This window comes from Macaca mulatta, chromosome 4 (assembly GCF_049350105.2).
Source record: "Macaca mulatta isolate MMU2019108-1 chromosome 4, T2T-MMU8v2.0, whole genome shotgun sequence".
NCBI lineage: Eukaryota > Metazoa > Chordata > Mammalia > Primates > Cercopithecidae > Macaca > Macaca mulatta.
In genome coordinates, this window is record NC_133409.1 from 126,704,051 (window position 1) to 126,992,408 (window position 288,358).

General features: G+C 35.2%; 2 protein-coding genes across 4 annotated transcripts; one reads left to right on the forward strand and one right to left on the reverse strand.

The window, feature by feature from the left end:
• The first annotated feature begins 15,433 nt into the window (after positions 1–15,433).
• Positions 15,434–162,049, forward strand: HMGCLL1 (3-hydroxy-3-methylglutaryl-CoA lyase like 1). Of its 2 annotated transcripts, XM_001105003.5 has the most exons (10): positions 15,434–15,590; positions 17,353–17,442; positions 49,464–49,544; positions 49,770–49,877; positions 79,987–80,082; positions 82,405–82,553; positions 96,672–96,735; positions 100,326–100,514; positions 156,874–156,999; positions 160,663–162,049. In XM_001105003.5, exons 1-10 carry the CDS (start codon positions 15,483–15,485, stop codon positions 160,762–160,764), a joined length of 1,113 nt encoding a protein of 370 aa, XP_001105003.3. In that variant the 5' UTR covers positions 15,434–15,482; the 3' UTR covers positions 160,765–162,049. The 2 variants fall into 2 exon arrangements, with proteins under 2 accessions (XP_001105003.3, XP_002803820.2); XM_002803774.3 differs by lacking the exon at positions 17,353–17,442.
• A 30,413-nt stretch (positions 162,050–192,462) lies between these two features.
• On the reverse strand, positions 192,463–275,700 carry GFRAL (GDNF family receptor alpha like). 2 transcript variants are annotated; one of them, XM_078001281.1, is made up of 12 exons: positions 275,196–275,700; positions 274,672–274,928; positions 258,022–258,067; positions 255,811–255,940; positions 253,818–253,952; positions 251,832–251,984; positions 240,477–240,530; positions 239,045–239,375; positions 231,348–231,598; positions 196,556–196,651; positions 196,383–196,455; positions 192,463–194,042 (listed from the first exon to the last, which is right to left on the reverse strand). In XM_078001281.1, the coding sequence occupies exons 5-12, from the start codon at positions 253,840–253,842 to the stop codon at positions 193,979–193,981; spliced, it is 1,047 nt and encodes a 348-aa protein (XP_077857407.1). In that variant the 5' UTR covers positions 253,843–253,952; positions 255,811–255,940; positions 258,022–258,067; positions 274,672–274,928; positions 275,196–275,700; the 3' UTR covers positions 192,463–193,978. The 2 variants fall into 2 exon arrangements, with proteins under 2 accessions (XP_077857407.1, XP_028703304.1); XM_028847471.2 differs by having other exon boundaries at positions 251,832–251,990.
• Between the last annotated feature and the right edge of the window lie 12,658 nt (positions 275,701–288,358).

Here is a 288,358-nt window from a genome sequence, read left to right on the forward strand (position 1 = left end):
AAAGGCAAGGTATTTATATTTTTGATAATCTCTGTAATAGTAATTGGAGTTAGTACTTATTTTTCTTTAATTGTGGTAGAGTTCATCTGGACACTTGAAAATGTTCTTGCAATTTGGGAATCAGAAAATTCTTTCAGTAGTAGTACATTTAGCCATTTGGGCTGAAAGACTGTTGAAAATAACCAATATGGAAGGATAATCTTCTTCCAACTTGTCTTCTTTATCTGAATTTATCTTCATAAAAAATGTTGTTTATCACTTTGGTACTTGTTGCAGATATAGCTGGAAAATGCTGGCTTATATCTAAGTTTCCATTATTTTCAACATTGAATTAACAAATGCATACTACTCAATGAGCTTCAAGAGCTCTCTTTCTTTCTTTTTTTTTTTAATATTAAAGTTCTGGGATACATGTGGAGAACGCGCAGGTTTGTTACATAGGTATACACGTGCCATGGTGGTTTGCTGCACCCATCAACCCGTCATTTACATTAGGTATTTCTCTTAATGCTATCCCTTCCCCAGCCCCCTAACCGGCCACAGGCCCTGGTGTGTGATGTTCCCCTCTCTGTGTCCATGTGTTCTCATTGTTCAACTCCCACTTATGAGTGAGAACATGCGGTGTTTGGTTTTCTGTTCCTGTGTTAGTTTGCTGAGAATGATGATTTCCAGCTTCATCCATGTCCCTGCAAAGAACATGAACTCATCCTTTTTTATGGCTGCATTTTAATAAATGTTATTGTTCAGATAATTTATCATAAAATTCACTCTTGCATTTTGGGTACAAATATGCACACATTAAATAATAGCAATCATTACATGAATTGGAAAGATTTTGTTTGATAATGTTACAGCCACAACAGTGTTTCTCTTACTCATGAAAGCAAATTCATTACTAACTGTAATCAGTGATTGAACCACTGAAGGTTTGCAAGCTTGAAAACTAACAATAAATTAACTTGATATCTCATGCAAAAAATAATTAACTTCCCGTTTGCCTCAAGAGAGAACTGTACTTGTGAGGTATGACTACAAAGCCAGAACTGATCTCCTATAAGGTTGTGAAAAGCTTGCTATTTGGAGACTGGTGGACTTTCAGAAGTGGGCATGGTTTCAATGCTTTCAGCTATGTTAGCCTGGCAATAGGAGTAAGGTTGCTATTGACTGGTTAAGTTTCAGAAACATGGTCATTGTAGTGCAACGCGGTCTGCGTGTTGTCTAGAATTGCAATTGAGCTCATTTGTGGAGTATTGGTTTCAACTGTTGGCATTTAGGTGCTTTAAGCACAATTTACTGTGGCAGAAACATAGCTCTAGTATTTTTTATAATTTTTTTCAACAAAAGCTAAATAAAAGATATTTAGGGGATCTTGTCAAAGTAAGAACAGGACACAGGATAAAAATCATTAAATACAGGACATGTTCTGTATATACAAGACATTTGGCAACCCTAGTGGCAATAGATAACTGATAGATTCTTTTATAGCACAAGTTTATTCTATTACTATTATTATTATTATTATTAGACCCTGTATTTGAACACATCCACTGATGAGGACCTTATATGACTTGAGCTATGATTAGTTGATCATGATCTTATTGTGGAAAACCTACTCTTCATTACAGTGAGCCTTGATTTTCACCCACTGATACACATTTTAACCTTTTAGTCACACAGACCAGTCTAATCCTTCTACAATAATTTCTCCAAATATTTATTTTTATATATCACGTTCATTTATGAGTTTGTCTTATTAAAGTGAAATATACAGATCTCAAAACTATTTCTTTGTCTTACCAAGCTAATAAGTCTGTCAAAAAAATGAATTCAGTTTAAAGTGATTTATTTTTGTAAAGTTGTGCTGGCCATAATAATATGCCTCTAGCACTCTTACGATTAAAAGAGAATTCTCATAGAGGCATTCCATTTAGAATCTTTATAAAAGTATATATGAATCTAAGCATTTTTCACAATGCTTAAATTAAAATATCAAGTTTATTACATGATGTTTGTAATGGAAGCCAAAAATCACAATATTTTCACTTCCATATGTTAAGTTCTAAGGAAGATCTTACATTATTTATGCTGCAACATGCTGCAACTCAGCCTTGAAATAAAATTCAAATGAAATGTGGAAAAGCGAATGATACACATATTTGGTTGCTGATCACAACAATCATTGGGTTTTGGGCATTATATTTTACTTTTTATATATAACCTGTGTTTTTAATACATTTTTTATTTACATGGTAGTATTTAAACATTTTTATGTTGGTAAGTTAACAACTGGTTTTAGTTACAGGCCATATATATTTTTGCATTCTTCATTGATTTCCAGTGTCTACGTATTAAATAAAATGTCACAGCAGTTTTAAACGTAAAATGCTAACTTGGCAAATAATTGTTTAATGAAAAATTGAACTTCCAGGGATACAAACTTCATGAACTAATTGCTGATAACAGATTTGAGACAAAAAGTTTGTTTTAAGTATATATATAATTTATACTTAATGCATGAAGAAAGGTAGTTGAGATTTTAAACTGCTAATCTATGATATTTTGAAATTTTATTATGTTTTTATTATCTTACAATTTCCATATCTTAGAAGTTTAGGCATAGTTCAACTGAGTCCTCTCCTCATGGTCTTACAAAGCTGCAATTAAAATTCAAGATATTATGAAACCTCATAATTAAATCGTTTACATCATGTAATATTCATTATTAAGCTTGTTGTATTACAGATAAATATTAAAGCCATCTGTCTGCAAGCTTTGTTGTCTACAATTGCAATTTGTTAAAGTTTCAAAACCTGAAGCCTTTGGTGCTAATTGAATACATGTACTAAAGATTTTCAATTCCGACGGGGCGCCGGTGGCTCACGCCTGTAATCCCAGCACTTGGGAGGCCGAGACGGGTGGATCACGAGGTCAGGAGATCGAGACCATCCTGGCTAACACGGTGAAACCCCATCTCTACTAAAAATACAAAAAATTAGCCGGGCGCGGTGGCGGGCGCCTGTAGTCCCAGCTACTCGGGAGGCTGAGGCAGGAGAATGGTGTGAACCCGGGAGGCAGAGCTTGCAGTGAGCCGAGATAGCGCCACTGCACTCCAGCCTGGGCAACAGAGCAAGATTCCATCTCAAAAAAAAAAGATTTTCAATTCCTTTTTATGTATGTATGTATGTATGTATGTATGTATTTATTTTTGAGACAGGATTTCACTGTCACCCAGACTGGAGTGCAGTGGTGTGATATTGGCTCTCTGTAACCTCCACCTCATGGGCTCAAGCGATTTTCCTGCCTCAGCCTCCCGAGTAGCTGTTACTACAGGTGCGCACCACCACGTCTGCCTAATTTTTGAATTTTTTGGTAGAGATGGGGTTTCACCATGTTGGCCAGGCTGCTCTCAAACTCCTGGCCTCAAGTGATCCACCCACCTTGGCCTCCCAAAGTGCTGGGATTACAGTCGTGAGTCACTGAGTCTGACTTTTCAATCCCTTTTTTAACAAAACACCATCACAATGTAGATAAATCTTTTAAAAACGTTTGATACCATGTTGATGACCGACAATGATTTACAAAGTAGTTCATTCACAAAGGCTCCAAAATTTCTAAAATCAGATCAAAGATGACCATTGAAGAGTAAATGTTATGTTATCATGCTGCAGTGTTTAACATCAGTTTGGGTTGAAAAATTGTGGGTCAATGATATATTTCCTAGTATACAAAATTTTACATCTTTATCGTCAATTGTGATTAACAGAGTATTTCCCCCAGTTTGGCCATATTCATGAATTATTTGTGTTTCCCAACCAATTCCCAGTACATTTTTTCTTCATAGGTTCTTCAGTAAGAACACTGCTTTTACTATACTGCTGTGCTCCATCACAAATTTTATTCGTGTTACTACACAAAGAATTTTATCTTCCGTATTGAACTTTTAACTGAATTTACAGTAGCAAGCACAATAAGGTCAGATTTTTTACCTTAGTAGAATAAAATTTCTATAGCTTCACCTTGATTTCATAAATCAGGTGAAGATCAATGTTAAGACTTAATTGTCATTAGCTAAACTGCTTTTGAAACTTCTGAAGGCAATGTAATAAATAGATATCACCTTTTACAGAGTTCTTCTTGGAGTGGACATATTAACAGTCCTCTCCTCACTATTTACATGTGAGAACAAAAACTTTTGAAATATGATTTGTCAGTATTTAGTTAGAATAGTCATTTATCTAAATGAAAATTCAGGCTTTATAGATAGATAGATAGATAGATAGATAGATAGATAGATAGATAGATAGATAAAAAGATAGATTTCATCTCTCCACTTTTGTTCAGATGTTGTCTCTGTACATAGTCTTCATAAAATGGTTGTGCTTCAGTAGTAGATTTGTGTCTTGTGATTTTCACGTGGTCAGTACGACCTTCATGGTAGACAGTAAATACTTGCAAATTCATTTTCAATTTTCTTGAGAAATGGAAATTCAGAACTTATTTTTTAAATATACATTTCTATTTTTCCAAGAAATTGCCACTGAAATATTGTACTGAAAAATGAAAAGCATTAATAGAAATTAAAAGCCAAAAAACAGTTGTAGATTTATACTGCACAACACTTTTTTTTGAAGAAACACAATATCCAGAGTGTTTACTACTCTGTATACTTGGTAACAGTACTACTTAGCCTCCATCTCCTCATGTAATTCATGTATATCTGAGCTATAATTTTAAGTATTTCCCTCTGACCAAGAGGGTTAGTGTCCTGACACCTTCAAGCATCTCATCACACTAGGCACAGGTCATGGGACAACTTGTTGTTAAACCAAGGGACCATTAGGGCAACAGGATAGACTTCTTCTCCCACCACCACCACCCAATACCAGAGGGAGTTAGCTGTCTCTAGTTGCTTATCTCAAAGCACAACTTATCAGCTGGCACCCTGCATGCTCTACTTGAAAGGGGAATAGTAGATATGTTGATCTGGAAATGATCAAGTAAAGAAAGAGGCTTGTTGTTGGTTTACCTGTGCATTTAACCATGTGTTAAAGTGAGAACTCAGATTCTCAGAACAAATGTTTCACATACTCAAGAAGAGATTGTGGCAGAGCCTGGAAGTACAATGTGAAGGTTGACTTAACTCACCTTGGCTCATTTTAATGCAATTATTAAGCAAAATTCTTGGTGAAAAATTATAAATTCAGGAAATTCTGAACAGTAGAGGACACCAAGACAGTGTTAACTAGACCTGAACCAGGAAAACTGGCACGTGGTCTCAATGACCTAGATAACATGATGACATGGGGAAACCCAGACATTTGAACTAGTGAGAAGAAGAAAAATAAATCAACTGTTTAAGTAATAATTCAGAATCATTAGATTCAAAATTTTTTATGACTATGAATTCATTTCTTTATAAGATAAAAGTCTTAATCCCTGCTGCAAAGAATTTCATAGGTGGTACAATTTTGAGACCAAATATATTTTTTCTCCTGTGTCAGTATAAGACACATATTTTATTTGATCCATCTAATAAGATGATAAGTGATATATTTGGTGATAATTTCTCTTCTTTAGGAGGGCAGTATATATTAGTAATAACCAGCGCAGCTTTGGTGCCAAACCGTTTAGGTTTATAAGCCAGCTAAATCACTTACTAGCTATGTGACTTTAGTCAAGTAATTTGCCTCTCCGTGGTTCTCATTTTTCACTTGAAAAATTGGGATATTAAAAATACCAGCCTAAGTGATTATGATGAGGAATAAATGAGCTAATATATGAGAAATTGTTAGGACAGTGCCTGGCACATGGAAATGTAAGTTAACTATAGGTTGTTGTTATTATTATTTCAATCAACTAAGAAACTTGAAAGATAATATATACCATGTTTTTCAAGTTACATGAATTAGTTGTGTTTGATTAGATATAAAACCTTGGTTATTACACTATATTCCTTTAAAAATGTTATTATGGTAAGCCCAAAACTAATTAAAACAAGGTTTAAAACAAGCTAAATCACATTTCCTGAAGGCAAAGTACTTACAAAGATGAAAGCCTTATAAATTATGCTGTGGGATAGTTTTTTGTTATCTCACAGCATAATTTATATAAGTAATAGTTGAAATATCACTTCTCCCACATGCAGTTCAGATGGAGAGGTAGAAAAATAAATTTAATTTTGCTGGCTGTTATTTGTAAAACGTTAAAAGGAAATGATGTTTGAATGCTGAGAAATATAGGATAAATCCTAAAAAACTAATTTTAATTGTTTTATTCTGAACTACTGACACTAAAAAATAAACATCTTCTAATATTTAGATGATGGTTATGAAGTAATAAAGCATGTAAGCAGCTTTATGATATTCATGGGTTTCATACTCATGAATATGGTTCTGTCAGGATGTGATCCCAGGAATCTGACTCCTTGACCTGGTCTTTAAATATCTGCCTGGGGAATCTGAGCTTTGATGGGCTCTCAACAGCTCAATGAACAGGATGAAGGGAATAAGGAAACTTACTTATCTGGGAGGTTTTGAATTTGTAGGAAATCTCCTTTCCAAGGTTTAAATGTTTGAAATCATGGGAAAAAATTTAACCTTATATGATACATGTTTTTTATAGATTTCACTTTAGCTTACTGTAATTTCAACAAGACAGCTATAGCCCAACAATTTAAAAAGTGGGCTCTGATGTCAGACTTCTTGGGTTTGAATTCTGACTCTCCTACTTAGTAGCCATGTGTTGGTAGTACCTTAGTTGACTTCTCTGTGTTCAAATGGTCTCATCTGTAAAGCAGGAATCATAGGACCCTTCTCATGAATTACATAGTGTCCACTTAAATATTTAGAATGGCACTTGACACATGCTCAGCAGATGTTAGTACTTGTCCTCATCACTGTCATTTAAACCAGTGGTTCTCAATTAGGAATGATTTTGCCTTCCAGGGGATATCTGGCAACGTCCAAAGATATTTTTGCTTGTTACATCTCAGAGGCTATTGGCATCTAGTGAGTAAAAGCCAGGAATTCTGCTAAAATCCCTACCATGCACAGGACACCATCCACAGCAAATAATTATCAAGTCCAAAATGTCAATAGTGCTGAGGTTGAAAAAAACCAATTTAAGCTATTCTATTGTTGAAGATGAAGCATAAAGACCAACAAACATTTTCTGCACATAACCTTGATTAATTCTAACTTAGTAAATCCGTATCTTATAAGCTTTTGTTAAGCAAAGTATGAATTACCAAGAATCAGATATCTTCATGAACTTATAATTATGCAGTAGGGAAGTTTCTGAGAGAATAGTATAAAAATTAGGGTAATAAATGGTAGTAAATAAATTAAAGGACAAAAAGGTAAAATAAAATACATTAGAGGAATATCTTTCTAATGGGAGCAGAAATTAAGTGGGAAGATGGGAATCTGAGGAATATTGCTTTAGGCCTATTGTTCCACCTCTCCCTGACCTCCTTCCCTCCCAGGTCTTTAGTATTGGCTTATACATTTTGGGGTAATGTCAAGCTTTAAGTGAATGAGCAAAAAGTTTTCCAAATGTAATTTGAAAGTTATAAAAATTAGTATTTTATTAAAAAATAACTATAGATTACTGCCTTGAAAAGTAATGATTCCATATTGGTGTATTTCTATGTATAAATTTAGTGGAGATTTGAGATTAGTGAAATAGAGGGCATTGAATAATACCAGTTAATAAAGCACTCCTATAACTTTCTGCCCTTACAGTACTCAACTAAAATGTTCTTGGAGTGATTGCATTCTAGTAAGAAAAGGATTCCATTATTCAATCATTTTAATGAATTCTTTAGAGAATTATACTTACATGGGAACTCTGGGAAACTTTTGGCAAGAAAATTATGTTTTCCCTAATGGAAAAAAAAAAAAAAAACCTTCCTTAAGTGGTAGAGTAAAACTTCATTAGTTTGGGAAAACAAAACAAAACCACATGATATGTGGGAAAATGTATTAATGAGTATGCCAGGCCACCAAGGGGAAAAAAAATGAAAGGAAAAAAAAGTGAACAGGAACTCAAAAATCTTAATTCTTATCCAATACATAGATGTTTTTATAAATACATAGCAATAAAAAATCATGGCTTGCATGATTTATGAAAGGAGAAGTCCCACCCCCACCAGGCATGATTATCAGGATGAAGCACCCCTCTGCAAGTTTGCTTCGAAGACCTAGAACTAAAGCTTAAACCCTAGAAGACAGAATACACATCACTGCTGAAGATATTAAGAGTTTTTTAACTTTATGATGTTCTCCTGGATAGTACTTACGATATTATCAGGCCTGAAAACATTTTTGGGCTTCATATTTGGGACAAGATTGGGTCCTTCACATAGTGTGTGAATCTCTAGAATGAAGAATCAGAAGACTGAATTCAAGTGCTAGCTCTAAAGAAGCTCTCTTGGAAAAAAATTAACATCTCTGAGCAAGGGTTTCTTTCACTAAAAGTTATTAGAAGCAGGAAATACCTTGTATATAAAAAGTGTATTTTTATTATTTATTCTTGAAAATCATGAGATGAAAACGAAAGAGCAAAGGCTTTGACAGACAGAATTTTGAATCCACTTTTTACACTTCCTTGTTACTTCGGAACAGTTTGTTCAAGTTCTCTGAGTCTCAGTTTATTCATATGTTAAATGGGGATGACAATTCATACACATGGTTAAAATATCCACTGAAGTGCTTCACAGGTTTAGGCACTTAATGAATACTACCTTTCCTTTTCTGCCCTTAGAGAACAGGCATGACATACTTTAAGACATCTAAAGCTGAATTTCAAAATAAATGCTTTAAAATTACTGTCTTTAGTACATATGCTAAAATTTATGTGCTTATGTTTATCTGTGGAGAAATAAAAAATGTTCATTTTACCTGTAATATCCATAGTGAAATAAGCATAAGATAAAAATCTCATTAAATCAGACAATTTTGTCAAGATTTTTAAATAAAAACTGATTTCCACGTTTTGTTAGTTTTTGGTAATAATGAGACTGTTTACAGTTGCTCTTACTTACCCCTCCCCTGCACCATCTCTTCATCATGATAGGCTCTGTCTACCCAATCCTCTCAAATGTGGTCTCTTTCTCTGAAGTGTTCTCTTATTATCATAGCTAAACAAGGAACCTACTGCCTTTACTTCTATGGTTCTAAACTTATCACTTGGCACTTATCAACATACTGGCCTATTTTAGTTAGTTAAGCAACATTATATTTCACTATTAAATTAGAAGTTTCTTATGTTGACTACCTTGTTTAAGCATTACCCTCCACACAGTATTATACGGCCCTGTATTTATTAAGCATTAATTATTCAATTCACATTTGATGAATACGCAAATTATACTATAAGTAATGTTTTGTGTATAGATCCTACAGCTTTAGAATCTAATTTCTTATACTCCTCTAATTAAAATAGATATGCTTTGCATTCTTTTATTTTAGTTATTTTGCTTAAAATGTTGGCACTGGAATGTGAGGCATTTAAAGCCAAGAAGACATATCTTAATCTTAAATATATATTCATACTTATTTTTCCATTAGCTATTGAGCATTAAATTTTAAAAATACCTGCAGTGGACTAAACAAATGTCCTAAATTTGGTTTTTACAGATTCCCACTAGCTGGAACAATGTTACATATGTCTTCTTAACAATAGATGAATTTGATTCAATGAAAGGCAAAAGAAAGCTGAGTTATTGAGCAGTTATTATGTGCAAAGGAAAATACTAAATCTTTCTGATTATAATTGATATTGAATTGTGTTCTCAATCAATAGTACTTGATACAGTTTCAAAGAATGATATAATCTCTGGATAAGAGATAATACAGTTTGCCTACTAAGATTGTATTTATTATAACCCACCAACATGTTTCAACTAATTGATAAAATACTTTCCAAGTGAAGTTTGAGCTTGTAGTTAATGGAAAAAAAGATACTTTTACATCTGTTGGCAAAAAGTATGTGGACTGCAACCATCAAACAAAGTAAAACTAGTTAATGAACAGTCCATGTCCATGTCTTTTGTTTTGCAATATAGTTGGCAAAGCTAATGCTTTTGGATTCTTCTGAATTAGTGAGAGAATAAATAGACTCCTACATCTGGAGAAATGTGGTTTATGACTTTGTTCTGATTTCAGTATTTGCTGCCAGGTACTCATCACCTGGGGTGGGGTGTTATTTTGGTAAAATAGAACTCATTACTTATTCTCAAAAGAATGCTGTATTTCAGAACAATGCTATTGTTAATGGAACTTTGATTTTAGTAAGCAAATGCCAAGAATGTTTTTAAACACTCTGTTATCCTTCTCATCAATTTAGATCAGCCAGACATAACATATGTGAGAAGTTATCTAACATTTTCAGCAATAAAACTGATATGATGAAAGCTTTTTTCCCCTTAGGTATCACCTAGTATTGGTAACCAGGTTGTTCTCATTGTTTCTTTTTTATTGTTTAAGGCTGTAGCACATCACTTTTGTAATGCTTGCCAAAGTTCTATGGAATCATTGTTTGAGATTCACCATATGTGTCTTTTATCCCTGCCCAGTAGGTATCTTGGCTACATGTCAGTTTGGCATTTGTTATTATAAGAACTTCGACTGGTTCACTTGCTTCTGATTCTATCCACGCTGTCAGCATAGAGACTTTCAAATAGCCATCTCTGGGACCAAAGAAACTCACAAGATAGCAACCTGTTTTAACTAGATCCTTCTCACTCAAGTACTTCCCACTTGAGACAATTGATATAGTCAGTCTTAGTCAGTCTGCCTACTTTGGTGTTGACTGATCTCTGAAACAAAAATCCCTCTTCACTCTGTTTTTGAGACCTTTTGTCTAGGATATAGAGAATGAACAGCCCTGTAATTTATTATATGGTAGTAATTTATTGCGGTCATTTGATACAGAGAAGAGATAGGGAGAAGAATGGAAGTAAGTGTAGAGCATGTGGCTTCTGTTTAGTTTTCTTTCTTGTGGATTAGTCAAGGCATCGGAACCATATCATGAGATCCTCAGGCTCTGAGTTAAATCCAGTGTTCTTCGTTCTGTTCAGCATCTCTTGTTCCCTATCTTTATTTGTAGAAGTGATAGGAACTTCAGAATACATTGAAAATTATGGAACAAATATAATACTCAGAGAAAATTTCAAGTAAGAATTCTGTTAAATATGGAGCTTATCAGGGAGATTCTTTCCCCTCCCCTCAAACACTGATATCAAGAACATTCTCAGAAGCTAAATATTGCCAAGAGGCTCACAAGAAGGCACAGGCCTTGTAGTCAGGATCTGATGTTTTAAGCACCACATGGAAACGTATATTTAAGCGAATGGCCGTGTAAGTATGGTAGCTAACTGGGCCATGAACATGAACCATTGGCCTCAAAAGGCCATTCCATATAAGAGAGATGAAAAAAAGGTCACCTGGTTCTGTGGGTGAGAAAGTAAATCTCCGTAAGAAGACTGAAAGCAAGTGCTATCATGCATGATTTTAAGTTCTATATTTATTATATCTTTATGAGACTCCAAGCTAAGATGTTAACAAAAAACAAATCTTAGCACCACCAAATTAAATCCATTAGATATCCCAGTCAAGCAAAAGTAAAATCATCCTTTAGGAATATTTCATTAACCCATGAAAAATTCCTATAGAAAAATAAATGGCTTCATCAAAGATAAGTTTACATAAGCAAATTACCAACCATGCAAATTTTGCTTTGTATATGTATTTGCTTTGCACATACAAAGCAAAACTTTATAAATATAAAGAGAAATTGACAGAAACAGAACTATAGTGCAGGATTTCCACTGTCATGCTGTTTTGGCAAATTAATTAATTATAAATGTGAACATCTGTGTGATCATATTCTAGCTACCTACTTCCCTCTCAAAAAATAAATAACATGCTATACTTTACAAAGTTATTATAAGAAATACTTTTGATTGTGTGTGTGTGTGTGTATATATATATGCATACATATATACGGATATTGTACAGCCAATGGCATCATGGTTTCAAATAATTTAAATAAAATAAAACGGGAAAACCAAAAAAGTATATACAAGAAATATTAGTTCTTTTCTCTCTGAAATAAAATGTATTAAAATGTTTCTAGAATTAGAACACTAGGTGTCTTCACTGATATCTTTACGCATCTTCTGAATTTCTCAAAATTGCTATAATAAACATAATTAGAGTGATACGACATGAAATAATCCTAAAACTTGGGGAAATATACATAATTTGATATTGCTGAAGTTATGGATAAGTTTAGAAAATGGGTAGGAGTTGAGACTGCAAAGACTGCTAAAAGTCTCATCATAAAATATTAATTGAACCATTTTTAAGACACATGACTTCTCCCCACCCCCAGAGGTTATGGGACACCTCTAAGAATTTTAAGTTCAGAATGTTTATCAGATACATATTTTCAAAATCTCTCAGGCTATAGAGTATGAATTGTTGGGTGGAAAATAACCCAGGAAACCAGACTACTGTATTAATAATAGCTAACATTTGTTGGCTGCCTACTATGTGCCAGAGACCACATGTTGAACATTTTATATATTCTGTCATTTAATTTTGGCAACAATTAAGAACTGTTATTGTCACCCTCTTACACATACGGATACAGATGCTAATGAAGTTGTCCAGGGTCACTCAGTCCCTATTAGAACCTGGCTTGCGTCATAGATAATCTAGAAACAGCTCTCAGGCCCTTCCCCACTGCATTATGGTGTTGCTTGTCAAACAGATAGGAAGTGGAGCAGAGAGAAGTTCTTAGCAAAAGAAAAAGAGCAAGGGATGGGTCCAAGATGTTTAACTCAAATCACTTGTTGATAGATTGCTAGGATTAAGGAGAGAAGGAAGTCGAGAATAATTCAGGAGAGACAGGTTGACTTGAATGTTTTTGCACATAGCAAAATCATCAATAAAGTCACTAGAGAAAATAGAAAATTAATTTACTTTAATTTGTGGTGAATGTTCATATCTTCTTCTGTTTGAATGAGTAAAATGCAATGAAGTAAAAATGGCTTAGTCATGTGATGCAGCAAGCGTAGTATAGAGTGCAGATTCAGGATATGGCACTTACTCACTTCATAGTTTTTAACAAGTGGTTTTTTTTTTTTTTTTTTTTTTAATTTTTCTAATGGAGCCCAAGCTTCTTAACCTGTTATATGGCGAGAGAGAACCATAGAACCTTCCACAAACTTCTTTTTATTCTCATTTTATCTAGAGCTTTGTAGACTTGCAAGTAACAGGGGTACATATTGAAAATGTTTATTTGAGTAATCAAAACAGAAAGATGTAGATTAATACAAGAACATACACTTTTCAAATTTATAAATTTTAAGTATTCATAAATTAACATCAAACTTTACTTACCACTAAAAGCACATCTATTTTAACTCCTGTTTATTCATTAGATTCAACATTCTTAAGATATTTGGTCTTTATGATTTTGGCATTTGTACAAATTTTGTTTAAAAATTTGAGGTCATAACATTTTCCATATGATATGAATTAAAATTTTAAAAAACTTTCATATTTATAAGATTTTTTCTCTAAAAAAAACATATTACTATGGTCAACTAATTGGTATATGAAATTTTCTTCAGACCTTTTTAATTTAGAAAATGATTAAGCAGTAAAGTTTTTTTTTTCCTAAATGTTCTTGTTCTTAGTAGCAGAAGATCATATCATATCTGACTTACCTTAGAGGTCTTATTCTCCAAAAGTTTAGACTTCATTTTAATTTTAATTGCCAATCCTTTTTGAGGTTTGGAATGATTGTTGACTCCATTATGAAGGTTGCCTTGCTAAATTATTGTTGTTCAAGTTGGATCTTTTAAAATTATTTTAAATATCATGTTCCCTGTTGCAGAGTTACAATACATAGAGAAAAATGATAGGAAGCATAGCTGTAACCAGTATGGTCCATTTCACTCGCAGTGGAAAAATAACTAACAGCTGAGCTCTGCTAGTACAGCTAATAAATTTAGCTCTATGGATGTACACCTATATGATAGTCATGCTTAGGTAAGCAACAACCGGAGTTTTGGTGCTTTACAGAGTTTTAAGCGCATCCAGGGATTGCATAACTTCACTTCAGCGGTTCAGAGAATGTTCTCCAGGTTAAACATCCTTGGTTAACTGTGAGAAGACTATGACCTCCTCATCCTCTTTGCCCTTTCTAGTGCAGTTTTACCGAAGGATCTACACGATTTCCTTTCCACTCTTTGTCTTTTTCCTCCCTGAACCCATTTATTTTTATTACCTGTGGAAGTCTCACTGCCCGCCCCCAAACCCCCACCCATGCAACACACAAGTGGTAAGGATGGTTTGACTTTGAATGGTAAATTTCTTCTGTGTGTTTATCCTAAGGTGTGCATCAGTTGGCTCCGGGTTTACATTTGCTCCAACAGCCAGCAGGGCCGATGGGTATTCCTGGCCATGGACATCCTGGCTGGGTCTCCGGAAGACCCTAGGTACCCCACACGAGACTATTCTTAATGACTATGTCATTTTAGCTGCAAACCACTGAACCCACTGTGAAGAGTATTAGGGTGTGACAATACACGTAAGTGTGCATGTGAAAGTAGGGTGGGGAAGGTAGGCCGGTGGTCTGCTCGAAGGCTATTTTTCAAACCCTCTCTTCCACTAAAAATGTCTCCAATTCTAATATCCTAAGAACTTGTTTAGAATTTTCCGTTTGGATAAATCTAGTCCTTAGAGCTTTAATAATTTTTGTGCCATGAGACTTAAACACGCAGTTCCATTTCAGCGCTTAACTGCAGCACCAACTTACTGACAGCTTACTCTCATTTAGGAACGTACCTCTGAGAGTACCTCTGACATCTAACCTAATTTAAGACTATCTTTTCCTTTTTATTAAACTGTTGGATATGTTTTAACCTTGCCTGTTGCCTCAAAAACATTTTTAAATAGAGCTTATTGTTATAAAGCATAAACTCCGTGAGCTCAACGGTGGGCAAATCTACACTTGAGCACCCAAGGCTGCAGCTGAGAATGAACGAACTCATCAACACAAACACTCATGCCCCTTCCTTTTATTTTAGACCCCTTTTCTGATCTGAGACAGGTGAGAAGTAGGTGGGCATGTGAAGATACAGTCAGCCCTGGGCGCTCAGTGTAGTGCAGAAAATGAGCCAACCCTGAACATCCTCTGGCTCAGCTCCTTTCTCTCCTGTTCAGGAGTCCGGTATTTCTGTCGATTCCCGCAGGTGCCCCGCGCACCCGCTGCCCCGGGCGCGGCCACCTGCCACGCCCTGCTACCCGCCCTCTCGGCGCCGCCGCAGTGCGCGGAACAGCGCTGGTCCTCACAGCCCGTGCACAGGAGGTGCGCGCTCCCGAGCTGGCGTAGTTTCCCAGCGCGGTGCCAGCCCCTCATCCTCCTCCAGTCTCACTCCCCTCCCGACTGCCGCCCCAGGCTCCGCCATGGGGAATGTGCCATCCGCGGTGAAGCACTGCCTCAGCTACCAACAGCTTCTCCGGGAGCATCTCTGGATCGGGGATTCAGTGGCAGGGGCGCTCGACCCCGCGCAGGTACCACCTCGCGGCCCAGGGTGTCCCTACCCTCATGCGCACTGACAGCCAGCCTCTCTCCCTGCATCCTCTTGGTGCTCTCCTCCCTTTATGTCACCTCCTCACCCCAGGACCCTTTCCGCAGCAGTTCTGCCGTGTTAGGCCGCACCCCTTAAACGGTTTCCCATTATCTCTCTTCGGTGAATATATCGACCCGCCTCTACAGATCAGACCCAGCAAAATCCCTGCCTGTGACCATTTGCTGGTCGCCTAAAGGAAAGAATTCCTTCTCTGTGTTTTCCTGGAAAGGGATGCATTACGTAATACAATTTGTATTCACAGGTATTCCTTCAAGGGTACTGCCCTTATTCTCAGTACTCCTTGTACTGTGTAACAAAGAGGACAAATTTGTCACAATGTGAGGCAGAAAAGGAATGAAACCGGTAGAAGGTTAAGAAGACACAGTAGGTTGAAATAGTCCATCAAGAGCATTAATTATCCCGAATGTATCTGTGCTTCAACAAACTTGAAAGAAAGCGTAAATAACAGCACTTTCAGACTAAAGTTTATTCCCACGTTGTTCCTGAAAGGCCATGTTAAGACAATAGGCAACTTAATATTATTCATATACTTATGATTTAATGCACTCTCAACCAGTGTCAGATAAATAAAGAAAAGGTGTATAAAGAAATTAACTTTTTCCTTAAAAAAGCTGAAAATCTAAAGTTCCACAAAATATTAAATAACTGATAATCGTTATGAAAATGTTGAAACATGGAATAAAGGAGGGGCAGTGTGGGGACTTCTTGTTGAATTACAGGTGCTGGATGCAAGATTATTTCTGATTTGACTAGTGAACAAAATAAATTCTGTTATTGTAATATTTTAGTCAGTAAGCATAATTGTACCATGTGGATTTAAACCAACTATTCTAATGTAAGATACTCATTTTCTATTATGTATTCTCAGTTTGGTGTATCATATGTGAAATTGCAATCTTATCTCTACAAATTGGAATTCAGTCTTTAGAAGATATTTTATTTCTCGTTACTTAAAAGATGGCCATGGTCATCTAACTCAAAACCTGTTGATGACAGTGGTAGAGGTGAAAGTTATCCTTTGTCTTCCCCCATATTAACATGTCTATTTAATTTTCCTACGTTCTATTTTGACCTTCCTGATGTAATTTTATCTTCATGTTCTTGACTTTTTAAATTCGGTCTGTTATTTAATCAGGAACCATTAACTTATATTTCCTAAGTCTGAGACTTTATATGACTTTTCTTTTTGAGTGAATATTTTATTTTTCTCTCCCTCTTTATTTTCTGATGTACACGTTTTGTGGGTTTTATGGACAATGATAGAAGATTGGCTGCAGGTAAGGATGTCTCTTTTGCCCTATTAAGATGTGGAAGCAGATTAAATGAAAATGACTAGGATTCCCGAGAAATAAAATATTGGAACATTCATCAGCTTAATGACTTTTTTGGCCCTTTCTGAAGAAATATTAGCCTTCTCTATATATTACCTTTTTAGTTACCAACTGCTTTGCCTAGAAAACTCGTATTTGTCTCTCAAGTACAGATTTAAAAAAATATATATTTTTGGTTCAGCTGTTTGCTCCCTCCAGAGTTATGCTTCTTTTTGTGTTAGCAGGAATTTTTAAAAATAATTCTGTTTTAGTTCCAATACTGTTGAATTGTAATTTTTTCTATCTCATCCTATTTGAACTCACAGCAGCACTGACATCTGACACTTGACTTTTTGAAATTTATCTTCCTAGATTTCTGTTCTAATAAACCTTCACTGCTTTCAGCCCTATGTCTCTGGATTCTCAGTCTCCTTGGCAGGCTCGGTGGCTTCTATCCACTGGGTAAATATCCAGATGCCCCCTCACTATTTACACTCTTCCTAGTGTGAGTGTGAGCGACAATCTACACTCACAGATTTGGTTGCTGTTTGGGTACCATTTGTTTTCTAGACTTACATTCCTGTGTTTCTCTTGAATTCCAGTCCAGATGTTCAGCTGCTCATTTGACATCATCGCTTGAGTATCTCAAAAGCAACTCAAACTCAACATTTTCAAAATTTTATTAATGTTCTACTCCTTCCAACACTGGACTTTCTCCAGTATTTCCTATTGCAGGGAATGCCATTATAATTCATTCAGTTCTATGAGCCATACACCAGAAACTATCTTCTTTCATTTCCCTCACACCCAAATTATCACTGAGTCCTGCAATTTTACTCACTGAATTTCTTTCAAATATATTTTCCTAACTTCACTGCACCAATCAATTTTAAAATGGCATTATCTCTCATATGTATGACTGAACTGTTGCAGTAGTCTTCTTACTTTCCAGGAATCCCTCTTCAATCCATTGTCTATATAGCTAGTTGGAAAATGTTCCCTATTTCAAGTAAAATAATACTATTTCCATGTTTCAAAACCATCTATGAATTTCCATTGCTTTTAAGAATGGACACCAAAACTTTTAATGGGTTTTCTAAACCTCAAATGATCTTTTCATTGCATCTCTCAGTAACATCATCTTAAGTTATTCTTTTTTATTCTTGCCACTTTAGCCACAGTGGCCTTGAGTTCTCTAATAAATTGTGTTCTCTCTGGAACCACAGTGTTTGCTTACTTTCCTCTCTGCTAGGAATATTATTTTCAACAAATTAACTTCTAATTAATCTTCTGCCCTCAACTTGCATGTTACCTTCTCGTGAAATCTCTCCCAGACTCTCAATGCCAGCAGCTTTTGTTAGACTTCTATTGCATAGTAACCTATTTGTTATAGATAATATACATTATATATTTATTTTCATGATTACTTGATATTTAATTACTTTGTAGATATTAAGCACAGTAAAAGTAAGGAAGCAATTCACCACAGGATTCTCAACACTTATCAGAATGTCTGGCTAATTTTTGATGGCCAGTGATGCTTGTCGAATGAACAAATGAATTCGTGTTTTCCCTTATAGGCCATAAGCATCACCAACCTATGAAGACCATGAACTTCTTCTTAGCATTTGTTCAAGGTCCATCAAAATGATTGGCACACTGTAGCATCATGATATATATTTGCTAAGTGAATAGAAAATCAGTGAGAATGAGGACATGGTATAAATAGGGTTTGGTCTTAGCACCAATTGGTGAATATTATTACTGTTTTTCTCTTACCTTTTTGTTAGTAGTTTAATGGAGAGATGAGGTAAAAATGGTTTCTGGAGGCTGTCAAGACAGCGGAGAGCTTAACTAATTCTCTATTGTTGAATCTGGCAGAGAGAATCATGAATAAACCTAACTCCTGTGATACGAAATAATTTGCAATTAGAACAGACAGAAAATTCTGTATTTTGAAATAATTCTGTGTATGCAATAGAAGATTGAAAACCTTGATATTTTCCTGCTACCAGCTTATTCCATGGTTTTTTGTGTGCAACAGCATGGCCAGACCTTCATTTTTCAGCTTACATTTTAGAGATAGTATATACCTGATGAATTATTAGAATTAAATTAAATATTATGTGTATGCATATATAAACATATACACATTGGAAGTTTAACAATACTATCAAATGTAAAGAGAGTAAATACGAATGAAAGGCTTATTCTATCACAGGTCCACTAATTAAATTATTTGGGTCTCTGTTTTTGCTAATGAAAATGGTTTTGCAGAAAATTCCCTTAATAGACCAAGAGGTTAAAATTGCTCATTCCATAATTCAAGCTATCTCTTAGGACATGTTTTATTTTCTGTAGTTGTCTCTGTTAAAAAGAGTATAACGAAACTGGCTTAATTGGTATGTTTTAAAGTTTTGATTAAATTTAAGGTTCCTAGTGAAGCGATCCCCCTTTGATTTTCAAGTGTTCCTTAAGCAATAACTAAATCTCTTCACATATTAATGCCCTTTTGCAAAAGTAAAATTTCCAAGGACCTAAATTCTAATATAAACAATGTTTCAAACCTACTATATTTCTAAAATAAAATGGTAGATTATGTGAGATTAAATTTATAGTTATTTTACATTCAATTCTGATCCTTTATGTTACATTTGCTGTCAGCAAAAATTATGATTCAATGTAGTTATTTGGTGCTAAAGGGTCTCTGGAATTTAAATGTATATTATATTTCTGCTTAAATGCAATCAGATGATAATGTAACTCTATACTTTTAGCTTGCAACTATGTAGTTGTTAGTACATTTACTAAATATCTTAGGATGATTGAGGAGGAATTTTCAGACAGGGACCAAACTGCCATCATACTGTTTTCTATTTGTCTCATGTATTCTTTGTCTCCTTACCATTTTTTATTCTTTTCCAGCTTCTTTTGAAATCATGTTGCATTTTAATTTCTCATTTTTCTCCTGAATTGATGTGTTAGTGATATACATTTTTTTTTACTATACTCTTAATTGCTGTCTATAATATATCAACATACAACATGGCTTATTAAAATAATATATTAGTACTACTACAACTTACTAAAAATACAAATATGACTCTTTAACTTCATTTTCTGTCTTAGGCCTTTTATGTTTTTGTTTTCATGTATTATCTATATGTTATATTTACAATACATATGTATACAGTCAATATCCATTTATATTTATGCACATATTTTCTCTTTTCTCCTTTCTTCATCTCCATTTTTTCCTCAGATTACTTCCCTTCAACCAGAAGTGTTTGTTTCAATATTTTCTTTAGTAAAAAAAGTACTAATATTTATTTTTTTTCAGTTTTTCTTTGTTTGAAATTACATACACACGTACACTAATGTATATATATATACACATACATAATGTTTATAAATATAAATGAATATTTACTATAAATGTAAGTTTTATCTAAAAAATTAAAAGACATGATAGCAGTGCAAAATGCAGATTTCTCAACAGATACAGTGGAAGCCAGATACAATAAAATCAGCTATTTGTCTTATTTTTGGTCCTTTGATGATAATTTATCTTTCATTCTTTTCTCTTTGTGTTTGGTTTCTAATAGTTTGACTATGGCATGTCTACGCATACTTTCTTTTGTATTCATCTGGGTAATGATGTGCAACATTTCTTGGATCTATCAGTTGATGTTTGTTGGGTTTCACATTTTGGAAGCTTTTCAACCATTTTTGCTTCAAATGTTGTTTCTGTTTCTTGTTTCCTTTTAAATCCTCTCCAGTTAGGCCTACAATTTGAAGAATATTAGAACTTTCTCTGAGCCTTATTTATTTCTTAAATTCATTTTTTCATTCTTTCTTTTTTCTCCATATTCAATCTGAATATTTTCTTCTCATTTATATTCCATTTCACTAATTTCTTCTTCAGCTTCATTTAATTTGCTGTTAATCTTATTTATTGAGTTAATTTCAGTTATTATATTTTGAGTTAAAGCATTTCTATGATTTCTAAAAGATAGGCTTTAGTTCTCTGCCACAATTCTCTATTGTATTATAAATTCTTGAATATTTATTAGAATTATTTTAGATCCCATGTCTGACAACTCCAGTACCCAGATCTCCAATTAGTCTGTTTTATGTATTTTCCTTCCTGGTATACCTACAAAATTTAAATAATATGTTAGACACCTGGTATGAAAATAATTATAGACATAATTTGAGACTCTGAATAATACTGTCCCCAGGTGGGACTTCTCTTTGGCGTTGTCAAACAATAAGCGTAGAGATAACTTATTTTAAGCTAATCAAGTGCTTACCTGATGGGAGGTTTAGCCTACTTTACTTGTGAGGGCTTGACTTTTTTCTCTTCCTCCTTACTTTTTGTATTCTGCAGTCATTCAGGGGTCCTAACTAAAACCTAAAATGTTTACCAGGGTTGCTTCTCCTTGCTGAGACCTGAATTCAAACTATTTCCACTCTAGCCTTGCAAGGCTCCTGGAGAATCTAATGCTCTCAGCTTCTCAGTGGCTCAAACAGAATTGGCAAATGCTTCCAAAAGAAAAGTTATGCTGACTGTTGGGCTCACCATTTTATTTTTTTCTCCTGCATAGTATATTGGTTGCTGAAATACTCATTAACCAAATTTCTGAGACTATTAAATGATTGTTTTTCATTAATATTTTATCCAACTAATATAGTTGTTGTCAGTGAGAGGCTTGTTGTGAACAAGCTAGTCAGCCATTATTGAAAGATTATATAATAAGGAAATTAAATTTAAAAATACCAATTGTGCAATTTAGTTTAATTTGTAAAAATATATTCATTTACCATACCACTTGAACTTGTTATATTCCAAGTAGCATACATGCTATTTAGATTACCAATTTGAATTCCAGAGAAAGAATAAAAAGATTATCTGCCTCATGAAAAATATTGTATGGAAAAAATGACTATTCCAAATGGTTTTTAGTATGATGAACAAGTTATAAAGGTAATGAATACATATTTTAAATAATGTTAAAAGTAATATTATGCCCAATTTTAGTATCTGCTCTTTGAAGAACAATGTACTACTTACTCCCTCTTTATGTGTAATGTACTTTAATAAAATTTTGATAGTTTAATAAAATAGTTTAATAAAATTTGTTAAAGTAGTTCCTTTATAATATTTTATCTCTGTTGACATACATGTATATTAAATCTTTTCATTTTATTAGCATAAAGTTGGTAAAAGTATTTTCTTGTTATTATTTACCTTTCTTTTGAATCTTTTGCATTGTCTCTTTCTGATTTGGGTACATTCTCTTTCTCTTTCTCTCTCTATAAGTCTTCCTACAGTTTATCACTTTACTCAGAAGCATCTTGTAGGCTTGTTTATCCTCTTGACTGTTTGTATATGTTTGTATCTGTTTATGCATATGGATGATGTGCTAGCAACTGATTTCTTTTTTTTTAAAATTATTCTCTATTTTTTTAGACTAATATTTTAATTTTCTTTAAACATTTAGCTCACTTGATTTTAGTCTTTTTAAAAAATAAGTGCTTTAAGACTATACATATCCATTTCTCTATTGTTTTGCTTTAAATGTATGTCTTATAAGCTGCTTATATGATTACTCTCTAGCTTTAATTAGATGAATTTAATTTTAATCATGTTTGATCTGACTATTATGTTTATCCTACTTTCTGCCATATCTATCAGGCTCACTCACTATTTTACATTTCCTATTTTTAAGGTTGTTTATGCCTTTTCAGCTTTCTTATTTTACAGTTAAATCAATACTATTTTTTAGAGCAAAATATATATTTTAAAGAATGAATTCACTTATCTTGAGAAAAAGATTGTTTCATTATTACACCATGATTCTTCAAATAACATGTACCAGGCGTATTACCATGATTCTTTTTGTTGATGTAAAGCTTCTAATAGTTGAGGTGAAGGCAGGGAGTTCCAAAGACTTGTAATTTTTACTTGAGGTTAAAGACTGAATCATGAGCACAATAAAGTTAGAAAGTTAAAAGGATAGGTATTTGATATGGTTTGGCTGTGTCCCCTACCCAAATCTCATCTTGAGTTGTAGCTCCCATAATTCCCACATGTTGTGGGAGGGACTTGGTGGGAGATAATTGAATCATGGGGGTGTTCCTCCCATACTGTTCTCGTGGTAGTGAATAAGTCTCATGAGATCTGATGCTTTATAATGGGTTTCCCCTTTCACTTGGCTTTCATTTTCTCTTGCCTGCCACCATGTAAGATGTCCCTTTCACCTTCCACCATGATTGTGAGGCCTCCCTAGCCACATGGAACTGTGAATCCATTAAACCTCTTTTTATTTCTAATTTAGCTAGTGTCAGATATGTCTTTATCAGCAGCATGAAAATGGACTAATGCAGTATTTGTAGTCACAGACTTAATAGGTGAGCTGCCACAAGCAATAATATGCCCCTTTTATGACCATATAGATTATGGTCAGAATGGAGTAAAAGTCTGATGAATTTCACTGAAAACCAAATATTGGATGGAAGGTCCACCAGGACATTGAATACACTGCAGAATGGTGTCAGGATTTGGGATGAAGGGAATGATGGTGAAAGAAGTTCTAATGGCCTTGATATATGAAGGATACCAATCATCAAGCAGGGATAAAGACTATATGGCCAAATCACATGGATTCCAAAAGCACGGCCTTTTAAATTAGTAAAAAGAAGTGGGAGTCTTCAAGAAGTAACAGAAATTAAAGATGCCTTCTTTAATTCTAGTCACTAAGCAAAGAACAGGAGACTAAGCAGTCTCTCCTTGAAAGGGTTACAGGAGAGGTGCCTTATCCTCGAGGGTAATTGAGACCTCATTTAAGACTAGGAGATAATAGGACTGTTCAGTAAAGAGACTGCGAATGTGGTAGAACTTTTTAAGTATGAAGCTGAGTTTACAGCTGGAAAAATAAAGAAGACTTGAATCTTACTATAACAGGAAAGTCAGAGACTGTGCAGGGTTCTACAGAAGGAGTAGACGATTCTTGGGAATAATATATTGGGAAATGAGTAAAGAAAGCTGGACTGTAAAATAAGTAAATCTTGGTAGTCTTGAGGTAGCTGTGAGTCTTTTTGGGTATCTCATCCTCGGCCAAGTCCTGGGTTTACTGCATTTTAAGAGAGTCCTTATCTCTGAAACACAAAGAATCTAGCTTTTAAAGCCACCTTTAATTTGACTTGACTTACATGCACTTTTGAAGGAAAGCTTAAGGCTGTTCACATTTTGATTCCTGAAGGGAAATGGCTGGCTAGTGCATGCTGAGAACAAGGCCAGAATCCCAGGGCAGTGTGTCTTGGTCTCTGTGTGTTCCTTGGTGTTTCATAAGAGATATATCCAGTTTATACCCTCCTTATTCTTTATTTTTAATCAAGTCATATATGTTATTTAGTATGAGTCGCTTATTATAAGGATTTTTGTAGCTATACAGCTACCACTACTGAATGCTCAATATGAACCTGGCACTACCTGTTTACATCCAATAACTCATTTAATCCTTACAATAATCCTTTTTACAGATTTAGTAACTGTGGTTCAGAAAGGTTAAAAAAAAATGTGCCTATGATCAACAGCTAATAAACTGCAGAGCTAGGATTTAACCTCAGGCAGTTCTAATTCTAAAGCCTGCAATTTTTACCGTGATACCAGTGCTTCCTAAACTTTTCTTGTGATAACAGTCACCTAAAGTGTTTATTAAATATAGAGGAAATTTTGATTCAGTAGCTCTGAGTTGGAGCCCAATTATCTTTACTTCTACTTAACCCAATTTTAGTAAACACTGTGTTGGATGGTGCTGCTATTCCTCTACCCCTATATCTGCTGTCAAGGGTCATGTTTCCTCTAATCTGTCTTTCCAGAGCTCCTGGCTCCTACCCATGAAAAAAGACTGCTATGAGTTTTGACTTCCCTTCTATCCTTTTTGAGGTTGAGACTAGAGTTCTGCCTGGAATAGAATTGCATTGGATACAAAAGGAAAAACAACTTGGTTTCCAATAAATTTCCTGTTCCCTTCAATCTTCAATACGTTCTGTCCTTGGATTTCTGTTGGCTCCTGTATTCCTTGCTTTCTCAGATTCCAGCTGGCTTTCACATCCTTCCCTCCCCCTACTCTATGTTCTTGTTTTTTTCATTAGCTGTGAGCTCCTCCAAGTCTTCTGGCTTTCTTTATGCTTATTCACTCTGTGCTATAACTTTCCCTGACCCTTTCTTCTTTCCGTGTCTATCCCCTTCCAAGTTTAGCTTTGTGTGTTTGTGTGTGTGTGTGTGTGTTTCATTTTACTTTCCCTAATCAAGGGGCTAGACTGTGTAAACCCATAACTTCATGGGTCACTCTCATACGACCCATGTTTTTTTAAAAGATACAAAGCAAAATTGTATATTGGAGGCTATCATTTTTATAGAAATTCATATTTGAAAGGGATTGTCCAGCCTGCTTAAAGCCCTAATAATGCAAACAAAGTTTAGAATCCCGGTTTCCTACCACTGTTCTGACTGCGTATTGTTAGTCTACGTAGGAGTTGCAAATTAGCAGCCTAGGTGAGCCCAGTATAAGCCCTGAAATATTTTGTTTGTTTGAAACTGCAGTTAAAATATAAGTAAACTTGAATGCCTTTAAACAGAATTTGTACTATTTATTAATATACTTACCTTCCTCAGGCATCAAGATTATCTTCCTGTGCTTACAGATGTTTGATTTTATTATCGTTCGTGAACAATTACATAGGGATATTTATTTATTTATTTATTTATTTTTTTTTTTTTTTTTTGAGACGGAGTCTGGCTCTGTCACCCAGGCTGGAGTGCAGTGGCCGGATCTCAGCTCACTGCAAGCTCCGCCTCCCGGGTTCAAGCCATTCTCCTGCCTCAGCCTCCCGAGTAGCTGGGACTACAGGCGCCCGCCACCTCGCCTGGCTAGTTTTTTGTATTTTTTAGTAGAGACGGGGTTTCACCATGTTAACCAGGATGGTCTCGATCTCATACATAGGGATATTTAAATGAGACCATTTCTGAACTTTGGATTATTTTTCAACAGGGTGGAGACTAATCATTCATTATCATTCAGCAAGCAGGAAATTATCTTTAAATTGCCAGAAGGTTGCCAGCTTCCCTTTTGGACAATCTTCCTTTGCCTAAGTGATCACAATTTAGTCCTAAATGAAAACTCAGGTGTCCTTAATTTCACCTCTCAGCTGTAGCCATATTTACAAGCCAATTTTTACATTTTTTCTTATAGAAAATAATACCAATTAGTGAATCTTGTTCCCAAAACATTCATTCCAAAATCAGACCATAAAAATAATTTTATGTGAAGATGATTTTTAGAATTATTTAGATTCATGGAGGTTTATATTTTTAAAATGTTTCTTCCACCATGTAGTTTATATGACTGCCAATAATAAGAATAGAAAAACTCTGAAAAATAAATAAATAAACAAACAAACAAACAAAAGCTATGGTTTCTAAACGATAATGAAGGGACCAGAGCTGTGAGTTCCAAAACATTTTAGTATAGGGAACTGAGGTTTACTTCCCTGGTTGAGAGAGAAGAGCTGGGTTCTGGCACTTCAATGCTAGCAGGACTGTAAGTATCACTGTGGAAGAGGAGGGGCAAAGTGTTATGAGAAAGAGGACCCCTGGAGTTTCTATCTCAAGGGCATGGCGCAGGCCACATTTTCATTCTTCATTGCTGTGTTCCTTTGAAAGCTAATTTTTCCATTCTGCTGTTTATTTACATCACGTTTATTTTTTTCCTTGCTATTGTTTCTTGCAATTCATTTAAAAACACAAGCCTATAAACTTGTTTTAATTCAGCTTAATTCAATTAGTGATAACAATAGTAATCTTTGTGGTGAAGGTGGATGTGAGGGTCAGGTGGGATTCAGATAGATAGAAGGCATTTCTATTCAGAGCAAGATGGTTGATGATTTTGGTGGAATTAACAGAGCAAAATCATGGGAGTTATTCATTTAGTTGTGTGTGTGTGTGAGTTTATGTGTATAGAATACGTATAAATCTGTAACTATTATCTGTATTCATCCATCTATCTAATCTATCACTTTACAAAAAATAATTTTAAGACCCCACAATCTTTTTCTTTTTTTTTTTTTGAGACGGAGTCTCGCTCTGTCGCCCAGGCTGGAGTGCAGTGGCCGGATCTCAGCTCACTACAAGCTCCGCCTCCCGGGTTTACGCCATTCTCCTGCCTCAGCCTCCCGAGTAGCTGGGACTACAGGCGCCTGCCACCTCACCCGGCTAGTTTTTGTATTTTTTAGTAGAGACGGGGTTTCACCGTGTAGGCCAGGATGGTCTGGATCTCCTGACCTCGTGATCTGCCCGTCTCGGCCTCCCAAAGTGCTGGGATTACAGGCTTGAGCCACCGCGCCCGGCCTACCCTACAATCTTATAAATTGTTTTATATGTTTTCTTTCAAATTTGATGAGCTTGGAGGTTCACTCATTTTTTAAAAGTATTGAGACTGTATTTCTTTTGTATCCTTCACCTCTCCCAGGGTCCAACCTCAGTACTTTCATAGTACTTAGGATACCCGTCCTTGTTTTCTTCATAGTCCCTTTACAATATAGTTGAATAGAATGAAATATCTCTTTATTAAACGTATAATATTTGCACTGCTATGTTGAGGTCTGTTTAAGGGGTGTGGCTATATTTTATTTAGTTTTCTGTTATCCCAAGGACATAAACACTTAGGTCTTCATTAAATGTTTATGGAAGTAAATATAGCCAACATTTCTGGTATTAAACTTCAGGTGATTTTAGCCAAATTAACTGCCTTTCTGATTGGCAAAATATGCATTTAATTACATCAAATATATCTTTGAGTAGTAAAATTAGTAGCTTTAGTTCTTATTTATGATTTTTCATATTAGACTATAATGCCTACTTTTAAATACTGGTGGCATTTTTAGAAAATTTAAAAGCCTATTTGTTTCTTTTCTTGGCTACTGTTGTAAAGATCGGAGAAATTAGATTCCAACTTTTCATTTCTTTTCTGTATCTGTGTTTCTATTAATTCACACAGTGCACAATATGCATGTTCACATGACTGGTTTACAGGAGAAGGAGTAGAAACATTGAAGGGTATAATGATCCCCTCAGGGTTAAGCAGCTTCTCTGTTGCAATGTCTAAGCTATGGTCTCCGGTTTAGGATTCAGTGTTCGGGCTCCTTTTTCCACCAATAGTAAGCGCCTCAAATGTCACCTTATGCTTGTAACTTTCCAAGTCACGCTTCCTTGATTTTGTGAAGTAGAGAAATGCAGATGGCAGAAAACTTCAACTACATAAAAACGCCTTTAACACAAGTTTTATTCTATGAAATCAGCATTTCATAAAGTCTTTTTGGTGAACTTTATTAAGAAGCAAGAGGGTCTAGGAAGCTTGGCAAACAATGAAGCAGGAAGCCCCAAAGAGAACATGTCTGTCAGACATTTTTCCTTCTGAGTTTTCCTTCCAAATGTTTTTGGATCTTGAAGGAAGTGGAGTGGCTCTCTGCCACCACTTTCATACATCTGTAACCCACTGGGTGTACAGAGTCTGGCATTCACTTTTTAAATTCTTTACTCAATCTCGTATTTATTTCACTGTGAAATAGAAGCTGAGCATAGGTAAATGTTGAAGTCAAAATATGAATCTTATTTTTGTTAGACACAATTTCTACTTTTGAGAATTTTGATGTAAGGGCTGATAACTCCTTAATTTTTAAAATGATAGGAGACAGTTCAAACCTTGCATTTTACAGAAAACTGTGGGCCTGGTCAAATGTTAAAGCTGAGAGTAATTTGGAACTCTGCTTGCCTAAGTTTTAGGACTGTGTCTAAAAGACATTTTCAAGACCTGTGGAGAAACAGATGTAGTTATTCAAGGTTTCACTCATGAATGTCTGCTATCACTTAGCCCCCATTCCCTTATGACAATATTTTAATATTTAATTTAATATAATTCTGCTAAATGTATGTTCTAGAAAATACTGAAAGGAAAACTTGAACTAAGAAAGATGGAACATAAAGCTTGCATACTCATCTCTAGAGAGCTGGATCCCTTAAATCTACTTGCTCTTTGAAGAAAGTGTAAAGATGTTGACCTTTTGTTGGGAAAGATATAGTGATAATATATTAAATAAAATGTCAATCATTTGTCTTAATTAAAAAGTGTTATATAAGGGCAGTAGTATTATTTTAACATACTTGCTCTCAATTTGCAACTTACATCATATGGGACAAATGAAATAATATATGATATACAAAATACTATATTAACCATTAATAGGGTATTATTAATAGGAATCTGGAAAATTATCTGATTAGAATAATACTAACTCCTCTTTATCAAATAGCAAAATAATTTCAGTCTATAAAATTTCCTTACAAAATTCATAAGTCATTTTAAATTTCTAGTAAGAAAATAAACCACAGTGGTTGATTTCAACTTCCCCTCAAAGGAATAGTTAACAAATAGGTTATAAGTGAACTAAGCCTCTAATGTAGTTTAGATATTTCCTTCTTTTAGATGAGGAACCCAAATTTCCTGAGATTGTAGGACGAAAAGGATCAAAGTTTGAAAGATGATTTTTGTAAGATAATGTAGTTTAGATATATTCCAAGTTGTTACTAATAGGAGAATAGTTGACTCAAAGTCATCAAAAAGATCAAATTTATGTAAAATGTATTACTGCATTTATACCAAATATTGTGTAATGTAAACTTCATATACATAATGAAAATTCCTGGATAACTTCTGTTGGGAAAATATATTTACTAGTTATCAACTAAGCATTTGAATATTTTCCAAGTGTTTATAAATTTTAGTTGTTATAATTTTCATAAGAGCAAACATTTATTGCTTATAGACTTGTTCTTGCTCTTATATAACACCATGTGTGTGCATATACACATATCCACTGAAATTGACACCATCCATATCCAAATATGTTTGTGAGTATATGAATGTGTCTTTATGTATGTAGGTTTATGTATATGAATATATATATTTATATATGGACATATTTACTATTGTTGGGTAAATGGTAGTATAGCAAAGCATTTTTTTTCTTGGAGTTAGAGCTCTCAAGGGGAAGTAATGAGTTGGTCAAAGATAAATTAGGAACTGCAGCAATTAAGGACATTTGTGTATGAGATTGGTATAATGGGAACTGAGAGGAACCACTGAAAATTGGGTAAGTATGAGAAAGCACTGATAGGGTAGATTCTCCACTATCAGCTATAAAATTGATTTAAACAATTCTTCTGTCAGTATAATGCAGCTAATATAAAAATTTAGATTCCAATTTTTATGTTACTATCTATTCTAAATCCATAGTTTGGGGAGCACTTTCTATTTTCTTCTTTCATTTTCTTTCATTTCATTTCATACCACTCCCATTTTTGAGTGAAAATGATTATCTTTCTTCACTCAGACCATTCCAGGTAGATCTTCTTAGCATCCAGTAAACTAAATGATGGAAAAAATTATAAACTATAACACAAATATTCTCAAATAAGTCTATAAAGGGCCTTATGATCTATATAGCAAACAGCTGGGAATTAGCAGCTTCGGTTTCTTTTCTCAGTTTTACTTGTAGGGCCCTTATTTCCTTCTTTTAGATAAGGAATCTGAATTTCCTGAGATTGTAGGACAAAAAGGATCAAAATTTTAAAGATGATTTTTTTGTACGATAATGTAGTTTAGATATATTCCAAGTTGTTATTAATTTGAGAATATTCTGGGAATAAATAATTTTGATAAACATTACATACTATTTGTTTATAATATATAGTATGCAGGGGTATTTTAGTGAATTGACTAAATAATGCTGCTGAAATGAACTATTAATATACAGAATAAAATTAAACATAATTGAACAACCTGATGAATTGTGTTAGAGATTAGTTTTCCAAATAGAGGCTTAGTTCACTTATAACCTGTTTGTTAACTCTTCCTTTGAGGGGAAATTGACATCAACCACTGTGGTTTATTTTGTACTAGAAATTGAAAAGCAGAACATTGATTTATTGTCTAAGATGGCTGATAAAGTTTGCATCCAAGTTTAGCAGAAGTGTGCAAATTTTTTTTCTTTGTTTTGGTGTTTCAGTCTGCAGATGTTAGCTGTTTTTGTGAGGAAATAATGGTGTTAGCTATGAGTTTTCTTGGAAAGAAAGAGCTTAAAAGCTTTGGTGTGCTGGAATCACAGTCTGCACAGCCAAATGAACATGGATGGAATGTTAGGTGAAGCCCTTGGGGAGTCATTCAACAGCAGCATCTGGAAGGAAACAATAAGTGACTGGAAGGTTTACTTTTCAGGCAAATGATTAAGAGGCGATTAAATGAAGGTGTTAGGATGTGAGGGAGGGAAGGAAGCACTGAAGGTGTATACATAAAATGAAACAGAGGGATTATGGAAAAGACTTAACAGAATGAACTATAGATCACAGCTGAACTTAAAAAAAAAGGAATTGGAATTTGGACAGAAGAGCTTATAGGTATCACATGAAACAGAACATGAGATTCACATAATACGGAATATACTGGGATGTATTTTTCTGGAATAGTAAAGGACAGTGATGATGTTGAGTTATTCAGAGCCACTGTGCATCATTTCCTAGAGTTGGAAAGACATCCTGCCATTACACCTTTATAGTTTTACTCTAGTTATATTGGCCCGACTTTAAAGTCCTGAGAAAGCACTGGCCTTTGGAAATGGAAATCCAAGGCTTTGATCAAGTGAGTGGTTTTGCTGTAGAAGTTTGATAACTTACTTATACTGCAGCAGTGTTGATTTAAGTTACTTTGAACAAAAATTTTGTTTTACTCTTCTTGTGAACAATCATGTCTTCCGACTCATTTATCTTGCCGGATGACACTTTCCACTCTCAATTGTGAATGAACGAATGAATTAGTGAATACAGGAATGAATGAATGAATATATAAACAAAGCTCTATGTTTAGATGATATAAGAAGTAGTTTATTTTTTTCCTTAAAGGTTCATGTTTATTTTAAAAACAAAATGAAGTTTAACTCTGAATCTATGCTTTTCTTCTTGATGCCAGACTTTTGAGCATCTGGAAAAGTGAGAAATTACACAGAAAGGTAAGACAGCATTATGGAAGCCAGTGTTCTTCTCCAGCCCCAGTCCTCCTCCATAATCATCCCTGAGAGCTCCTTTAACTTAAATGTATGGAGATATTGCAAACACAAGATTCAATCTCTGCACATCAAAGAATCAGATTTAATTAGCCAGTATGTCTAAACTCTGTAACACACAACCCCATATCCTCTGTGGCTTATAACAATTGCAGGTGAATTTTTGCTCAAGTCCAGTGTGAATGATCTGGTCATTCCAGGACCCAGGCTCCTTCTTATGCCCCTGCTCTCTTCTAGGTCATTTCCATTTTGCTGGGAAAAGAGACCATGGGAGGAGACATCCACTTCCTACCACCTCACTCAGAAAGTAACATGACTTTGCTTCACTCCATTGTCCAGAAATCACTTGAATAGTCACACCCAGATGTGGGGGTGGTAGCAGAGTTTTACCTATTTATGTTCATAGTAGTCTCTGCCAGATAGACTTAACCTTCTGGTCAAATCTCTAGGAAGGTTCCTCTTTTTCTTGATTATAAGGAAATGTTAAGCTAATTGGGCAGATTTAGAGACAAACAAATTTGGGCAAATTAAATAAAGGATTATATTTGTAGTATTTGTTCTGCACTAAAACTTAGGGGGGAAAAACTTTTTTGTGGACTTTTTGGGGGGAACAAAAAAATCTCCTTTAATTTTATTTAAATTACTCTCTGGCTTCTCCTCCTGTCCAGCTTTGCTGCTTTTCTGTCTCTTTAGACTGGCTTTCCCTTAGGGTGATTGTTTCATTAAGTGCCTCTGAGAAGTCAAAATGTGTCTGCTAAAATATGTCTTAGGGTTGGATCCATTGCTAAATGAAAGGTATGGAAATGCCTACCTTTCCATAATGGCTACCTTGGGGTGAAAATCGCATTTAGATAACCAAAATCATAGTCCTGACAGATTATGAACAAGGTTAGATGAATTGTATTGAGATTTGGAAGCAGTAGCAGTTTGGATACTTCTGGTCATGGTGGAACCATTAAGGGATAGAAAGAAAATTGTTTTAAAGAGCCAAGGAGCAGCTCTGGGGGAAGCAGGTTGAAAACGAAGTTCCTTTTTCACATGTTTGCCCAGAGCTTACCCTCTGGAAAAAAAAAGTGGAAAAGGCTCGGTCTCCAGGATGGCCCATGTATGGGATTAAGGGATTCTTGGAGCAGTGGCTCTGCTTATTTGTGATTGTTATTGGCCATCATATTCACATAGAAGGACTATGAGATCTAGAAACAGAGCCAGATACAGTGATCTTGTTCTGTCACTGTGAAAGCTATGGATTCTGAGAGAGCTGGAATGGAAGTGTAAAATCGTTAAGCCTGCATTCTTTCAGAGTAAATGCATATAGCAAATTTAAGTGGAACAATCAAGTAATATATAGTCCAAACAATGACATAATGAGAGAATATAGGGATAGGATTAATTACCCTCCAAAACCAGTTACAAACCAGGACCACCTCAAACAGAGATGTATAACCACCTTACTTTTAAAAAGTGTTAGTGCATTCATTTAACAATAACCCGTAAGTATTTAATGGCCCTCACTTTAAGAAGCTTTTGTCCTCAACCTATAGTTTAAATTCAATCCTGTGTTAAATAAAATTTGACAGAAAAATTAACTTTAGTAGGGCAACCTACTAAGTTGCACATTTAAGTTATAAATTTGCATGTTAGTTTTCTATCCTTCTGGTTACACATTTCCAGTATGTTTTAGCCTTGCTTGTCCTACCTATAAGATGTGCTTTAATCATTTTGTGGACCTTTCCTAATTCCCTTTCTCCATTTAAATGGAGCCTGCAGCATGACGGGGTTCTGTAGCTAGTTTTCAACCAAGCCTGCGTAAGGCACCAATATTTTAGACAGACCTAAACCTAAACTTTTATCTAAGTATCCTGTTTCTCACTTGTTCAGCTTGAGGACAGAAGGTTGTGGAACAAATTAGGCACAGCCTGCAAGTACATGAAGTACTTTTAAGTACAGTATGAGTACCAGCTGTACTCTAGACAGGCAACATAATTTATTGCTAACCCCCTTCCCCCTTGTATACGGAGAACGTTTAAGCAGGGCTAGATTTAGGTTTACATAGAATGAGCAAATACACACATGACGTGATTTAAGAAGGATTAGAAATTCAGTGGCCCCAGACCACCCCTCACCAGCCTGCTCACATTCCCAACATTAGAGACACCTCTGGGGTTCAAAATATGGTGTCTCTAAAATGAAATAGGCCACCTGGAAAGGAAAGTATAATAAAGCCAGTAGTAACCTCATCAGCTGGGTACAGAGCCCTAAAGAAACAAAATACAAGTTTTAATTAGAATCGGCGCTGGGAAAGGTCAGTGTGTTAGAAAGCAAAGCCAAGTGAGGGGTCAGTGAGTGGGAAGCAATCTAGATATGGCTGAGAGCAGAGCTGGGGTTGCTGATGACAAGCACCGCCTAGGAGCACAGACGCACTGCCAGGCAACCTGAAGTGCGGTTATTTTGCGGTGCACCAGCCTGATGTTAGATGTTACAGGCAGGAAGGCAGAATAAGTTAGTGTCTGGATTAAAGGCTCATCCCCTTAAGTAGGATCATATTAAAGACAACCATATACTTTAAAGCTTAGTGGCTGAAAAAAAATACGAATAAATCTTTGTATAAGACTATGTAGTATAAATTAGTATATGTAGATGAATTCTCAGTTTGGGGATTCTTGGGAATAAAATGGAGACAGCAAAATATTGGTATCATTAGGGTGATTGAATCTATCTTTATAAAGTGTGAGAAAGCTTCTAGGAAAATATTTAATAGTATTCTGGGAGAAGGGAGGAAAGTGTTTAACTGAGAAGCAGGTTTTGAATACATTTAACAATTTATTTTACTTTTTATTACATAAATTTGGGACTATTTCCCTCTCATAAGTATTCTGACTTTCTATGCATTTTACATCAAACTTCCAGGGCAAATCAAGATGCAAGGTACGCATCTGCCCTGCTCAGCCTGGGAGTCAGGAGACTTATTTTGTCAGAGTGAAAAGTTAATGTACTCTTAGGGTCTCCCCTTGGCCTTGTACCCAACAATCGGCTGTCACCTCTCATCTAGATTATTTCTGTGAACTCCTAATTTTTACTCTCCCTGTGTTTGCCCTGGCATCTTTCAGTCTATTCTCTATAAAATCCCCGGAGTGAGCACAGTCAAATGTACGTCAGATCATATTATCCCACTGCTCCCGAGCCCACCCTCTAGTGGCTTTCCATCTGCCTGGGAACAAAAATCTTTACCCAGGCCCTCCTTACACTTCAAATACCAATTTGCTATTTCCTTACTCCTTGCTCACTCTTCCCCATCTAACACTGTTCTTCTGGTTCTTGCTAGAACAGTTAACACCCTGGGCACATTTCCCTCAATCAACTCACAGAACATTGTGCTGGCTGACCCCTTGACTAGAAGGCTGTTCCCCAGGATGTCTGTATAGCTTTGTACCCATCCCCATCGCTTACTTCATTTTATTCTTTGCTCAAAACACAATTCTTGTGTAAAATGTCAACCTATTTCTTATTCCCTTAGTTCCTCTCCTCCTTACTTGATTTCTTTGTTTTTATAACACTTAGAGTATATATTTTAATTATTATTATTATTATTTTGCTATTTTCTGTAAGTTTGTGAAGACAGGGACTTTTGTCTGTCCTGTTCACTGCTGTCTGCCAGGCCTCATCAAATTAATTTGATGAAATTTTTAATAGCTTATCAATAGTCACAGAACTCCATTGGGCCTTTGGTAATTGATGCTGCTAACAAATATCCCAACTTTTCTCCTTCCAGTTTAGGGAACCCCCCAAAGATCCTGCATACTGGCCTTCAGGGTCAAAAATCTTTATTATGGTCAGTAATACCAATGGAAATGTTCAACTCTACCTCATCCTGCCCAAAAGAACCCCCACAACAGAAACATATGTATTCCTTTAGACCATGGGACCTACTGATTAAAAGAGCAGTGATCCAGGCGTTCAACCTTCCTTTTGTCGACATTTCCTCACCAGACGCAGCTCCCATTCCAAGTGTTTGTGAAGGCTTCCCTTGAATAACTAATATGCAAATAATGATTCTACCTGTCTTCCCCAGAATATCAGAGCACACTATGTATAGTGAATTCTTGTTAGTTTTCAAAGCCATAATATGAATATGAACATCCTTCATTAAGTGGCTGACAAAAAGTTCATCACTTCTTTGAACTCTGATTGGATGAATTATACCCATTTATTTATTCTATAAGTGTTTACTGAGTGTGTGCTATACACCAGGCTCAGTTCTAAAGATTGGGACACAGCAGTGAACCTCACAAAATTAAGAGCCCTCAAAGGCTCTTAGTTGAAGAGAAGAGACAGGAAATAAACAAATAGATGCATATATAACATGGTAATGAAGAATGCTAGAAGCATAATAAAGAGTAAGGGGAGTAGAGAGTGAAGTTTCCTTTTTGTTGTGGGTTTGTTGTTGTTGTTGACTTATTGATATTATTTTATGGATTATTTTTAAGGAGCAGACCCCCTGTAGGCAGTGAGGAAGTGAGCCACAGATATATGTAGGGGAAGAACAGTCCAACAGGGGCAAATGCAAATGCTCAGGTGTTCAAGAAATGGCAAATAATTCAGTATGGCTTCAACAGAGGCAAAGGATGAGTGGGAGAAGGCATCAGAAAGGTGGTAAGACGTAAGTTCACGGGAGCCTCCAGGGCCATGGCAAAGACTTTGGATGTTTCTCTGAGGGAAATGGAAAGTTATAGAGGATATTGAACAGAGAAGTGATGTGATTTGGTTGATGTTTTCAAAGTGCTAGGAAGGCTGCTTTCTGCCTTGCAGAGGAGGTGGCAAGAGTGGAAGTAGAGAGATTGCTTATAATGTTCTTGCAGTTATCCAAGTAAGAAATAATTATTTTAAAGATAGAACATGATCTGCTGATAGATCTGATATAGGATATGAGAAGAAGAGAGGATCAAAGATGAGTTCATGTGTATTTCCAAAGAACAGGAAGTCTGTAGGAGGACAGAATGTAGAGGAATGGATTAAGGATCCGTTTTAGAACAAACCCCTTAAACCTGGGCAAGAAGGACCCCTACCCTGGCCGTGGTGCCTAACAGGGTCCTGTGTATTGGCATAGCTTCCTCAAAATGCCTAAGTCCCCCTCTACTGCTTGGATTGTTCTCAGTGTATTTCATTGCCCTTGTAATTTGAATGTCCCAAATATTATGGTTTTTGAAAATTCTGATACACTTTGAGATCAAGTGTTTTCATTGCATTAACTATAGTGGCAATTAGAATCACTAGTATGCCCCAAGAATGATGAATAAATGAATAACTGGGTTGCTTAAAGGAATCGTGAAGTCTCTTTTGCTTGAGGGTGCAGGTCAACTCAAACCTTATCCTGTGATGTCAGTGTCTAACTATTCATCTGCCAGCTCCATATTCTGCAAGAGGATATGCATTAAAATTTTTAGATCTTTTTTTTTTTTTTTTTTTTTTTTTTTTGAGACGGAGTCTCGCTCTGTCGCCCAGGCTGGAGAGCAGTAGCGCGATCTCGGCTCACTACAAGCTCCGCCTCCCGGGTTCACGCCATTCTCCCGCCTCAGCCTCCCGAGAAGCTGGGACTACAGGCGCCCGCCACTACGCGCGGCTAGTTTTTTGTATTTTTTAGTAGAGACGGGGTTTCACCATGTTGGCCAGGATGGTCTCAATCTCATGACCTCGTGATCCACCCGCCTCAGCCTCCCAAAGTGCTGGGATTACAGGCTTGAGCCACCACGCCCGGCCTAAATTTTTAGATCTTTTTATAACCCAAAACTATGTTTTGAAGTTAAAAAGAAACTCCCTGGGGTGAAAGAAGAAATTAAAGCCTAGCTTGTGAAGAAGATATGACTTTTTTGATACTCTTGCCTCTAAGCATATGATGCCAATCAGAATTATTAATGTATTTAATTTGCTTTTTACATTAGCATTTTTTCCATATAAACATTTCTAGCAAGTAACTATCTGTGCCCCCCGTATTCACTTATGGCATTATTGAACCAGGTTTTGAATATGAGCTCTCATTTATCCTATGTTGAAGTGAGTGCCCCTCTGTTGCCCCTCAAAGGTTCAAACTGAGGTTGACATTGCCAAGTGGAACAGGATGGGTGGAGTTGATGTTGTCAGCACTGGAAGTGGATAAAATTGTTGGCAGGTTCCAAAATGGGATAATGTCTCCAAAGTGTTTTGAGCTCCTTGCTGAAAGAACTTGAATAATTTCCAGGTATTATTTTGATTGTGGCAAGAACTGTGTAAGGTAATCTGCTCTACTATCAACAATGATTCCTTTCATTGCAAATTTTAAACAAGCAGTTATATTTTACAATGATAAATGGAACAATTTAAGCTACCCTTTTTGCAAAATGCCAGAAAAAAAAGTCCCATGTCTTCAAGTTAGCCTTGCAAAAAGGGAAGCGACAAACATTGATGAAGTATTAACTCTTCATTGAACACGGTGCTAAATGCTTTGTATACACATTCTCATTTAATCCTTAAAACAGACTTGTGGGCTAAGTGCTATTATGATTCCCACTTTTAACAGAGGAGAGTGAGGAAGACTAAATTATTTTCTTGTGTTTTTTCATCAGTGCATGGTAGAGTCAGGTTGTTTGTCTCTAGAGTTTTTCATCGCCACCCTGGATGCCCTGCTATACCATCATGTTTTGTTTTCTTTTTCTTTTGAGATGGAGTCTCCCTCTGTCACCCAGGCTGGAGTGTGGTGGCCTGATTTAGACTCACCACAACTTCCGCCTCCTGGGTTCAAGCGATTCTCCTGCCTCAGCCTCCCGAGTAGCTGGGATTATAGGCATGCACCACCACACTCGGCTAATTACATATATATATGTGCGTGTGTGTGTGTGTATATATGTATATATGTGTATATGCACACACACACATATGTGTATATATACACACACATATATATACATACACACATATATATGTGTATATATAAAGAGAGAGACAGAGAGACACAGAAAGAAAGAGACAGAAAGAGAGATGGAGTTTCGCTCTTGTTGTCCAGGCTGGAGTGCAATGGCGCGATCTCGGCTCACTGAAACCTCCTCCTCCCAGATTCAATTGATTCTCCTGCCTAAGCCTCCTGAGTAGCTGGGATTACAGAGATGCACCACCACGACCGGCTAATTTTTTGTATTTTAAGTAGAAATGGGGTTTCACCGTGTTAACCAGGCTGATCTCGAACTCTTGACCTCAGGTGATCTGCCCGCCTTGGCCTCCAAATTGTTGGGATTACAGGTGTGAGCCACCACACCCAGCCCGTAACATCATTTTTCAAACCTATCTAAGATTTGCTTCAGTAGAGCTATTGGAAACAAAGCTGCTAAATAAACTAACGCTTTATTTTAGGAATATTTTAACTAAGGTATCTCCTTCAAAATTAATCTCTGTATCCAAATAGGCTTTCTTTGACCAAGTTCTAGCACAGGGTCTTACACATGTTAAATGTCCAGTCAGTAGTAAGTGGATGAATAAATGAACAAAAATAATTTTCTGCACCTATTATTTGTATAATGGTCATCACATATATACATATAGCACTGTGTATGACTTTGCCACAACTCTTTTTAGCTATGGTAACCTCCCTTTTTTATAGATGAATAAATGAAGTACAGAGTGGTAATAGAATTTTTCATTATACCAGGGATGGAAAATTGATTTTTTTCTTGCAGAATAGAGTCAATCATTGGTGGTAGATACGTGAATTTAGGTAGTAGTTTCTACCTGGATAGCAGATACTGGAGTAGTTAGTTCTACTGAGAAGGCCTAGAAGATGCACCTGTACTCATTGTGAAAAACTGCCATATTGAATTACTCTTGTCTGCTCTGAGTCTGAAATGGAGGACTGGTAGCATTCATGTTTAGGATTTTAAATCTCTACACTACATGTATATGCCCTACAGAGATAGATCACTATAGGTTTGTCTATTTGGCACTTTAGATTCTGTAATGAGTATTCAGCAATCATTTTTCTTCTGTGTGTGTGTGTGTGTTTTTGGATCCCTGCATTTTTTAAAAGGCCCCTTAAATTACTTTTATGATTTATTAATTCATTTTAATTGAGTTTCCTTTCATATAGTTAGAACTTTGATTAACTAGTCTTGATAGAGTGGATCAATGTGATGTTCTGCAGAATGTCCAGCTATTTCAGGTCCCTTTGAAATATGACAGACAATAGGTGAGTGAATAGAGCAATGAGAGAATTCTATAAAATCCATTGTTTTCTCTCCCAAGCAAATTGGAATTTTAATGCTGTTTTTTCTTTCAGGTATAGAAAAGAAAGCATTCATCCACTGGAGGCTGCATATAATTTAAATAAGGCAGTGTTAATTTGCTTTTGCAAAAATACCGCAACTGTCACAGAAGCTATAATTGGGGTTTACTTTATGGTAGCTTAGTGTCATCCCCTAAAATCATAACATCTTTCTGGTTTGGGTAGAGGCTGTACTGGTGATTAGAGGGGGTTCATGATGAGGCCATCACCCCTATATCTTTTACTTTCTTAGGATGCTTGAGGATGGTAATAATCTCTGCTGTTTCTCCTAATATGCTTTCTTCTTCTCCTCCCCCTACTTCCCCTTCCTTTTCTTTTTCTTTTTTTACTATTTCATCTGAAGGAGAGGAGGGAGAGATTTCAGAAGCTCCTACTTGCCCTTCATTGTTACAGTAGTTTCTACATTACAAGTCAAGGAACCAATAAGCAGTAAGGGCTGTTCCTAATACTAAATATGTTGTTTCCAATTATATACTCAGGGACTGAGAAATAACCACAGGGAATAAGGACCCAGGACTCCACTTATTATGTGGCCCTTGTATTTCTCATTTTAACAAGGGGGATATAATGATACTTTGGGTCTCCAAGTATCATTGTCAAATTGAACCTTGTATCCAAGAATCTGAAATTTTTGGTATTCTTCTTTACCCAGTGTAAATTTACTCAAATGAATGGCTATAGATCTCTTTGGGGAAAGATTATATGAATTACTTTATATAGTTCTCTTAGTATTACAAGGTCCTCATCATAAACATCTGGCTGCTTCTTCAGTCATGTTGTGTTTTTTTTTTTTTTTTTTCATCTGAAAATTGGCTAAGATATATAGACTAGGCAAGGGATCCTGACTTTTACATTGAAGTAGCTAACCAAACCAAAACTAATTGATGAACTATATCCTTCATTAATTTGTATTGTATAGGTCAGGATGGCTTAACCTTAACACTATGGATTTTGGATGTCTTCTTTGTTGTGGAGTCCTGTCTTGTGCATTGTAAGATTTTTACCCTACTAGATGCCAGCAGTGCCCAGCAATTTTGACCACCAACAATTTCTCCAGACATTGCCAGATGTCCCTTGGGGTGCAAAATTGTCCTGAATGAGAACTAGCAAATATTTTAACAATTAGACTGCTGCTGGTTACCAGGGAGTAGCAATATCCCACCTACTTTGAAGAATATGAACTAACTGAAAATTAACCAGCAACTGATGTAGCTCCCAAATCCCATTTTAGAGACCACTTCCTCAGCTCACTCCTGGCACTAATTTTCTTAGGTCTGGTTCCCTGGGAACAGTCTCCTGGACAAGGATTTGTTTGCAGAATGTTATTGCCTTTGGATTCAATAACTGTGGGGAAGTAAAGGATATAAAACTAGGTGGAAGAAGAAGTTGAACTATGATGTAGTCACAACAGAGGCTTCAGTCAGTTACACAGGGATCCCAGGAGCTGGTATGGCCCTTCCAGTTAGGATGGGCACATGACCTTGAATAAAGTGGCACTGTAGCTGAGGGCAGTTACAGAAAAGGGGCTCAGTGAAATGCCATCAGCTGCCAAAACTTTAGTTTCTGAAAATTCCTCTGTCCTAGGCATACCTGAGCAGCATGTCACAACATCCACTATAGTCTATTAATCATATAAATAAAAATGTCCAAAGGTATAGATTTCACCTAACTTCACTAGGATATGGTAACATTTCTCTCAACCCCTTCTGCCACCTTTATCACTCAATAATTTGGCTCCAACAAATATAAAACACTGTTTACATATCAAGAAGTATAAGGGAATAAAGATTGTTGGTTTCTGAGAATTTTTGTTGTGTGTCCGTAATCATGCAAATGCTCATTTTTGTTTTTGCCAATCAGAAAGGAAACATTACATAAAGCTGTATTTTGATGAAAGCTTCATTAATATCTGAAAAATTTTATTTGAAGTTTGAATGGATTTGGGTTGATGACTGTGTGGATGACTGCTTAATAGAGTGCATTACAAAGTCAAAAACTTATAACACGTCACTGATGTGATTTCCCAACTTGTCATTATTATATAACCAACATGGCGTAACCAAAAATTATGTAAAGAAATTTAATTGCTTTTTGTAAATAATAATAACAGCCCCAATTTAAATAACTATTTAGAATGATGAATTATGTCTTCATAGCCAAATATGAAACCAACTGTCCTCAGCTAACACTGCTGTACCATCTTAGGAGTTTGAACTTGAAAACTCTGACAATTTATGCATTTTAATAGTTTCCTTCAACTTTGTGGCTATCAGGACATGCTGCTGGTATAACCGGCTTAATATGAATAGTTTTTTTTTCTATTATAAACTACTATTTTCAGAAATGTATCATCCCAGAAAATATTACCATGAGGAAACTTGGCATATCACAATTTTAGCCCAGAAAATTAAGCTTTACCAAATACACACAGACATACAGACACACATACACACACACACACCCCCCCCACACACACACACACCTGTATTTGCAAAAGGCAAAAACAATTTTAGTAGTTTTCAAAATAAATATTGGGACTGACTACAAGATGGGAGAATGTGAGATCAAACAAATTTTGTTGGTAAGACACTAAGGAGAGGAAATTTTCTATATAAAATATTTGAAGTCAAATATTTCCTTTTGATTTTCAAAGTAACACGTTTATTACTATCTAAACCTTCAATGTAGCAATAATGATTGTAATTGTAATGAAATATCTATAGGTCATGTTGGCTATTTTTCAGTTTATTTTATTTCAATGTTAAGCTGCCATGAATACAATAATAAATAATTTTATTTATTAAAACTAAATAATGTAAATAACAGCCACCATTTAAAGAAGCATTATTATGTTCACAGCATCTCATGCTCTGTCAATTCATAGAAGTTTTTCTGTTTTGAATTATTTTAATGCTTTATTAAATTCCTGCATTAAAATTCCTATTCTTGATTTCTTTGATTTTTTCTTTTTACATGTACTTTGTCTCATTTTTGTTTTTTCTATTATTTTATTACTATCCATGTTTTATAAACTTAATATTCTCCAGTTTCTCTATTATTTAATATTCTCTAATCCACTTAATATCATCTATTTTAATCTACGTATATTTTCTATTTTCATCTTTCATAGTTTGTTTAATAATATAGTTGTTTTATATTAAAACAATAATTAATTGATGAATATTAAACACCTGCATGCATTTATTGCTCAAGCTACTTTTTAAAAAATGGAATTTATTTAACTAGTAAGTGAACAGATATGGTAAATATGCGAAAAGCCTCATTTTAAAAATTTGAATAAACAATTTTAGATGATCTTGTCCATCTTTCTACTACATTTCAGTCTGTCATATGTGGCAAATGCCCCTTGTATAATTTTCTTTTGCTTTTTTGTAACTACTCTTGATTGATTCAAGTGTTCATGAAATGTATATATTTCCAGAAGAAATTTGTATTTAGTTGTGCTGTATGTCTACACTGATACTCTGCACTGATTTTCCATTGAGTGCCAAGAGTTAATATTAGTATACATATACAGAGAGGGCTTTTGTCATTTCTAGAGCTTGTTTTTAATCTCTTCTAAAGCTTTTTACTGAAGACTGTTGAAAACCAAGTACAGCACAACTCTCCACTTCTCTTCTGGCTGTCCAAATACTGCTAAACAGTAAGCAGATACCTTCCTTTACTTTTTGATTTAGTAAATTAAAACATGTTGTTGATTGAGTCTTAGATGACATAATAGTACATTACAAACTTATTTTCATATGGTAACAAATAAATTCTTATTAAACTGCCAAAATTGCCTGTGAATCAACAATGGCACATAGGTATTCTGAAAGAACGGTTTCACTGTCAGCTTTGTTGAGTCAGCCTTCCATTCTAGAGAGATAACCAGGAAGAGAAATGTCTTTTGATTGCTCTGGAGGACCCAGGTTTCTATGGATATCTGCTATATAACTGATAATAGTTTGTGTTTCTCATTATATTTGATTAAGAAGCAACAAATAGCAGAATGTGGAGAGTTTAACATTACTACAAAATGCACCATGTGCATATTTCAAATGAGACAACAAAAATAGATTCTCTTGGAAAAGCCGATCTCTAATGCCCCCTTAGAAAGCCTAATTTAATTTTGAAAGAAAGTCACACAATTTCCAGATTCAGCCCTCTCATCTGTGTAATGGGGACATTTGATTGGAACATCATAGCAGTTCTTGGGAATACTGGCTATGAAACAGAATATTTCAATATTCATAAAGACCTTATTTACACAAAATAATACTCCTCAAGAAATGAAATGCATGAAACATAAGCAAATCTGTCCAGAAATTTCTACTATAGATGATGTTATTTTCCTAGGGAAAAAAGCAGTCCTTTCAGGGTGACTAATAAGCAATCATATCTATCACCATTAGAAGGGTTGATTGTATATATAGAAGTCATCCATTATTACTGCTGAGAAATGTGTATGTTACACACACAAGCCTACACACACTGTCATACACCCACACACACTCTAAAGATTTCAGAGAAATCTCCATCAAAATATGCCTTCCATTTAATTTTATGTAAGATTGAAAAATGTGAGTGAAGCACATTACTTATGTTCTGTATAAAAGAATGATTCATTATTATTTTCTTCAACCATAACTCAATAGTTGGTGAAGTATTTAATCTTAACCTAAAGAAAACTAGAATAAGAGCCAGGGAGCTTAGCTGGGTAAACTTAGGAAGTCATTTAATCTCTCTTTCAGGTCTGCCTACCTCACAGAGTTGCTTCACAGATGAAACATTGATAGAAAAGTTCTTTGGAAAAGTAAAGTAACATAAATTCAAGATAGTGTTTCTTTTGTTGTTACTCCATGAAAGTGAACCATTAGAAATCTGATGCCAAACGTAGGCATACACTCAGCCATAAAACATAGCTTTTTGAAACATTCACTCTGGATAAAACATCTTTTGTTTTTTCGCTAGTATCATATACTATACTGCACATTAAACAGGATACACTAAGCTCTGTAACGTAGGATGTTAAATGCTATAAAAATAAATTTTAGACTATTGGCCTGTTTAAGGAGTACATTTCTAACTTCTCCAGACTACATTAAAACACAACACAATTCCTTGTAACTTACAAGTGATTGGTTAATTTTCATATATTCAGTGTGTAAGAAAAGTGTCCCTTCCCATCCCTGCCTCACTGTTGCTTCCAGATCTCTATAGCACTAAACTGTAAGCTAGTCATGGGCAGGAGTTTTTGTTGAATGATTCACCTCCTATACCCAATAACTATAATAATGTTACTTAGCATGTGTTAGCTAAAAGAAAGGTCAATTTTACTTGCCTAAATTTTAGGTGTGAGTTTATTCATTCATTTAGTCATTCATTTAATAAACATAAACCAAGTGCCTATTATGTATCCATTTTGATAACTCTGAGGGTTTTAAAAAAGGAGAAACAGGCAAGCAAATAAGTTCTCATAGATATGCTTTAAAATAGCCTTCTACAAAATGTTATGAAAATATAGAAATAAAATAACTTAATTCCATCTGGGGAAGCCAGAAGTCTCTTGAGTAGATGACAAATTGAATCTCGGATAATCAATAAGAATTTTGTTGAAGAAAATAATTGGGTATTAATGGAGGTAATAATATTATTGAGAAACAATTTTTATGGAACCCTGGCATATCTGCATGTTTTATTAGCAAGGCACTGATTGCCTTTCTTTGAGAATATGTTTTCAAGAATGTTTGTCTAGCAAACAGCCATAGAAAGAGAAATAGTATCTCCCTCTAAGGTAAAGGGCATGTATGTCTACAGCCCATTATGAAATTCTGAGGTTCCCCAAGTGCAGCTCCTGCAGTGTGACCCACTGCATGTGCTGGTGTTACCTGGTCCTCCTCTAGTTTCTCGTTTTTAAATGGGTTGTCTTTCATACGTGTTGACTATGTGTGATTTGAGAGCCCTCTCTTAGTGATCTTTAGTCTCTTCCTAAGCATTACTATCTCTGTATTGACTTTTTTTTTTCTAATGAGCTTAGATATGCACAAACAATGCCTAGTAGGCAAATCCAACTAAATGTTATACAAGCATGTAGAATTCAATAATTCAAAAATAAGCTAATTATCTCCCCACCAGAACATACCTCTCCCCAGATATTCCCCCCTACATGCTGGTCCTTACCTTCTTCTTATATATAATTGGACTGTTTATTACTGGTTCTACTTTGGCATATCCCAGCCCCAGCCCAATGCATGACATATGGACTGTGCTCAATAATTACTTGTTGATCACATTGGATGATTTCTTCTGTCACTTCTGTCACTGGCTTAATTCAGATAGTCTCAAAAGATTAAATAGTAACATTAGATTCAAAAACAATATCAAGTGAACACATATTCTGCTTTGATTGAAATGGCCATAATTGCTAATGATCTGTAATTTAATTTATTCAGATTACTTGTTAATAATGCCAGCTACACACATTGATGCAAAGAAAGGTCTTCAGTTCTTCAACTGTATTTAGGAGGCATATGGTTAGTACCTTAAAAAACATTAAGTACCTTTTTTTTTCTTTTTTTGGCAAATATTGTCATTGAGGAAAAGAGAACTCTTCTTCCATGTATGTGCCAAGCTAACTGTTGTTGAAATGCAGTTTCAAGAAACAATCAGTGCTAATAAGACCATATGGCTTAAGATTGCCTAGTTTTGTTTTTGTTTCATTCCTGCCAACTGAAGACTAGAAATAAGAAGAAGGAGGAGTGAGCTTTTCTTAGTCACCTTCCCATGTCATACCTTTTATTTATTGTTCAGTTGAAATTATAGACACTTTGTAAATTAGGCATGATTTCATTTTGTCATCCAAATGGAGTCTAAAGCTGAGGAACCCCAGGCCTTCCTCTCATCCCTCCACTCTCTCAAGTTAACTTCATGCATCACAACCTGCACAGAAAATGCAGAAAAGAAAATTCTTTTTCTTCTAGATTGCTTTTTTTGCTTATTGAATTGACTAATTTCATGGAAATTGTGGAGAGTGGTCTGTAAACATTGTAAAGGGGACCATTTAGATTCTCTTGCTGAGAGCTCAGAATGCTGATAAAACCTGTAACAGCTCTGGGCCCTAAAAATGGCCTTTTAATATTTTTTGTTCCAGAGACTTGAATTTGGTTCTGCATTCAAAACAGCCACCTTGCCCATATATGCTGTAATTTTTACAAGGACAGAGTGTGACAATATAAACTGGTTGGCTTGGATTCATCATTCCTGATAAAAGACAAAAACAAGCAAACAAAAACCTCTGAAGTACAGATTCTGTGGTTCCTGGCTGATTCTGTCAACTATCCACTTAAAGAACTTGATGATGGGTTACCCAAACTTAACTTGGCTCAGAGGTACCAAGAGATTATGTTGGTACAGTCTGAAAAGATGGAGTATGCTTCTGACTTTAACTGCAATATACAATTTCAAAGGCTCTTTCATTTTCCCCCTGTTTTAAATAACAGCCTTCTAAATGGGCATATTTAGAAGGCAAATATATCTTCTAAACTAGATCCATAGTACCTAGTGTAGGGGCAGAGGTTTCAGAAACCAGACCATTTACCATCTCAGATTTTAGCAAAAGGTAGAACAAGGGGTTGCTACATTTGGCTGGAGCTAGGCTGCTCCCAGCGGGTTATTGTGGTATAGGTTCCACTAGGGGTGGGTCTGTCTTTCAGGGAGCAACACTTAGGTGGTAACTGTGCTGTGTGACCTAGAGAAAAAGTAAGCAGCACATTGTCTTTTCTAGCCTCAGTTTTCTGGGCCCAATTCCCAAAATCAAATTCATGTTCAAGTTCAAAGTATAGAGGGTGGCATCCTATATACCTCTTCATGGAAGTAGAAGTAGTCTTTTAACTTAAAGAGGTATTTATTTATTTATTTATTTAGACAGGGTCTTATTGTGTCACTCAGGCTGGAATGCAGTGGCACAATCACTGCTCACTGCAGCCTTGATCTCTTGGACTCAAGTAATCTTCCCACCTCAGACTCTCAAGTAGAGTAGCTGGGACTACAGGATACACCACCACCATGCCTGGCTAATTTTTGTATTTTTTTTTTTTTTTTAAAGAGAGATGAGATTTGACTATATTGCCCAGGCTGGTCTCAAACTCCTGGGCTCAAGCAATCCATATGCCTTGGCCTTCCAAAATGCTGGGATTACAGGCGTGAGCCACTACACCCAGTTTAAGATGTAATTAAGAGAAATTAAGATGTAAATATCTATCTATCTATCTATCTATCTATCTATCTATCTATCTATCTAAATCTATCTTTCTGTGTGTGTGTGTGTGTGTGTGTGTATATATATATATATTTTTTTTTTTTTTTGAGACGGAGTTTCGCACTGTTGCCTGGGCTAGAGTGCAATGGCGCAACCTCAGTTCACTGCAACCTCTGCCTCCTGGGTTCAAGTGACTCTTCTGCCTCAGTCTCCCAAATAGCTGGGATTATAGGTGCCTGCCACCTTCCCCAGTTAATTTATTGTATTTTTAGTAGAGACAGGGTTACACTATGTTGGCTAGGCTGGTCTCAAACTCCTGACCTCATGATCTGCCCACCTCAGTCTCCCAATGTGCTGGGATTACAGGCGTGAGCCACCGTGCCTGGCCAAGATGTAATTTTTAAATGAACTCTAACAGTAGTTAGTTTATCGTCATACACAGACTCACCCAACAGATTTGCTCTTTAGGTCTGAGTAAATCAATTATTCTTCAATTATATTTTATAAATTAATCTTTTGAATTTTAATCATAACTAGACTAAATATCATTTGGTTATAAGGAAAAAATACTTCATGTTGCCAGTAATATAAATAGTGCATTTTCATATCATTTTATTGATTTTTCACTATTTTAATTCTCTAGGGTAAGAGTATAACAAAGTGCAGTTGTTTAACTTTTCAAATAAGCAAGTGTAGCAATCTAAAAGTTATGTTTTCTTGTTCTTACGTTTTGCATTTCAGGAAACATCCCAGTTATCTGGACTCCCTGAGTTTGTTAAAATAGTAGAAGTTGGGCCTAGGGATGGATTGCAGAATGAAAAGGTAGTTTTATATCATTTACTTCAAATGCTGTCTAAATATTAATAGATTTAAGATTGTAAAGATTTACATGGATTTCACATGTTACACGATTATATATCTTTTCTCAATTCCTACTTGAATGTATAAATTACAAATAATACTCATTTTGACTTAGGAAGTAATTTTCTATTTGTGCTTCGGTAGACCCTATATAATTTACTTATAAAATATTTTTTGTTTTCATAGGTTATAGTTCCTACAGATATAAAAATTGAATTTATCAATCGACTTTCCCAAACTGGCTTGTCTGTAATAGAAGTGACTAGCTTTGTGTCTTCCAGATGGGTACCACAGGTATGTAAACCCACAATTTCTTAATTAGATCCTAATTCAACCTCACCAAAAATTATTTGGTAAATACTGTGATATTAACTTGATATCATTACTAATTTTTCATATTCTTACAAAATATTAGCTTGTGGACTGTTTTATGATTAAATAAAAACCCTTTGATGAAGTCCTAAAAGTTACTTAGAACTTTATACTAAGCCTGTGTGAGTATGGTTCAATATAATGAATAGAGGACAAGGCTGTTAAATAGCATTTTAGGGGGTCTGCCCTCTCTTTATCATTTTATGACTGACTTTCTAAATAATCTGAACATCTCCAAATGCATTAGTCATTTTGTCTGTTAGAGGCAAATGATGATAAGTAGCCTGATAGCTTCCTTCTAGAATCCCATATTAAAGAGTGAGAAATGGAGACACGTACTCCTTTTACTTTGCTTTTTTTGACACTTGTATTTGCTAGAGGGATACATCATCAAATACATCATTGAAGATAAAGCAGAAAGTCATCTGGAATTTTGCCTTGAAAGATGACAAGATGAGAGAGCTTTTTCTAGGGTTTTCAGGCATATGGCAGCAGTCATCACTTCTGAGACTTGACTCTGATCTTTGAAAATCAGCACCAGTAAAACACTCTCTCTTCCTATTCCAGTGTCTGTTCTCAGTCCTTGGATCCCTTAATTTCTCCACAGCACTTGGTTTCACTGACTACTCCTGATATCATTTCCTTGGTTTCCATTATTCTCTATTCTAATGAATCAGTTATTTCCCCAATTGCTCTTTCTCTGTCATCTCTGACATCTTTCATGACCTCTTAGTTGAAGGTTCCCCTAAGATTCTGTTTTCAGTGCTTTTCTCTGCCTATCTTCTTTTCTTTGGCTCTCTTTCCAACACCAACAGTCACAAAATCAAATTTGTTGTCCATCCTGCTTTATGCCAGGAGTGCAACTCTTTCCTTCAAAATCCTGGATTTTAAGAGCTGACTTTGTATCCTGTTACTGTCGTATTCAGTTAGGGATACTGTAACAGAATAGCATAGACTGTGTGACTTAAACAGCAGGAGAATTATTTCTCACAGTTATGGAGGCTGGGAAGTCCAACATTTAGGTGCTGGCAGATCCGGTGTCTGGTAAACACCTACTTCCTTATTTGCAGATGGCCATCTTCTCATTCTATCTTCATATGGTGGAGAGCAGAGACAGGGAGCACACCCATGTCTCTCCTTATCATGTTACTAATGCCATTTATGAGGGCTCCACTCCCATCACCTAGTTATCTCCCAAAGACCCTTCCTTTTAATACCATCACATTACAGGTTAGGATTTCAACATAGGAATTTTGAGGAGGTGCAAACATTCAGTCCATAACAGTTACTGATGTATGAAATGTCTTCTTCTTCAATATGGCCTATACTTGTGTCTTCTTTTCAGTCCCATTGATATGTTGGTGATCCAGACCCTCATTAATAATCATTGCAGTAGTCGCTTAAATGGTATTTATAAGCACTGTTTCTCCATTCGTTATACTTTCCTTGTAAAATAATCTTCCAGAATTATCAGCTTTCACAGTCCCTTCCTTCCTCCCTTCCTTCCTTCTTTCCTTCCTTCCTTCCTTCCTTCCTTCCTTTCTTCCTCCCTCCCTTCCTTTCCTCCTTCCTTTCCTCCTCCTCCGCCTCCTCCTTCTCCTTCTTTCTTTCTTTTCTTTTCTTCCTTCTTTCTTTCTTTCTTTCTTTCACTTCTGGGTTGCAAGTGCAGGTTTGTTACTCAGGTAAACAAACATCTGTCATGGGATTTTGTTGTACAGATTATTTCATCACTTAGGTCTTAAGCCTAGTATCCTTTAGTTATTTTTCCTTATCCTCTCCTCCTCCCACCTTCAACTCTTCGATAGGCTCCAGTGTGTGTTGTTCCCCTCTATGTGTCCATGTGTCCTCATCATTTACCTCCCACTTGTATGTGAGAACATGCAGTATTTGGTTTTCAGTTCCTGTGTTAGTTAATGTGCTAGATAATATGTTCGATAACGGCCTCCAGCTTCATCCATATCCCTGCAAAGGACATGACCTCATTCTTTTTATGGCTGCACAGTATCCCACAGTATATATGTACTACGTTATCTTTATACAGTCTCCCATTTACGGGCATTTGGGCTGATTACACATCTTTACTATTGTGAATAGTGCTGCAATTAACATTTACATGCATGTGTCTTTATGATAGAATTATTTATATTCCTTTGGGTATATACCCAGTGATGGGATTGGTAGGTCAAATGACATTTCTGTCTTTAGGCCAAAAAGTCACATTCTAAGTTCTTTAATGAACTTAGAATTGACAAAGCCTGGAAATTTGATTGGGTATTCAAGACTGTCTATTCCTGGCCCATTGTTTTTTCCTTCTTAGCGTTAACTGTATTACTTTGTGGAAGCTACTGCTAAACTAAACTGTTTCTTGTCCTCTATTTACATGTCCTGCCTCTGTCCATATAGCACTTCACCTATACTTGCTTATGTATATCTGTATTTCTGCATTTCTCTGCAGTTGGAACTCAATTAGATAAAAAGGCTTAAAACATTAAAGGCTTTTTAATTGTATTACATTTGAAGTAACAGAAGCCACAATAGGATTAAGAGTAGTAGCAATATGTCACCTTTCACAGAGAGTTACTTTTATTTATCCTCAAAAGAAACTAATTTTCTCTATCCCATTGTCACTGTTTACTCTGTGTGTGTGTGTGTGTGTGTGTGTGTGTATGTGTGTATTTTGTTTTGATTAGCCACTACCTATACCATAAATATTATAAAAGTAGTGATCATGTATCTTTTATCTTCTGCTTATCACTGTATACCTATTTCTTAGTACGTGGTGAGTAAGTGCTCAATAAATAACTGTAAAATAAAAATAAATCAATCAGTCTGAGAGAAGAATACCATATTACTTTCAATTCTCTGGTATGGGCAACTGATTCTGACTTTGTTCATGTATTTGGTCCTGTATAATGAAGGTCACAAAATTATTTTTTAGGAAAACACTACTAGTTTGACTAGGCTAGTTATATTTCCTTGAAATTGTCAATTTGTAAAATGCTAGCTATTATTTCACTAGCCACCATTAATTTTAAGGGAGTTCTAGACATTTTTATTATATTTATATCTTCATAAAGTTACTTCTGTCTTTAATACAGTCTTTGCTAATTTCACATATTTGATGATTGCTGGAGAGAAACTGAATAGGCTTGTATAACTTTAGAATTAGTGTTAGGAAAGAGAATAGATTTTGCTAATATTATTTGATGAATATTGACCAACCAAAGTTATATTTCAGGTACTAAATGTTGCTAGCCCTCTTCAAAATTCTTTTTTGTTTCCCCAGTGGTGTTATAAAGCTGCCTACAAAATAGTCTTTCCTATAGTAATGTTCATGGCCACATTCTAGTATTATGCAAGAGTGGAAATTGATGATAGATTTTTTAAAACTGACTTAGGACATACCCAGTGAAATTTAGAAGGATAAGGTGGAAATCCTTTTCAGAAGGCTATACTTCTTGCATAGCTAGTTAAGAGAAAAGATGGACAGAAGAAAAAAAAAGGCAGTCCCTTTGTGAGAAGTAATTGGAAAATGCCTTCTGACCTCACATTAAGTAGATACATGTGATGGAACTATAAAATGATATGATTTATTCTAGGTTTGTTCCCGAGTTGAATTTAGGGCTTAACCTACTGAAATTTAATGAACTCTTCCTAGGCTCAAAGTATTATTGAATAAGCGACTGAATTCCCCCACATAGCTTTTGAGTACAGCTGTGGTGACAGGAAGTTCTTCTAAAACTGTGTCCCTGTTCACATTCTGCCTTGAACTTGAGTAAGTGACTTAACCTCTCTAAACCTTGGAAATCCCAGCAGCGATGCCTGCAATACCGGAATGTTGGAGATTTTAAGGCACGTAAATGGTCCCTGAGTGTGAATGCCCACAGTCCAGAGCACCTGACTCCTGACCAGTGCTCACTACTGTTATTTAAGGGAATGCCTAACTAGCAGACAAACTGACGGACAGTTCTTGGGGTTCATACAAGTTCATGCAAGGGGTTCATACAAGTTCATACAAGGGGTTCATACGAGCCTTTTCTGATGACTAGCCTTTATTCTGAAGATTGAAGTATGTGTATACTTACAATATTGAGTTGAGCCCAAGTTGAATAATTGAAGATATTTTGCCTTTCAAATACTAAAGACTATGTTATATATTCTACTTTAATACTCATCTAGTTATATACATTCCAATTTTTAAGTGGTTTAAATCAATCACATACTTGTAAAAGATCAATGTGCCTGAATCCAAGACAGAGATGAAATTTATCTTCCAAAGTTGTATCAGTCACTTACTATATAACACATTAAATGTTTGTCAAAGGCAAATATTGAGGATATTCTATTTTTGCAATTTGATTTAGATTTCAGGAAGCTTGTCTGAGCAGATCATTTTAAAATTTCTCTTTTGAATTTTTATATTACTCTCTTATTTTAGAAAAAAAATTTTGAGGTCAGACTTGTCTAACTTAACATCTGAGATTTTTGACAATAATTTTAGTACACCGGCTTACATATATATTGGTTGAAATAATTTCTACTTTTAAGGACAATGTGTGTGGATCTAAATTGGTATTCTATTAATTCTCTGCATCTTATATTTTTTTCCTCAAATGTAGGTCATGGGAATAGTCCTCTACTTTATGTTTAGATTGCTGCTTGATCACTTATTTCTTTTTTTAGGATTTTAAAGCCTTTTTACAGTTTCCCTCCTACTGTTTTGTTTGGCAAAGCCTTTCTAACTCAAACAGCTAAAATAAGAGTTCCACAGTAGCAGGGTGCCATATAAAACAGGATCCCACACCTATAACCTGAATGGCTAGAGATGATAAAATACCTGTCATTAAAAAATACATGTTCTTTACAACTTATCTGGAAAAAGCTTTCCTTAGAGTGACATGAAATATAAGAACATTTGAAATGAGTCCAGATAGCCCTTCACTCACATGGAATGAACAATAGCAGCAGAAAGAAAACATGTTTATAAAAATAGATGAAGTTTATTGCAACTTTGGAATGTGGCTGTTAGTAGTAAGCTATTTAAACTGTAAATACAATAATCTTTTAAAAAAGTGAACTAGAGTTTCACATTCATCTTCAATTTAGCCATTTGATTGTAAATGTTTTATTCACAAGTGACTTAAATGGGTATCACTTATTTAAAAATAAAAATACATTAAGTATACATAACATTGTACATTTATGTATGCCATAGGCAAAGGCTTAGTTTTAAAATATTTGCTCCCTCATTAGCTATTTTTTAACTGTTGGAATAGATGGGTCACAAGTCTCAATACCAGGGAATAAAAACAGTTTTTCTTTATGAAAGTGGAAGGAAATGTATGTAAAAGACTAATAATTATTTTCAAGTCACTCTAAAACTCACAAATATGGCCTAAGCACAATATTAGCAAGACAGAACGAGTGAACTTACCCCTGCTCTCCTTTCGGTGTGTGATACAAGTAGTTCTTTATTAGCACTGAAGACACATTTACTGGATTGAAGTTTAAAATTCAGATTTACGTTGATGAGATGCAGGAGGCTATACTTTCTGCTACCGAGTCCTGTCCTGATGTCTCCTCCTAGCTCTTTTCTTTTTGAGGAAGGTGGGTGTGGAGAAGAGTCAAAGAAGGAAGTAATTTTGAGGAGGTGTATGTGAGGGTGCACGAAGGGGCTGAAAGAGAGAGAGTGAGAAAGAAAGGAGGCAGAGAGCCCCAAAATTGCTTGCTTATAAGGCACAGTTCATTCGGAAAAACTTTACATTTGGGGAAGTTTCCAGAGTAAGACTCATCCATTATTGCCCAGATGAGTTGGCCTCTGTCACCTTCCCAAAGAGGTTCCTGGTGAAATTTACCAGGACCACAATTCTTATATCCTGGTGCTATAGGCGTCCTTTACCCAGATAGGTGGAGGAGAGGAGAATGTAGATTGAAAGAGAGAGGGAGACTTAAACCAAATTCTCTCCAAATGAGCCTGACTTAAAATACTCAATTCTGTGCATAGAACACTATTTTCTCCTGCACACTAAGATGCTGGCATGCAGGTCAAAACCATATTATGACCCAGCTCTCACTTAATTGATGATCTACTCAGCAACTGTGGGTCTTCCACATGTTTTTATGACAGAAGTAGATCTATTTAATTACACAGTTATCCTTAGGAATCCACCGATTAAAATCACTGAAAATGTTTATTGGTGAAGTCTTCATATTCTTGTCTTTTCTCCTGAATTCATAGAGCAGGTATGCACACTAGTGTTGCTCCCTTGTAAGAGTTGTCATGGTTCATTTTCTGTTTCTAAATATATAAGGCTCGTTTTGTTTTTCAACTTATATAAACACATTGAATTTCCTATATAACAAATAATTGCTGTTTGTCCAATGTTTGGTCTCAGAGAAGGAATGAAGATACTTAGTTCTTTAGTAAATGATCTCAAATGGTCATTGAAGGTTACATGTAGGTAAAATTGTGCTCTGAGAGCTAGATCCACATAGATAAAATATGTTAGCACTTCAAGAAAATAGAAAACAAGCATACACTATTTGCCACCTCATTTTTTCCCGTACTTAAATGGCATGAACCATAGACTCTGCATTGCTTCAATCGGTCTAACGTGTTTTCACTGACTATGCAGCTTGTGGGAAATATTTCATTGTTTGTGCAAATGTATATATTCAAATATGTGTAATTGCCACATATCCTTGAATGCTAGTAAATTTGTGTTGGTTCTTCTGATTGCCTGCACACCAAATAATCTTAAAATTTAACGGCTTAAAACAATAACAACATTTGTTTTGCTTATGGTATTTGTGTATGAAGAATTCAGTAATGACTCAATCAAGTATCTCTAGCTAGAGGTTTCTTAGGTACTAAGTGACATAGACAGTGGTCAGAGCTGGAACAGCAAGGGCAGGGGGCTGGGACAGCTGTAGGCTTGCTGTCCACCTCTCTCTTCCTGTGTTCTCAAAGCCTCTCCTTGTAGTCTTCTGCAGGGGCTAGTTTGGACTTTATCACAGCATAGCAGCTTTAACCTAACATAAATGGCTCAGAGCTCCAAAGATGAGTGTCTTAAGGGGTAGGCAAATGTGGTATGGCTTTTATAACCAAGCCTTGTAAATTTTATAGCATTACTTTTTCATAATCTATTACTTGAAGTAGTTACAAAGCCTACAGAGTTTCAAAAGGAGGGGACAGACCTCACCTTTATATTGGGTCACAGCACTCTGGAAGAGCAAGTGGGAGTGGAAATATCACTGAGGCCTTATTCTAATCTGCCACTTTTATGTTTTTAAAACTGGCCTAATAATTAACTTAATTATATGTTTTTCTTACTAATAGTTAAATAATAAGTACAGTTGATAGCTAAACAAAAAACTCCCAAATTAAAAAAAATACCTATTTTAGTACTGTCATGGCTACCAATACATACCTCACTCCTATCCACTCCCTTTATAAAATTAATTTGTTTTGCTGTAAATGAGATTATGAGGTGTTGAAAACAGTGAGCATACACAACCACACAAATCACTGTCTTAATGTAGAATGAAATTATGTCCATGCCTTTCTGAAGCTGTGTTTTTTTATGTCCAGACCTGTTCATCAAAGTCCTAACTCTGTACTGACACCTTTTCAGAGTCTGTTTTAACTTCTATGACATGTCTGGCATACACACATCCTTCAGTTCTGTATGTTAAATTATTTATGAATAGCTATTTACTTTTGAAATAATACACACCAGGAGGATCTCTTTTCAGAGTAAAATATCAATGTACTTTAGAAATGAAAAGTAACAATTAGATTTTTGTTGCTCTTTAGTTTGCACAAATACCCTGAATTATTTTAACTTGTTGTGTTAAATGTTTCTCTAAATTTGCAAACTTTTGTCTTATTGAATGAAAAAATATAATAATAGCACATATTTTGGATACTAAAATAATAATGAATATTTTGAATACTATACTAGACACTCTTTATAATGTAGCAGTATATTTGATTTATGTTCTATACAAGTGTTACTTATGTAGTAGTGGTATTATTTACTCTATCTTTACAAATAGTGATGATATAAATTCCTGAATTCCTGTGGTCACGAGGTGGGGCTGCTAATCAATTTCTGTGTATTTAAGTAGGGATTAACTCAAAATGCAATACTTTAAAGCTGTTCCACTGTATAATTATGTCATTGCTACTGTTACCACATAGGGGAAACAATTGCCCAAAACATATTTGTAAATGTTTAAAACACCCTTTGTCTCACTCAGAAGAGAATATGGAAATGTAAACATTTTTTTCCTTGAGATGGTGGAAGGTTTTTTTTTGTTTTTTTTTGTTTTGTTTTGTTTTTTTTGTTTTTTTTTTGAGATGGAGTCTTGCTCTATTGCCCAGGCTAGAGTACAGTAGTGCGATCTCAGCTCACTGCAACCTCCAACTCCCGGGTTTAAGTTATTCTTCTGCCTCAGCCTCTCAAGTAGCTGGGATTACAGGCACCCGCCACTGTGACTGGCTAATTTCTGTATTTTTGTTAGAGATGAGGTTTCAGCATCTTGGCCAGGCTAGTCTCGAACTTCTGACCTCATAATCTACCCACCTTGGCCTCCCAAAGTGCTGGGATTATAGGCATGAGTCACCATGCCCTGCCACTATTATTTTTTCTCTTTGAACTTTTTTAAAGGTTAATCTGCAATAAAATAGGTGAAAATATTTGTTGTTAACTTTGTTTGGTATTACCCAGCATTCAACAACTTCGATTCTAGCTGGGATGTAGTTCCACAGCTATATCTTAAGAAAAAGCAAAGCTTATAATGAAAGCAATCATGTCAGCAATTTTATTGTTTAATATTGTTATATTTTCAAGCAGAACATATAATTCAAGTTTTTTTGGTCTTTTTACCCCCACTAGTCTAAAAAATATTATACTGCAAGATTATTCTCAGCATGTACTGCTTTTCAATAGGATGATAATTTCTTCAATTACACTTTGACTAACAAGTTGGGTTTTCTTTGTTCTTAGATTTATAAAAATAACCAAAACATAATATTAAAATAAAATACTCTACTTCAGAGGTCCCCAGCCTTTTTAGAACAAAGGACTGGTTTTGTGGAAGGCAATTTTTCCACAAATGGGAAGTGGGGGTTAGTTTCCGGAGGATTCAAGTACATTACATTTACTATATCTTGTTTCTATTATTATTACATTATAATATATAATGAAATAATTATACGACTCACTATAATGTAGAATCAGTAGGCGCCCTGAGCTTGTTTTCCTGCAACTAGACAGTCCGATATGGGGCTGATGAAAGACAGTGACAGATCATCAGGTATTAGATTCTCATGAGTGAACAACCTAGATCCCTTGCATGCAGTTCACAATAGGGTTTGCACTGCTATGAAAATCTAATGCAGCTGCTGATCTGACCGGAGGTGGAGCTCAGGAGGTAATGGGAGTGATGGGGAATGGCTATAAATACAGATGAAACTTCACTTTCTCTCTTGCTGCTCACCTTCTGCTGTGTGGCCCCATTCCTAACCAGCCACAGACGAGTACCGGTCTGTGGACTGGGGGTTGGGTACCACTGCTTCACCTCATCTTTTATTCAGCTGTATTGAGTTCATCATGTTTGTCAATTTATAAATAAGTTTTTCCATGAGAAAGAGAAAAAAAACCTTTCAAAACTGTTTTGGTCACATTAAAATTTCACTTTTGTATCTGACTAAAAGTATCTTAAAATTTGGTCTTGTAGAACTATATGCATGCATTGACATTTGAAAGGTCTGTATGTAATTGTTTAAAACCCAAGCAGAGGTCCAGTTGGCTCAGGAAAACTTGATTCTGACTCTTTAGTGGTTTTTTTGTTTGTTTGTTTTGCATTACTCTGATTAGCCTGTTGATAAACAGTTTTGATATTATTTTAGTGCAAACTCATTTCATTGATATGACTCCTAAGCCACTTAACTGCAATCCACTTTGGGAAATGCAGAGTATGCCCTAGGGACTAGACTAGAGGGAATGAAAGTATTTAGTAATACTTATTTCCATCATGCCATAGTACAACTTGCTCACTTGGAGATTCACATCCATTACTCAAAAGCTGGTTTAAACTTTAAAGCATTAAGATGTTAAGCATGGTCCGGATAGCCCAGTTTGAATATGTTCTAGGAGTACTTATTTTGAAGAATACATTATCCATGTATCCTTGAGCACTTAAAATGAAACATATCATAGCAGTTATTTTTAAATGATTAAGATAATGAGTTTTAAAGACATATGTTTTGGCTGGTGTTCATAAAGAGTTGTCATTTGAATAAGTTTTAAAAATAAAAATAAAGTGACTTTTCTAATTTTTGGATACACACATATTGATCTAATATTATCTGATGATTAAATTGCTGGAAAGTTCTCTAGAACTAAGTTCTATGTAGTAAACATAGAGACTTAGAAAGATAAACATGAATGCCAAAAGTAATATTGTATCCCGAATATCACATTAGACAATGGATTTTACATGTAAAAACCTACACATTAGCAAAACGTATATATGCAAATGTTTCACTTGTTTTACATTTGATAAAAGAAAAAGAATATACGTTTTTTATTTAGTGTATGCTTGTAAATCAAAACCATATTTCATAAAATATTTGATTTTATTTTGCTTTTAAAAATTTTATCCAAACTTATCTTGAACATTTGACCTATCAAATCAACACTGATCGGAATTATAATTTTTAGAATAGTAGAATATTTTGTAACATCTATGGATATTGGGTATTTTCTTTGTTAATATATAAGATATATTTTGAAGAATGCTATTTATTTTATAAATGTCTTGGACAAATTTAAATTTGTCATTGCAAAAGCTTATAGGTTATAATTAAGAACTTTGAAATATCAACTTGTTGAAGCAAATTCATGCTAATAACCTTATAGCACTAATACTACTTACTTCAGACCTTCTTATACTGCTATAATGTGTAATCTATTTATAAATTTAACACTATTATTAGTCAAGGTGGATGCATCTTATCTTATACTGAATTCTGCTTATAATACGTAGTAAGAAATACATTTCTGAGCAGCCCAAATATAGTCATCCGTGCCCCCCGCCGACCCCCCGCCAGATCCTCCAGATTTCAGGTTTCCTGAGGTTTTTATCACTTTTTCTGTCTGTTTAACCCATGCTTTCTGGTGGAGCAATACAAAATCTGAGACCTGACTCTTACTCATTTGTGATATGATTTGGCAAAGCATTTTCATCTCTCTATGCCTTGGATTGTTTCCATTTATTCACTCACCCATTTATTGCTTTTATTATGTCTCTATTCAAAACTGCATTGAGTTCTTTGTGTTGGACCCAAATGTTGAATAATAAGTAGTTGCTATCAATAACCATAATATATATCTAATAAGGTAAGTGTAAAGTTAAAATAGATAATTGGAACAAAATTAATAAAAAAAATTCAAACTCATATAAATGGTGTTTTAAAATCAAGTGAATATTTGTAAATGAGTTATAAAATAGAACTTAGTAACCAGGGTATGTTAAACAGTTTGTCATCAAGTACTCTGGCCAGTGTTTTTAAAGTTCTGTCTTATATCAAAACAGAGATCTCTGGATCCATATGATGGCCAAACCACAAATTTGCAGTGATGGCATTGCTTGTTGTGGTAATAAGACCCTTTTCTCCGCGGCCAGTGTCTTATTACTTATTGCCAGTGTCTTATTACCAGTGAGTTAGTCTCCTTCCAACAATCCAGGCCTACCCTCCACTCTGGGCAAGTTGGGTTACAGAAAGAAGTGTAAGTATAGAAGGGAAACTTCGTTTACAGTCTGTATACAGTAACTACAATTAGATATAGTATTTCAAAAATCACTTCTGCTTTCATGCATGGGAAATAACAACTTTGACAGTGTTATTATCAAACATAAAGACATGATATATGAGAGGCAGCACAGTTGAGTGGAAAGAAAATTATACTGGGAGCTTTGAGACTTCTTGCCCTACTTCAGAATGATGTTGGGAACATGATTGTTTTGACATGGGAAGACCAGGAGGGTGGTCACAAAAGGCATTGACCTGAACAAAGAATAACTAATCCATATTTATTATGTTTATCTTAGGAAACTAGGAAATGCTATTGAATAAAATGACTTTTGTTTCTTTATCCGGAATATTGGTCCCCCAGTTTATAACTCACAGATCCATTTGGGTAGCTTGGGTCTATTTTATTAATTTAAGAAATGAATACTTGTAGACATTAGTGGATCATGACTCAAATGTCTTGCCTGCATTTACAGTAGAAGAGGTTGGCCATATGCTTCTTATTTTGGTCACTCTTGATACATGCAGGCATTTCATCCAATAGAGGGCAGTACAGAGGTCCTTAGTACACAAAGGTAATGCTGAATAAAGAAGTACAGGAAATTATACACAAGACCAAATTAGTTTCAAGGCTTCTGGACTTAAGAAGTTTTGTGAATATGGTGTCAGTCTATTTTAGCTTTGGCAGCCAAGACAGGGTATTGGGTAGAAAAAAAAAAAAACTGGATGTTCAATTTTCCAGAGATTTCCTGTGTTTATTATTGTAAGACTGTGATTTATTAAAACTGTCTTACTTCTTCAAGCAGACCAAGATTTCCTCTGTGCTACTGAGGCTAAGATATATGGGGTTTGTACAAGGAGTCTGTGAATGAGACTCGGTTACTGTACCCAGGCTACAGTGCTATTCATAGCTGGCTAGAGCGTTTTCACCCAGGGTTGTCAGGAAGAGCTCTAGTCTCATTTTTTCTCATTACTGAATTTACGAATGTATTGCCTTTAAGAGGAGTTACTGCTCAAATTGAGTTTTGAGTTATAGGGTCTGAAACCACATTATTTACATTTTTATAGTAATCGATGGCATGTGTTGAAGAAATTGCATGCTCTATGTTTCTTTCCTGTTGTATGCCTGCATGCAGAAAGTAATACCATCAGTTATGTCTAATCCAGCTACTGGAGATTGTAGACAAATAGCTTCTGATATTATCCACTCATTTTGAAGAGAAATGAATATTGTCCTGGGTGATAGAGCTGGCGGTAGGGCAAAGAAAGCAAAGAATCCTTCAGAAATATTTTTTAAAAATTATTTAGCAATCTATATTAGAGAAAAGGAAAAATGGGGGCTTATAAGTCCCTGAGTTTAAGTCTGTTTCCTAGCAAAATTTAGGATAGTTGATTAAACAGAGCATTTATGAACATGAGATGTACTCGGAAATCTTATGGATGTACCAATAATAAGACATACCAAACTGACCTCACTTGTTTGCTGATAGTATTTCTGGAGTATTTCAAAAATATCCTTGACTATCTTGTTGATATTGCTCTGAGCAAGATATGAAATTTTACCAAAACTGGTATTTTCCAAATGTTAGTATTTATCAGTGAAACTTTTTTTTTGTCATGGGTAAAAGTTTGTGTAGAACTTCAATATATGATATAGACAAGAAAGTTACCATAAAAGATTTGTTGAGGTCCCTTCCAGACTGTAGGAGAGGTCTTATCAATGTGATCATCCGTTATAAGTTTTTATGAAAGGTTCAATAGTTATTTTTGCGTTCTTTTTCTTAAGGAGGCTCCCTCCTAAATTGCAGTCACTTTAGGTTCAAGGCCACAAAATTGGGATTCATCTCTGAATAAAAATATAATTAGTCTTCCTTTATTGAAGTAGGGTCAGAAGGCCTAGAATGTGCTAATTTGGCCCCCTTCAAGCCAACCTTTTTGATCCCCAAACTTGTTGATTTCTAACATCTCCTGAGAAGTTTTGGTAATTATAGATTCCTGGATCTGGCAGGAGAACAGATTCAGAATCTGTACCAATATGACCAAGAAATCTGTATTTTTAAAAAGTACCTCAAATAATGCTGTTGACAGATTCAATTTGAGAGATATTGGGCTAGATGATAAAATATGCTGCAAAACTGTTCAGCCTGAAGGTAAGTTCTCTCTAGGAGCTCTGCCTTTGATATTCTGATACACGCAATCTTTAGCAGTGACTAAGATGAAGATATAGAAGATAGAAGATATGGAAGATATAGAAGATAGAAGATATGAAAGATATGTTTATCAAGGAGGTGTAGAGAAAATGCTTTGCAGTCAGATAGACTTGGGTCCCTGCCCGGCTTTTGCACTCACTAACTGGGTGATCTTTGTTTCTAATATCATGATGTAGTTCTGTTGATGTTAGACTTCAATAAGGTTGGGAATCAACAAGGTTGGCTTGAGGGAGGCCAAACCAGTGAACTCTAGGCCCTCTGCTCCTCCTTCAATAAGGAAAGCCTAGTTTTATTTTTATTCAGAGGTGAATCCGCATTTTATGGGCCTGAAGTGATTGCAATTTGGAAAGGAGTCTCTTATTAGGTTGTTAAAAATGTATAAAAGGATACCACATAAAGAATTAAATACCTATAGGTTTAACATGTAACTCAGCATAAAGTAAATGTGATTTTACCATTATTACCATCATTATTAACAATAAAATTTTAGAAGAATTAGTGGGAAAAAATCACAATTCAAAGTGGATTGAATTAAACGTGAATTCGAATTAGAATAAAGGGCTAACACAAAGGGAGAGAAATGTCAGTTCAATTCAACAATCATTTATTAAATCTTATTTCATGCAAAGTATTTAAAGAGCTAATGATTTAATAATGGAAAGTGATGCATGAATCAAAATTTATACAGAATATGATAAGAGCAATGATAGATATATACAAAGCAAGTTAGGAAATATAGAGACATCTAAGTCAAGTTGGTTATTGAGAATGTCATGTAAGAGAAATTTTTGAGTTGAATATTGGAAAAATGAAATCAATTAACTGAATAAAAAAGGGAAAATGATTTTTAGGTGGAAGGAATAATGCAAAGGATCAGAGACATGAAATAGCAGGCATAATGCTGCAAATATTTTGCTATCATCCAAGGCAAGCTGGGAGCACTTCAATAAGAGTGAGGTGAGCTGTTAAGAAAAAATAGGGGTCTGGAGTCCTCAAGACCTTCAAGGCCTTAGCTGAAAATTATTCTGGAATCTCAGTAGTGAGGAGACAATAACAGAGTTCCAGCTGGCGTAAGGATAACCTTAATATAAGGCTTTCCTTGGTTGTATATTGGTCATGGATGTCAGATCCAAGGCGACATCCATTTCTTAGAGCCCAATAAGTTGGGATAAGTGTGACCTGACCACAGTACTCTGGACCATAATAATGCTCATTGTAAAACACAGCAAAAAATCTGTTTTGTAGGGTCTCTGTGGGTTACACAGGAATCTACTCCAAAACTTCTACTCCTTAACCCAGGGAAGAGTTGCAGACTTTTCTAAACTGTGCATATAAAGCACTGGAGGAAATTACTGAATGTGCAGATTTCCAGTTTACAGTCTCAGAGATTTTTGGTTCACTGGGGCCAGTATGGAATATAGAAATAAGCATTTAAAAAGTCGTTCCAGATCATTCTGACTAGGCAGTCCTCAGGCCAGTGTTTGGAAGCACAGCCCTAAGCACACTGGACCCTTCAGTAAATGCCGTATACTGAGTCAGTTCCACTAGGTGGAAATGGGTTTTCTAAGAGATTTCCAGCTTTGAGTCTCAGTAACTCTGGCTTAGCTAACAAGATAAAGGACCTTAATTATTTCAGTTAGGTGTAATTAAAATAAAATTTGGAGCCCCATGCTATCCTTTCATATATGAAGGCATGCTCAAAATGTCAAAATAATTAAGTCATTGCAATCTTCACTCATGCTTCATTTGGAATATTTGGAGGGAACGAATTTCATATCCTACCATAGGACTTTAAAAATCCCCCTTTTCAAATATTTTATACCCCAGCTCTGTTTTAGAGCCTAAACATTTAGAGGATCTCTAAATGATCCTTTTTTTCATTATGCCTCTAAGGCCCTCTAGAATCCTTTAGTTTTCTGATTCCATATACCAGTGGGTGTCGCATGGACCAGCAGAGACCAAGTCTGTGGACTGAAGTAAGGGAAAGACTTATGCTAACAGTGGCAGAGCTGTCTTTGAATGATGATGAGGTCATGGAAGTTGCTGGGGTTAGGAGGAGCCTTTAAATACTGTTCCTCAATTCTTATTCTGATCATTTTTTGTACTTCTATAACAGATAATAATTACTATTACTATTACTATTAATAGTAGTGTAATTAATATGAATTGCACTACTCAAAAACCCATCCTATTATAGTTTATTCCTCTTTTCCTCTTTTTGGTTATTTTACTGCCTCTGAAAGTGCTGTAAAGTTTAGCCTTGTTGCATCTGTCTAGGTCCCTCATCACAAACACCAGAACCAGGAAATATGAAATTGTCCAAGGTACAATCATTAGATATGTCTCAGGTTCTTTTGTCTTCAAGGATCGTGTTTCTGGCAAAATGCAAAGTTTGAGCTAGTCTCTGGGGTCATTCAGTTTTGAGAGTAATTTACTACTGTCTATGCCCCATTACTCCAAATGAGGCAACTGCTTGTGCTCTTGCTCATTGATATGTCTGGATGGTTCAGGGCCACCTGTCTCTGGGTGAGATCTGGAAATCACTAGGAGACATGGCCAGCCACTCGTAGGGAACTGTAGATGCTGACTACATCAATTTGGAAGACCCTCTTTAAAAAAAACAAAGACTATAAATGCCAAATACAACATTATATAGGAAAATAAATATTAATTTTAAATGAGAAAAAAGAACTTATGAAATAAGAAAATTTTTAAAGTTAACACATATTACACATATCTCAAAACTAAGAAAAATAAAATTTATTTTAAAAATTTAAGTGAGCATCTGCGGTTATTTCATAATACTCTTTTTCTCTTATTTTTTGACTATACATTCTTGGTTCACCTCTTTCTAAGGTCGACACTGTGATGTTTTCTATGGAGAATATAGACAGATAATTGAGTCTTTTCTCTAGCACTGTCAATAAAATTTTTATTTATAGATTAGAAAAATGTCTTTCAGTTTAATATTTCATTATTGGTAATGTTGTCTTTTTTTTTTTTTTTTTTTTTTTTTTTTTTTTTTTTTTTGAGACGGAGTCTCGCTCTGTCGCCCAGACTGGAGTGCAGTGGCCGGATCTCAGCTCAATGCAAGCTCCGCCTCCCGGGTTTACGCTATTCTCCTGCCTCAGCCTCCCGAGTAGCTGGGACTACAGGCGCCAGCCACCTCGCCCGGCTAGTTTTTTGTATTTTTTAGTAGAGACGGGGTTTCACCGTGTTAGCCAGTATGGTCTCGATCTCCTGACCTCGTGATCCGCCCGTCTCAGCCTCCCGGTAATGTTGTCTTAAGATGTATCGAATACTTTGTTATATGTAACTATACGCAGATATAGTCTTTATTTTAGAAGAATTACTCCAGTTTTGTACACTTCACATGGAGGATTTTTCATATATTCTATTTTTGTAAATTTTATGCAATTAAAAATAGAAACATATGCACAGTATAATTGTTATATAGAATATATTTTTGATAGGTGAAAATTTCCATTTGATTTCACATTGATGAAAACAGATTTAGTTCCTTACAACAGTATGTATGTAATGTTTGGAAGAATTTTGCACAAACTAGCCTCTAACTGTATACATTTCGAATTTTGTTTCTCTTAAGTATTTACATACTTCTGGTGCCAGTTAGTGTAGGACATTAACATGGTGAATATGCACTCTTGCTCAACTATACAGTGAGTTTTAATATGAGGTAAAATTGTGTACTATATCTTATATGATATACTGGATTTTATATATTTTCAGTGTATGAGAATATTTACACCATCATTCTGAAAGAGTGCAGCAATTGTGAGCTCTTCCAACTGACAGAATCTGGCCTGGATTTATACATAAAAAATATAATATAGGAACCTAAGGAATTAAATGGTATTCCAATCGCCATGTGTTACTTGAAGACCATTGCAGGAGAACGGCTCTATATATCCCAGCAATACTCTGTATAATTCCCCTTTTTTCTTCTCATCTCACACCATTTCACTGCTATAGAGCAGTCAAAGCATCTTGCCAGTAAAGCCTACCTTTCAACTCCCAGGCTGTCCTTCCCCAACACCATGACTATTTAGATTATTTAGATTTTCTGGCTATACCTTCCTTGTTTTCCTAGGACTTCTCAACTAGCTTCTTACCTAGTATACTATTACAAAGTATAAAATCTGTCTTGTTAGAGAGCAAGGTAGGGAAACAATTTGAGCCCTTTAGCAGATAGGTGGAGTGGAGACAGAGACAATGGCTGAGGCTCACTCACTGATGATGCTTGACTCAGTCATATCAACTTGACCAGGCCAGGGAAAAGGGTACAAAATGTAGAGTCCTATATTTAGGTTACAAGATCTAGTTGTAAGAGAGATGGTCAAGTTATATAATTTTGTAGATATCATTACTGTAAAGATAGAGTATCTTTGCATTTTTTTCTCACATGAATTTCAGATCCTCCTCTGAACTCTTCTGTCACTTAACAACAGGGCTAACTTAAACTTTTAATATTTCCCACCCCATCACACAGTTAAATTTTCTCACTTTCAGCAGAGCTACAAAAGCACATTGAATAATTTCTATGGTAATACAGAACCACCCAAAACATTCTCCTCTTCTGTAGTTTGCAAACTTGTAGTGGACTAATCTCTCATTACATTAAAATAGTAAACGTAGAAGCAACATGTATCATAAATGGGTATGAGAGAATTACATATAAAAAGTGTATTACAAATGCAGCTCTGGCATTTAGAGACCTGTACATGGAGTAGCTTTGTAATTGCATTTGTTCAGGGCTGGCGCAGTGGGGAGTTAATCGCTGATTAAAATATAAATGAATAGGAGTCAATTCTTGTCAAAAATTGAATAGGAACTCTCAGTTCCTTATGTATTTCATCTAAAGTAAATATTTATTTCACTTTATTGAACATCCCATATTGCATGTTATCAGTTGGAACTGAGTAAAATTTACTCAGTGAAAGTTCTATTTTCTCTGTCATTTTGAAGAGAAGTAAAGGGTGATAGGTATTTTTATCTTTAATTTTGTGGGACTTGAAAATGAAAGAATTGTATATTTGGAAAAATGTTAAAAATTAATTCCTATAAAACATTTCACCGTATAAATTTTTGGACTATTTTAATAAATAGTATGCTTTAAGTTTAGGGTTATTAAATGTTTTTCTTTTGCAATACACTAAAAAGTAATAATTTACCATACAAATATATGAGTATATATAAATAATTTTGCTCTATAAGTAGTTTTCAATAGTTTCAAATGCTATGAATAATTTTACTCTTATAAAACAGGCCCCTGAGTTATTTACATTTGGCCTAGATAAGGTGCGGCTTAAATGTTTGTCATAATCATACCTTGGTTTGTTAAGAAATATGCTTCTTATCTGTGCTGCATAGAATTTCAGATCACATGATAGTTGATTATTTTGTATTTTGGTATATATTTATATATAATATGTACACATGCATGCACATATAAACACATATATCTTCTCTCACTAGCCTATATATTCTATCCATGTAAGGACTGCATCTGCTTCATTTTTCTATGCCATGATGTTAGATATGTAGTAACTGTATAAATATTAAAATGGAGCAGTATTCAAATATTGAGATGAATTTTAAAAATCAATTATGAGGTCTCATATGTTAAAAATTGGTGAACTTTTGTATACCCCCAATTGTAAGTTAGAGGCATACCTTAGAGAGATTGTGGGTTCAGTTCCAGACCACTACAAAAAAACAAATATTGCAACATAGCTAGTCATACAAATTTTTAAGCTTCTCAATGAATATAAAAGTTATGCTTGTAAAATGTGGTAGTCTATTAGGTGTACAATAGCATTACATCTAAATAAATAATGTACACACCTTAATTAAAAATACTTTATTATTAAAAAGTTGCTAACAATCATCTGAGCCTTCAGCAAGTCATAATCTTTTTGCTGGTGGAGAATCTTGCTTTTCTGTTGGTGACTGCTGACTGATCGGGGTGGTAGTGGCAGTTTCTTAAAATAATACAAGTTTGCTGTATCAATCGATTCTTTCTTTCATGAAAAATTTATCTCTAGCACGTGATGCTGTTTGATAGTATTTTACTCTGTATAGAACTTCTTTCAAAATTAGTCAGTCCCCTTAAATCCTGCTATTTCTTTCACAACTAAGTTTATGTAATATTTAAACCCTTTATGTTCACAGCATCTTCACCAGGAGGAGATTTTATCTCAAGAAACCATTTTCTTTGCTTATCCCTTAGAAGCAGCTCCTCATTTGTTCAGGTTTGATCATGAGATTGCAGCTGTTCAGTTACATTTTTAGGTTGTACTTCTAATTCTAGTTCTCTTGCTATTTCCACCACATCTGCAATTATATCCTCTACTGAAGTCTTGACCCCCTCAAAGTCATCCATGAAGATTGGAATAAACTTCCAAACTCCTGTTAATGTTTCTGTTTTAACCTCCTCTCATGAATCATAAATGTTCTTAATGGCATGTACAATGGTGAATTTTAACAGAAGGTTTTCTATCTACTTTGCCCACATCCATTAGAGGAATCACTGTGTATGGTAGCTCTAGTCTTACAAAATGTATTTCTTAAATAAGAAGTCATGAAAGTAAATCTCCTTGATCCATGGGCAGCAAAATGGATGTTGTGTAGGACATGAAAGCAACATAAATCTTGTACCTCTCTATCAGAGCTCTTGGGTGACTAGGTGCATTGCCAATGAGCAGTAATATTTTGAAAGAATCCTTTTTCCTGACCAGTAGTTCTCAACAGTGGACTTAAAATGTTCAGTAAATCATACTATACACAAATGTGCTGTCCTCTAGATTTTGTCTTTCTATTTCTAGAGCATAGACAGAGTAGATTCAGCATCATTCTTAAGATTCTTAGAAGTTTTGGAATGGTCAGTGAGCATTGGCTTCAGCTTAAAGACATCACCTGCATTAATCCTTGACAAGAGAGTTAGCCTATCCTGATAAGCTTTGAAGCTAGCCGTTGACTTCTGTCCAGCTATGACAGAACAACATCTTCTAATAGAACATCTTCTAATAGAAGAAGATGCCATGTTTTGTCTGCATCGAAAATCTGTTGTTTGATGTAGCTACCTTAATTAATAATCTTATCTAGACCTTCTGAATAACTTGCTGCAGCTACTTCAACAGCAATTGCTGCTTCACTTTGCCCTTTTATATTACAGAGATTGCCTCTTTCTTTAAACTTCTGTGCTAGCTTCAAACTTTTTTTTCTGCAGCTTCCTCACCAGTCTCAGCCTTTATAATATTGAAGAGCGTCAGGCCTCTCCCTGGATTAGGCTTTGGCTTAGGGGAATGTTGTGACTGGTTTGATCTTCTGCACTCAAACTTTCTCCATTTCAGCAATAAGGCTGTTTCACGTATTATCTGTGTGTAAACCGGAATAGCACTTTTAATTCTCTTCTGACTTTTTCTTTGCATTTAAAACTTTTCTCACTGTTTGGCATAAGAGGCCTGGTTTTTCACCTATCTGGGCTTTCAACATTCCTTTCTCACTCCACTTAATCATTTTAGCTTTTGATTTAAAGTGAGAGATATGTGAGTCTTCCTTTCACTTGAACATTACAGGCCATTTTAAGGTTAATAGGCTTAATTTCAATATTGTTGTGTCTCAGGGAATGAGGAGTCCTCAGGAGAGGGAGAGAGGTGGGGAATGCCCAGTTGATAGATCAGTTGAACACACACAGCCTTTACTTATTAAATTTGTCATCTTATATGGGTGTGGTTCACGGTGCCACAAAATAATGACAATAGTAACATCAAAGATCAGTGATCACAGATCACCATAACAGATATAATAATGATCAACCAGTTTTAAATATTGTGAGACTTACCAAAATGTGACACAGAGATACCAAGTGAGCACATTCTGTTGGAAAAATGATGCCAATAGAACTTGATCATCTCCGAGCTCCCACAAGCCTTCAGTTTGTAAAAAACACAGTACCTGTGAAATACAATAAAGCAAAGCTGAATAAAGCTAGGTCTGCTGTAGCCTATTTACAAAAAACAGTTGAAATTTCCAACATGATTCTCTTTCAGAAGTTTTTGAGAAACTATTTCGTTGTTTATCACTGCATTCTCATATGCATTATCTTGAAATTCCACTAATCTCAGGGAATTTGAGTGAGCTGAGGACACTAACAACACTTAAACTGTATTTCAGCCATTGCCATTGTCTGGAGAACATATTGAAAGCCTAAATATTTAGAACACATTATAGTATTCAGGTAATTACAACATGGTAGGATGTCTAAATGTGTATAGCATGAACTATCCTAGTTTAATTACATCATGATAGAGTTAGTAGCAAATAAAATCTCTAAGCTTGTTAGGCTATAATTCTCATGATACTTTGCATATCTTGAAAACTCTTGCAAAGTGTTACATAAACATTGTGATGATTTGGATCTATATCAAAATGTGCATGCTTAAAACAATTCTTAACCATGGTAGGCCTATTTTTTTTTGGGGGGGGGTAGAGATATATAGATATTGCCATTTCCAGACGGTGTGCTGATGATGGCAAAACTTGTTACTAACCAAATTATGAGGATTTTTATCACCTTAAATTTGAAAAATCACTGCAAAATCTGAAAAACATTTGTTAAATAAAACCAGATGTAGAAGGGTTTTTTTGAAATGTCAAAACAGTAATGTAAATGAATTGTTAGTTTCATTGTTTATAGTTAAACTTTAGACATTAAAACAACATTAAGATTGAAATATAACATAAACTCCCCAAGAGAAAAAAAAATTAAAGCAAGGACTTTGTACCTTTAATTGGAACCTGCCCTTTTTTATTCATTGTAATAAAATGATATTCTATCAGGATTTCCTAAAACTCTTTACTTACTTGCCTTTACTGACTAAATTAAGACAGAATACTTTCTTGAATGGCCCCAATATATTGTGAGAAATTTTTTAAATGTAAAAGTAGTGCTTTTTGGATTCTACTTTCTGTATTTATCATAATTTTACTAAGATACCTTCAGTGATTATCAAAATTTAGTTTTCATGATCTGGGAATTTCATTATCATCTCTGTTCATTTTCCATTTTTTCTTTTTTTCTTTTATTTATTTATTATACTTTAAGTTCTGGGGTACATGTGCAGAATGTGCAGGTTTGTTACATAGGTATACATGTGCCATGGTGGTTTGCTGCACCCATCAACCAGTCATCCACATTAGGTATTTCTCTTAATGCTATCCTTCCCCCCAACCTCCACCCTCCGACAGGCCCCAGTGTGTGATGTTCCCTTCCCTGTGTCCATGTGTTCTCATTGTTTAGCTCCCACTTATGAGTTAGAACATGCAGTATTTGGTTTTCTTGATCTATTGATTGAAACATCTATTAAAAAAATATTGTTTGCTTCATTATATAAGCTTCCTCACACTGTCTCAAGATTTTTGTTAAATTATGTGCTGGATGAATTAAATATAGACCAATATTACCTATATTTATTGTAGATTAAAATTTGTTTATTTGCCCATTATCGTACTTTATGATATACTTCCAATCTCCGTCCAAATCTGTATTTGGTTAGGAACATGCTCTTTATTAACTTTTGTTATCATGAAAATACATATGTCTCTAATAAATATTTATACATACTATGTTTACTTAGGCTTAAGCATTGATAATTTGATTAACATTATTCTTTAGTTGTTTTACATTTTATTACAATTTCCTAAAACTTTGCTTTTCTTTCTGCTTATTATTAGGAATAAGTTTGCTTATTTTCTTTTTGTAATGTGTGTGTGCATGCACGTTTGTGTATGCATGTTAGAAAAACAGAAACAGAGAGCTCACACTCTAAACAGCATCAAGCACAAAAGCTAAATTCATGGATATGCAATCAAGAACTCTGTTTAAATATGTACAAACTATTGACAAAGGAAGGCTATAAAATGGTGAGAATTACAATTTTGAGTAAAGTGCTCCTCTGTGTTATTAGCCAGTGTGTCCTCTTCATTTTTCTTTAGTTCTATTCCCAGTACCATTTTTTTCTACCACAGAACTTGTCACAAGCTGGATTCTCACAATTACCTGAGAGTTGGCCTCTCTTCTATCTAGACTATCCTGTGCACCTCCCCCAAATTAATTGTTCTATAATACTACAATTTTTTTTATACTTTAAGTTCTATGGTACATGTGCACAATGTGCAGGTTTATTACATATGTATACATGTGCCATGTTGGTGTGCTGTACCCATCAACTCGTCATTTACATTAAGTATATCTCCTAATGCTATCCCTCCCCACTCCCCCTCCCCACGACAGGCCCCAGTGTGTGATGTTCTCCTTCCTGTGTCCAAGTGTTCTCATTGTTCAGTTCCCACCTATGAGAGAGAACATGCAGTGTTTGGTTTTTGTCCTTGAGATAGTTTGCTGAGAATGATGGTTTCCATCTTCATCCATGTCCCTACAAAGGACATGAACTCATCCTTTTTTATGGTGGCAGAGTATTCCATAGTGTATATGTGCCACATTTTCTTAATCCAGTCTATCATTGATGGACATTTGGGTTGGTTCCAAGTCTTTGCTATTGTGAATAGTGCCACAATAAACATGCGTGTGCATGTGTCTTTATAGCAGCATGATTTATAATACTTTGGATATATACCCAGTAAAGGGATAGCTGGGTCAAATGGTATTTGTAGTTCTAGATCCTTGAGGAATTGCCACATTGTCTTCCACAATGGCTGAACTAGTTTACAGTCCCAGCAACAGTGTAAAAGTGTTCCTCTTTCTCCACATCCTCTCCAGCTTTTTTCTGTTGTTTCCTGACTTTTTAATGATCGCCATTCTAACTGGTGTGAGATGGTATCTCATTGTGGTTTTGATTTGCATTTCTCTGATGGCCAGTGATGATGAGCATTTCTTCATGTGTCTGTTGGCTGCATAAATGTCTTCTTTTGAGAAGTGTCTGTTCATATCTTTCACCCACTTTTTGATGGAGTCATTTTTTTTTTCCTTGTAAATTTGTTTGAGGTCTTTGTAGATTCTGGATATTAGCCCTTTGTCAGATGAGTAGATTGCAAATATTTTCTCTCATTCTGTAGGTTGTCTGTTCACTCCGATGGTAGTTTCTTTTGCTGTGCAGAAGCTCTTTAGTTTAATTAGATCTCATTTGTCAATTTTGGCTTTTGTTGCCATTGCTTTTGGTGTTTTAGACATGAAGTCCTTGTCCATGCCTATGTCCTGAATGGTATTACCTAGGTTTTCTTCTAGGGTTTTCATGGTTTTAGGTCTGACATTTAAGTCTTTAATCCATCTTGAATTAATTTTTGTGTAAGGTGTAAGGAAGGGATCCAGCTTCAGCTTTCTACATATGGCTAGTCAGTTTTCCTAGCACCATTTATTAAATAGGGAATCCTTTCCCCATTTCTTGTTTTTGTCAGGTTTGTAAAAGATCAGATGGTTGTAAATGTGTTGTATTCTTTCTGAGGGCTCTGTTCTGTTCCTTTGGTCTGTATCTCTGTTTTGGTACCAGTACCATGCTGTTTTGGTTACTGTAGCCTTGTAGTATAATTTGAAGTCAGGTAGTGTGATGCCTCCAGCTTTTGTTCTTTTGGCTTAGGACTGTCTTGGCAATGCAGGCTCTTTTTTGGTTCCATATGAACTTTAAAGTAATTTTTTCCAATTCTGTGAAGAAACTCATTGGTGGCTTGATGGGGATGGAATTGAATCTATAAATCACCTTGGGCAGTATGGCCATTTTCATGATATTGATTCTTCCTATCCATGAGTATGGAATATTCTTCCATTTGTTTGTGTCCTCTTTTATTTTGTTGAGCAGTGGTTTGTAGTTCTCCTTTAAGAGGTCCTTTACATCCCTTGTAAGTTGGATTCCTAGGTATTTTATTCCCTTTGAAGCAATTGTGAATGGGAGTTCACTCATGATTTGGCTCTCTGTTTGTCTGTTATTGGTGTACAAGAATGCTTGTGATTTTTGCACATTGATTTTGTATCCTGAGACTTTACTGAAGTTGCTTATCAGCTTAAGGAGAGTTTGCACTGATATGATGGAGTTTTCTAAATATACAATCATCTCATCTGCAAACAGGGACAATTTGACTTTCTTTTTTCCTAATTGAATACCCTTTATTTCTTTCTCCTGCCTGGTTTCCCTGGCCAGAACTTCCAACACTATGTTGAATAGGAGTGGTGAGAGAGGGCATCCCTGTCTTGTGCCAGTTTTCAAAGGGAATGTTTTCAGTTTTTGCCCATTCGGTGTGATATTGGCTGTGGGTTTGTCATAAATAGCTCTTATTATTTTGAGATCCGTTCCATCAATACCTAATTTACTGAGTTTTTAGCATGAAGGGCTGTTGAATTTAGTCAAAGGCCTTTTCTACATCTATTGAGATAATCATGTGGTTTTCGTCTTTGGTTCTGTTTATATGCTGGATTACACTTATTGATTTGCATGTGTTGAACCAGCCTTGCCTCCCAGGGATGAAGCCCACTTGATCATGGTGGATAAGCTTTTTGATGTGCTGCTGGATTCAGTTTGCCAGTATTTTTTTGCATTGATGTTCATCAGGGATATTGGTCTAACATTCTCTTTTTTTGTTGTGTCTCTGCCAGGCTTTGGTATCAGGATGATGTTGGCCTCATAAAATGAGTTAGGGAGGATTCCCTCTTTTTCTATTGATTGGAATAGTTTCAGAAGGAATGGTACCAGCTCCTCCTTGTACCTCTAATAGAATTCTGCTGTGAATCCATGTAGTCCTGGACTTTTTTTGGTTGGTAGGCTATTAATTATTGCCTCAGTTTCAGAGCCTGTTATTGGTCTATTCAGGGATTCAACTTCTTCCTGGTTTAATCTTGGGAGGGTGTATGTGTCCAGAAATTTATCCATTTCTTCTAGATTTTCTAGTTTATTTGTGTAGAGGTGTTTATAGTATTCTCTGATGGTAGTTTATATTTCGGTGGGATAGGTGGTGATATCCCCTTTATTATTTTTTACTGCTTCTTTTTTTTCATTTGTTTCTTCTCTCTTTTCTTCTTTATTAGTCTTACTAGCAGTCTATCAATTTTTTTTTGATCTTTTCAAAAAACCAGCTCCTGGATTCTTTGATTTTTTGATGGCTTTTTTGTGTCTCTATCTCCTTCAGTTCTGCTCTGATCTTGTTATTTCTTGCCTTCTGCTAGTTTTGAATGTGTTTGCTCTTGCTTCTCTAGTTCTTTTAATTGTGATGTTGGGTGTCAATTTTAAATCTTTCCTGCTTTCTCTTGTGGGCATTTAGTGCTATAAATTTCCCCCTATACATTGCTTTAAATGTGTCCCAGAGATTCTGGTATGTTGTGTCTCTGTTCTCATTGGTTTCAAAGAACATCTTTATTTCTGCCTTCATTTTGTTATGTACCCTTTAGTCCAGTCTTCTCCTTTCTCAACACCCATTCTCCGTGACTTTCTATTGCCTTCAAGATAAATCAGAATGTTTGTACTAAATGTGAACCTACCTCAAGGACACATCAAAGTGTGTGGTTTCCTCTTCATTTGTAAGCTCATCCCCAATTGTTCACTAATAATCTTCTCTAGCCAAATAATATGTTACCACTTATGCAACTGTCCATCTTTCTTTTTCAACCCTATTGATTTTTCAGTTTTCCAGCTTTTACAGCTGTAAAATGAATTACCTGAGAACTTAGTGGTGTAAGTAAACGTTTGTTATGCTTACTAATTCTGTGTGCCAGGATTTTAAGAGGACATGGGGGACAGGTTGTCTCTGGTCTTCAGTGTCTAGGGCCTCAGCTGGATGACTCAAATGCTGGAGGCAAAAGTCGTCTGGAGGCTACTTCAATCACAAATTTAGGGGTTACACTGACTATTGGCTGGGGGCCTCAGTTCCTCTTCACATGGGTTCTGCATGAGAGTCTCCTTATGTGGCCTCTTTGCGTAGGCTAATTTGGGCTTTCTTACAGGATGTTGGCTGATTTCCCCACAGTGGCTTTCCCCAAAAGAGAAAGCCATATGGAAACTGTATCCTTTTTTATAACCTGGCTTCAGAAGTCATATAGTATGATTTCCACTACACTTTAAGAGTTGGAGGAATCACAGCCTACCCAGCTTCAAGGAAAAGAGTGAATAACGTCTACCTCTTTGTGAAAAGTAGTGAGATCCCAGAAGAACATATAGGACCAGAAATATTGACGTGACCATTTTTTGTTGGAACAATGCCACAGTCAAGGACTGTAGTTTGTATCGCATGTGCTCTTTCAAACTCTCCCAGACTATAATAGACCATACCAACCTTTATTCATTCTGAACTCTAAAATCTGTGATCTCATTTACAACCAGTATATTTCTTTGAATTGTTAACCTTCCATGTGTATCTGTTTTGTCTCCCCAACTATACTACTAACTACTTCAGCACAATAACCTCATTTTCCCACAGGAAAGTAAGGTCTGTATTTTTATTTTCCACAGGACCTAGCACAGAGCTTTGGACATAGTAGGGGCTCAATAAACAGCTAGATTAAAGTCAGAGAGATTTAGAATGAAATGAGAGATATCACTTTTATGCATTATAAGTGAATGTGGTAGATAGTGTTTGGAAAAGATGGGAATGGGTGAGGCAGGGGATAGTGGATACAATATTATAGAAATAAGCGAGAAAGGATCACCTGGTAAACACAAATAAATGTGTTTATGAATGAAACATGAAAGCTTAAATGTAATAAGGCATGATGCCAGTCAAAGGAAGGTACTTTTTTGTATCTTATTTAATTTCAAATTTATATGTATTTTAAAACTCATTTAAGTAATCTGAATTATACTAATTGAAAGCATTAAATTTAACTCTGCTGGCATTTGAGAGTTGACCAGATGAATGTATCAATAAGGGTAAATATCATAACATGTATTGTTATATTTAAAATTATAATATTTGTCAAATGTGTTTAGCTATATTTTAAAAGCATTTTTTGTTTGGATTTATTTGCTTTTAATTTTTTTAATTTAAAAATAATGCATTCTGATAATAGCAAGCCAAGTTATATAAAGAAAACCCAAAAGGCTTTTTCTGCATTTCTATATTGAGGATTCCAATTTTGGTTTGGTATGTTTTCACAGCTTTTTCCATGTTCATTTTGTATACTTTCCACTGCTTATATGTTATTCTTCATATTTATTGTTCATGCCATAATTTATTATTTTTAAATATGCAAGGTTCATGGTTATGTCAATGGTAATTTCTCTGTGTGATGATTATGGGATCTGATTAATAGTTGTTGTTTTAAGAAGCTAATTCTTAGACTTTGTGGCAAACTGGTAAATTTGATATTTTAATTCAAAGTTGAGCTTTTTAGAGATACAGAAAACAAAGTGTTGACAGGGTAGGTTAAATTTTTCAGGTGAAAACTCTATCTACTGTATTAATTTGTTCACATATGAGAACATGTGGTAATACTATGATAGTGCTACATAAAGCTTTATAACTATTACTAACTAAAACACCAATGCTCACCAAATAACTTTCTGGGATCTCAGCCTTGTTAAACTGTTCTAAAGAATATGTGTAATTTACATTTTACTAACCATTGTAAAATTTCATACACTGAAAATTATTTGGACATAAAATTTTCATATGGATGGTAAATGAATAGCATATTGTCTTTCCAACTCTCCCCAATCTCAGAAATATTTCAGCCTTGGACCATGAAATGAAAGGAAGGGAATAAAGATTGGTCAAGTGAAAATAGTAAAGTTCTGAATTCCTATCTATAATAACTCATTTTGCCAGATCCCATTCTGTAAAACAGTTAAACTCATCTCTACTTATTATACATCTATGAGACTGAGAACTAATTTTCTTTACATTCACTGGCATAATTTTTTTTATTTCAGATATTAATTTAAAGACTCTGCCTATGTAAATATAACCTACCTGAAACTAAAATGATTCTTGGTAACATACTCAAAGTCACACATTTACATGTAACTATTATGTATTTAAGATGGCTGATCACACTGAAGTAATGAAAGGCATTCATCAATATCCAGGAGTTCGCTATCCTGTCCTTACTCCTAATCTTCAGGGTTTTCACCGTGCTGTAAGTGAGCTACTTATATTTCTAAAATTGATATGCCTCTTATTGTTTTAAAGATATTTATAAAGTTAAAGTTGTATCATGTGTAACTCACCTGTAATATAAATACTATGCTAATGTACTAACATGAAGACATAGAGCTCCATGTCCTCACAGCATTGCTGGGGACTAAAGTGGTCTATATAGCTGGCTCTTCCAGCTTCACTGTTCAAAAGTCAAAACACAAAAGTAAAATTCTGCATTTTTGTGAAATTTTTTAGAAGTGTATTTTGTGCTTCTTCTTAAGTAATATAGAACACTATTTAAGCATTTTTCAATGTAATTTGTATAGTTATTATTACTGTTGAATTTGGTAATTATTTTTGTCAACCTTTGTTGATCAGCTTTTTGTGTCTTATTTTCTCTCTCTGGGTGAAAACTAATTGTCATGTTATCTGGCTGTAGTTACTTTCCCTGTTTATCTTCTGGTTTCTTTTGATCCTCTGTGATTTAAAAATTTATATAATTTAAATAAAGCTTTAATAATTATATATATGAGATGATGCTCTTCATTTTTAAGGTGTTATCCTTATATGGGCTTATTGCATAGGTTTTACAGCAGCTATTTCTGATATTAATGAATATTAATGAAAAATATTCATTATGTGAAACTGTATTATGTAAAGTTGAGGTTGTGGGGTATTAATCATATACTGTATTTTGTTAGAACCATTTATTTTTCCCTTGGGTTTGATTTGATAAAATTTTTATTGCATTGTTTAAAAAGTCATTTACAAAATTGTAAATATTGGTGTCATCTACTAATCCTAACAAAGTAAGAACGTATCTTACTTTGAAGAAGGTACTGAAAGGACACTCTCATGTTAACTCAGAGGGGCAAGCACTGGAGTGGAACTAATCTTGACTTGGGAGTCAAGCAATTCTGTGCTCAAAATGTGACTCCAGAACTTTTACTCCCTGTGTGATATCATGCCAAGTATTTACCTTTTTGTGCTACAGCTGTTTCATCTATAAAATGTGCATAACAACACTTAGTTTACACAGCTGTTTGTAGATGACAAAAAGCACATCCATAGTACTAAAAACAAAACAGACAAATAGTAGATGTTCACTAACAGGGTTTTTATTTTAGAAATTGGAAATTTATTTTGGATACAGGCATAGAAGCCAATATTTTTTAAATGTTTGAGGAAAGATGAAAAGATAGCTTTTAGGTTTTTCTCTCCCCATGTATTTATTTTATTTTATTTTATTTTATTTTATTTTATTTTATAGATGGAGTTTGGCTCTGTCACCAGGTTGGAGTGCAGTGGCGTGATCTCGGCTCACTGCATCCTCCACCTCCCAGGTTCAAGCGATTCTCCTGCCTCAGCCTCCCAAGTAGTTGGGACTACAGATGTATGCCACCATACCCAGCTAATTTTTATATATTTAGTAGAGATGGTGTTTCACCATGTTGGCCAGGATGGTTTTGATCTCTTGGCCTTGTGATCTGCCTGCCTTGGCCTCCCAAAGTGCTGGGATTACAGGCATCAGTCACCGTGCCCAGCCTCCCACCATGTATTAACAGGGGATTAGCAAGAGGGGAGAACGTAGGCAAAGTGCTAGAAATACATTAACGGAAGATCTTAAACATCTAGCTAAACGACTAAGAGGCTTGACATTTGAAAAACAAGTCACTGGAGAGCCTGGAGGAAGGAATAAAATGGACAAAAAGTACAAAAAGGAAATTGATAAGATTAATATTCTGGATTTAAAGACTGGCAAAAGGATCAAAGCATTAGGTACAAAAGAGTATGGCTGTAGAAATCAGGATACAAAAAAATAAAAGCTAGATTAGGAGATCAAAGAAAAACTGGGAGCAAAATCTAAATGATGAGTTGGAAAAATATTTTTCTGTTGGATTGTAGGAAGAGAAGGAAAACAAAGTATTTAATATCTTCCATTTTAATAATTGGTTTGAAAATATTTTTTCATGGAGGATAAGGGTTTTATTGGGGTGCTAGTATTTTCCATAATTGGGGTTACAGTATTTCTGAAGATAATACATAATTTATAAAAGGCATAATTAAATAGAACATTCTCATTGTGGTTTTGTGGCTCATAGACTTAGGAATATTTCAGTTTGTGGATTATTCTGTTACTATAAAACGTTCTTACATTTTGAAAGAGTATATGTGTCAAGATGAGAAGAATCCAATTTTAAATTCTAAGGCAAATATTAAAGAATACATGTATGCCTTCATAAAGTAGTTAATCTTTCTTCTACCACTACCATTCACATTTTTGAAATTATTAGCTTTGGCTTTAAATTATGTTTTTCAGGTTGCTGCTGGAGCTACTGAGATATCAGTTTTTGGAGCTGCATCTGAATCCTTTAGCAAGAAGAATATTAACTGTTCCATTGAAGAAAGTATGGGAAAGTTTGAGGAGGTTGTTAAGTCTGCAAGACACATGAATATTCCAGCACGAGGGTACTTATGAAATCCCACAAATTCTGTTTTGTTAATGTTTATTGTTAAAGCTTACTCATAAATTACCTAGAGATTCTTATATCATTTATAAAAATATACATAGAATATCGTATTTCTACTTTAATCAGGGCAATCACTATATAGTTACATCTCATTAACATCATTGATGATTATTAGTGAGTATCTAGCTTGTGGAATGTGTAATGCAATTGAAATCAGAGGAACTAGCATGCAAATCTGGCATTATTAACTATTTTATTAACACTCTGTCACCCAAATGCAGCCCTCTCATCTCAGCCTACATGTGCTGGTAAGTTGGTATAAACTCACAACATCTTTTGGAAAAGAATTATATAATGTGGTTTTCAAATTTTTTTAAAAAACATGACTTTTTCTTCAAAGAGTATTTTATGTAGAACTTCAATAGAATACAGCAGACATAAAATTGAGCTGCTCTAGGAAATCATTTTACCCATTCTTTCTCCCCCTCAGTGGCTGACTTCTCTACTTCCTCTGGGTGATCCCAAAGCACCTCCAATAGCATCTTGCAGAACACCGTTTGAAAATACTTGATAAATTGCTTATAGAAGATAAATATAAACTTTCAGTTCTCTACTATTTTCTACTATATATGATTTCTGTAAATTTAGGGGTATCAGAGATATCAATCCTTTTCTCCTCGCCTTGCCTTTTTCTTGTAGAAACTTATCGGCTGTTCATTCTAAGAGCTGTTGATTACAGGACATGGAAAAGAAAAACTGACCCAAATCTAACTTCCACAAACCTAATTTTCTCTCTCAGGAGTTCAGAAATGGAATATCAAACATAGTTACTTGTATTGAAAAATTATGTGATTTTTGTCACTGAGTTCGCTATTTTGGGGTTCCTAGGATGGAGCCACATGCAAATCAGTGACAGGACAGAGTAGTAGAAAGAGGAAATGGAAAAAGGAGGCTCCTAGCGTGATGAGAGATATAGAGGGAGGAAGGAGAGAGGGAAAAATCTGCCTTGGTGCTTGACTACTTCCAGGACCAATAGTTGCCTCAAGTATTATAACCAGGCCTATGTGCTGTGAAACCTGTAATGCATTTTTGTGTGTGTTTGTTACTTAAGGAAGAATGTTTCTAAGACATTAGCTATTTTTTTCTATTAATTTCATACATATGGAGATATGATGAACACACATCTTAACAAGTTAACATGTATAGAGATTGGTAATAGAAGGTTGAAAGCTGGGGATGGATTTGGGTGCAGGCTGTACTTCCCTTAGTTGAGGTGAGCAAAGTTCATAGTAGCAGGCAAGATTCATCAGTTAATGAGAAAGACAAGTGAGTCAATTTTGGCTGAGAGTATTATTGAAATGATTGGAATTTCAACCAAGGTGTTTTGGGGAAGCAATTAAAGTTAGACTATAACTAGTAAAATATTTTGTTGGTTTGTTTTCTATTTATAATTTATTTTTCCTGTCCTCCATAGTAAGTCTACATGACTTTCTAAAATTTGAAATTACTTTTGTAATTAAGATAAATACATATCATGTAAGGACTATATGAGAAAAATATAAAATCCAAGATAATGTATTTCCAAAGACATAAAATAAAGGATATCTATTTTTCAGGCAAAAGTTACATAACCACAATCAAAAAGGAGAGATATGCTATCGGTTTCTCAATTCAAATATAAATAAGTTGTCTCAATTTTTTTAAAATAAAGAGAAATATGAAGACCCTATTCTAGTTCACTGTGTGTTTAAAGTGTGGAGTACAAACTTTAAAATAAAGCAATTCTCACTGGACAGTTAAAAAGCATGTGACTATAAGAAGTAAAGTGCTTATGTGGCTTGCTCTTCAAAAATAGGAACAGTTTTTTTAGTGTTGAAAGATGGATGCAAATATAAGTTGTAGGAAGTAACTTTTTGTCATCTTAGCTTTCTCTTGTAAAATGGAATAGTTAATATAATTGGGCTAATAAAAATCTCAAACCCTCTTAATACTCATTGTTTGACAAATAATATTGCCTCATCAGAAAAATGACAACTTCTAATCGTGCTGTGGCTTAAAAAGCTTTCCAGGCTTTGATGAACAAGAAGTGACCCATGGTCAAACCAAATGAGTAGGGTACAGTGGGGACTTTAGTGTAGAATTATACTATAGATACATGTATGTTTTCCAATGGGGATTTTGTTCCTTTGGAGTACAATTCCTGAATTTTCTGAACACTATCATTTTCAGAAATATGCCTTTCCATATTTGAGTTCAGTAGCTATTTGTGTAGTTGAAAATATCTTCTTCCTCCCCACAATTTATACAAAGTTGAAATAAGATTTTATTTTTACTGGCAATCTCGATTTTAGGTATTCACCATTGTAAGTCATAAGCCATTAGTACCTATTTAAGGAAAGGAGCCATGCTCAACTATTTGAAACTGCAGTAGATGCTTCAGCATGTCTTGCGTGGCAACAGCTGCATCAACATATACTTGATAATCATCCAGAAAATTTACGTCGTCAGTTGTCAGCTTTAAAGGCCATAAAGCAGTACACATTTTATAAAAGCTCACTAAAACTATTTCAGTATTTTTATAAAAGCTCAAAAAACTATTTAGTATTTTTATAAAATACTAAACTTTCATATAGTCCAAATAGTAGCTTTTATTACAGTTATGAAGGCCATTGTTAAATTCCACCACACACGCACTGAAACACACACACACAACACATGCATATGTACACATTTTTAACACATGCTGAGAACTGTACATAACATCTGGGGCACATTGTGAAAAGATACTATGCCAAATCAGTGACATAAAATGCAGAGTCAGCTAACTACTGGCACATATACATTATATGTGAATGCAAAATGGAATATCTGCAGTATGGATTTTATTACTTAAGGTGCAGTCCATGTGACTTTATTTTAAATCTAGATAATTTTTCTAATAACTGTCTAAATTTTAAAAGGTTAAGAAGGCAAAGAAAAATAAAAGCCTATGACAAATGTGATTATTTTCCTTTTATCAATGGTATTTATTGAAATAAATATCTATTGGCTTGCTAGGATCCTTTTAAAATTGAAATTCTTCAAGATAGGAAGTAGTGCGTTAATATATAAGATGTTCGGAATTTATTATTTTTTGTCTAAAGTGATTATCAGCTTCTGTTTATTGAAATGACATTAATCACATGCTCACTCTTTGTGAGAGTGTTAATTTGAAAAGAAAATTCTCAGTAAGTTGCCATTATTAATTTCATAGTTAAAATGATTATAAATAGAAAGTATAAAATTACAAGGTCAGCAGGTTTGTATATTAAAGCATAAACCATGAAAGTTTCTTTACATAATCACATCTTATACTTCTCATATAAAGTGGCCTGGAATCATCTGATTTGTGATTAACCTTCTGAAAGTTTATACTGAAAGTTCAAAGAAGAGTTTATTTAACAATTTTCGTAGGAGCCACACAAAATTATTAATTCATCGTTTTAACGATTATAAAATTTTAAAGTGAATTGTAACGGGCTGAATTTTTTTTCAACTAATATAGACAAGCATTGATTACTTTTAGATACAGAAAAACAAAGACAATTGTCAGGTGTGATAATGTCATATTTTAGTCATAATTTATTAATAAAATGAGCTTGGTATTTAGGAGGAGGTAAGGAGTCAGATTTTCCTAGAACTGTAATTAATCTAGGGTTTTCATTTTATCCATCTCTTCAGCTACTATTTTTCTTACTATTGACTTTCTTCTTATCCAAAACCAGTGAAAATTTAATTTGGTCTTAAATGCTTCCAAAAGGGATTGCATTACATATAATCATGAAGAATTTCTTTGATGAAAGATCCTCAATGTAAGGAACTTCTTATTTTTTTATTTCTTATTCCTTCCTATTATTTTTTTTTAACTGGTTCAGCTCTATATGATTCTCGTCCTTTAAAATGGCAATCTTCCCAAGTGCCATGAAGTCAGGGCACAGTATTCTCCTTTAAAACACTATTTTTTCCCTTTGAGAGATAATTTATAACTAAACACATTTATTCAAAAACTTGCAACCTACTTGCTGAGTTAGCCAAATCATCTAGGTCACATTGCATTGAGTTTGTGTTTCCTGTTCTCCTTGTCTAATGTAGAATCTCAGTATGGACTCAGACCCTGACCCTGAAGATAGCAGTGTTACTGAGTGAGATAATGAGTCTCCTTACTTAGGGCTCCATTTTTAAGTACACTGTGACTAGTAGCCAGTATTTCTTATGACAGAGCATCAAATCCCTTCCATTGGATGATCTGCCTCCATGGTACACTTGCATTTATAGCATCATATTCTTGTAAGTGGGCAGCAAGAAGCTGCCCGCAGAAGTTCCTTTCCAAATTCTATTGTTCAATTGAGGCCTAGGTCTGGAAGAATGATTCAATCATTATGTACCACCAAAATATGGTACATAAAACTCTAAAAATAAGACATATGTTAAAGCTATTTTCTTTCATACATATGGTTTGTTTAAGGTTTTATACTTTTAAGCTTTATATATTATTTTGGCACTGCTGTGTGCCAGAATAGCACATACCCAGCAGCAGTTAATATTTGTAAGCTGGGTTTGTGCAGTTGTGTCTAAATAGCTTTCATTTAGACATTTTGAGGTAAGAATGTGTTTAATCATTTCTCATGAAATTAGCATTAATGCTTTTTTGTCATTAAATATTCTCTTACTAGAGTATACCTTGCCATACCTGGGCAAGAAGTAGAATTGTAATTTATGCAAATAATTTCAAGAAAGTTAATGGTGTCCCTAAGGTGTGAAATTAATTCAGCACAGATAGTGGTTGAATGGTATATGTTCATAGTCCATACAGTCACTTACAATAATTTAAAATTATTGTTTACATGCTTTTTCTTTCATTATATATGATGTCAATGTGAAACAAGCATGTAACAAAGTGAATTTAATAAATATGAAAAGAGAGTTGTGCAACATATGAAATAGAAAAATGAACATTTAGAAGGTTTTATCATGAGATTAACTTTGCTATGAATTCCTTAAAAGCATTTCCAAATTTACTTTTATTTAGAAACACTATTCATATGAAATGAGAACACAAAGCATACCTGGAAGAAGTACTCTGAATAAAGTTCGGAAATACTAAGCATTCGATAAATTTGTATTTAATCTTATTCAATTTTTTCAATATAATTCAGTAGAAAACATACTTAATCTTAGGCCTTCCTCAATTAATTCAAAATTGAATCAAAAACTTATTTTAAAAATGTAGGTAGGGATTGAAATGGGTCAAGCTCAGAGCTCTACCTTGGAAATATCTAATCAGAGTCTCCCAAAGCATTACTCAACAAGTTGAGTAGGGTTACATTAAAATTAAAACAGTAGTGGAGGTAAAGGTAAGGGGAGAATTCATGGTTCAAAAATTTGCAGACACCTGGATTAAACATGGTTATCCTTGTTAACCAGGCCCTCCAAATATAGAACTTCTTTAAACTAGGGCTGGAAGATGGCTGTGTTGGACTGAGTTTCTCAAACTTACTGATCTTTGGAATGCCTTTTCCACCCATCATTTTATGTGGTCAGTCCTCTGAAATTCTCACTTCTACACTCATCAATCAACTGTACAGACAACCTAGAAGCTAAATATTTTGAGTGGATAGGTCAAAAAAAAAGTGGCAATTAAAGTTTTAGCACTAGATCAAAGAGGCAAAATTAGTTTCATTTCTAGTAGCTGAATTTAACATTGATGCTTTTTTATTGTTTTTAAAAGCAGACATGCTATTGAAGTTTATAAAATAAAATATGTGGGAGCTATGAAACGAAATGTCTTTCATATTTAACATAAGAGAACAAACTGCACAGTGATGTAGGTTTCAGGTCTCAGAGATTTAAGTGGATCATTAAAAATTTGAGAGCTTGGCTAGTTAGAGACAGAGTCAAAAGCCGGGAAATACAGAATGCTGAGAAAAGTCTCTGGAACTACATTGGTTTAATTTGGTGAATAAAATAACATTTTGTACATAATCAGGCTATTTAAAAGAGAGACTATTTTACAAATCTCTTCTGAAGAACAAACAATATAAGTCATCATAAAATGGTACCTGAAATATTACCCGAAGTGTCTGGCCCAGATCATTGGGAACATACTCAGATTTTGAGTTGGGTTTAGATTGAGGGCTTGGGGAGCAGGGAGTCTGCCATGCAGGTCCCATTTAGTACAGTAGTCCCCCTTGTCTGCAGGAGATGTATTCCAAGACCCCCAGTGGAGGCTTGAAAATGTGGATAGTATTATACCAAACCCTATATATACTGTTTTTATCCTTTACATACATATGTATAATAAAGTTTAATCTGCAGATGTAGCCTCTCCAGTAATTTTTGTATGTTTGAGTCCAAACCTATTCCAGAATCTGTGTAAATACCCTTTGCCTGCAGTAATGGCTTGGGGTCACCAGTTTCAGGAGATCCCTTGCTGAAGTCTTACAGGTTCAATGCTTTCTGGTACAACACATGGTCCTCAGTCAGAACATGTTTTCTGTTCATGTTTTCCACACACAAATTTAATGTCTTTCCCATCTTAACTAAGAGCTTATCACATACCGTGGCTGTGATTTTTGTAGTTTGAGGTACGACAGCAAAACCAGAATGAAATTATTTTTTCCTACTTCACAATTCTATTGATAGGAGTTTAATATTCTTACCATCGATGTTAGCAACCTCAGCATACAATATTTTTTTAAGTTGAAAACTTTCCCCATTTTACTTAAAGGATGCACTTTGCAGATTCTTTTTGGTATATCCAAGTTGCCAACTTCACTACTTTTAGGCTTTGGTCCCATCATTAAGTAAAATAAGGGTTACTTAAACACAAGTACTGAGATACAGTTGATCTCATAACTGAGAGAACCATTAAGTGACTAATGGTCTGGGAGCATCTACAGCATGGATATGCTGGTCAAAGGGAAGAGTCACATCTCAAACAACATGATATGAGATCACATCATGTTATTCAGAGTGCCCCACAATTTTAAACTTATGAAGTGGTTATTCTGGAATTTTCCATTTCCTATTTTCAGACCATGGTTGACTGCACGTAACTGAGACTGCAGAAATTAAAAGCTTAGATAAGGGAAGGCTACTCTACCAGTATGGGACTCTTAACACCTTTCCACGTGGCTCTGGGTGGGACTGAGGCCATTTAATTAAAAATTACTCCAAGGATTCATCGTTTTAAGAGGCAAAAACACAAAGGATCAAATGAGGTAGTTTATCAATTAGAGTGGAAAGACAAATAGAGCAAAAAGGTATAGAAAGTTTTAAAAGGTATGGCAGAAAATAAGATCAAGGTAAAGATAATTTAAAAGTTAGTCTGAACCAGTCTCTCTGTCTGGCTTCCCAGGTCTGAGCTTGTAGTGTAGGAATCTGAGCTTGACACAGGAAGCTTTCTCATTGCAAACAGCTCATTTGATGTAGTAGAAAGACCCAGCCTTCAAGTTGGACAGACAGTTTGGTTTTAAAGCCTAGTTCAGCAGTTTACTCTATCTGTATTCTGCAACCTATTTAATTTACTTGAGGTTCAGGTTTTCCATTGGTAAAATGGATTTATTGTGGAGATTACAAAATTGTAAGCAAATGTCTAGCCCCACATATGTTTAAATATTTTATACAGCAACTTTTCCAAGGATGAACTGCTGAAGGAGGTTATGCCATTTTCTTTCCAAGAAAACCCTAAAATTCTAATTTGAATTCTAATTTGAATACAAATTTACTTCTTAGTTTCATCAGGAACTAAGCAGATAAATTAATTAACCTCACAGGCATATACAGTTTTAGGAACAAAACTATATGTAAAGTAAGGTATTACATGAAAATTTTGTTTAAACTTTGCATGTATTTATAGAGAGATCACAGTTTATACAGAAGATATTTTTAATACATGGTATTCTAACAGTAGGCTTAGGAGAAATAAAATCGGCCAAGTATTCTAAAGCAAAAATTGAATCTTAGCAGAATTACTCCTTGATGCCATGAAACAGTCTTTAATTTTTATATTATCCACAGTGATAAATGTATTACAGGCTCTCAAAATGTATTGTTCATTCACTTAATAATAATGGCATATTGTTTTGTGTTGCTTATAGAATGGTGTATTCCACATGAATGTAGCAAAGTAGCTCCTATGTTTATATATCTTAATTCCCTTTATTTGAGATTACATGTAATTTCATCACTCCTGGCATTGTTCTTTTCTGAGGATAAGCAATAGTTGACTCCACTCCAAATGTTTGTGACATTTATACATGGCTTTTATTTATACTTATTGTTTCAATTTTTGCCAGGATGATTGGAGGAACATGGGATAATTGTGAGAAGGTAGGCTGGGATAAGGCCTAACTGTAGATTCTTTTTCGTGATTTAGTTCTTCTAGGTAAGGTTATTAAAGACTGAAACACTTCAAGTCTTGTTTTATATTATGTTTTTACAGACTGTTAAAAAATGACCTCAACAAGCACAAATACAAATAAAACAATTCATATTCATTTCCACAGGATTTATTGTAATGCTGTGTTTTTTGTTAATTTTAGCAAGATTAATTTCAATATGATTGATGATTACTATGCCATCTGAATAATGTTTAAAAAATGGATTTCAAGTTCTGATCTCTCAGATATGTGCTATTATTTCTGGCTACAGGATTTAGAACATAAATAACCCTTACCTATTTTTTTACTTTAAAAATTAGGAATGTCTTAGACAAATATTCAGAAGGTGAAAATGACATTTTTAACTAACATATTTGTGTATTAATTCATACAAGAAATAGCAATTAAATATAGTAGGCACTCAATATCCACGGGTTCTACATGTAGGGATAACTATGAATCCAAAATATTTTTTTTAATTTAAAATAAAAATAAAAATACAGTATAGCAACTACTTACATAGTATTTACATTGTATTGGTATTACAAGTAATCTAGAGATGATTTAAAGTATATAGGGAGAATCCCCCACAAACACTGAGGGGCAGCTATATTTGTTTTAAACAATGTACTGTCTTGTGATACCATGTGGGCTATGAAAATGAAAATTCAGCATAACTTCAAAGAGTTTTTAGCAGACTGGGAAAATATAATATGTTCAAAAATAATTATTGTACTGCCGAAACCAATAAGTACATTAAGAGAGATAAATATACATACTATTTAATTTTAAAGTAATTCTAATCTCTGGGGTGATTTAGAGAAATTTCATAAAGAAGTTACCAGTACAATGAAGTCATTAAAAATATATGAATATATGGAAACATAATCAAAATAATGGCTTTTTCAGTCCGGGCAGGGAACCTACAAAGAGCAAAGACACAGTGAAGAGAAATCTCAGGAAAGGTTTGGGTAATAGAAAGAAGTTTACTTTTTATTGAAATAAAGTTTTTGTGGATGTATAGTAAGAGAAAGGTAGAAGGTTAGATTGGAGTTTCACAGATTGCTAAATTTGAACACCAGTTTATTCAGTAAAAAATAGCAAGCCATTAAAGATTTTCAAAGAAAAATATGTAATCGGAGCCATGCTCTAAGAATATAATTTTGACATTAGAAATTGAAGCAAAATGGAGAGACATGGGACTAGAAACAAGGAGAGCACTTAGGAGAGGGTTCTTGGGAATGGTTCTGTACACTCAAGCTGCTGCTGGCAGAGGCTAAATGCCGCAGAGGCTAGAGGGGAGGAATCAGCTAACCTTTGGTCATGGAATAAGTTCACAAAGGTGACCATCAAGTGACTTAGCAGGACTGACCCTGAGAATAACTATGTAATTTTTTTTAATGGCAAATGCAGGGGAAACAGGTTTATGTGAGAGAAATAAGGACGATGACCACTTCAGACATATTTAACTAAATATGCTATGTGAATGCATCAAGCTTGTAATATACATGAGGAACTCTGGGGTTGATCCTGGGGTTATGGGCATAATGGTGAGCGAGAGGGACTATGGAGGACTTAGCTAATCCATAGACCCCCTTTTCCATTCTCATTACACACACAGAAAATTTATAACTTTTAAAACATATCACCTAGCTCAGAAAAAAAAAGTCTCAGGTTTCATCAATGAAAATGTGGTAATCATGTAGGCTGATACCACAGAAGCATATGGGGGTATCTATCCCAGAAAGAGTACCTAGTAGTGTGGTAATGGGATTTTAATATCTACATGAGAAAAATTCGATGTTCTGCTAAGGTATGAATTTGGAACTATATCTTGGAGTCTGGCAGCACCTCCTTGCCAATGCACAGTCATTGAGATTCATGCCAGCTATTTTTATGGGTTGTGGATTTGTGACACATGAGTATTGTGGAAACCCAAATTGAGAAATTAAGGTAGAAATTTGTTCAAGAATTGATAAATTCCAAGCGTAAGGGCAGAAAGCAGATTCTTTTGATAGGATCATTTAAATAATTCAAGATGCTCATAGAATTCCTACAGAAACTAAAATTACCATGAAAAGGCATTCACAATAAAAACTATAAAGCACATGAGAAAACAAGCTAACTTAAGACAAGGAAAACAAACACAGGAGACAACAGAAAAAAAAAAAAACTATAGCAGAACAGAAGGTAACAGAACAACCTGAAAATGATTATAAATTAACCAAGTGAAATGTTCATATAGGCAAAGGAAGACCATAAGAACAGATCTTTACAGAAAACAAAATTAGTATTTGACAAAACGAAACATTATCTATAAGTGGAAATATATTCATTAAAATACAAAAGCGAATGGATTAATTGAACAGCAGATTACATGTAACCAAAGGGAACAGCAGATTAAGTGCAGCTTAGCCTGCAATTAGGATTTGAGAAAATTGTAAGAATGAAGCCCAGAAAAATAAATTAATAGAAATTGTAAAAGTGAGGTTAGTAGACAATGCCTAATAGAATTTCCATATGGAGTAAACAGAGAAAATAGATATGAGAAATACGTTTGAAAAGGTAGTACCTTGAGAATTTTCTAGAAATTAGGAAAAGCACTAATGTTAATATTGAAGAAGTATAGCAAATCCTGAGATAGCTAATAGTAAAATGCAGATAAGATAGAAACAGATAATCCCAAAAACAGTAGAGAAAAAAATAGATTACCATAAAAGAATTAGCTTGACAGTAAAATTCCTATCAGCAATAACTGAGACCGGAGACAATAAAATAATATATTCAATGTGCCAAGATAACTGTCAACATAGAATTTTATACCTAGTCAAACTATTGTTCAAGAATGAAGATGAAATAAAACCATTTGCTGACGAAACAGTCTGCAACATCTACCATTCAGACTCTTGCTGAAAGAACTACTAAAGTATTCAGTTAAGTCAAAAACATTGAACCAGAAGTAAGGGATGAGATGAAAAAAATAAATGGAGCAATAGGAGTTTGCAGCTTCAGAAAAGTAGAAATTATTTGGAATGGGTCTGGGTAAAACTTAACCACCAGGCAATCAAAGCTGAACAAAAATATTACGGCATATTAGTGAGGAAATTCCTGAGATTAGTTAGATGCTGTCAGATCCATGTAATATACCTTTTTACACAAAGGAATCAGTATGGCAATCCAGGTGATGCAGTATTGCTAATAGTTGAGTGATTTTTGATGTTGGCAGTATAATAGAACTTTAAAAATTATATAAAAGAATATATTGGTGGTTGGATTTCATTCCCTAGGTTTCTGGTTTAAATGTTTTGGAACATATCCTAAGCATCAGTGTTTGTCTTTTTTAAAGCACCAAGGTGATTCTGTGCAGGCAAGGTTGAGAACCACTGTAATAGATTGTTAGAGAAGAGTAGAAGTCCAGAAGCTGGCCTTGGCCACTTGTCAAAGAAGAGAATTCAGTTCATATTCATGACAGTAGAGGCCTTTTCTCACTCAGGAAAAGTAGCTTGACTTCTTTAGAAAGGGTTGGCAAACTTTTTCTGTAAAGTTCCAGATAATAACATTTTAGGTGTTGTGGGTCAGATGATTTCTGTTGCAACTGCTCAACTCTGCTGTAGTGTAAAAGCAGCCATAGATAAGTATGCAAACAGATGGGCGTGGCTGTATTCTAATACAATGTTATTTGTAAAAGAGTGATAGGCTGAATTTGGTCTCTGGGCCTTAGTGTACCAACCTCTGCTTTAGAATGTTAAAGTATACAGTTAAGGGAACATAATTGAGAACCATTACTTTAGCTTTGGAGAAAGTAGTCCCATGTGTGACTAGATCAAAGCAGCGTTCCCTCACAAGATAGGGAAGAGCATATGAACATGAAATGCAACAGAGTGTGAAGATCGCAGAGACAGAGGCATGGAAATGTCCTGGAGGGAAAGTGTGAATAAATAAAAATGCCCACATAGAAAGTTAAGGTTCTGTCAATAAAGTGGTAGCTGTGGCCAAATAATAATTTGGAAATGCAGGAGAGGTTTGTTTTGTTTTGCATTTGTTTTATTTTGTTTTTCACATTTAGAAGGAGAACATGTAAATAAATAGCTAGGATTTTCCATTTACTCACATCTAGATGCTTTGGATTCAAAAATCAATGTATTTATATATTAGCATGTTATTGTAATCATTACATTTGTATTAAAACTTTTTCTCCTTTTCCATCCTTAGCCACCTTCTCCAGTGTTATGTTCATTTAAGAACATTTTATTTTCACACATCTTGATTAAATTTACAGATTATCTAAAGCATAAACTTAGATTATAGTGATTGAAATAGCAGAGGGATGAGCTTCCTGTTCAGCATAACTTTCAAATTTTACTTGAATTTATCCCCTTTTATCCTTTCCTATCCCTCATAACTGCTTGAATGGCTTATAAAACTACTTAATACTAAAACATATTTTAATTGTCATTTTAACACTTCCATAATTTCTGTAACCTAATTTGGTTACATCTTAGAATCAATGGCTATGTACTGAATCATTGAATATGTATTTTATTTTTCTACTCCAAAGACTGTTAGGAATTTCATAGTGCATCTTCCAATCAATAGCATATTAGAATTAAGGAAATAGGATATTATCTTGTGTTTTTGCCTCTACCTTTTCTCCGGCATCTGCTTCCACTGCCCCCACAGAGTTATATTTCTGGGAAAGAAATCTGGTCTTGCCACTACCTTACCTAATAATTTTCAGTGCCTCAAAACAATTTTGAGTGATCTCAAAGTCCAGACAACTTGGAATGGCATTCAAAGGCTTTGCTTTCTAAACCCTTTCATATTGTAGCCCCTGTATTCGATCTCCAGCCTCATTTCCCACCATCCTTCTATCTTTTATGTAGCTTGCTTCATTCATTCCTAAATATCATACTCATTATGCATTATTTCAATACAAGAATTGTAAACATCTCTGAAGTAAGTTTAATAAAATGATATTGATGTTGAGCTGGAAATAGCTAAAGCAGGCTTTTCCTAAAGCTTAATTATTTAAGATTGAAATGGATCTTTGTCTTTGCAGGAAAAGCTTGACTTTTTATATTAGAATGAGTTACCAAAGAAGCTTATGGAATATCTTTATTCTGAGCCTTCTAAACACATTAGACACTCTTCTGTTTGGAATGATTTAGGTAAACCCATGAGAGAGGGAGAAAAAATGAACTCTGAGGCTATGCCCAGTTCCAGGACCTTTGGATGATTAATGACTGTATCTAAATGAGGCCAAAATATCCAGATGGGGGTAAGAAGAAAAATTCAGTTAGTCTTCTACGTGGTCTCCCTGTATGTTTCCAAAGACCTGGATATTTAACAGTTGGGTGTATGTAATTATTTAAATAAAACCATATATTTCACTAGTATTTTCTGCTTTGAATGTTAATATGTTGCCATGGTACGAATAACTTTACCAGATAATCACTTACTAATTATTCCCATCTGTCATCGAATACATGTATCAAATTGTAATTATTATAGAAAGATAAAAATGTGAGTTGATTGAAAATGCTTCAAACTTTATTTGGTTTGGTCTAAGGATAAAATAATAATAAAGCAATAGTGCAAAATAAATTTTCCTGATGCAGTTTTGACTATTTCTTTTTATAAAATGGAAATGGCTTATTTACCATATGCATATTTATAAGGCTCTATTTTTAATCTAGGTATGTGTCTTGTGCTCTGGGCTGTCCATATGAAGGAATTATTACACCGCAAAAAGTGACAGAAGTAAGCTACATCTCCAGCTTTTTTGGTTTATGGTAACATGATATATATTATTTTTAAAAGTGGAGTTTCTTACTGTTTACTGAATCTGCATAGCATGAAGTCATAGATTAAGAGATGAGCCCTGAAGACATATTTCATCACTTAACTAATAGTTTCATTTTAACACTGAAGTCCTGTACATTGGCTATAACTTTTCAACATTAAGGGACAGTTGAGTCCTACAATTTGGGTGCTCAAAGATGGAAGGGACGAAAGTATCTATTTTGTTTTTTTGTGGTTATAACCTAGTGAGTGGCCTTTGCAATCTCCATCAGAATGTCAGGGCAGTTTGTGGAGAAACCCTTAAACTTTGCCTTGGTTGCTTAGGTAGCATCCCTATTTTTCTCTTGCATACTTTGGCCCGTTATATCAGAGTATACACCACTTTTGTGTTTTTATCCTTTTGTGATCCTGTAGGTCTTACTGCTGTGATTAAGTTGCTATTATTCCAGAAAAATTTTAAAACAATAGATTATAGTCATTAAGGCCCTGATTACTGAAGTTTATTTTCTTCCTGTCCTTTATTATTTATTTATACCAATGAGTACAAAATGCACTGTCTTTGAGATTATATTAGATTGTCTCAGACATTTATTTGTATATAAAGTACATTAATGTAGACTTGTTTTTAAGGTTAATTTTGACAAGTATAGTAATTTGTCAAAAATTTGGCACCAAAGCAGTGAAGATGGCCTTATAAGAAAATCCAAATTTAGGCAGGATAAACTTTCAGTTTAGCTAACTAAAGCCATTCCTCTTTTGTGCTTTCATTTGAACTTTTGGAATCTACTACAGATTTTTCAAATGAAAGCTATCCTTTTATCATTATTTACACAAGATCCTTGCACACAGAGGCACGTATCCTATAAAATAACACCATTCATATTTTGTAGATTTTCACTTGCATGGGACCCTTCCAAGGCTCTGACATTAATTTGCATTCACAATTTTGTGTGTGTGTGTGTTTGTGTGTGTGTGTGTGTGTGTGTGTATATATATATATATATATATATATATATATTTTAAAGAATACCTCCAAAGGGTATGACTTCAGGCTGGCCCCACAAAACCTTGATCCACCTTTGCTTACCAGCAGACTTGCTTTCTTCCTTTTGCTATGCACCACATAGGAGTGAACCACACACACCTTGGGTGAGGATCTCCGTTTCTGTACCCGAATGCCTAAGGTGCTACTGCAGAGTCATAATTCAGGGCCAGCAACCTTAAAGGGGCCTTTTGTGTGATTCTAATACATTTTGTGCTTAACTCACTCTCTTCTCTCTGAAATTACTACTTCAAACTGTGATTACTCTGTTCACAGTTTGGTCCTTCCCCTCATTGTCTCCCTCCTCAGTTTTTGCTTTCTCATTACACTGTCCTTTGCATTTATCTTTTTCCCTACCTGGAATGTTCTTTGCATTTTATATGTCAGCTGCCTGGAAGCCATTAACATTTGCATTTGATATTCTTCCTAGTACATTGTTCTCAGATCCTTCCTTCTCACCCTCTTCAAGGAGTTAGTAAGCACTTTATAATAAAGCTTACTTTATTTCAAGTTGTCACATAGGTTAGAATCGTTTCTTTGTTTGAAAATTCTTATTTTTGTGAGTATTTATTTATTCCTCAGTAGGGTTGACTAAGATCTATCCTCACTTGACTTAAGGATCTGTATTAATATGAGCCATGTCAGTATTAATTTCCCCATTATATCCTGGGACTAGCACAGTGCTTGCCATAAAATAGGCATTGAAGAAATACATATGAAATGAATGAATGAATCAGTATCATGTGCCAGATTGTGTATCAAATGACTTTTATACATTCTCATTTCACTTTTACAACCAAACACGTCATTATTAAAATTGTTTTTATCTTTTTTTTTTTTTAAGAACAAGTAACCAAGGCTTAGAAAATATGCTAAAAGAAGGTGTTTTGTTGTCTTATTCTACAGATTAGGGATTGAGGCTTAAGTACGCTAACCTTACGCCCAGTGTCATATGAGTAGGATGAGTGGGAGCTGAGATTTAAATTCAGGTTTCTCTGATTCCCAAACCCATGTCTTTGTCAAAATACCATGCTGCCTTTATGCATTCATCTTGCTCTTTGAAAGTAACATTATTCAGCTTGAAGAGATCTTGCAATTTGCCTCAAAGTATATATATTTATGAGCCAGAAAAATTAGGCCAGAAATATTAAATGACTCTATCAGTTGCAAAGCTACTTAAAGAGCTGAACTTAATATAGTTGATCCTTGAACAATTTGGAGGTTAGGGACCCCACACTCCACACGCACAGTCAAAAATCTAGATATAACTTTTGCTCCCCAAAATTTAACTACTAATAGATTACTGTTGAGTGGGAGCCTTATAGTAATGTGTATATTATATTAATGTATATAATATAATGTATATAATGTAACCCACCAATTAACACATATTTTGATTTTCACTATCTTGAAACGGTGGGCAAATGTAGCTGGAGACCTCAATCTATGGTGCATACTCAGCAATTCAGCTTTCTCTTATGTCATGACTTTTTTCTGCTTCTTGGGAGCACTTCCAGCATCACTAGTTGCACTTCTTGTGAGTTTCATGGTGTTAAGGTTTATGATATTGCACTAAACATAATGAAAAACACATAAGAACTGCAAGAGATCACATTGTACTATGATATGCAATTTACTGGAGAGATGAACTGTTCATACAGAGATGATTAGCATCACCAGGATTTTGAGCTCACTGGAATAGCACTAGGAGGTGGCTACAAAATTATTACAGTAATACAGTATGTACCACAATTAATTTTATGCTGTTACGATTTAGTATTGAATTACATGTACATTTCTCTTAAATGAGAATGACAGTATCTATAGTCTGTGTGTATGAGTTTTGATAAATTTCAACTTTTAAAAATACATTTGTATTATTTTATAGTAAATGAGAAAAATCGATTAGTATTAATATATATTTTATATATTCATGACATACCTTTTTCTTTTTTTGACATTTCTATACTATGGGATTTGTCTGCAAGTTTTTTCAAATCGTTGAAAATCTCCGAAAAAAATTTAATATGGTTATTTAAAAAAAAAATTCATTTACAAGTGGATCCAGAGTTCAAACTTGTGGAGTTTAAGGGTCAGCTATATAGATATCTTTTGACCCCTAAATTAATAGCTTGAGAAATACTACTTCCAAAGTAAATCTGTAATGCTTTGGTTTGATTATAGTGTTGAGAAACATACGCCTGCCATAATTGCCATTGTAGCTTGTAATTTCATAGTGGAACAAATAGCTGGATAAAAAGATAAGGTAGATATGACTCTAAGGCAAACTTGAATACAAGAAAAAGACAATTTCAGCAATATCAAAGTATTATATAATGTTTAGAATAAGCAAAAAAAAAGGACCAGAAAATACATTATATATTTTTCATGGACATTACTGGTCTTAGTTGTAATTTTTTACCTTTAGATGATGTTATTTGTGGCACAGGAGGGTTTGAGTCTCTTCATTTCCATTATTTTACTAGCACTTCACCTTTATCAACAGGTGTCTAAGAGATTGTACAGCATGGGTTGTTATGAGATCTCTCTAGGAGACACAATTGGAGTGGGAACTCCAGGAAGTATGAAAAGAATGTTGGAAAGTGTGATGAAAGAAATCCCACTGGGTGCTCTTGCTGTTCACTGTCATGACACCTACGGACAAGCCTTAGCAAATATCCTTACGGCCCTTCAGGTATTTTGTATTCTTTGTGTGTTATGTGTGTGCATAGGGTGTTCATCTTCATCTGTAATATAAACATACCGAGAGTTGTATTGTTACAATTTTTATAAAATATTATGAATATAATTTTAACCAGTGTCTTCACATGACAGGTACTTGGGAAATATTTGTAAATCTCACATTTTTTTAGGGCAATGAAGATCTCTTATTAATTTGATTTGATAAAATCTGTAATCTGTTCTTTTGAAAAGTATTAATCTTAGCAGAGTTATGTCTGCTTCTCTTCGCATATTCTGTCAACCGTAACATTTAATAGACTGAAATACGATGGCAGTTTAAGCAGTGCAAAACATAAAAATAGTAGACTATCATAATCATGAAACTAATGCTTTGGTGATTTCATGCTCTCTGATGGGAAAATATGGTGCTGAAATATAGTATATTTTGCTTAAAATGTTTTCCTGATGTTGGCAAGCTTACTTTAGACAGAACTTATGTCTTTTAATCAAGTATATTTCATTATATGATAAAGTGAAAAGATCTGGAAAGTGGGAAGACTACGAATTGCTTATTACATTCTGTGTTATTTTAAATGTATTCGTTTGAAAGAATAGATAGAAGTGGCATTAAAATAGTATTATTTTAAAATTAATGTCAGGTTCTTAAATGCCGCTAAAAATGATTTGTTTGATATTCTCAGAACCCAAGATTTTGACAACTAAAGATAAGACTATATAAAAGTTTTCTGGTTGGAGGCTGAATACCAATATGTAAAGCTTAATATCACAATCCTAAAGTATACAGTTGGTTGGCAGAAGTTAAAAAACAATGGGGATATCAAGTTCCACAAGGGCTTATTTTGACTTTGTAACATATGTGTACAAATCCTTATTTATCGTCTGGAAGCAAGAAAGGAACGTTCTATTGAATCAGAGAAAAGAGAAAATATTATTTCATGGTCTTTGGGGCATAGGAATTTTTACAATTTTCCTTCCCTACGTATTCTAGTTTCTGAAACAATAGAAAACTAGACAGCACTTCAGGATCCTGTGTTCAGCTGCAACTGGAAGTTATTGTTTCTGAAGGGCTCTCTCTCTCTCCCTCTCATTTCTCTGTATGAATATATCTTCTATGTTTTAATACTTTGAGTAATCACTTATTTGTGTAGCGTACTTATTATAGAATGAATGACAGTTTAGCTCTTCAGGATAAAGGGCTATAGAACAAGATATGGGACCTCAGACTTCTGCTTCTGAACTATATCTGCCTCTTGAAAATGTCCAAGTAAGAAAACATTGCTGCTACCCCAATGCAGTTTGAATGGTTAAGGAAGGCCTATCTGAAGAAGCAATTGTTGAAATCATATCTAAAGAATGAGAAGGAACGAATCCTAAAATGGTGTGTATGTGTTGTGTGTGTGTGTGTACGTGTGTGAAAAGAATGTTTTAAGCTGATGAAATATCATTTGAGCAAAAGTCCATGGGGAAGGAGAGGATTATGTCCTAGTAACTAAAAGAAGACTAATGTATTCAGATAAATTAAGGTTTATGAAATTTGCCATATTAGTTGAACTGCATTGTCTCTATTTTCTGAGAGATTTGGACTGAAATTCTGGTCCGTTTTTCCATCTTATAACAGCCATACAGAGGACAAGAAACAATCTTGGGCCCAAGCAGATGAGGAACATGAATGAGAACATATGTAAGGGCAGAACTCCCCAAAAGACCACACCCCTAGTCAAAGGGTGAATCAGCAAAAGATCCACCGCATAAAGGGAGAGAGCAAGCATATTCAAGTCTCATGGCCTCGGCTATGAGTAGAGGAGAAATAGGACGTATCTCTTTATACTACACAATGTTTTGTAGACCTTCATGTGAGTTTAGGGTTCAAGTTCACATACCTGCAGAACTGGAAAGACCTAAGCAGATGAGTTATTTTCAAATGCCTATGGGTTAGTAGCACTGCAGGTGCCAGAAGAATATTCTTATAAAATATATATTAATATATATTATATATGTATATATTATATGCATATATGTATTATATATTTATATATGAATATATATTTTTAAGGAACAGATCTTCAGCTTACACTAAACTATTTGAGATCTGTGTGTCTTGTGCACACGTGCATGTGTGTGTGCGGGGGAGAGATTGATACTGTACCCCTCTGTGGCTCCTGTGATAAAAGAATGTCTAAGTGTCAGGATCTGAGGATCTGTGTTTTCTGTTTTCCTAGCACGTGCAGAAGCTCTATTGTGTCCATGGGACGCTGGGGCAGAAGGGGAGAAGGGGCCTTGGAAAGCATTAGTATACTCTGTGTTACATTGCCCCAGAGCTTAATTTATAGCCACAGTGTAAATACATGGATAAGAGAGTAAAAGTGGCTTGCATAATAAGCAACATTGATATAAGGCCAGAGAAGCTACTATAAATGAGTGATTGAGAAAATGGTCAAAAAGCAGAGATGTAGAGCTTTCTGTCTATTCCGCCATGAGCGGGCATAGAGTTCGATACCGCATTGACATCATAAGAAAGATATATACACAACTGCTTTCTTGAAACTGTATGTAACTGAGACAGTGTTCAAATGTTTTGAAACGTTTATGTTTATGAAAGACAGCCACATGTGGTACTGGAATGTCACTGCAAACACACATGTGGACTGGTCCTGAGTGACGCTGAGTGAGGTATTCGCCAGTGCTCTCTTCTCACCCCTCTTCCAACAACAATAAAAACACAATGAGCAGGTTTAACTTTAGAGGAGAAGAAGAAAATATATTGAAGGAAACTGTCAGTGTTTGAATAGAAGGAGAATCAGGGAAAATCTAACTTCATTATGAACGGGGCTAACCTTGGCTTTAGGAAGCAGAGGCCATACTTCATTTTTTAAAAATGGAATCTTTGAAGTGGCTTCTAGTAAGATTGGTGGTGGATATGGACTAGATATCATTTGCTTTAATTTAGGGGTGGAGAAGCAGTTTACAGCACTTCAGACTGGAAGTTAATATTAAGGCAAGCAGACATGTAATAAGTGGAAACTTGGCCACAATGATAGGAAACAAATGAAAGTTATAAATGGAACGTCCCCCTCAGTCTGGAAAGCACACACTAATAGTGTAGTAGAGGGATCTGAGGGATCTTTCTTGGGTTCCTGGGTTTTATTGTTTTTTTAAATTACTTAAATATATGATTTATGGGACCAGAGATGGTTGTATGGAATTCAAGAACAATTATCATATTATTTAATATAGAGAAATTATTCTGAGCATGTCGATTCCAGTGTGGGATATTTATAATCCCTCAAAACCAAAAGAGCAAGAAAATGAGGTGCCAAAACGTACAGCAATTTTAGTCACGGAAGAAATGGATGTGGCCCAATATACTTTCTTAATTTTTAATGTAAAAATTTAGCTTCACCCTTCTGCCAAGTACCTAAGTAAAGTTAAAGGCCAGTTAACAAACTGTTTAATCTAATTAATTTCTCAGCCTCTATTTTTCTCCACTGAAATGAGGAAACAAATGAGATCCAATACTGAAATAACAGCTACACATTGATTGGTAGCACAAAGACAAAGAACAGGCAATATTTGGATTTCTTCTGAAGAAGTACTATGTGCCCTTTTTTCTCTTAAACTTAATAAATTTTAATATGCCTTTTCTCATAATGTTTTTCATATGCTTACTATTCTTTTAGAAAAACCAAATTGTTTACCTAATTTTTACATCAAAAGCTTTCAGTTTTTAGATTGACTCTTAACAAACCATGTTTAAAAGCCACCAAATAGCAAGTCTTTCTTCAGAGAATGTTTTTTAGTTTCTCAAGAAGAAATTTTAAAAATTCCCATTACTAGCCAGATAAACCTCTTTGTTTCTCAGTCCTATATTTGTAAGAATGGATATATGATGTCTACTTCCCTGAGTTGTGCAAAACTGAGATGAGATACAGAATTTCTAGAATGATGCCTTGATAACAGTACACATGGTTGGACTGTTGGATTTTCAAGTGTGTATAACCAAGGTTCCTAAGCCACAGAAGTCTGAATGAACAAAGATGAACAAAGTGCCTTTATATGTATTTTTACAAGTGGTTGGATTGTTTATATCAGTGGTAAAAAATGGGTAAACCTTCTAATACTTTTATTAGTTTTAGTTCATCTCCAACATCTTTTTATTAATATAAGCATCTCTCTGATTTTGGCAATAGGTGATCAATTAGTTTTTGTCTTTAGGGATAATATCATCTTTATCTATTTCTAGATATCCACAAGTATAATGGATAGTTGGAAAAAGCTGTTTCTGAGCTACAGGAAATTTTAAACTGACATTCAGTTAATCAACATTTAAAAATAACACATATAAAAGTTCTGATTCTACTCTAATAAGCTAAAAATGAAAGTGGTTAATCTTCGTGCAACAGACTATACTTAGATCATAAACTTGAAGCTCACCAAGAAAGTAAACACATCTAAACCCACCCTGCCACTCGCACAGCACTTCATCCATGTTGACCAAATGGACAAGTAGTAGAAAAATTGATTGTCAAGTGTTTCCTGAGTCAGATAAGTAAAAAAGAATGAACACTGGGTTCATCAGTAGAAGGGTTTTTGTTTGTTGATTTTCTTTTTAATCACAGTTTAACAATTTTTTGTTTGTTGTTGTTGTTGTTTGTAAATCATTGTTTCCACACTTAACATCAGCACAATTAATTTACATTGGTAAATTAATTGGGTAAGGGTAAAGGGTAAAGGATAAAAGGGTAAGCATAGGGAATAACATACATTGTGATCTCCATTCCCACAAGTCACAGCTCACTGGACCAAAGAAACTCTTTAACACATGTCTGACAGTTAGAACATCTTTTTGGGGATCCAGAGGCTGAAAAGGTCATAGGCAGAGTCCTGGAGTTCAGATATACACAGAGAAGTAAAGTCGAGGCTCATGAAACTGAGAGATTACAAGATGGAGAATATGCCTGGTAGCTTTTCACTTTCCATGGGGCCAAGTGTTGTGGTTTTCTGCTTCATATTCTTAAAATTCTCCAGTGTCCTCCTAACGGGTACTTCTATTTTTTCACTGACTTTTCCACTATCTACAGAATACAATATTGGGATAATTGCATTTCCTCATATGCAAAAGAATTCCGTTACACTAGAAGATAAATCAAAGTATATGCTCATACCCTTTTCATGAAAATTTCTTAGATTCAAAACAAATATAGTTAATCAAAATACTTGCTTTTGTTGGCAATTTTCATTAATTAGTGTGATTATAGTAATTCCAAAAATTAAAGATATGGATGTTTCTTTGCTTTTATCACTAATTGCACCTAGTATGACATTAATCCTAGGTTTCAGCTGTTATTTTCTTCAGACATAATAATGCAAGTTTAAAATCAGTACAGCTCATTCTGGTTAATTTTTACCTTTTAAAAAATAGACATTCTTAATTTTAAAATGATTTTTTTCTTGTGTTATCACCTTCAAGAAAAGAAAGCCTTATCTATTAATACTATTATTAGTTTCTTCTCAGTCTAATCTTTCTTCTTTTGGGGGCTTAAATTTGGCTTTTATAGTATAGTAAGGATTGAGTCCAGAAAATGATATGATTCTTCCCTTGGCATAAGAGATGGAAATTTCAAAACTCACTATCTTTTTGATCACCTCTTACCCATTCTGTAAATGTCTCATCTTATTAATTTTGTTTTCAATATGTTGTTTTTAACCAAATACTTGTCACATATTTCTTAACACATATGGCCTTAATTTGGAAGTTTTGTTGTTATGCCATGATGTTTGCATAAAACACATTAAGCTTCTTAAATTTCTTTTCATGTTTCTTTATTTTCAAATTTTTCTCACTTGAAAGTTCATATTTACAAGGAAATTTTATGCACATACATTCATGCCCCTGAATATAATGTAACACAGACTTTTCCTTTGGAACATTGGTTTGAATTGGCCAGTGTTGTGTTGAACATAAACTATTATCACATGACTGTTTTTTTAGCTTAATGTAATATAACCAGTTAATGGTTATATGCCCAGCCCTTAGACACACCACCCCCAACACACACAATTAGAAGCACTTATAACTCCAACAGCTCAAATTCAGGAATCTCTTAGCTTTATTAGTTGAACAACTTTCTCATATATTGCCAAAATGTTTCTAACTCTGGGTTTAGACTAAATAGAAGTAATATATATTGTTATTTCACAGTGGCTCATTCTTATAAAATTACTTCTCAGTTTAGAATACCAGACTTATTTAATAGTATCAGTGAACGTTAGGTTAAATAATGAAAGCCAATGGAATGTAGGATGTGGAGAATTTAATAATTTTAAGTCAAACAGTTGGAACCCTCTTCTAGAAGCGACAAAGTTTTTTTTCCATTTACTTATAAATCTCTCTTCAATAGATAGCATAATATACAATATAAATTATTTCCATCAATTATGACCATTTAAAATTATTTTATGAATTATTTAAAAATACTAATTTAACCAAAAAACTGTTTATTGGTTATCTTCTGTGTGACAGGCTCTCTGCTGTGAGGCAAACTGGTTAACTTTAAAAAAGCATGATGAAGCACCATCCTTTTCCTCAATAATTTTTTAATCTATCAAATAAAATGTGAAAATCATGTCAAATTGCATAGTCAAGAAGTCAAGTTGCATTTATCCACATTCTAAATTTGTTGTACTGACTTACCTTTAAAAAAATGTGTAAATATGATTAACTATAAGAATCATGCATGGCTACATACTTCTACTAAAGACTTTTCAGGTTAAGTAATACTGTTTTATAAAAATTGTGTCTTTTTCTAATGGAACTTTTAACAGATTTCCCAAGAAATGTAAAAATCATAGTACCCTCTGTCCTCCTAGCCCAAAATTATGTTATACATTTTATTTTCATCCACTGTATTGAAAAATTTTCTATTCTGCTTAACAGTTTGTTTACCTTATATACGAGTGTATGTTTGTTTGTGTGTGTGTATATATGCATATATCTAATTCAAAGAGTAAAGTGGTCTAGTATTAGGAAGAATACATACAAGAGTAAGCTCAGGTTACTGACCTTGGAGAGTTTCCAGTAGGAGCAGAGACAAACTTAAAGTGTCATAATAACCCAGGGGAGATGCGTGGAAGCAAACCTGGGATGAAGTATTTCTTGTTTTTGTCTTTTGTATTATTTTTTTAAATTTTTATACTGAAGACAGTAGACAGCTACTGGAAGTTTTTAATCAGGGATCATTTGATTAATGCTTTGTGTTAGAGAACTTAATCTAAATTTTATTTAGAAGATGGACTGTTATGATTCTGGGTACTGTAAAGATCAATGATAGATTGGATTAAGAAAATGTGGCACATATACACCATGGAATACTCTGCAGCCATAAAAAAAAGCATGAGTTCGTGTCTTTTGCAGGGACATGGATAAAGCTGGAAACCATCATTCTCAGCAAAGTATCACAAGATCAGAAAACCAAACACCGCATGTACTCATTCATAAGTCGGAGGTGAACAATGAGAACACATGGACACAGGGAGGGGAACATCACACACCGGGGCCTGTCAAGGGGTAGGGGGTTAGGGGAGGGATAACATTAGGAGAAATACCTAACGTAGGTGATGGGTTGATAGGTGCAGCAAACCACCATGGCACGTGTATACCCATGTAACAAAACTGCACATTCTGCACATGTACTCCAGAACTTAAAGTATATATAAAAACAAACAAACAAAAAATCAACAAAACTGACAAACTTTTTCTAGATTGACCAGGGCAATTAAGCAATAAAAATAAATAAAAGGCACACAAATTATAAGAAAAGGTCTGAAGACCAGACACCCAGAGACGAAAGAGAACACTATTGCAATAGTGTTGCTCCTGGTGAAAAATGGTGAGGGGTGCTATGGTCTGAATCTTTGTGTTTCCAAAATGTTTATGCTGAAACCTAAATCAACCAGTGTGATGGTATTAAGAGGTGAGGCCTCTGGGAGATGATTAGGACTCCCCTCATGAATAGAATTAGTTCCCTCATAAAAGAGGCCCAAGGGAATTTATTTGCCACTTCTGCCATGTGAAGACATGGTAGGAGGAAAGAAGGTGCCAGGCACCATCTACAAAGCTAAAAACAGCCCTCACCAGATACCGAGTCTGCCAGCACTTTCATCTTGGACTTCCCAGCTTCTAGAACTGTGAAAAATAAATCTCTGTTATTTACAAACCACCCCGCTTATGGTACTTTGTTATAGCAGCCCAAACTGACATGGGGGGAGATAAGGTGGAGGAATCATATGAGAGAGGTTATTCCCATGCAGAAGCAGTGAGAGTAAGAATTGTTTGTGAGTGCATGGAAGATGAGGGTGATAAAAGATAAAGGTTTGGGAGAAGGACAGTGAGTGATGACTCTAAGGATGCAAGTTTGGAAAATAGGTGGATGTCATTAAAATATTGACCTTTCCAAGGCGTTGCCAGTTTTATGAAAACAGATGCAAAGACCTGTTTGCTAATGATAATAATCCATATTTTATGAGTTCACCTTCCACAGGGCCACAAACATGCTGCAGAGCTGCCCTCCAAAATATTGTGGGAATAATTTTTAGACGTATCTCAGCCTCTTGGGCAAGCAGACTTCTGGAAGGCCTGCCTGCCAAATAAAATAGTGTGTACTATGAAACCTACATTTTACATCTACTACTTTATTGTTGACCAAAGCAGTTGTAGTGGAGTTTATTGGCTTGTTTTCCAATAATTATTGGAAAATACTTTTTAAATATTTAGAAAATACGGAAAATCACAAAAAATAGTTACTTGTAATTCTACCACAGAGGAAACGTGCTAAATTAGTAAAATTAGTATTAATATATAAGTATTACATATATATTCATAGACTATATGTCTATACACACACATACATATTGTGCATGTGTGTGCATACAGGTTATAGGAATCATGAGGTGCATGTTTATTTTGCTTAATATACTATGATTAGCATTCTTGTTACTGAAACCTTTCCAGACATGATTTTTAAAACCAACATAGCCTACCCTTACATGGGTGTATGTTAAATGTGTATGTTAATTTAACTGATCCTACTTTTGATTGGGAGCAGTTATTTTAATATAATTTTAATGAACATTCTTATTTCTAATATTTTAGTCATCTTACTTAGAATGTATTTTCAGGGAATATGTAGGATCATTAGAGGTTTTTTGACATATTATGTAAGTCAAGGGTTTTTAGAAAGGCTATTTCCAGCCTATACACTCACTAGGTTTATATAATATTGCCAAATTCAGCAAACCTCACTTAGAGATGATATTATAATGTAAAATGTATGCCAACTCGATTTGCATCTGATATGCCACTTTAATTTCTATTTGCATTTGTTTTGTGGGGCCGAACAGTTCTTTCATATGTTTAATGATTATTTGTATTTTTAAATTAATTGTTTTTCTTTGTCTACTCTGTATTGAAATGTTTTTTCTCACAAATTTTAAGAGCTATTTATATATTATTTCTTAAATATTAAGGTATCTGTCTAACATATGTATGTATATATGGTAGGATTATTTTTCAAAACTTGCTTTTGTGTTTTAATGCATATGTGTTTTACATTTATATTTATTAATTTATTAAGAAACACATCTTGAATGCATACTACTATCAGATACTGTTCTAGGCACATAGCCGTGATGAAAAGCATTGTCATGTCTTCAAGTAGCTCACATTCTGGCAGGGGAGTATGAATAATTAAAAAACACCCCCCACCCAATACACACATACACCTAATATAGAAGTACAGTTTAGAGCATATTAATTGGTGATAAAAGCTATGCCAAAAATAAAGAGAAAGTGCAGTAAGACACAGAGGATGGGAAATTTGGAGGGGTGGTGAAAGGGGACAGGTTTCAGTATTAACTAAATGGTCGAGAAGGCAATTTTAAGAAGAGATGTAAGCAAAGAACTGGAGAAGATGAGGGTATTACTCCACTTCACAACTGGGAACAGAACATTTCAGTCTGAGGGAATAGTTAGTCAAGATTCTAACGTGTGTTCAACAAACACCATGTGGCCAGTATGGCTGGAGATAAGTGAGTAAGGAAGAGAGTAAGAGAGGATCCTTGTAGGCTGTTGTAAATCCTTTGGCTTTTTCTTTGAGTGAAATGGAAAAAAAAAAAAAAAAAAAATTCAGGGTTTTGAGCAGTCCTAGCTTGCATTTCAAAAGGGATCATTGTGACTGCTCTGTTGAGACTAGACTGTAAGGAGGGAGTAAAATAAGAATTAGGAGACAAGTTAGAAAGAATGCAATTCCAATAGTCCAGGAAACGAATAATGATGGTTTGCTTAAATGTGGTAACTATAGAGGTGGTGAGCATATTCTAAGTATATTTTTAAATTTGAATGGATTTCATGATGAATTAGATGTAGAGTTTCTAAAAGGGAAAGAAAATGATCGCAAATACATTCAAGTGTTCACCTGAGCAACTGGAAGGATGAAATTGCCATCAACCAAAATGGAAAAGGCTATGAGTGGACAATATTTGCGGGCGAAGATTAGAATTTCAGTTTGGGGCATGTTATATTTGCGGAATCTGCTACACATCTAAATTCTAAATGGAGCTTTTGAGTAGACAGTTGCATATAAAAGAATTGGGAGGGGATATGAAGTCTTCACTGAGGATATAATAAGCAGCATTTAGATCATATTTAAATCCAGTAAACTGTACAAGATGATAAATGGGGCACCGAGACATTACATCCTTAAGAGATCAGAGTAGTTTGAGGAGACTGAGAAATACTGATTTATGAAGTAAGAGAAAACTGACAGACTTGAGCCCTGGAGTCTAAAAAAAAGGGTTTCAAGAAGAAAGAGTTGTTAGATGCTATAAATGGGTCACGTATGATGAGGACCAAGGATTGTCCACATTATCATCCCTTTAATGGCTTCTGCTTTTGGAGTTACGCTTAGAAAGACCTTTCATACTCCAAGAAGACATACATGACTACCTATCTTTTCTTTGGCTTCATTTCTTACAATAAAATATTTAACCCAACTGGACTTTATTTTTATTCAAGGTGCAAGATAAGAATCTATTTTCTATATAAACACATTTTTTATCCATTTATTACCTAACCCATTGTTTCCCCACTAATACAGAATGTTCATCCATGACACATACTGTGTTTAAATTGGGTCTCTCTCTGGAATTTCTATTCTGCGATAATAATAGCTGATATTAATAATTTTTAAAATGTCTTACCTGAGTTATTCTATTTTGTCCTCATGACAATCCCATGAAATAATTTTTGTAACTTTTTTATTTAAAAAAATGACAAAACTGTAGCTTAGCAAGGTTAGGGAAGTTGTCCAATGTTTCCTACTTGAAAGACAGTAGAACCAGGATTTCAACCCAACTCATCTTGTCTCTTTCCATCTCTTTAGTCTATTTATTTCGTGCAAATGCCACACTTTTAATGAATGTGTCTCTGTATTACCTTTTAAATCTGACATAACATGATGCCTTCGTCCTTTAATAAAATCCTTCTTGGTTGGGCATGGTGGCTCATGCCTGTAATCCCAGCACTTTGGGAGGCCAAGGTGGGCGGATCATGAGGTCAAGAGATCAGGACCATCCTGGCCAACATGGTGAAACCCCGTCTCTACTAAAAATACAAAAATTAGCCAGGCATGGTGGTGGGCACCTATAGTCCCAGCTACTCGAGAGGCTGAGGCAGGAGAATCACTTGAACCTAGGAGGCAGAGGTTGCAGTGATCATGCCACTGCACTCCAGCCTGATGACTGAGTGAGACTCCATCTGAAAAAATAAAATAAAATCCGTCTTGATCATTTATATATATATATTTCATCTAATTGAATTTAAACTAAATTTGTTCAAAACCACATCCCCCAAATATCCATTATATTAAATACATAATTTACAAAGAATTGATTTAATGATAATATTCAGTCATCCCATCTAAGAAACTGGTGTATTTTTTCAATTTATTCAGGTTATTATTTGTATAAAAACGAAATATTTGGTTATTTTCCTATAGGAGGCCCATGATTCCATAGATTTCTTCTGATTGGGATCATTGTAATATGTGTTTCGTTTATCTTCCTGATTTGAACTGTATCTTCCTTGAGTTCTATCAGTCACTCTTCCCTTCATTCAAATTTTTTGTAACATTCTTATATTTGTATATAAAAGTTTAAATTTATTTGTATTTAGCATATGAATACCTTGAGAAATTTCTTAGGGGGAATCTTTCCTTGTGGGATATGGAAAATATTTTCATGACATCAATTTCCTGAGGTAAAAAAAGTTGAGGTTTGAAGAGGGTGCTTTGAGAATTAGATTCCTTTTACTTTGATCTCACAGTAACTACAGATAACTAAATAAAGCTCACATTTCTCAGTAAAATGTTTTCAGTTCAGTAAACATTCTTAAAGGAAACATTTGCTTCAGTAACCAAAACCCATGGCTTTCAGTTGAAGGTCCAAATTAAAAGAATACTGTTTCTATTCTGAAAGGAAAGAAAATGTTATTTATTTTTCTAAATAGACATTTTGGAACACTTTCCTTTGAAAATATACAAGGCTTTATAGATAACAGACCTTAGAGTTATAAGTGTTAATACCCACTTCAACTGTAAGGGGGCCAACAGTGTAATTTTAAAAGAATACCCACAGCTGAATCCACTAAAAATATGAAATATTAAAAAGAAGGAAGACTATTTTTATTTGCTAAGATGTAACTTCAATAAAGAGATGAAGGCAACTTCTTAAATTTTACCCTGATTCATTATTGCCCCATTTGTATTCTTTTTTAAAAAGACACAGAACTCCCTAAGGATTAAGGATATACCTAAAACCATGTTAATTCAAAATAATTGTGATTTACAAATATTAATGTTTGCCAAACTGGTAATAGTGTTTGTTTGCTTACTTAAAATCATGGTGTCTTATTGTAGAATCAGAGTATTAGAAGTGTATTTCTGTCTCAAATTCCAGGTGAGTGAGTTCATATAGGTGGGAAGATGTGACTACTTCATGAAGAAGTGGAAATAAAAGCACTATTTTTTTGAGGAAATTCGTATGTTCACTGGGTAAAAAATAGAAGAAATAGTAAGAGAGGGGCGGATGAAGGAGGAGCCTCTCTTGAGCATTTAACTTGAAATGTTCAATTGAAAAAGAACACTAGTAAATAAATATCTTATGGCAAATATTAATACTGCTTTACCCTTTGGTCTTGGTGCACAAAGATAGGTAGGTAGGTAGGTAAGTAGGTAGGTAGATAGATATATAGATATAGATAAGATTATTTTCCAAAATTGTCAAAATTCATATTGAAATTGTTTTATTGTGAATTTTAATTTTAAATTGTCTACAAAGCGAGTTTATGTTATTGCATGGCAAAAAAAAAAAAAAACAACAAAACAAAAAAAACAGATTGGAACTAAGTTGCAAGTAGCCCCTTGAAATAGGGCATGCCTTCACTAGCTTACACAGACTGAGCCTACTCTAAGAGTGTAGATCTCAATTGTCTCTTGTATCCCACTTACTTATTTTTCATTTTGGGGGGGTACATAGTAGTTATATATATTTATGGGATACATGAGATATTTTGATTCAGGCATACAATACATAATTATATAAGGATAAATGGGGTATCTATCACCTCAAGCATTTATCGTTTCTTTGTGTTGCAAACATTCCAGTTCTACTCTTTTAGTTATTTTTAAATGTACAATAAATTTTTCAAGACAGGGTCTCACTTTGTTACCCAGGCTGGATAGCTCACTGTAGCCTCAACCTTCCTGGCTCAAGCCATCCTCCCACCTCAGCCTTCCAAGGAGCTGAGATTACAGGCATGACCACCATACCTAGATAATTTTTATATTTTTGTAGAGACAGGGTTTCACAAGTTATCCAGGCTGATCTTGAATTTCTGGACTCAAGCAATCCACCCACCTTAGCCCTCCAAAATGTTGAGATTCTAGGCGTGAGCCACTGTGCCCAGCCTGCAATGAATTATTGTTGACTATAGTCATTTGTTGTGCTATCAAATACGAGATTTTATTCATTCTCTCTATATTTGTATACCCATTAACCATTCCCACTCCTTTTTATATATATATATATTTTTTTTTTTAAAAATTTATTTATTATTATTATACTTTAAGTTGTAGGGTACATGTGCATAACGTGCAGGTTTGTTACATATGTATACTTGTGCCATGTTGGTGTGCTGCACCCATCAACTCGTCATTTACATCAGGTATAGCTCCCAATGCAATCCCTCCCCCCTCCCCCCTCCCCATGATAGGCCCCGGTGTGTGATGTTCCCCTTCCCGAGTCCAAGTGATCTCATTGTTCAGTTCCCACCTATGAGTGAGAACATGCGGTGTTTGGTTTTCTGTTCTTGTGATAGTTTGCTAAGAATGATGGTTTCCAGCTGCATCCATGTCCCTACAAAGGACACAAACTCATCCTTTTTGATGGCTGCATAGTATTCCATGGTGTATATGTGCCACATTTTCTTAATCCAATCTGTCACTGATGGACATTTGGGTTGATTCCAAGTCTTTGCTATTGTGAATAGTGCTGCAATAAACATACGTGTGCATGTGTCTTTATAGCAGCATAATTTATAATCCTTTGGGTATATACCCAGTAATGGGATGGCTGGGTCATATGGTACATCAAGTTCTAGATCCTTGAGGAATCGCCATACTGTTTTCCATAATGGTTGAACTAGTTTACAATCCCACCAACAGTGTAAAAGCGTTCCTATTTCTCCACATCCTCTCCAGCACCTGTTGTTTCCTGACTTTTTAATGATCGCCATTCTAACTGGTGTGAGATGGTATCTCATTGTGGTTTTGATTTGCATTTCTCTGATGGCCAGTGAAAATGGCCATACTGCCCAAGGTAATGTATAGATTCAATGCCATCCCCATCAAGCTACCAATGAGTTTCTTCACAGAATTGGAAAAAACTGCTTTAAAGTTCATATGGAACCAAAAAAGAGCCCGCATCTCCAAGACAATCCTAAGTCAAAAGAACAAAGCTGGAGGCATCACGCTACCTGACTTCAAACTATACTACAAGGCTACAGTAACCAAAACAGCATGGTACTGGTACCAAAACAGAGATATAGACCAATGGAACAGAACAGAGTCCTCAGAAATAATACCACACATCTACAGCCATCTGATCTTTGACAAACCTGACAAAAACAAGAAATGGGGAAAAGATTCCCTATTTAATAAATGGTGCTGGGAAAATTGGCTAGCCATAAGTAGAAAGCTGAAACTGGATCCTTTCCTTACTCCTTATACGAAAATTAATTCAAGATGGATTAGAGACTTAAATGTTAGACCTAATACCATAAAAATCCTAGAGGAAAACCTAGGTAGTACCATTCAGGACATAGGCATGGGCAAAGACTTCATGTCTAAAACACCAAAAGCAACAGCAGCAAAAGCCAAAATTGACAAATGGGATCTAATTAAACTAAAGAGCTTCTGCACAGCAAAAGAAACTACCATCAGAGTGAACAGGCAACCTACAGAATGGGAGAAAATTTTTGCAATCTACTCATCTGACAAAGGGCTAATATCCAGAACCTACAAAGAACTCAAACAAATTTACAAGAAAAAAACAAACAACCCCATCAAAAAGTGGGCAAAGGATATGAACAGACATTTCTCAAAAGAAGACATTCATACAGCCAACAGACACATGAAAAAATGCTCCCACTCCTTTTAACATTACCCTTGCTAGCCTTTGGTAATCATTGTTCTACTATCTCTATGAGCTCAATTGTTTTAATTTTTAGCTCCCACAAGTAAGTGAAACTAAGTGAAGTTTGTCTTTCTGTGCCTGGCTTATTTCACTTAACATAATGACCTCCAGTTCCACCCATGTTGTTGCAAATAACAGGATCTCATTCTTGTTATGGCTGAATAGTACTCCTTGTGTCTATATACCACATTATCTTTATCCATTTGTCTATTGATGGACACAGGTTGCTTCCAAATCTTGGCTATTGTGAGTAGTGTTGCAGTAAACATGGAAGTACAGATATCTGTTAGATATACTAATTTCCTTTATTTTGAATATAAACATGGCAGTGGGATTGCTGGATCATATGGTAGCTCTATTTTTACTTTGAGGAACCTCCAAACCACTCTCTGTAGTGGTTGTACTAATACACATTCTAACCAACAGTGTATGAGAGTTCTCTTTTCTCCACGTCCTCAGCAGCATTTGTTATTACCTTGAATTAAAGCTATTTTAACTGGTATGAGATAATATCTCATTATAGGTTTAATTTCCATTTGTCTGATGATCAGTAATGTTGAAAACCTTTTCATATGCTTGTTTGCCGTTTATATGTCTTCTTTTGAGAAGACCTTTTCAGATCATTTTTCCATTTTTATTGGATTATTAGATTTTTCCTATAGAGTTATTTGAGCTCCTATATATTTGGGTTATTAATCCCTGTCAAATGGATAGTTTTCAAATATTTTCTCCCATTCTGTGGGTTGTCTCTTTGTTGTTTTCTTTGCTATGCAGAAGCTTTTTAAGCAGATGAAATCCCTTAAAATTACATTATTTTAAGTTGATGTAATTTGTCCACTTTTGCTCTGTAGCAAATAACTTTCTTGAGTATTACTCAAGAAAGACAAATCTAAGACCTCAAACTGTGAAACTACTAAAAGAAAGCATTGGGGAAACTCTCTCACTTCTTTAACCTCTACAAGCATTTGAACCTGTTTTAAATTTTTGAAGAAAAAAAAATGTTGGTAATGGGGTTGGGAAATGGTACATTCATAGAAAGAATTCTGAGTTTCCTAGTAACCCAAGATCCAATTAGAAAGACTGCCTTCTTTAGTAAGCAGAGAAATTCTGGATTCGATTAGTGGGTATTGGACTTCATAACAAATCCTGTTGAACTGTGGTAAGCTAAAGTGAATAAAAGCAATCAGCATGCACACACATTTGCAATTAACTTTCTGCTTATCCTTTAAACCTTCAGGCTTTCACATACTGAAGTCAAGTTTTCTTTTTTCATTCTAAAAAGGAAATCATTAAATGTCTCTGAGTGTCTACATTGTTCTGACCTACTGTGCTAATATAAAAGATGAAAAATGGATATAAAGGAAAATATAAAGAGAAAGAATAAGATTAAGTGATGATCACTTGTGATTACATAAATGAAAAAGGTAGGATAAAGGGGCACGTGATTAGTAATTGATTTGTCTGTGAAAGTGATTCAGCAAATTTATTAAACTGTCCAGATTTTATTAGGATTCCATATTTTAAATAAACCACATACCATAGTTTTGGATATATCCTACCGCATAGTATAAGGCAAACAAAATAGGCAGCACCAAAATACAAGCATAAAATAAGGAAAAATGTGTAGTTTATATGTGTCTAAAGTGTTGCGGTTAAGAAAACAGGACTGGCAAAACTGCTCTCAGCAGATACTAGATTTAGACTGCCCAACAGTTAAAGTTCCCATGACAGGTGTGGAAAGGCTGCCACAGGACTTCCCTGTTGCATAGTAAATAGTCATTGTATGAAGCCCCAGCCTGGTGAGGATGGTCCCTATCTCCATAAACTCAGTCTTTTCAGCTGTAAAATGCAAGTGTCAACTAGGTGATGAGAGATTTCTTTCCGCTTAGACTTTGTTTAAGATTAAAACTACTTAAAGCTGTGCATAGTTCAATTCACTGGCAGATGGTAGGCAAAAAAAAAGAGAGAGAGAGGGAACAATTCAGAGGCACAACGATGCTGAGAGCCATAGTATTCCTTTTTTTTTTTTTTTTTTTTTTTTTTTTGAGAGGGAGTCTCACTCTGCCGCCCAGGCTAGAGTGCAGTGGCACGATCTCAGCTCACTGCAACCTCCACCTCCCAGGTTCAAGCCATTCTCCTCAGCCTCCTGAGTAGCTGGGACTACAGGCACATGCCACCATGCCTGGCTAATTTTTTGTATGTTTAGTAGAGATGGGTTTTACCATGTTGTTCAGGCTGTCTCAAACCCCTGACCTCAAGTAATCCACCCACCTCAGCCTCCCAAAGTACTGGGATTACAGGCATGAGCCACCGCACCCAGCCTTCCATTTTTGAATTTAGCTAGAAACATAATAGTAAAGAGTACATTTCTAGAGAAAGATTTCTTCCTTAATATCTTTAACGTATCTATTTACCATGAAAAAAAATTATGTGAAATTCTCATCCAATCAGTACAGTCCTATGTGAGAACAGCCTAAATAAAAATTAGTTTGGTAATTAGCTCAACAGGGTGTCCACTGCAAGTACAAACTTTGACTCCACATAAGACAAGGAGACTGACCTGAAGTCCTCACTAAAGATTTGAGTGTTTTGCTATATTATAGAGAACATAAATATATATATGAAAAATGTTTAGGTACCTACATGACTACTCATCCATATCCATATTTGTTTTCAGGTTTCTGCTAAATATTTTCATCTTTAAGAATTAGTTTTTGGATTATATGCAATATTTTGGTAATACATTTTTAATTATTTTAAAACATATATTTCTTCCTTTGTAATCTATGATTCCAAAGAAGTCACTGCTCAGTAAATTTGTAAAATTTCTACCATGTCAAAATTGTAGGATTATTCATATATACTATTTTATTTGTCCTTTCACTTCTCTTTTCCAGTTTAAAATGTCTGTAGAAAGTAAGCTACATTTCTTACCAAACTCTGTTCGAAAGTCTTTATTAATTTTTGGTAGAACTTTGAATTTTTCATGAGCCACTTCACAGTATCTTAATTTTGATGTCTTATGGAGAGGTGAGAAGGTAGAGGGAATGAAAAAGGGCAAAATATTGCAGATGTAGCAGAGATCAAAATGTAACAGATTATTGTGAAAAGGTTATGCCAACATATTTGAAACTTAGATGTAAAATTTGTAAAATTATATAAACTATGAGAAATAAAAAAAAGAAACATAACCTCACTGAATCAGTAGCTCACATATTTTTCCACAATAAAAACATCAAGCCTAGATGCTCTATAGGTGAGTTACATTGAATGTAAAATAAGCAAGTAATTTCTGTATTATACAAACATTTTCAGAGAATGTTAAAATACAGAATCCACTCTGTTTGATTTTTACAAGCAATATATTCCTGGTTCCAAAATCATATAAGAACAGTATGTGAAAGGAAAATTATGGCTATTGCCACTCATGAACGTTGATGACAATTTCTAAACAAAATAGTAAACCAAATTTACTAATGTATAAAAATATAACATCACAAAAAAGTTTGTTTTGTTCCAAGTATTCAAGTTTGGTTTAACATTAGAAAATTTATTAGAAATCACTACTTTAAAACACTAAAATAGTAAAGATATGATAATCTCAATGGTCATATAATATATATAAACTGTAACTCATATATTTACTTATCTATTCCCCCATTAAAAAACATTTAAGCATCCAGTACTTTTTACTATCCAATTTTTGTGGGGTTTTTTGCCCATAATTTTTAAAAACAAAGCTTACACATAAGGACAGCAAATTCATAACTTGCTTTAAGAGCAGCTGTTGTTGTAGAGGCCCCAGTGTGATGTTAGATGCAGTCATTCTGAGTTCTACTGTTCTACCCCCTCCTAATTCATTTCCTGAGTCCAGTATAACCTTGATCACAAATCCTACAAGATTATTACAAGAAAGGAAACTCATAGCCAAATCTATTTCACTGTATCCTAATAAAATATTTCAAAAGGAATCTACTGACATATTAAAAGACTAATCTATTTCAACCAAGTTGGATTTATCCCAGAAATTCTAGTTCAACATATAAAACCAATCAGTAGAATTACCATATTAATAAAGAGAAAAATCTTGTGATTATCTCAAATGATGTAGAAAATTATTTGACATACTTAGCAAAGTAGGAGTTTCTAGCCAATGCAATAAGGAAAGGAAATGAACAAAATGTGCAAGTTGGAAAGGATGAAATATAATTATCATTATTTCAAATGTCATAATTGTGTATTCAAACTTCCAACATAAGTTATAGGTATACTATTAAAATCAATACATAAATTCAGGAAGATTGTAGAATATAAGCACAATATATAAAAATTACCAGTACTGTTATATATACTGTAACAAATATACATTATGAAATGAAATGACACATTTCCAATTGCAATATTATTAAAATATAGTAAGGCATAGATTTAACAGACTTGTTATATTATTATATAGAAAGTAACATAACACTATGAAGAGAAGTTTTATAAATATAAGTAAATGGAGAGATAAGTTTCAGGCTTGGAAGACTCAATATTGAACAAATATCAATTTTCACCAAATTGATCCATAGATTCAATGCAAGCTCAGTAGGTCTGTGTGTGTGCATGGAATTGACAAGTGGATTCTAAAATTGACGTGAGAATGCAAATGGCCTAAAATAGCCAAGGCAATCCAAAAGGGGAATTTCAAATATGAACAAGTTATCAGATAACAAATCTTAATATAAAGCAAAAATAATTAAGACAGTGTGATACCAGTACAAGAATGGACATATAGACCACAAAGACAGAAAAGAGAGCTGGGAAAGAAATTCAAACATCAAACATATACAGTCACCCGATTTGTGATAAAAGCATCACTATAATTCAGTGATAAGTGCATGATCTTTTCAATAAATTGTACTAGTTCAATTGGATATTCATATAGAAACAAAATCTTAATCTTTATACACAAAGATTATAAGTCTAAATAAAGAAGTAAATAACATGAGAGTAATATTTTGCATAAACAGAGACTTATTACATGGCACATGAGAAAGGCTAACAGTGGAAAATAATTGATAAACAGGCTATATTACAATAAGGATTTTCTGCTTATAAAAAGATACATTGAATTTCTATGTTAGCTCTAAATGTCAAGAGTTTGGAAATCACGCTTATTTTTATAGCATGGACAAGCTTGACAAATGGAACTGAAATAACTTTTCTTGGATCCATCAGAAAACTGAGGTTGAAGAGCAAACTTCTGCCCTGAAATCTAGAGAGAGAGACAAATCCAGAGCTGCACATTTGAGAACTCCCTAACTGGTAATTTTGACAAATTGCTGGAGTCTGAATGTGGATAAGCATAAAAGTGAGAAACCCTTGAAGCCAGAGTGTTAAGGGGGTCACTAATTTTGTGAGTCTTACCTTCTATCAGGTTCTAAAAGTGAGAATTTGAGAAAGACCTTTCTGTGACTCTGGCAAGGAGGGAAAAGAATAATCACTTGACATATTATCAGAATATTCTTCATTACAAAGGCCTATTCTCAAAAGAAATTACTAGAACCTTATCCAAGCTGGGGAAATGGTATTCATCATTCTCCAGCCCACACTAGACTTCCTGTAGTATCAAAGGGATAAACAAAAGTTGATACCACTGGAGAAACACTTGGGAAGGTCAACATTTAAAACACACGGGCCCACTACAAGTCTGAAATTTAATCAGAAGATTAAGGAATGTTTCTCTTCTTTCACACCTTACCACCACACCAAAAGGGCTCCAGTCTAATAACAGTGGATTACAGCAGAAAGAACTACATGAAGCTGACCCCATCTGAAGAGGAATACTTAGGAAAGCCTGCCTTATATAGAAAAGGCAAAGACAGGGAAACTAGAGAAATTTGAAGCCTCTGGCAGTTACAGCTGCAGCAAACATTAAACACAACCAAACTTCTAGCCAGATAAACATACAATCTCACGCTTATAGCCTGTTTACCTAAGTTACTATTACCGGATACAATGTGTAGGTTTTCAACAACAACAACAAAATCAGAGGCAGACGAAAAGCCAAGAAAAAATACAGCCTAAAGAGACAAAGCAACCCTCAGAATCAGACTCAGATATGACACAGATATTGGAATGATGAGACAGGGAATTCAAATTAACTATGACTAATATGTGAAAGGATTTATTGGCAGAAGTAGACAACATGCAAAAAAGAGATGGGAATGTAAACATGTAGATGGAGGCTCTAAAAAAGAATAAAAAAGAAATACTAGAAAAAAAATCTCTAATACAAATGAAGAATGCTGTTGATAGACTCATTGGTAGACTAGATGTGGCTAAGGAGAGAATCAGTGAGCTGAAAAATATGTCAGTACACACTTCATAAAACTGAAATGCAAAGAGGAAAAATTAATGAAAATATTCAGAACAGATTATCCAAGAACTATTACACGATTTTAAAAGGCCCTGTAGAGATCCATTATGTATATGTAATTAAAATAACAGAAGGAGAAGAAACAGAGAACACAGTAGCATAAATATTTGAAGCAATAATGGTTGATGGCTTTCCAAAATTAATGACAGCCATGAACCCATAGATCCAAGAAGCTCAGAGAATGTCAAACAGGATAAATACTAAAAATCAACACCTAGGCATATCATTCAAACTGCACCAAAACAAAGATAAAGAGAGAATTTTGAAAGAAGCCAGAGAAAAATAAACACCATACCTATAGAGAAATGAGGTTAGATTGCATTTCAACTGTCCTTCAGAAACCACAAAAGCAACTAGAAAGTAGAATGAAGTAATCAAAGTACTGAAAGTAAAAACCCACCAACCTAGGATTCTATATTCAATAAAATTACTCTTCAAAAGTGAAGTAGAAACAAAGACTTTCTCAGAAAAACAAGAACTGAGGGATTTCATCATCAATATATCTGCCCTACTAGAAACTTAAAAAGACAGTCTTCACAGAGAAGGATACTTATGTATGTATATATCAGAAAATTAGATCTACACAAAGAAAAATACGAATCAGAGACGCAATATATGCAAATAAAATATAATCTTATTTTATTTATTCTTAATTTACCTATTAACTGTTCAAAGTAATAATAACAACAAGATACAGGGTAATTGTAGCATATGGGTAAGTGAAATGAAGGATAATAATGTTATAAAAGATGGGAGGAATTAATTTTGGATACTTTATTACAAGGTACTGGTGGTACACATGAAATGGCATAGTATTATTTGAAGATGGACTTTAGTTAACAAGGTTATTGGAAACTGTAGATAAATCACTAAAAATTTTAAGAAGTATAAATGATATGCTAGGAGATAAAGTACAAAATAATCATATAAAATTATCAATTAAAACCAGAGAAGGTTGAAAAAGGTGGAGAAAAAAGAATGTAATGAATATAATACATCTATAAATATGGTGGATATTAATCCACCTATAATCCAACTACAATCATTTCAAATGTGAATGGTCTAAATTTGAAGGCAGAGGTTACCAGAGTGGATTTCAAAAGCAAGACCCAACTATTTGTTATCTACAAAAAAATCCATTATAAATGTTTAATATACTCAGGTATGTTAAAAGTAAAGGGATAGAAAAAGTATACATGACATACACCAATCAAATGAAAGCTGGGGTAGCAATATTAATTTTAGAAAAAAGTGGACTTCACAACCAAAAAAAAAACTTGGAGACATTGCATAGAAAAGGTGTATTAATAGCAAGTAAGTTATGAAAAGTCATTACACTTCACTAGTCATCAGAGAAATGTAAATTAAAACTACAGTGAGATACCACTACACAGCCACCAGACTGGTTGTAATTATAAAGTCTGAGGATACAAACTACTGGCAAAAATGCGGAACAAATGCCGCTCTCACACATTGCTGTTGGGAGTTTAAATTGGTGCCACCACTCTGTAAAACATGCATACTTTAGAACCCAGCAATTCCATTCCTAGGTATATAACCAATAGAAATGTATGCATGCATATATTCACCAAAAGATAAGTTCAAGAATGTTCATGCTAGTACTCTTTATAGTAACTCCAAATTGGAAGCAACACAAATACACAGTAGTAAAAAAATTTGTACATAGATTGTGATATATGTATTTATCATTTATGAGAATGAAAAACTGCTACATACAACATGGTTGAATTTCAAAACAACATGTTGAATGAGAAAAGTCAGACATGATAAAGCATATTGTTTGATTACATTTTTATAACGTTCATGAACATGCAAAACTAATCCATGGTTATAGATGTTTACATGGGAGTAGGATAATAAGGGAGAAGGTGTGAGAGGGACTTCTCGTGCTGCTAATGTTCTATTTTCTGACTTGGTGGTGTTTTTACTTTGTGAAGATTTATTGATCTGTATACTTACGATTTGTACTCTTCTCTATATGTATGTTATAAACGTAATAGCTTATTTTTTAAAAAAAGAAAAAATAGAAAAATTGTTAAAGAATTATATCAGGATTACTCAGAAAATTGAACACAAATGTCACCTAAAATATGTTCAACATTAGTCTGAAAAATGGAAATTTAAATGTGATTTCATGTTATACCTGGTATATTGGCAAAAATAGAAAAGCCAGACAGTATCTAGTGTTGGTAAAGATGTAGACTTACAGAAACTCTCACATACTATTGGTGATTTGAGCATGTGTGTACTCTATGACCCAGCAATTTCTTCCTTGGTATATTCCTGGTAAATCTCTTGTATGCAGCGGAAGACATAGAAAAATAGTTTGTAGCAGAATTGTTTATAATGATAAAAACTGAAACTATTTTTCACCTCAAAGGAATTGGATCAAACTGTGCCATATTCACACAACTAAAAATCATGGAGTCAAGACAAGGAATATTGACAGCTATGTTCAGTCACACAGGTTGAACTGAAAAACCCAATAATGGGTGGGTAAAGCAAGTTATTGAAGAATAAAGTAATATTCTAGTGATGCAAAGTCCAATAACAGACAAATTTACCAATCATATTGTAACATACAGAGTAAAACAGGAGAATGGTATGCAGAATTTTCTGGGACAGAGGGGTCATTCAATGAAGGAAGGTTTACATGGAGATTCTAAAATATTGTAATGCTTTGATATGGTTTGGCTCTGTGTCTCCACCCAAAGTTCATCTCTAATTGTAATCGGCATGTGTTGAGGGAGGGACCTGGTAGGAGGTGATTTGATCATGGAGGCAATTTTCTTGATACTGTTCTCATGCTAGTGAGTGAGTTCTCATGAGAACTGATGGTTTTAAAAGTGTTTGGCAGTTCCCCCTTTACGCTCTCTCTGTCCTGCCACCACATAAGGCTTCCCTTTCTTCCCCTTCACCTTCCACCATGATTGTGAGTTTCCTGAGACCTCTCCAGCCACACAGTACTGTGAGTTAATTAAACCTCTTTCCTTTATGAATTACCCTGTCTCAGGTATTTTCTAGCAGTGTGAAAACAGAACACATACTCTTACTTCTTAAACTGCGTGGTAACTAAATTATGTTCATTTTATCGTATTGTGTTTTTAAACTGTGTCTACCTTAAATATAATTGTTATATTAATGGTAGCAGAAATTTAAAAGTTAAAGAAAAACTGAAATATGTCAATATAACTATTTTAGGACTTTTTGCCAAGATTTCCTGAACCAAAGCTATGAATTACATTATTTAAAAAACATTGTGCTAACTCCTAAAGTTATTTTAGAAAGTGTCCATCTGATATCTTTCAGACCATGGTCATTTGAGAACACAGTGAAGAGACCAACAGAGTAAATCACCAAGACCTGTTTACACAACAAAAAATGTGGCTGGTAAAATATTCTCTGCTGATGTTTCTGAAACCAGAGACCGGAAACTTACAGTGGAAATGAAACCCTGTACTATTCTAGTGCCAACACAAACAACAATTATAGTGCGATGTGAGAAAAGTTGTAAGAAATATTTCTTGGTTTCAGTGGTTCAACCAAGTCAGCATATTTCTGTAATTGTGGCAGATTGGACCCAAAACTTTAGAGTCTTCAGCAAGGAATGACTCTTAGACATTAAAGTGATCCCTGATAAAACAACCCCAGGGTCATGAGAAGGCTACTCCGCCAATTTCATTACACTGTGGGACACACTGACATCTGGCTCAGCTGCGGAAGCTGGAAAACTTCTTTAAAATTCTCTTGACAGTAAAAATGGACATGTGGAAAACATTCTAATCGGTTAATCTTTGGTGCTCCTGAAAAAGGGACACTTGGCTTTGTACTTGATGATGATAAATATGAAACCTCCAGATCTAGTTGTAAATAACTTAATGGCATTTGAATATGGAATAGAATTTTCATTTCCCAAATGTGCCAAAAGATGAATATGCACCTGCATCAACCCCATGCATAAGAAGCCCCCTGGATTCTTTATTTACACTTGAGTTTTATAATTTGTCCACCTTTACATTGGTTCCATTTGGCCAGTGAAAATCAGTGAGCAGCAGCAAGTCATTTATTCTCTTTCCTCATCCTCTCTTCCTTTCCTCTCGACTTTGCTAACTTCCATGCTTGCTCAAGCATTTCTTCTCTCCTTCTCTTCTTTTCTCCCTCCTTTCCATTGTGTCACATATAATCAAGGAAATCAAGATAACTAAATTCATATATATACACACATACATATATATACACACATATGTATACTTATGTATGTGTGTGTGTATGTATATGAAGTTAGTTATCTTGATATATACAAGTATATATGTACACATACTTATATATACATAAGTATACATATGTGTATATATATAAGTATAGATACATATATATGTGCTATCAATAAGTGACCTTTAGGATTACTGCATAAATATATTAGGATGTGTGAATATGTAGATGGGAAGCAAAAAAATTGTACTTACCATATTATGGGCTTTTCTTAAATGTCAGGTTTCAAGATTAACAAATTATGGAAGTTGTCTCTATCTTGTATGATTTTCTTTTTGTTGTTTAAACAATCCTTCTTTTCTTTTTTTTCCAGTTGTTATTGATTCCACTTAATTCCTCTTTTCAGCATTAATATTTGTTCTAATTTCAAAATACTACCTCAAAAGTTCTGGGTTTAAACTCAGAAAACTAATTAGGGAAGAAAGGAAATGCTGCACAATTAAATAGAGGCCTACATAGTTCCCTGCTAAATACGTGCTATTCAGCCAATTTTCTTTCCCCTATCTCCAAACATGTTTTGTAGTCTCTAGTCAAATATGCACATAGATAAATAAGTGCATAGCTAAACGAATTAAAGGAAATAAAGTTCTGCTATTGCTTCTGGTAAATCAACTCATGATTTTTTTTTTTTCTTCCTGATTCTATCTGGTGTATGTTAGGTGTTAAAAAGGAGAATGTAGCATAGTTACAAGCGCTACCTCTAAAATCTAAATGTCTATGGTTAAATTTTGATTTTGTCTTCTTAAATTACTTAATTTTTCTATGCTCCATATTCCCTCATCTTTAAATTTTGAATTTGGACCGGGCGCGGTGACTCACGCCTGTAATCCCAGCACTTTGAAAGGCCGAGGAGGGCGGATCACGAGGTCAGGAGATCGAGACCATCCTGGCTAACACGATGAAACCTCGTCTCTACCAAAAATGCAAAAAAATTGCCGGGCGTGGTGGCGGGTGCCTGTAGTCCCAGCTACTCAGCTACTGAGGCAGGAAAATGGCGTGAACCCAGGAGGCGGGGCTTGCAGTGAGCCAAGATCGCACCACTGCACTCCCTCAAAAAAAAAAAAAAAAAAAAAAATTGAATTTGAAGTTTATACTTGTGAGCTGTTGTGATGATTAAATGAATGTGGGCACATATTAGGCACTAGGAATGTTAGCTTTTCTTGCCCTTCTCTATTGGCTCCATTCCCCAGCTAACAGTCAATCTAATCTCCATATCAAAATCAGAACAGTCATTCCATCATTCTACCTTCCCACTAGAAGGCTGGTTTCTCTCAATCCTGAGTCTAAAAGATAGGTATTTTAATTGGAAGTTGACACATCTCATTATGACAGCATTTTTGTATTCCTCACAGGAATTCACCCAACATCTGTTGAGCACCTTCTCATAAGGCATTGTTCTCTGCTAGATGCTAGATTTGACTGCTTGTTCTATAATTTTATGGTGGGATGTGTTTGTATTTGGGAGATGCTATCAGGTCATTCATTTTTTAAAAATTCAAAAAGCATTAAACCTAAATTTATTGTTACTTTATAATGTACATCGTTAGACAGAACTCAAGTTCTGCATACAGCCTTTAGTGGCTCCATTGCGACCTTAATATCAAGTCTGCAAAAGAGATCCCAATCCTTGTTAGGTTGCCCTCAATCTGCTACTGCAGCCTTGTCTCTTGTCATGCTCCTTTTCATTCCCAAATGCCCTGGACTGGGGGCCTTCACACAAGCATTCTGTATGGTGCACTTCACTTTCTTTACCTCTGGACAATGCCTATTTAAGTCATAATTTAGAAAGACTTCCTGAAGAGGTGCTTCTAAGCTGTGCTCCTGTACCACATGGCACCTCACCTGATAGTGTGCTGTTCACATAGTATCTCCACTGCTTATTTACATATCAATGCACCACCCATTAGTAAGGAGAAGGACTATGCATCACAGTTGATTGTAGGCTCTACTACCGGGCCTAGCATATAGTATATGCTTTATGTTCAACACCTATCTTCAGGGAATAATTCAATACTATCAAGATATAGTTTCAATAGAAACACTCCATTTTCTATATCCTGATGAGTAATTTGTTTTAACTCACTTAATTTCCCTTTGGAATTGTAGATGATTACTTGATGCCATCATAGCTAGGGATAGAAAATGAACAGCATACTTGCACTTAATGAGGGTACACTCTGGGGGTCTTTGCAAAGTGATTTAAAATTCAGAAGCTCTCTGTTTCTAGGTGTGCCAATTTTCCTTAACTGAACTCTGGCTCTTATCTGTATATAATTTAGTTCTAGTTGGGATTGGATATAAGGTGGAGCAGCAATATAATAATATCCACTCGGGTGGCATGGCAACTCATTTCCACATGCTTGTACATAAGAAGCCTAAAATGAATTTGGTTGAAACATTTGCCAAAAAACATGAAAATATTCACATAGAAATAATATCTTTTGTATTACATGGAGGCAATGTAGTTGATCTACACGTGTGGGAATATATAGAATAAATGTGTTTACATGTGTCCAGGAGCTTCTTAAAGTGAGACCTTTATTAGTTGATGCCATAATTTCACTTCAGAAATGTGGCTTATTGGAAGAAGCAATGCCTTGAGGTGAGGAAGAATTACCTAATTTATAGACAAGGATTCCAGGCTGAAAAGACATTATGGTTAGGCCACGGAGGTTAGAAACAGTGTAGGGGAATTTACAAGAAATAATTATGTTGTTGAAGTATCAAGTTCAAGACAATGGTAACTTAAACAATGCTAAAATTATGTCATGTAAGACAATGATATACGATGAGGCTGAAAAACACATTCTGATGCCAAAACTTCAAAGGCCTCGCTAATAAGGGTAAAACTCTTGAACTTTATCCAGCAGGTGATGGAGGACCACAAGAGTTTTAAGCAGGGAAATGCTATTTGCACTTCAGATTTGTGTTTTAGAATTCTTTCTAGTAAATCCATAGAAAGTAGATTTAAGGAACATAGGACAAAACAGATCAGATCATGGACTCTTTCAGTGAATCAAGAAAGAGATATTGAAGGTCTTGAGTGTAAGGTGTGCACAGTAGAGAGGAGTAAAGGGCATACTGGAAATTCATTTAAGAGGTAGTAGGAACTCAAGATTGACTTAACATGGAAGACCAGAGAGAGGAAAGAAACAGCTGAGTTGCATACTTTTTGCATGAGTGACTAGGTGACCAGTGATCAAATGTTGTCATGTAGAGACATTTGTTAAATGCATAACTGTCCTCCAGAGCAGACATTTGGGCCTAAGTTATGCCAGGGGCAGGAGAAATAGAAGAGGCAAAGCATAAGGGTCATTGCAGATTTTCAAAGCAGATTCTCAAATTAGCTCAAAGAAATGGAACTTGGTCATCAGTTTCCTGTGGAACTTGACGAAGCTCTTGTTCTTGATGCTGCCTCTCTCATTCCCTTCAGTTACTACTGCTCTCAGGTTCATCTCTCTTCAAGCTTCCTACAAAACCATGTTTTCCCCTGCATAGCTAGTGATATTGCCTCTTGATTAGTCAAAATAATTAAGTCCATCAGGCATAATCTTGCTTAAATTCGTGCCCCACTTCCCATAGAGGCTTGCAGGGTTCTGGATCTCAGTACTATCAGGCCTCAGAAATCAAGATCTCTACAAATGGACTATGTTGTCTAGAATCTTACAGTCTGCCATACTTTCAGCAAACTTTTATTTTTACCTTGATATGTCTTTGGAAAATTGTTAACTTCTATTAGTAATATCCTTATACAATAAAGATTAAGGGCAGTGGTTCTGGATTCAGACAATCCTTAAAGCACAGATGAATATACATGGAAATATAAAAAAGAAAAAAAATTCTAAAGGAAAACAAGAGATAGTTTCAGTGTCACTGATTGTAAACTGTTACAAAATGGAATCTCCTAAGAATGAATACATTGCCAAGTAAGGTTTATACCAGAAATAAATGAAAGATTAGTTCAGTCTCTGGGAATTGACATAATCAGACCATTACCAGATTAGAGGAGAAAAACATTTCTTAAGGAACACAGAAAAAAATTGATTAAACTAAACACTGTCTTATAACAAAATTTTATAATCTAAGAGTAAATGGGAACCAACTGAAGTTCATAAAGGGTATCCGTCAAAAACTTACCATGAATATCATATTTAATGATTAACTCTTAGAAATAGTATCAATTAAAGAAGTCAAGCAAGGTACCCATCACTGTTTCAGCATTACAGAGGAGATTTAAGCCAATGTACTAAAATAAGAAAAAAAATGACACAAAATAATTAGGAATACAAAAATTATTTATATCTGCAAATGATTTATTAACTATAATAACATATATTCTCTTTGATTTTCATATAGGTAATCATATCATTTGCAATAAAGATAACTTTTTTGGGTGTGTGAAGTAATGGCTCTATATATAATATAATGGACATATGTATTAATGTGTATATTTATCGTAATAAGAACATTTGACAAATTTTCAGTTAAAAATATTCAAAATAACAGTGTTTCTACAGAGAAATAATAACCAATCAAACATAAGACAAGAATATAATATTCAAGTTAGGAGCAAAAGCAATAAAGTAATAGAAGAAACCAGGTGTATGTTTAAACCAAATACATACTAAAACCTTTGGTGTAAAACCTGTATATCACAATTCCAAAATGTTATTGAACGCAATACAAATAAATCAGAATAAATGACTAGATATATAATGTTCACAGATGAACGAATTTGGTATCTTAAAGACGGCAATTGCCCTGATTTTGATTTATAAACTTCCAAATGAAATCCCTAGCAGTCTTGTTCATGAAAGTTCATGACCAAATTTAACCTTCAAAAAAGGAGTAAAGAGCACACAGTAAACAAGACACATTTTAGAACAAGAGAAGAGAACTTGCCTTATCAGGTTGAAAGACTTAATTATGATAAAGCACCCTCCAGGACTGATTCTATCCTGAAACCAAGGTAGGCTCACAGTGCCTGGGATGAGATGAGGAGCAACACGCAATTCCAAAAGGCTGGAAAGAAGGAAAGGGTAGGGGAAGGCCTGGACTCTGAGAGTCAAAACTCTTAAACTGGTAGGAATTTGAGTTTACCTGTAGGAAATTTTGGGAGCCTCTGTAGATATCTACAAGGAGACGTTGTTTAATTATTAATCTTGAGTAGATTGTTAATCTGAATTAAATTCAGAACTGTGAGGTTAATTATTGTCATGCAATTTGCTTGTGTGTTGGAGAACTTGGTAGTAGGTTATATTGATTAAAAATATCCTGTAGGTGGTTATCCATGCATGTACACAGAAGCCTAGCAGTAGAAATGGCCTTTCAAACTAAAAAAAATAATTAAACCACTAAAAGTCACATTAGTTAGTGTTATGGTTGCAGGATAGAATTTTTACATCTTTCACCTTTTCCTTTTCAATTTGATTTCTATTTGCAACTAGGAGTCTAACATTTTTACCTAAAATAATCTTGTGAGATTTTTTAAGACGGTAAATTATCTTTATAAAAATCTAATGACATAGACAGTTTTAATTATGCTTTCAGTTGATATTGTACATTAGTAAATTAAGAGAATTAAATTTTCTTGGAATTTAATGTTAATATTATTCACAGCTATTAACCTTCAACATGCATATCTTTTACAATGTTATTCTAGGCAATTCTACGGAGCTCCTTTACCAATTTAATATTTAAAATTCAAAGAGTATGAACAAGTGAGGAATGAAACAAGCTATTATCAAAATAAGATATTTTAGTCTAAAGCATTAGGTGGTTTCTGGATTTCCACCTGTTTTATATTCTCATTTATTTCCTCCTTTTTTACAATTCTGTACATACAAAATATTGCCTGGAGTTGTGACTTAAAACATTCAAAAGAGCTTGAAAATATTTTATTCTGAAAGTATATCCCAACTGTTCTCTCAGGAAAGCAGGAATATGTGGAGCAGAAAAACGGACAGCTCAATCAGAAACAGAACAAAAAACAAAGCTCACTTTCTTTCCGTGATTATTCCATCTGGAAAGATGCCTAGGGGTTACTAGATTTAGGAAAAGAAGAAAGTAGACATTTTGTTTTAAATACGTGAAGGTCTGCAGTTGCCCCAATGTTTTAAGCCAAAAATGTTATATTTCTATTATTGTATTTTGAAGCAGTGGTATTAGAATTTATTTTACTTCAGGGGGCTGTTAGAAAATTTGTATATTTTAGAATAACTTTTCTGGAATTTTCTCCTTAGTAGAGAGTTCTAAAGTAAGGAACCTGAGGTATAAGAGTAAATAACTTAAATCATGAAATATAACATCTTTTTAATTTATTTTAAAATAACTATGCAATTTTCACATTGTAAGGGCCACTTTTTCATATATCATTTATCTCTCTTCTCAGCTAAAGACTGTTTGCGGCTGGGCACAGTGGCTCACGCCTGTAATCCCAGCACTTTGGGAGGCTGAGGTGGGTGGTTTGCCTGAGGTCAGGAGTTCGAGACCAGCCTGGCCTACATAGTGAAACCCCGTCTCTACTAAAAATAGAAAAAAATTAGCCAGGCATGGTGGCACGTGCCTGTAGTCCCAGCTACTCGGAAGGCTGAGGCAGGAGAATCGTTTGAACCTGGAAGGTGGAGGTTGCAGTGAGCTGAGATTGCGCTGCTACATTCCAGCCTGGGCAACAGAGCAAGACTCCATCTCAGGAAAAAAAAAAGAAAGAAAAGAAAAAAGAAAAGATTGGACTCAACACCAAAAGCCCAGCATATTGTTCCAGTTCTGGGGAGATTCCTTGTACCTTTCATGCACAACTTTCCTTTACATAAATGGTGTTTTTAATTGTGATGGAGTCAGGGCTGTGTCTACATGGTCTGCAGTTAACTACTCCCGAGAAGTCTATAGCAGAAATGAATAGCAGCAATACAATACCTAGAAAACTGATATATGTGAGTTATACCTACAACATAAGAAGTTTGTATAAGTAGTTTAATATTAAGTGATGTTCAAAATAATTATTAGACCTTTCTATGGCAGCTTACCTAAGTGCAGGTAAAGATGGCTGGCATTTTCATTAAATGCTCTAAGGATACATTTAAATAATATATAAGATTCTATTGGCACAATATATATGGATTATATTTTGAAACTTTAGTCTCTAGAAAAATTAAGTCTCTAGAAAATTTAAATTTAAATTTCTGGACAAATTAAAATCATGCAATTGTTATTCCCAAAATAGGGTGTGAAGGCAGATATGTGAGGAAGAGAGGAGAATTTGAGAGGTCATGGGGGCAGGGGAGACAGCTAAGATGTGGTATAATTGAGAAAGGGAGCAAACCCAAGGACAGAAAACCAGCATACATGGTGAGCATAGGAAGGGAGGAAGTTATTTCATATGTAGTTGCAACAGATAAAGATGAGAGTTTTAAGAAAGGGAAGGTCCCAAGAAAGCAGATGGTAGCATTTGAGACGATGAGTAATTCATGTTTTAGAAAGGTAAGCATAGAGAAGCAAAGCAGTCTTTCTTACCACATTTCCACATTTATGAGGTATTGTCATACAGTCTTCCTTATTTATTCTAATTTTTGACAGAATTTGGCATTAGAATTACCCAAAGGCCCCATAATCACATGAATATATGGCATATATGATGATCTGGAAAGATTGTTTGGTGTTGATTTGCTGTATTTGGTAGGAATGTCATTCATATGGACCACAATGAATCATACAAGCCTACTGCCATATTAGTTAACAACCAACCTGAATTATATTCTTTTTTTCCTGCTACTTGTCTTCTTCTAAAATTAGAGATATTATTGTTTTCATTAGCAAGGTGCTATTGAGTAGTTCTTCACAGGTATATATTTTGGAACATCCAGAGTAATCACGTTTTTATTGACTATCTTCAGTACTTTTTAGTTTATTTCAGTCTAAATAGTCAAATCAAGTGTACCTACATTTAAAATACAAACTATTACTTTGCATATATCTTGATCTAATTTCATGGTGCTTTAAGTTCTGATAAAATCATGGTTACCTTCTCTTGTTTACAGGATGATTTTAATTTTAAATGAAATACCAAAACAAACCAGTTTTTAACAGGTACATTTACTAGTCAAAGCAACATGAAAAAATAAGTCAGTTATATTCTTGTTCTTACCATATTCCAAGTATTCTGCCTAAACCTTACTGTATTTCAAATTTAGCAGCATCTTCATATATTTGATCGCGGTCTCCCCCATCCAGGCATTGAAACTCTAGCCAGACTTTCATGGTAACAATAGTATTTGGTGGACATAGTATTATTTTACTTGGAGAATTACAATGTGATTTGCCTTTCTTGTTTCATTTCTTTAAACTTTAAAAGTGCTGTATATGTGTTTCTCCCAGTTGTAGATTTCAGAAAGCTAAGCATTGGGTTCCACATATTTTTTCTTTTGACTCTTCAAAAAAAAGCATTAACAATAAAAAATAATCTTTACTTCCTTAGATGACGGTCTAGATTACTAAAAAAAATAAATAGTAGATCATTATTCTTTAGAATGTTCACATTGCTTGTCAACGAAGCACTCCAAAATAGATGCTATTTAATACAAGTTAGATTTTTTTTCCTACATTCAGGGCAGAGAGTTAAATTATTTTTGTTCCAAATCCTGTAGCAGCACCCTAAGGGCAAGAGTCTTAATAAAACACATTAAGTTGCTTTTCATGAAAAGATATTGTGTCTTATATTTTATATGTCTCCTAGATATTTCCTACTTTACGTGGTCAAATAAATATTTCATTGTTGCTAGTGTTATAACAATAAATAAGCAATGTTGACATTAAAAGTTACTGTCATACTAAATTTCAAAAATTGCTGGGTAAAAAAATACTGACACAAAAAATGTTGTATATCTGGACTATAGAGCTCAAGTAACAAGAGAATAATACTGTCCCCCTTACCTTTAGATATGGATTACAATTAAGTGAATTCAATAGATTTATTTTAGAAAAGTGTTTTGCCATGGATCAGATAAACATATACAATTTTAAGCATGTGTCTATGTATGTATTTTTTTTCCTAGTAATAGGATATCATGTTTTCTTCAGGTTCTCAGAGGAATCTATGACTTACAAAATATTTAGAATTGTGATTTACAAGAAGAGCTTTTTTGGTCTTGAAAAACATGAAGATTTATTACATAAGCAGCATGTACTTTTTGTTATAATGTTTATAAAGATGTGGTTGATAAAAACAGATTAAAATATGATTAAAATTGAACTTTAGTGCTTTCTATGAGTTTCAATTGCCGGGCATTTGTCTCCAGTAATGTGAAATAAATTGGTCGTATACGTAAATTATTTAGTTTAGAGCTAAACATCAACTTGAAAATAAATGACATTTTTGGTTTTATATGTATTAAAATAAATTAGCCTTTGCGAATATAGCTATACTTTATTGTACTTCATTTTGTGTATAGTTTTCTACATTTGTAATCCTTAGTGAGAGACTGCCTGGAAGAGTCCTACCTCTCTAAAATTTCTAAAACACAGCTATATATTACAGAGGCACGCATGCATTTGTTAGATGGTTCAAAACCCTTGATATATATTCCTCCTGGACACATGGGATCATGTGAGTAATTGATAAAAGATTAGTTACCAGCCTCAAATACTGAGCAATAACAGACGTACTTTTATTAAGAAATGCCATAGTACTTACAGATGTTCTATAGACATTAGCTGAAATGAAGTTTCTCTAAAGTGAGAATTCAAAGTTAAACAGTTGCTCTACAATGTAACAAAAATACAAACATATACACACACACATATACAGAGTTATATAGCCAGATATATATATGTGTGTGTATATATATATTTATCTACCTATATATTTATCTGGATATCTGCATATTCAACAATATAACATTTGAGTGAAATTTGAAAAGTGTGTGTATGTATAGGCATCATAAGGTTATATAAAACTCATTCTAGTGAGCATCTGATTTATACATCTCAATTTACTGCATCTTACTCTTATTTGTATCCCTCTCAGTGGATTGTACATAGAAACCACTTAATAAATATGTTTTAATAATTATTAAATAGGATTTTGGGAGACTTGTACCAAATTGTGCTACATAGCAGGAGGGATCCAGCATTATGTCAGAGTTAACATCAAACATCAGTAAACAGGAAACTGCTACTAACAAGTTCAGTCACTGATGTTGTTTATATTTTTTAAGGTCTGCTCCCCATGCCTCAGTCTCTGCTTGCAGAATCTCCCTACTTTTCAAGGCCAAGTTCAAATATCATTTCCTCTATAAAACCTGTCTCAATTTAAACAGTCTAAAATAATTTTCTTCCCCATTAAACTCTTAATATTTTCCTAGTTGGCCTGAATCAACACCTCTCATAATCTCCCTTTTAATTATTCATGTATACGTTGTATCTTTTCTACTAGATTCTAAGTTGTTTTGAGTCAAGGGCTACATCTTAAATATGATAATGTGGTAAGCCTTTTGTGAGTGAATAATTAATACAGGTTGACTGCGTGATTTACTCTTTAGCTGACATAAATAAAAATGCTGTTCTAAAAGCTATCATTCTGTACTAATTTTGACAGGAGAGGAGGCTGCTCTGTGAAATTTGAACTCATTCAACTAATAGATATTTACAAAATTCATATTGCATTCTCTAGTAAGAAGCTAAAATCTTCTGTTATAAAATACAGGATATTTTTGTTTAAACATACTTTATAGGACAAGAAAGTATACATGTGACCCAAATTACCAAAATTAATTTGTTAATGGCTTCGTATCAGCTTTGGCCCATAGCATACTCCCTAGTACATGTGGTTGACTCATCCAAAACACTATAGTCTATCAAACAACAAAGCCTTTTGTGATATGGAAGAAAGTGCAATGCACAAATATATAATATTTTCTATTGTATTCTTATCATTAAAAAATGCTAGTGGGGATTCCAAAGTGATTCAGAAATGATACTGACTTGATTAGTAAATGCTTATTCATAAGACACGGCCCTGCTATGTGTCTGATATTACTTTGTAACACCGTCTTCATGACTCCCTCTACTCCAAGCACAGTGGTCTCCTTAATTCTCTCTAAACACACCAGTACTCCTCCTTGTCAAAGCATTTGTTCTGACCATCTTCATTTTTGCCTAACATACTATTATTTCAGACCAGTTCATAGATAACCTCCCACTTCGTTCAGGTCTCAGCTCAAATACTCCTTTATCAGAATAAAACTTTTGGGAGAGTGATTTTTATTAACCCACCTTGAGTCACACATGCATCTTACCCTGTCACTTGCTTTCCTGTGTCATTATTATCTTGTTTAGCCTTCATAAGTGTTTTTCTTCCCCACTAAAAGCTGGCTCCATGAAAGCATAGATTTTGTATGCTTTATTTTCTACTACTGTATACGTGGCACCTAGAACAATATAGGAACTCAATAAGTATCTGTTCAATGATATGATGAATACTTGCCACTAGCAAGCATTACATGTCATTTTAAATTTCCTAAAAACAAAGACTTAAGGATTAAGGAAAAACATGAGAGTTTAACACTAATAAATCCTTTTCTGGTGTTACACTTTCAATAGAATATATTGAATAGTTTCTAGAAAAGGTATCTAGTGAATATTTATTGTTTAGTATGTTCAAAATACACCCCACTTCTAGGAAAACATGTCTTCATCACTCCAAACATGTGGTTCTAGTGAGGGCCTAGAAATTGCAGCATCCTTCTCCCTTCCTCCCATAATGTCTAGCTTACAAAGTACACTCATGGCCCCAGTGAGGGAAATTTTCATATTCTAGTGCACTGGCTTCAATTTCTGGTCCACAGATGGATGTGTGATTCAAGGTGGGTTAATAAAAATCAGTCTCCCAAAAGTTTTCTAGTTAGAGCTTATGAAAAAGAGTTCCTTTCTCTTATATAAAACTCTGTGACTTTTGGTATAGCTGACTTGAAAGAATAAAGCTAACACACAGAGAAGAAAAAAAATGATGAGAGAGACAGAGAGAAGGAAGGAAGAAAGAAGGGAAGAAAGAGACAGGAAGAAGGATCATGTTGGAGTCTCTGGTTCAGTGTTTCCCAAGATTAACCAACCAAACTTCATCTATAATTCACTTAAGGGAACCAATGAATTTCTCTCCAGCCCTTTTCTTGGCTTTAATAACTCAACCTACTTATCTGGGCTAATATATAATGTAGTACAATAAATGGACAGTGTCTCCAGTAGGGGTTTTTAGAAGAAATGTGGGGGGATGGAAAGTCATCTTTCACAAGACTTTTATGTATGTATGTATGTATGTATGTATTTATTTATTGTCACGACTTCGAATAACCTGAAAATGGGATTCAAGGAAGCTATCTCTGCAGGAGTCTGGCTAACAAGATCCAGAACTTTCTGCTGAAATTGGCATAAGGATAGAACTAAAACACTTAGAAGAGGATGGACAGTGAATCTCATAAAGTGCCTTTGTTTAGTATCACTTTGCTCAATCTGCCTTTGATAAGAGTTTGGTAGAAAATAATTCAAGATTCAACTCCTTGGAAAGGCTGATTAGATTTTTCAGGGATCAGTCAGAAAGCAGAAGACACAAAAATAATTGAATGCAGGAAACACAGGTGAGAGGAAAAGTATAAAATTGAACATCTGACAAAAAAAGCATCCCAGAGGTTAGCAGGACCCAGAATAGGGTAAGGCAAACCAGGTAACTAGAACACAACCTTTAGGAGGCACTCTTTCTCATGTGCCGATGATCTTCAACTTGCTGACCAACTGAGTTCCTGAGTGGCTTCCTACAATTTGCACCCTGTTTGCCTCACTGTTAAGGAGGCACTCCTGGAGATTAGCAATAGCAGCAAACCACCATTGCAATGAGTCCTATAGGTTGGATGGACAAAGAAAGAAGCAGTGTTACTGGAGCCCAGCATCCAGAGTCACTGTGAGAGAGCTGGAACCATGACGGGCCTGTCCATGGTCAACAGAAGGCATTGGAGGCCACAAAGAAAATATGGGCTCTACTTGAGATACCATCTAAAGCTGTTAGTGGGAAATATTGTGACTTCTTCCTAACACCAGAGCTTACTGTTGGCTGAACTCTGCAGGAATCCAGCTGATATGAGAAATGGGGAAATGCATCCTGAAGGAATCAGTCTTCTGTGATGAAGAGCAAAGAAGTGATGGACAAGAAAGGACTCTTCTTGTTCCTTGGATATTAATCTGTCCATGATTAATATTTTGTGTATTTTCCTGCATACCCCATGTGTTTTTTATCTAGCCTGTGAGTGAAATAGCACTTGAATTTGACTCATATCTAAAGGTTGTTCCCTCTTATCTATTTTCATTTTTAAGTAAGGATGACATTGAATTTCAGGTATTTTGAATCGTTGCAGTTAAAACAGAAACGTAAAATATGTTTCAGGTTATACAGGAGCTTTTGTAAGCCTAGTGGGATTTGGCTGCTTTGCTACAACACCAAATATGTGTGGGTTTGGCACTCCTCAATGAGAATCTTCAGCAAATGTTTTAAGTTATGTCTTATATGACTTTTTTTTTCTTGACTGTTAGCACTAGCCATCATGGTTGTATGCCATTTGGAAGCTTATATGCATGTGACCTTCCCATTAAGTCACTATGTTTTTGCTTAGCATTTGTATGTCATATCTTCAGATGCCAAGGAAATGAACCTATCACAATAATGCTGTTGCCCCAAAACTATAATAGCAAAAGCCCTTAATATTCTAATTTTATTTGGGTATGTTTATAATTTGATGACACAATTAGATAAAATTGAGCAAACCAACTTCAATATGTATTCATAGAAACCTGTAGGACTGGAGAAAATCCTAGAGCCATCAAAGCTGATGGCTTCACTAACAGAAGAAGGGATTCCTTCTGCAACCTTTAGATTGTCTTTTAATACTTCAGTGGCAAGGAGATCATTATTCTGAAAGCTAACCCATTTGTGTTTGGGCAGCATTAAATGGCTAGAGAGTTATCCCCCATAATCAACCAAAATCTACATTTGTCTATTTGGCTCTGGAATCATACAGAATATGTTGGCTTTCTTGACCACATAATGATCTTGAACTATGCAACTACAACTCTCATCTATCTCTGAGCCTTTTCCAAGACAAATATCCACAGTTGCCTCAACCATGGATTAGATTATGTTTTCTAGATATGCGGGTTTTCTCCAAATCTGCTCCTCTTCTACATATTTAACTGTAATTATACTTTATGTTTATTTTCCTACCTTCTTTGAATAACTGGCTTCAACTGAACCATTTCGGGTGCCTTCAACTGGACTATTTCTAGTGGCAGAAAAAAATTATTTTATGTATTCACAGTCTTCCCTCTTCCTCCAAGTTGTACCCAATGCTTAAAAAATTAACACCATCGTTAACACAAATATCTTGTTAGATATTTTGATCAATGGTGGGTCTCAAGCTAGCAAGGTCCTTGGTAAGTCATTTAGAAATCAAGTTGAATTTGAGCTATTTGAAATTAACAATAAGAATGTGAATGGTAATACTCGTATAAGGAAGTAATATCATAAAATATTCTATACGTTTTTATTTTTTATTTTTTAGAGATGGAGGTCTCACTCTGAAGCCCAGGCTGGAGTGCAGCGGTGTGATCATAGCTCACTGCAGCCTCAAACTCCTAGGTTCAAGTGATCTTCTCTCCTCAGTCTCCCTAGTAGCTGGGAACACAGGCATGAGCCACTGTGCCTGGCCTGTAATATATTTTGTACTTTATATCATACATAATAATATTTTATATCTATGTAAAAACGCAGCAGTGTCCAGTTTAATGAATTCTGAAGTTTAAATACCAACAAAATAGATGTCTCCTAATAAATGATGGAATACATGTGTAAATCTGCTTAGCCACTTCTCCTTTAAAACAGGTTTCAAGTTCCCCCTATTCTCTTTCCCCTTCCTCCTATGAGTGAGCTAAGTTTGAAGAGAGCTTAAGTATCATCCTGGCATTAATGGGGAGTTACCTGGTCTGCAGACATCCTTAGTCCTCCCTTGTTTTCCCTGAGATGTGACTATCTGGCCCATTCAGCTCTGTCCTTGTGATGGTACCCAAACCATGATCCACCCAACTCTAGCCCATACTCTGTACCACATCCTGGTTGTGATTTTAGTTCCCTCGTACCTACCAGTGATCTTTCAGCTCTTCTAGGGAAAATGGGAAATTGTTGTATGCTTTCTATGCCAGGAAGTTACCTGAGAGCCACAGGCTAGGTATCTCACTCAGCCTTTGCTGCCCTGTTACCTCAGTCAGCTGGATGCTGAGCTTCTGAGTCTTCTATGCCCTCCAGTATACACCTTTGAAAGCAAGTCAGTCTCCTTTGTTATGGGGTTCCACAAAACCCATATGAAATTCCTATCACTCATTATTCCTGCCCCCACCCCTGGTACTCAGCAAATGGGAAGCCTTGTGCTCTTTCTAGAGACCCAGGAATCACTGTGTCATCTTTGTAAGTTATTTTACTGACCAATGGAGTCCAATTATTTGAGTTACAAGAATGTTTAACTATACATGTAAACATTACCGAAGACATGAAATCACTCCAACTGCAAATGGGGAAGTGGAAAAAAAGTTATTTAATGAAAGATAAACATGAATTTAAATTGGTTTTGAATAATTAGGAATGCTTCAGGAAACATCATGCGGTGAATAGTCAGTTTTCTATGTCTATAATGATTTTCAAAAAAGCAACTTTCACCTTTCACTAAAAATGATTCTATAACCCACTCCAGTTAATGGATCACCCTCTACTAAGTTGTTGTTAAGCTAGAAATCTCAGTGCTTTCTTAATGGTATTTCTTTCTTCAATCATTCCTCATTCATTTAGACAGTATTTTACCTTATAAACGTATCTCAAATTATTAACAACAATCTTTTTTTCTTCTGCTTCATTTTAAATAGTCATCACTAACGATTTGATGTATTGCACTAATTTTCTAACAAATGTTTCTACTTACATATTTCTCAGCCTCTATCCATCTCAATTATTGCTCCCTTGCTAGGAAAATTAGAAAAAAACAAAGTGCTGATGATAGCATGATTATTCATAAACCTTAGACAGACCTTCATTTCTTAGGGAATAAAGCTCATATCCTATAGCAAGGCACAGGGCCTCCCATGATCAGGAACTATGTTCCATCCATATCCCCAAAGTCCCTACAATAAACATCTCATTAAAATCTTGTTAGTACATACTTGGCACGTTCATTGTATGTATGATTTTCCACATTGCTTCTTCTCTGTAGAATACCTCTTCCCACACCATCTCCCCACCCTTGTCAATATCCTTCAAAGCCCAATTCAGAGGCAAACTATTTCACAACATTTTCACTATCCCTCCTCTCCTCCACTCCCCTTCCTTGCTCCACTACAAAATAGATAAACTATCTCACTGGTGTTTCTGAACAGTTTTGTTTATAATTCTCATAATAGCTACCACATTCTACTTTATATTAACGTTATTTGTATTAATGAATATCTTCTCTGCCAGGTCATTAACTTAATGATGCTAGTTACCAGTATTTGTTTCCCAGCAACAGTAGCCAACTCAGGCTAACTTAAACAGAAAAGGAAAATTTATTATGAAGACACAGAGGTGTCTCATGGAAACTTCTTGGAGAAATTATGCACACAAGTTGCGAACAGAGATTTAGAAGTCTTTTTTACCTGATTCTGAATCTCACCTTTACCTTTTACCAAACATATAACATTATGTATGATATTAAAATTCTGTGTCTCAGTTTCCTCAATTATAAAATAAGCATAATAATAGTCCCCACTTCCAAAAACAAAGCTGGTGAGGGAATGAAGGTGGACCTTAGGAAGGACTGAAAATCTGTCTGAAATTCAGGCCATGTTTCTTTGATTCACCTATTCTTCACTTCTCATTTTACTAGAGATTGAATTTCTCTGCTCTTCATTATTCATGGAAAAAGTTACTGGTCCACAGTTCATTTGCTGTACATCTCACCTCTTATAAAGATGGATTCTGTCTTTGTCTGTTCCAAGTCTGGGTGAGAAGACTGTGATAGACCAAATTTAGGTCCAATCAGCTGCAGCCAAGATTAATAAAAGTCACTGAGCAGTTCCAGAAACGCTTCTTTATGAGAGGCACTTCCCAAGAGAAGAAGGTTTAAGGAGAAAACAAGATAGGTAGTGATCCACTCAAATGTTCCTTTATTTTTGTGTCCTCAAACATGTAGTGCTGTAGTCTTCAATTTTTACCACATATGCACCTATATGCACCCTAATTTTGATATTGCATACAGTATTGTGCCATACTCATTATTTGTTCAATTATGCCTTCAAGAATATTTGAATAATAACTTATTATGTTCTGGGTATTATGCCATATGCTGAAGGTATAATGGAATGAGATAAAGTGAAATTCCAGACATCATGAAGCTAATATACACTGCCTGTTGCTTTGACTATTTTTAAAAATCTGGTCTGTACATTCTCACAAGCCATCCCTAGCTTATTAATATTTATAACATTGCTCATTCTTTGTCAGAACCACTGTTTTCAATTCTTTTGTCTTTTAATATACTTTTAAAAAACTTATTAACATTTAGTTGTATTTTCACAACATTAGGCAGGTCTCCCACTAACATCTACCTTGGGACTGGAAGTGATTTACCTCCTACCTTCTGGTGAAATTCCAGGAACAGAAAGGCCTAAGTTCTATATCCATCACTATAACTGCTTATAACTGACCACCTACATGACTTTTTATTTATTTATTTTTTTGGAGATGGCGTCTCACTCTGTTGCCCAGGCAGGAGTGCAATGGCACGATCTTGGCTCACTGCAACCTCTGCCTCCTGAGTTCAAGCAATTCTCCTTCCTCAGCCTCCCGAGTAGCTGGGATTACAGGCATACACCACTATGCCCGGCTGATTTTTGTATTTTTAGTAGAGACAGGGTTTTGCCATGTTGACCAGGCTGTTCTTGAACTCTTGACCTCAGGTGATCCACCCGCCTTGGTCTCCCAAAGTGCTGGGATTACAGGTGTGAGCCACCATGCCTGGCCCTATGTGACTTTTGATAACGTCCAAAAGCACTTTGTTAAGAACTATGGGGCTTAATTCATTTTAAATCAATCAGTCATTAAACATATAAGGGATTTTGGCTAAATTATCTAGTTGTAAAAGTCTGTGATTTGCAGATTAGTATGAAAAATACATGGGAACCTCCAACCTGAATAGATATTGTCAGTACAATATTGTTTATGATCTCACTCCTTCTCTTCCTACTCCTCTTCCCCATAACCATTAGTTCCATCCCCGTCTCTTCGTGCACACGCTGAAAACTATTGTGAGAGCAGGGCAGAGCTGAGTCTAAAAGAAGTGTTAGCTAGAAATGAGATGAACTCTTTGTAGAACTCTCAGCCAATGAACTCAATTACTGTTTTTGAGATTGGTTATTTTCCACAAAAGCTTTAGGGCCCTTGTTCCTTTAACATATCTCTGTTAAGGAATATATATTGTCTCTCCTTACACCCTAACTCAAAGGACAGTTTTTTATTCTATTAATTTCCTGGCTCACCTCCTTGTTTCTGCCCTGGTCCCAAAACTCATCCTAAACTGTAAGATTTTTTCTTTGTTAATTTTCTCCTCTGTTTGTGGCATCATTCCTTACTTCCATTTAATTAGTTCTGTCTTTTATGGTTTTCTACTTACATGTCTCACATAACTTCGATGTCTCTCTATTCACATACCCCCCTCAAATTCTTCCTCAACTCTCTTCTTCCTTTTATCACATGTCCTCTGTCTGCCTCTACATCCTTGTCATATACTTTTAAAATCCAGCATTTTGCTATGTGCCAACCTATATGATAAGCACATTCCATGAAAGATCTCATAGAATCCTCAACAAGCCTGCTAATTGGTACTATTATACTCATTTTACAGTTGAGGGACAGAGAAGTTGAACAATATTCTCAAAATCACACAGTTAAAATGGCACAACAGGTTCAAATGGAAGTCTGTCTTCTGAAACTGACTTCTTAAGCAGTAGGCTGTATGCTCTTCATTTGTTGTAAAATCTACTGCCAGCTCTACCCGCTCCTCTCACTCTGCTGAAATGATCAACTTCAAAATTTGTCAATGGCATGAATCCAGTGGATTTTCTCAGCTGTCATTTTCCTTAACCATCTGTTGCACTCATCACTGTGGTATGTATTTAGAGAAACTTTTTCTACCCTGGCTTGTGACAGTGAACTTCCTCCTGAACTCCTTGTCTCTTTCATTAACTCATCTTCTTTCTCCCACATCCAAAAAGTGAGTGCTCACCAAAAACCAGGATTTGAATCTCTGCCATTTTTATTCTAGCCAGGTTCCTTCAGGGAACTCAGAAATGGAATAAGTCAAGATTAGATCATTTTTTCCTTATTTTTGATTGCTCTAAGAGATAACTGACTACCTAAAGTAAAAAAATGGTAGCAATATATTATGACTTTATCCATGTAAAAGTAACAGATAGGGAAACAAGAGCACAAAGGCTACATGGAAGGAATTGAGAATATACTGTTAGAAGCTCCTTCCCTATGTGTGACTGGTTATTTGAAGATAGATTATGGTTAATGAAAGATGTGTATTGCAAATGAGAGGACAACTACTAAACAATTTAGTGAAATCTAAATATTAAGTCAACAGAAGAGATCAACTAAAATCATAAAACATTCAATTAACAGAAGGCAGATAAGAGGAAAAAAATTAAAAATGTGGAACAAATAGAAAGCAGCTAGCAAAGTGGCAGATTTTAATCTAACCTTTTATCAATTGGCATATCTGTTCCAATTGGCCATGCTGATATAAAAACACACCTCAAAATGAATAATGACTCCAACACATAGATGTCTGTTTCTCACTGATTTAATAGCCCATTACACATGTTCCTGGTAAATGGGTGTGTGGTCTCCTCCAAGTGGTCATTCAGGAACTCAGGCGGCTTCCTGAGTTCCACCTTGTGGCTCACCATGCCCTAAGGCCTCAATGTCATCTGCGTTTGGCTATTAAAGAAGAAGAATCCTTGTAGTCTCTAAGAAGACTTGTTTTAGAAATGGCCTGTATCACTTTGCTTGCATGCCATTGGCTAGACTGTAGTCACATATCCATACCTAAGTACAGGGCAGCTTGGTAATGTCAGCTAGCTGAGGGTCTTGGAAGAAGAAACAGATTTTTGGTAATGAACTAGCTCTATCTGCCACAGATAAACAGTTCAGCCACAAGGTTAGAAATTTTCAAAATTTTTTTATCCACAAAAACCATCTTGGAGTTTGAAACAACAAATATACTTTACAAGAAAAATTCAGTTTTGGGGGTAGCACCTTTTTAGGTTCTACCTTTTTGCATTTTTAACTAGGACATCAGGTGATTCCAATAGTCGGATGATACCATTCTAAGAAATACTGCACAAGGCAGGAAGGAGCCACTGTGACTGAAGCTGGATATATTAACATCTGAGATGTTTCCAGGAAGATCTGTTGTCTCTCGCCACTCAAGTGTGTTCTGGGGACAAGTAGTATTGGCATAATTCAGGATTGTAAGTGACGCAGAATCCCAAGTACCACCTCAGACCTATTAAATGAAACCATATATTCATTACAGTTTGAGGAGCACTGGTCTAATTATTTTATGCCAAGATGTTAGAGAACATGGATGGCTACAGAAGCAAAGTGATAGGAACATTATCCAATCAACAACAGGCAAAAGCAGATGATTCTGAGATGAATCATCTATAGAATTTGAATGGAATTGAAGTCATGTGAGCCTGAGATAGACCAGCATACTTTTGGGGGTATGATAGTGGCAGAAGAAGGAAATGACTATGAAAAAATGTAGATAGACCTTTATTAATAAAGTTCATTTGTCCTAAATATATGTGTGGTATATATTTATTGTAAAGGATTGGAAAAAAAATCTAGAAACACAAATAAATGGAACTATAGTTAGTATCATGTTCTTTTATATTCCATTTTCTCCTATTCATTTTTTTCATATATTTGTGTATATATAAGGTTGTACTGTTTATATATTTATATTTTATATTTTTTGTATATATAATATTGTATTATACAGAAATATTTTACTATTTCATAATAGTCAATCTTATGTAATTTATTAACTCTGTCTCTATTTTTGGACATTTAACCTATGAACTTATTTTCACTGTTAATATTGAGTAATATTACAAAAAAATTCATCCTCGAACATAAATCTATCTGAGTATTTCTGGCTGTCTTCTTGGGCTAGCTTCCTAGAAATACAATCGCTAGGACAACAAATATTTACTTTCTGAAGTTGTTTGCTAATGTTGCTAACTTGTGTGGAAACTTTTCAGAAAGTCTCATAAGAAAAGGAAGCTTTTTGATTTGTCAATGTTCTTTTCCTAATTCACACCCTGCCCCCTGGAGTTGTTATATGGATTCAATGAATCAATGCATCTAAAGTGTTTAGTAATATGTGTGGCATATAGTCAGTATTTTGTTAACTATTAATATCGTGCAGTAGCACATAGTTGTTAAACCTGGATTTGCATTCTTACCCTGCCTCATACTAACCATATGAAGCAGGACATATCACTTACCCTTCATGAACCTCAGTTTACTCATCAGTAAAATGGGAATGCATTACTGACCACTTCAGGTTGACTTTGTGGAGCTTTATCATATGTGAAGCACATGGTACAATCCCTGTGAAAAAGTAAGCAATTCAGCAAATGTTTGCTAATAGTATTTATTATTTTTAGTCTTAAAGAAGTTGAAAATTTTCTTGCTTTTTTTTCTTACTCCCTTCAGTGTAGACACTCCCATTTCTGTCTCAATTTGAATGTATCCAATGAAGGTAGAAATATAATCTATCTCCTTTTGAAGGCAAGGAGGAGGGAAGCATTTAGGAAAGCCAGTTTTAAAGATGAGAAGTCTAATTATTTTGATTAATAATCACATTAGCTTAGTCATTCCTCAACATAGCTCTCTCTCTTTACATCTATATATAATCTCATTATTTACTTACCAATTTTTATATATACTCCTGTTTACTAAAACATTGACATTATTCGTGTATGCTAACTGTTCATTATCTATGGCTTACATATTACATATATTATGTTCCCAATACACATCAATGGCAAGTAGGGTTCTCTCTCAGGTTGTACAATAGCTCATATAGTATCTATTTAGTGTCTTGGTTGAGAAGCACCTCAAGGCAAGATCTGGGCTTATTGGAAAGGGTGCTCTGATAGATTAGTATTATTTGGCCTGGCCACTGGAGTACGAGTAATACTTCATGTATGGGTAATTTCAATCCTTTGGTAAGTGAATATTAGCTATGAGAAACAAGTTGAGAATAAAAATATTGGAAAATAAGCATATTTTGATATTTTATTCTACATGAATATTCACGTTAAAATGAATAATTTTCACTTTCAGAAAATGTATTATTTTAAATTAAATTTACCATTACTATAGATTATTAAAGAAAATACTGATCTTAGGGGATAAAAAATGTAGATGACTTCAAAAAAAAAATCCAGCTCTAATTGTTTTTTGGGACTTTGGTAACCTCAATAACTAAAATTTTAGGTTTCATAAAATATTTTGAAAACATGAATATATAGATTAGAAATTTTGCAAATGATTTTTTTACTCCCTTTATTGTTATATTTATTCATTTTATTTGGGTTATAAGATCTTATAGCAACAAGAAAAAGTAGTGATGGTACTTTTAGTTAGCACATCAGCAACATCTGAGCATTAGAACGTCACACAGAATCGATACTCCCCAGAGCTCACCTAAGATTAGAGTACAGACATGATATGTTTATGATATATCTACAGGCGATTTGCTCTCCTCCAGAAAAAGTTGCCACTAGCATTTTATTCATTTCCCTCTGGCCTTAGGTCCAAGCACATATGCAGAGAGCTCAAGTAGACAGAGCACATATAACTGAATTCACAAGGTTTATGGTATCCTGGGCCACGGGGTTAATAGCTTTAATTGTGAACTTTGAGAAAAGGAGAAGCCAAGGACATCTCAGTCCTTAGAGTTATAATTATATAAATTTATTTATATATATGTTATATAAAATATATGTATATATTATGTATGTTACATGTTATATATATTTAAATATGTTATATATATACATGTTATATATGAATATAAATAAATATGTATATAATTTAGAAAGCATTGGTTCCCTGAGCACTAGAAACAGTTGCTTCTCATTAGATAATCATAAGCTACTTCTCGGTAACAGCCGAAATATATAGTCACTTTAATTTATAATGCTAAATTCCGTGAGCTACAGGACTTTTATTTATCCCAAGACCCTGGCACAAAGAGTGTGCTTAATAAACACTTTAAGTCAAAGGAAAACTACAAATATGCTGAATATATTGAACCACATTTTCATGTGTTCTACACCATTAGTTAAGAGTGTCCTTATTTTAAATGCAGAAAACCTGTTTGCATGATAAATATAAAACTATTTACTTATTTACAATTTTGAGGGACTGCAACACAGTGGGGTTGTAAATGTTTGACTTTAACTTGGTGGATTTTGGTGCTATATTGCCACCTTGTGGTTACTCATCTAAAAATGGACTTTTCTTCAAAAACAAAAATCAAAAATAGACAAAACAAATAACTGTTTTTGCTTTTGTGATATATGGTGCAAACATAAGTTTGTGCTGTGTTCTTACACACACACACACACACACACACACACACACGCCACAAACCTGAGTCTGAAAGTAGTGATCGTGCTTGAAAAGTAGAGAAGTGGAACATCTTTCAAAGAGTAATCCTTTAATACCAAAAGTCTCTCATATAGGAAAATTAGCTAAATGGCCTATTATTTTCAAACACACAATGATATGATTTTAATGGTTGAGTAAAAATGTCTGCCCACTCTTTGTAACAAAGAATAATAAAAAGAAATGTTTTTCTTCCTAGTTTTTCCAGAGCTTGTTTACATATTAAAATTATTTCTGATGAAATAAGGAAGTAGATATGAAGAAAACATACACAGTGAAATCAAATTTTCTTAGAAGACTATGACTAGAAATTTCCAAAGCATCTTGTTTAGAAATACGAGCATATAATTTGGTATAAGGATAACAGTATCATTGAGAAAAGTTTTATTTCTGAGAAGAAAATTACATACTTAATAAAATAGAGAATTTATGGGAAATTGCATTAATATATTTTTAAAGTACTGTGATTTTTAAAAAAGAGAGACTTTAAAGGGAACTGATGCCTTAATATTCTCCTTTACAGATCATATATCCTTGAATAAACTCTTTAAAATTGCTTAAACTTTAAATCCACATACTGCTTTTAGAATTGAGTCAATTAATTTGTGACTAGAGCTTACTGAAAGAGAATCTGTGTCTAGAGCTAATCTGATACTAGAAAAGTCAGAAAGACCATTTTACAAGTCTTCTTCTTTTACTCAGATTCTGTCTGCTTGCACCAGAGTATGTTTGCAGATTAGTCTTGTAGTCTTAGATCCTAGAAAGATCCATTATTGCAAAATACGAATACATTCAGAGTCTTGGATTTATTTACATTCATTTTCACTTATTTACTGTCATTTTACTACAGGCTAAAATTTCCAAAAAACTTTTATTTTTTTACTTTTTCTGCTTAGGTAGGTAATTAACATTCATTTTGGAGGCATTGGAAAACAGAGATAGAATTAAAGTCAAATAAATTATCTATAATCACAGCACCCATGATCGCTACCGTTAGCACTTTATATATCTCCCAAATCCTTTTTGTTTTTAGAAAATTGTATCATGACTCTATGTACTGTTATAACATCTTCTAACCTCTTTTTCCCTTAATTGTACAGTTTAATAGCATCATTTTGTTTTATAGCTACACCATAAAGTTATTCTTCATTGTGAGACATTTGGATGGTTCTCAAATTTTCATTCTTAAAAAAACATACTGTGATGAGTCTTTATATAGATATGTGTGTGTTGTATATCCTATAGAAAACAAATATACAATATACGTCACCCACATGCATTTATTTTTGTTATTTTCTTAGGATTTGTTAAATATTTCTAGAAAGGACTCTTTGATAAGGAACTGCTGGGACAAAGAATATTGACAAGTGAAGATTTATTACTAAATAATTGCTCACCCAAAGAATTCCAATTAACTGTATATTCCTACTAGTTTGTTTACCTTCAGTTCCAGCAACACTCCCTTTGACACTGATATTTACTGAACTATAATGTATACATGGAAATGTGTACAAATTATAAGCTCAATGAATTTTCACAAACTGATACTATCAATGTAATGGACTCAGTTCAAGAAATTTATTACCAGCACCCTGGAAGCTCTCCTTGTGTCCATTTTTATTCACACTTCAAAGGATAATTATTAACTTCTCACTGATTTGATTAGTGTGGCCTATTTTAGGAATTTATCTAAATGAAATCATACTGTATGTCTTCTTTTGAGCCTGACTTTTTTCAAGCAACCTTGTGTTTGTGAAATTAGTCCATGTTGTTGAAGTTGTAGAGTGTTCTATATATTTGAGCTCTATGCTATATTGTTTCAAAGCCAGCATTCTTTAATTGTTGTCAGTCTGAAAGTGTAAAATACGGTGTTACAGTTTTCACTCACAATCTTTGATTTAATGTGAGGTTGAACTTTTTTTTTTTTTGGCTTCACTGGTTATTTATATTTGCTCTAGTGTGGCATTGGTCATTTATTGTTCTTCTGTGGTAATACTGGTTTCTCTATTGTAAATAAATCTTTCACTTTTGCCCAAGCAATAGGTTACATTGGCCTTTAGTTACAAAATAGAAGAATGTTGTTTCCTCACTCTTTCCCAAAAGGCCAATTAAGACTAAAAACTGTTCTTTTGACAAGGTAACAAGTTTCCCTTCTGGGACTCCTGTAGTTGCGGGGTCTTGATCCTCAGTAGTGAGAAAAGGAACATGATATGTGGATTCCAGATCCCAAAAGTGAATTATCCACATTTCGGGCTGAAGCCGTTTCTCACCTATCATGCTGATTCCTCTGACTTTTGCTACTTTATACTTTTTTGGGTATTTTTTCAAAACCTGCTTTTCTTGAAATGCTGACCAGTCCTGGTTAACTGTTTGCTGCCCCAGGGTACAAAGCTTCTCTAAAGTTAAAGCAGATCCATACCCCGGACTGATAAAGGGTGAGATAGATAAGAAACTCTAGGGGTTTGAAAATCACTGGCTAAGAGGAGGACAGAGATTCTGATTTAATTAATTTATGGAGAAGTTTGGACATTATTCGTTTGAAAAGGGCTCCAGGTGATTACAGTGGGTTGACAGGATTGAGAATAATGGAAAATTCTGGCTCCTAAGCTGATACATTCAGGTGCACTGAATAGATCAGTTTTAACCTATAAGTAAAGAAATGCCCCTGCCTGTTTATATCATGGCAGACTCCCAGAGATGGGACAACATCTTAATATTTGCCTTTTCCAAGCAAATATTATTTGTGGACAATGCCACAAATTTCACTTCTAAAGTATAATTCCCCATTCTTACTGCTTTGATTCATAGTAAATGAAAATTGTCCTAAAGGTACGAGTATTTTACTGCTGAATATGACAGCTTGTCAGATCATTATGTGAGAAACGTCGTGGTAATGGAAAGAAAGCAATGGAGAACTTCCCATGTTGGAGAGTGTAAGAAGAAGAAATGGAGGTAGAGAAAACAGTCTATCCTTTGTAAACTTTCCTTAGGTCCCAAAGAATTCTAGGACTTTTTAAGGACTGTAGTTCTTCCTTTGTGAGGCTTTGTAAGTATCCTTTTCAGTCTTGCAAAGGAAACTCTAGGAAAGTGGTTGAAAACCCACAGTCCCTTTGGCATGCTTAAAGAACACAGGAGCCAACAGAGCCCAATGGCCAAATGTTGAACAGTTTGAGCAACAAAAGACATAAATTGGTATTACGTTATAACCCAAAGTGCAAAATAATTACCTATAATTAGCTATGAGTCCTCCCTAATATAAATACATGTTAGAATAAGTAAATATGAGAATGGACAAATTTTCCATACAGAAGAATTCAAATTTTTGTGTAGATACTCCCCACTCGTTAAGCATGAGCTATGCATAATGACATTTTCCCAAAACATACAATATGGAAAGACTGGGGGGAGACTATAGTGCAGATACCTGGCAGACACCACCTCAGCCAGACAATAAAAGTTAATATCAGCCATCATAATTCATATTCATATTGTGTATCCTTGATATAATGCTTTGAGGATGGCACTTTACCTCTGTGGTTCAAAACTCTATAACTCCAGTCTTAACAGGAGAAAAACTTAACCCATACTGAAGGACATTGTAAAAAATACATGACTAGCACTTTGGGAGGCTGAGGAGGGCAGATCACATAAGGTCGGGAGTTTGAGGCCAGCCTGGCCCACATAGTGAAACCCTGCCTCTATTAAAAATGCAAAAATTAGCAGGGTGTGGTGGCACACACCTATAATCCCAGCTACTCCAGAGGCTTAGGCAAGAGAATTGCTTGAACCCATGAGGCAGAGGTTGCAGTGGGCCAAGATAGCACCACTGCACTCCAGCCTGGCTAACAGAGCAAGACTCCATCTCAAACAAAACAAAACAAAACAAAACAAAACAAAACAAAACAAAACAAAACAAAACTTGACTTATACTACTCAAAATAGTTTGGAGAAACTGTCACAGCCCATAGGACGCTAAGGATACCTTACTACTAATGTGGTATACTGGTGAGCTCCCGGAACAGATGCTTAAAAATGTCTTTATAAATGTCATTTTAAAAGTCTAAAGAAATCTGAATATTGCATGGATTTTAATAAAAACATGTCAATATATGTTCTTTAGTTATGACAAATATGCCATAATAATATACGTTCTGACAAGCCAAACTTTAGTCAGGTTTCTAAAACTTCTAAGCCCACCTCTGCACTTCCTTGGAAAATCCAGTTTTAGCAATTCCTACTACATCAGCTTAGCAAGAACCCCTATACTCAATATCCAAACACTCAATCTGATTAGGTCTCTCTTCCTCCACCAACCCGAAGGTCATGTCTGATTACTCTGACCTGTCTTCAGCAAAAATCCTGGTAGGTCAGTTTAGCCAGAATTGCTTTCACTCCTGATGTTTTCTCCTAGTAATTTTTAATCCACTGACCCCCACCCCACCCCCGCACTATAAATTCTCACTAGCCCATGCTGTATTTGATTTGAGCACAGTCTCTCTCTCCTGCATTGCATGTGGTCCCTGTACCTATTGCAGTGTTCCTAAATAAAGTCATCCTTGCTGTGCTTTAATAAGTATCACTGAATAATGTTTTCTGTAACAGATGTTAACCATAGAGAAAACTGAGTGTGCAATATACAGGAATTCTGTTTTATCTTCACAAATTTTGTGAAAATCAAAAACTATTTTAAAATTAAAAGTTTATCAAAAAAAAAGTAAAGAAGGGAAGGAAGGCAGGAAGGAAGAGAGAAAGATTCCCACATGAGCAGCAGCCATCAGAATCTTGTCAAAATTTCAAATTCTCAAGTCACAGCCCAGACCTTCTGAATCAAAAACTCGGGGGATGTAGCAGCAACCTGTGATTGAGAACCATGATCTAGTTGGTTGACCAAGAGCTCTGCTTCCAGGTGCTACGCATTTTAGATGTGGTCGTGTTACTTTTTCTTTAATGCCCAAGAGTGAAGAATCAGATTAGGCTTTACTGTAACTTCTGATTACTGAATTGTTACCTTTCACAAAGGAATGACATGTCTGCCTCTGTTCTTCTCATATTGAGATTTGAACTCCGGGGCCCTTCTCAGACCCTGTTGTGCTCATGTCTTCCATAACTTCTCCAGCACACAGAGAACTCTTCCACCTCTGATATCCCCAAGCACATAATCATGTACCAACTCTCATGTTTCCAGAGGCTATATAAATCAAGGCAGAGTGTAGATTCCCTGGAGACAGAAAACTTCACCTATCAGATGGTGACCTTGGGTAAATTGTTTATTCCCTCTGTACCTGAGTTTTCTTTCTGTGAACTGGGGATGGATGATACAAGAGTATCAACTTCATGGGTTTTGGGGAGAACTGTGAATTAATACACATAATTTGTTAATAACAGCATCCAGCACTTAGTGAGGAACCAAAAAATGTAAGCTGGTGTTACTGCTGGTGGCAAGTGTTTTGTCTCCTAAATATTTCTTCCTTCTCCCAAAGCAGTGGAGTTTTGTGTGCAAAACAATGAATGTCTCAATAAATACTGGATGAGTTGAACGGGTAAAGTGAGCCCACAAAATCCTACTTCAAACCCAGTGACTTCTCCCTCCCCCGCCAGTCATCTAAGGCATTTTGATGTTGAATTAGAATGTTGAAAATATTTCATGTTGCTTATAAAATGCTTTTAGAATAAAGCTAGAGAACTGGATAATATGTGAAAGTCTGGAGTAAATTAACCTTACTCTAAGCTTCACCACATACAGTTGAGCTGCTACCAACGAACAACACCATTTTACTTTTGATCAAAGATTATTCTAGTTTCAGAGAGCCTTAGCAGAGTTTCTGTTAGCCTCAAAGACAAAATTAGCTATAAAAGAAATAAGCACCCCGGGGACTGTTCTAGAAGACAGTGGGTAAGTGAATATGTTTGAATAACCAGTTCAGATTTTGCTTATTTGCTCTTTACCACAGGTTAAATCGAAATGCAACAATTTACATGCCATAAACACACAAGCTTTAGGTGGTTTGCTTTGTTTTCCAGATGGGAATCAATGTGGTGGACTCTGCAGTATCCGGATTAGGCGGCTGCCCTTATGCAAAAGGTGCTTCTGGGAATGTAGCCACTGAGGATTTGATATATATGCTTAATGGCCTGGGGCTCAATACAGTAAGTTACTTTAACATATTTTAATATTCATGCATTCCTTGCAGCTCCAAATTGCAACGCTTCTCAGATGTGGGAAGCAATTTTGAGGTCAAAGTTTTACTACACTTTTGCTATTTGCTAAAATGCACAGTGGGAAAATGCAATAAAAATTCTTTTGGGGTCTTTATAAAGTAACTCATTGCTATAGCTCAATCACCAATAATGCTACCAAGTCACATTTTTATAGTGCTTCATGACCTCTAAAGTACTTTTTCATGTATTATCTGATTTGATTTTATACACTTTGTGAGTTGGAGCCTGTGTCTTTGCTGTTACGATTGTTGAGTTTTGCAGTTTTGTTTTTTGCATGAATGTTTTTCTTGGAGAAAACTGAGATCTTGATTGTCTCACAGTGACAACTACAGCTTCTGGAAGAACTCCCAGGGCACTTTTTAAATGATCAGTGAAAGAGGGGAGCTTCGTAATACTTAGCATGTGAGACACTGGATAGCAAGAATAGTCTCTTTGCAAGTCGTACCTGAAAAGTCACGTGCTATGTAACCACATCCAACAAATTCAGCACCTTGTTTTGCCCTGTGATTGTTAACACAACCTGTTAGTCTATAGAACAGATTTATTTAGGAAAAAAATAAAAATCACAGATGATTAGTCATTTAGAATTTCTTTCTGCGATGTAAAATAATCACCTGTATTGTAAAACAAATTTTTTTACTCTCTGCTGCTCCTATTCCTCCTTTTTCCTCACTCTACTTACATTGATGCTCCTGCTGCATTGAACTTGCTTCTGGTCTACACTTCTATACCATTTTATTCCTCACTTCTACCCCTTGCTCAGGTTTTCACTACCACATGAAATGGCCTTATGCCTTGTATTCCATTTGGCCTGGAAAGTAAGACACCACCATCCTAAAAATAAGCCGTCTAGCATCTCCCTGTCTATCCCCCAAGTCAAACTGTTAGATCCCATTCCTTAGTATTTTCATGTTTTCCTCTTCATTCCCTCTGAACTTACCACAAGGTTATATAATTATCTTGTTTATGTGTCTAGCTTCCAATGCAACCACAGAGCAATTATGACAGCTTATTCATACTTTATACTTGGTGCCTGTGGCATAAAGATGCTCCATAAATATTTATTGAAAGACTGATTTCACTTGGCACTAAACACCAACAGCTGTTACCCATAAACACCAAAAGCTATTGCCTATTTTCTCTGGTTAGAAATAAATGTTATTTCATTTATATATCTTAATCATTTATATCAGAAGCTAATGACATAAAATGAGCATAAATAGCTCCTTTCTTAGAAATTTAGATGACTGAATTGAACTCCATAGCTGATAGCTGATGCTTCATATATGCTAGTTATGTTCCATAACTCCAGAGTCCAAATGCAAATAAGTCAAGTCTATTCCTAAAAGTTTTACCATCCAAGAATTGCCACATTGAGTAGCTTCCACAATTCAACTAGTCACCCAAGCTAACAAACCAAGATTCTCTATAGAATTTAATCTCACTATGGATTCCATGTCCAATCAGTTACCACAGCTGCTAATTTGACTTTAAAATATTTTGGTTGTTTGTCCCTTCCTTACTACCTCTGCTATGACTACATTGATGCAGGTCTGCACATCTCTTTCCTGGGTGTTCATCCTCTATACTGGTTGCTGGCTCTAGACTTGCCTTTAAATCCATCCTCCATGCTACCATCAAAGGATTACACCTAACATATAAGTATGAATAGGCTCTACTTCTGCTTGAGCACTGATCAGTGGATTCTAATTTCCTGAAAGCAAGCCTGTGCTCTATCACATAATCTGGCCTATTATTACCTTTTCCAGGGTTAATGGTATATTTTACCTTTATCCATATGCACCATGGATATTTAAGATATCTTGAACTGCTCGTCTGTCTGCCTACATACAGTGACCCATACATCCTCCATCCTCTTCTATATATTTTGTATAAACCTCGAATCAGGCTTCACCCTTCTTGGCACTTTTCCCTGACACATTCCTTTCTGCTTTTTTTTTCCCTTGGTTGGTTGGTGGCCTCACACCTCTGCCTCCATAATAACCTGGGCATATCTCTATTTGTGGCTTTAACTATGGTACAGAATTTTCTGTTGTGAGTCTACATTGCTTGCTTGACCTTAAAGGCAGAAACCACATTCTATGTGAGGTTCTTGAAACTCCAGAATCTATCATAGTACATGAGACATATTAAGCACCTGATAAATGATTTAAGAATACATGCAGTGTTGTTTTCATAATGATATCTACTGATTAAATAAAATGGTAGAGAAAAGTCAAAACAAAATTCTTCTTTGGTGTGATATCAGCAAATTCTACTGTATGTTACAAATGGAATTACTGAAAAGAGAAGAAAGACATTAATGGCTAAAATCTTTCTATCAACACTTGCTGGATATAATTTATAAGTGAAAGGCATCCAAAGTTAATTGTTTACAGAATTTAAGTATCATTGGATTAAGGATGTTAAATAGATACCCACGTAAAGCCATTACCACAAGAAAACCAAATTTCTCAAACCAAAGCAAATGTTAGTATCCTGAAAACAACTTTGTAATAAAAAAAAAAATGAAATTTACAAGTATCATTTTATAAAATATTTTTAATTCTTAAAGAGATAAGTAATTGGCTCTATTGAAATGTCTCCAATTTCTAAAATGATATTGTTATGAAGAGCCCCTATGAGGTTTTATACTTGTCTATTTTATGAAAGTCACAGGTTTTCATAGATATTAAAAAGTACTTTATAATAGCAAGGAAAACTGAGTATTTTCAACTTTAATCCCACATTGTTTCTAGTCCATATTGAGGGAGAACATAGAAGCTTATGAAATGCCATGTAAGGACAAGTTTGTGCTTAATCCACCTAATGCTTTGCCTCCTCCTGTAACAACAAAAGTGCTGGGTGGAGACATTGATAGTGACGCTTTCATTACACCAAAGCCAAAGGCATGGCCTGAATTTGGCCTTTATACCCAACTGCATATCTGTCATCCATGGATTTACCTAAGCCTTTGTTGATCCTATTTGTACTTTCAGACAGTACAACCTCTCAGGCGAATAAGTTCCAGATGTGTACTAAATACTACTTCATTTTATTTCACTTGCAACTACCTCCTTCAATATCATACTAGTGTTTCTGAACTTGGTTTAAAAAATATATATGTATATATATGCATTCACCTTTTCCGTAATCCTTATGGCTTTTTCAAGTTTGTTTCTTCATAAAGAGGATAGTCTTTTTTCTAAGTCAGTTCTTATCTATAAACTGCTCCAAAACATTATCATTTTGATTGTCCTTCACTGATGCTTTGTAGACTGTTTTTGTAGTTCCATTATTGCCCTTCCTAGACTCTAGATACCAGCCTGAATTACGACTTTTTCAAGTGTGTCTACCTATATTATTATACAAGGGTCAGATTCAAGATATGCTGAAATAAAGCAGAAAAATCTAAAATGTTAACATTATTCATGAAAACAAATGTTGCCCCCAAATTGATAATGACCACCACCACTTTGTTTAGTAATTTTAAATGGTTAAGTAACTACTAATAAAATTTAAAAGGCTATGTTTTATCTTTTTTCTCTCTAATCCCTCTGCCTTCCTGATATTCCTTCTCTCCCTCACCAGGGTGTGAATCTATACAAAGTGATGGAAGCTGGTGACTTTATTTGCAAAGCTGTGAATAAAACCACAAACTCTAAAGTAGCACAAGCCTCCTTCAATGCTTGACTTGAATGGATTTACGATCTACGGTTGAGAAGATCAATTTCAGCTACAGTACTCATCTGAAAATCATTAGTGTCAACTTGCTCTGATATGTGAAGTAATAGACAAGAGTGGGAAAAAAGAGATCCTTTTCAAAAAGATTATAACTGGATAGATTAAGTCAACAAAAAGCAGTATCAGTCATCAGGTAAATTGCAAGCTGAGGAAAAATAATAAAACTTGTCCTATTTTGAACTTGGAAAAAAGTCTCTTTTGCTCTTGTAGAAATAACTTTTTAATTTAGATGGGAAAATTGAGTTCATATTTCCCCAAGTATCAAATACTGTGTTAATACTTAATCAGGCAGGCTTAACACAGTGTACATACCGTCAGTAGTTTATGAGCTCCTGCATAGTATGCAGAGTGTGTGGCCTCAATATTATGCATTATGCCTCTGGATCTCAACTATTCATTTGCCAAGTCAGTTAAGTTATGGACCAAAAGCCAAATCTCCATCTGACCCTACATAATTTTAGCAATAGAACTTTTATATTTCGAGTATGGCTAACATCTGTTAACTATTTCAGTGACTTTATCTGGTTCCAAGAGGCTGTGGCCAATGGCAAGATGCCATATCCTGGAAACATATTACAACCTCCCATGTTTGTTACATGCATCCAGTTTACCATACTTTACCTATCATCAGTTATAGTAAAAACCAGCATGGAGTTACTCAGCTATTGAGAAATTGTAGGCTATTATTTTGGTCCTGATGTCTAAATTGCAATGATAAGAATAGGTTGATACATATATCATCATCTACCCTTATAATTTTCAGATCACTTTCAATTTGCCCAAGGAAATATCGTTGTGATCCTAAGAATATTAAGATAATTTTTGGTTAATGAAATACCTATTTTCCTTTGATTCATGGTGCTTTGATTACATCACATGATTTTTTGGTGTATTTTTAGTGGTTATTTTAAAAGTTGAAGTGACTGAAATGTTGTTTATTGTCCTAGAATTGATTGCCAGAAATTGAAAGATGTAATATATCAAAGACAGAGATGAGGAGCAGGAGGACTATTCAAGATAAACATTTCTGTAACCTATGCAAATTTTATGGGGGTAGTATTATTACACATGGATCTGAAATGTCAGTTCTAGTATTTATATAGACTTCTCTAATAATACCAGGTGATATTATCTTTGAGTAAGTTTGAATATGAATTGAAACATAAAAATGAGTGTTGTGAACTTTCTAGGAAATATTCATTAAAACCATTGAAATAAAAATAAGTTCAAGAAAGTAAGAGAAGTACTGATTATAACTATGTTGCATGGTTCTGGAGCAGGAATACTAAGAGCAATTTTCTGTTTTGGGGTTAATGTTTGGGGGTTGGGGGAAATGCAGGGAGCAGACAAAAATCAAAGCTGGTTATGAATCTTTTTCAGTTACATCTCCCTGTGCATCTCTCTTCATGAAGCACATGACCCTGCACACTGGCAGTAATGGGACACCTCCAATTAGCATGTACAGCTGGATATGTACCCCATATTCTGAGGAGACTGACTTCCTATCTCTTACAAAGCTATGCAGTTCTTAATTTGAGATATTTGGAAAAGCGTCTCTTGTTACAAACTGCTTATAGTAACAACTAAGGGGAAAGCATTGCTGTTTTGAAATGGAAACCGTGGACTTTGAAAGGCAGAGCAAGTAGTCAGAAACTCCAAGTACAGTCTAGAGCACAGTAACATATCTTCTATGTCAGTGTACTGAGTCACTTCCATGAATACCTTGATGCTACTGAATCACATTTAGTATGAGAAAGCTTGCTGTAGGTATTTGGTATCCTTTCTCCACACAAACCACCTAAATCTCTTTGACAATTTAAAGAAAGTTTCTTTTCTGGTTTTCTTTTCTCCACCTTATTTATTTTGTGGCCTCTTCCTTCTCTTCTTTATGTTTGACTGCAGACACAAATGTACAGTTGCCTCCATCCTTACAACTCAACAGGTGGTGCAAGACCAGCAGGATCATCCCCTGGGACCTTTTGAGAAACAGAATCTGGGACTTCACTCCATATCCACTGCATCACAGTTTCCATTTTAAACAAGATCCTCATATGACTCATATGCAAATTAACTTTGAGAAGCACTTGCCTATTTGATACCTCCTCTTGGGTGTCCAACAGGCATCTCAGGCTTCATATATATTCAAAATTCTTGTACCATTTTTCACTTTGTGCTCTGTAGTCCACCCCATTGTCTTCTGTTTTTGGAACAAGACACACTCAGATCCATCTCAGGTCCTTCCTTTACCTTAGTTTTTTTCTCTGCCTGTAAAGCTGTTTTCCTGGCTTTTTCCCTGGGCATGACTGGCTCCCTCTTGTCATTGAGGTCTCAGCATAAATTTTACCTCCTTAATGAATCTTCCTGGACAACTCAGTTTAAAGTAAGTCCTGTTACACTCTCTCACATCAACTCATTTAATTATTAATTTTTACCTATTATTTGTTTATTCTTTCTTTCTTCAACAGAATATATACTCCATGAGAGTGAGGGTTTTGCTATCTTCTTCACTGTTAGTTCCTCATTGCCTAGAACATAGTGCTAGGGTCTAGCACTAAATACCAATAAATGTTAGTCGGAGTCAAGAATAGAAATGGGTTTAATTCAAACATTTGGGAATTAAAGGAAGGAAACTATTCTGCATGAACTCTACACATATATTTCCTGAGCCCTTAATAGATTTTTAGGATTTTCCAGTTTATATGTTGAATGATTGAATTAAGTAATGAATGCATATATATATACCAAAGAGGATGTTTAGAAATGTTGGGTAAACCAAAACTGTAAGGGAAATATATATATATATTTTAAGCAGAATAAAGTAAAAGTGAAACTGCTGGAATTGATAACAACAAATTGACAATATCAATAACAGAAACCTTCCTGAGGTAAAGAGGCAACAGCTATAATAAGCAACTAATCAGCTTTGCTATGGGCATTAAGAAGTGCATGCCATTGCTTTCTATGTGTTTTACACACATGCACACAGGCACACACACACATGCATACATAATACACCATTCCAGATATGGCCAGAACAATTTAGATTATTCATCAAACTTCTGTAACCTGTCTCTTCTCTATCAAAGAAACAAGAACTGCATTGCCTATTTAAAAGTCCACTGTAACATGTCATCGAAGAAAAGCAAGCCTGTTGTATCAGCTGTCATCTATATTATTAAGAGATAAAAATTTTGTAATGACTTGATATCAAGACCTCATTACTTCAGTATTCCTTAAATTCCTTTAGTAATTTATAGGTATTTCAGAGTCAAGTCTTAGCAGAGACATACTCTTAATTTTCTGTCGCTGATACATAAACAAACTTATTCTCTGTGATCTCAATTCATGTTGTACATTAGATTAATTAGTGGATGACGGGAGAGGAGTTTAGCAATATTGATGCCTGAACTTCACCCTTGGATATTTTGATTTCATTGGTCTGGAGTAGTACACTTCAAGCATCAGCATTTAAAAAAAAAATGTATACAACAATTCTCATGTGCAAGTTTAGTTGAAAATCTCTAATTTAGAACAATGGTTTTGAAAGTGTGATCCCAGGAGGAGCAGCAGCAGCAGCAGCAGCAGCATGACTTGCTTTTCTCAGGAGCTTCATCCAGAGAAAACGGCATCATCTCAGAGTCAGCTATAAAATCCAGATTGTGAATCTGTGTATACTATAGAGATAAAGGACAGTAAGAGGACACCAGCTATATTAGCCCATCCTTGCCTTGCTATACCTAAGAGTAGGTAATTTATAAGAAAAGAGGTTGAATCTCATGGTTCTGCAGGCTGTACAGGAAATATAGCGCCACCATCTGCTTCTGGGAAGGCCTCAGAAGGTTTTAACTCATGGTGGAAGGTGAAGTGGGAGCCAGCACTTTACATGGCAAAAACAGGAGCAAGAAAGAGAGTAGGGAAGAGGTACCACACTTTATAACAACTATCACCAGGACAGCACCAAGAGGATATTAAACCATTCTTTAGAAATCCACCCTCGTGATCCAGTCACCTTCCACCAGGGTTCATCTCCAACACTGAGGGTTACAGTTCAACATGAGATTTAGAGGGAATACATATCCAAACTACATAATCAACACATTAGAATTCAAATTAGGATTCACTAGAGATGCAAATTTTCAAACTCCAGCACAGATGTACTAAATCAGAAGCTCTGGGTTGAGGCCTAATAATCTTTGTTTTTACAGATCCTCCAGGGGATTCTGAGGAGCCCTAACGTTTGAGAATCACTGACCTTCTAAGGCAGTGATTTACCACACTTGTAATTGGTAGAGGAAAAAATGTATACTATTTAGCTTATTGTATGCCCTATATCCACACAACAAAGCATCATTTTGAACTAGCACTCATATAATCCAAACAGGCATACATTTCCAGCCTACATTTCCAATGTGAACAGTGCTTACGAGAGGAGTGAAGTATACGAAACAGATGCCAATTTCCTCTGCCACATTCCTTCCCTTGACTCTGTTTCCCAGCTTCATAAGTTGAAAGAGTCATATGAATAGCCTCATTATTAGGATTTTCTCCAGGAGGCTTGAGTCTGAGAAAAATTCCACCAGGGTTCTACTGATTCTTCTTTGACACCATCTGATCTTAGGCTCTGGAAGCACACAATCCAGTTCTGAGTCTTGGCTGTATTACTCAATGGCTATGCAAACTTATTCAATTTACCTAAGGTCTTTAAACCTAATTTCAAACCTCACTTCCTTCACCTGTAAAACTCAGATAATAGCCTTTATTTATACAGCTATTGGAGGGATTTCATGAAGTAATGCTTATAAGTGTTTGGCAAAGTGCCTAGTACTTAGAAAGTAATCAATAAATGTTAACAATCATAACTTTTAGTATCATTTCCTATAGCACTGCCCTGGAGTGGAACTTCCCCTCTATTGTCAGTTAACAATTAGAGAGGCTCTCTTTCTATATCCTGTTCCATGTACAGTGTATGTTGTCTTAAAGGGCCTGCAATAATTCTCAAAAAGGCAGCTCGTCATCAAACTCCAGGACCACATAGTCTTAAATTGGCACCAGAGTCCCATGCTTTCCTTATCATGCTGTACCACTGACGTATGCATGCTGAGCTAATTCTTTTCTGCATTTCATATGGCAGTAGTCTGCTACAGGAACTTGTTTTGAGACTTTTGCTGAGTACACTTATCTAAGAAATATAGTAGGTTGAACTCTATATCCTGCATCATCTAAAGTCAAAAATTTCATGAACGTTAGGAATTTGTTTCAGTCTTTTGGCAGTTGGACAGGTGAGCAGATAGATTTTGACATCTGTTTTCATATGAGTTTTATTTATTTGGTGGACTACTACCTAGAAAGCTTCCGCTTTCTTCTTGTTCTTCCTGGTTCCGTTGTAAAGCAGAACCATGTGCTTAGTTGAGTACTTTGCTTCCATGAGGGTCACCTTTCCTTTGACTTGAGCCATAGTATCAAACTTATATGGCTTATGAAAGGGATTATGCCCCTCTAGGAATTAAGAGGAACTAAATCAAAACTTCTGATGATCATTCCATCTAAACTTTCCTTCTCCAGCTGGTTATTCAAGACCCCTGTCATTAGTGAAGCAGAGCAAAATATCATAGGTAGCCAGCCAGACCATTATCCTGAATCCTGAAAAGGTGCCTTCAGTCAGAAGGTTTTCACAGTGACCTCTATCTGTACACTAATGCCAATATATTGGATTGTTGGGCAGACATTCCAGCAGCATTCGGAGAGGTCCACAGAATTACAAGGAATCACTGCCTGCTTTTTGCAGGAGCTTCGTTTAGATAAAATTTAATTATCTGGTAGTCAGCTCACAAAATTTATACTGTAAATGTGTGTATACTCCAGAGGTGAAGGGAAGCTGTAGAGTGCCAATATCTGTCTCCTTCTTATAACAGCCTGTATGCTCAGTACCTATCACATTAGTATAAAGGAAAACATATCTATGGACCTTCCTTTAATCAAAGAGTATGTCATTGTTTTTCTCAACTGTAAACATCTTCAAAGAATTTGAGGACCAAAGTAGTTCATGCTAGAATTATGGGCATGAGGAAGAAGTGAGAAACATGTGATGACAAATAGAGCGTAAGTGGGGATAGATATGTTTCTGTAAGGGGTTTGTACATATGTATAGAAGATACGTCCATCCAGACATTAAAAGCCTGTTAGTATTCTCCTACCTCCTGGACATTTTTTTTTTTTTTTGTGATACACAGTCTCACTCTGTCACCTAGGCTGGAGTGAAGTGGCTCACTGCAACCTCCGCCTCCTGGGTTTAAGCGATTCTCATGCCTCGGCCACCAGAGTAGCTGGGATTACAGGCATGTACCACCACACTTGAATAATTTTTGTATTTTTAGTAGAGACGGGGTTTTGCCATGTTGACCAGGCTAGTCTCGAACTCCTGACCTCAAGTGATCCTCCCGCATCAGATTCCCAAAGTGCTGTGATTACATGCATGAGCCACCTCACCCGGCTGGAAATTTTCTTTTACCATTAATTGACTAGAAGCTGTTCCCTGAAACTTCTGGATTTCTACAACAGTGCACCATTTTTATTGGGTATTTAATGTTTGCAGTCATGGTTGTCCTTCAAAGTTGTCATTTTGGGAAGCTATGCATTCATGTTAATAACATTATCTTTTAGAATTGGAATTACATTGGGTCTCTTCCATAAAAGAAACTAAATGTCACTACTATAGAGTCATTTTGTTTTTATATTGTGCTAATATTGTTAAGACAGTATTAACCATATTTGTCTTGTTAATTTAGTTAAGATGATATTTATCAATTTATTTGTCTACTTTATTCACCAGATTTTTGTCCAAATGACATTCAGTTATTTCTAAAAATCAAATCCAGGCTGACAAAAAACAAATTTTTACTTTCCAGTTAATTCAAAAGAATGTGTCAAATGTTTCTAAGACAATTTCAGTGAGTAGTAAATAAACACATTTGCTTTACTGGCAGAATGTTTGAATAGTTGTCTAGAGTTGCAAGGCAATGATTTTGAAAAGGTATCATTCACTTCTATATTAGTTTAAAAATCATATTTTACTTTTAGATTTCTTATAAACCATATATAATACCATGTTCTTTATCTAAATAAAGATGAACTATTAAAAATATGATTCCCAGATAAGTGAAGTTTCCACTTTATATCACAACTATTTAAAGAATAAACATTTTTGTAGGAAGTATCATTGTGGTCAGACTTATCTTGTTTAAATCAAATATAACTTACTTTCCCCCAGTTTATAAGCTCCTTGTGGTACACAAGGCCAATCCTAACGTAGATTCTATATACCATCTAGCATAATTTCCTGGTATCTACTTCCACCCTCCCTTTCATCACCTCTGTTCAAACCCCCTCAAAACAAATCAGTAGTTTTGAGTTCCTTTCTTTCATGTTCATTTCTTGGGCTTCACTAGTCTTCTCCCTGAGGTATCTTGTACTCACCCAGCACGTTCCCTTGGCAATTTGTTCAAATTTGATCACTCTTTTGTGTGATTATTTGCTATGTGTTAGCCTTGCTCACTTGACTATGAGCTTCTAAAATGCAGAGACCATATAATATACCTGTATATCCCCAGTATTCCTCATGATGTCTAACACATTAGAGCATCTCATAAGTAATTGACATGACTTTGCTATCTTGAGAAATTGGAAATGTTAGTATAAGCTTTATTAACAATTTTAGTTGCTCTTCAAATGTGTATGGTAAAATATAAGCCCTGTTCTGAATACCCTAAATTATACTGTTTTGAAAAGCTGTGCCTTCATTTTCCTAATTTCGGAGTGTACTTCCTCTTAAGGGAGCTCTTGAAATTTTCCATTTTAATTACTATTTTAAATACCTGAAGATGGGGAGTCCTAGCAAAGCATAAGTAGCCAAGATATAGCTGATGTTTGAACAACTCTTGCTAGACTACTCTCACATACAAGATAATAAATTGTGAACGAATTTGTAAGTTCTGAAAAATAATTTAAATAGCACAAATACAAATCAGAGTTATTTGCCTATAAGATTCAGAATTTTATTAATTTAAGAAATGTTTCTCATGCATATGTATAAAATAAACATTTTGCTAAGTTCTCATATTTCAATGGTAAACAAGGCAGACACAATGCCTGTCTTGATGGATATTATACTCTAATGCTGAGAAGGTAACTTCAAGGTAACTGCAAGTTTTATGTGCACTCTGTAAGTTGATAGATTTAGATGCACAGGTCAAATGAACAGATGCAACTGGGTAACTCTAAAGTATATCTGATGTACTTGACAGTGTCTTCCAGATAAGACTAAATGGAGCCCAAGATCTAAACCAGCCTATATTATTGGAGATCAATGGTACTTAAGTGGAAAAATACAAAGGAGTTTCTAAAAAAATTTAGTTAAGTTTAATTATAGTTCTAGTAAATTATATACTTCTATGTACTTGTCTATTTTTACGTCAATCTCTATCTTCCTCAAAATTATTTGTTTTGGTTTTGACTATTTGTCAAAATTATTTATCTTGGTTTTGACTATTTGTCACCAAATTCTAGCATCTGTAGACAAGCATGTACTATTCATAGATTTATATCAGTTCTCATATCTTTGCCACAACACCAAAGTTAAAGGGCATGTGTGTGTGTGCACGCACACACACACACACACCAAACTGAGACCCTGAAAGTCTAAGCCATTGACTACCTTATAACTTCCCATTCATTTCATCATCATTTAAAAAATATTTATTGAGCACTTACTGTACAGTTAGGATTGTGTTTACCTGCAAGTAATAATAGAGTACATGACTTCAGTTATTGTCTTAATGCCCTGTGTAACAAGCGTAGGTAACCACTGACAACTTTCAGGTCTCCTTCTCTTTCTGTGCTACATGTGATCAAGAAGATAAGAAAGCCCAGGTACTCCCTCCATTGGTGCTGGTGAGAAGCTCAAACCAACACATGACCACCAGCAGGAAAAGTTCAAACTATGCAGGAATCCTCACCTTGGCTTTATTCCCCAGCCAATAAAGCCCAGGGACACTTGCCCCTTCCTTCACTCAAGCTATTTTTAGATCTGCTTTGCTTTCTACCCTGTTCTTTCCAGAAAGTTTAATGCATGAATAATTTACCTCTTCATACCCTCTTGGAATGTGTGTGGCATTATCAGTCTCAACATCTGAGCCAGTTTTGTGGGGAAGTCCATCCTGTCAATGTGAGTGTTTACAACACTCTATAATAAACACCATCTTTCAACTTCAGCATCCTTGTTAGCTTGGGAAGAGGTTAGCTTTCATCTTCATACTAATTTCCTAATGGTTCCAAGATAGCTGCCACTCAAACTTTACATTTATGTTCAAGGCCAGAAGAAGGAACAATAGCAATCTTTCTGTCTATCTCTAAAATTATTGGTTTCCCAGGAATCCTGAGTTTCATTGGCCATTAACTGTGTCACATCACAACTAATCACTTAGTTGTTAAAGAGTCTGGGATTTCAAGAATTGTATTTGGGTGTATTGCCACACCAAACAAAATCATAATTCTATGTATTAACATGGGTGAGACTGAATCCTGGTAAAGCAACTATTTAAGTCAACCTTACCACGTAGGAGCAAGGACGTGCTATGTGCTAGGGATGTAACAGTGAATAAACTTATCAATGATTCTTTATGGAATGGTCTAATGGGGGAATCACAAAAATTATGATACAATGACAATTGCACTTGTAATAAGTGCTATGAATGAGAAGTTCTTTCTCTAAGTTCATCTTTCTCTAAGTTCATTTTTCTCCAACTTGGGTGTTGTGACAAAGATCTGAGAACTGATGTTATAAACAAATCTATAAATGGTACATGATTGTCCATAGATGCTAGAGTTTGAGGACAAATAGTGAGTCAAACCAAGATAAGTAATCTTGAAGAAGATAGATATTGACATAAATAGCACAATTGCACTTGTAATAAGTGCTATGAAGGAGAAGTTCATCTTTCTCTAAGTTCATCATATTCTCTAGTATATAACCAAACATGTCCATGCAAAGGACATGATTCATGAGATGAGATCTGAAAGAGCAAGGTGTTATATAGTAGAAGAGGAAGGGGAGAAAACATTTCTTGTGAAGGGAACACATGTGGAAGAACTCTCTGGAAGGAGAAAGCATGATGCATTTCTGGAAACTGAAAGTAGGCTAATGTGGTTGAAGCACAGGGGAAAATGGAGGAATCTGGATGTCCAATTAAGAAGCTCATAAATTATAATATGCGAAGAATTCATTTAGCCAGCTGCTTGGACATTATGTTTAGAGCTTCAAATTTCTATGATCTTGTGGTGTTTGAGACACAACAATCACTCACCCACTTATGTATTTGTTTAATAAAATAAGTCATAAATTACAAAAGACAAATTACTTAACAGGAATTTTACTATATATGGTATGATATCATTAGTTCAATAAATGTTTCTCAAACACCACTTACATTCTTTAGGGCTGAATAAATATAAAGGAAATACATTGGTTTCCTTCCTCCAATTGTCTGGCTGCTAAGGAGCATTTGGAATGATGACCATCTTCATGACCATCTTTTTAAATTTTTGAATTACCTTGAGATTCTTGTAGTGGAAGGAAGGGGATGAATTTCCAACTCCTTCCCCGTTATTGGTCATACAATTGATATTCTACTGGAGGCGAGGGGTATGGCAAGTATAGCAAAAGAAAAATTACTATATATTTGGATATGTATACTGAGATGTGAATTGGTAGGTAAAGCTGTAAAATATGATCCAGGAAAAAAATAGGATATAATAACAAACTAGAAATGCATAGTAAAGACCATATATAGGCATACCTCATTTAATTATGTTTTCCTTTATTATGCTTGCAGATTTTTTTTTCTTTTATTTTTAAACAAATTAAAGGTTTGTAGCAACTCTGCATAGAGGTTGAGCAAGTCTATCAGCACCATTTTTTCTAACAGTGTGTGCACACTGTTTCTCTGTTACATTTTAGTAACTCTCACAATATCTCAAGCTTTTTCACTATTATCATATCTATTATGGTGATCTGCGATCAGTCATCTTTCATGTTACAATTGTAATTGTTTTGGGGAGCTATGAACCATGCCTGCATAAGATGGCAAACTTAGTTGTGTGTTTTCTCTTTCTCCTTGGGCCTTTCTATTCCCGGAGACAAAACAATATTAAAATTAAGCTGATTAACAACACTGTAATGGCCTATATATGTTCAAGTGAAAGGAAGAGTCACATATTTCTCTTTAAATCAAAAGATAGAAATGATTATGCTTAGTAAGGAAGGCATGTTCAAAGCCCAGATAGGCTGAAAGCTAGGCCCCTTGTGCCAGTTAGAAAAGTTGTGAATGCCAAGAAAAAGTTCTTAAACGAAATGTAAAAGTGCTACTCCAGTGAACATGCAGATAATAAGAAAGTGAAACAGCCTTACTGCTGATATAAAGTTTGAGTGGCCTGAACAGATGATCAAACCAGCTACAACATCCCCTTAGTCAAAGCCTAATCCAGAGCAAGGCCCAGATTTTCCTTAATACAATGAAGGCTGAGAAAGCTGAGGAAGTTGCAGAAGAAAAGCTTGAAGCTAGCAGAGGTTGGTTAATGAGGTTTAGGGAAAGAAGCCATCTTCGTAACATAGAAGTGCAAGGCTAAGCAGCAAGTGCTGATGGAGAAGCTGCAGCAAGTTGTTCAGAAGACCTACCTAAGATCATTGATCAAGGCAGCTACACTAAACAGATTTTCAGTGTAGACAAAACAGCCTTCCACCAAAAGAAGATATATCTAGGACTTTCATAGATTGGAACAGTAAATGCCTAGCTTCAAAGCTGCAAAGGACAGACTGACCTGTTAGGGGCTAATGCAGCTGGTGACTTAAGCTGAAGCCAGTGCTCATTGACCATTCAAAAAATCCTAGGGCCTTTAAGAATTATGCTAAATCTACTCTGTCTGTGCTCTGTAAATGCAATAACAAAGCCTAAATGACAGAACAGCTGTTTATAGCATGGTTTACAAATATTTTAAACACACTGTTCAGACATACTGGTCAGGAGAAAAATTCAAAATGTTACTGCCCATTGACAATGTACCTAATCACCCAAGGGCTCTGATGGAGATGTATAAGGAAATTAATGTTGTTTTCACGCCTGCTAACAAAATACCCATTCTTCAGCCCATGGCTCAAGAAGTAATTTTGACGTTCAAGTCTTATTAATTAAGAAATATATTTTGTTAGACTATAGCTTCTATAGCTAGTTATTTCCCTGATGGGTCTGGGCAACAAAAATTGAAAAGCTCCTGAAAAGGATTATCTCTTCTAGATGTGATTAAGAACATTTGTGACTCATGAAATAAAACAAAAGTAACAATATTAACCGGGAGTTTGGAAGAGGTTGATTCCAGCTCTCATGGATGGCTGAGGAGTTCAAGACTTCAGTGGAGAAAGCAACTACAGATGTGGTGGAAACAGCAAGATTAGAATTAGAATTGGAGACAGAAGATGTGACCAAATTACTCTCATCTCATGATCAAACGATCTGATGAGAAGTTGCTTCTTATGGATGATCAAAGAAAATGGTTTGTTGAGATTGAATCTGATGAAGATATCTGAATATTGTTGAAATAACAAAGTATTTAGAATATTAGTTTATAAATCAGGGGCAAGGTTTGAGAGGATTTTTTTTTTTTTTTTTTTTTTTGGACATGGAGTTTTGCTCTTGTTGCCCAGGCTGGAGTGCAATGGTGGGATCTCAACTCACTGCAACCTCCATCTCCCAGGTTCAAGTGATTCTTCTGCCTCAGCCTCCAAGTAGCTGGCATTACTGGTGCCCACCACCACATCCAGCATTTTTTATATTTTTAGTAGAGATGGGGTTTCACCATGTTGGCCAGGCTGGTCTCGAACTCCTGAACTCAGGTGATCCACTCGCCTCAGCCTCCCAAAGTGCTGGGATTACAGGCATGAGCCACCACACCTGGCCAATTAACTCCAATTTTGAAAGAAGTTCTATTGTGGGTAAAATGCTATCAAACAGCATAGTATGCTATAGAAAAATCTTTTATGAAAGAATTCTTTTTATGAAAGGAAGATCAATGTGGCACACTTTGTTGTCTTATTTTAAGAATTTGCCACAGCCACTTCAACTTTCAGTAATCACCACCTTAATCAGTTAGCAGTCATCAACATCAAGCTAAGACTGTGCACCAACAATAAGATTATAACTGCATGAATGGTCAGATAAGCATTAGCAACTTTTAGCAATAAAATATTGTAATTAAGTTATATACATTGTTTATTTGGATATAATGCTATTGCACACTTAATAGATTATGGTATAGAAATGTAACTTTTATAGCACTGGAAAACCAAAAATCCATGCGACTTTATTGTGTTATTTGTATTATTGTAGTGATCTGGAACCAAATCCCTAATATCTCTGAGGTATGCCTGTATTAAATAATTAATACGACTTTGTGTAACATATTAATATGTCCTGCTTTGCACTGAATGATATACTTAATATGGAGGAATCTGAAAGACTGTGCTTAGAAAAGAATAAAGAAAAATAAAGATAAATCACTCTCAATCAGATTTTACTTGACTCTGTAGAATGTTTAGCAGGCTTAGCATTATTCAGAGTTCAACAAAGGAAATAGCTTGTGCATGGCTGGATCATTGTTGTAAGAAAGTAAATTCATATATTTAAGAATAGAACTTCCATAAGCTCTTGTCTATATAGACTTAAGTTAAAATTGTATGTCTTATTTTTTAGGAGCATCATTTAGAAAAATAAATTATGGTTTTTTTTTTGTTTTTTTTTTTTTTTTGAGACGGAGTCTCACGCTGTTGCCCAGGCTGGAGTGCAAAATTATGTTTTTAAGTTTCTCTCAAAGCACCTAAAACAGAACCCATAAACTTCTGTGTGCAATTATTTATTTGATGTTATTTGTCAGTATGTAGCCTTTTTCAAGAATATTGGGCATTAATCTGGACAACCACCTGTATTAGAAGTTTCCAAATCTAGTTATATAGAATCATGACAATGTGAAACAATGGCAAGTACTTAGGATGGAATAAGAATTTTATTGATTCAAGGTGCTTCAGCCCAGCTGTCAAATACAGCCTAGACTCCTTTGCTATTCTTTACCCTGAATTCATAAAAAATAGCATCCCCATAGGACAATTTTAATTGGAAGCATATTTTACTCCCATGATGCAAACTCAGGGTCACAACAGGTAACCTGAAAGATTGTTCCACCATATGTTATACCCAGAAAATATATTCCCCAAATACCATGATACACAAGGGGGCAAAAATTACATAAGTCTTAAGATAAACTTCCCATCAAGTCAGTTTACCATAACTGAATGGTTGGGTTTCAAATGAAGGAAAGATGCAATTTAGATTCTGGTATACATTAGGAAAATGAAAATTATGTTATCCACCTGTTTGAGGGCCTGTAACTTTTACTCTAAGCTGCGTAGCATGTATCAAGACATTCAAGGATGAGCTTAATACATGGTCATATATTCTGGAAATCAGAAAATTTTAAGATTTTTTTATTCAATAATTTAAATAGATACACTATTTTCAAGATAGACATTAAAAGATGTCTATTAGTAACATAATTATAGTTCTTATAAGAAAATGTGGAAGAAATTTTAATCAAGAAAAGGCATTTTCCTATTGTTTACTTATAAATATATTTAAAATAATTTCTGAATGTTGACAAATGCTTTATGAATTATTGAAATTTTATGAGAAAATTTTTAAAAATTTAAGCCTTCAAAAATGACAAGCTTCAATTTATAAGTTTTCAATTCTGATAAAGGTGTTTCCAAATCTTTGCTGTATAATTGTTGTGGCATGAATTGTTACATTCAAGACTAACAAATACCTACCTTTTACTATATGGTATAATCATAACATTAGAGTCAAGGTGATGATTTGCATATTGATTTTCTTTCCAATTCAGGATACCAAGTAAAGAGAGTTTAAATAGAAATTGCTGCCAAAATGCTTCATTGCTGCCATAGATTAATAGTGATTTGCAAAGTTATTTATGTAATTACGTGTTTAAGTCACCTCCATTTGGCTTTCAGCTCTATAAAGGCCAGACTTTTGTCACATCTGGGTCCAGCACAAGAACTGACACATAACAGTGTCCCAAAATTTGTTTAATTATCCACTCTGTGGTGCCATAAGAAATCACTCTGAAGAATAACAGTGGGAAACCAAGGACCACAGTGTATGGGAAAAGGAGAGGCACTTATCAAACTATACAGCTGCCTATTCAATAATTCTAAAATGAGTTAAGTCTTTGATTGGCTAATTAGGATGCCAGTGACTTAATCTAATGACTACAGTTCTGTATTCATGTGTAAAAGGATGGCATCTTAAAAAAGACAAAGGCAATATATTTAATCTTAATTCTCCCTTTGGTACTTTCTTATATATATAATTTAATGTACATAATTTTTCTGTTTCAAAAATCTGGATTTGACCTCTTTGAGCCATCCCAGTTGACCCCTTATTTTATTGGTCTTCTGAACACCAACTGATAGGTGCTCCCAGGTTGCAGATTAATTAGCTGCCACTGAGTGGTTATTAGCTTATTAGCAGCTACTTTGACCCATTGGCAATGATTCCTCAAGCAGGGTTAGGGGAAAACTCACTGCCATCAAACTGGATTTTCTTAACACTGCAATGGTAAAGTGGATCATTCAGCTTCTTATTGGGTTCTTATATTTAAAAATGCATTCCCCTTCTTTATCCCAGGAGAGGTACCATATGCAGGAGTAAAGACTGGGTTTAGAACAGAAAAATCCAGTTCCAATCTCAATTCTGTTTCTTACCAACTGTATAACTTTGAGTAAATGTCTTGGTTTCTCTAAACTCATTATTGTTCACGTATAAAATGAAAAAAAAAACCTAGTACATACCAAACAGAAGTCTGATGAGTATTAATATATAAATATTGCATGAATGATACATTGAATAATTACTTAAGTAAATGCAATCTATTTTGTTTGACTGTATTGTTATGCCCTGGTGTCCCTTGGCTTCTCTGGGGGAAGAGTACAGTTCCTTGCCTAGCTGATTTAGACAGCCATATGACTTGCTTTGGTCAAAGTGCAATCAGGGAAGATGTGTTACTCCTAGACAGAATTTTTAAAATGAAACATGTGCTTGGTCATAATCTTTAATTTCCTTCTAGTAGTATCCCAGAGAAAAGCTGTTTTGTCAGCCTTGGCCTCCCAGTGAAGGCAATAGAGCAGTCTGAGCTGACCTGTAATGGGCTTGGAGTGTTAGCAAGAAATAAACCTTTGTTATCGCAATCCACTGATACTCCATTGTTGCTTGTTACTGTAGAATAACCCAACCTATCCTACTCTATACACTTACCACTAGTAGCAGTATTATTATAAGTAATGGTGACAATGAAGGCAAATACAAACAGATATTGAAAAATAAAAATAAAAATCTGTACAATCAAGAATACTTTCTAAAAATTAGATGCAAACGGAACTCTAAGGTTTCTAGCAGCCATGTAATAAAAAAGAACATATCTAGATACTGGATTCAGTGTCTGTGATATACAAAGAAATCATTTACTAAAGGGAATCCACTACTTGTAGTTCAGAAATCTTAGCTTCTTATGGATCTTAACAAAAAGGATTATATTTGACCAGCCAATAGAATCAAATGTGGGGAAATGTTTGATTTGGGGTCTTCTCTGATTGATCTGTGGCAATGATAATAACAATGACTTGAAAGATGATAATGAGGCAGCTAGCTTATAAGGTCTATAAAAGTGTTGTCTTAGAAGTGGTTTTATATTTGAGGTTCTCTCTACCATAACACTCTTGTCTTCTACCTGCAATAGAGTTAATACAGGAGAGGAAAAGAGGTACAATTTTTAATACCTTGTAGCACCCTGTTCTTTTTTCCTGTCTTCTCACTTCTTCTCATTTCATTTCTTTCACTTGAACTAGCTTTTAATTGAGCCATTGTGTGTAGGTTATAGGAAATAATGGATCATCTTAAACCATTGGTATTTAAAATTTTTCCTTAAATTATGATGCTCTACAACTCTAAAACCAGTGAAGCAACAGTATTCATTACCCCAGGATAGGCTGCATACTGTCTTAGAAAGAAGAAGTCGTTGTTCAGTTTCAGCTTAAAAGCTAGTCTTTTCAACAACATTAAAAAACAGCAGCATTGAGAGCCACACTGTGTTGAGAGCAAGTTAGCAGTGTTTCTATATTTTTAAAACTTCCTTGTACATATCATGATCCTACTCTAGCAGACTTGAGTTGTAAAACCATACTAAAATTATAGTGCAAAAACCATGGAGGATATGTTGCAGGAAAAGACTGCAGTAGATAGGAACTTTCAATATTGGAGAAACTGAGGGTAGGCCTGTCCCAAACCCTTCCAAGATTACTTCCCCCTCCCCCATCACTATCCCTACCCACCCATTGTTGATCCCACCATGGGCTTGGGGTCAGGGTAGAAATGAAGAACAATACTCAAACCTATCTAAGTTTTGGGGAAATTCTAGTATAAGAGGGCCTTATTTCTTGCCTCTTAGCAAAGCTGTGCATTGATATTGAATATATTGCCAAATCAACATGGCACTGAGACTGCAGCAGGAAAGAAGCCATAGCTGAGAGAGAGGTTTGAAATTAGCTTCAACCATATATATCAGTGTGCAGAGAAAGTAGCTATTTTACTCTCCAGAGGAATGCAGGAGAATCGTGATCCTCTCCAGAGAGCCAGAAGAGTCATAGAACAAGGAGACATTGTATACAGAAGCCAAAAAACTGGGAGCCATGAAAAGAAACCCTGGTACCCCAATTATCAGGATGAACCAGCCCCTCCTCAGCTGGCTTTGCTGCAGTATGACAAGAGAGCAGAAAAGACAGTCACCCCACAGCAGAGAGCAGCAAAGATCCAGAAGGTAGCATGCACACCTCAGCATTCTCTCCTTTCACAAAGACAACCTCTTGGGGAGGGAGAAGAGTAAAAGAGATGAGTAAAAAAAAAAAAAAAAAAAAAAAAAAAAAAGAGTAAAACTTTGAATTGAGAATTCAAAGTTAAAACAGTTAATTATTCTACAGGGATTTAGTTAATATGCAGAAACATTCGGGTTACCTTTCTTGGTAATTTTAAGATATGTTTCTTATCAAGAGCAACAGTCTTCTGAGATCAGATTATGAATAAATATACCGAAAAATATTTACTATCTTTGGGTACATCATGTAATATATTATAAAGTAATAGTATAATGTTTTGATCCTTATTTTGTATGTTTCTTTGATTACACTCTCAGATGTTCCTGTGTTCGGCAAGTTATTGAATTATTAGAGGTGCCCCTGTAGTAAGTATAGAGTCAACAACATAAAAAAAAATCCCCAAGTAACATATTGCAAAGCAGAAGATGAGAATTTGACATTATAAAATGATGACCTTACAGAGAGAAAGATCCATTTGTAAAATTATGCTTCTTTTCCTAAAATATTTACTTAAAAATTTTTTATTCTTTGTATACTTTCACCTCCAAGTCACTCAAGGAAGATGGAAAACTAAAGTTGAAACCAGTAGCAAAAGCCAACTTCTCCAAGTGCTGCCTGTCCAAATAGGCATTACATCAAATAACTCAGATGAATGGTGGTATTCCTATACTTTAATGCTTAGTCCCTAATGATTATGATAATCTATAACCAAAATCGGGTTACAGTTAGCAATTTTATGAATGTTTATACACAAATATGTAAATTAGTTTTAATAGTTCTGTTTCTTATTCTTTCCTGCTGAATGATTCAAATACCCAAACATAGAATCGAATCCATTTTGGATGTGACTGAAAAGCAAAGTTAATTCTTAGCAAAACTTACTGTTATATACTTATGAACTTAACCCATGTTCACCCAATTTAGCAGTTGCAAATTTATAATAATTTCTAAATATTGTTTCTTGTTTGTTCAAAACCCATGCATTTCTCCAACAGGAACTGCACCAGGTATTGCTGATATACCGGTGAGCAAAGCTGAATAGGTCTCTGGCCTCATGTAGCTTGAGGATGTAGAGGGGGAAAGAGCTTAATCAAGTGACCACACAAATATATGATCACATATGTAATAATTGTTTTAAATAAGAGGTACATGGTGCTAGAAGAAGGGCTACTAAACTCGTCACAGAGGCCAGTGACAATTTCTCCAAGGAAGTGACCATCTAAATTCTGAGTTATACATAGGAATTAACTTGTGGAAGAGAGAAATAAGGATTCCAAATGGATGGTAAAGCTAATATGAGGGTTCACTGATAAAAGAATCCTATTTGTTCTAATGAATGAAAACAAGTGCTTTATGGCTGGAACCCAGTGAGTGAGTGGTTGCCTCATGGGAGAGGAGTCTGGGGGAGACAGATAGGGATAATCACATAGAAACTGCCTGAAGAACATTAATAATAGTGAGAATTTATAGAGCTCTTGCTCCACACCAACACTGTTCTATGCATTTTGTACGTACCAATTTAATCTTCACAACTTTATGAAAGAGGTACTATACTATATTTCTTCACTATACATAAGCAACAAAGGCACAGTTTAACTTGCCCCAAATCACCCAGCTAATCATTATGAAATAATTAACTTCAACCCCATGAAGTCTTGCTCTGAGGACTGTGCTTTCAATCACTAAGTTATGCTAATTGTAGCTTTAGAGCTATGGTAAGTAATTTACTCAGCAACCTGAAAGCACTGACTAGCCACTGAAACATTTTAAATAATACGTGGACAGGTGAGAATCAAATTGTCGGCCAGGTGCAGTGGCTCATGCCTGTAATCCCAGAAATTTGGAAGGCCAAGGCGGGCAGATAGCCTGAAATCAGGGGTTTGAGACCAGTCTGGCCAACATGGTGAAACCCCATCTCTACTAAAAATACAGAAAATAAATAAATAAATAAATAAATAAATAACCAGAAGTGGTGGTGTGCACCTATAATCTCAGCTACTCTGGAGGCTGAGGCAGGGGAATTGCTCGAACCCAGGAGGTGGAGGTTGCAGTGAGCCGAGGTCCTGCCATTGCACTCCAGCCTAGGCAACAAGAACGAAACTCCATCTCAAAAAAACAAAAAAACAAAAAACAAACAAAAAAAAAGTTGTCAGATTGGAGGGACATGCGTGCAAATGGGCACAAAAGTTAGGGAGCTATTATATTACTCTAAATAAGAAATGATGAAAACATGACCTAAGTTCCTATTTTAACTAAAACTTTTTTTTTCATGTAGAAACAAGTACCAATCATCAGACCCAAAGAAAATGGTTTTCTTCCTGTAGTAGCAGGCTTTAGAAATGCTTAGTAAACTGCGCCTATTTATACCTAGCTGTCCTTCAGTTGCCTATTTTCAACTGAACAAATCCATTATAGCCAACCACAGGGCATCAGGGAATCAGACAATTGTTCATCCATTTCTATTGTCTTTGAAAAAGGATTTTGTATTTATGTTTGAATATGAGTATCACTTGCAGATTTTCTTTTAGTACTTACTAAGAATAGTACTTCAAACCATATAATTGTGCAACATCTACAAGGTCACAGTTTGCAGGGGCTTGGGACATTGCTTGTTTCTCCTTCTCCCTTGACAATTTCCTTTCTCCTCCCCATGAGGAAACAAGAATTCATGTCTAATGATCTCTCCAGCGAGGGGCAAGACCGGCCACTCTGAATTCTTCAGACGGCCACAACATTCCAGCTTACGTTACATCAATTATTCCAAGATCCTTTAATCATGGTGATTTCCAGGACAAATCCAAGAGAGCCTCAAATGCTATGGGAAGGCCCAGCTTTCCAGACCAACCACTGCTGTGTGCTTATTTCTTCACTCTTTGTTTCTCAGTAGGATCCTGTCTTCCATTCCTCTTTGCCCTTTCAGATCCTTCCACTGGTTTCAGGAATTCACTCCTGGTTATTGGCAAACTTCCTTACATCTTCAACCTCTTCATGCTACTTTCTCCTTGCTCTCATTAAATTTCAGTTATACAAGGGAAATAAGTTCAAGAGATTTATTTTAAATATGGAGACTACAGTTAACAATATGTTGAATACTGAAAATAGTTGGGAGTAGTCTAAGTGTTCTTGCTACACACACACACACACACACACACAAAGCATGTGAGGTAAGGTATATGTAAAATAGCTTGATTTAACCTTTCCATACCATGTATGCATATCAAGACATTATACATCATAAATGTATACAATTTTTACAGAAGAAAAGCAAGAATTAGAGGGTGGACTGAGTCAAACACTGGACTCATGAATGAGAGGGGATTATAGGAAGCACAGTAAGTGATATGGTTTTGCTGTGTCCCCATCTAAATCTCATCTTGAATTATAGCCCCCATAATTCTCACATGCTGTAGGAGCGACCCAGTGAGAAGTAACTGAATCATGGGAGTGGGTCTTTCTCATGCTGTTCTCGTGACAATGAATAAGTCTCACTAGATCTGATGGTTTTATAAAGGGGAGTTCCCCTACACACTCTCTCTTGCCTGACACCATGTAAGATGTGACTTTGCTCCTCATTCCCCTTCCACCATGACTGAACTGTGGAACTGCAAGTCAATTAAACCTCTTTCCTTTATAAATTACCCAGTCTTAGGTATGTCTATTAGCAGAATGAGAACAGACTAATACAGTAAGTGAAGTAGATAATAAGGAAAAAAAATAGCTAACCAAGTTTAATGACATTCTCCTCAATGATTTGGGGTATTCTGAAGCAGAAATAAGGAGACACATTCTGGAAGCAGAAAAGGGAATCAAGACGAATATAAAACCCACCTCAAGGTCATGACATACATGAGCTGTGGGAGGAAACTGCCAAAAATTAATGGGACTACGGGGTAGAGTGTCCAGGCACCAGCCATATTGCAGTTGGCCCAGTGGTATGGTTCTTAAACGTTAGTCCTCATCAAAATCACCTAGGGGGCTTGTTAAAGACAGCTTTCTGGGTTCCACTTCCAGAGTTTCTAATTTAATTGTTCTGGTGGGGTGAGAATCTGCATTTTTAACAGCTTCCACATGATACTGACCCTGCTGATCTGGAGGCCAAGCTTTGAGTACCATTGATTTAGTGGCTTTCAACTCCGTCTGCCCATTATAATCACCTGAGAAACTTTTAGAGTCATTGATACCCATGCTTCTTCCTAGAAGTTCTGATTTAATTGATGTGTCATGGTCTGAAGCATTGTCAATTTTTTAATCTGAGGATTGACATCTCTTTATTCCCTTCAACTTCCTGTATCTGGTAACCACCATTTTACTATTTCTAAGTTTGACTTTTTTTTTTTTTTTTTTTTTTTTTCCCACACTCCACATGTAGGATTGTGCAGAATTTGTCTTTCTGTGCCTGGCTTATATCACTACTCTTATCCTTGGTGGCTTTAATATTTCCATACATACCCTGACCTCTTAGTTCTTGTCCATTTCATTTATATTTTCTCTTGATGCCCCCTCCAACTCAGATGACCATTCTAACACTTCTAGTGACTATAACTTCTGAAATTGATTTTATTCCATCCCCCATTTTTACCAGCTTTCTCAGACTGTTAGCAGTGGAAGAGATTTGAGTTACCATGAGTTACTGGCGGTGAATCCATACCAATTCCACAACTTCAGTCCTTGCCTCCTCAGAAGAAACAATTCAATTGAGAGGCATACAGCAGAAAAAGAAACCAAGGCAAGTTTCAGAGCATGAATGGAAATCTAGAAAGGCTTTAGAACAGGAAAGAAGGGAAAATTCTCTTGAAAGAGACCCAATCAGGCACCTGAAGTTGGAAGAAAGAAAAGAGAGCAAAAGAAGACAGCAAAAAAGGACCTTTAACCTTGATCTTGGGACTTACAGACTCACCTCTTTCCCATGATTCTTTCCATAGGGTGGGCTTTCTGCATGCCCAGTACTTTCCTTGTCTTTTGGGACTGAGCAGGCGCCTTGTGTTTAGGAAGTTATATGCAGGCCCATCTGAGGCCTTCTTCCTGTGGAGCGTACCCCTGAAAGAATATACTGCACCAGTTTTATCTCTTGACGCGCATGCCCAGGGAGTGTGCTTCTCCTTAGGGCCTGCGTTTAATTAACATTCTGATGTTAACAGGTGTGGACCATCAGGAAATGGCCTCTCCGTGGTGCTGCCAAATTATCATTTTAGAGAGACAGAGATTTTTAGTGGGTGGCAGTAGAGCCCTCTCCTGCCACGCTCATGCCTAATAACTACCTGTACCAAATCCAGCATTTTTCTTTCAACAACTCTTGATTTCCAGTGAGACCACCATGCCTTGCTGCCTCAACTATCTTTAACTGTCCATGAACCGTTTACTGTATTCCCATCATCCACCAGAAGGGCTCAGTATTAAACCATGCGTTTGTAGATAACTTCTGCTGCTGCAGCTTCTTCTCTCTGTCGAACTTACTTCAAAAAACTCCAGCTATGGTAAAATCTAGCGCTCTGTATCTAATGGAGAAAAATCACTCAACTATACTGACATATTTTGTGGTTTTGACCAAAAGTCTCAAAAATGTCAGGTGATTTGAGAAATTGTAATCATTACCTAGTAGAAAATTCATATACCTCTTACTAAAGGCTTCATAGATATTAACAAATTTATTCCTTTCAAACCCTGAAAGGTGAGTGCAATTAATTTATTTGTTAGGGAAATTAGCAGGACATATCCCTTTTAGTTGAGAAGACTGAGGTTCAGAGAAATTAGGTAAGTTGACCCAAATCATAAAACAAATGAGTCAGTGAGGATTTGAATGCAGGCAGGCTTAGCAATATTGCTTCTCCTATATCCCTAGTAAATTTATTTCCCAAGATAGCCATTTCACATTCTATCTCTTCTCACATCTCTAACATCTTCCTCTCAATTCTGTTGATGACCTCATACTTTACAGAAACTCCACATAAACACCCATTGTAATGCTCCTCTTGAGTGCAAAACTTCTCACAAGTGTTGTAAGTATTCATTGCCTTCATTTCCTCATTCCTCAGTCTCTCTTCAATCTACTGCAACTGGGCCTCTGTCTCCACCACATCTTTAAGATCTGTTTAAGATCTCAATGACTTTGCTTCTACCAAAGCCAAAATTAAATTCTAGACCTCATTTTATTCAGTCTCTTGCCAATATCCGACATTGTTGAACATGCCCTCCATCTTGGAAATCTACACTTTTGGCTTGTTTCTGCTAGCTTTCATTTCTCATTAGCCACCCATTTATAGTAGCCTTGCTTTCTCACTTTCTCATCTTCCTCTTCCAGACCACTAAATGTTGTAATTATCCAAGTTATTTTTTGGTCATTTTCCATCTTTTATCACATTTTTTTGTTAAGTGGTTTCTTCTATTGTCATGATTTTAAATAACATTCATACACTAATTTGAGGCAGACTTTATTATGGGTCTCTACTTTCATATAAAAACTGCCAATTAAAAATATTTGAACAATTACATCTACTTTAAAATACAGCTGGATACAAACAAAAACAAAAAGATCAAACACATATTTTCCTTTTCAGCTAATCACACTCTAAAAGCCAGGCACGGTGGCTCACGCCTGTAATCCCAGCACTTTGGGAAGTTGAGGCGGGCAGATCAGGAGGTCAGGAGATAGAGACCATCCTGGCTAATGCGGTGAAACTCCGTCTCTACTAAAAATACAAAAAAAAAAAAAGAAATTGCTGGACCTGGTGGCGGGCACCTGTAGTCCCAGCTACTCGGGAGGCTGAGGTGGGAGAATGACTTGAACCCAGGAGGTGGAGCTTGCAGTGAGCCGAGATCGCGCCACTGCACACCAGCCTGAGTGACAGAGTGAGACTATCTCAAAAATAAATAAATAAATAAATAAATAAATAAAAATAAAGATAAAATAAAATCTTGTGTATCCTAGGTTTTCCCCATTTCCTGTATCTGTTACATCAATAAGCATCACTAGGTTTATTTCCGTCAAAATGTATTTGTGAAAGATAATTGGGTATTAAATGACTAATAGAGTTGAGCTAAGCCAGGCACAGTGACCCATGCCTGTAATCCCAGCACCTGAGGTCAGAAGGTCAAAACCAGTCTGCCCAACATGGTGAAGCCTCATCTCTACTGAAAATACAAAAATTAGCCCTATGGGGTGGTGGGTGCCTATAATCCCAACTACTCAGGAATCTGATGCAGGAGAAGTGCTAGAACCCAGGAGGCAGAGGCTGCAGTGAGACAAGATCAAGCCATTGTACTCCAGACTGGGGGACAGAGCAAGACTCCATATCAAAAAATAAAAATAAAAAATAAAAAAAGTTGAGCTAAATTTGTAAGCTATTTTCAGAGCATTCTATTTATTGCCTGTTGCTAACTTTCTTGAGCTTGTTCCCTAACTGTTATGAAAAAAGGAAAACAAGATGAGAGAAAAGGAAGAAGAAAAATAGAAAAAGATTAATACTATGATGAAAGAAATTTGCAATATTTCTAAGATGATAAGGTAAATGAATAATTATATAGAACAACATTTTGTTTATTACCTAGTTGCATGGTTAAAATAAGAACAAGTACAATAGAACAGATTACTTCATATGAAAAATACTTCATTATACAATAAACAATACACCTGTATTTCAATATTGCTGCCCATAAGGACTCCCAGTTCTATTCACCACTACCCTATACCCCATCCCCAGTTCCATCAAGTTTCAATGCAATCATGAAAATGTTAGATAAATATTTATCTTCCAATCTATCATTTCATTCTGTCAAACTCCTCAAAATTTATCTCCATGTTCTTTCTCTATTATTGAGATATTAGGGGCAGTAACACATTCTGTTTTCCTTTCCTACTACATATCTTTAAATTCTAATATTTTATTCCTATCACTTTTTATTTGCAGAGACTAATTTTGATTCATCCAAGAGAATACGGTATCTGTGATGACAGTGCCTAACAAACAACTATTTTAAGTTTCCACTTTTTAGAAGTTTATTTCCCATTGTTTCCTTTTATATATTGTATCTCACCTTTGGCTTCTAAACACTCCCCTCCTGTTCTTTATGGTATACTGATTTGACATATCTTTTTTACTACCTAGGAAGCATTTATTCCTTTACCCTTTCTGAGCTACTAAGGCAAAGGTGTCTAACCAACACGTAAGTAGTCTAAAGAGTACTTTTATGTGGAATGGAATTTTCAGAAAAGAGGAGTGTATTAGTCCATTTTCTTGCTGCTATGAGGATACCTGAGACTGGTAATTTATAAAGAAAGAGAGATTTAACAGACTCACAGTTCCACATGGCTGGGGAGGCATCACAATCATGGTTGAAGGTGAAGGAGGAGCAAAGGCATGTCTTACATGGCAGCAGGTACAAGAGTGTGTGCAGGGGAACTTCTCTTTATAAAACCATCAAATCTTGTGAGACTTATTCATTATCATGGGAAAATCCCACCTCCCATGATTTAATTACCTCCCACTAGGTGCCTCCCATGTCACATGGGGATTATGGGAGCTATAATTCAAGATGCGATTGAGTGGGGACACAGCCAAACCACATCAAGGAGAAACCCAGGCAGTGGTGATTCCTCCACTACTCACTGTATTCTGCAACTCAACTGTCAGCTGCATAGCCTTTAATCTCTTTCCTTCTCAATGAATGAATGATCCCCAACTTTCTGCAAAAGTTTTCATTAAAAAGTGATATTTATTTTGCTAATACAAAACAATAAACTTTTTTTTTCCTAATAGACAAATTTTATTCATTAGTAAATAGAAAATTCTGAATTGGTAGAACTTGAACTCTTCCATAGATGTCAACATAGAGAAACACTGTCTTAGGTGTGGACTATTTAGTTCCAAATAACAAAATGAAAAGTAGAACTTAAACCCAACTAATCTGATTTATTTGTTTGAAGCCATTTTACTTTGTATCTAATTGATGAAGTTAATCTAGACTTTGGTAGCATAAACTATTGGCTGCCTACCCAAAAGCCCTCTCCTGTTCATCCTTGCTAATAGATTTTGTTTGGAAGGCCACCCTTCTCCTAGGTAATTCAGGGTCAATTCTGACTAGACTAAGTCAATTAATTTGAATTCCTATGTTTCTATATCTTCAAATAAATCCTGAACTGTACCATACACTCAGCAACTGTAAGCATGGCGGAAAAGAAAAATTCAAGTCCTTGAAGATATCATTGAGCCATTAAGTTCACCAACCCTACAGATGCTTTGGTCTGGAATTTATGTTATAGGAATTATGTATTTTTTATTAAGATTTTTAATTACAGGTAAAAGTATTCCAACTCATACATGTGATTCAGACATGCAAGTTAATACTTTAGAGAAGACTATTGAAAATAGGTATTTCCTGGTCCTTTTTTAAAGTATAAGAAATCACATAATTACAGCTGGCGATGACTGGTGATAAAGCTTAGAATATTAAGATGGAAGATTCAGAAATCTGATATATCTGTGCTCAGTTACCACTTTTCTGCTCTGAAGCTTGGGAAACTGCTTAACTTCTTTAATTACCAGGGTTTTTGCTTTTTATTTTAATTCTGTAAATCGACAATTGGCAGAGAGTTTGTGTCAGGATTAAACTACATAATGTATGTAAAACATGTAGAATAATCTTACATAGTTTAGTTGCTTTTACTATTTTCTGTAATCCCATTGATTAAAATAATTATATTGTAATGAGTCTGTGATGTTTGTAGATATGTGTTCCACCTTTGAATTTATGACTACTCCTTTTCTTATGTTTACATTTCCTTTTTAATACCTTCTGCTACTCTTAAGAGGCATATTATCTTCAATATTCACTAAATTAGAATTTTCAGACAGAAGAGTAAAAGTTGCATTTGTTTCCAAGTATTAAAAGAATGTAACACATGAAATTAAGCATTTAATTATGTTGACCTTATAAAAATAAACTTCTGCAAAACCAGCAATGTAACTTACATTAGAAAAATCAAGTGAAATCTCAAAAATATTTTAACGTAATTTTGTTTCATTGCCACCCTAAATAAATATATAGAATTATTCTGTCTTCCAATATTATTTTATGGAAAGTAATAGACAGCTTTTGGGTAACCAGGAGAATATGTTCTCCTTAACTTCTTTTAAGCATGTATAACCATAGAAAATAAAACATGTAAGTTTTACATTAAAAAGCACTAAGCTGTGAATCAAAAACTGTGCTTAATATGTACTATATACATATATCCAAAGCAAACTGGGTTTACAAATGAAAATTTTACCTGAAAGATGTCTGTTTTATAATTGTTTTTATCTAGACATAAAATATTTAGAAAATATTTTACCTAATTATGTCTCTATTGCCACTGGTGTAATTTTAAAATTATATGCAAATATTAAGTAGTCCATTATACCCAAGATAGTTATATAATTCATAGAAACATTAACGTAATTATATGCACTAGATGGAGAAGCTCTATAGTTTTATGAAGTTTTATGACTCTGTTATCTATATTTAAATCTGACAATATTGCCAAAATAAAATTTTAAACCACTGTGTTTTAAAGGCACGTTTCCTTCTTAGTAGAACCAAGATTATAAACAACCGTGTTATGGAAACTCTTATTAAAGATACATTTATTGCAATTGACTTGTCTGAGGTTTTGGAAACACCAATTCTACTACCCTAAATTTTGGAGTGCAATCAGTGTGGTCTGAATAGACATTGAAGCCTCAAAAAGGCACTTTGGGAACAACTTGGGAAACTCAAGTGCAGTAAATCATTGCAGCCCAGATGGTATTCATCTCAGAGTTCTGAGGGGAAACAAGTTGTGAAAGAACAAAGCAAGCAAACAGGGATACGTAAAAATTGCAGTGTTGGTTCACACAGGGTACATGCCAACCTGGCACTGCCTTTAAAGCAGTGGTGCCATCGTTTGACCATTAGTCACTCAGATTTGATTGTTGCATTTGTTGAGCTCACAACCAGAAAAATTTAGAACATTTTTATTCTAAAAAATAAAAAAGAAATATTCTATTCACTCAAGTCATTTGTATTCATTTCACTGTACATGGCAATGAAAAGGGATGCATGTTTTGATAACCTCAAGATCTGTTTCTCAGGACTCTCACAGGGAATTCAAAAGTAGGAACAGACGCAAGCCTCAGCTTTGGAGTAATCACAAAGTCCCTGTTTTCCTACTGCCCTAAAGCCCTTTCCAGACAGACCTTTCTGACTCACCTTGCGGAATTTCAGCTGGTACTGATCTGCTGACTCTCGGGTCCCAGGAACACCTGTGGGTTTTATGGAAAGGATTCTGTGAAGGGAAAGAGGCTGTGGGTAAATATGCAGAAGCAGCTAGGGGTACAAAAGCTTATTAGGAAAGAGACAACTCTGGAAGGAATTTCATCAGTGGTCAAATTATTCTGCAGGGAGGTCTGTGATCTGTGCCACCTGGTGATCTGGCTGTCCTTTCCTACATCACTTCCCCCCCGCAGAAATCACAAGGGTAAACTTGCTTTCTCATCTAGGATGAGAGAGATGTAAGGAAGATACTGGACACCTTGAAATTTAATGGTTCTAGCTTGATCCCACTTACCAGTGCCAGAATCATATTTTCCAGTTGACTATTAGGTGATTTCACATGGATATGTCACTGTTAGGAAGTCAATTGATCTAAACTTGAAATATTTACCAGTGTCAGTCAGGGAACCAACAGGAAGTAGATGGCATACTCCAATTAGAACAAACTGCAAGTTATCTGAAATTGGTTGGCTCTTAAGAATGCTTGATTTAGATATTCTTTATACAGGTGTAGGTAGTTGAAAAACCTCAAGGCATAGTCCAGTAACTCAGGTATGGCAATAACTGAGCTGTCAACACCACTAAGCCTGCAGGGAGAAGGCCTGGAAAGGTTTATTGCCATCCGGGAGAGATGTGTGTAGAAACGGCCACACTGATAAAAACACTTGAAGGAAACAGCCAGCCTGTGGGGACATCTCGGCGAGGAGTCCAGGAGAATTTCTCCCCCATTTTCTACCATATCTCACTATTGACTGAACCAAATGGAAGCCAGAGGACAAAGGGGCCTATGTTGCATAAATGTCAGCCTCCTAGGGGTGTATGACAGGTGGAGGAAGATTGGAACAGACCCTAAAATAACTAGCATATTCCCCTTTCCCATTCCAAGTTCCAATTGTATGGGCAACAGGGTTTACCTAATGGCACAAATCAGAATATACTCAACACTCATTCCTACCATGATCCTTACAATCTCAACTCATACAAATATCTGACTCCAAGTTTCCATTGATTCTGAATTGTGAGATTTATGAAGTGCCTTCCATTCTCTCACATCATTGCTAACTTTTCTCTTCACATCACTCTACCATCACTCCAGCCTGTTCACTTCTTTATGGCATCTATCACTTTCAAAAATTACCTTGTTTACTTTGTTTTTCAAATTTACTGGAACACTGTCCTCAGGATTGTATCTCCAGTTCCTAGTACAGTGGCTGATACATAATATATGCTTGATAAGCAAGTATTGAATGAATAAATTAGTGCAGGCTTCCAATATTTATCAGCTATTTTAGTACACTTTAAAGCGCCTCTTCAGCATCCGTTTTAGTCCTTTATAGTTCACCATTTCTATGTCTGCTAGCATAACTTTTTTTATTCAAAAATCTCCTTAAAATTATTTTGCAGCACTTTGCAGGATTCCAAATGAAGCAATTCTGTCACTAAACACTTATTTATTGAGCATACACTATGTGCTAAGGAATAGAAAACAAAGATGAGCCAACAGACTCAATCAGGGTGCTTACAACTTGCTAAGCAAAAATAATAAATGAAGCTGCGTCAGTGAAGTGTAGTAGTCTAAGATGGGGGAGGACCAGGTGCTGGGAAGCACTGAACAAGAATCCTTGACCTACAGGAAAGGAAATGTTAGGAAAGGCTTCCCAGAGGACTGAAGAATAAAAGAAGACAATGAAGATGGGGACCACATCCTAAGAGGCCCACACTCCACGTTTATAGTGTCTCCTTAGCCTAGTATCTCAGTGTCTTAGTCCTGATGTTTACTAGCTGTATGTCCTACACTTTCTCAATTTGGACTCTCTGCTCCAGAGACAGGTGACTATTTAGTGTTCCCTAAATGCTTCATGCTGATTCCCCCTTCTGTGGTTTTGCCTACTTATTCCTGCTGTCCTAAGAGACAAAATTCTGTTTCTTAGGGAAGCCATCCATTTTACACTCTGTTCTCCCCTTCTCTGCTCAACACAAGCATGTTTCTAGAAGCAACTTGACTTCTTTTCTCAGTTTTCCAGAGAACAGTTTGCATTTTCCCAGACATTACCAAGCCTAAATTAAATGTCAGTGGTTTGGAGAAGGAAATCCCTGCATTCTCTTCACGTTAATACTCTGCATTAGCCACTGGAATATATAGAACTCCTTGAGAAAAATCTGTAACTTATCGATTTATTCTTCTCTGTTCTAAAAGATAAACGATGGCTTCTCAATTATTTTGAGTAAACATAGCCAAATGTTAACTTCAAATTTAATTTAATGTAGACAGTTTAATCTGAAGTGTAGTGAATAGCAATAGAAATGAGACCAAATGAGCAGAAAATATTTGAATTTTAATTGTAAATATGCCATGGTTAGTATGATATCCTCAGGTTATTGAATATTTGTGCTTCTGTTCCACTAAAGATAATACAACCTCATGGTTATTCTGAGTAATAAGTGCTAGTATAATTGCAGGCAGTTGAAAAGCAAATATGTATTAAAATTCTAACTAATAAACGTATTTTCTACAATTTTCTAATCACAATTATACTCTGATGTCAAACCAGGCCAAAAGTCACAGTATAGGAACATTATAAAAAGTAACAATTATGATGTTACTTTATTATTGCAGAAGTTCCTCCTAATTAGCCTAGAAAGATTTAATTCACAAGAATCTATCATTATTGAAGCGCATATTGACTTTTTAAGCCAGTGTAGTTGTTTTACATTTTATGGGAGTAAAATGAAGATATCAAGGTGAAAAAGTAAAATTCAGTGGTATTCAAATTACAAAATTCAAACTGACAATGTCACTTCCAACTTTTTTAAGGATTTCATTTAATCAAATATATATAGGAACTTAAAGTCAATGCTAATACGTTAGTGACTGATTTCAAAATGGTTGAAAATATACAAATAACACAGACACTGGATATATGTATTAACTTTTTTCTCAGAAAGTTAATGAGAACTTAAGTAATTGATCAGAAAACCTGGTATGTCATATTATGATGCAAATAATTAATATTATATGGGTTTATATTCATCATAAAGCAAATTCTGCAAAATGTGACTTGGGATAACATTTTTTGCCTTAAAGGGAAACTTTATTTCTATTCCAGTGTTGTAAAATATACCACTGTATATTTTTTCTTGAGTATTAAGAAAAAAATAACATCATCATGCCATATTATTATACTTAAAGCAATATTTTTCAGTCTATTTTAACATTTTCTTTCTCGATGACAGATGGAATAGTGTGTTGACCAGCTGTAGGATTTGCTTTAAAGAAAGTGATTGTTGGCTCGACGTGGTTGCTCACGCCTGTAATCTCAGCACTTTGGGAGGCTGAGGCAGGTGGATCACCTGAGGTCAGAAGTTTGAGACCATCCTGGCCAATTTGGCGAAACCCCATCTCTACTAAAAATACAAAAAATTAGCTGGGCATGGTGGTGGGTGCCTATAATCCCAGCTACTCAGGAGGATGAGGCAGGAAAATCGCTTGAATCTGGGAGGCGGAGGTTGCAGTGAGCAAAGATTGAGCCATTGCTCTCCAGCCTGGGCAACAAGAGCAAAACTTCACCTCGAAAAAGAAAAAAAAAAAAGAAAAAGAAAAAGATGAAAAAGAAAAAGGGAGGGGAGGAGAGGGGAGGGGAAGGCAGGGGAGGGGAAGGGAAGGGAAGGGAAGGGAAGGGAAGGGAAGGGAAGGGAAGGGAAGGGAAGGGAAGGGAAGGGAAGGGAAGGGAAGGGAAGGGAAGGGAAGGGAAGGGAAGGGAAGGGAAGGGAAGGGAGGGGAAGGGAAGGGAAGGGAAGGGGAGTGATTGTTATGGGTCCATGACTCCTAATGAATCAGAGTTCTCCAGGTACTTGGCTCAGTGAAGGATCTCTTGCTTTACTTGATATTCTGGAAGTTCTGTATAAAAGTAAAAGTAAAAGTTAACAACATGCCATTTTAAGGATTTCACAAATGTGCTGTGTGTTTGCATTTTTGCTGGAGTCTGCACCCTGGAGGAAAAAATTAATCAAGTTCCAGAATGTAAAGTCCCAACAGTAAAATATCGTATTGTCTTTCTAGGGAGCATCACACCTTTAACTATGATGTCCAAGTAATCATTTTTTAAAAAGTCCTTTCTTTTCACAAATATTTAAATTTTTAGTTGTTTCTCTGCAAACTTCTTTGAAGGCTCAGGGCTGTTTGAATATAGCATAACATGAAACAAATGCAACTACCTTATTCTTTACAGAAGACAGGTATTCACGTGGGTTAGGCCTGACCATCAGGTGAGTGAACAATGTCTGAAACAGCAACCATTCTTTCTTTAGGGAGCATTATTTATCTCCAGGTGTGGGGCAACACAGGTTTTGTTGCCAATGATGCTTTTGTTTCAGTTTGTTCTTTTTATAATTGCTTCTAATTTTGTCTCTTTTATCCTGGGCTTGGGGTTTTCAGATTATACATTATGATAAATTTTAAATTATATGAAAATAATGTGTAACTAAATACAAATATATTTAATAGTATGAATAACTTGCTTTAAAATACACATTAGAATAAATTCAAAATATTTGTCCATAATAACACCCCCACTGCCATCCAAAAAAGCGATATGCCTTCTGTGCAGGTGAGAAAAAATATGCAGTTACAGCGAATACATAGGGAATTACGAGTAGTCTATACCTTATACCTGTAGCACAACAGTAATATCTAAAAACCAATGAGATCATGGAACAGGTGTAAATCTTATACATTCTGTGTGTAGTTAAGAAGTGAAGATTGAGAACCATTAAAGATGTTTTTGCTGGGCCAGAAAACTGTCCATATTTTTTGGTAACAATGTTTGTCATGGAATATCTAGGCAAGAACAGTAACTAAACAGTGTTCTCAAGTACTTAAAACCAAATCAAGTAAACCTTAATAAATTCCAAATGCTATTTATCCCTCTTAGCAATGGACTCTAATTATTTGTCCTTCAAATCAAATGTTAGAACCCATGGAATATCTTCTCATACAAATATAACTTTTATGGCCTTGGAGAAAAGTAGTGTGTTTGGTACTGGTTTTAGTTAACATCAAATTAAATGCTTAGAGGGGTTGGGTCCAAACAGTGGATACATTTTGTTTACCTGGCATTGCGTTTAAAAATCAATAAATTAGAATGTCCATATGTACCTGACCTCTTGGTATCACCAAACACCTTCTCATGCCAGTCTTTTATTTGCCTAATTGTCAAGGCCTTTTGAAGTCTGAGATCTCTGGAGGAGCAAGATATGTTTACATGCATTGTATGGTTGACTGAATTAATCTTTCTAGGTGTCAAATGTTATGAGGTAAATCTCCAGTGAATACTTCTGTTCCTCTAAAGGCCCAATCTTACTGATAAACATAGTTTGTGTATGTACTTACATGTATATATGGCTGTATACACACTTATGTATATTTCTTCATTAATATTTATGCTACTCAAATTTCACAGACATGTACCCATATGTATAAGGAATAAGCAAATGAACATGATTGATGTTTAAATATGAACTTTTTTTAAAATTAAAGGTAAGTCTACACTATTTTATGTATAGTCGTAGATGCTAAATAAGTGGAAAAATTTTAAACACTAGACATTTAGAAATCTAGAGGTTGATGTATATCTCATCTCAATGTCTCACATGCCTGCTGGAGCATTACTACATTCCAGCAATAAAAGCAGCCAAGATTTGGAGAATAAATTAATGTCAGGCAATGGTAATGTCTTTCTAGGGGCACTCTGAGGCTTTATTAAACGTCTTTTTCAATAATTGCCTATTAAAAATGAGTAAAATGTATTAGCATATAAAAATCAGAGTGAATAATACATCTTTAGGTAAACATAAACTGCATGCAGTAAACAATAGGTCAGTTATGTGAGCCTATCAATCATGAAAATGATTTGAATAATGAATGCAGCAAAGTTCAATTTGGATTTGGTAGGGGAAGCCAAGGGGAGAGATTGATAAGAGTTTAATTGGAAGGAACATACAATGCACATGTGCTTATAAAATGCAACATAAAAAATCTCCTATGATCACATTTCCCTTACGTAGGAAGACTGAAAGTAACGTTTCCATGGACCTATGCCACATAAAACTTGATTTAGTATGTCTTAACAGAGAAGCTTTCATTCTCAGGCTCTTTGTAAGCTCAGCCATTGTGCAACATACTTTAACACAGCTAAGTGACTCCCTTTCAGACCTTTCCTTCTGACTTATATTCAGTTACCTAAGCTTGACCATAACCAAGAGAAGGATTCCACAGGTGACTGTCATGCACATGGCAGCATAGATTACTTCTCCTAGGAAGAAAAAAAAAAAAAAGGTTAAGAAAAGATAGCCACTGGATTTTTAGAGGAAATAAATAATATAAATATTATAGAGGATTGATTTTTAACTGACCATTGAAGGGGGACTGAAATCCAGTTAAAGTGATTTTGTTTGTATGTTTTCTTGTATACAATGCCATGCTTTTGACATTAGACAGGGTTGGATAATCTGAAAGAAAATCACAAAAATGAGATTAAAGTAGTTACATATCATACTTTATTTTAATTTTATGGATTACAATTTGCTTTATCTTATAAGGCAGCAGTTTATTTCTATTACATTATTTTAATCTGATAGATTTGAATAAAACAATTTTCTTAAATTTTAACATCCTGTTTTTCCCCTTTTAATCAGATAATTTCCCTATATAAGCTTTTATTTTTTTCAAACCAAGATTAGTACAATGATTACATTTTATAACATAAATCTTATATACAGACAAGAAAAATAAAAGATAGCAACTTTAGGCCATCCTTTGGGATATTGAAAAAGATCCTTTCTTTACAAAAGTGATTGTTTTAATGTACCCCTGCACTCAGATACTGGAATACCTAGTTTTGCTTAATTCCCTTGTTCTGTCTCTTTTTCTCTCCGTTAGCTAAACCTTCAGTTTCTCCTGTTAGCTATATTTGCCTCCCTTCAGAGCTATTCCTGGCCATTCTGAGGCGCTAGTCTTCTTGGTCATGTTTCTGAGAAATACATTCCCATCAGTTTCCAATAGCCTCACAACTCTAGAAATCATGCTTTAGAGTGGCCAGGTCATAAAAACAAATCTGTTCCTGTGAGAACGGTCTTTTCTCTGGCTATTCTACTTTAACGACAGAAAGATACAATTGTTAAAATTAACTGATAGATCTCTTTTAGGTGATTTTTATCAATAACTTTAAAGTGCAATCACTCCTAGTTTTCCTTAATTAGAGACAAATATGGATGTCAAACATACCAATAGTTTAGTAACCAATTTATGTAAAGAAGGTAAAAGTTGGTTTTGAGGCAGTAAGAAAAATGAGATAAAGCTTTCACTTTAGAGAGGTTTTGCTGTCTTCTGTCATAGATGTTTCATTGCATTTTTGAGACCTGACACTATGAGTAGACAGTTGTTTACAAAAATGGAAGTATCAAACAGTGGGATATTATATCTGATGAAAACTAGTGACAACAAGCTCTGAGCAGGAAGGGAGATAAGAAAATCTACAGTCAAGCATTGCTTAATGATGGGGATATATGCTGAAAAATGCAGGCTTAGTCGATTTCGTGCTTGTGTGAACATCATAGAGTGTACTTACACCAAGGTATAGCCTACCACATGCCTAGGTTATATAACATAGCCTTTGCTTTTAGGCTACAACCACGCACAGTGTATGCTATTGTACTAAATACTTTAGGCAAGTTTAACACAGTGGTAAATATTTGTGCATTTAAACATCTAAACATAGAAACGATACTATAAAAAATACAGCATTATAATTTTATGGGACCACTGATGTATAGTCTGTCTGTCGTTGACCAGAATGTCCTCATGAGGTACATGACTTTATGACCAAATGTTCCACTCAGTTCTCTCTCCACCCAGGGCTGCTGCTGTTCAGAAGACAGCTTATTGGGAGCCAAGATTTGAGCACTGTGTTAACAATAATCAATAGACTGATACATTGGAGTTTCAGACCAGTAATAAACCTCCCACAGTGGGTCACAAAGAAGCAGCCCAATACAGGACTAGAAAAGTAACTGAGAATTTTGTCATTAGAAAACTCATTCTCAGGGGGTCTGAACTCAAACACAGTTAAGGCATTTTTAAAAACAGTTTAAGCCTCCAACTTGCATATTGGATTATCATCTATTTAAGAAGCCTCCAGTGTGGCTGATGACTGTAAAACCAGCACTTTGGAAGGCTAAGGTGGGAAGATCACTTGAGCCCAGGAGTTTGAAACCAGCCTGGCCACCATAGCAAGACCCCATCTCTAAAAACTTTAAAGATTAGCTGGGCATGGTGGTGCACACCTGTAGTCTAAATTCTCTGGAGGCTGAGGTGTGAGGATCACTGGAGTCCGGGAGTTCCAGATTGCAGTAGTTGTGATCAAGCCACTACACTCCAGCCTGGGTGAAAAAGCAAGACTCTGACTCTAGAAAAAGAAAAAAAGCCTCCCCCTTGTTAGAATGAAAAATAAACCACTTAAAAATGTAAAAGTAATAGAGGTAGAAATTGTGAATTATTTTTTACTTTGTGATTATAAAATAACTTTTTTATTCACTATAAAGTTGAAAGGGGAAAATTGAGAAATTTTAATTTAATTTTAATTTTTTAATAAGGGGTCCTTGAAAAAAATTAATTGTAATCACATTGATCATATAGACTTTTAGTAAAATAAATGATCACAATAAAATTGTGTATTTAAATCAATTCAGAATATGAAGAATCAAGAGTTTTACTTCTTTTTAAGTTATATGGCCTTTTAAATAAAAGTTGTAGCTATATTCATGGTCTAAATATATACAATATACCTTAGATGATTAATTATCTAAATGATGCTATGGTTTTTCCTTATGAAATTCTATCCCTAAGTACACTTAGTCTAGTTGGGTGTTACAGTTCACCTTTGCAAAAGAAAAAAGGTATTATTTTGAAACAAAAAAGGCTTTAGATATGTAACTGCCTTAAGTAATTGTTAAACACTCACCTAGCAGAGTTTAGAATCATCTCATTTACTAAACTCCTCTCACATGGAACTCATTAACAACGTTATAATAGATCAATGACAGAAATGATAGCTAATTATCCCAGTGAAAATTTAAATGCGACTAGCAATCACTCCACAATCTTAAATATTGCACCCTAGGAGGATACCGAATATCAGTTAGAGAGATTAATGTTACTGAGGGTTTCTTGCCTACTGAAGCCCACTGGAGTTCCTTCCCTGCCTTTTATAAACAGTGAGGTTTATAGCGTTTTATAACCATGAAATTAAAGTCAGCAAAGTTGATAACTAACCTCAGTCCCACACCATCTGCTCTATTTATAGATAAACACGGTCAGTGACTTATCTTAATTTGTACCCTGGAGAAATTAAACACGATTATGAACTATATTGTAAAATCCCTGTGCATTTGATGGGAAATCAAGATTAATTTCAATCTTGCATTAGGAACAAATTTAGAAAGTATTCTCCCCAAATGAGCTATGGAGAGGTGAGCATCATTATTTCTTTTTTTCCCCCAAAATCCTTGTGCAACAGTAGTTGAGAATTCATGGGGACTGAAACTCTGCTTGTATAATTCATATGAAACAGTAAATGCATGGTAAAAGTTATGGTTGATCAGAGACGAAGCAATGACTTAGAAATAAATGTCAGAATACTTAAGATATAATTTGAAATAGAGATTAAACATATCACAAACTGCAAACTTATAAACCTTCATTTCATTTTAATTAAAATATAATTTAGAAGAGTCAGCTTTGGGGAAAAAAATGCCTGTATCCAGAATGAGTTTCATGGGAAAAAATAAGTTCACAAAATTGAACAGTAATTTTTACCTTGAATTATATTACACAAGCACTAGGTGAATTTGTAATAAATACGACAAATGAAAGAATAAAAATAGTTTGTACTATAATTTATAAATTTCAAAACTTTATATTTCATATTTGGAGGTTTTCAATTTATGGAATGTTTTCAATGAAAAAATACATAAGTGACAGCACCATTGATTGTCCAGAAAAGTTTTGATGTCTTCATTTGACATTGAATAATTCACTAATGGCTACCCTTTGGAAAATGTGTAAAATTTTACCTAGCTGGCTTTTATATATATATATTTTTTTCTCCATAGGCTGATTGAAAACAACAGGGGAGAGTTAGGAAAAAATAAAAGAAAGACGTATCTTTTGGAGAGTGTTCATAGTCATTTGGAATGATGAGATAATACAGAAAGTTTTATAAATTACTGAGTTTTGAAATGGGGAACCTCCATCAGAAAGAATGCACAATTGTAATGAGAATAGAAGGGAAAGAAAGGATAAAATATGGGATTTCTTTTTGGTTCTTTTTCTCATTTTTCTTCCTTTCCTCCTTCCCCTCCTTCTCTCATTCCTGTCTTTCTTCAAAAGTATTTAGTGAGCCTTTACTATTAACACACAGTGGAGATTTTTTAAAAAGTGATCCACGTGTACTTTTTCAGTATTGTTGAGTGTGGTGTGAAAATACACCAGATTTGATGTCTTTGCTGTCAGTCCCCAAAGACCACTTAAAAGCTTACGGTTCAGGAACCATTTTGTTACCTCTAATTTTCCTTCCTTTCTCATTAGTACATCTTCAAGTCATCTTGAAAAGACCCCACACTACTGCATTAAACTGTCAATATGACATCTACCTTCCACTTTTTGTGACTATCCTTCAGTAGCCTAATGTCTTGAAATCGTTGTCTTGATAATTGTCTCTGTTCCTCAACCCATTTCACTTTACAACCTTTCCAAACAGGTTTTTGCTTCACTATTCCACTGAAATTATTTCAAGATCAGCTAAGGCCTACTTGGTCATTTCAAATATTCTTCTTCATTGGCTTCTTCTGCTGTCTTCAACTTCTAAAGGCTGGAGTTCAGTCCCGGCCCTTCCCTTTAATATGATTCAGTCCTGCCCCTCCCCTTTAGTAAGAATAAACCTAATAATCTCACTGAGTGGTCTCAATTTTCCAATGATTTTAAGTAAACTACAGATTCATATTGAGCTACCTTCTTGATATTTTTGCTTGCATATCTGATAACCATCTCAAATTTAACAAGTTCTAAATTAAATTTAGGTTTCCTCTTACTATACTAACTTCTCTCACAGTGTTTCTCATCTCAGTACATGATATAGCCCATCCACATCATTCAGGTAATCTGACAATTATCCTAGATTTTTTCCCTTCTTTCAATTGTGTATCCCATTAGCCAGTTTGTCTTCTTGATTTTACATAAATGGGTATCTTTATTCTTCCTCACTGCAAACTCCACTGAACTAGCTAAAGTGATCATGATATCCCAGCACAGGTGCTTCAATAAATACCCCCAATAATCTCAACTTTTTTCCTGTTTTCACTTCTGCCTGACTCCAGTGAAAGCAATCAAGGTTATCTATTAAACATCCAAATGAAATCATTTATTTCCCCTACTTCAAATCTTTAAATAGCCTCTCACTGAACTTAAATGAAAATCTAAAGCATCTACCATGTCTAGAAAGTCCCACATGATCTAAACCCTAGGAGCCTCTTTGGTATATTAAATCTTCTCTTTGCCCATTTCATTCCAGCCACCACGAGGCTTCTTTCCTCCCTCCTTGCCTCCTTTCCTTCCTTCCTCTTTCTATTACTTCCTTTTAGTTTACCAAACACATTAAACATTTTTTTTTACTGCTGGAGCACTTAACCCTTGCTATTGCCTCTTCCTAGAACAGACTTCTTCTCTTTCTTCAGGTGTCTGCCTAAAGACCACCTTCTGGGAAACATTTTCCCAGGCCATTTTACTAGAGTAGAACCCTTTGTCATTTTCTATTTTCAAGAGGACACAGTAAATTCAATATTTTTTTAGAAGAGACAGAGTTTTTAAAATTATGTTCCATAAAACACTAGTTCTGCAGAATACTTTTATGGGTTAGGCAAACAAAAGATCCCATACGCAAATGACTAGAAAATTATGGGTTAGACATAATATACGCATTTTTGTTGCAAGTATTTTTCAGTGTTTTTAACATAATATAGTGGCACACATTACCTAAATTTACTTTCTCCAGGGGATATATTTTATAATCCAAGAAAACAAATTGGAAAACATGAATATATTTGATTAAATGGCAAGGATTTGTAAAATTTGTGCAGGCATAAGATGTTCATTGAGGATCTTTATTTTTGCTTAGTCAATGGAAGGCAAGAGAACACCACATTGAAAATATTATATGTTGATAAATGTAAGTACTGATTTATTATCTTTACCTCTACTAGACACACATATATACAAATGCTAGGTACCACAATTTCTCTTCATCTGTATTTCTGGGAGCCAAACAAATTTTTCTTTTCATTTTTCTTTTTCAGTTATTTATTTTATGTTGTGTTATTCTATTTTTTTTAAATTTTTAAGTTCAAGGGTACATGTGTAAGTCTGTTACACAGGTAAACTTGTGTCATGGAAGTTTGTTGTACAGAGTATTTTATCGCCCAGGTATTAAAGCTAGTACCCATTAGTTTTTTTTAATCCTCTCCCTCCTGCCACCCTCCACCCTCCAGTAGGCCCCCATGTGTGTTGTTCTCCACTATTTGTCCATGTGTTCAAGCAAACTTTTCACCCTGAGGTTTGAAAGATGCCTGACCTTTCAAGTGCTACTCCTATTGTTCCTCAGAGAGTTCAACGTGATGCAACATCTATCCCACTTTTGCTGCCAGTTAATCTAGCATTCTTCAATTTCCCAACATGTTCCCGTAAGATACGGAGAATTTAGAATCTGCTGTCTATCGAGGAGACCCATTACAGCAGAACCAGAAATGAATTCATGGATCGCTTATTCCTAGTTACCTGTAAATGTCCACAGAACAATGTGATGAAAAGCACCATATTTGGACCCAAGTAAAGATTACCTACATAAGTAATTACTTCCTACTTCAAAACTAGCATAATGACAATCAATATGGAGAGATATTCATAAAATGATACATGACCTTGCTCTCGTAAAGTTCTTGACCTAGTTTCCAGTAAGGGGAAAAATGTAACTAAAGCAAGGTTGAATCAATAAGGGCCAACCAGGTAAATGGTACACTTTGAGGACTAGTGGGAAATAAGAATAATTCATACTCTGGGTGCCCTTGGAAATCAGATGAAGGAGTTTATACGAGGGAAGGATGAAAGCAGGAAGAAGGAAGAACAATGAATATCTTCTGTACACAAAAGTGATCAAGGCAGAGTTTAAGAATTAGTCTAGTCACGGTATATAGGTCGATTTCATGAGTGAAATCTAACTAGAAAGCAACAGCAGAAATTTAGGCGTAAGAAGATACAAACTAAAAATAGGCAATAGAAGCTGGAACCAAGAAGAGAGAAGTGTAGGATATATTTAAAACAAAGATTTTCATTAGAAAACAGAATGATGCAGAGCATAGAATCACAAGTGTGACCCTCAGATGCGGATTAAAAACCAGCTCTACTTCACCCCCGCTCAGTCATTTTAGGCCAGTTATTGAGATTTTTTCCTCAATGTTTTTATCCTTTTTTATTGAGATAAGGACTTGCTTTGTTGCCCAGGTTACATAATCATACTTCACTGCAACTTTGAACTCCTGGGCTCAAGCAATCCTCCTGTCTCAGCCTCCTGAGTAGCTAGGACTACAGGGGCATGTCGCCATGCCCTACTAATTTTTATTTTTTCTAGAGACAAGGCCTTGCTATTATTGCCCAGGCTGGCCTCAAACTCCTGGCATCAAGCAATCCTCTTACCTTGGCCTCCCAAAGCTCTAGGATTACATGGAGGAGCCACTACGTGCAGCCCTTTGTCTTTAAAGTGATATAATGCCTACCACAAAACTTCTAGTTCAAAATTAAATAAAACAATATGTGAAGAGGGTTTGAAATGGTGTTTGACACACGTTAAGTGCTCAAAAAAGTTTCATTATTAAGCATTAGACAATGTAGTGCTTTATTTGATATGAAAAAATGAAGAGGATTAAATCAAAGATTATTCCTAGGTCCTTAAGGTGACATGATACTTTAGAAAACATTTGGAATGAAAGATGAAAAACTAATAGAAGAGAGGACTAAGTCTGTCTCCCTCTCTTCAACCTGGCTGTGCAAACCCAAGAACAGTGGCTGTGGAATTAGAAAAAACTTGACTACAGTCTTAAATGAGTCGTCCACCAAACGGACTACCCTTGGACACTTTAACCTCTGAGTCTCGTGTTTCCCCTATATAAAAAGGGTATTGATAGGTATAGATTGTATTTTTTTATAAAGATTCACTTATCTTTTGCTGTAAAAATATATTTATGCACTATCCAATGCCCTGTGAGTTAGAACACTACTCTGTGTGTGTGTGTGTGTGTGTGTGTGTGTGTGTATGTGAGATGGAGTGTGTGTGAGATGGAGTCTCCTTCTGTCGCCAAGGCTGGAGTGCAATGGCGTGATCTCGGCTCACTGCAACCTCCGCCTCCCGGGTTTAAGTGATTCTCCTCCCTCAGCCTCCCAAGCAGCTGGGATTACAGGTACCCGCCACCACGCCCGACTAATTTTTGTATTTTTAGTAGAGACGGGGTTTCACCATGTTGGTCAGGCTGGTCTCAAACTGCTGACCTCATGATCCGTCCGCCTTGACCCCGCAAAGTATTACAGTTGTGAGCCACCGCGCCTGGCCTAGAGCACTACTTTCTATGGGAGGTGTATATTTACCACTCCAATGATATGGGCTTCACTTTGCCTTGCATTTGTCAAAAATGTAAGAAAGAAAGGACATATATTCATGCAGATATTTAAGAGTGTGATCTTGTTGCTTGTTTTTATCTTTTTCATAAAAATGGCATGTTCCCAATGGCAACTGTGCCTTCAGCCTGAGTCTAGAAATGGGAAGCAGAACCTCAGCAGACAGCCCCCAGCTGCCTACATGTAGCATGACCTAGAAATCAATCTTTGTTTTTGTATGCCACTGAAATTTGGCGATTGCGTATTAGTGTATAACATAGCAAAAGTTAATTCAGGGGGGTAATAATATACCACAAATGATAATTTTTGACAGATTGTGGGTGTTTAATAAATACTAGCTTTTTCTTCTCTCCTCTCATATACCTGTCAATAGACCTGCAGGTAAAAAGAGAAGAAAAAGTAAAAAGGGGTTAAAGAAAGGTGAGAAAGGAGGAAAGTGAACCTGAAGAAAGGTCAGGAGAGCCTTGAAGAATATTTCCACCTTGGAAATAGGAAGGCTTTCCCTTCTTTTTTGGGAAACATTAGGCAGTGAGATATGCATTAATTGCAGTCACTCCTTATTTATTATGCACCAGTGTTAATTTAATCATTATCTCTACTGAGATTTAAATTATACCACATCTCAGGGCCACATTCCTTGTATTCATAAACACCTTACAGTACTGCATTACCATATGAGGTATCAGCACCTTTTATAAATGTGGATTTTCCAGCTGATTTGTCACTTTACATATACACACAAATACATAATGAGAATTAGAAATAAAAATACAAGTAAACATAGATAATAGCGTGAGGAGTAGTGTAGCATAGTAGAAAGGGGTCAGCCTTTGGCTTCCAATCATGCTCTAAAACTTGTACTTTTGTTTTTCCTTCTTTTTTTCTGACTCACTTGTGCTCCAGTTTTCTATCCTAGGAAATTTTAGGATAATAATACTGTATTTTTTGTGAGGATTAAATGAGGCAAGACATGTAAGGTAACTTGCAGAGGATAAACATACAACAGGAACTATATTTTTTTAAGTTAAGAAATTATGTTTTGCTAGTGGTTACACATCAGTATTACCTATGGAGCATTGCTATGTTTTGCTAGTGGTTACACATTAGTATTACCTATGGAGCAATGAGAGAGTTCTGGGTTCTATTGCTGTAGGTTTTGATTTAATAGGGCAAGGGAAAAGTAGAGATAAGTACTAGGCATTCATAATTTCAAATATTTTTCTATACCCTTTCAATATATGGTCAGACACACAGAAGGGAACAACATATGCTGGCTAGGGCCTTTTGGAGAGTGGAGGGTGAGAGGAGAGAGATGACCAGGAAAAATAACTAATGGGTACTAGGCTTAATACATGGGTGATGAAATAATCTGTACAACAAACCCCCATGACATAAGTTTACCTATGTAACAAACCTGCACATGTACTCCTGAACTTAACATAAAATTTTTAAAAGAATAAAAAATTTAAAACATATATCTACACAGTCAGTATGTAGACCATTGGTAGAGAGGGGAAAACTCATGATTTTGGAAATGAAAAAGGGAAATCAGATCATAAACGACATTATAGTGGACTAGTGGAATTGAAATTCTTAATTAGTGAGGGGAGCTGGGGGAAGAACAGGAAAAGGGAGAGGTTGGGGGTTATGTTTATTAGGAAAATACCTTCAAAAATAAGCTGGTGGAGAAGAACCAGACATAATGACAGTAACTGCTAAGCCAGTTTGACCAACTGAAGAAAAACATATTTGGATCAGTAAGAGATGTTACCACCTCAAAAATTCCCTTTCCGCTACCTGGCAGTATTAAAATAACAAAAGCAATTAAAAGGAATAATATTTCCATTTTAGGGTAGGGGTGCTGGAATGGCAGTTTGGGCCAAAGAACAGTGAGAGAAATTGACTGAGTCGAAGCAGTTGTGTAGAAGTGTTGGAAGTAGCTATTAGGGTTGTAGACATATGCTTAGTGTACATTTTCAATGTAATAGTTACCATATGTTCTTTCAACAAAATACCATTGTAAGTTTTAGACTGTCTGTTATACTAGAAAGGGTTAGTGAATAGAGATGCAGGGACTGAATCATGTCTGGCCTGGAAACTTAAAACACCAAGAGTAGCATCTTCCTACACAAACCCCAGTGACACACAGCAGTGTATCACTAAGATGAGTCACCCTTTGAGAAAACTCTGCAAACCGAATTATGTGACTTCTTTTGTTTCAAATTGCCTTTACTCCCAACTACAGCAGACATACACTCGGGAACTAGTGGACTCTGGCCTCCTTTTGTAACTGAGTTTTTTTGAAAGACACTAGCATGTGTCTACAGTCAGTGTCTGGCTACCTGACTCAGGTGCTAATGCAGAAGTAGAACATCACCAGTCCCAGAGTTACAGCAAACTCGAAGTGCATTTGGTGCTTGAGAAAGCTTAGTCTCTACCTTCAGTGGCAACCAAGGGAAACTATTCCACCCTAAGGCAGCAGCTAGAAGAAAGGACAGAGACAATGGGGAGCAGTGTCTGTCACAGAGGCTCAAAACACCACCAAGGGCTCAGATGTGCCATGCAGTGGCTTTCATCCATTCTACATTCTTTTATCTAGATTGAGAACTAATTTGTTTACTATGATTTGTACAACATGCCCTACATAAACGCTTTCCAAAGAGTAATGGGTGAGCAGAATAAAAATTATGTTGTGCTCATTTTACAGCTTATTAGCTGTAAATGTGATATTAAAACATTCTTGCAACTTTTAGCCTGAGAGATATTTATTGACATTTGCAATGTTGTAAAGGATTTTCTTGGACCCATGAAAAGAACTCTAGCAGATTAGCTCAGAAAATCTGATACCAATGGAAGATGAACTGTTGCCATCATCAATGGATTCTTTACAAACGTCTACTCATGACTCACCTACCTCATCCTAGGAGCTTTATTTGTCTAAGTACCAAACATTCTTTTTTTCTAAAGAGTCCCTCTTTAAGATGATATCCCAGCATGTAGGTGCCAGGGCAGTAACTATTAAGTGCCCACATATGGTGTTTTATGGCAATACATCTGATGCTATTATATTGTTGTCACAAGAATACTTGGCTCTTTAAGCCAAGAATACACATGCCATTAATAAATGATTTTTATGACTTCACATACACGATCACGATGCAAAGAAAGTACAAAGGATAGGCTGCTTGTTTTATGCAGCTTTGGCACTAACCCTATCCCCAATTACAGGCAACAAGAGGATTGTATGAAGCCAATGAAAGTATAAGGGTGGAAAATGGAAAAGATAACACTATGATTTCATATACTGAAGGCTGTTATTGTTCAAATTGCAACAGCATTGTTTTGTTGTTTTATTTCCCTCCACGATCTTAAATGCTCCTTTCTTCTCTAGTAATGCCAAAATGTGAATTGTCTCACTCATCAATGGCAACTCTTTAATCTTTATGTTTTGGCTTTGAGGAAACAACAAAGGTAGTCAAATGATGATTCATACAACATTTCATGTTCAGTGGCAGATTTCTTCCCCTCCCTTAACAACACCTACGCCTTTAAGAGTAGAGTTGGGAGAAAATGAAGGTAGAAGACAGCTGTTCTCCTGTTGTTTCTGTTGAGGGTTTGTACACTTCAGTATTTCCAGATTACAGCCCTGTGAAGCATTTACTGCAAAATAGGAAGCCTTAGCCAAATATGCAGCGTTTCAGGTCTGCAGACAAAATTTAAACCAGCTGGATTTTATTGGGAACTTTTGAGTGCAAGTAAACCTAGTGGTGAAACTAAAGCCAGCATTTGTCTCCATTGGAATGGGCTGCATCTTTAGGAACTATTCCTCCATGTCTCTTCTCTTGAGGGAGTTTTGAATTTTGAAAGGTCCTAAGATAAAATCTTCCAGATAATTCCTTAGAGTATCTGGTTGAAATCTTAGCCAACAAAGGTGGAAGATGCAGCCAGATATGATGCCTCTGTTAGTCAAATCTTCAGAGAGATGAGGGGAAGCTGGGTCTCTCTCAGTAATCTAATTTTAAGTTGCCCAAATTAAAACAGGTAAAGATTCCCTATACACATGTACTTACAAAAAACAGAGCCAACAGACACACATTCACTTAAATTCACACACATTTACAATAGTGCCTGGCCAAAGTGGCAAATAAGGGCCAACTTACTAAATTTGTAGATGACAAAAGTTGCGCATCATATTTTTGAATGTCCCTTAGGTGAAAATTATTGTGTTTCTGGCTAAAAAATATACAGTTTTACAGATTCAAACACATAAGTACTAGAAGCAAACAAACATGCTTTATTATGATTGTTTACTGAATCTGGACACATTATTAACTACTTAGAATTTTTAAAACAAAGCAACAAAAGGTAAGTAATCTGGAACTAGAGAAAACTCTTTTATCCCAAATCTCAATTTAATTCTCTGAAAGAATAAGTACTTTTTTCAAGGACAAAGTAAGAAATACTACAAACTCTCTTAAAATTTTAGTATAGTGTTAGGAAAGGATTGTAAAAATGACAGAAAATTTTTACAATCTATCCATATGACAAAGGGCTAATATCCAGAATCTACAAAGAACTTAAACAAATTTATAAGAAAAAATCAAACAGCCCCATTAAAAAGCAGGCAAAGGATATGAACAGACACTTCTCAAAAGAAGACATTTATGCAGCCAACAGACACATGAAAAAAATACTCATCATCACTGGCCATCAGAGAAATGCAAATCAAAACCACAGTGAGATACCATCTCACACCAGTTAGAATGGCGGTCATTAAAAAGTCAGGAAACAACAGGTGCTGGAGAGGATGTGGAGAAATAGGAACACTTTTACACTGTTGGTGGGTCTGTAAACTAGTTCAACCATTATGGAAGACAGTATGGCAATTCCTCAAGGATCTAGAACTATAAATACCATTTGAACTAGCCATCCCATTACTGGGTATATACCCAAAGGATTACAAATCATGCTACTATAAAGACACATGCACAGGTACGTTTATAGAAGGCATTATTCACAATAGCAAAGACTTGGAACCAACCCAAATGTCCATCAGTGATAGAATGGATTAAGAAAATGTGGCACATACACACCATGGAATACTATGCAGCCATTAAAAAGGATGAGTTCATGTCCTTTGTAGGGACATGGATGAAGCTGGAAACCATCATTCTGAGCAAACTATTGCAAGGACAGAAAACCAAACACTGCTTGTTCTCACTCACAGTTGGGAATTGAACAATGAGAACACTTGGACACAGGGTGGGGAACATCACACACGGGGGCCTGTTGTGGGGTGGGAGGATAGGGGAGGGATAGCATTAGGAGAAATACCTAATGTAAATGATGAATTAACAGGTGCAGCACACCAACATGGCACATATATACATATGTAACAAACCTGCACGTTGTGCACATGTACCCTAGAACTTAAAATATAATTTTTAAAAAAAGGAAAGAAAAGTTATTGGTGGGCTACTGGTCTTTTTAATATTAAAATAAATAAATAATCACTCCAGAGGGGGCCACACAGAGTCAGTCTGGAGTTTGCTTAAGTGGCCCTGAACTTAGCCTCAGTTACCTAATCCAAGACTATCATAACATATCTAATATCAGAGATCGTCTATTTCTATGAAATCCTTACTAGAATTTAATATGTGAGAAACCTGAGCTCTAGGGATAAGATAACTAATTTCCTCTACACCACCTGGTGGAGGTAGCTTCCTAGGTTCTTCTTCTTTATATTGCAACAAATTGTCTCTCATCAAACAAACTTTTTAAATAGTCTCTTATTACATACATGCATGTTCCCTGTGAAATGTAACATTTATAATCAATTGACAATTATAAGGTTTATATTGTTAGACCACAGCAGTATATCATGGCGAATCATATCACAGCTTCTGGCGCCAAAAACTGCTTTGTTTAAATTATGGCTCTACTGTCTTTCTTGTGACTTGGACAAGTTACTAATTTCTAGGCTCCTCCGTTTTCTTTTGGGTAAAAGAAAGAGCACCCACTTCACATATTGCTTGTAAAACTTAAATTAATTAAGCCACATAAAATGAATAGAACAATGTCTGACACATAGCAGTCAATTAGGTCTCAGGATCTCTCGAGCAAACAAAAGACAAGGCAGCTAGCATTAATAGTCAGAATGCAGCTTCAAAAGGGCAAGCATTATCTTTAGATGTTTATTAAATCTCCATTTTTAAGATATACCGTTTATAGCTTCAGTTTTCTCCATGTCATCATTTTACAATGTTGAGATAAAGTGGCAACCAGATCCATGAGAAGATTCCTTAAAGTTGGTCAAATGGGATAATTATCGTCAAGAGTTTGTCCAGATTCTTATACTATTAATATTAATGTAATGTTTTCATGATATGCTTCTGGCCATTGGTCATTCACTATTTCTGTAGTTTCTTTGAGGAAGGTAGTAGTGTGCTCAAAGGGAAACACCTGATTTTCTTAGCGCTTTCCATTAGAAGTGACGGCAAATGTAAAGCCAATTGCACAGGTGGATCTCATCTACAGGCTCCACCTCTCTATTCTAAAGACTGATGCCTTCCAGGATAGTCTGACTTTTTTTTGCTGCTTTTTGGAGAAATTCAGGAAAATCTAGAATGAACTTAAGGGATTGAGATTTTCCTATTTGCAAAGTTCTGATGCAAATTCCAACTGCCATGACCAAAGCACCTCTAAAGTTGCAAAAGTTACCGTGGAAAATATGACTTATTCAAATATATTCAGGTTTGACTTAGATGTTTAAACAACTAACCTTATCCAGCTGATCTTTCCCCGCCACACACACACACACACACACACACACATCTGTTGGTTGCTCTTTACCTCCACGTCTAATTTTACCCAGTGCGAAGCACAAATTCTTAACTACTTTCTAAACACAGTGTGCTTGATGTTGAAGATCAAGTGATGACACTCAGTGTTCAGATGTTTTCTGACTCTTGACTTTTATTTGTCCCATTAGTGGTTATCAATGTGAACAGTAAAATTGTGGGGCCAATGGGAATTCTTCCAGTTATCCAGGTCTACTTTTTCATGTTTATAACATGATAATCTTGATACTAATGCTTCTGGAATATAGTAATAATTTATTTTTACTTAATAGAAACAAAAACTAATGCTTCTCTTTCTGTTGAGTCTGGGAATGTTTTACTGTGTGGGGATAAATGGAAGCTTTTGAGTTTTTTTTTTTTTTTAATATACTTTAAGTTCTGGGATACACATGCAGAACATGCAGGTTTGTCACATAGGTATACACGTGCCATGGTGTTTTGCTGCACTCATCAACCCATTATCTACATTAGGTATTTCTCCTAATGCTATCCCTCCACTGGCTCCCAACCCCCGGACAGGCCCCGTTGTGTGATGTTCCCCTCCCTGTGTCCATGTGTTCGCATTGTTCAACTCTCACTTATGAGTGAGATCTTTTGTTCCATTGACTTGGTAAGCAAATTCAAAAACATCGGGATGGTATCTCAAAGGAACTAGTGTTGAAGTTCTCCCTATGGATTTAACAGTAGTGTATGCTATATTTATAATTTAAGTAAGTGAACACTGCCAGACTCCACCTGATTTTCAGAAAAGAATCAATGAGTACCCTAAGCCAGTGTTTCATGGAGTGTGGTACCTGGACAAGCAATTTCAGCATCACCTGGGAACTGGTCCTAAATGTAAATTCCCCAATTTTCAAGCCCATTGGATTAAAAACTGCATCATGTCAATCAGGTTAGTCTATTTCCCAGGAGAGGACAGGAAGTTATGTACAATCATGTGTAGCTTAATGATCAGGACCAGAACACATTCCAAGGAAAGCATCATTAGGAGATTTTGTTGTGCAAACATCAGTGAATGTACACAAACCTAGGTGGTATAGCCTACAACAGATCTAGGCTATATGGTCTAGCCTGTAGCTCCTAGGCTACAAACCTGTACAGCATGTTACTGAATACTGTAGTCAACTTGTAACACAATGGTATTTGTGTACCTAAACAGAGAAGGTAAAACACAGTATAACAAGGTATAACACAGTAAAAATACGGTGTCATAATTTTATGGGACCACCATCGTATATGCAGTCTGACTTTGACAGAAACATCATTATGCAGTGCATAATTGTATATGAGGATTGGATAGTAAATTCATTTCTTCTTAAAATGTCCTCAAGAAATTGTTGAGGTAATAGGTATTTAAAATGTGATCCTTAGACCAACAGCATCAGTCTCACCTAGTGGCTTGTTAGAAATGCATATCTCAGGCCCTACCCCAGACCTAATGAATCAGAATCTGGATTTTAACTGGAAACCATGTGATTCTTACGCACAATGAAGTTTGCAACTAATAGCCCCAGTTGATTATCTACCCTAAAATTATTCAAAGATAATACCATATTTAAGAAGTCACTTATTCTAAGGACATATACCTTAAATCTTCGAGAAATTTTCTACCCATATTACCTATTTAACATCATAATTATTCAAAAAGTATTGATTTGCCTGATTTTTCAAGTCCCTCAAAATCTGTGATAAAATATAATATTTACTGAGTTTTTCTATGTTCCAGATATTTCTTTACTGATATAATCTTTGTACCAACATTCTCAGTTAGAAATGTTTATTGTGATTTTCATTTCAGAGACTGGAAATTGAAGGAAATTGAGAAAAGTAACTTGTTTACAGTTACTTATCTTGTAAATGATGGAAAAATTATTTGAACCCAGACATATTGGTGCTATATTGTCTCTCGATGGCTGTGCTCTGTAATAAGGTCTATTTACATTTCCAAGCACAGATTTTAACTTCTAGAGTCATTGTTGCTGATCACTGTTTTTAATCAAAATTTAAGAGTCAGGCTGAGGCAGGAGAGTAGAAGAAGGAGCTCTATTTATATTTTAGATTTGAAAGCTAATAATGGTTAAATACAGGGATTTATCCCTGAGGACCCAACTCAAAGAAGTATCTAGAATTCTAAGTGTATATATTAAATAGCCTAAAACCTAAGAGTTGCAGAGTTTATTATAAATCAACATTTTTACATTGGATGGTATTTAAAGTAATTTTAAAGAAAAAGTTTATTTGTTCTTGTTCTTTTTATTGCTAACTTAAAACACATATGCCTGTTCTCTACAGAATTCAAAACAATGCAAATAATAAAAAACAAGATCCTTAAGGAATAATCACTTATTTCTAAGAGGAAAAACAAACATTTAAAAGTGAATATCTATGAATCTGATGGACTACAAATTCACCATGGAGCCATTTTCATCCAGAAAATACCAAATAGTGGACTGTTTAGAGGCTATGATATAAATATGAATACAGAGTAGAGAAATTCTGTTGAATGTTCCTTGGAAAACCAAGAAGCTTTTTTAGCACCTGGACTGAATTTGAAGGAAACTAGACTTGAATTAGAGTTTTGTGTAGAAACCAAGAAAAAGTCAGTGGTTTTGGCTAGATGAAGTGATTTATTTAAAGCCAAAACTTAGCATAAAGCTCTGAAATACTAATTTATATGAATTGGCTATACTAGAAGGTGATGTATGTGCATTTATGTATATATGTATGTGTATATGTGTGCATAAGACAGGGAGAGAAAGAGAGAGGAGCTTTTGCAGGGGAAATGTCTTTCACAATTCACTTAGCTCAGTGTTTTATTTATAGTCTGTAATCTTCTTTCTTCAGTCAATGATCAGATAATATTAAAAATTATAACATGTAATTTAAAAAGTGAGTCTGAGCCTTTATTAATTCATTTTACATAGTCTTTACATTACTTTGGTAAAATTAAGTTTAACATTTTATGTACTTAAAGGAAAAAAATGTAAGACTATGCATCACGCACCTTCATATATAAAGGGTGTATTAAAAGTACTTTCTATAAAAATGCTCGCTAATGGAATGTTATTTTTAAATCCAGACCTTCACTGGGAATAGACAGATGAAATGTTGTAAGGCAGGTTGAAATGCAGCCAAATAAATCATCTATCCATTGAATGCAGACAAGTAAGATGAATAAACCAATCTTACTAGCATCTTGACATCTAACATGAGGGATCAATAGACAGATGGGTGAGAAGTACGGCTATAAAAAGAAATGAAATGGTAGAAACAGGTACAGAAAGGTTCGCTTCTAAAGCTTCTTGAAAGACTATATACATTTTGAGTTGTTTTTATGTTAATATTTCACAAAAGCCAGCTGGTTCTGGAAATCAGTTGGGAACAATCTTCCGACATTAACAGATAGAGCCAACCATATCAGTCATTAAAGGGATGCACACATTTAAGAACAAAAATGTGTTAGGATCAATTGCTTATTTACAGTGATGACACCACTCAAGGATCAACTGTAAAATTATTTCCTACTACTCAGACTTTTTGAGAGCAGATCTATAAAAAGGAAAAGTGTTGGAAAATATAAGGAGCTCGAAATGTTTTTATTAAAGTGAGCAGTAGCAGCCTGGTCTTGTTAATTCCTGATTCTTTTGCTCAAATACTTGAGTTAAAAATTCCAGCTTCAGTGGAAACATAAAGAATTGAGGCGCTAAACAGAGAAGCAGTATTATCAAGAGACTTCCAACAAAGCAAGGAAAAACGATTGAATTCAAGAACAGTGCTGCCATAGAACTATGGTAGACTTTTATTCATTTACTCATTCATTCATTCACTACTTATTGAGTGGCTAATGTGTACCAACAATTGTTTTGGGCACTGGAGTGAAGCAGGCCACCTTGGGAGCTGCATGGTATAAGTCTTATTGGTCTTTCCCTTCTGAGCACAGACATTTCTTATTCCCTGAGAGGTGTGAGTGAAAAGAGGCTCTGGGACCTATGGCTGGTGACAGGGTTTCCCAAATATGGATTAGAGAAGTGGTTCCCAAACTTGCTTGAAAATCAGAACCACCTGGATACCTTTTTAAATACATATTTCTGAGCTCTACCCCAGGCCTACTGAATTAGAATTACTGGAGTTAGGGCTAAATACCTATATTTTCCACACACTCTCTATATATTTCTGGGGATTAGCCAGATTTGAGAACCAAAAATTTAATGTTCAGTAGTACTCCTCAATAATTTGGGCTTGTCTTTGTGACCATGTTTCTTCATTAATAATGGAAAGACTGTTACTAATAGAGTTGGTGAACCAGCTGGCTTTAGTAAAACCTTAATATAGAAACCCCTAGCACACTGTTGTTGGAAATAAATTAGGACAGCCATTATGGAAAACAGTATGAAGGTTCCTCTAAAAATTAAAAATAGAACTACCAAATGAACTAGCAATCCCACTACTGGGCTTATATCCAAAGGAAGTGAAATTAGTGTGCTGAAGATATATCTGCATTCCATGTTTATTGCAACACTATTCACAACAGCCAAGATATGGAATCAACCTAAGAAAATGTAATATTCATACACAATGGAATACTATTCAACCATGGAAGAAAATGAAATTTTTAAAATTGCGACAACATGGATGAAACTGGATAACACTGTCCTGAATGAAAAATGCCAGGCCCAGAGAGACAAATAACACATTATCTCACTTATATGTGGGATCTCAAAATGTTGATCTCATAGATACAGAGAATAGAGGGATGGTTATTAAAAGCAAGGGTTGTTGGGGAGATATTTGTCAAAGGATGCATAACTACAGTTAGATAGGAAGAAAAAATTCAGGAAATGTATTGTACAACATGGTGACTATAGTTAATGATGATATATTACATCTTGTGAAATGATGAGTGAATGTAAAGTGTTCTCACCACAAAAATGATAACTACGTGAGGTTATGTATGCGTTAATTAGTTAGATTTAACCATTCCACTGTGTGTGTGTGTGTGTGCGTGTGTGTGTTTCAAAACATTATCTTGTATATGGTAAATACATACAATTTTATATATCAATTTAAAAAATAAATAAATTTGGGGAAAAAGCAAAACATAAAAAATAAATTCCTAAAAATGTGTAGCAGTATTCACTATAGTCTTTGTAAGGCATCAAATAAAAGAAGCCTAATTGTTCAATTCTTAATCCAGAATCAAAAGAATGGTTTTAAAGGCAGAGTGTTAAAGAAGGAAACAACAGACACTGGGGTCTCCTTGATGGGGTAGGGAGGAGGAGGGAAAGGAGCAGAAAAGATAACTCTTGGGTACTGGGCTTAATACCTGAGTGATGAAATAATACATACAACAAATCTCCATGACACATGTTTACCTACGTAACAAACCTTCACATGTACCCCCAAACCTAAAATAAAAGTTAAAAATATAAAAATAAAGGCACAGTGCTTAACATATACACAATATTTGCTATTTAATAGTCACTTTATACACTTAATCTCATTCAAGCTCTCAGGTTGGTATATGGAGTCTCTGGCAAAAACGTAATAGGAGAGTTACAACACAGACACCTTGGGCTCTGAAGCAAAGCCATTCCATCTGCAGTAGAATACTCCTTGCCATTTGAAATTTAGCACCTATTGGATATTATCAGATCTGTTAAGGAAATGATTCCCAGAAAGACAAACCCAGTATATCAGTGCTTACTGTCCATGCACAGAAGACTACAAACACTCACAGAGGTGGCTCTAGAAGACAGTAGTAAAAGGAAATCCTTCCCACAGGCAGAACATGAGCAGTACTCTTGACTGTTCACTTTGTATGGAAAGATGAGTGGCTAGAAGTAAGACTCATGGTCAGTGGCAAATTGCTTGGTCAAAGGGATAAAAGAAGCAAACTTGGAAGATTTTAAAAAAGGGAATGAGGGAAAAAAGACTTGTGGAAGGACCCATGGTAGTGGCAAGACGTGGGCAAATTTTTAATATCTCAGATTTTTGCCAGCAGAGTATCTACCACAGAGAAGAGCCTCCATGACCATACTTGTGCAATGAGCTTGAAGAATGTAGCTATGGTGGCAAGGATGGCAATTATGCATGGGCTTGACAGAATGGATTTCCTCTCCATAAGGCTGATCAGTTAGTGTTCTGCCGATGCTGAATGGCAAACCCTCCAGCAACAACAGATACCTATACCAAGATCTTATTTTAGCAGGTTGATGGCAGATTCATAATACCATAACCCTTCTACTTGAAAGAGGTAGTGACGCTTTCCAACTAGAATTTATATGTACTTTGGATATGAATTTGCCTTCCTTCCCCACCATCAAAATGCTTCATAGAATGCCTAATCTTTTTTTTATGCAGCTACAACCTAAGAGTGCTTCATCTTGGACGTTGTACCATGCTGTTCATTTTTCTTTTCCCAGTGCTTTTCTGCCACTGAAGCATGAAACGTGGGGACCCACTCAGCACTCATGCATACACTGTATGCAAGTTTTAGGGAATCAAGGCTAGTGGGGTCACCCCAAATCAATGAGGGACAGGATCCAAAGGTCAAATGCTTTCTTCTCCTGTGAATAAAGTTCTGTGATGTATTTCACAAAGCATCTTAGAAGGTCCCCAAAGAAGCAAACTTCAGTTACCTGAATTAGAAAACTCAGTATTGCATCTTTGTACTGACTGTTGACATCCCATCTCCTTTACACGTGCTCCCAGATAAACTATTGCACACAAGTCACTGCTTTATGCTTTATTCTCTGTTATATGTACTGTCCAGATTCAAAAATAATTTCAGACCTTTCAGTATCTATCTATAATAGAGTACACATGATAATTAAATAGGACTAGTTTTAGGAAGACAGATTAGATGTTTTGTTGGAAATACTGTGGCAAAGACTGGCAAGCCACTCAACAAACTCACTTTTCTTCCTCCAAGTTATAGAGCTAAACTACATTTCCCAGCCTCCCCACAGATAAGCAGAAGCAGAAGTACATGTGTAATGCACTTATGACTGGCCCCTAAAAATCTTCAATGTAATATCTTTTTCTGAATCTGCAGGATGAATGAAGAAGCATCTGTGAACTTAAAAGAGGGTGCAGCCATACAGTAGAAATATTTGGAATCACTAAACAGCTGTATAACACCTAAATTCCTCTAACTCACTCAACCCATCCCACCTCTTCCCTCTGTAATTATATTTTATGTGAGTCAGAAATTAATTACTATCTTGGCCTCCTGGTATTTGATATGTTATCAGTGATGGCTTAGTGATGCTGAGCCTATATAAAAATTGACACCTTGAAGTAGGGCAGCTGCCATAGTATAAACCTAAAATATGGAGAACCGTCTTAGCAGTCAGGTGGTAAGTTGCCTATTGGGGGCTGGAAAGATGGAGGCCCTTTTTTATTTTTGAATTGGCAAATTATTTGGTACAACTTGCAAAGGAGATCACATATCCACCCAGCCAGTAGCACTACATGCGGTGGTTGGAAAGAGCTGGAGTGATAGCATGAATGGCTCACTTTTGGCTGCTTGAGCAGGGTTTTACAAAAGAGAGATGAGCTCAGGTAGAAGTTGGTTTTCAAGCAAAGATCAGAGGCATTAAAATAAGGATCCCCTAACATTTAAAAAGCTGACTACTTGTATGTCTCAAATAGTAAAAGATAAGATTGAAAAATATCCAAGAGCAAATAAACTCCAAAGCTAGAAGAAGACAAGAAATAACCAAGATCAAAGATGATGAATTGAAGAAGATAGACACATGAAAAGCCTTCGAAAAATCAACAAATCCAGGAGCTATTTTTTAAAAAAATAATAAAATAGACAGCTAGCTAAACTAATAAAGAAGAAAAGAGAGAATAATCAAATAGACACAATCAGAAATAATAAAGGGGCTATCACCACAGACCCCAGAGAAATACAAATAAACATTATGGAATACTATAAACACCTCTATGCACATAAGCTAGAAAATCTAGAAGAAACAAATTCCTGGACACCTTCACCCTCCAAGACTGAATCAGGAAGAAACTGAATCTCTAAATAGACCAATAATGAGTTCCGAAATTGAGGCAGTAATAAATAGCCTACCAAGCAAGATGGTATTAACACCTGAATCCTAGCAGAGGTACAAAGAAGAGCTGGTACCATTTCTCCTGAAACTATGCCAAAAAATTGAAAAGGAGAGACTGACTCCTCCCTAACTTATTCTATGAGGACAGAATCATGCTGATACCAAAATCTGGAAGAATGCAACAAAAATAAGAAACCTTCAGGCCAATATTCTTGATGAACATCAATGTAAAAATCTTCAATTAAATACTGGCAAACTGAATCCAGCAACACATCAAAAAGTTCATCCACCATGATCAAGTTGGCTTCATGTCTGGGATGCAAGTTTGGTTCAACACAGCCCAACCAATAAATATGATTCACTACATAAACAGAACTAAAGACAAAAACCACGTGATTATCTCAGCTGCAGAAAAGGCCTTTGATAAAATGCAACATCGCTGCATGTTAAAAACTCTCAATAAACTAGTTATTAAAGGAACATACCTCAAAATAATAAGAGCCATCTATGACAAATCCACAACCAATATCATACTGAATGTGCAAAGGCTGGAAGCATTCCCTTTGAACACCAGCACAAGATAAGGATGCCTTTTCTCAGCGCTCCTATTCAACATAGTACTGGAAGTTGTGGCCAGCGCAATCAGGCAAGGGAAAGAAATAAAGGGTATTCAAATAGGAAGAGAGGAAGTAAAATTATCTTTGTTTATAGAAGACATGATCTGATATCTAGAAAACCCCATTGCTTTAGCCCAAAAGCATCGTAAGCTGATAAGCAACTTCAGCAAAGTCTCAGGATATAAAATTAATGTGCAAAACTGACACAAGACAAGGTTGCCCTTTCTTAGCACTACTATTCAACATAGTATTGGAAGTTCTGGCCAGGACAATCAGGCAAGAGAAGGAAATAAAGTGTATTCAAATAGGAAGTCAAACTGACTCTGCAGACGACATGATCCTATATCTAGGGAACACCATTGTCTGAGCCCAAAAGCTTCTTAGCCTAATAAGGAACTTCAGCAAAGTCTCAGGATACAAAATCAACGTGCAAAAATCACTAGCATTCCTATTCACAACAACAGGCAAGCAGAGAGAAATTATGAACGAACTCCCACTTACAACTGCTACAAAAAGAACAAAATATCTAGGAATATCAGCCAACAAAGGAAGTGAAGGACATCATCAAGGAAAACTACAAACCACTGCTCAAAGAAATCAGAGAGGATGCAAATAAATGGAGAAACATTCCACGCTCAAGGACAGGAAAAATCAATATCATGAAAATGGCCATATTGCCCAAAGTAATTTATATGTTCAATGCTATTCCCATTAAACTACGATTGACATTCTTCACTGAATTAGAAAAAAGCTATTTAAAAATTCATATGGCGCAAAAATGAGTCAAATAGCCAAGACAGTCCTAAGCAAAAAGGACAAAGCTGGAGGCATCATGTTACCCAACTTCAAGCTATACTATGAGGTTACAGTAACCAAAACAGTATGGTGCTGGTATAAGAATATGCACATAGACACATAGAAGAGAATAGAGAGCTCAGAAATAAGACCACGCAGCTACAACCATCTGATCTTTGACAAACATGGCAAAAACAAGCAGTGGGGAAAGGACTCCCTATTTAATAAATGGTGCTGGGAGTGCTGGCTAGCTATATGCTGAAAATTGAAACTGGACCCCTTCCTTACACCATCTACAAAAAGTAACTCAGGATAGATTAAAGAAAAATGTAAAACCCAAAACCATGAAAATCCTAAAAGAAAATCTAGGCAATACCATTCAGAACACAGGCACGGGCAAACTTTTCATGATGAAAACACCACAAGCAATTGCAACAAAAGTAAAAATTGAAAAATGAGATATAAACTCAAGACCTTTTGCACAGCAAAATAACCTATCATTAGAGTGAACAGACAATCTACATAGTGGAAGAAAATTTTTGCAATGTTTCCATTTGACAAAGATCTAATATTCAGAATCTACAATGAACTTAAACAAATTGACAAGAAAAAAAAAAACGCTATTAAAAAGTGGGCAAAGGAAAGGAATGACACTTCTCAAAAGAAGACATTCATGTGGTCAACAAACAAATGAAAAAAAGCTCAACATCACTGATCATTAGAGAAATGCAAATCAAAACTACCATACAACCATTGTGGAAGACAGTGTGGCAATTCCTCAAGGATCTAGAAGTAGAAATACCATTTGACCCAGCAATCCCACTACTGGGTATATGCCCAAAGTAATATAAATCATTGTATTACAAAGATATGTGCATGAGTATGTTCACTGCAGCACTATTCACAATAATGAAGACATGGGATCAGCCTAAATAAACATCAATGATAGACTGGATAAAGAAAATGTGGTACACATACACCATGGGATACTATGCAGCCATAAAAAGGAATGAGATCACGTTCTTTTCGGGAAAATGGATAGAATTGGAAGCCATTATCCTCAGCAAACTAACACAGGAGCAGAAAACTGAACACTGCATGTGCTCACTTATAAGTGGGAGCTGAATGATGAGAACACATGGACACACAGTGGGAACAACATACACTGTGGCCTGTCAGGCAGGTGGTGGGAGGAGGGAGCGCATCAAGAAGAATAGCTAATGGATGCTGGGCTTAATACCTAGGTGATGGGATGATCTGTGCAGCAAACCACCAGGGCACGCATTTACCTGTGTAACAAACCTGCACATCCTGCACATGTATCCCAGAACTTAAAAAAAAAAAAAAGTCGAAGAAACAAAAGGAAAGTATCTCCAGTCATAACAGGCCTAGTATTTCTAAGTTAAATAAATTGATTGAATGGTGGAGCAAATCTCAGATTAAGAGTATTACCTTATTACACAGTCTATTGTTTAGATTAGCTTAAATTATTAAATGAGAGAGAGAGAGGCACAGAGGTGAGGAAGGAAAGAAATAAGGCGGACTTGGGAACTAAGTCAAGAAAAATTTTGTATTGTGAATACTGGCACATGTAACTGATAAAAAGCAAGTACATGAGAAACCTAACACATTTTTAAGAGATTATATTGCCAAAGGAGCACTGCTTGCAAAAGTCTGTGACTGTTAAACTTTAAAACAATTTTCAATCCTTCAAACTGTATGAACAGGATTTGGCTATGAGCATTCCATGTTCCCAGAGGAGGGTGTACTCTGCCAAACCTATTTCAGATATGGCTGTGGAAAAGTATGGTCAAGGAAGAACCTTTCAGAGGATAAAATAGGAGCCACAGAGGATGGTTCTTCACAAGATATCTGATTCAGGTTCTCCTTACAGAAATCCACACTGCCAGAGAGGCTGCACAATGCCTATGGTAAAGGATCTCATTGTGTGCTACTGTTCTCCCATTTTTCCTGATTTTGAATAGAAGGTTTTTGTTTGTTTGTTGTTTTTTTTTTTTTTTTTTTGAGGTTTTGCTGTCCCTGATACTATATGTAGGTATATAGTGGGGTTTGGATGTGTTAAGTGTTTGGTGTCTGTGTCGGGAAGATGGCAGTGGATTGTCTGTCTATTACAAGGTGCCACAACATTTGGCTTGCACATCTTTTAACATTCAGGGCTTTGAGTTGGTGGGTGATGCTGAATAAAAATCTGAAGATCATTAAGATGTCTCCACTGGAGAAGGAATAAGCATATTCTCTGTGTGAAGAGAAAAATGCAATGGAAAGTTTGGAAGAGGAAGGGTAAACTCTGGCAGAGACTTACTTGTTGATAAACAATTACAATTGCCTTTCCTCCCAGCACAAAGCTAGACTATAGTTCCCTGTCTCCCTGGAGATAGGTGTGGCCATGTGACTGAGTTGGGGCCAGTGGACCATGAGTGTGTGTGATATGCACTGTTGCCACCATCAAACCATAAAATGCTCCTTTATGACTGTGAGGCAAACTACATTTTGTATTTTCGTATTTTCCTATCCTCTGCTGAGTAGAGAAGACTTAGAGGTCCTATGCTGAGGTACAGCTGCATGTAGGAAAGAGGCTAGTCCTCTGAATGACCATTGTTAACGCTGATTAGACTTATGCTCCCAAGGAATAAACTTCCACTCTGTAAAGCTACCGAGCTTCTGGAGCTTATTTGTTATATCACAATCTCAAAATCCCAAAGAATATATCAAGTAGGTGGATAGACAATTGGGTTGAAATCTTAGAAAAGAGGTCTTCCTTAAAGATTGTAAGTCAATGTAAGAAGTGATGATGCTATGGCCATGGAGGGGATCTCCTTGGGGAAGATTATAGCATAACTTTAGTAGAGAATCTACAGCTGAGTGTTGAAACACAAATATTAATTAGCCAAGTAGATAAGCCTACAAAGTAGAAATAAGAGGAGCATTCAGGGCGATCAGAGGAATAGGAGCCAAGGTGTGAGAGGAGTATATTAAGAAAAAAACGTGTATCAATTGTTCTTGAAGGTAGCTTAAAATCCAAGTAAGACAAGGACCTCCAAGCCCTCTGAAATGGATATGGTTGATAACCTATGGGAAAGCTGCTTTTGTGAGTGGATCTATACCCAGAAGCTAGACTGGAAAGGGTAGATCAACTTGTAAGAGAAGAAGAAATTGAAACAATGAACCCAGGCAACTTTTCCAGAAAATTTTTCTGTGAAAGGGGAAAAGATAGGATGCTAATGAATAACTTGGGTTTATTTTTGTCTGGTTTTTTTCTTTTTTCCTTTTTGTACAAATAAAGATTCTTGAATGTGTTTAGAAATGAATACTTTTGTTCTATTTCTGGTAGTCTAACAATATTAGAACCATGACCAATCACTCTACCACAAGACAATAACTAAAAAGTACTCAACAAATTTCAGATGAGATCCTTAAATGTAGACTAGAATTTAATAAAATTCAACATTCATTTGTTGTTTAAAAGTGATTTGCATTCTGTGAATAGCAGAGAACTTCTTTATTCCAATCTGCAGTATCTACAAAAAACTTGTGACAAATGTCAGACTTCATGGTAAATGATGAGATAATTATCTTCAAGATCAGGAACAAGGCAACGGTGCTCACTATCACCATTTATATTTCACATTTTTTCTGTAGGTCCCAGATGTTATAGGGAGTGGGGGGAGGATTTAAAAAAGCCTGAATATTGAACAAAGGAAACAAAACTGTGATTAATGAAGGGTATATGGTTATTTACACAGGAAGAACAAAATAATTCTGTAAATTGTCAAAATCTATGAGTGTTTAACAATTTTGCTACTTATGAATTTATGTATAGAAATCAAATGAATTTCTATAGTTCAACTACGAAGAGTTTGACAGTGTAACCCTGAGAAAATATGACTTTCAATAGCAATTGTAATATTTGGTCATACCTATATATTATACCTATATATTATATACCTATAAATAGCCAAAGGTATGTAAAAAATATATTTAGAAATTATTTTTCATTGTGAAAGTAACAAGAATTTATTATAAGACAGAAAAGAAAAATATGTATTTCTGTGGACTGGAAGGCTCAATATCACTTTTTAGAAAATAAATGTCTGGCAGCAGTTGCAGGATGGTGCAGTGAAGGGGTGTTGGGCAGGGCCCAGCATCAGAGGATGGGGAGCAGGCAGCTGAGAACTTACTTGCCCCTGCGAAGATGCGAAATGGCAGGACACAGAAACATATATGTGCTGAGGCTCCAAGCCACCTTTCGTATATTTTATCGCTTCACTGAATTTCAAAAACAAAAGCAAAAGAAAATCATTAAAAATTTCAACGAGATTGCAGAGCATTAAACCCCAGGTCTGGGATTCTTCTAAGCACAGGGCCTATGTAACTACACTGGCCACATGTCCATGAAGCTGATCCTACTGTCAAGTCCTGCCATTATATAATGTAATTTTATTGGTTTATTGGACATGAGAATTTTTAATCTCTCAACGATTCTCATGTTTAGCAAAGATTGAGAACTGCTCCCTAGAGAATACCTTGCATGTGTGTACCAAGAGAAATGTACTAAGATGCTCAGGCCACACTATTTACAATTTTTAAAAATGGAAAAAAGGCTAACACATGCCAGCTATAGAATGAATAGATGTATTTGCAATAGAATATTATATGGCAGTGCAAAATAAGTCACTAGTTCTACATCATAACATGGCTTCATTTCAGGATACTAAAGGGGCAAAAAAATGTTATTCCATTTACATAATGCTGAAAACATGAAAAACCAAACAACATATTGATTGGAGTTTTTTTAATGTGGCAAAATTATAAAGGGACACAAGGAATTAATAAACACCAATTTCTGTATTGGGGAAGAAAAGAATGTGATGTTGAGGGGCACTTAAAAGAACTTCAAAACTCATGACAATGTTATTTTTCTTTAACTAAATGATAAATACAATTATTCTTCATAATTATATTTATATTATAAATTTTGTTTTGAACTATTAATCATGTAGTGAAAGTTATCCTTTAAAAAAGCAATGGAGATTATCTAGTTGAGGAAGAATGGTTGAATATTCGAAACATGATTTAAAAACTTTGCCCTTTACATAACTCAGATAACACATAGTAGGGTCCAGTTCCAAGCCCAAGACTATGGCCTGCCAGGTCATCACTTTGTCACCAGGATCATTAGGAGGTATGCAGATCAATGAGTCTTCACATATCCACACAAACAGCTGACACAGGCAACAAAAGTGTCATTTACTGATACTAAAGATGCAGGATATTTTAAGCACAGTATAGGAATAGGTAAGAAGAAATAGAATATTTCCAACAAGTCACTGAAAAGATGTTCCATATTATTTATAATAAAAATACAATTTAAAAATAATGAAATTTTTCTCATTAAAAATGTAATTGGAACATACTGTTTTTTTTTTCCATTCCTACCAAATTTAAAATGCACAAATGCATAAATGGTCTAGTAATTCCACCATTTGAAACCTATTCTCTTGAAATGCCAGTGTATATGTGCAATAACATTTATTGTAGCAATGTCTGTAAAAATAATTGCATTCAAACAAAATATCCACATTAATAGGAGATTAGTTAACAATTATGATGTAGCTATACCATAAAATATGATGTAATCTTTAAAAAGAATTAAGCTACTGTATATATAAATACTTGGAAATGGGTTTACCATATATTTTTTAAATTTAAAAAGCAAGCTGTAAAGCAATTAGTTTGATTGCCTTAAAAAATGACTTGTGTGTGTGTGTCAGAGTAATGTAAATATGTATATACAAGGTATTCAAAGTATGTATGTATTACAAGTAAAGAAAAAGTTCAAAAGAATATACACCAACCTTATTAACATTGGCTATCTCTTGAGAATGGGATTATTTCTGTATTCTTTAAATTTTTTTAAGCATGTATCACATTTGTATTGCTATGTTTTCCATCCCTTGTAGAGTTTACTAAACAGAGGTTTTCTGCTTTTTCTTAATCCTCTTTATCCTCCTCTTCCACCTTCCCTCTTTTCTCTTCTACTTCTTCTTTTCCTTCTTCTCCTTCTTCTTCTCCTTCTTCTTCTTCCTCTTCTTCTTACCCTCCTCCCCGTTTCTCCTCCTCCTGTCCTCTTTTCTCTCCTCCTAATGTCTCCTTCTCCTTCTCTTCCTTCCTGTTTTCTCTTCCCCCTCCTCTACTCCCCCCTCCTTTTCCTCTTCCTCCTCTGCTTTCTCCTTTTTCTTTTAATTATTCAAATGAAGGAGCTGAGTCTTCAGGGGCAGGATCATACCTCGTTTACTGACTATACAACTGGTATTAAAAAAACAAAGTTCTGGGAAATGCAAAAATAACATTTCTATCAGCTTAAGGTACACCCTCCCACTCCTTCGGTATAACGGACTCAAAACAATAATGGATCCTTTAATCCTTTCTGTGTCTATGGTCCTCTATCTCTTAACCAACTTTTCTCTTTTCCATGGCCCTCATTTCTCTGTTAGCTCTAAGGGCCACAAATTTGTTCTGTGCTACAGATTATCACAGACGATTAAGTTTGTTGTGAATCTAGAAGTCAGTAGGTAAGTGGAGGTTGGTGACAGAACACATGGTTTGTTCAGGATGCTCTTCTGCCTGAGTGTAGTCATGCACACAGGAATGGACAAGGGCTCTTCGGTGCATTTGCCAAGTTTAGTTCTCAGAACAGAACTATGAAGTTCAGACTAACAGAGCTTTGGAGAATATGGAACAGATACAAGTTTTTTGTTTGTTTGTTTTGTTATTTTTTTTTCATTATCATTTCACAAACAGGAGAATATAGTGGGCTCCAAGTCAACCAGCCAGGGTCATGACTATACCATACCCAATGTAAAACCCTGGGCAAGCTATTTAATCTTATACATTTATTTTCAGATGTTATATTCCAAGAAAGTGTTTCTCAAACTTCAGCGAACAACATGTTAGTAAGTCTTAAAATCAATTTAGTGAGTAGTGATTAGCATTGGGGAACAATAGAATAAAGCAATAAAAATTTGTGAGAAACAGAGTATATTGCATAAAAAAGAGAGTACAAAGCTAATATAAATATATATTACTTACTGTGGCCTAAGCTCAAATGAGTTTGAGAAACAATACATTTAATTAAGCAAATGTGACAGATTGAAAAGCCTCCCTTCACTGTCCTCTCAGTTCTATTCAGTTGACCCTTTCAGGTAAAGCAAGCAGAAGCTAAAGGGTTTTGGAAACATACTGTAATGATGGATCTTTTGAAAATGCGTGAGAATGCTAGGCCGATGTGAGAAGCCAGGGCAATGATGAGAGACATACTTCCTTCAAAAAATGTCCTGGGGCTACTTCCATATATTTGAGGCAATGGATAAAGATTTGTTAGAATTAGCAAGGCCTAAGGATTTGGTTTTTGGTTTTATTTGGAATTTTTGCTATTAATTCAAGTACAGTCATCACTCCATATCTGTGAGTTCTGCACCCACTGACTCAACCAACTTTGGATCAAAATGTTTGGGAGAAAAAAACAATTTTAGAATAGCACAACAAAATGTATATGAATGTAAAAGATACATTATAACCATGATTTACATGGCATTTACCTGTAAATAATGCATTAGATATTATAAGTAATCTAGACATTATTTAAAGCATATGGGAGGATATACATAGGTTATATGCAAATACTACCCCATTTTATATCAGGGACTTGAACATGAACAAATTTTGGTTTCCATTTGAGTCTTGGAACCAATTCCCTATGGATACCAAGGGACAACTCTACCAAGAACTGTGACCAAAGACCTTTGAGGTTCCTTTAATTTTCCAATCCTGTCATTTGAAATTCCTAGTCTTAGTAGGTAATATTTGGAACAAAATCTTCCACTTCTTAGGTAAGTAAAGAAAAGTGAAAACATTTTGAATTTTCATTTTTCTAAAGCATTCACATAGTACTTTAATGTTTATGGATTTTCAAATGTCCATCTTTAGTACCTCTGCAAATATTTTGCTCTGAAAAAGTTATAGTAAGCAAACACTATGAAAATCAAACACAATCGTTGTTATATTTGAGAAAAACAGGTTTAGAACAAGAATTAGGAAGTTTAGACCTATATTTTTAGAGAATTCATGCCAAAAAACTGAGTCATTATTAACCTGTAGAATCAACATTTTTCTTTATAAAATGCAATATTAGAAAGAACCTATAAATAACCGTTATTATATAACAGTATATATTACTGTTAGTTTAATTTGGTTAATACCAGATTGGTTATTTGGTATTTTCCTGCTATAATCATATGAGACATTCATTATAAGTACGTTCAGTTTCAACAGAACTAATGTTAATAAGAGAGGAAAATCAGAAAATATGACCTATACAACACTGCAATTCTTCTCTGTATCATGATTTCAGTTGAAATATATCAGTAGTGCTAATTATAGAAATTGTGGATATATCACAGAAAACACTGTTGAAATCAAAACCATACACTCTGAGTTGTATGTCTATTACCTAATACACAACAAATCACAATTTTTATCATATTTGGCTAATGTGCATCTCCTAAGTATCTGTAAGGAAAAATAGAAATATAAACGTGTAAAATGTGTATCTGTATATAGACACAGATACACAAATATAGCTGTAGGTATAGATCTATATCTGTCAAACATTTTCAATAAATATAAAGATTTGGTTTGCTATGAATCAGTAAATATCCATTATTTCCTTCTAGAAATAGTACCTGCAGATATGGTAGTTACAACTAGGGACCTAGGGGTAGAGGCCTGGGGAAGTTTAGGGACATAGATGGTTGCATGGTCTAACCCTGAAGATGGATAATAGAGAGGTTTTGAATTAGTACATAATCACATCCATAGGTTCTTTCCTTAAGACTCAGAAATGGTCCCTCTTGACCATTTGCTCACTTTGAGATGCTGAACAAATTATTTAAATTACTAAATATCAATTTTCTTGTCCCTAAATTAAATAATAACTTTGGAAAATACGTTTTCCATCTCATCATTTTAGGTTGATTAGCTGACATGTTAAGGACCAAGGAAAGAAAAACTAAATTGAAGAGTGAATATATTGTACCTAGATTGGGACAGCCAATTATAGGAGGTTGTTAGAGTAATGTCCCTGATTAATCTGACCTTGAATATTCACATCCTTATGTATTCCACTCCCACAATGACTCTGAGGTTGATCATTGTGATTTGCTTGGTTCAGTGAAATATTTACAAATGTGACAGGAGCAGATAAAGATAGCTGCACAATGGGGTTTAGCCATTAGGAATTATTTTGCTGTCATGTAAGAGTTTTTGGCTATACTACTGAAGATGTCATATGGAAAAGAACCACACCATCCCAGCAAATGGTGTCTGCTAATACCACCTTGGACCAAACAGCCTCAGCAGAGCATGTTGGTACCGGATGACAATAGGCACATGAGTGATCCCCAAAAAGACCATCAGAAGAGCCATCCAGCTAAGCCAAGTCCAATGTGCAGAATTGTGAGCAAATAAATGGTTATTGTTTGAAGTTATTGTTTTGTTACTTAGTATAGATACTTGTGGTTTGTTATGTAGCAATGGACACTTGATATATCCATTTATCTGACAGAATAAGTCTTCCATGCTTTTGATATTGAAATCAACAAATTAAGAGTGATCTATCAGCTACTCGGGAGGCTGAGGCAGGAGAATGGCATAAACCCGGGAGGCGGAGCTTGCAGTGAGCTGAGATCGGGCCACTGCACTCCAGCCTGGGCGACAGAGCGAGACTCCGTCTCAAAAAAAAAAAAAAAAAGAGTGATCTATCACATAAATTTTTAAAATGTACTATATTCAGGTAAGTGAGTAAAATAGTAAATATGCAGAACATAATCAGAAAGCAAATTTTCAAATGCAATAGCAAACACAAAAATGTCTGTGCCATGCTGGATTACCACTTTGTACTGTACAGGCAAAAACAAAATAGATAGATAGATAGATAGATAGATAGATAGATAGATAGATAGATAGATAGATAGACAGACAGACATAGATTATTTTAGTCGGGGAACTTACTGAAACATGATTTTCTATGAAGCATGTGCTGGAAAATCTTGCACAAAGATTCCTCACTTTGTGTAATGGTCCTACAGTTACATTGCACTTGAAGGACTGTCCCAAGGATATCTATGTAAGCAGCTTTGCAGTCATCACTTCCTGAACATGTGAGGTCCTGTTTGCTTAAGGCGCTAATGCAATTCTCATCTTCATGGCACTTTCTAGTCACACGCTGCCAGCATTTTGACTGAAATGTTCTATAGTGCCTCCTAGACAAAGAATGAGGAAAAATAATTAGTTTTGAATAATATTATTTCACATTAACATGTGATCCCCCATCACCTAATGAAAGACATGGAACACAATGCCTCCAAGATGCTAGTACATAGTTGAAAAGTAAATTTGTAATTTGAAAAATCACCATAGGGAGTGTGAAAGAAACTGTAATCTTATGAATTACATCCCTTTATTGTGATGAAAGACAAAGGGTAAGTTGAGGATTCCCTGGATGGATTTCCCTTTATTACTAATTGTATTCCAATATATGATGATTTGAGGTATGAACTACTTCAGAGATTTCTTGGCAATGTTTTATTCTGAATATAGTTTTGTGGCTAGCCTTTGGCCACTGTGTCACACCAAGTGATTTCAAATAAGATACTTGACCTTTCAAGTCAGTTATCCCACAGGATGGGAGGTGCTTTATACTTTCTTAATGGATTAAGCAGACTAATTAGAATTTGCAATATGTTGTGAGGTATAAGATTTCTGACTATGTATTTGATTATTGGTATAATAAAATGGAATAAAAGTCTGGATAATGTACACTAATTTCATTTTTGAATTTTTTTACAATCAGAATATATTTTCATTAATGGATGTAAGAATGAAAATCTTTCAATTTAATCTTTGTCACCTAAAATTGCTTTTTACTCTTTCTTGAATAGGTTGCCATCAAACATGTATCAAAGCCCTATGAGTACATGACATTTTCATGAAGTTATTTGTCCACACGGATGCTGCTATGTTAAAAAACCAAAGCTCAATTGTTTTTAATAATTGAATATTTAAGTCATCTTAAAGGATAAGCTTTTAAATATAATATTGAAGATTAATTCATGTACATTAAATTTATAATAAGGGAAATACTGCAGATTTTCTGAACATATAATTATTAGGCCAGAAGAACAAACATTCCTTCAATGCAGTTAAGGGTTACATATAACATATATCCTAAATGTAAGTTTTGGAAGTATTGATTGTCGCTTAGATAGAGAATATATCTGTACCTATATGCTGTTTGTTAATTTTAAATATGTGTTTTACTAAGTTTAAATTGCATGATTTATCTACTTACAGATAAGTAATACATTTTCACTCAGAAAAAATGCCATGAAATTTTGCCAAAATGATGAACTAAATAATATTTAATTAAAAATAATACACTACTTTGGCACACTGTATTCCGAAACCGTTTGAAATATAAATGGACTAAAGTCTCCAATTAAAAGACACAGTATGGCTGAATGGATTAAATGGATGAAAAATAAAATGAGCCAATGATCTCTTACCTCTAAGAAGCATACAGCATCTATAAAGAAACACATAGAGTGAAAATAAAGGGATAAAAAAAGATATTCTATGCCAATGGAATCAAAAAAAGAAGCAAGAGTAGCTATACTTTTGTTAGACAAAATAGAATTCAAGACAAAAACTATAAAAAGAGATAAAGAAGGTAATTATGTAATGATAACGATTCAATTCAGCAAGAGGATATAACAATTGTAAATATATATGCACCCAACACTGCAGTACCTAGACATGTAAAGCAAATACTATTAGAGCTAAAGAGAGAGACTTCAACATCTCACTTCCAGCATTGGACAGATCATTCAAACAGAAAATCAACAAAGAAACATCAGACTTAATCTGCACTACAGATAAAATAGACCTAATAGATATTTACAGGACATTTCATAAAATAGCTGAAGAATACACATTATTCTCCTCAGCACGCAGATCGTTCTCAATGATAACCCATATATTAGCTAACAAAGCAAGTCTTAAAATTTTCAAAAAATTGATATCATATCAAGTATTTTCTCTGATGACAATGGAATAAAACTAGAAATCAATAACAAGCGGAACTTTGAAAACTATACAAATATAGGGAAATTAAACAATATGCTCCTGATTGACCAGTGTGCAAATAAAGAAATTAAGAAAAAAATTTAGAAGTTTATTAAAACAATGAAAATGGAAGCACAACATACCAAAACCTATGGGATACGACAAAAGTAGTATTAAGAGGAAAGTTTATAGCAATAAGCACCTACATCAAAAAAGTAGAAAAACTTCAAATAAACAAATTAGCAATGCATCTTAAAGAACTAGAAAGTCAAGAGCAAACTGAACCCAAAATTAATAATAGAAAATAAATATGAATAAATATCAGAGCAGAAATAAATGCAAGTGAAACAAAAAAAAATTCAAAAGATTAACAAAATGAAAAGTTGGTCTTTTGGAAAGATAAAATCTCAAACCATCAGCCAGACTAATAAAAAAAGACAGAAAACCCAAATAAAAGAAATCAGTGATTAAAAGGGAAACATTACAACTGATGCCACAGAAATTCAAAGGATCATTAGAGACTACTATGAGCAAATATATGCCAATACATCAGAAAATCTAAAATGGATGCATGAATAAATTTGTAGACACATACAACGTAGCAAGCTTGAACCACGAAGAAATCCAAATCCTGAACAGACCAATAACAAGTAATGAGATCGAAGCTATAATAGAAAGTCTCCCAGCAAGGGAAAACCTAGGACCTGATGCTGAATTTCACCAAACACTTAGAGAAGAACTAATACCAATTCCACTCAAAATATTTCCAACAATAGAGGAGGGAATACTTCCAAACTCATTCTATCAGGCCAGTATCACCCTAATACCAAAACCAGACGAGACATATCAAGGAAAGTAAACTATAGGTCAATTTTCCTGAAGAACATTAATGCAAAAATCCTCAACAAAATCCTAGCAAACCAAATTCAACAACACATTAAGATTTTTCATCATGACCACGTGAGATTTTTCCTAGTGATGCAAGGATGGTTCAATACATGCAAATCAATCAGTTTGATACATCATATCAACAAAATGGAGGACATAAAAGATATGATCCTTTCAATTGATGCTGAAAAAGCATTTGATAAAGTTCTACATTCCTTCATGATAAAAGCCTCAAAACCTGGTTATAGAAGGAATATACCTCCACAGAATAAATGCCATATATGACACACCAGACCAATAGTTAGTATCACATGGAATGGGGAAGAACTGCAAGCTTTTCCTCCAAGATCTGTAATGAGACAAGGATGCCTACTTTCATCACTGCTATTCAACATAGTACTGGAAGTCCTAGCTGAGCAAAAAAGTCCTAGCTGACAAGAGAAGGGGAAAAAAAGGCGGGGGGCGGGGGAGTATCCAAATTAGAAAGGTAGAAAAAGTATCCTTGTTTGCAGATTATATAATTTTATATTTGAAAAGACCCAAAGACTCCACCAAATAACTCTTCGAACTGATCAACAAATTCAGTAAATTTGTAAGATATAAAATTAACATACAAAAATCAGTAGCATTTCTATATGCCAACAGCAAACAATCTGAAAAACAAATCTTCAAAGTAGTCCCATTTACGATAACTACAAATAAAATAAGACACTCAGAATATGTCTAAATGTCCAAAAAAGACTAAGCAAATTAATTAAGCTACATCCATGCAATGGCACACTCTATAGCTATTCAAACATTTAAGAATTTTCTTTTTTTAAATTTCTTCTAAGAAAAATGGGACAGATGTGCAGAACGGGCAGGTTTATTACATAGGTATGCATGAGCCATAGTTGTTTGCTGCACCTATTGGCCTCTAAGTTCCTTCCCCTCCCCGCCTACTCCCCAAGAGACCCTGATGTGTGAATTTTCTTATATGCAATTATGGAAAGACCTTTAATCCACATTTAGGGAAAACTAACAAAAATAATATATAGAGAAGGATATCATATAGTGCCATCTGTTTTAAATCAATTAAATAAAAATACATGCATATTTTAAAGTATTTAGAATATTTTCTAAGCAAATACCTTGTCATTACTTTTTTAAGTTAATGTATAAAAATACAATGTATTATAATTTTCCATAAATACCCGGACTTTTGTGAAATTGGCAAGACATAATCTCACCTCCCAGAGGGTATCTGTACTAGAGAAAATTAATTGAGAAATGGCCCTTAAATTGTCCTCTTTGGCTTTTAAAAAATAAAGGAATTTCAAAACCCATCGTGAATTGAAAAATCTGGAACAGGGACAGAAACTGTATTTTAAAACTGAAGTGCCCTGTTTTACCTATGTACAGGCTCTTCTGCAAAAAAGGTAAGTATCATAAAGGGCTTAATATTCTCATTGAAGAAGTGGTTTTCCACTTGGAGATTTGTTTTTCATCTGAATTACATTAACAATAATTTAATATAAATGCTGGACATCTCCCTAAGGCAAAATTTCCTCAGGAAAATGATAGGATTTGTCTTTTCACATTGACTACTAATATTATATAACATTTCCATCACCTCTATAAAGTACTCATTAAGGGACTATTTGCACATAGTGAAAGGAAATTGAAGACACACAGTCCTTACGCTTGAACTAATCTAAGAAAGAAATTACATGAGAAGAAATATGTATATGTATATTACAATATAAAAATTACGTGTACAATATTCCAAAGTGAGAGGAAGGGAGATGACGTTTTTTGAGTGCTTATCCCACTCCAGACCCTACACCAAACATTTTGAGAAGGTGGTTAAACCCGGGAGTCCTTGTTGAGGAAAATCATCAACTCTGTGCCAGTCCATCTGAGAAGGTGTTGATACCAAGGGGAGGTTAGTGTAAGAGTGTGTGCTTCAGAGTCTATCATAGGAAGTCTCAACGACTGTAGCAGCAGAGCCATCACTTGCTATTAAAATATTTTCTTTGATGTGGATGCCCAGAAATACCACGCTTTGAAGGCTGAATGCTAATGGCTTCCAGATAATTAGATAGCACCTCTAAAGCCCTGGCACTGGAATTAGGCAAAGCTGGGAACCCACCTGTGAATAAATCTGATATTTTTATAGTGATTGTTATTGAAACAATGGTGTCCCCTGGCCCTGGCTGGTTAAAATATTATTAGGTTTCATCATTGATGTAGGAATGTGATAGTTAGAAAGGCAGAATAGTAATAGTTTTAGTTCATTTGATGTGAGAAAAGTAGTGTGCTCAAACGTGTTTACCATATTTCATTGATTTCAGAAGATACCATAATTTATGTACAACAACAATAACAACAAAAAACACCTGTGGGGACTTAAATTATGACAAATATCTTTGTCATTAACCTTAAAAAATTATTTCAAATATGTCAGGGATGTTAAAATATGTAAAAAGAAATCACATCTTAGAATCAATGAAATATAGTATTTCTCTAATAAGGATTTTTGAGATGATAAATGAGTTGGAAAACCTAAATTGCATTATAAAAAGTATTTTGTCACTGCCTTTATTGTTCACTCAAGAAAAATAAATAATAAGCCTTAAAATAACTGACACACATTTGCATGAAAAATTCTCAAATACTATTTTAAGAACTTTGATATCCTATGTGATAAGTTGACGAAATATGTCAATGCTCTAGAACTCTGCTTAGCTCTTTATCACTTATTTCATAGAATGTGTGTTATGGGGAAGCAGTTCTTTTTAACAAATATTTACAAGATCTGGAACTACTTTGCAAGTTACAGTGACTGAGAATAAGAGTAGACATAGTTAAAAAGCTAAAAAAAAGAATTTTACTAAGAATCTTCAGGAAGTTGGTATCATTACTTTTTTGTTTTTTTGCCAGTGGTTGAAACAAGGGGACAAATATGACAAATCACACACTAAGCCACCTACATGTCCGAAGTCCTAGGCAGTGTCCCTCAAGCCCTTATATGATATAGGACTGTTCACACCCACTCAATTAAATCTCTCATCTCGTCCCTATTTCTCTCCCCTTTGCACACTCTACCCTCACTGCTTTTCTAACATGCCACATACATGTTTTCCTAAGCTGGCTCGTCAGTTTGCTTAGTATCTCCTCTCTCAGTATCTACTGAGAGAGGCCCATTTTCTCACTTCAGCTATGGTAAAATGCTTCCTGTTGGGGCCACCCCATTTACCCTGCAACTCTTTCAGCCCATTCACAATCCCTTCTATTCTGTTCTTTTTTAATCTCCAGAGCACTCATTGCCTTAAAACAACATATACATTTTTAATTTAATATTTGTCTTCTCTCTGGACTATAAGATCCATAGGCATTTGTTTCTCTTATTCACCATTGCCTAGAGTAGTAGTAGGTGCTTGGTTACCCTTTGTTGAATTAATAAATAAATGAATAACATTACTCCCCCAAGAATCAAAGGTGTGAGGTTGGAAAGAGGAGAATGAATACATTTCTATGATCATGGCATACATGTGTGCTAGGGATGTCCAAATGCTATTTGTATACAGCATCCTTGACATAAGTAACTCCAAAAAAGACTCTATCTTAGATTTCATAGGGTACTTTTCCAACAGGGACAAAATATTTTGTTAAATAAACAAGACTGCATCCAACCAGATAAGGACATAAACAAGTATACTCTTCCACTATCAGTCCTCTCAAGAGGACTCCATGGCCATAAATAGAGTAGGACTTCAGCAGCTCAAAATGGCTATCTTACCTGACACCGTCTTGCTATCACTCATGATAAGCACCCAGCATCTGCTGCCAACAATTCTCCCAACATCGAAGACTCTTCCTTGCAAGATAGATGGACAGCCCAGATAAGACCAGAGGAATCTTTGTTTTTGTCACTCTTCCTGGACTCGCTCCTTAACCCTTTTTGCTATCCCTTTTCTCTTAATGTTAAATGTTACTTTGTTGTGGAATGTTTAACCTATAACCCTTATATATCGATTAAGTACACTATTATGTATGGTTTGCAATACTGACTGATTTGTGGAGTGGCTTCAGTCTGTGTACCCATGGCTCTGAAAACAAAGTGAATGAGAAGTACAAAGGAGAACTGCCTCCTTGGGAACTCCATGTAGCTCATGGCTTTTGGGACTGAACAGTATTAAAGCCTGACATTGTGAAAAGACATAAATGTGTGTAGACCTGGTTATCTCTGACCTTGCACCACTCATGTGAGTATTTAAGCTACCTTCTTCTTCCTGATCTCCAGCCTAAGACAGAAATAATTTATTTCAAAGTCTGAAGAGTCTCCTTGCCAAAATAATAAATTTGTAACAGCCTTATATAATTAAACAAAAAAATTAAAAGGCTGATATATAAATCAGGTCTATTAACTCATTCATTAGACTAACTTGAATACATAATTTTTAAATACTATTTCATGGCTACCATATTTTGACATGCTGATTTTTTATTTCAAAAATCTATTCTGCATTTGAATTTCAAAGACGATACTGCACATGTACCACAGATTCAAAAAAATATGAATTGTCTGGCTTTATTTACACCATGTTGGATGATGGTGGGAACTCTAGCTAATGTAATGAGATCAAGTGTTAGGACTGGACTGTAACAAATAAGGTGCCGAAATAAGAAAGTAATGTATGAGTGTTTTTACCCACCTGCATAATTCATCATTTTGGCAGCTGCGAATTACATTGAGGCAAGTAGGGGGTGGAACCATGTTCAGTGCACATGGCTTGCTGTGAAGAGCTTCTTTGGACTGCTGACAAGGTATATCAGATTGAGAACAGTCACAAAAAGCCAACATCTGGGCAATGTTAAAAGGTATATTTTGATAGAAGAACCGTATGGCTGCTTGGCAGTGTTTCACATCACACGGATTTCCATTTGCTGAGCAAGCTTTAAGGTAAGAGGCCAACTGTGCATTACAGACCACATCCCCTACACATGCCTCTGCCACTTCCAAACAGGACCACATCCCTTTGAATCCTGAAAGCAATGATATGCCCAGGTCGTGGAAAAGTAAACACAAAGCTGTACATACAGAATCTGTAAAACACTGTGAGAAGTCTATGAGCAAAATACAATGATGTACCAATGTCCTATTTTTGGCAAACATTACATCTTTTAGAGTAAATATGAATTTACTGAGACCTAAAGAGTAGACTTATTGGAATCATCTTTCATCTATACAGGATACACATTGTTATCTAGAGTGATGGGAAGTGTGCAGGGCCAAAATTGAGCTGAAGGAAAAATCTCCCAGTCCAGGGTTTTCAAATGCAAACAATAAATCTTCAGAAATTGCATTTGAACTACATAGCTTATGGTTAGCTCATTGGCTCAAGGCAAAATGATTCTTCTTCTGCTTCACGTTTTTGTGAGGGGAATCTTGAATAAAGGTTCCACATAGTTATTCTAGCATACGTAAATGTTTATATTCCTACAGAAACACAATTACACACAAAAACAGTTGGTGCCAAATAACTTATATGATCACAAATATCCATGAAATGTAATCAATATCTACTATTTGGGTTTTTGTTTGTTTCATTTTTGAGACAGGGTCTTGCTGTATAGTGGCGTGATCCCAGCTCACTGCCACCTCCATCTCCTGGGCTCAAGTGATTCTCCTGCCTCAGCCTCCCAATGAGCTGGGATCACAGCCACATGCCCCCATGCCCAGCTAAGTTTTGATTTTTGTTTTTGTTTTGTTTTTGCAAAGACAGGGTTTTGCCATGTTGTCCAGGCCGGTCTCAAACTCCTGGGCTCAAACGATCCACCTACCTCAGTCTCCCAAAGTGCTGGGACTACAGGTGTGAGCCACTGAGCCCAACCTGGTATTTGGTTTTAATTACTAAATATTTCTCAGCACATGTATACATTGATAACGGAGGGGCAAAGTCGTTGCTTCGATGGATCACTAGTAAAAGAAATGAAATGACTTGGTTGCATTTTATTATATTAGAACTGTTAAACAACGTAATTTATTTTGTATTGGCCTATCTTTAGGAAGCCTGGTAACCACCTTTTAAATTATATTATCAGGTATTTGCAATGCAGATCAAAATCATAACTTATCAACATTACCATGATGGGAATGTGTAGTTAGATTCCATTTGAATTTATCCTCTCTCATGTTATCTAGAAGGAAAACAAAGAAACTATTTCATTATTGAACAATTTTCTGAATTTCCTAGGAATATGTGAGTCACATTTATAAATGAGTAAAGTCCACATATATTCAAGCAAAAGTACATACAACGTTATGTAACATGTATTTAGCCTTTGATATTCAAAATTAGTGTGGTATAGATGAAGAAAATAAGCCTCTGAAATACCATTCAAGTGAGCTAAACAGCCCTGCTTTGAGGATTCAGTTACTTGAAGACTTAAATAAATGCTAGTGACTAGACTGCATGCATGGAGTAAACAAACACTGGGCGCTGACTGGGGGGGTGGGGGGGAAAGAAAAAACAGAAGGAATATTTTCTGAACACCACCTCCCACCACAGTCCAGTATAGAAACCCTTCTCAGTAGGGTCTTCATTAATTTGAAATGCAATTTTAAACCCAGTTTCACCTCTGATTATCTTATCCTCCACGAGTTCTTAGAAATTATAATTATAGTATTGAAAAATCTCATTAATGAAAACGAATGTTCAGCTGATTCCAAAATCTTTAAAGGAACATTGGTTGGTTCCCTACTATGTACCAGGTGATAAACTGAGGATGTAAATCTGCAGTCCCTGTCATCGAGCATCCCACAGCCTAGAAGGAAATACAGACATACAAAACAAAGCCAAAAGAAACTAAAAGGAGCACTAATGTATCCATAACATGGCAGGGGAATCAGATGATAGGATTTTCATTTTGAAATGAAAATTATTATTTTTTTCATTGGATATTAAGATACTAACTTTTGTTATGGCATTAATGCCCCTTCATGATTCAGTATGTCCTAATCTGAGCTGTTTGTTCATATTTCCTGCCTTCTAGTCTAGTGCATATATAAGATGGTACTATCGCAGGAAGCTTACTTCTACCCTCAGGTGTGTCACGGCCTTCCAGACTCCTTATATGGTCCAAGCTATTCTCACTGTGCATGGTTTTCGTTTTCTTAATTGATCAAGTCTCAGCTTGAGAACCACTCTTCTTCTTGATCCCACCCATCATCCCACCTCTCTGAGGAAGATCTGGAGGTTCCAACTTCTGTGCTACTATTCCATATCTAATAAAATCCCAATAAACAGATCCCAGGGAGTCATATAGTTTTTGTAACAGGTACAAAACTCTAGGCTAGACATTCTTTTACGGATTAACACCTCTGCATTGGGACTGATTGGTAAGGCTGTGCCACTGACAAAAATATATTCAAGAAACTGCTGTGTAGACATAAACAAACAGCAGCTTCATTAACTGTTATTAACTGAATGTTTTTCCCATTACCTCTAAATTTATATTTTGGAGCCGTAATCTCCCTGTGCAGTTGTGGAGTGATGGTGTCTTTAGGTTAAATGAGGTCATAAGAGTGCGGCCCTTATCAAATAGGATTAGTGTCCATATCAGAAGACTTCAGGGAGGTAGCTGTCTATCTCCCCTGGAGCACTCACTGAGGAAAGGTCCTGAGAACACAGGGAGAGAGAGGGTGGCTGGCTATCTACAAGCTAGTAAAAGAGGACTCCTAGCCAGGAACAGATCCTAGGGACTTTTATCTGAGATTTTTCATACTCCAGAACTGGGGAAAAATACAATTTTTGCTTTTTAAGCCACCCAGCCTGTACTATTTTGTTACGGCAGCCAGAGCAGTCTAATTTACTTACCAGATGAGTACTTGTTATCAACACAACAAAACAGTTATTTTTAGTGTCTGAAAATAAAGTGCTTCTTAGAAGGTATTATAATACTTATACATTAAACGCTAATTTTATATGAAATTAACATTTATACATTAAATATAAAGCTAGCATTTACACACACACACACACACACATACACACATTTTTTCCCAGAGGGTATTTTAAACAGTGGCTTTTACTGAAAGAGGAGTTGAAGGTCAATATGTTTTAGAAACAAATAAAAGTATTCACTAACAAGACCTACATGTGAGTTATAAAATCCTATACAATTCATCAGAAAATACCCAACAATCCCTAAAATATGCTAATATATAATATTAGAATCAGAAGTACTTCCATGTATCTTCTTTTTCTTAACATGATAGTATCAGAAACTAAACTCTTGTAAATATTTTGATTTATATTTTATAATCTGATAAACATGCTTACAATAAACTAGTAGACAAACATGTTTCCATAAAATGACTAGTTGAATTAAATGCAACCGATATTTCTTTTTTAGGGAGTATGTGGCAACATTTAAAGCAAAAGCAAAAGAAGATCCTCAGAGGAGACTGAGAAGAATCATCCATGGAAGCAAGAAGAAAAACAGAAGAATGTAATATCTGGGAGCCTAGCTTTTCTCTAGCTTCATTTCCCTGTAGCTCTTGCTAATGAATGCTGCCCATTTCCCATATAGAACATACCACGATATCATTAGAATGTGTTTATATCTACTTTGCTAGCTTTATAGCTTCCAAAATATTAATTACTCATCCTTATAAAACATTTATCCTTCTTTGAATTTTATGCTATCTGGTTGTGCCTCCCTCTTTTCTCTTGTCATATATTAACCTCAAAGTCTTGCCCTGATATTCAGCATTGACTCAGGTACTGTCTCAATATTCTCCTCTACCTCAGATCTTGTCATTGTGCTAAGTTACCTCTATGCCTTTTGGAAAAAGAACCATCTTCCACCCTTAATTCACAATTCCTTAACCATTGCCCTTATGACCTTCACCGACACTCCAACTACGCCACACCAATGATCAACTTCTAGACCTGACATTGACATGAAGTTCTCTCTCTTTCAATTGCAAATATTAATTATCTTACTGGCTTCCAAAGCTTCACATTCTTGATTACTTCAAGTGCATATATACCTCCGGAACTTTCATCTTTTTATTCACTCCCAATCTTAGCATCATCTCCTGGATTCACAGACTCTTTCCAGCCTAGATCACTCACCCTAATAAAGGAAGAGTTTCTTGTTACTGTCATTCCGTCCTTACTTCTTTTACTTTCTAGTGATTCTCTATAAAACTCCAACCCTATAAAATTTTGCTGTGTGGCTTTTCTGCTCATTTATACTGTTTTTTTTTCTCACAGAAAAGTCACACTACCATCCTAACTAGTATCACAACAAATTAAAAAAAATAATTACCAGCAATTTTTCTTCTAATGTGTACAATTTCAGATGTCACCAGACATTATGCATTTACATCAAGCTGCATATCCTACCATTTCCTTCATCATTCTCATAAGATGACCTTGACTCTCATGTTAGCAGAGGCTTCAACTGGGAATCCCTTTATGCTGGAGGACAATGCTGGGAAAATGGCATGTGGGATCCATGATCAGGGACTATATCTTATTATCTTACATTTCTACTCAATTATTATTCAATAAACATATTTGAATAAATATTGAATATTATTCACCATTTAACCCTGCATAATCAATTGTATCACCCTTTCTAAATCATTCCCATTCTCATACAGAACTTTTTTTTCCATCTTCTGGGGAAAAAAGCCCTCTTTTTACCTCACTTATTTATCCAAGCACTGCCCTATTTCCTGTCTTCCTTAACAACAATCTTTCAAAGTGCAGTCCATATTTTCTGGCTCCAATTTCTCTCTTCCTATCCCCTTATGTACTCTCTAAACTCCGCCTCTAATCCTGCCATTGTGCTTACCATGCCACAGATACTGTTCTTATCCAGTTCATAACCTCCACATTGGCAAATGCAATAGCTGATTTCTGATTCTGAAGTCTCTACCAAATCATTTGATCTTCTTAAACTTTCACCCTTCCTTGAAACTCTTTCTTCGTTTTTCTTTTGGATGCAATACTTTCCTAATTTGCTCTTTCTGGCAGCTCCTTATCGTTTTTCATTGCTGATTCCTTCCTCTTCTCTCACACTAGTAAATGTTGAAGTATCTCATAGACTAGTCCATGGACCTCATTCATTTCCTCTTTTATTGACCCACTGGTAACAAAATATATCCAGAATCTGTTATCATCTCACCCTGCTACCACTCTGGTCCAAGACACCATTAATTTCATTGTTAATCTCAACATAAAACAAGGTCCTGACTGAATTCATCTTAGTCGTCAAGGAAGGCTGGAACCTCATTCATTTGAGCATCCTGTATACAAATTTCTTCAAACATTCCCAAATGCAGTCTACTTTAGAGGAATCACTGCATTAACAATTCCACAAAGCAATTTCTTTCAGGCTTTTTCTTAATACTGCACACATTTGGCCTTCATCAAGGGTCTTTGATTGTTCTGTTTCTCTCTCACAGATTTTCCTAATATTCTCTTACAACAAAGTAAGATGTTCAGATTCCTGACAGACATGTGCTGCTATTGCAGTCACCCTTTACTTCAGCTATTAATGGTGTATCTTTCTTATGGAACTATTGTGTGATATTTGTGAAGTCAAATCTGAGGACAGGGCTGATTCTCCTACAAATAGAGTAAGGTTGACTAAAAATTAAATAAATGAATTTACTTATGATTTTTTAATATGTTTTCAAAAGTGTACAGACATATTTTTATAAATATTCCAATATCTGTTATTTTTCAAAAACCATTTAAAGTTATTTCAAGAGAGCTATTACAAATGATCTTGCATTTTTAAAAACTGACATGTCAAAAAAACACTACAGTTTATAGAACCACATGTTAATGTTCAATTTCTTTTAGTGATATTTTTCTTCATCACTTTTGCTTTTTCATTTCATTTGATGATGATTTTTATATATTCTCCAGGGTTTACACATAAATATTTCATGAATGGACACATGATTTAGATGCTCAAAATATGTTTAATTAATGAAAAACACTGACATTGTATATTTACTAATCATTTGCTAAGTGTCAGGCATTATGCTAGGTGCTTTAGCATATTTTTAAAAAGAAATAACAAAACTGATTTTCTTGAGAATAGAAAAGTGCATGTCTGTGTACTCTGGAGAATATTTTGGGAATGCAAAGCAGGGAGAGAAAATCGTTTTATTGAAGTGATGATTAGAAGGTTTGTGGAGGATGCTGCAGTTGACATAGAAAGAATGCTAAGATTTAAATTATCATGTTCTTTCTCATATTTAAATTATTTTCTTTATAATTCTTTATCATGAATTATAACAAATCAGCTGAATGCGTTCTGTAAACATAAAAACCATGTCAGGTCCTTTATGAAGTCCCAGGAATATTTAGGCCTTCTCCTTTAGGTCTTGTCCATATGAAACTTTCATTGAGTACAAGGTTTTTGTATGACTGATTCATCAATATTTCCACATAGCAGTATTTAATAAATTTCTACTGTGGGAAAAATAGGTTTAGTATGTGAACTGATTTCAATTTAACTGCTCTAAATATATATAGTTCTGTTGATATACAATATTTTGTCAAAATTTGATATGCTAAAAGTAGCTATTAAGGCTGTTAAGTTCAGATGTTTCAGACGTCTTACCATCTTGAAAAACTCAATATATATTTTAATAAGCATTTCAGCATGCTCACATTTCAGCCTACTTAATCTAAAACTAGTAACGTCTACTAATTAGCAAATTAATGCCATTATCAGGCCCTATCTTATTTGACTTTTCAGCATTTTGACAATTTTCTTCATGTACTCTTTCATTGACTTCAAAAATTCCACTCTCTGTAGCTTCTTTTCCTGTATTTAAAAACCTTCTTTTTGATTTCTTCAACTAGATTATAAAATTCTTCTGAACATATCTTTCTCTTCTCTTTGTGTTTTTCCCAGGCAGTCTAACTCTCCTTTATGTTTTTTATCTACTTATAAACCTCTGTATCTCTGTTTTAGATTTCTCTCCTCAAGATCTCTGCTTCCCAATGCCAGCTTGATGAGACATGTTCCTTTACATTTTCAGACTATTTTTTTTATCGTTGCAAACTTAGGAAAAATAATACCAACATTCCTAACCCAAATATTATAAAGCATACCTCAGATGAAATGTTTTCAGAATACAACTCATCACTTTCGTCCCCTGTCCTGTACAATTTTTCATTTACTGGCTCAATGTACAGCAATCCCCTTGTTCCAAGCCAGCCACCTGGAGATTATGCTTAATACATTTTAAACTCCTTATATCCAACTGGTCACCAATTCCTATTGATTATTATTCATAAATAGGCCTTAAGTATATATTTTATTATAATTCTCAGGACCAGTGCCTTAGTTACGCATGCATTACTTCTCTCTCAAATTATTTTGATGGCTTTTTAACTGATATTCTTGACCTGCGTCTTTCTCTGCCCCCCATTCCATCCTCTCTAAGTTACTGCCTGTGATATCTTATGAGAAACTGATGGTACATTCCTCTATTTAAAATATGTAATAGCTCCTCATAACAACGGTTTAAAGTCTAATCTCTTTAGAAAGTTATGTAAGCTCAGCTTTCCTCCTTTTCATAAATATCTGGTTTCTTTCCAGTGTTATGAAATACTTTTCCATTCTATTATCCAGCTTAACAAGGGAATTCTTGCTCCCCAAATGCTCCCCACTTCATTCTATTTCTTCTGCTTAAAACATCCATTTTGTTTTGCCTCCCTAATGAAACCAACTTACCCTAAAAGGCCGAAGTCTGACAATTCTGTGAAGTCTTCTGAGTCACCATTGTTTTTTACTCTATGGCTTCTAGTACTTTGTCTGTGCATGTGTGTATGTGTGTATCCTTATCATGTGTATAGCATGTATCACATTGTACAGGTGATATCTGGCAATTATTATTTTAATTAAGAATTGAGATAATACAAAATATGTTATGTGATGATACTGAAATGAAACTAGAAATCAATAATGAAGATATCTGAGAAATCTCAGATATTAGGAAATTAAACAACCTTCTGTCTGGGCACGGTGGCTCATGCCTGTTATCCCAGCACTTTGGAAGGCCGATGTTGGCAGATCACCTGAGGTCAGGAGTTCAAGACCAGCCTGGACAACATGGCAAAATCATGTCTCTACTAAACATACAAATATCAGCCAGGTGTGGTGGCATGCATCTGTAATCCCACCTACTCAGGGGGCTGAGGCAGTGGAATAGGTTGAACATAGGGGAAGGAGGTTGCAGTGAGCTGAGATTACTCCACTGCACTCCAGCCTGGGTGACAGAGAGAGACTCTGCCTCAAAATACTATAATAATAATAATAAAATAAATCATAACAAAGAGGAAGTCACAAAGGAAAGGAGAAAATATTTTGACATAAATATAAATTAAAACAACGTATCAAAATGTGTGGCTATAGCTGAATCAGTACTTGGAAGGACATTCATAGTATTAAATGCTTATATGAGGAAAGAATAAAATCTCAAATCAGTGGTTCAAGGTTTTATGTTAGGAAGCAAGAAAATGGGAAACACCTTAAAATCAAATCAGACATACACATAAAGAAACAATGAATAGTAAAACTAAAAGGACACAAATTATACAAATTATCGATATCTAAACATAAAAAGGACATCACTGCAACTACTACAGACATTAAAAAGGGCAATTAGGAAATACTAGGAGCAACTTTGTAGAGAGATAGAAACCAAAAAGAAACAGTAAACTGAAAACTTTAAGGATAAAAATCCAACATAAATTCAGCAAATGGAAGATACAAACTACCAAAGGTCACTCATGAAGAAACAGATAACAAGAATAGTCTTACAACAAGTTAACACATTGAATTTATATTTTCAAACCTTTTTAATGAAGCATGGCCCAGATATCTTTACTGGTTAATGAAATCAATCATTTAAGGAAGGAATAACATCAATTATTTTTGTGCTTTTCCAGAATATTGGAGAGGAGGAAATACTTTCCAAATGATTTTACAAGGCCAGCATAACTTAGATACCAAACCAGACAAAGACATTATAAGAAAACAAATCAACATGCCAATATACTTTATGAACATAGTTTTTTTAAACAAAATGTTAGCAGTTGAATCCAGAAATACAAAAATAATAATATACCATGATTGAATAGAATTTAGCCTTGAAATGAAGGGCTGGAACAACAGTAAAAAATCAAATAATGAATTTCGTCATATAAAAAACTAAAGGAAAAAAATGTGATCAGGCTTGGCAGGACATGAGGGAGGAGAAATGGAGAGAAGTTGGTTAATGGGTACAAATATACATTAACATAGAAGGAATAATTTCTAGTACTTGATAGTACAGTAGGGAGACTACAGTTAACACTAATTTACTATATATTTTAAAATAGCCAGAAAAATTGGAGTACCCCCAACAAAAAGAAAAGATAAATGTTTGAAGTAATTAATAGTAATAGAGGCAAAAAAAAAATTTGCAGAATTCAGCATTCATTTATTTTTATGCATTTATGATTTTAAAAATGAAGAAAACCAGAAATATAAAGGAATTTCCTCCACTTGATAAAGAGAACCTGCAAAGAACACACACACAAACACACTCTTCATGGTAAAAAACTGAATGACTTTCTCCTAAGACAGGTGAAAAGGCAAGATGTCCACTTTCAACAATTCTATTGACTATTATATTGAAAGCTCTAGTTAGGGTAATAAAGCAGGGAAAAATTAATGAAAGACTACAAATTGGAAAGGGGAAGATGAAACTCTATTACAGATGACAAGACTACTTATATAGAATTTCCTGCAGATTCTACAAATAAAAGATAGAATAATTGCATTTAACAAGTCATAGGCTATAAGTTCCATACAGAAAAATCAATTGTATTTCTATATAATCACTATAATCAATAGAAAGTTAAGATGTAAAACAAATTACCATTTACAACAGCACCAAAAGCTGAGGTGTGTTTGTAGAAGCCTAAAAAGTTGTGCAAGAACTATATACTGAAAACCATCAAATATTGATGAACTAAATCAATGAACTTATAAATAAATGAATAAATATATCATGTTAATAAACCTGAACACTTGACATAGTAAATCGGTTTATAATTTCAAGGTAAGTCCAGTCAAAATGTCAGCAGGATTCTTTGCAGACACTGACAAGCTGATTCTAAAATTTTTATGGGAAGACAAAGAAGTGGTCCAGCCCGGTGGCTCACACCTGTCATTCCAACACTTTTGGAAGCTGAGGCAGGCAGATCAATTGAGCCCAGAAGTTGGGAGACCACCCTGGTCAACATGGCGAAAACCTGTTTCTACTAAAAATACAAAAATTAGCTGGTGTGGTGGCATATGCCTGTAATCCCAACTACTTGGGAAGCTTTGGCAGGAGAATCGCTTGAACCCAGGAGGTAGAGGCTGCACTGAGTCAAGACTGGGTCACTGTGCTCCAGCCTGGGTGGCAGAACAAGACGCTGTTTCAAAAACAGCAACTACAGCAACAACTAAAATTAAATTAAATTAAATTAAAGACAAAGAGCTAGAATAGCCGAAATTATTTTTAAAATAACAGTTAAAGGAATCATACTACTTGATTTCAAGACTTTCTGTGAAGCTATAGTAAGACTGTAGAATATTTGCAAAAGTAGAGAATTAACTCAATGAAAAAGAATAGAAAGTCTAGAAATAGAGCCATTAATATGTGGCCAAATGACTTTTGAGGAAAGTAAAATTGATATTATTTTCCACATATGTGGGTGGAACAATTAGATATCTGCATGGAAGAAAATCTGACTTATATCTTGTACTATACACAAAAATTAACTCATAATATAACATAGGCCTAAATATAAAACCTAAAACTACATCATTTCTAGATTATATGAGAAAATCTTTGTTAATGTGAATTAAATATCTATTAGATGAAGCATCAAAAGTATGATCTATGAAAGAAAAGATGATAAACTGAATTTCACCAAAATTTTTTAAATTCTGTTTTTTTAAGACACTCTTAAATGACAAGACTAAAAAAAATACAAAACACATATTCTGATAAAAAAATATCTATTCATACAGAAACAGCTCTCAAAACTCAATAAACAAACACCAATTTAAAAATGGGCAAAAGTTTGAAGAAATACTTTACCAAATAAGATAGATAGATGGCACACAGCACATCAAAATATGCTCCACATTATAATTAAGTGCAAATTAAACCCACAATGTGGTATCACTAAATATATATTAGAATGGCAAAAAAAAATATGTGCTGCTGGGAATATGAAGCAGCTGGAACTTTTATACATTGATGGTTACACTAAATCTGAATTACAGTTTAGAAGCTTTTTGTAACGTTAAGCGTGTACTTATCATATGACCCCACAATTTCGTAAGTGAAATAAAACTTTTGTTTGTCTGAATCTTGTATGTGAATATTTATAGCAGCCTTATTTTTAATCCCTGAAAACCTGGAAATAATGCAATTTACTTTCAATAATGAATGGATAACCAATCTATTATACACTCATACAATGAAATACTACTCATCAAGAAAAATAAACTTACACATGATAAAAATTAATCTCTAATGTATTATGTTAAATAAAATAAACTGAATTAAAATGGCTACATGTTACATAACTTCATTTGTTGATATTCTGGAAAACGCAAAATCATGGAACAGAAATTTGTTCAATGAGCCCACCATGGATGACTGAATGGGTTGGACGATGAGACCATTCCATGTAGATGAGAGGTAACTCTACCTCTTATAAAGTGAGAGAAGGTTGATTGTGAAAGAAGAATTGAGGACTCTGTGATAACAGGTGCATTCCTCTGTTGATTACTTTTCGGAGTATATAGGGACATTAAAGACTGGACACTGTTCACTTTAGAACTGCTTGATCGTGCACATCTCTTGGAATATCTTTGTTGTACCCTTAAAGGTACATGCAGGCTAGCTGATCACCACTACTCCAGTGTATTAGCCTGATTAAATGTCCCTATGCAAAGGCAAGTACAACTCTAGCAATTAGTTACATTTTTATTTCTCCCAGGAGACTTGGAGTTCCTTAACAAAAAAGATAATGTATTATTTGTCTTCTATCATCTAGGTGTTATGCAAAGCCACAATAAACTTCACAAATATATGAATTGAGTGAGTGAATCTATAATTCTAATGACTCGAATGAAGCTTAGAATTTTGGTTAGCAATGAAAGAAATACGTCATGCACTTGCTGAGGTCTATGGTTCACAGAACCCCAAGGTACATCAAGAACTGTATCAAAACACCTCATGTACCCTTCAAATATATACACCTACTATGTACCAACAAAATTTTAAAAAGAATAAAGCTCTGAAAATAATTAATCAAATTACAAAAAAATTAATCAGATTACATAGATGTGGTTAATTTTGAAATTTTTGCTTTTTCATGACTATAAACATTTCTTATAATAAAATATTACCTGATTTATTGACACATTCTTTTCCAAGCAGTTTGTTCACAGTACAATAGAAGTCATTAGTGCAAAGACACTCTTTAAATCGGAAATTGCTTTCCACTAAGTACTGGATACTCAGGTTACAGTATGATGAATTCTTCATCTTGCAGGGGTCACCTGGATCTCACAATCAAACACATAACACTATAGATACAAATCTTATTATAATTTTGGACTCTTCCTCCCCAAAGGACTTTTAACATATTAATCTGAATAATTAATTAATATGGTAAGATTATCTGGGGTTGCTGCAGGATGCCCATATAAGTGACTTTTTTAAAAAAACATGTATTTTCATTGAATATTTTCCATAATGTACTTTCTATATTAAAACTTGCTGCATTTCGAAATAGCTTTTTCCTACTTAGAACATCATTTCTTGCTTTTCAGTAAAAATAAGGCTACTCTTACACGAGGTGACCAGAATGCTCTCTAATCTTAGTGTTTTATCAGCTTATCTATTTTATTAGCTATTTTGTCATAATCTGATCTTTCATTTTCATGTCATTGTAAGACTATAGTAAGAGGAGTGCAGGCGGCTTTAAATTTATCATTAAAAATTATGTGGTCCTGGCACATAACACTCAACAAATATTATTGAATAAGTCTTTCATAATTACCAATATTTCTTTTTCTGCATTAATTTAAAAATATATATTCCTCTACCTGAACATTTTCTTTTAATTATTCTGAATAAAAATACTTGAGTTTATTTCATTTGTACATTTGAGAATATGTATATTTCAGCTTCATACATAAAATAATTATGCAAATATTATTGCAATTTACTGCAAATGACTTGCTATTTGTAAACTGAAATTAATAAATAAGTTACTATTTGTGACACCTAAATATAATATTTTGACTGCATATTTTAAATAGCCTTATAAAATGCAGCAAGAAGTTTAATCATCAAAATAAATAGATTATACAATGTTCTACTGTATAAATTGACTATGTTCTACTATAGAGTTTATTCTATTTACTTTTAGTGAAAGGAGTCTTACTATAATGCTCTCATTCAATGCTTATTTAGCTACTTGAATATTCAAAATATATATATTTTTTCTTTTTAAGGAAATACAGGCCGGGCACAGTGGCGCACACCTGTAATCCCAGTACTCTGGGAGGCCGAGGCGGGCAGATCATGAGGCCAAGAAATTGAGACCATCCTGGCCAAGATGGTAAAACCCTGTCTCTACTAAAAATACAAAAATTACTATGTGGTGGCGCGCACCTATAGTCCCAGCTACTCTGGAGGCTGAGGCAGGAAAAAGAATTGTTTGAACCCGAGAGGCGGAGGTTGCAATGAGCCAAGCTCCAGCCTGGCAACGGAGCTATACTCTGTCTGGAAAAAAAAAAGAAGAAAGAAAAAAAAGAAAAAAGAAAATAGCAGTCACTCTCCAATATTCACATTCTCAACTCTTGAACCTCCCCACAAATGTATGGAAGGTAGCACAAGCTAAAAACAAAACTATAGCTTTACTTGTTCTTGACATAGAATTGAAAATACTGTATATATGTTTCAAGAATATAAAATGTACATTATACATGGACAAATACACAATTATTATAACAAATCTTATTTTTTCTATTTTATCATTGACATATATAATCAAAATAACCTTTTATTTGAAAAAAATACTGCCATGGTTCTGAGAAGAATGCGTAAAATTGTAGCATTATACATGGCGTGAAAGGTAAGAAAATAATCTGAAATCTCGAATAATGCTGCCCTCAGCATCAGTAATTACAGCACTTTAGTAATTAAGAAAATCCTTTTGTAATTAAATTTGCTAATACATGATTAAAAGTGAATCGATTGGAGGTCAAGACTGAGAAAGATACTTAGGGAAAAACTTAGTTCTTAGGATAATGACGAAATATCAAATCCTATTTTTATCTTAGTAAAAATAAATCATTTAAGTGTATTCTTAGCAACTTGTTTACCTGAATCATTGCAGGCATCTTCCATTATTCTCCAAGCATGTTTACATCCATTTGCATCATGTAGGCATTGCTCTCTTAAATATCTGCAATTATTGGTTTGGGAAGTGTATTCATTTTCCAAGCTTAGCCCCAAAGCTTGAATAACAACAACAACAAAAACAAGTTTGTAATATAAGTTTGGCATCCATTTTCTTCGAATATAAGTTATTCATGATAAGGAGCAGAATTATGGAAAACAACATGTAGTGAAATTATTGATGGTGGGAATAACCTTAACCTCCTCTCTAGCTGTAGATCTATACTTCTTTCTATAGATTCTTAAATGAATTACTTTAAATTTGCTCATTTTGACTTCTCATCATCTATTCTTCAATTATAAATTATTTTTATTACTATTGTTCCATTAAAACTGCTCTTAAAAATGTCTCTACCCCTTTAAAGTCTAACTTAATGGTTTTAAACTTTATCTCGCCATTGAGCATTTTGTTGACTTTTTGTTTTTGAAACTTTTCCTTTGCCAGTCCTCCCTTCTTGTTCTCTTGATATTTATCCACTTTGTATTTTCTGACCACAGCTAAAATTCTTCCCAGGATCATTTTACTTTTCTAGCAAAGTATAATTTTAGCTTAGGTTCTCTTCTCAGACCTCTTCTATTTTCATTTTATACATTCTCTGCAGAAAATTCCATGTACTTTTATGGTTTGAACTAAAGTCTGATGATTCTCAAATGTATAATTCAATCTCAGTATTTCCAGTGTTCCAGTCATAGATACGTAATTGTTGTCTCTACCTGAATGTTTCAGAAACACTTTCACAGGGTCTTCATCATCATTGTTCCACTGTGGTCCACTCTACTTCATCCATAATGCCACAATTAACATAAGCACCAAAACTAGAAATCTTGGTTTTGTGGTGGACTATTTTCCATCCTCAACTTCACTCTCCCATATTCATTCTTGCTAAATTTGTTGACTTTCACTTTGAGCATTTGTTTAACTTATTAGTCAGTCTACCTCCAGTTTGAATCTTATTCAGAACCTTATTCAGATAGGCTCTGTATAACCCCTAATCTACCTAATGCACTATTCTAGTCTTGCCATTTTTCTGTTTATATCCTTTAAATGATTTCTCATATCAGGGCTCTCATATTCCTCACCATGTGCAATCTGGAAGACCTCAAGCATTTATCATTTCCCAAATGATCCATGTTGTCTTACACCTCTGTGTACATACTGTCTGGTTCCTGATGAGCATTTTCTTTCTTTTTCTTCCGGAATAACCCTTTTTGTTGTTTAAAACTGAACACAATTATTGGCTATTTTCTGGAAACTTTACTTGAATTCTATCCTCCCCTTTTTCCACACCCAAAATGAATTTGACGTCTTTCATCCACTTACTAGAACTGTAGGGATCCCCCAATTACAGAATTTACTGTTCCGTAGTGTATATATTCATGTGCTTGTTTCCACCACTGGATTGTACAGCTTCACCCACAGACATTAAGGATAATTTATAACTGTATTTTGTCATCAAACACAATTATGCAGTATAGGTATTCAATAAATGAATACTGACGTATACCCAACTTATTAGTTGTTTATATATAAGACATGTATAAATAACGGATAACATCTAAAAAAATAATACCTTCCAGATATTTACAAGTTACTTTTGCTAGAGGAGAAATACAGCAAATTTTCCAAAAACAATCAAGAAAATAGCAATGTTAATGTGTTACACAAGTTAGTCAAATTGATTCTGCAAACATATGAACTGACACTAGCCAAATCAATTAATAGAAAAAAAATGGGGATTGCAGTTGTGTTACAGAGACAGTTACAGTAACTGTCATCAAGAGAGTCAAGCTATAACTAAATAAGACTGAAATTATTTGAATTTTTAAACGCTGTTGTTAATCATGAATCACCTGTGACAATATAGAGTGATCGGCTTCAAGTAAGGCCTTGAAATCTTTTTTTTTTTTAAATCTTACCTCTTTCCAAATCTCATCTTATAAGAAGAATCCAAGACAACTGATTGGACCATATGTACTACTTGCTGGGTCACTGCACTTGGAGATTAGGCCCATGGGTGTAGCTTGGTAACATTTTCCTTGCTGAGGGCTGGAGTGGAAATGGACATATCAGCTTTCTGTTTTCTCATGTGTTCATGGACAACCACATCTAGCCAAGCCCTTGTACTCTTTAGTTGGCAAGCCCAGAGAAAGAAAAAGACGACCCTTTTGATCCTAGGCCAAAGTTACTTGGTCAAATCCAGTTTTCCAAAGACCCAGAAATAGGAATTTGAAGTCATAAACTCAACTTATAAGAAAATGGTTATTAATGCCATTAATCATTATATCTTGTGAAAAGCCCCCTCAAGAATCTTATAAGTGATAATTTCCTGGATATATCAAAATTTCATCAGTACTTCAGAGTAATAATCACTTGGAAATACTACATGTTATCTTCCCCAATTATGTTTTACTTCCTTACACATTTTCAGTTTTTGGTTGAACAAGCTACTTAATAGATTATTTTATAGGATTTTCCACACCTTCTACTCAGACAAAATATTGACTCAGCTAAGAAAACCACCTCAATGATTTGGTCCACAAGAATCAGAAATATAACTTTACCTTTCCAAAATCTGCCTTATTCATTCCTGACTATGATTTGTGGTTTTATATTTAACCTAGGATTTTTCAAGAATTTTCCTGTAATGCTTAATGAAAAATAACTTCTATTTTTGGATAATGCTGCAAATTATATCACTCTTTTAAAGACGTATAGGACTCATTATCCTATTAAATGGTCTGAGTTTTTAAAATTCATTGTTTTCCCCATTTCTTTGCCAACAGACATTTTCCTCATTATAAGACCTATTTAATGTCAAACAAGCATTCTAAAAAATATAATATGGGAAATGTTGGTACAACCTATCAAATAGTATAATTTTAGTTCTAACAATGTTAAGAAATTATTTCCCTCCTTCATGCAACCTGGCGTCAAGTTAATTTAGAAGTAAAAGATGAAAATAAGAGGCCATTGCCTTTTCAACTGAGGTCATAATGAGTCTGTAATGTATTTTGTGAGCTTCATTATGTTGCTGCCTGATCTATAAAAATTATAGTTTCCTATATTTCTCTTTACAACAAAAAAAGAACTTTAGAAATATTAACAATCTTTATAAAAATAAGAAAATATTTTAGGAATAATTACAAAAAGCAAAATTCTGGAACAATGGAAGACTATTACTTAAACCAAAGAAAAACTGAAAATATATAAGGGATTTCTCTCCTTCTTAGCTTGTTTCCTTGACTTGATATGACTCTCCTTTTATGTTCAATACAATTTAAAGTAAACTTTGCTTTCCTGCCCACAAGTATGCCTTTATTCATCAAGTGTATATTAGTTTAAAGGTAAAATGTCATATTTTTAAAATTACTATCTAGCTACAATTACAATTATTCCTTTTCTGAATTCAGTTTATAGATTCTACCAAATGCTAAAGAAGCTATAAAATATTCTCCAGTCACACATCTAGCAAATACATTTCCATGGGTTCTGCATTAAATAAAAATAAATTATTTTTCATCAACATCTTATAATACATTCATCGGATCCCATACATGAGAAGTAAGTCCACACTTGAGTTCTAGATCATAAAAATTAATCAAAATATGAAGCATTTTGATATGGTGTTAATTTGTTTTATTTCACTAAATTACTTCTAGTTAGTAAATATTAACACTGTAGGTAAACTGAATGGTTTAAATTAACCTTATTTTTATTAATTTCAAAGCAAAATAAATAAAATAGATAATAGTTTGAAATTTTTCATCTTATAACTTGTAAAAAGATACTGGAAGGTTTTATTTCTAAAAGGTTCTAACACATGTGTGAATTCCATCAATCCTAATAAATAACTCAAAGTCATTGGGTTACTTTATACAATAAGACAGAAACAAGCTGAGAGATTAATGCAATTATCATATTCTGCATTATCCATAGAGTTAGAAATAAATGAGTAAAAGTGAGCGTACATTTTTGCAAGAGGAATAAACCATGGTAAAGCATAAATTTGTAATTTACTTGGTACTTCATATTATAAACTCCTGTTAAGCTTAAGTGTGATAGTGTTCAGTTTAAAAAGAATTAGTATTATGAATAATTCAGATAAACCAGAGGCACCATTCACTTACCCAAGAAAATAAGCACTATCATGCTGGACAACTCACAGCTGTTCACCTGGAAAAAAAGGCAGATGTGTTTCTTCTGACAACTTTCTTAACAGTAACTGTACAGAATAAGGCTTCAGCCTCGGTGTTTGCTTCCTAAAGGCATTACCAGTTCAAGTCAGCTTCCTGGGTCATCATTTCCTCCCTAGTGTTTCCTAAGCTGTGAACTGTTCTAATTATATTCAAATTCAATTATTCTCCTGAGGGTGCTGGTCTTGGATAGTAGGATATTATGCCTTGGAGAAAGCCCATGAGCCAAATACTAAGAGAAATGATACATAATCTGCACATTCATGAAAAACGTTTACTTTCCTTAACTAAAATACTACACTACTTAAAAGCCTCCCAAATATGACCCCAAATTTTCAGACACTTGGGCATACTCAGTTTCCACTTTTTTAATTAGCCTCATTAAGGCAATTTCATGTCATTTGAGGAAACAGAAAAGCAGAAAAGGCACAATAGCCCTGGAAAATGTATGCGAAATCCAAGTTATACTAGAATTAGCCTGATATACCTCATACATACTGGGAAGCTGCTTCCCAAACTATGTTGTATTACATGTGCCACAAACCCCAGTATGCTTAAAAATTATGCCACTTCAGCTACAGTATCTAATACCCTTCAAATACAGCTACAGTGTTAAAAAAAAAGAAAAAAAAAATTCTTCCCAGTGATGCAGAAATTCCATGTTCCACTGGAAAGTAATCATCTACATTTGTGCTCATCCCTTGACAACTATTTTTTTTCCTAGTTTCAATGAAGGGACTTATTTATCTTATGTCTTAGTTTGGCTATGACCTTCTTCATGTAAACCTACAGCATATCATCTTTCTCGGGGTGCCATGAGACTTCTATTTTTAAATCACCTGGAAGCCTTTCTATAATGAACGCTCAAAAAATATATAAAATGCTGCTTCAGCAAGAAATTAAGAAGATATAGGGATGGGAGAGAAGTATTTGTGCAGTTACACAACTGAGTTTTTGATTGCATATTGTTCATGTTTATTTTATGCTAGTAGAGAAGTTATACTATATTTCGTTTTCCGCAGGCGTAATGAAAAAACACAGACTCTAGAGTCCAACAAACAAAAATTATAACACTGCTTTTCTCTGTAGATCTAGATGAGGGACTTGACTTTGGAAGTTATTCACTCCTCTGTAAAATGTGTTGATTGTGTTAATGCTTGCTGTAATATAAAGTATGTATATGAGGGGCTTACATCACACAAAAAAATTGATTATATTACATTCACTGAATTAATTATTACATAACAGAATGATTATAATATCATAAAATTAATCAATCTTCTCTTCATTTCAAGGGATTGAGTCATTAAACTTTCCTAATGACTTCTACCAAGATAATTGTTCTTTTTGATATAAGCCAACTTAAAAGGACTTAAGCTAGGACAGACTTGGTTACTACCATAGTTGAAGAGTCCAGGGGAAGAATTAAATTTGGGCGTGTTTTAAACTGTTTTTTTCTGGGTCTAAGTTGTTTGTTTCCTCCTGTCTCTTAGCTGCATTCTTCTCTACCAGTTCTATTCCCAGAAAGGCTATTTCCTTCTGGTGGGAAGATGGCTGTGAAGTCCTTGGCAAACATCCTTCTCTCTTAGAAAGCAGAGTAGAAAGTGTGATTCTTTTCCTATTAAAGTTGAAGAATTAAGTTACATCAGTTTTAGATGTGTCAAGTGCCAATCAGTTTTACAAAAGGAACTTACCCCATGTCCAGTATCATACATATAGGTTGTCAGTGGAGTTGGCCCTATTCAAAGCATAGAATCTGATGGTGCAGAAGGGGTGCATCATGAAGGAAAATTATGGTATTAGAAGCAGCAGCTGAAGGGATCTTGGGGCAGCAAAAACCACATACTTAGTAAAGCATCTAAGTACTGAGTTTAAGAACAAAAAACACAAGGAAAATAAACTTACGAAACAAAGGAAGAGAGTAACATATCTTTCTGTTCAAGGAAGGTGATATAATTATGATTTTCTAGAGTGCAGTGATACACAGATCCTGAATGTAAGACTCAGTGACTACTGCTAATCTTTGCCAAACAAGTACAGCTGCTGAGGTCCATAACTTATAGGTATAGAAAGCACCTGTGGTCATATGGCTGCTTATCCAAAACAAAATAATATCGGCTGTATTACCATTGAATGCCTGTTAATTGAGCCATCAGTCCTCTTTGTGTATAGACTCCTTCTCAGAATAATATTTTAAGGGCAAAACATTTTTAAAAGAATATAAAGCAATTAAGTATGTTAAAACATACTTGTCAAAATGTTTTAAATTTGTGATAAAGTAATATATATGCTTTATCATTGCAGAAGTAAACATCAAGATCCAAGTAAGTCTAAAAATACTGTCGTTTCAGTGTAGTGATTATCATAGACCCTAATTTGAGAGAACTTCCACAAATAAAATGTTATATAACAATATCTGTAATTTCTATTAGGGACAAAGATAGCACAGGAAGTACTAAATTTCAATAAGTTGAGTAAAGAGATAACACAATTTTACCCCAAGCAAATTATAGACACCTCAAATTAATAAAGCCCAATTTAATGTCAATGAAAATAATACTTTCATTTAAATGAAAGCTGCTATTGAATCAGAACATTTTAGAGATAGAATTATCAATTTTGATAGTTTCTAATTATAATGTGTACCTGATTTTAAAATGTATTCTACATTTCAAGTAAAATGTTGTAATATATAAATGAAACAGAAGAAAGTACAGCTGCTCTGGTGGGAATTTTCATGAGTAGTCCTAAGCTCTACTTATTGGGCTTTGTAAGCACATCCACAGCTGCTACTGAAGCATCCAAAGGCTCTGAAATTCCCATTCAAAATTCCCTAAATTGATGTAATTGCTTTTGATAAACTTTGTTTTAGCTAACGTATCATTCTCATGACAGTTAAATGCACTAGACCTCACACCTTGGCAAAAGACATGTAATATTTACTAAAAGACTTTTGTGTCAAAGACTCTACAAAAACAAAAATGAGGAACAGACACTAGTTGCATGAATTGGATAAACTAGAATACAAATTAAGCTACATAAAAAAAGAGAAAAAAAGAAAAAATATTAAATAAAACTCTGATAAATCAGTAAAAAACACTTCATATTAAAGGGCATTTCTTTTTGGAACATAAAGTTGTTTAAATCTTTTGTTCAATGACATTCGACTTCCTCCAATCACCTTTGCATTACCACTATATCTGTCTACTTAAAACTTTTGTAGCATGCTACTGTCTGGAGGAGTCTTTTCAGATCTAGCCAACCTAAAATTGACATTTCTGAAAAGAATACATACATATGTCATGAGTTTCTTGGCTAAAAGACCTGTAAACAGAGTTCTCAGACACCGAGTAATAAAAACAGATATGATGCAGTATTTTTTGGAGAAATTTAAAAATACTCTTGCGGTTTTTTATTGGAGGACCTCACCAAAATAATAAAATAATAATAATAATAATAATTAGGTTTACTTGATCACCTCACCATAACTTGCCCATCAAACTCCTCACTAACAGCCTGATGAGGTGTGGCCAGGAGTGGAGGGACAAGGCAGCCAAAATCGGGAGAAGCTGAGAAACCACAAGGAGGCAAGACTCTGAGGTTTGTTCTGCGGACTTCAGATGGACTAACATTACTGAGACTCAGTGGATGAAGAGGAAAATATAAGTGCTAATTATGGGTGGCCTTTTATGCTTCACCAAGAAGACTAACAGAAGAAAGAGAGGCTTTTGGTGAGTTCCAAAAGGGAGTAACCTGGTTGGGTTTTGAAAAATTGCTTAAGCAATGCTATGGAAGATGGTTTGGAAACAAGGTAAATTGCCTGTCACGAAGCTATGTCAGTAGTTTAGGGGAGAATGACAAGGGCTGAACTAAAAGTAGCAATGATGAAGAGAAAATGGCAGGTACAAGAAATGTCAGAATTTAAAATTTCCAGGATCTGGAGACCAGTTGAGATGATGGGCAGGTTGAGAAGGAGGAGGAATGAATTCTTACTTTTGTTTTGTGTGACTTGGTGTTGGTTGTCACCATTTATCAAGACACAAGGCTCACAATTCAGTGCTCTATATACAAAATCATTCAATCTACTGATTAAGTTAAAAATTATGATTAAACAGCCATTCCTTTGGCTCATGTCATCATTTGGGAAGACAGGCTGTCTGTCTTCAAGAGAACCAAAACAGCTCCAAAAAATAGATTGGATTGCCTTAGAGGATTAGTATTAAGTTCTGGCCCTCAATCTAGCAGGAAATCAAGAATGGATTCATTTATTATTTATTTTTTAAGCAATCATATTAATGGAAGTATTAATGATATCACCAATTTATTTACTTATTAAAAAAAAAAAAAAGCTAAATGCTAGCCAGTATCTTAACGTAGGTATGCTAACATAAAAATGGCAGGTAAAAATGTTTAAAGAGGATTAGTTCCATAATTCATTCTATATAGCCTGAATATTTAATGGTATCGGATTAGAATAAATCACATGTATCCCTCTTCATGATAAGAAGGTATATGTCATATTCTTTCTTTTTTGGGTAAATTAATATACTCAATCATATCAGTCCAATTTGGCTGAGACAGTGCTCTCCCCTTTCAGCTAAAATTGAGCAAGTCTCCGTGGTTGTGTTTTGTTGATGGTTGTGTTACTCTATTAGCTGGGTCTGATTTTCAGAAGTTTGTTACATCTCTAAGACCATAATTAAAATGAACTATTAAAAAGCATTCTTAACTCCTTTAAATTCCTTACTGTAACTCGTTTGCTGCTCTCTGTTTCCCATTTTATGTTACTATTACAGTCTAGTGCACATTCTAATTATCACCGTGAAAAGACGTTATGTACCTGCTGATTCAGCAAGGTTATTACTAAATGAAGGAAGACCAACATCTTACCAGATCACCTCAAAACATTATACATTTGTATTCACATTTAATGTTTTAGTCCTCTTTTTTATAGAAGGTAGTAACCTTTGAATTGTGGCCAGACACTGCCAACATTGTCTTTCAGAGAGATGACTTAACGGAGGTAGTGTATGGTCCTGCTGAATTCCAGATTGGACAATTTTGTAAGGCCAGTTCTCTCAATGATACACTGGAAAGGGGCTCTGGACATTCCATGGGGGAGATGTCTAACAGTAACATAAAAGGATTGTTAATAAGTTGCTAAGGCTATCGAAAACAGATCTATAACTGTTATAATGATCTTTTCCTTTTCAAAATAGTTTTTAAATTGTAAAGTTTTGGTACTTACATATATAGCATTTGAAAAATATAAGAAATAAAAGTAGCCAGGTGCGGTGGCTTACACCTGTAATCCTGGCACTTTGGGAGGCGGAGGCAGGTGGATCACCTGAGCTCAGGACTTCGAGACCAGCCTGGCCAACATGGTGAAACTCTGTCTCTACTAAAAATACAAAAATTAGCTGGGCACGGTGGTGCATGCCTGTAATCCCAGTTTCTCGGGAGGCTGAGGCAGGAGAATCGCTTGAACCCAGGAGGCAGAGGTTTCAGTGAGCCGAGATCGTGCCATTACACTCCAGCCTGGGCGACAAGAGTGAAACTCAAAAAAAAAGAAAAGAGAAAAAAAAAAAGAAAGCAAGCAAGAAAGAAAGAGAAAGAGAGAAAGAGAGAGAGAGAGAGAAAGAGAGAAAAGAAAGAAAGAGAAAGAAAGAGAGAGAAAGAGAGAGAGAAAGAGAAAGAAAGGAAAGAGAGAGAAAGAGAAAGAGAAAGAGAAAGAAAGAAAGAAAGAAAGAAAGAAAGAAAGAAAGAAAGAAAGAAAGAAAGAAAGAAAGAAAGAAAGAAAGAAAGGAAAGAAAGAAAAGAAAGAAAAGTATTTGTATTTAAGATACCCAGATGTATCTACTGTTACTTGGTGATGAACTTTCTTTAAACTGTTTTCCTTAGACGGATGTCAGCAACATGGCAGAACAGGAAGCTCCCGGCACTCCCAATACTCACAAATGCACAGAATGAACATCTCAATTAATTCCCTCTGAGAGAAAGTCAGAAATAAGTTGAGAGACTCCTGCCTAGCAGGCAAGCAAGAAAACATGCATGGCCGGGCGAGGTGGCTCACGCCTTTAATCCCAGCACTTTGGGAGGCCGAGGCTGGTGGATTATTTGAGTCCAGGAGTTCTAGATCAGCCTGGATAACATAATGAAACCCCGTCTCTACCAAAAATACAAAAATTAGCCTGGAATGGTGGTGCGCATCTGTAGTCACAGCTACTCAGGAGGCTGAGGCAGGACAATCACATGAACCAGGGAGGCGGAGGCTGCAGTGAACTGAGATTGTGCCACTGCACTCTAGCCTGTGTAACAGGACGAGACTCTGTTTCAAAAAAAAAAAAAAAATCCAAATAAACAAAACCCAAACATGCACTTCAAATGGGTAGACAAATCTGAGGCATACTTGAGCATGGACCCCTTTCCAGGTACTTCACCATATAACTGAAATCACTAACACTCAGCTTCTCCCTGTGGAGAAGACTGGGACCTCACATATAGCACCCTAGTTATAAGGTGCCCAACAGTTTGGCTCTTTAATTCACCAACTCTGGGAGTTAGAGAATTAGGCTTACACAAGTTTATTTAGACCACAGGAAAAAAGTGGCAGTTTTATGTGTGTGTGCAAGCACTTTTTCAGGGGCTTTAATACTGTGAATTAGCACAGAGACAAGACTCAAAAGTACCACTACCTGTTTCTCCCTGGAAGGTTTACAGCATACTCCCCTAGTGGCTACTTGACAGTCTGGTTTCTAACTAACACCATCTGAGAGTTAAAGGGGCAAGCAAAAAGTAGCTCTCTAACAGCCTGAGCAGCAGCTTAGCACTTCCTGAGACTCTTCCTCCAGCTCAACTTGGCAATAATCCTAGTTCTCCCAATTCTCTCTGGAAGGAGTGTGTTCACCCACAAAATGCTCTAACTTTTATGGCATTTACCAGAAATACTATATCCCAAAACTTCTGGCTCTAAGAGCAGAAGAGACTAGGCATCTACAAGTCTCCCTAGATCACAGAACAAAGAGATGGTTTTAAACAGGCATGCAAACCCTTCCAGGAGCAATATCTCTTGGGAGCAGTATAGAACAGGGGCTAGAATGCACAGCTCCTTTTGTTTGTTTGTTTGTTTGTTTGTTTTTTGTTTTCTCTCTAGCAGCTTACTGCACACTCATCCAGTGACAACTAGACAGCTTAACGTCCAGCTTGCATCAGGGAGCGAACAATGCAGACTAATAGTAGCTGTCAGGTAGACTAAGCAGAAAGTTGGCATGTCCCCAGCCTATTTATCCTAGAGTTTGTTCACACACCAAGTGTCACAACTTCTATAGGTCTATTTATTTCTTCCATTATTTTACAGTCTACCTATTCTTGAAAAGAGTTTGTTCACAAATTAAGTGTCACGACTCTATAGTTCCCACCCAAAGGACTGAATTCTTAACAGGCTAAGCTTGGGAGTGGTGGGGCTTTGCATTCCTAACTTACTCTAGATCGCAGACAACAAAGACATAGACAAACAATGGCTCCACTTCCAAAAGCTGTGTTCCCAGAATCAAAAAGTGTGGCCTGAACACAAATACAGGCAGTTTCCATAGAACCTCTCCCTGGCTTCGTGCAGAGAGAGTGGAGAAATAACACCTGCACCCAACTTCAACATGAGGATAGAAGGAACTGGACCACACATCTAACACTTGCATTAGAAATTTCTGGCCACGCCACATTTTGAAAGTCTGGCCTCTATCTTACAGTTCACAGAGTATTGATAGGACATGGCATATCCCAATCTCCTGGGAGTCACCAATAACAGAAACAGTGGCCTGGACAAACACAAAGCTTTGAGAAGCACGTTAAAATTTTTTGTCAAATGGACTAGTGGTATTTTTCTTCTACACAGGTCCTGTTTGATAAGACTGGGAAAGGCAGCTGTCTTATCCAACGTGCAGAAAACAACACAAGAGTCAAGGAAACTAAAGAAACAAGAAATATATATTTCAAATAAAGAGCAAAATAAATGTTCAGAAATTGACCCAAGTGAATGAAAGAGATGTAATTTACCTAACAGAGAATTTAAAATAATAATTATAAAGATTGTCACTAAGGTTCAGAGAGAAATGCAAAAACAAACTGAGAACTTTAACAAACGGAAAGTATATAAAAGTATCAAATCTTAGAGCTGAAGAATATTAAGCTAAACTGAAAAAATCAACAGAAAGGTTCACCCGCAAATGAGATTAAGCAGAAGTAAAACATCAATGAACTCAAAGACAAGTCACTGAAAATCATCCAATCTGAGTAGCAAAAAGGAAAAAGAATGAAAAAGAATGAATACATCTTAAGAGACATACTGACACCCTCAATCAGAGCAATATACACATTATAGGTGTTTAGAAGGAGGAGAGAGAGACAAGCACAGAACATATTCAAAATATAATGGCAGAAAATTTCCCAGTACTGGGGAAGAAAATAGAAAGCCAGATACAGGAATCCCAAAGAATACCAAATAAAATGAATCCAGATAAATCCACACCAAGTACCTATATATCAGGAAATACTGTGAGGCCATAAAACAGAACAAAATCATGTCTTTTTCAGCAACATGGATAGGCTACTGGAAGGTATTATCCTATGCAAATTAACACAGAAACAGAAAAACAAATATTGCACGTTCTTTCACATAAGTAGGAGCTAAACATTAGGTACACACAGACATAAATACAGAAACAATTGACACCGTGTGCTCCAAAAAGGGAAAAGGAAGGGTCCAAGAGCTAAAAAAAAAAACACTTCCTATTAGATACTATGTTCACTATCTGAGTGGTGGGATCAACAGAAGCACAACACCACACATTATGTCCCTGCAGCAAATCTGCACATGTACCCCTTGAATCTAAAATTTAAAAAAGGAAAAGAAACCCACATCAAGGCACATCATAACAAAACTGTCAAAACTTAAAGGTAGAGTATGGAAAGCAGTAAGGGAGAACTGAATTGTCACATTTAAGAGAACTCTGATAAAACTATCAGCAAAATTCTCAGCATTAACCTTGAAAGCTCAAGGGAGTAGGATAATATATTCAAAATTCTGAAAGAAAAAACCTGCCAATCAAGAATAGTATACCTAGCAAACCTGTCTTTAAATAATGAAGGGTGTTAAAGACTCTCTCAGAGAAACAAAGGCTGAGTTTGTCACCATTATACCTGCGTTATAAGAAATGCTAAAGGGAGTTCTTCAAGCTGAAGGAAAATAATGCAAAATGTAAAATAGAAACATGAAAACATGTGAAGGTATAAAATGCACTGGTAAAATTAATGGCATTTTTCAAATCCAAAACATTCCAAAATTATAATGATGGCAAACACATCAAGGATTTCTCTAGTATAAGGGTTAAAAGGCAAAATTCTTAAAAGCAACTACAGCTACAATAATTTGTTAAGTATACATATGATTAAAAGAGGTAAAGAATTACACCAAAAACATTAAATTTAGAAGGAGGAAAGTAAAAGTACAGACTTTGTGTAAGTGATCAAACTTAAGTTATTATCAACTCGGCATAGCTTGTTATAGGTATAAGATGATTTATGTAACCACAAAGTATGAGCCTATAATAGATACACAAAATATTTTGAAAAATTCAAAATATATCACTACAAAAAGCAAACAAATCCCAAATAAAGAAAACAAGAGATAAGGAAAAAAATGTAGGATCTAGAAAACAACTTGAAAACAATAAAATGGAAGTAGCAAGTTCTCATCTATGAATAATTACTTTAAAGGTTAATGGATTAAATTCTGTAGTCAAAAGGCATACAGTACCATGATACATACCAAACAAGATCCAACTATATGGACCTACAGAAGACTTATCTTACCTTAAAGGACACTCACAGGTTGAAACTGAAGTGATGGAAAATGATATTGCACGCAAATAAAAGAGAGCAGGGGTAGCTATATTTATTTCACACCAAATAAACTTTAGGTTAAAAAAAAAACTGTGAAAAGGGATAAAGAAGGTCAGTATATTATAAAAAAAAGATCAATGAATCAAGATAATATAACAATTGTAAATACATATGTGCCCAACACTGAAGCACCTAAAAATATAAACCAAAGATTAAGAGATCTGAAAAGATACATAAGTGCAGCACAATAATAGTAAGTAATTTTAATATCCCACTTCCAACAACAGAACTACTAACTAGACAAAAAATTAATAACAAAATATTAGACTTGAACTATACTTATACCAATGGAGTTAACAGACATATGCAGAACATTTCATCCAACAGCAACAATATATACATTTTTCTCAATTATACATGTAACATTCCCTAGGATAAATCGACAGACCACAAAACACATCTTAACAAATATCAGAAGATCAATATTATATCAAATATCTTTCTCAATCACAAAGGTATGACGCTAGAAATCAATAACAGGAGGAACCAAGAAAAATTAGCAAATATATGCAAATTAAATGACATGCTCCTGAAAAACTATTGATTCAAAGAGGAAATTTAAAAATTAATTTTAAAAATATATAAAGAAAAATGAAAATACAACACACTAAAATTCATGAGATTCAGCAAAAGTGTTTCTAAGAGGAATGTTTGTAATACTAAATGCCTACGTCAAAAGAGAGGGTGAAAGAGGGAGAGATTTTATATAAACAACTTAATGTTACCTCTCAAGGAATTAGTAAAAGAAGAACAATCTAAGCCTAAAGTTAGTGGAAGAAAAGAAACATTTCAGAGCAAAAATCAATGAAACAGAAATTAGAAAACGAATACAAGAGATCAATAAAGCTAAGGGTTGGTCTTCCAAAAAGACAAACAAAATTGACAAACCTTAGCTAAATTAACTACGGCAGAATAGAGGTGGTTCAAATGAACTAAATCAGAAATGAAAAACGGTATCACAATTGATAATACAAAAATACAAAGGATCTTATGAGACCACTATGAACAATTATATGCCAACAAATTGGACAATGGAGAGGAAATAGATAAACGCTTTGATACATAACCTTCCAAGATCAAATCATGAAATTAGGAATATAAACGGAACAGTAATGAGCAAGGAAATTAAATCAGTAATGAAAAGTCTGCCATCAAGGAACAGCCCAGGAAAAGATATTTTCATAAACGTATTCTACCCACATTTAAAGAAGAACTAATAATAATTATTTCCATACTCTTCAAAAAATTGAAGAGAAGGAAACACTTCCACAATCATTTTGTAAGGCCAACATTAGCCTGAGACCAAAGTCCGACTAAGAAACTAACAGAAAAGAAAATTACAGATCAGTATTACTGATGAATATGGATGCAAAAATCCTCAACAAAATACCAAAAACTATATTCAACAGTACATTAAAAGGATCATTCACCATGGTCAAATGGAATTTATTCCTGGGATGCAAGAATGGCTTACCATATGCAAATCAAGTGGGGATTGTTAATGGGTGCAAAAATATAGTTAGATAAAATGAATAAGACCTAGTATTTAATAGCACAACAGGATGACTACAGTCAATAATAATTCATTGTATATTTTAAATAACTAAAAGAATGAAAGTGAAATTCCCTAACACAAAGAAATGATAAATGCTTGAGGTAATGAATACTCCAAATACCCTGATGTGATTATTAAACATCATATGCCTGTATCAGAACATTGCATGTACTCCATGAAAATACATACATATTGTATACCATAATAATTATAAATAATATTTTTTAGATTCACTCTGCTTCTAGGTCTACAGATGTGGTTTTCTACCTATCACAAAATAAATTCATGAAAGTAAAAAACAATTAAAAATGTGATTCACCATAGTAACAGAATAAAGAATAAAAACAATGTAGCCACCTCAATAGATGAAGAAAAATCATTTGAAATAATTTAACATCCTTTCATGATAAACTTTTGAAAATCAGTTATAGAAGGAATATTTCTCAACACAACAAAGACCATATTATAACAAGCCTACAGTGAACACCATACTCAGTGGTGAAAAGTTAAAGTCTTTTGGATCAGGAGCAAGACAAGGATGTCTGCTTTCATCAATTATGTTCAACATAGTACTGGAGGTCCTAGTCAAAACAACTAGGTAAGAAAAAGCATTCAAATAGGAAAAGAAGAAATGAAATTGTTTGCTGATGACATGATCTTATATATAGAAAACCCTATAAGACTCCACCAAAAATAATTGTTAAATTAACAAATTTAGTGAATTTGCAGAATACAATATCAACTTACAAAATCAATATTATTTCCATACACTAACAATATACAACCTGAGAAAGAAATTTTTAAAAAATCCCATTTACAATAGTATCTTACACACACACACACATACACACACACACACACACACTCACTCATTTAGAAGTAATCAATGGAATATGATAGAAATAAACCCACATAACTATGGTTAGTCGATGCACACACACATGTAGGAGTAAATTCAACCAAGGAAATTAAAGTTCCACATACTAAAACCTATAAAACACTGTTGAAAAAACCTGAAGATGACACAAATAAATGAAAAGCTGGTCCATGCTCATGGATTAGAACAATTAATATTGTTAAAACGGTCATACTACCCAAAGCAGTTCCAACGTAATCCCTATGAAAATTCCAATGCATTTTTCACAGAAATAAAAAATTGTAAAATATGTATGAAACTACAAATAGCCACAAATAAAAATCTTGAGAAAAAATAATGCTGCAGATATCACAGTATCAGACATTAAAACACATTACAAAGCCAGCAGCGTGGTACTGGCATAAAACCAGACATATCAATCAATGGAATATGATAGAAAGCCCAGAAATAAACTTACATACCTATGGTCAATTAAATTTTCATAAAAATAACAAGATCAAACCATGGAGAAATGACAGACTTTTCAATAAATGTTGTTGGGAAAACTAGATATGCACACACAGAAGAATCAAAATGAACACTTATTTCAGCCCTTGCACAAGAATCAACTCAAAATGGATTAAAGACTTAATATAAGACTTGAAACTATAAAACTACTAGAAGAAAACATATGGGGAAACCATCATGACCTGGGTATGAGCAGAGATTTCTTGACCCCAAAAGCACAGACAATAGCAGCAAAAATAGACAAATGGTATTGCATCAAACTAAAAAGCTTCTGCAGGAAGGAAAGGAAACAGTTAACAGGCTAAAGAGGCAACCCACAGATTGGGAGAAAATATTTGCAAATTACGCATTAGATAAAAGGCTAATATCTAAAATATGCATGGAACTCAAACTCCTCAATAATAAGAAAACAAATGATCCTATTAAAAATGGGCAGAGGACTTAAATAGACATTTCTCAAAAGAAAACATAAAAGTGGTTAAAAGATACATGAAAAAATGCTCAACATCTCTAATCATCAAAGAAATGCTAATTAAATCACAATGAAATATTATCTTATACCTGATAGACTGGCTATTATCAAAAAGATGAAAACTAACAAGGGTTGATGAGGATGTGGAGAAGAGGGAACCCTTGCACATTGCTGATGGTATTGTAAATTAGTACAGTTATTTTGGAAAACAGTATGAATGTTACTAAAAAACTAAAATTAACTACACAGTCCAGCAATTCCACTTTTGAGTATATAGTCAAAGGAATTAATATCAGTATGTCAACAAGATGTCTGAACTCCCACATTCACTGCAGGGTTATTAACAATAGCCAATATTTGAAAATAACTTAACTGCCCACCAACAGATGAATGGATTTTGGCAATATGGTATATATAAACAATGGAATACCATTCAGCCTTTGAAAGGCAGGAAATTTTGTCATTTATGACAACATGGATGAACCTAGAGGACATTATGCTAAATGAAATAAGTCAGACACAAAACAACAAATACTGCATGATCTCACTTACATGTGTAATTTAAAAAGGCAAACTGATAGAAATACAGAGTACAGTGATGGCTACCAAAGGCTATTACACTACATTGTAACTAAATGTAGTTAAAAAATAATATACTTTATATTTCAAACTAGCTACAAGAATGGATTTTAAATGCTCTCACCAAGAAGAAAAGATAAGCATTTGAGATGACAGATAAGTTAATTAGCCTGATTTGATCATTCCACAAGGTATGTTTGCATCAAAATGTAACATTGTATCCAGTGAATAAATACAATCACTATTTGTCTATTAAAGATAAAATATTACTGAAGAAAAACAAAAGATAGGCTAATTCCCCTTGAGGAGGGGTAGTGAATACCACAGTAAGTGTGTATAGTAGTGATTCATCTAGCTGTTTCCCAAAGGGACCAACTGCCAGAATTTGGGCAATGGTAGTATCAGCATATGGATAAGAAGAATACCTAGATCTACTGTGGAATCTTAAAAAAAATTCAAAAATGTTTTACTTCCATTTATTTATTAGATTTTTAAAGCATAATTTTTATATTTGTATACACATTTGGACATTAAAATGTAAATAGCCTCTTTATTATTCTTCTTGCAAAATCAAGAAAATAAAAAAAGTTCACCATGATATGACTACATATGTGTAAGCAATATTAATATTTGGCTACATTTCTTAGATTTTTGCCATATATACATATGCACCATATATATCATTTTTGAATGCAGAGATAGTACAGGATTATTTGTTCATTAATTATAGATGAAAATAATGTGAACAAAGGCCTGGTGAAAGTTAACATCAATTCTGAGTTTCCAGCTGACTATTTCCCCCAAACTTCCACATTTACTTACTGGATTTAAAGTGTTAATATATATATTTTTTAAGAAAACAGACCCTCCAAATTCTAAGTGTTAAAGCAGAAATTCAAGTGACTCAAATTCTGTGAAAAGAATATAAACATTATATCCATGTAACAATACATTTTTTGTGTCAAAATTACTCAGTTGTAAATGTGGTACATATATACCACGGAATACTATGCAGCCATAAAAAGAAACAAGAGCATGTCCTTTGCAGAGACATGGATGGATCTAGAAGCCGTTATCCTCAGCAAACTAACACAGGAACAGAAAACCAAACACTGCATGTTCTCACTTACATGAGGAAGCTGAATGATGAGAACACATGGTCACATGAGGGGTAACAATATAAACATACACTAGGGCGTGTCGGTGGGGCAAGGGGAAGGAGAGTATCAGGAGGAATAACTAATGAATGCTCAGCTTAGTACCTTAGTGATGGGTTGATCTGTGTGGCAAACCACCATGCCACACGTTTACCCATGTAACAAACCTGCACATCCTGCACATGTACCCCAGAACTTAAAAGTTGATGAAGAAAACAAGAATTATTCAGTTATCTTTTGTGATTATACAAATAACCTGTAAAAATAGTTAAAAAATAAAAAGAAAATTATAAATAATAAATTGAAAACATGCAATTAGCCTTCTAAAGATAAATGATATAATATTTGATATATAGCTTTCAAATTTTCTAGACATATTTGTAAACATATACCATATGTATCCTATACAGCTATACTCTACATAGTGTTCTGTAATTTGATTTGCTCTCTTACCAATGCCCACAAAGACCTCTCCATGTCCGTATGTAAATAAGAAAACTGTCATATTGACATCGACCCAGTGTTCTATTATGATGCTTTAAACTTTATTTAACCCAATATTTATTCGTTTATTCAATAAATATTTATTGAACACCTATTACATACCAGGCCCAGTTTTTGCTTTAGAGACATGTATTAAGCCATCCTTGTACTGCTATAAAGAAATACCTGAGACTGAGTAATTTATAAGAAAAGAGATTTAATTGGCTCATGGTTCTGCCAGCTGCACAACAAGCATAGGGACATGCGCTTCTGAGGGAGGGTCTCAGGGAGCTTTTACCCATGGTGAAAAATGAAGCAAGAGCAGGTACTTCAGATGGCAAAAGCAGGAGCAAGTGAGAGGAAGTTCAGGGGAGGTGCCACACAGTTTTAAACAACCAGATCTCGTGAAAAGTCAGAGCCAGAGCTCTCTTCTCACCAAAGGGATGGCCCAAGCCATTCATGAGGGATCTACCCCATGATCCACATACCTCCCACCAGACCCCATCTCCAACACAGGGAATTACATTTCAACATGAAATTTAGGTGGGAACAAATATCCAAGATATATTAGATAGATAATAAAAGAGCTCCTCTTTTGGAGTTTATATTCTAGGTGATTAATGCAAGCATAAAAAAAAAAGTAAATACTATCTACATCAGGTATCTGTAACTCCAAGGAAAAGCATAAGGCAAGGCAAAGAAGATAAGATATAATGGAGTTGTGCGGTTAAGAATGACTATTTTACAATGGTCGAGTAAGTAAAGCAACTGCAGAAACAAGACACTCAGAATAAGTGATGAGAGATTACAGCTAGAGAGAAGAACGATTGCAAAAGCCTTGAGATTAAGTATGCGCTTGATGTGTTCACAGACTAGCTATTGGGCCACTGTGGCTGGGCAGAATGGGCAAAGGGCAGAATGGATAGGGGTCAGAGAGGCTGTGGGGACGGATGCTATGGGAATTTACAGGGATATAGTAAGGACTTCAGTTTTTTACCTGAATAAAATAAGGACCCCTTGTGTGCCTGCAATTGGTGGGTTCTTGGTCTCCCTGACTTCAAGAATGAAGCCACATACCCTCGCAGTGAGAGTTACATTTCTTAAAGATGCTGTGTCGGGAGTTTCTTCCTTCAGACGTTCAGATGTGTCTGGAGCTCCTTCTTTCTGGTGGGTTCGTGGTCTTGCTGACAGGACTGAAGGTGCAGACCTTCACAGTGAGTGTTACAGCTCATAAAGGCAGCATGGACCTAAAGACTGAGCAACAAGATTTATTGCAAATAGTGAAACACCTACCCTTCCACAGCGTGGAAGGGAACCCAAGCACGTTGCCACTGACTGGCTTGGGCAGCCTGCTTTTATTCCCTTATCCGGCCCCACCCACATCCTGCTGATTGGTCTGTTTTGACAGGGTGCTGATTGATGCATTTACAATCCTTTAGGTAGACACTGCTAGATCTAAAAGTTCTCCAAGTCCCCACTAGGTTAGCTAGATACAGAGTACCCATTGGTGTATTTACAAACCTTGAGCTAGACACAGAGTGCTGACTGGTACACATACAATCATCCAGCTAGATATAAAAGTTCTCCAAGTCCCCATCCGGCTCAGGAGCCCAGCTGGCTTCACCTAGTGGATCCTGCACCGGGCTGCGGCAGAGCTGCCCGCCAGTCCCCAGCCGTCGCCTGCACTCCTCAACCCTTGGGCGGGCGGTCGATGGGACCGGGCGCCAGGGAGCAGGGGGCGGCGCCCGTCGGGGAGGCTCTGGCCACGCCAGAGCCCAACGTGGAGGGGGGCGCTCAGACATGGCGGGCTGCAGGTCCCGAGCCTGCCCTGCGGGAAGGCGGCTGAGGCTCCGCGAAAAGTCGAGCACAGCGCTGTCGGGCCAGCACTGCTGGGGGACCTGGTGCACCCTCTGCAGCTGCTGGCCCAAGTGCTAAGCCCCCCACTGCCTTGAGCAGGGCCACTGGCCAGCCGCTTCGTGTGCTGGGGCCCGCCGAGCCCGTGCCCGCATCCGCCGGAACTCGCACTGGCGCTCCGGAACTCGCACTCGCCAGCAAGCGCTCCTCGCAGCCCTGGTTCCCGCCTGCGCCTCTCCCTCCACACCTCCCCGCAAGCAGAGGGAGGGGGCTCCAGCTTCAGCCAGCCCAGAGAGGGGCTCTCAGGGTGCCATGGCGGGCTGAAGGGCTCCTCAGGCACAGCCAGAGTGGACGCCGAGGGCAATGAAGTGCTGGGAGGGCTGCTAGCACATTGTCACCTCTTACTTGGAGATTATTGAATAGTGACAGTTTTGTTGACATTTTTAAGGGGTTTTAATTGCTTTCTTGTTGAGAATAAACCATAGAGAATTAAGGTGAAAGTAGGAAACCTAGTTGGGAGGCTAGCAAGGTGCATTGAAATAAAAGATCACGAAGATACTGAAAAAACAAACAAATGACTGAAGTGGAAGGGGAAATCCATAAGAACAGAGCATCCTAGAAGCCAAGTAAGGAAAGTGTTTCAGGGAGAAGGGAGTAATTAACTACAAATAACTCAAGTAAAATGAGGACAAAATACTGATGTAACAATGTGGAGGTCCCACGTGACCATAATAAAACAAATATATGTGGGATTTGGTGAGGAAGACCTAGATGAAGTGGATTCAGGATCAAATTGAAACAGAGGAATTTCTGATCACAGGTAGTTTCTCTTTCAAGGGAATTTGCTGTGAAGAGAAACAGAGAATTGAGGCAGTATCTGGTGAGAGATGTGAGGTCAACAGAGAAATGCTGGAAATACTAGGTTATACTTGTTCCATACCTAAAGCACTTTTCTGACTAAAACTAAAAATCAAATTAGTTTTTAAGTCACATCTATAATATAACTTTTGCTGTTTGCTATCATCTGTCTTTCTCTAAATTAGAAGTCCTTGCCACAGACCAGCTTTCTCCTTCCCTGTAGTTTTTCTCTCTCATCTAAATCTGTCTGATGCTTTTACAGGAATTAATACAATATTATTTCATTTTTTTTTTCTTTTAAGAAATTTAAAATTTTGAGAGGGAGTCTCTCTGTGTTGCCCAGGCTGGTCTCAAACTCCAAGTCCTCCTTTGGGAGGTCCTCCTGCCTAGATTTCTCAAAGTACTGGGTTTGTAGACATGGGCCACGGCTCCCAGACTGCTATATTATTTTTAAGCAGATCACCTTACCTTCATTTTAATCCCTTTCCTTAAAGGACTTTGTCTATTTAATGGAATAATCTTTAAAACTTTTCCAATGGCTTTTTTTCTTTTTCTTCTTCTATAGATTTCTAAATAAATTTAACTTTTTGGTTGATGTAAAGTCGATCTCCAACGCATAATTTACAAATAGTTGACTTACTACAAATAGAATTTAACATTACTGATATTTGTACCTGATGCCTTCCAATTTAATCTGACCTTACATTCATTAAGATACTTAGAAAAAAAATTCCTTTTGAGGGTCATCCTATTGCCTGTTTTGCACAGTACTACTTTCCTCTCCTTGTATTCCTCCCCGTTTTATTCTATTTGCATTTCTCTCCATATTTCCCATTCATCAGTTTTTTTTCTGTTGCTGTGTGTAAATTGCCCCCTAAAACTTATGTACCTTAAAACAACAATAATGATTTACTATCATTCATGCTGTCTGTGGATTTGGAATTTGAGAATGGCTCGGCCAGATGATTCTGGCTCAGGGAGTCTTTTGAGGTTTCAATCAGACAATTATTTCAGAGGGATGATCTTGAAAGCCTTTTCTCCACTTGTCTGGTGCCTGAATTGGGAGGCCTTGAACCTCTGAGACCCCTTGAACATAATCTCAGTGTCTATGTAATTTCTCCACTTGATCTACCCAGTAGACTTTAGGATAGCTGAGCTTCTTGCAAATAAGCTCAGGGTTTCCATGGCACATGTTCCAAGAAAGAGTCAAATGAAAGCCATTATTTACTTGTGTGTATTAGCCTTTGAAATCATCCAGTATCACTCCTACTGCAGTCTGTTGATCGAGGCAATTACAAAGTTTCGTTTGGTTTCAAGGGAGGGGACATCGACCTCACCTCCAGATGGAGGAGTGTCAATATAGCATGGTAAAAACAGCTTGTGGAATTAGATATATATTGGTGTAGCCATCTTTGAAAGATACAATCTGCCACACCTCTCAAGCACCAATCTCCTTCTTCCTTGATTCATGTTTCTCACTCTAATTATGCTCTTACACTTCAACATAGTCTCCAGTCTCGTATGATTTTCTTATTCTCTAATCATCTCCTGACTTTACTTCCTTGCCTTCTAGTCTGACCCTCTGTCTAGGAATTTCTTCCCACTCTTCAGTACCCTCAGATGCGTGACCCTTGTGATCCTTAAGTACTCGAAATATAGTCTGCCCTCAGTAAATGTGGGCTCTGTATCCACAGATTCAGCCAACTGTGGATCAAAAACAATTTTTTTTTAAAAAAAGGCATCTGTTACTGAGCATGTACATGTATTTTTTATTGTCATTATTCCCTAAATAATACAACTGTTTCCGTAGGCGTTGGGTATTATAAGTACTTTAGAGATGACTTAAATTATAAAGAGGGGGTTATATGCAAATATTATGCCATTTTATATAAGGCACCTGAGCGTTTGTGAATTTAGGTATCCACAGGGAGTCCTGGAACTAATTCCTCACGGATGCCAAGGGACAACTGTATGTCAATTTCCAAGTTTAATTATCTCTCCTTCTGCAGTACTGAATCATACTGAAAAAAAATTGCATTACTGAATTTTTTGGCTTTATTATTAGCATTATTTTAAATTCTGTTCTTAATCAGTGTATTGACACTGCCCAACAGTACTTCCTCAACTAGTTACAAGTATTCTCTGTTCCTAGGATGGCTATTACAAACACTTTGCCACGTTTATGAAATCATTGTTTCACAATTCTCTGTTATTAGCAGAAAATTCAGCTGCTGCTAACAGAAATTTCTCGTATTATCTGACCTAATCCTTCCAACATTTAATTTTTAAAATTCTATGTTTTAGTTCATTTATTTTTATAATTTTAAAAAACAGTAAGAACATATAATACTCCACATTTTTGTCTTTTATTGATATAGCTGCTTTCCATCCATTGTGTTTAAAGTCTTCTCTTTTTTTGTTATTTTTAAGTTAGTAATGTCACTTCAGTTTTGATTTTATTCTAAATCTATTATTATTTAAGATCACAGTCTTAACGTTTTAGGTTGACATTGATTTATACTGACATTATTTATACATACTATATGTCAACAATGGATCTAAGTGTTTAATACATATGAGTCATTTATTCCTAAAAAAAAAAAAAAAAACAAAAAACACTGATGATGTAGAAACTATTATTTTCCTAATATTACTGAAAATTAAGCTGAGGTAGAGAGAAGATAACTAACTTTCCCAGATCACAAAACTAGGATAACTAGAGTTCATGTTCACAACCACAATATGATACTTCTTCAGTTTTTACACAATGTTATTAAATTATTATTAAGTTGGCTTATAATATCTCTACTTTCCTGGCTTTACCAAGGTTTTCTGAGTGGCCAAATTATTAATTATTATAAATGTATAACAGTTTAAGAAGAAATTGTATATTCTTATTTTGTAGTCTACGAAGTATAGTATATATGTGATGACACACATACATTCTTATTTTAGTTTGATATATTACTTTCTGCAATAACTATATTCTTGTTACCTGATAATTTGCATTTTATCAAGGTATTTTAGTTTTATATTGTTTGTGTTTTGTTAATATGATTTTAAGTTTATAAAAGTTTGTCACCATGGATTGTACATTTATCCTTATTTAATGTCCCTCTTTGTCATGTTTTCACCTTAAATTTTACTTTGTCTAATGACAATAATATCTGACTTCATTTTTGCTTTCACTTCCCTGGGACATCTTTGTGCTTAATTTTAGTTTTATTTTTTCCTAATCACCTTAAATACACTTTTTATAAACAATGTATGGTTGGAATTTATTTTATTAGGGTTATTCAATCCATGTATTTTTACTCTAATAAAATATAGTTGCTTTTATGCTTTCGCAGTAATTTTATGATGACATTTTTCTTACTCTTGAATGCCTTGTTCAAATTCTCTTTTTCTCCCCAATTCTCTACCAATTTTCAGATTTTTGTCTCAAATCTTTTAAAGGTTTTAGTCCCCGGCTGCTAAGAAGTTTTTCCTCAACTATCACTCCTTGTTTTCAAGGATCTTAACATTTATTTTCCAGAAATGTAATCATTATTGCAGAAGGTACTGTTAGTTTCCTATCAGATATCTATGTTATTATTTTCCCCCTAATTTTATCTGAAGGTCAATGAGCGCAAATAAAACACTTTATATCCTGGTCTCCTTGACAGCCATTATTTCTATGATTGGTTGGGGAGGAAAGCTTCTTAAAAAGGGAAAATGCAGATTTCATGTGCCTTTCTGTTCCTTCTTCCTTTTCTCTTTCTTACTATAATTTGGGCATAAAAAAAAATGCAGCTTTGGTAGTCACCTTGCACATAAGGCAATCTTGAGGAGGAAAGCCTCCCTCTAAGGATATGGGGCAGGAACACACATGTCTGGCACCTTGAGAATGGGAAACCCACAAACCTATCTTCCCCCCAACCCCCCAGATTGCATTTAAATGAAAGACGAGTAAATTTAGCTTTTTAAAGCCAGTCATTTGAACTTTCTGTTTTCTGTAGCTGAAGTTAATCCTATCTAAAAAATAATCAATTTTTCACTTGACTCTGTTAATGTATATGCATATATGAATATTTATGTCATGAGATGCAGCTTAGCTTAATTCTTGTCAAGTTCATTTTTCCTGTTTTGAGATCTCAGTTCAATTGTATTTTAGTTTAGATCCTTCAAAAAAAAATTTCCTGGGAAACAGTCTCTGACTTATTAAATGTCCCAAAACGTCACCCTTTGGTTTGACACATTCTGGATTCAGAATCCACAGACCTCTGATTCTGCTGCTGCCAAAGCACAGACTTCAAGATGTGAGGGACTGCACGGTTGGAGTACTGTAGTGGGTTGTTAAAATCTTAACTGACAGCAAGGTAGCCCTTGAAAAGTAACAACCCAAGTGTAGTCTGTGCCAGTAAAGAGCTTCTAAGGCTTGGACTTAGGACAGGTTTTGATATGAGACACTCCGGGAAATGTATAACATGAGCGGAGAAAATGTGGCCTGCTTTCTTCTCGTTACAGAAGACACACACACTCCCAAACACACACTCAAAGAGAGAAAGGGGGAGAGAACAGAGCCCTCATAACCTACACTTGTACATCAAGGCCAGCATTGGCAGGAGAGCAGCTAGCAGAGCAGGCTGAGGTGGGCCAGGTGGTGGCAGATTCTTGGCTCTAAGACCAGCAGATTGGCAGTAGTGTTAGGGTTTTGAGGCAACATATGCCAGAAGGAAGAGGTGGGGGTCATTGTTTGGGGGAAAAGAGAAAGAAGGCCTTTCAAAGACTGAACTTCTATGTGTGATCCTAATTCTGTCTCCCCCATCAACCTACACAAAGACAGTAAAAAAGCACATTAACGAGAGGAGGACAACTTCACAAACGTATCTAAAGCACCCAGTCCTCTTAGCTACTGGAAAATCACCTCTGTGTTAAAGCGGATGGTGGCTGGGATCCACTGTAAATAGAATTAAACATTAATGTGGCCTCTCTTATTCCCCAAATCTTCATCTAGATATAAAATCTAGTGTTTATTTTCCAGCCCCATTGCCACTGCCTTGGTTTAGTTCCAAATCATGTTTGCTGAGGATGAATACTGCTGTAAAAACCCATTTGAGATCTAAACTTTTGAGACCCAGCTTTCAAATTCACCAGCTGTAAGGCTATTATTATGCTCCCCAGAACACAAATCTAACCTTGTCACTCCTCAGTATAGAATTTTTAAATTGTTCCTTATTGTATAACACAAGTTTCAAATTCCCTTTAATATTATTAAATGTTTTTTACTATCCTTTTACTCCTGTTCAATTCCATTTTCTGCCATGGGCTCCCATTTTCCTTTTAAATCATGTGTAATTTCCTGAAGGGTTCATGCTGTTTCATACCCCATCCCATTGTGGATCTGTCCTTGTGCTCAGAGTGGCCTTCCCCCCCTCTGCCTTTAAACTACAGCAAAGCCTCTCCCAAAGCCACTTAACTCCAAGCGGAGCCAGAAGATTTTGTCCTGTCTAATCTCTAGCACCTAAAAAAATGCATTTTTGACTTTGTTTACATTCTTCTTTACAAAAGAGTTAGCTTAATACGGGCAGAGATTTAATCCTTTTGATCTGTATATCCCTTCTTAGTACAGTGTTAAGGTAAGTAGTAAATACTATTTTTTTCTTCATTAACAAGGTCTCCACTTGTTCTTAGCACTTTTAACAATTGATTGAAATAGGCTGGGCACGGTGGCTCACACCTGTAATCCCAGCAGTTTGGGAGGCCGAGGCGGGTGGATCACGAGGTCAGGAGATTGAGACCATCCCGGCTAACACAGGTGAAGCCCCGTCTCTACTAACAATACAAAAATTAGCCGGGTGTGATAGCAGGCGCCTGTAGTCCCAGCTACTTGGGAGACTGAGGCAGGAGAATGGCGTGAACCCAGGAGGCAGAGATTGCAGTGAGCCGAGATCGCACCTCTGCACTCCAGCCTGGGCGACAGTCAGACTCCTTAAAAAAAAAAAAAAAAAAAAAAATTGAGTGATGGGGCTTCTTTATTTATTAACCTATTCAACAAAAGTTTATTGAGGGTCTACATCTTACAAGGCACTGTGCTAGGCCCAGGACATGGCTCACAAATTTCTCAAATATAATGTGGTTCTTGTCTACAAATGTAGGTCCTAAAAAACTCAAGTCCTAATAACTTAAGTCCTAATAGGGGGAAAAAATGCCCCAATTAAAAGGCTAAGATCTACAATTAATTGATAAGAAAACTAGTACTACAAGATTCTAAAATGATATCTAGCAGGTTATTGAATTAAATTAAAATTGAATTGAATTAAAATTAAAATTTTGAGAAAGGACAATTTTACGTATATATAGAAAAAATATGTACTTTTTCAATCTTAAGAAAATTATAACTGAGACGTTCATCAAGACCTGAAATCCATCAATTGGAAAAGGATTTTAAATGTAGTTGACGTTTCCAAGGACCAAACTAAGAAGGCAATTCCATTTATAATAGCTACAAAAAGATAAGATAAAGTAAAATGCCTAGGAATACATTTGACCAAAGAGGTAAAAGATATCTATAAGGAGAACTATAAAACACTGATGAAAGAAACCCTAGATGACAAAAACAAATGGAAAAACATCCCTGGTTCATGGATTGGGAGATTCAATATTATTAAAATGACCATGCTGTCTAAAGCAATATACAGATTCAACACAATCTCTATCAAATTACCAATGTCATTTTTCATAGAATTAGAAAAAAAAATCCTAAAATTCATATAAAACCAAAAAAAGAGTCCAAAAAGCCAAAGCAATTTTAAACAAAAAGAACAGAGTCGTTGGCATCATATTATCTGACTTCAAATTATACTACAAAGCTATAGTAACCAAAACAACATGGTACTAATATAAAAATGTACACATTGGTGAATAGAACAGCATGAAAAACTCAGAAATAAAACCATACACCTATAACCAACTGATGTTTAACAAAGCCAACTAAAATATTTAATAAGTAAATGACTCCCTATTCAATAAATGGTGCTGGGAATATTGGATAGCCATATGCAGAAGATTGAAACTGGACACCTACCTCTCACCAGCTACAAAAATTAACTCAAGATAGATTAAAGACCTGAACATAAGACCTGAAACTATGAAAATACTAGAAGAAAGCCTGGAAAAAAATCTTCAGGACATTCACCTAGGCAAAAAAATATTATGACCAAGACCTCAAAAGCAAATGCAGCAAAAACAGAAGTAGACAAATGGGACTTAAACTAAAAAGTTTCTGGACCGAAAAATAAACAACAGAGTGAACAGACAAACTACAGAATAGGGAAAAAAATTTCAAACTATGCATCTGTCAAAGGAATAATTTTCGGAATCTACAAGGAACTCAAACAACTCAGCAAGAAAAGAAACAACCGCATTAGAATGTGGACAAAGAACATGAAACTTTTTTCAAAAGAAGACATACACACCACTGGCATAGTGATGTCGAGAAAATGCTTAACGTCACTAATCATTAGAGAAATTCAAATTAAAATCACAATAAAATATCATCTCACACTAGTCAGAATGACTATTACTAAAAAGTCAATAAACAACGGATGTTTGTGAGGATGCAGAGAAAAGGGAATGCTTATACACTTTTGGTGGAAATGTAAATTAGTACAACCTTTATGGAAGAGAGTATGGAGATTTCTCAAAGAACTAAAAATAGAACTGTCATTAGATCCAGAAATTCCACTACTTGGTATATATCCAAAGGGAAAGAAATCATTATATTAAAAAGATACCTGCACTCACATGTTTATCACAATAGCAAAAATGTGGACTCAGTCTAAGTGTCCATCAACAGAGGATTTGATAAAGAAAATGTGCGATACACACACACACACACACACAATGCAATACTAAGACATAAAAAAGAATAAAACTGTAACTTTTGCAGCAATGTAGATGGAACTGGAGGCCATTATCCAAGTAAAATAACTCAGAAACAGAAAGTCAAATGCTGCATATGCTCACTTATAAGTGGAAGCTAAACAATAGGTACATGGGTATACAGAGTGGGATAATAGACCTTGGGTACTACAAAAGATGGGAGGGTGGGGAGATGAGAGTTGAAAAATTACTTCTTTGGTACAAGGTTCACTGTTCAGGTTATGAGTACACTAAAAGCCCAGACTCCACCACTGTGCAATATATACATGTAAGAAATCCACACTCATATACCATAAATATATAAACATAAAAAAATTAAAGTATCTGGCATCTCAAAAATCTTTTCTAAGAGACTTTTGTGAATACAAATTATTAATGTGATGTGTTATGGTATAGAGGGTTACCAAATTTTATTTGGGAGGTTTGATATATAAAAAGTGGAGATATTCACTCTTCAGCTCTGACATAGGCAGAAACAACTTGTTCAATCATCTATGGAATTTAGAGCCAGTACAATCTCTTCCACAGAAGCCACAGTCTGGGAGACTGAGACCCCAAATCTGCATTTGAACCTTAACCATATTTTCAAGTTCAAGTCCACTCTCTGTGATACAGGTTAGAAATTTTTTAAAATAAATAACTTGCTAAAATGATATAAACTTAAATGTATCTGCAGCTAGTTTTCAGTTTTGCATAATATTTAACTCTTTAACCTTTTCCAAGTACTTTTATTTTTGTGCTTTCTTTTTTATTATTATTATACTTTAAGTTCTGGGATACATGTGCAGAACGTGCAGGTTTGTTACACAGGTATACACGTGCCATGGTGGTTTGCTGCACCCATCAACCCGTCATCTACATTAGGTATTTCTCCTAATGCTATCCCTCCCCTAGCCCCCCACTCCCCAACAGGTCGCAGTGTGTAATGTTCCTCTCCCTTTGTCCATGTGTTCTCATTGTCCAACTCCCACTTATGAGAGAGAACATGCAGTGTTTGGTTTTCTGTTCCTGTGTTAATTTGCTGAGAATGATAGTTTCCAGCTTCATCCATGTTCCCGCAAAGGGCATGAACTCATCTTTTTTTATGGCTGCATAGTATTCTATGCTGTATATTATATGTGCCACATTTTCTTTATCCAGTCTATCATTGATGGGCATTTGGGTTGGTTCCAAGTCTTTGCTATTGTGAATACTGCTGCAATAAACATATGTGTGTATGTATCTTTATAATAGAATGATTTATAATCCTTTGGGTATGTACCCAATAATGGGATTGCTGGATCAAATGGTATTTCTGGTTCTAGATCTTTGAGGAATCGCCACACTGCCTTCCACACTGGTTGAACTAATTGACACTTTCACCAACAATATAAAAGCATTCCTATTTCTCCACATCCTCTCCAGCATCTGTTGTTTCCTGACTTTTTAATGATCACCATTCTAACTGGCATGAGATGATATATCATTGTGGTTTTGATTTACATTTCTCTAAAGACCAGTGATGATGAGCTTTTTTTCATGTTTGTTGGCTTTGCTGTTCTTTTTTGTGCTTTCTATTGGACTTTATTTATTTATTTATTTATTTTTTTATTTTTTTATTTTTATTATTTTTTTTTTTTTGAGACAGAGTCTCACCCAGGCTGGAGTACAGTGGCACAATCTTTGTTCACTGCAAGCTCCACCTCCCAGGTTCATGCCAATCTCCCGCCTCAGTCTCTCAAGTAGCTGGAACTACAGGCACCCGCCACCATACCTGGCTACTTTTTTTCATATTTTTAGTAGAGATGGGGTTTCACTGTGTTAGCCAGGATGGTCTTGATCTCCTGACCTTGTGATCCGCCCACCTCAGCATCCCAAACTGCTGATATTACAGGTGTGAGCCACTGCGCCCAGCCTCTAACAGACTTTATTTATATTTATTTCTTCCAAAATCATTTAAGTAAAATATACAATTTTGAAACATTAAAATGCCAGGAAATGGAGGCAGATATGAATATAAAGTGCAACCAGATAGAATTAACACATACAATGTTTGTCATGATATCCTGTATGCAAAGTGGAATTGGGCATGTTACAGATCTGCCTCTAATCCTTCCAGCAGGTAATTTGAACAGCAAGCACAATTTTTAAAAAGACTCCATTGTGCAGTGCTCTTAAGAAGAAAGCAAGAAAAGTACAAGTAGTACAAGTATTCCTGTCACTAAGTCCAGGCAGAAATTTCTTTTTATATATTCTTTTGTATGAGCAATGTCCTCAATACATTTTTTTTTTCTTGAGACTGAATCTCGCTCTGTCACCCAGGCTGGAGTGCAGTGGCACCACCTCGGCTCAGTGCAACCTCCGCCTCCAGGATTGAAGTGATTCTGCCTCAACCTCCTGAGTAGCTAGGATTACAGATGCGTGCCATCATGTCTGGCTAATTTTTGTATTTTTTAGTAGAGACAGGGTTTTACCATGTTGATCAGGCTGGTCTCTAACTCCTGACCTTGTAATCTGCCCTCCTTGGCCTCACAAAGTGCTGGGATTACAGACGTGAGCCACCGCACCTGGCCTTATACTTTTAAGTAAACATAATAACATGTTCTTATATTCTTTTTGGAAAACTTCTTAATGAAGGTGTACTATCATTACACCTACGTGATGGGATACACACACACACACACACACACTCACGTACAGTGCAATAACAGGACACAACTCCACCAAGGGTTAATATAAGGATATACTTTAAATAAGCTGGAGGAAAAGAAAGGCGGTCTAATCTTACAGAACATTCTCCACAAATACTATTTTCTGTCATAGCTTTTGACATGCAAAGAACAGTTATGAGTTCCATAAGTTTTTCTAAGTACCTGCAGTTGGTTTCTGAAAAACCATTTGGAAATCCATTTATAGGTAAGTCCAAAGTAATGTCATCTGGTGGTGGTAGAAAGAGTTTTGCTTTGGCTTAGAACTTTTTTGTGATCAGACAGTGTTAGTTACAAATTTGAAACTGGGAGAATATCTGAATCTTGATAAGAGCCTGGAATACAGTTATGTTACCAGTCAAAAATCAAGTCATATAATTTAGCTCTTAGAAAATTGAGGTTGTGTTAATATATTCTGAACATTAAGAAGCCAAACAAGGACAGTGGCTTGAATGAAACTCTGCCTGATCCAGTCAGAATCAGGCAACGAGGCCCCAATCAGAAGTGGACAGAGAAGCCCAGACTACAAACATTCTCCTCAATTGTAATGGCGTCTGCTCTAAAACATATAAGTGGTTGACTTCCTAGAATCCCAGATGATAAATCAATGGTCAAATGCTAGTCTAGATCAATTAAATCAGAATCCTTCAGTTTCATCTCAGACTAAATAGTGTATTGGGGGTGGTATCAAAGAATCTGCATTTTTAACAAGAATCTCCGGGGAGTTTGAAACAGAAATGGCTTGGTAGTCTTTGCCAGAAAATCCTGATGATATAGTTTGGATAGTCGTCCCTTCCAAGTCTCATGTTGAAATGAGATCCCCAGTGTTGGAGGTTGGGCCTGGTGGGAGGTATTCGGTCATGAGGGCAAATCCTTCATAAATGGTTTGGTGCCATCCCCCTAGTATTGAGTTATCACTCTGTTAGTTCATGTGAGAGCTGGTTGTTAAAAAAAGTGCCTGGCACGTCTCCTCTCTCTTGTGCTTCCTCCCTCTCTTGCCATGTGGCACTCTGGCTCCCCTTGCCTTCTGGCAGGAGTAAAAGCTTCCTGAGGGCATTACCAGAAGCAGACGCTGGTGCCATGCTCTTTGTACAGCCTGCAGAACCATAATCCAAATAAACCTCTTTTCTTTATAAATGATCCAGCATCAGGTAGTCCGATATAGCAGCTCAAAACAGACTAATACACCTGGTCAAAATATTTTTAGCTTGGAAACAAGGTATAAGCAAACATCCCAGTAAATCACGCACATGAAGCCCAGCTTTAAGTATTACTAGTTTGTTATAAGCTCTGAGATCATCTGGTTGAATAATAAATACAACATGATTGGAAAAAGTGTCTCATTAAATAGGACGCTTTGAT

Bases quoted from the DNA above. Each gene is read 5' to 3' on its own strand.
- GFRAL (XM_028847471.2), bottom strand. From the start codon at position 253,842: ATGGAAGATGCCTGCAATGATTCAG. The intron at 231,599-239,044 runs GTGGGTAAAAAC...TTCTTTGTCTAG, and splicing joins CAAAATGATGAATTATGCAG to GAGGCACTATAGAACATTTC. The intron at 196,456-196,555 runs GTCAGTTAAAAA...TTTTCTTCCTAG, and splicing joins ATTTCAGTCCCCCTTCAATG to GAGAAGTAATCTATGCTGCC.
- HMGCLL1 (XM_001105003.5), top strand. From the start codon at position 15,483: ATGGGGAATGTGCCATCCGCGGTGAAGCACTGCCTCAGCTACCAACAG. The intron at 82,554-96,671 runs GTACTTATGAAA...TTTTTAATCTAG, and splicing joins ATGAATATTCCAGCACGAGG to GTATGTGTCTTGTGCTCTGG. The intron at 157,000-160,662 runs GTAAGTTACTTT...CTCCCTCACCAG, and splicing joins ATGGCCTGGGGCTCAATACA to GGTGTGAATCTATACAAAGT.